Source organism: Drosophila obscura, unplaced genomic scaffold (assembly GCF_018151105.1).
Source record: "Drosophila obscura isolate BZ-5 IFL unplaced genomic scaffold, ASM1815110v1 contig_4, whole genome shotgun sequence".
Lineage (NCBI taxonomy): Eukaryota > Metazoa > Arthropoda > Insecta > Diptera > Drosophilidae > Drosophila > Drosophila obscura.
In genome coordinates this window covers 8,804,236-9,086,938 of record NW_024542828.1, presented here as the reverse complement: position 1 = coordinate 9,086,938, position 282,703 = coordinate 8,804,236, and the positions used below count along the sequence as shown (strand labels likewise).

Here is a 282,703-nt window from a genome sequence, read left to right as displayed (position 1 = left end):
TGCGCCCCTGCCTGCCGTCAGCTTCAGCTCTTTCGCAACAAAAAAAAAAAAAAAAAAACTTTGCAGCAGCATCCCAGTAATCCCCATAAGATGACTAGATGCCAAGGCATTGCTATAGCACCGATTACACCCAAAGCCAGAAACAATCGCCGACACAGTGGTCCCCGGGATGAAGGTCGGTCCGCACATTTGGGGAAATGGCTCGTAAGAGTGAATCAACAGATGGCCAATCGATGGGATAAAATTAAATATTTACGAGGCATACAATTGAGAGTGTTGATGATAGTTTAATGGGGTACACTTGTGGGCCAGAGTTAATAGATTCCAGTGCAGGAATTATTAGGGAATGGTAGGGAATTCCCCTACCTCGACTGCAATAATATAATATATATATATAATACGTTTATATAATAAATAAAAATCACTAATTAAAAGCAAATAGCTTTCACGATTACCTTACGTATTGCTGATCCCTCTATCTATACTGATTCGCTGATGACTTTCCTGATAACACCATACAGATGATATGTGTATGCATGGCGCCAGATTATTGCTGATAATTAAGCGCAAAAGCTGTATAATTTTCCATCCCCATTATCAGGGGCATTATCAATATTAAATCAGGTATTTCTTTCAGCCTAATAAGCGTTTATAAATAGTATAGCATCGTTGCATCGACAAACAATCTGCGCTGTGGGGATGTGTAGATGTGTGGAGAGAGCTAATCATGGGACGGACACACATCAACAGTCTCGTAATAGGCAGCGGCCTTATCGAATCATCATTGCACAATCAGCCTGCCTCCAATATTCCACAGGGAAATCGTTTTTCGTTTCGTTACCGTTTCAGAGCATTTCCTAGCCCATCAGTTATATATTTGATGCAAGTTTCCCATAAGCGAAAGGATATATGCAATGTAACTGTGCTTATCGGCAAGCCTTTCTATTCTGTTAAATCATGGATGGAATGGATCCACTGTGCGATGCCAGCAAAGAGCTTCCACAGAGCTCTCTCATGCAATCGTAAAAATGTAGGGAATTAAGTCAGTCAGTGACTGTGTGTAACAGTTAACTGAATTTGTCTTCCCATCTCTCCTCCACCCCACCCCAATCTCTCTCTCTCACTGTCTTTCTGTGTCTGTGGACGTTGCACAATCGCAGCGAGGGGGCGGCCAGAGGCATGGGGGAAGAAAGTCTTACTCAATCTTAGCTGCAGTCTGCAGACGTTTTTCCAGAGCCACAGGAAAAAGTAAAATTCAGCTTGAATGCAGCGAAACTAATTAGTTTTGAGGCTGCTGTTTCTGCTGCTGTTGCTGCTGCTGCTGTAATCGCAGTGGAGCGCAGACAGCGACAATTTTCCCACTGTATTTTCACTTTTTTTTTATGATTGTTTGTTACCCAGTTTTCTTTCTACTACGTGCGCGCCAAAGAAAATCAAAGAAAAACAAGGAAAACAAAAGAATTTATGAGATACAAAGAAAACTTTTGGCCTCACTTGGGGCCATAGAGAAAACGGGCATGGCATGGAATCTCCTCTATATCCACGAGTGTATGTAGTACATATATCTCTGTTATGTCTCCCATTGGAATTGTTCTTCTTTTGGGTTTATTTTTACCCAAATAAATTCCAAAAAAAGACATACGGAAAATCGTTTATTTGAAATACTTAAATTGCACACTCGAACCAGATAAAAACCAGTTGCCACGCATACAAAAACCAATACGAGTGCGTCTATGTATGTGTACTATATATGGATGTAAGAAATATTAAACTTGACTGCAAGGTCGAAATTAATTGGTTCTTGGGCATGGGCCTGTCATTCTTTTGATTTTCAATCGAGGTAATAATGCCTTAGAAAAAAAAACATTTAAAGAACATGGCTTTGAGGGCACTTCAACTGTTGCTGAACTTTGTAGTTTGTAATTTAAAAGACAATAAAAGTTTACCAAATTACTCAATGGAAAGTTATTCTACAAACTTTCCTTACCAAAGCCATAAATTTGTGGAGAGTTTTGTTGGTTATCACTTAATCCAAGACACCAAGAATAACCTGCAAACTCTTCGCTTTAGCTGTTTGAACAGACCATCTTCGTACACCCCATGTGGCCATTGACCATTCAAAAATATACTATATTATATTTATTATTATATTATGCAGATTTTAAACCACAGCCCTTATGCTGCAGCCTACCCATGAGGGTTAATGCGAGTCAATAAACTTATGTCGAAAGCCCACTAAAATATCAAGCAATCCAATAAGCAACGAGTACAACAATATATTGTCAAAGCCATCAATGGCACTCCCCTCCCTCCCACAAGGGTATCGAATAGATGCCAAGTGCCTCTTTATTTGGCTTTATTTTGGATTTCTATTGTCTGTTGGGTGTTGTGTGTGTTGACTCTGCCTCTTGTCGCTTATTGCCTGCTTAAAAAAAATCAAAATCAAAATCATGGCCATGGCTGCTCGTAGCATGCGATTTCACGTTTTCAGTTTCTGTTGGTATTTCACCCAGAGACGCAGAGATAGAGGGAGAGAAAGAGACACGCAAAATAAATAAATAAACATGGCTGAATAAATGAATATTAAATGGCCAAAAGCTTTGACCAAAAAAATAATAAATAACTGAAAATAGTGCATGCAAACAGAACAGGGTTTCGGCTTGAACGAAGTTTTCTATACACTTGCAGCTTGGGCAATGGAATCCTAATTATTAAAATATGCAAAAGATGGCACTGAAAAGCTAACGGGGCTGAGAGTCCCTCCCCAATGCTGATTAGAGTTAGGATTCAGTGGTACCTGATTTTCGTTGAAATCTTTTACTTTTTAGTTGATAACTTAGTAGCCCCTCCTGTAAGGGTATCCACCTCGTCTGTTGGTATTAAAGACAGACAACAAATGTACGGAATGGTATCCAAAAAACGATATTGGATACGCAAATAGCAGAAAATGTTTGCGTGTTTGTTTGCCTTATCAGTTTTATTTTTGCCTGACAGTCAGTGTGTTGCACGGGGTCTGCTTGCGTGTGTGTGTGCGTGTGTGTGGGGCACAGTGCCTGCCACAGCCAGAATCGGATTCAGTATCGAAGACAATCGGAGTGCGTCAAAGCGGGGGGGGGCTACGTTTGAAATTTGATTGACGACAAAACCAAACCCATACAAAGAGGGCGACGCGGACGCGTACAGACGACGTCATCTGCCAAGTATTTATTTATTTTTTTTCAAGCTTCAATTGGAACTTGAGGCTTGAGGTTTATTTTTTCTAATGCTGCCGCCCACACGTACAGTCCGCCAAGAGATACTTTTACAACACAAACACACACACACACACACACACATACAGGGGCAAAAACCGCGAGAGCGGAAGCAAACAACTTCGACAGCATAGAGAAGTGTGTGAGCGAGCGGGCGAGAACACGAGAGAGTTGGTTGGGTACGGAAGCGGGAAAGGGAGGTGGGGAAGAGGGAGTGACAAGCTTTTGCGGTTTTTAGTTACACAGAGACCCTGGCTGCCACCGTGGAATGGGTAGGCACAAAAAAGGGGATACCATTTAATTACATTTGAGTGTTTTGTGTTTGTTGTGTGTAATGTGAGCCAAAACCCCGAAAGAATAATATTTAACTCAAACAAATAATCACGTGCAATCATTTTAATTGGAAATTGTAAAAGATTTGGAACTTTTGTTGTTTTGGATCGGTTTTTGTAACTAATGATTGTACTTTGATCTCAATCCTTGCACCACTGTGCCTGTGACGGTGTCATGTATATTCTTTTTTTTTTTTTTGCCTTGTTCTATTGTCATTTACTTTGTGGCAAGCAATTACATGCGACAAGCCAAGCGGCAGTTGTTTGTTGTTGCTGCTGTTGCTGTTTCTGCTGTTGATATTTGATGTTTGTTGCCCATGGGTTTCGTTTCTGTAGGCGTGGCCCAGTTTCTTGTTGTTTGGCAGCAACAATTTATGTCAAGCCGAAAGCCGCCTGCTTTTTGCGTCTCTGCGCGAAAACATGCGTAAAAGTAGCTGCGAAAAGACGGCCACACTGTGTCCTATGCGGTGCGGTGCGGTGCGGTGCCGTGCCGCCCCATCAGACACCCTTTCGCAGCACACCCACACTCGCACCCCCCCACACGCCTGCCAGCCCCTATCCGTAATTAAAATGCCTGGCAACATACACAAACAAAGTTTTTGTTGGTTTTTTTTTTTTGTTTTTGGCGAAAGAAGAGCTACAGTAGAGAGCAAGCAGGAGATGAAGAGTCTGGGAATAGACTGAAGAGTGCTGGAGGAGGGAGGGAGGGAGGGAGGTAGGAGAGCCTTGCGACAGTGGGCTGAACAGCGCAGCTGGAGAGGGGAGACAGCAGGCCTGCATTTAATGGCAGTGTTGACAGGCGACGCATAGCGGGGCGCTGGCATCTGTCATACATGCATGTCATACGGCAAATAGCTTAACTGTCATAAAAACAACAAGTGGGAAAGGGCGTAGGAGATGGTGAGAGTCAGAAGGGGAGCGCAGAGGAGAAGATCGTAAAACGGTTTATTACAGGGAGTCTGTGCGGAGGGGGTGCGGTGGGGATTTGTACGAAAGATTGAACGTAAAAATTCCTTTTCTTTTCTGCTGCATGTTTGTTGATTTCCAAACATATATTATTTTTATGTTACATTTGATTTATTTATTAACTGCACTGCCCTTGCACTCCCTTGCTCGCCCCTCTTCCACAGTCTGTGCATGCTCTCTCCCACTCCCACTCACTCGCTCCTTCTACCTCTTCCCTCGCCCTTTTGTTGCACAGAACTTCTGCTGCTGCTGCTTATTATTTCTCTTGCTCAGCCTCAGCTTCTGGTCAAAACGCCAACGCCTCGCACACATACACAACAACATAGTTGTGTGTGTGTGTGTAGTGGGGGGAGGGAGGGGGTTTAATAATAGCACAAACTCACACACACACACACACGTTATAAAAGCTCCCACTGGAGCCGTCGGCGAAAGATGTTAGAAGAGGTGGAAAGTGGAGAGTGGAGAGTATAGAATGCAGCACTAAAAACTTCAACGACTCCCCGACTCGCCCCCGCCCCCCTGCACTTCCGCACTCTTCTGGCAAATATCAAACAGAGAGAGAATCAGAGAGAGGGAGGGAGAGAGAGAGAGAGCAGCAGCAGGGCAGCTGAATGGCAGCAAAAATCACAAAAGCAAATACAAAAAACTTTCTTACCACCACACATGCACACGCACACACACGTAAACCCCTTCCCCCACCCCACGAACCAATGCTAAAGTTTTGTGTGTGCGTGGGCGGAATGGAGATGGGTGAAGGGTGAGACGGGGGCTGGGCACTGCCACTGCCACAATAATGCTCTTGTTGTCTGCGGCAACCGGGAAAAGAGACGGCAACTGGCAACAGTTATGAGGGGTACAGAGGACAGGGAGAGGGAGAAAGCACAGGAAGTTTGTTGTTGATTTTTGTTGTCGTTTTTCTTTCAATTAACACTATGGAAAGGGTAGAACAAAACAGGCAGACAGACAGACAGACAGACAGTCAGCCAGTCAGCAAGGGAGAGGTGAAAACAGAACGAGTGAGAAACAGAGAGAATCATTTAATTTATCTAGATAGATCCATTTGCATAAACAATTCTTTTTATGCAATGCAAGGAAGGGGGGGCACAATTTTGTTTATTAAATATTATTACTGCATACGGCACACAGTCGCTCAAATTCATACACACACACACACACACTCATAATGCATGACGCGTACCTCTCTCACAGTCGGTTCCACCTTCAAGAAGACGCCGCCGCCGCGGCGAGCGCAACAACAATTAGGCGTGGATGACGTTTGTGCAGTGGGCTGGCGTTGGGGCGGGCAGAAATGCAATCAATGCACTCTTGTTGTTGTCGTTGTTGCTTTTGTTGCTGCCGCTGCCGCCGTTGTTTCCGCCTCTGCTGCGACGACACTTTTTGATGTTTTTACTTTTGTATTTGCAAACACAGGCCAACACACGTCGCGTCGCGGCGTTTATTTCAAACACACTTCGCTTTGCTTTTCGTTTTCGTTTTTTTCTACCGACACGCAAAGACACGCAAAAACACACAGAGGACCGAAACGAAAGCCAAAGCGCGCGCACAGCCGTCCGTTTTAGCAGCTGTTCGTGAGACGCGACGACGAGTGAGTGGAGTGCGTTGGATTACTTGGTCGGTACGACTAAAAAGCCCCGTTGATTCGTGGAGTCCACGAACCGCAACCGGCTGGACCGGAACCACAGCCGGAGCGCCACCGGTTCGATTTGAACTGGCGGCGCATCGAACTAGTTCGCTGGCTCGACGTGCAATCGAACTAGCTCGCAGCCGAACGGGGACCGTTACAAGCTAACAGCTGAGAATGATTCAAACGCAAAAAAATGTTTGCAAATTATGTAAGCTGACAGCACAATAAATATAAATAAATATAATAAGAATATAATTTAATAAAAAAGAAACAATTTGAGTATTTTATTTGCTCCGACAATTGATTTCTTATTTCATTAATAAAGTCATTTATTTGGATTTACGCTGATGCATCAGTAGCACTTCTTGTGGCACCAGTCCCAGATGCAGCCATCGTCCACATTGCAGCCGAATCCGCTGGGATAGATGCCGCAGTAGTCCTGCGAGTTCATGAAGGCACAGCTGCCGTTGGGACAGTAGTAGCTATAGCAGCCCGCCGAGCACTTGTCCCGCTGGTTGTGCTTGCAGCCGGAGCAGTCCAGGAATTCTGCAATTCGAATCGAATGAGTGAATGATTGAAGGAGGTTCCTGGGAGCTCCGCTCACCGCTCTCCTTGCACTCGGGCGTGCTGCAGGCCTGCAGCGGCGGATTGGGCGGCATCACGAGGCGTCGTCGGTTCTCGCTCTCGACAATCTGCGGCGGCTTGAGGTAGATCACCGGATGGGTGCACACCCGCGGATCGCACAGCTTGCGCTCCCGGCTGGAGCAGACCCAGTTGGGTGCGTAGTTGATGCAGATCCGCGGACTCTTCACCACACAGCAGCCCGGCGGTGGATTCCGGCCCGGAAACACATCCGGTGTCGCTGGCCGCAGCGTCGTTGGCGTAGTCCGCCCACTGGGATACATCCATGGACGCTTAGTGGTTGTCGGCACATCGTTGGCTTCCTCGTGCCTCGTGGTGGTGGCTTCGTAGCTCTTGTCGTACGCCTCGTCGTAGGGCCGCAGTGTGGCGTACTCCACACGATTGATGTTCTCGGTGGCCAGCGTATACTCGTGCTGGTTCCGGATCACATTGTCGATCTCCAGTATGGTGGTTATATAGCCCGGCTCCTGGCAGCTTCTGCCATGCCACACGGTGCCCGGTGGACAGGCCGGCGACAGGCATCGTCCCGCGTAATACTCACCCTCCGAGCAGACAATCCGGCGGCATTGCTCCTCGTAGAAGATGGAGCCGGGCGGACAGCGTGCAAGTTCCACTGGAGGTGGCACCTCAGGTGGTGGTGGTGGTGGTGGTGGCTCTGTTGTTGTTGTTGTCGTCGTGGTGGTACGTTCTGTGGTTGTCGTTGTTGTTGTTGTCGTGGTGGGTTGTGTTGTGACTGGAGTGGGTTGGGGGGTTGTGACCGGCGCAGTGGCTGTTGTAGATTCAAACGGACAGGGCAGCGGATCCTTCAAATAACACTTTCCATCCGTGCTCAGGTAGTAGCCTGAAATGGAGAAATCCAATATATATAAAAGTCAAAGTTTTCGCTCCATCCACAGCATCCATCCTTGCGCTCAACAATTCCAAACGCTGATGCTCGACACGCACAAGCGAACTGCTTCAAAGAGAATGACCGTGAACAGCATACATTGCGTGTGCACAATGATGCTTGACTCTAGTTGCACAGATAAGTTTCTGTATTGCGGTGTTTCCACCACATTTGCAGCTACTTCATGGCCAGAGCGACTACTCACCCGTGGGACATACCAACGCATTGTGCGCGTAACACTGTCCATCTGTGCCCAAGTAGTAGCCTGCAAAAAGAGAGACACAAAAGTGTAAATGTAGCTGGAAATTGAACCGCCCCCAAACAGAGCTCTTACCCGCAGGACAATACAATGAGCTGTAGCAATAGCCATTGACGTTCTGATATCCGGGCGGACAGTCGACCTAGGAAGGGGGAATCACAAAGTCTAAATGGCAAAGCAATCTATAATTGAAATGTGCCCCAAGCTTACCGCATCGGCTGTCTGATAATAGCCCAGCGCGTAATTGTGAGCACTTCCGTAGATTGCCAAAACAAACATCCAGCACCACATCCAGCGGTGCGATGTCGTCAGCATATTGAAAATGTTTGATTTCTGATCCGCAACTGTCGGCTGTCGGCGCGTGTGTCGATGCTCCGCTGTCTGAATCCAAGACGCGACTAATCCAACGAGAAATCGCCACACAGTGGCGGCGCACACGTAAGGCCAGGAACATAATTGTCGGCGTCGCGATAACCCCCGCGACCCGATGGCAGCGGTGCAGGTGAAGGTCCACGTCCCCGTCCAGATTGCGGCGACACTGTTGAGGTATTAGCTGGAGATCGCCGTCCCGCATCAGTTCCAGTCGGTATGTCGGCCACCCAAGTGCTTTTCTCCTGCCTGCCGCCGCTGCTGCTGCTGCTTCATCTTCCGCCGGAGGTTATCGCGAATGGTGCACCGTGCCCGCCGACAGTCAATGTCGCTGCGAGTCCCAATCCCTGTGTCCTGCAACCCGCCAATCCCTGTGGAACTGGTGAGTCGATTCAACGTTTCTCCTCCTCATTGGTGGGCCATCGCTAACCCGCCGCATATTCACAGGTCAGGTGCAATCCGGGGGCAGCACCGTGGTGAATGTTTTCACTGGCGGCAGCTACGGACAAACTGTGGCAGGATGCGGCAACGCAGCTCAGACTCCGGGGAGCTCTGTGCAGCCGAGTCCTTGCCCCAATACTCCAATTCAGCCGAGTCCTTGCCCCACTGCTCCTATCCAGCCGAGTCCTTGCCCCAATACGCCCGTTCAACCAAGTCCTTGCCCCAATACACCAGTGCAGCCGAGTCCTTACCCCACTGCTCCTATCCAGCCGAGTCCTTGCCCCAATACGCCCGTCCAACCAAGTCCTTGCCCCAATACACCAATTCAGCCGAGTCCTTGCCCCAATACACCAGTGCAGCCGAGTCCTTGCCCCAATACGCCCGTTCAACCAAGTCCTTGCCCCAATACACCAATTCAGCCGAGTCCTTACCCCACTGCTCCTATCCAGCCGAGTCCTTGCCCCAATACACCAATTCAGCCGAGTCCTTACCCCACTGCTCCTATCCAGCCGAGTCCTTGCCCCAATACACCGGTGTATCCTTACCCCAATACGCCCGTCCAGCCCAGCCCCTGCCCAAATACACCTGTTCAGCCTATGCCCAGCCCTCCGGCAGTTCCTCCCACCGACCCACCTCCAATTTACACCCAACCCACTCATGCTCCTCCCACCAATCCTCCTCCCACCTACGCGCCAACTCCCACCTACCCACCACCCACGTATCCAACACCTGTGCCCACAACCACGCCACCGCCTGCCCCCATCATGCAGTGTCCGCCGGGAACGATCCTGGTGAAGGGCGTCTGTCGCCTGGTGTACTGTGGGACAGGCCGCTATGTGAATGGCCGCTGCATGCAGACCCGCTGCACTCCGGGCTATGTGTGGACGGGCCTGCGATGCGAGAGACCCAAGATTACGGAGCTGGGACCCGTTCACCTGGAGACGACGGTGCACAGCAAGGCAACGGGCCAATTGGTCACGAACAACGTGAACAACGTGAATGTGGATGCCCCCATCTCGATACCCGGCCCTGACTACGATGAGCATGACTACGATGTGGTGGAGGAGGAGGTGCCTGCACCGCCCAGACCAGCACCCGGACCATGCTGCAATGTCATTGCTCCGCGCATCTGCAGCGCCCCAGCCATGGGTGGCATGGGTGGCTACAAATGTGCCAGCCGCAGCCAGCAGCAGTGCGGCAGCTTCTGCCAGGCCAACAAAATGGTGCTGGCACCCGCGCAGCTCACCAGCTGGACCTCGAACAACAACCAGATGCTTGCCATGCCCCCGAACTGGGGACAGGGACAGGCGGCGTGCCAGGCCACTGGATCCTGCCAACAGACTCCGAGTAAGTTCAAAAATAAAACACAGTCCCAGCTGCAGCAATGAACCGTCTCTTTGGGGTTTGCTGTAGCCGTAGCCTGATTGCCTTTGGCCACACTCGAACGAAGGTCACTGATTCGCTGTACCAATTTCCCGTAAGCGAACGGACACATTCGATTCGTATAAAAGTGCCTTGAAGTGTGCGCTGCCTTCTGCAGCTGGTTTCCAGGCTGAAATCTAATTGTTTGGTTTTTATTTGAACCTATTCGCAGATTACTACGATTGCAGCGGCTGTGGATTGGGCGATGTGAGCACCTGCTCCACGTACTGCTACAATTATCGGTGCAGCGGACATGGCTGCGCCTTCTACGATCAGGCACAATACTGTGACCAGTATCCCGGCCAGATCGGATGCCGTCAGGAGGATGGCTGGTTCCAGTGAGGCAGAATATGCCGCAGAATATTACCCATGTGCCCCATACATTATCATATTTCGCATGAGTATAATTTGTCTACAAAAATAAAGCCTCAGCTATTAAAATCATTCGAATCGCATGGAATTTCCTGGCTGATAGCACCTTAATTCGGATACAGAATAAAGCGCCTGCGACATCATGAAATTAGAGTATATTTCTTAATTTTTATCTGCTCAGCATTTTAGGCCCAGTCGAACATTATTTGCCTGCCAGTTGGAAGGCTGTGATATCGCAAACAAAAAGCTAGCAACACCAATCGATTGGATAAATATTAAAGCCAGATGATGGACGTCTAAAAGCTCGCTACCTTTTGTGACAGCAAAAGAAGCAAACAAAGCGGCTAAAGAAATATAGGAAAGGCCAACGACGAAGACGAAGAGAGCGTTGTTGAGGGGCTGGCGGCTATAGGGGGTGGAGTTTGATAAGGTTTCGGTTTGGCTGTGTAACGTTACAGTGAAAAGTGCTTGCTACTCTTATGCACAGAATTCTTCTACTTCAACTCGAGGAATCCCCTTAATATTACCAAAAAACTAATGACCCAAACGTTGTCACCAGGCAATTAATATAATAATAATCTTGGGATCAACATTCCCGTGTGATTAAAGTTTTCGCGTGTGGAATACTCGTACGAGAATGAGCGATGAAATTCTGAGTGACTGTGAATGGTTGAGTGAAAGCTTTGTGCCAATAATCAATTCATTGATAATGTTATCTAGCGCTATCTTGCACGCATGGAGTAGGAAGTAGCGCCAAGTAAAAAACGGCTGCTATTGCAGTTCAGTTTACCCATTTGGCAGCAACGCACGCAGAAAGCGAAAGAGCAGAAGAACCACTCCAAACATGTCACAGACCAAGGTGAGTAATAAACATTTTGGAGCGAAATAGAGAGCCAGCCGAGCTGCCATTTTATTGCAACTGCCAATTTGCCGAATCTATTTACGTTGCTGCCACCATTCATTTCATAATCGGATCGAATTGGCTCTCAGTGTTTTTGTGATGTGGTGAAATAACTCACGGCTTATAAATCATTGGGGGGAACCTACCGAGGGTGACGAAGGCGCGTTCGATGTGACCAGAATGTGAGAAGAGTATGACGTATGAAGGGGTAATTTCCGGGAATTTTCTAACGTGATTCCCCAGCGGAATTCTGATACTGTACTGTTTGTAAATTGGTGAATACCAACTCTGTACATCCTGGAGTGGTGCCCTTCCAAACTATGTCTCGGGTGTACCGCAGAGAGCGCGTTTCTACCCACATTTCCGTGTCTGAGTGCCAGAGTCTATACTGGAGAGGGCACTTAAGAGTCTGTAGTGTTCAGTGCCTGACTGTAAATTCCAGAGAACAATCGCAACATGGAGCATCAGGGCGAATTGGAGGATTAGCAACTACGAAACTACTTCAATTAAATAACTCTCGGGTCCCATCAGATCTATCAGATTTGTTCATTTTTTCCATACCTAGGTTTGGTAACAATTTAGCTCCAAAGTCTCCAATATTTTAATGAGCGGTCCTAACGACCCAAGCAACCTGTCCAAGATATATTTTTTCTTGCACTTTCTGCGGTTCTCCCAGACAAAATTTAGTGGAAGGTATGCACCAAATCCAGGTTTGCATTTCAATGCTTGTATATTATCCAAAAGTAAGGTAATCAGGTGCTAAATTAACATTTTTAGTCTATCTTTTCAAAATAGCAAGTTCTTTAAATTTCTGCTGTGAAAGCTCCTCTGAAAGGCAAAATACCAGTTTTAAAAATTTTATTCTTCGCTAAAAATCTTCAAACCATTTCTGCCCATAGAAAAAGTTCGTGTTTTCCTTGATCAAGGCTAGGTTATCAATTAATTGAGTGAAAACATGGATCCAGCTCGCTTTAGCTTTTTTTCTTACTCAGTTTTCCTTACGAAACATCGCGAAAAGCGTGCTTTTTGACACTGGCATTTTCCCTATAAAATCAAATAAATTAACGTGTGGCACGTATGTAGTTGCAATTTGTTTCAACACAAAAGATTCAAAAAAGCCTGGTTTCATAAAGGGAAAAAGATTGAAGGCGAATGGGGGCGGATGTCAAAAGATCTATTCCATGCCAGTGTCGGGTAGCTAAAGGGTAACTAAAGGAAATGTTAAGTTCTACAACGATTTACCATTAATACATGCAAGCACAGGACACACACACATATTTTTTATTGAATACGTACCAACTATGATCAAAATGGATGGTAAGTTCAATACAAATCGCAAAACATTAAGATTTATTTTGCTTTTCCAAAAGCCATAAAAAGTCGGTAAAATGTACTAAGGTATGAACAGAAAAGTTTTCGGCGATTCAAGCGCGTGCAGGTACTGGACTATCTATAGGAAAAATAAATAAATAATATCAGTGGGATTTTTACTTTCCAAAACGTAAAAAAAAGTAACCAGATTCGAAATTTTTTTCATTTATTGCCTGCCAAATTGGCAGAATCGACCACTGTGCGTTGCCAAGATCTGAACTGATAAGACGTATTAACCGCCTTATGATGCCAATAAATAGTTGGCAAAACTGTTTCTACAATGTCTGCAGTCTTATCGCTGCAGAAACTACCGAATTAGGATAATTAGAATAAGAGCTTCCAAAGTTTAATAACTTGGCATATTTAACGCCATTTGAAACGCCACATTTTGCACCGGGTCTTCCATGGTTTACCAACTTTCAATGACCCACTATGACACACACTTCAGTACAACATATGACTCCCCACTGATTTTTGCTGGATGTCTTTGGACTGCTGGACTCGTCATTGGGCATTAGGTCACTCAGTTCTTGTGCCCATATGGATAGAGTCCAGTACCAATACAGAGCTAAATTATGACACATCAGCTGGTCATGGCAGATAGACTGAGTTTGGGTACTAATAAATAAAATAAATAAATAATAAATAAATAAAAATAAATCATAGAAATAGAATTTTTACAAGTCTGAAAGTAGACTCCCAGTAGTAGCCATAAATGATAGCCAGATACATATAATTTGATCTGCTTGTAGCCTGCGATTCTGAAGTTTTCAAGGATCTATTATTAAATTAACAATAAAAAATATTAAATCAATTTCTGGAATGGAATATAATTATTTGCTGCACTCCCACAGATTAAATCAATCGCATGTTTGAGCCAAATTTAATCTGCATTTATTTGTGTGCAGCTAACGCGGTCAACGATTGGCTGGCTGCTCCTGCTGCTCGTCACAGTCCATGCGGAGGATGCGGTCCAGGCAACGAACAACACAATTGTGGTGCACACTCCGCTGCAGAACTATGGGCAGCCGACGCTGCGCGACTACGAGGAGTGCCAGGCGAATCGGGGCAAGTGCCTGGACGTGTGTGGCGGGGACGGTGACTGCCAGGACGAGTGTCCGCTGTGCCCGGAGCTGTACGACAAGCCGCTGATGGTGCAGGGCGTCAACGACACGGATGTGCTGGCCCCCGCCCAGACGCCCATCAACACCACCAACATCATACGCCTGACGAACGAGATCAACAACATCATCCAGCACGACATCAAGAACCGCAACGAGGTGAATGTGCAGGTGCAGCAGAATGTCTCCCAGGTGGGGGGACGCTTCGGCTTGGGCTACAACGATCAGGGCTCCTGCTGCTTTGTGGTGCGGCGGTCGCGCGACTGCGAGCGCAAGGAGTCGCGCGACTGCCAGGAGTGGAGTCGCCAGCGAGTCTGTGGCGAGCGGTGTCAGGCCCGAGTGATGCTGGCCAAGCTCGTGGTGCAGTGCGATGCGGATGAGCCCACCAAGTGCCACGAGACCATCGAGTATGTGCCGCGTCGGCGCAAGTCCGTGCATCGCAACGAGTATCCCGGTGCGGCTGGTCCCTGCCGCTACCTGGGCAACTCCTGGCCCTATGTCAGCTGCGGCGGCGGCGGCCAGGCCCAGGCTCAAGGACAGCGGGTGAAGCGTTCCAGCTGCCAGCAGTGCCTCAATCTGCCGTACGGCTATATTCTACAGAGCGGACTGCCCGTCCAGTGCTCGGGCTGCTTCCAGGGCTATGCAGCGCCCCTGCAGCCGCAGTACTACGCTCCCTACGCCATGCCATTCAATCCGTACCCACAATACGCGCCATTTGCACCCCCCAGCCCCAGCCCCTGCCCCTGCCCAACTGCGGCATCGGCGGCTGCAGCAACAGCAACAGCAACAACAACAACATCTACGACGGATCTAGAGCGGAGCCCAGCGACGATGCCCCAACCCACGATGATTGGGTGCTGTGCGAAAGCGACAACATTGACGATTGCCTCAATGGCGCCGATGGCAACGGCAAGCTCACAGATAGCAGTTCCAGTCAACCCGATCTGCCAGCACAGGAACAGGACCCCGTCACTGATTACACGGATGAGGATGGCGATGGTTACGGCGTGCCGGTCCAGCGACGACGTCGCCGGCGTCAATATAATCGCGAGTTTAAGAGATCCTCCTACAGCAAACGAAACTAAACTGCAAACTAATTTTTTAATTATACTCAAAATTGTCGCCTTCCGCTCTTAATCTCCTCTCTTTCTCCCTCTCTCTCTCTCTCTCTCTCTAAACGATCCTGAACGATCCATGCCCTGCCATATTTCTACGATTTTATCTGCCATAATGTATTCATATTTTGTCGCATAATAATTTGTTTCTTAATAAAGCTGCATTCCAAAAAAGAGTTTTAAAGGCGCATACAAGATTTTGATACTATAGTATTTAATATTTAAAAAAGGGACTTTCCCTGCCTTTATCAATAACGTTAGTCCATTGATTAGATTGGCAAATATAATTAGACCCGCTACTCATAAAGTGCAGCCAAAGAATATGGATTACAGAGCTGATGGATGTCAAAAACTACACGATATTGATATGGCATTGATTCAGTTCCTTCAATGCAGTCCTATGTTCAGTTCGTGTGCAAAACATATAGTCAAATATGTCTGAATATGAAAGATAACAACCTCTAAGTATATAGGTATAAGAGCATTGATTTGTGATTGATTTTGTGTTTATCACGTCAGGGGACTGGACTTAAAAAATCTCAGCAAATTGTTCCCATGCAAATACCCCGCTAATATACGAGCATGTACGTAATAAAATACAAATAAATTAAATACTCCATCGGGCTCTGTCGTGTATATACTTTAAATAACGATTTATTTGTTAGGCAGGGTGTAGAGCACTGGGCATAGGCCACACAGGGCGGGCGGGTGTTAGGGCCTGGTGGTTTCTGCTTATAGACTAAACAACGTTTAATAAAATGTACTTCCTCATGCTTTAATGGTTCTGGTTAACAGTTGCTAGCGATCTAAATATATTTATATATCATATGAATTTGTTTTACTTTGATTTAAAGACATTTTGCTCTTGCATGTTGCATGTGGCATGTTGCATATAAAGGTAGTTGGTTTTTCGTATAGTTAAAAAATGGGGAGCCGGCCGCTCCAACCGTAATTTTTCGCCCACTAAAAGAACAAATTGATGAAACGAAATTACTAGAACTTATGGTAATATTGCGCGTATGTGATTTTGTTGTTGTTGTTTTTGTTTTTGTTGTTGGTTTGTTCGTCACTAAATTTTGATGGTCCACAAAGCATTTACTTGATGCCCAATTCCTTGAGTTCGGTCTCCTCGTCCACGGAGTCCTCATCCTCGGAGCCATGCACAGACGGCGCCGGTGTAGTGTGGCCTATGGGACAACGAGCATAGAAATGTTACATAAATATTTAATGTTCTGCAGTTAACTGAATTGCACTTACGCGATGATGGTGGGGCTGGGCGGTTCACTCTGTGGCCGCGAGAACACCAGATTGTTGCGTGAGCCATAGGCTGACTCATCCACATAGTCCGGATAGACGGCCTGCAAGGCCTTGACCCTGGCCTGTCTGTAGTACTGCAAATTACATAGAGAGAGAGAGATAATTAATTGTTAACTGTATTGGAAGCTGTAAGAGCTGTCAGAAGTGATTGCATACAATGCCCAGGGTACGCCAGTCGAGCAAATCGCTGAGACGCTCCGTGCGATTGCGCTGTATGATACGCTGGCGGCGATTCAGACGCGAGAAGTCCATCATGAAGCTGGACAACTGCTGGATACTGTCCTCGAGGCCGATGTAGCGACGATCGACAATGTAGATGCCATACGACTTGGGATCGCTGATGTGCTCCTGCATGAAGCAGCCGAAGCCAGACAGATTCGTCGTCACACTGGGTATGCCCATGACCGTGCACTCGGCGGGCGTGTATCCCCAGGGCTCGTAGTATGAGGGAAATACGCCCAAATGGCAGCCGCGCACAAACTCCTCGTAATCGATGCCAAACAGCGGATTGGTCGGGGTTAGGAACTCTGGATGGAAGACCATCTTGACGCGATCGTTAACCGAATTGAAGAGATGACAGCGACGAATGGAGGCCAACACCGGATCGTTCCAGTCATCGGCCACATTGTGTGTGGTAACCGGCGGCATTGAGTCGCGCTGCATGGCGTACATGCAACGCTTGATCTTCACCACATCATCCTTCTCCAGCAGGTCAGCCGCATTGGGCAGCAGGCCCTTGAGGCAGGTGTCGAACATGCGCTTGCCGACCGCCTGCTGCACATTGTTGATGGTGTCACGCAGCTGCTTGATCACCGCATGGCCACGCAGCGAGTCCACATTGAAGTTGTTCGTCTTGGCGGGAAAGATAAGGAACGCCACCACAGTGGTGTCGGGTCGCTCGTACTTCAGCATGGCATTCAGACGCGCCAGAGCCTCAATGAAGATGTCGGCGCCCTTGTTGCTGAACTCGTAGCGGCCGGCAATAAAGAAATACATTGTCTTGTCCAGATCGAAGTCCATATGGCTGAAAAGGAGCACAAACTTGAGTGTAGTTCAGTAGACTAAAGGGGTGGCGGGCTGCAGCTCTACTCACCCATAGAAATGACCGCGCACAAATTCGTTGATCTTCTCCTTGGCGACGGCGTGCATGTTCTGGAACTCGTGTATGGCCGAGAACTTCTTCACATTGAGACCGTTGGGCGTGATAATGTCCGGCTTGCGCTTGAGCAGATGCTCCGACTCGAAGCCCGTGATCTCCGAGACGGTGGTGAACACATGCGCCAGATGCGTGGCGCCACGCTCCAAACAGTATCGATGGTAGATCTGCCGCTTGCCCGCCTCCTCGTCCACATCGAACTTGTCCATGTTGTTGTAGAAATCCGTATTGCCAGCGCACAAGTAGCGACCGAGCAGGGTGGCATGGGTGGTGAACACGGTGGCTATTTCCACCTGTCGTGTGCGCAGCATAATCAGCGCCACGCCGGCCTGCCACTCATGGAAATGGGCCACAATTCGGGGCGCATTTAGGTCATGATTCTGCGAGTATCTGATGGCAAAGTTGCGGAACTCCTCGAGAAACTCGGCGATCATGAAGCCCAGTATGATGGCATCGTTCGTCTCGATATCCAGATGGGGTATGCCAATGTGACACTTCTCCCACATCTCCGACTTGAACTGGTCCAGCTTCCAGGCCGCGGAGCCAATGTCGAACAGAATGAGCTGCGGATTGCCGTCCACCAGCCAGCGACCGGTGTGGATCTTGTAGCCGCGCGAGCGCATCGAGTTGACGGCATCGAGCAGGGGATTGCCGCGCGGAAATTCCATTTCCTCCATTTCGGTGCGGGCGCAGACCTCCTTGTAGGGCCCCATCATGCACAGCTGTTCGCCCATCTCCTCGGTGGACACATACGCCTTGGACCGGATGACTGTGTAAATGCCGCCCACTTTGTTGGCCACCTCCCATGCCACCTCAAAGTTCCAGCGGTTCTCGCGCGACGCAATATCGCCGCGATCGAAGTAATCCTTCAGGTCCACGCCGGACTCCACTCTCGAAAAGCGCCGATTCATCTGCAAAGAGTCATTTGAAGGTAAAATTAGTTTTGGATTGTTCGATTGGGTGTATTAAGTATCAGGCATATATGTATATAACCCTTAAGCCATATGAGGAGTCGTCTTGATCTTCAAACCGGTAGGACATTTGGCGTCGCATCTTGCTCTTGATATGCTCTTGCGCGGGATCGGCTCAGTTCGAGGCTAATCGGGGCTAATCGGAGAACTGAGAACTGAGAACTGGAATGTCCGAACCTCTCCGCTGAGGCTCTCGTTGCGAACTGATAGTGTCAACTAATTTTAGCCACCGGCTTGACCCACATTACAAGCCGCGCTTCGAACGCTGCGACGCCTTATCGCTCCCGTAGGCTGCCTCTGCTGGGTCTGGCCCCTTCCCATGTTCATGCTGCTTGCTGCTTGCTGTCCTGGCCGGCCAGTTGCATCATCACGCAGCGAGCTGCAATCGTTGCTGCATTTCACGGCCCCGTTACCGATAAGGCCTGGCTGGGCACGGCACGGCACAGCTCTGCGACATCGTCTCTGTCCCTGACACTCACCGGCTGTATGCTCAGCCATTTGTTTGCCTGTACATTGGACTGCCTGGCCTGCACATCTGAGTATGTATACAAATTTGGGCCTGTATTTTTAGATGCAGGAAATGGTCGGCATCATCGGTCCGCCATGAGTTTGCCAATTTTCCTTGCTTCTTTGCATATACTAAAGGCAAGAGACACGAGAAAACGCCACACGTTTTCATTGATGGCGACACACTGAATCGCGGAGAGGGGCAACAAAACGCCCGATGGCAATTCGATAATCATGAGCAGAGAGTTTCAAGGCCCGCAGATCTATGCGGTTTCAGTGCGGAGATTTTTCAACGCTCACAAGTGAAATTAATCCGATGCACATATCAATGATTATCCATTTAAAATATGTTTATATTTATAAGTATTATTATTATATATTTATATTTATAATTTTTTTTTCATTTTATAGGCAATTAAACATCGATAGGTGTGTAGTTGTTCCGCCTTAACATTCGAGCTTCAGTGCCTCGGGCCATTCATTTCACCTTATATCAAAGATTTTAAAATGAGTTTTCTATTCGAGACATTACTTTCGTTCTCTCCTATTGAAGAAATCTATTTTATAGGGATTCAAAGAGCTTTATTGCTCAAATGTTTTTTAACGATTGAATGCAAACATACATACATATTTGTTCACATGAATCAATATGAATAGCTGAACAATTCATTCTATAAGTCTTTAGGGAAATTCGAATTATGGAGAATATAGAAACTCTACGCATAAATTTATATTTATTTTTCATTTCCAAATTAAAAGACCATTTTTTGAATGACCTTGGCCAAGACCAAACCTGCCTTATGTGCACAAGCTACATACGCACATATGTATGTACATACAAATATACATACACATACAAATATGTACCAATGAAAACTACATCTTGAGATTTTAGCTAATCTTGAGTTTGTTTGATTAGCTTCCCAGCCGATCGGACAGGATTGGACATTTACAAAGTATGTTTCCGATAGTGATCCGATCTTTTGGTCGGCACAAGGACTTTCCACACTATTTTAATCACTTGGTTTATATCTTTTATCACTCCTTACTCTTTAAACCCTCCTCTCACTAGTTGAAATAGTAGCAAAGGCAGTCCAAACATATAATTATTATTCTATTAAAAATAGCTATGGTATTTATACTTTTTATTATCTTCTTTCTCCTCGTTTCTCGCTCTCTCGGATATTTATTTGCTTGCAGCTCAGAATTTGTTTGAAAACACGGATATGCGGGTATAAGGAAAAGCAATTAACGCAGAGATGGGAGAGGCAGAGGCAGGTACACACATGCCGAAAAGTAAAAGTGCAAATAGCAAGACAATGTGGGGGAGTGATAGCAAATAGCAGAACAATTTCTCTCACTTTTCTTGGCAATTGAACGGACCGATTTCTTACACTTTTATTTTTATTCAATTATTCAATTAGAGCACTGTCTCCCTCGTTCTTGCATCACACAAACACACGCGCGGCTCCGAATAGTCTCCCTCTGCTCTAGCCTCTGCCTGCAGCGACAAAACTCCGAAAATAACAGCCACAAAAGGAGGAAGAGCAGAACCAACCTTAAGTGTCGTGTCTGTCGCAGCAGAGGCCCGAAAGAAATTGTCCGATACCCTGGCAGAGGGTATACCAGAGTCATCACCCATTGGGCATTATGCTGATGGATATACTTTGGATCTGCCTATCTATCAGTGCAGCCTCTTTAATTGTTAGGGTGAGGGTATCACGAGATTCGACACCCGAAGTTGGCCTCCCATTCTTGTTGTTTTTTGTTTTTTTTTTTTCATTGCCAGAACGGCGGCGGCGTCGGTAGAAGCAGCTAAAAGTCAAATAAAGGTCAGTGGCAGTGCTGCGGCTGTTCTGCCGACGTCGCTATGGGCAGAACACTAAAAATTGGTTTGGTTTAGTTTCTGCGTGCTGCCGCTGCTTTTGTTGCTTTAATGATTGCTTTCCTTTAACCCGCTCAACAAGTTTGACTTGATAATGAGCTGTTGTTGCTGCTGCATTCCGGAGAGAGCGAGAGAGTGTTCATTGTTAATTGTTTTATCAGGTAGCGGCCACACCGGCCCGGCGCATTGATAGCGCTAGCAGCGGCCACGGCAGCGCTGCCTTTCCACGCTTTTTGTTTATGTTTCTCTTTCTCACATTTTTTTTTTTATTGCTTAGCAGGTAATGCAATATTTTAAAAATATTGTATGTATATGTTTCCAGATTAATGTGGCGTCCATGTGGCGCCAACTGCAATCAATGCTGCTGATAACACAATTTGTTTATGTATATGTACAGAGGTAGGTATTGACGATTGGGCACGCGCACAGCTGTAATTTGTTATATATTCATTTTATTTAAGACAAATCACCTTAAAGCTACAGCACACGAAACGAACGATGGAAGAGGAATGAATACGGTTATTTTTGGATTTTTATTTCAACTACTTTTTGTGATATTATTCGGCTTTATTTGTGTGTTGTTTCGTTCTTGGCCCGCCCGCTGAATATATTGGGGCCGTTTAACAAACATCAAACATTTATATCCCACTGTACCACCCCCACGGATTCGTAATTTTTACCAGTTATTCTTGCGCTCTCCGACTCATTTTTGCGCTTCAAGCATGAGTTCTGAGAGAGGATTTCGGTGCGAACGCATTTGGAAAACAAAGAAATGCCACACAACGCTTGCACGAATTTAATTAAATTAATTAAAATTTAAAAATTAAATGGAATCATGCTAAATAGCGTTTAGTTTCTAAATGAATATATGCTTGTAAACGGCTGTCATATAAATATTGAATTACAATTTTTTTTTTCATCATTTCTCCGCAGCATAATTAATTAATACGGAGATTCCACATGCGCAACATTGTAGCAGGCAGCTTTCCAGAGTCCTGCCTTACGCGCGGATTTCGAAATATGAAATATGTATTGTATTAAATTTTCTATATATATTTTAATGAACTGAAGCATTTCTTTTCCGTTAGAGCATCGAAAAGAATTATTGCTGAAATCCAAAACATATTTGCAATAAAAATGACTGATTATGATATTAGATTTTTAATTTCCGTCTTTTATATCCATAAATTTACAATATCTACACAGTTCAGACTCACCTTGAACCACTTTCGTTTATTATTTGGCCTGAAAACGTCACAACTTACCTTCGATTTCATTCAATTTTTGCATTAAAAGTAATGTCTCACACAAACTTGAACGTAACCTTGCTCTATAAACAATTTAATGTTCTTTGTGGCGCTCATCCGCTCGCTTAGCCTCAATTAAAACCAAAAAGATGGACACGCAATTGGATTCACTCTCTTCGACTCTCATTCCTTGCTGCTCTTTTTTTTTTATGTTTATTAATTGAGAAGTATGAACAAGAAAGGGGAGAGGGAAAGCTTAGCCGAGTTGGGTAATTGGGTCAATCGAGTGAAAACTTGACCAAAGATATTCCAATATTACGAGTATTTCCACACGGTACTGTGAAAAATTCAATTGTTGACATTGCCTCGAAGTTTAATGTTAAGAATACCCGCACCCTGTACCCTCTGGAGTGCTACTGGACATGCCATTGTCGAGCAACTGTATTTCTTCTTTCGCACTCTCTTAATTTCTGCGAAGTGCATTACTCCTGCATTGAATGTCTTTGACGCAGAGAGCTCTCTTTGTGTCCTTGATAAAAATCAATTGATAACAGGCACAATGGGGGCAACAATAATGCTGTGGGGATGCTGTCTGTGGCGTCTCCTTGCAGCAGGCGGGAGTTGGCTAGCAGTAAATCATTTTGGAATAACATTTACTGGCATTGAGCCAACGTGCTTTTAAGATAAGATCGGGCATTTCCAGAGAGCAAGCTCAGGATAGTCGCTTATTTGGTTACTGCTCGTGCAGACACACAGAGCACACACGAGAATGGGACAACCGAAAGAGAATGGGACACATACCTTTCATTCATACACTTCGCTCAATCTCTCTTGTTTCATTCATTCTCTGCCCCTGTCCTTTCTCTTTTAGTTTTAAGTTAGTTTTTGCAATTTCCTGCACAGATACGCTCAGAGCGCCATTTGTTTTTTGTTATTTTAAGTACTTGCCAAACGAGGCAGCAATCGTATCGGATTTTTTTCCCCTCTGATGCTGTGAGTAGATTATGATTACACAAATTAAAACAGGAGTCATGTTTCGAGAGGTAATACCTATGACTATCTTGCAGATCAATCGTTTTTTATGGCAGCTTTATTTTTTTGGATCATGTATAAGGAATGAAGATATATGTATATTCCTCTTATTAAAAAAATATGCATGTAAATTTATTGTTTTGATTGTATTATATCATACCCCTGCTGCAAGTTAGCTGCTGCCTCGTTTCGCCAGTACCTTAGCACCCGGCTAGCACATCCGCACCCATTCGCTTATCTAAAGCTGTGGTAACTGTTGGCAATGTGCAAAATACAAAAATATTTTTGTGGCATTGCGAGGTCAAGGATAGAAGCTGGAATTCCTTTTTATATGTCACCAAATTTCAATTGTGCACAATTTTGTGCAGAAAGTCTTTGCATGAAAATAAAATATTTGACATTTTCTTTAGTAGCATTCTGCTTATAATCTTTTGTAAAGTTCTTTGTTTTAATTATCATCAAAATAAATTATTTTCGCAATGAAAGAAATCAGAAATGTAATACTGAAGATTCCTACTGCATTTCCCAACGCTCCTTTAAAGAAACGTTTTTCTTTACATCTATTTTAAGCAATTCCTAAATGTGCACAAAGAAAAGTGTGCACCACATCTAATCATAATTCAGACGTATCCGAAAACTGTCATGGAACTAACAAAAGAAACGCAAGTCCAAAAATAAACGAGTGATATCGAGGACAAGCGTTTTTGCCACGCCATAAAGAGCTTAATTAAAAACTTTGGTTATAATTCATTAGCGACCATGGCCGGGCACGTGAACTTCACACAGCCGGGATCTGGCGGAGCGGCGGGTAGAAGAAGACACTTAACTTAACCAATTTTAGGTTAAGGGACGTCCAAGTCAAATGTGACTAATTTATGTCCCGACCCCCCTGAACTAAACCCATAATCACCCAACCAAACGCCCTGTCGAAATATTGCAGGACAATAAAGATAACAGCGAAAGAAGCTTCCACACTGCGTCGAGGTTTCGCTGATGGCATTGAGGCGACACAAGCAAAGGCATAGGCAGAAGCAGCAGCAGCAGCAGAAGCAGCCGAATAAAAAAATGTAGAAGCTGAATTGCTCCAGTTACGACTGTGAAGATACCTGCTAATCGAAAGGATCTAATTGGTACTCCATAGAAGTGAAATATTCCATAATGAGAAACTGTTAAAGTGGATGAAATGGCGAGTGACAGCAATTTAATTGTAATTAAATCTTGCACAATATGTAAATTGAATTTCCAGGTGTTCACTTAGCTTATATTTTAGCTGTAATAGTTGGTATATCCGTAGATATCAGCTCTTTATAATTATGCAAAGTCAGAGCTTCATATCTTTGAAATTATTAATTAATTTATTAATTATTAATTTATTATGAAATTATTATCCGCATGAACCGGAACCTAAACCACCCTTGTCCTGTTTGAGTGCCTCGTACAAAAAGTGTTGCCTACTTTGTGGCGCATGCGTTTGGGACTCGCCATGGGACGTACATGCAACATGGTAAATGTGGTTGCTGTTGTGGGTGGCTGCTGCTACTGCTGCTGCTGCTGCTGCCGCTGCCGCTGATGCTTTTGCCTCAAATCGTGGTGGTGGCATGCTGGAGGATGTTTGTGTACAAACAGTGGCAGAATCGCCAGCACAGGCAGCAGCAGCTGACGGCGCGAATTCGAATTTCGAAAACTGTTATCACAAATGCCGCGTATCTGTGTGTGTACCTCGCTCTGGTGGTGTGTCTGTGTGAGTATCTGCGTGTCTCTGTGTGGGTGCGTACCTACCAGTGGCAGATGAAGGCTCATCAGTCGGCGGCTGTTGCACGTTGCGTGTGGTTTCGTTTGGCTCCGACCCCGCATACTGCGTGTCCCGCTTCCCCCGGCAAATACTCGTATTCAAAGTGCGTTCAGTTGTCGCTGTTGCTGTCAGTGTTGACGTTGGGTGTTCGTTTTTTAATAACGCAACAGCAAGTGGCGAATGTAGTGGCAACTATTTGCTGACAATCCTCCCGACAAGTTGAAGACCTGCCATTTACCATTCGCAGCTCGTGGCAGTCGGTTGTCGTCGCGCTTATCTCCGGATTTGAATCTCCTGCTCAGTGATCGCATTGGGAGAGCTCATTGAAACGGTGGAAATTATTTGAGAAATTATTAACAACCAATTAAATATTAAATATAAATAAACACAAGATAAAAAATAATTTCAAAATTGTAAAGTACCTAATACAAATTTTAGGAATAACCTTTAATATGAAAAAAAATAAAAATTAAAAAACTTGAATATAGAAATTATTAAATAATTCAAAAATAAATGTTTTTATATCTTAATAAAATAATTAAATTAAATGATAACTGACAACTTCAAGAACACTTGGATATGTAGATTTTTATTAAATATAACGAAAAAATATTGCATTTCATTCCATTATTATTTTAAGTGAAACTGCGACCAAATTGAATTTCCCAACCAAGAATACTGATGGTTTATAAGATTTTACCAGCAAAAAAACCTTATAAACAATTTTTTGAAACTCTATTGAATGACTATTTTTAAAAGCAAATGCATGACATTTTAAAATGGAATTAATTTAATAAATCAAAACCATCTGATATTTACTCAACAGAATACTCGGACTAATTTAATTTATTTAATTCGTGATCACAATAACAACATTAAATTACGTTAATAATTTACCAAAGCAATTTGCGCAATCAAATTATAATTCACTTGAATTCCACTCAACGTTAAGCATACGCCTAGCAGGCCAATTTAAATTCCAAGAGATCTTTTCCCTTGTGTAGCGAGTTGCTGTGGCATCCAGCAAAAGACTCTGTCTGAGCCACAGCCTCCCAAGGGGCAACATCAAAAACCACTTTATAATGCGATTTGGGAGAAAAAAAAACCAGTTAAATAGCGTAATTAATTCAAGCGAGCAAGGACAGGAGCAGCTTCAGCTGCTACTCCTTCCGAAAACATTAGAATTATTACGAAAATAACTCAACAGCCACAATCACCCATGCTAGCACTGCTTATTATTCCCTCTCAGGGGGTATTATAATTAATTTCAAAAGTTTGAGCTGGGAAGGTAGCAAATCTTTCAGATCAGAATAAGCCTCGCTCATGTAAAAAAGTCTGTAACAAAAATTCACTAATCGATCAGAGATGGTTTGGTAATTTTTCTATGAACTGGAAATCATTTTTGAACGCTGAATTGGAGACGTAATTAAAAAAAATTCTGCCAGGTCTGTCACAGGGTATTTTAAGCTTCAAACCATCGGTTCTTGCAATTCCTTCACATTTTAAATTCGTTTAATATTGCTGAAACCTCGAAAAAGGACATGCCAATGCTATGTGTATATGTATGAGCTTGTAAGAAAGCGAAAGTGTGTGCCAAAGAGAGGGAGAGAGAGAGGGAGTTTGTCCTGGAGTTTTGCTGAGCGAATCAATTTTTCCACAATTTAATTGGAGAGAATTCAGCAATTTTTGGTTTTTCCGGAGCCCAATTGTAATTCCTTTAAACGAAACCTGAGATTCATTTATCGCGCCACCAATTTAGCCGTCACGCCCCATACATAAGCACCTCCCACCACCTATCCACACTTCCCCCAGACGTGCAAATCCCGCTAAAACGGAACGGAAATAAAAACACGCAACAAAAAATGAAATGAAATCAAATAAAATCAAATTATATGAGCAACGCGGGCCCACCAAAAAGAAGAAATATATTCCTACTTCTGGCTTACCCCTGAATTCCCTTTTTCCTTATATCCTTTCTGGGCAGGTTAAGCGTGCCACAAATTCGCATCACATCGCATAATGAAAATCAAAGTACATAAATATAAAATTAAATGTCGTAAATAAAGAGAAAATAATAACGTTACGAGTACATATATAAAATAAATGTATATGTGATTGTGCGACGACGAGACCCGCGAGACAACGAGTAAAACGCAAAATTTAAGAAACGTGCCACATTAAATATTTAAGAATCTGCAGAAGATACTTTGGAGAGCTGAGAAAAGGAGGAGAAATCTCCAACTGCTGGTGAGTTGGCATATTTAAATTTGTTTCATTTTGGAATAAAAAATCAATTTTGAAATGGGCTGAGCTTTGAGGAAGCGGATATGCCTAATGGTAGCTCTTTAACTGAGGCACTAAAGGCTAAAAAGTGTGGGAAGTGGTTTAAAAGTTGTTTAAATAAACGGGAAAAGTGAAAAGTGTTCTTTCGAATTTTCTAGTTGATTTTTTATCTTGTAATTTAATTATGTTGGGTTTAAAATAAACATTGAAAGTTGTAAAAGGCTTTGTAACAGTTGAAAATTAACTAAAATTCGTACAAAATTCGTTGTGCAAAGTCCACAAAAACATTGGATTAGAACTTCACAAGTAATTTGAACCTAATTACGAAAAACTTTTCCTTTCTTTTAATAGCTTCCTTTAAATTCCTTTGGCTCTCCCTTCGCTTGATTCAATTTGTTGTAGCCCACCACAGCTTTGCTCAAAGAATAAAGCCAAAAACATGGAGAAAAGAAAAATTATACGCGCATCGTTAGCTAATCAATGACCGGAACTCTGATTTATCAGCTGCTCTATTGATTTATTTGAAATGCCAGAAAGAGCATATCCATTACCCTCCTTATCCCTGAATTTACTTCTATTTGGGGAAGTGAGTCTCCTACTTTAACATTTACGAGTTGTGCATTTAGATGGCAGCTTGCTGGCCAGGGAAGTCCCATAAAAACAAAGTCGTGGCCATAAAAAGGCAGAGATGGCCCAAAAACAAAGTGCAACCAAAAAAGAATAAATTCGCACATATGAGACATAAAAAAAGTTGATCTTTGGCGTTTCTTAAATAGTTTTATGTGGAGCCATCAGAGATGTATAAAAGTCGCATAAAATAAGCAAAAGCAAAACAAAAATTATCTTTAAAAGGAAAATCACTCAAACATTTTGCCTGTGGGTGGGCAAAAGTGTATTTGGCATTGTATTTTGGTTTATCACAGCAAAATTCTATGCAAATGAGTTTTGGGGCCGATAAAAGTCTTTCGATTTTTTATTGTTTTCCGTTCGCATTCATTTTCCTTTGGTTTTTTTTTGTGCTGTTGAAGCGTTGGAATTTACCAAAAGCCGCAGCCAAACAAAACAAAATGAAACTGATGAGAATAAAAAGAAAAGAAAAGAAAAGGGGAAAATGAATACAAATAGAAAATGCCTTGAAAGTTTTATGCGATTTTGTCTGCCACCGAGGTAGGTCCAAGGGAGGCGTGACAAAGGACCAAAGGGTTTGCCTTGGCAGACTCTCGGAATCTCCTGATGAATGTGCTGCCACAAATGAACGGAAGGGGAACTCCCACATATGGGTTCATATATTTTCATTGGTGCTGTCTGTTCTTGGATGGGTGGGGGGAAAGTTCATGCGAGAAATTCACTCGTAGCGCTTCAGAGGAGGTTCAGTATTTTTTTGAGCTTAGGCAACTGCAAAAATTTTAATTATAATCAAACTAAGAATTATTTTTGAATCCAAAGAGGTTCCACCCTTACGCGCTGCTGTAATTATTTTCTATCTAAGTGTCTTTATGGGGTTTGGCTTTAGCTTTTTCTTCTAGCTGATGAGTTTGTATGTCAGATGAACTGATTGATGCTGGGGTATGCTACATTTAGTATACGACAGGTCACTCTTCCTGCTGCAGCAAAACGAACCTGTTTACAACTATGCTAAAACTTTAATCAACTGTCAATAATTGATCATAATCGGAGGCACTTTCGCGCCCGATAGTGCTTATCAGAAGCAACCAAAGAATGATTAGCCCAATCAGTGATGCGAGTGACAGGACAACAGACAGACAAACAAACCGACTAGTGGCAGGCAAATGCAGGTAAAACGGAGTCAAAACAAAAAAAGAGTGTAACGTAATTAATGCACCCTCATGCTCACGGGACAGAGGGTGAACTGTGAGAGAGGACGGAGAAGCCCACATGGGAGTCATGGTTATGGTATCAAGGCTTTTGTTATCAGTTAGCAGCTACAAATAAAAATATCTAAAAAAAAAAATGGGGAGTTTTACATCCTCTCTCTCTCTCTCTATGTATTTTGCGGTGAAGCTCCCCCTTTGTCTTACAATCATTTGGTTATCAAGTTAATAAACGTAAAATGAGCTTGTCCCAGCAGTAATAATAATGAAATTTTCCTCAACCAGACACGTGATTGGACAATTTCAGTCTCTCTTTTTTTGGTTTGTGTCAGCTTTTTGCTTTTGTTGGGGGTATTCCAATTTTTAATGTTTTGGTGTTCCCTTAGGGGAACATTGGCTTACAGATAAATTGTCTTTGAATTATAATGTCACAAAATATAGATTTTTTGTGTATAATTAATAATGTTCTGGGTTGGCTCATTCTGGGTAGGTTTTGGCTTTAAAAATTCTTAAAATTTAAATTTAATTTAATTTAAATTTTTTTTTAAGTTTATTATTTTGGTTGGTTTTCAAATAATTCTCTTTACATCAACGAATCCATATTTAAGAATAAAATTTATCAGCTTATTTCATAATATAGGGTATTCCAAGATACTTATTTGAATCCCCCATATACTTTTATGAATTTTCCTGCCTGAGTCTTGATTATAATGATAAGCTCTTTCAACCACAGGCATGCAAATTGCTTATACGCAAAACCCTAAAATTTAACAGCTTCTGTCACCCACACACACACACAAATATTGTGCGTGTGTGTGGGTCTCCACATATGTAAATGAATGGCATGGAAACAGACCTCAGGCAAATTCAATTTGATTCGCTTCCCTCTCCGTTTTGCCACCTCATTGGAACTTTTCTAGTTCAGCACATTTGACACTTGAGATGCTCGTGGGGGGTCGTCTGTTTTCTGCCTCTCTTTTCATCTGGCCCACCTTTCCCCTGCTCTTCTCTTACGTGCTTGTGTGTTTGTGTGTGTGTGTTCGGTGAACTGTTAAACAGCTGACATGGCCACTCAATCTAACCCCCCAAAGGCAACAGGTGAAAACGGTGAGCAGGCATTTTGCTTATTGAAATGTTTTCGACACTTTTTTGATTGACGGCAGCAAAATGAAAACGAATTGGTTTCTTTTTTTCTTTTCTTAAATTTGTCAGTGTTAAAGCGGAAAGAAGTCAAGTAAGTAACGGTAAAGTCCTTTACAGTGTGCTTCTTTTGTTGTTTGAAAGCTGACGGGTTGGAAGGATTTTTGCCACATTCATTAATGGACAAATTTATGCTGTCAGATTTTTGTTTGCGTCAACCTTTTTATTTTTAGCTATGTTAGAGTTGAATGTAGATCTTGACAAATTATGGTACTTCCAAAGAACTTAAGGGATTTATTTTTAACCAGAGACTTTTAAGATTTCTACTTTTAAAAAATTTAAAAAGTCCGGATCTCTAGACACGTAGACTTTCAAACCAAGGCATCTCCACTCTCTATTCATCTCCACTTTTCATTCTCTAAAGGAATCTGCTTATCGATTCATGCAATTACGTAATTATTAAAATGTTCTCCTCTTTGCTGCCTAAATCACAATACGCACGTGTCGATTATGTGCGCCAAAACAGTGGCCAAAAAATACAAAAGGCAGCCAGCCCTATACCCCAAAGCCCACAGCACCGAAGGCCAAGAAAAGTTGGCCCAAAACAATTGAGGAAAGTTTCACGCCGCCTCCACCCCAATCCGCCGCCAAAAACTCTGGCTAATAATCTGCTCAGGCTGTAAATGCCCTGCAGTAGGCTGGCCTGGTCCAATAATTCATTCTTGATTTCAACTTTAGTCGAGTCGAAGGTTAAGGTTTTTTTTCTCAATTTCTTTTTTGTGTTGGCTCTGGTGGTGGTCAACCAGCTGTCATCCACGTTGCCGGCCGGAATCCCCCCAGCTGGACTGCAGCATATCTGTGCTCTAATTTGCATTTTTATGTCTATGAGTGATATTTCTTTGCACTTTTCCGCTCTCTCTGTCTTTTCCCATATCTGTCGCACGTCTATCTGTCTTTTTTTCTCGGAAGCCACAGCAGGCGGCCAAGTGGAATACGGAATTTGTATGTTCAGTCACATGAGTAAGTGAATATATTTGGTATGGTATGTGGACTGTGGGCTGCGTGTGATGTTTGTGGGAGGGAAGAAATTCCGACTGTTTGGTGCGATAAATCCTGAATTATTAAATCCACATAAATCAAGAGAAAAGAGAAAATGCTATCGCTGAGATCCAGTAACTAACAGCATTAAAATTGCATAGCATACTTTGGCCATGTGTGGCCCAAAGCTAAACCCCAAATCGATATTCTCAAGCCCTGTTTGTTGTTGTTGTTGTTTTTATGGCCTCATTTGCATAATCAGCTTACAACTAATTAAAAGGCAATCAACCAGAGATGGAGAGCGATACAGCCAGGCGAAAGTCAGGTTAACCAGGGCCTTCAAGCGAAGCTGGGGCAGTCTCTGGGGCAGTTAGAGCTCTGCCTTACCGTCTACCTTTGCCTACCACAATGGTAATTTGCCACAGCAAAACTCTCAGCAATCTCGCAAAAATACACACATTGCCACCTGGTATCCCCCCCACCACATCAGCATCAACTCCCGATTCCCAGCCCATTATTGCTTTTCACCTGCACCTGTTACACGTGCAAACAGACATTAGAGCTGATGGAAGATACGGCCATAGAGATGGAGGTAGATGGAATCGAAGGTTGTGTCCTGGAACCAATCAGTGCGCCACAAAATGAAATTTTCTCCCCCCTTACTCTAATAGAAAACGGAAATGGATTCTCTGAATATGCAAGTTCTCTGAATATGAGTGGATGTGCATGCTGGTGTGTGGGTAGGCTTACGCTTAGGCTGGAACAGGTCTCGTTGGAGCAGCTTAGAAAGTTGATAAGAACCAACGTCAATCCGTTGGCTCCAACGTGACTGGATTGTATCTAGATATGGTGGATATTTATGATATGAACCACAAAGTACACAAGTTCGTTCTATATTTGGTTCAGGGTGATGGAAAAAGTTGAAATGGGTTGAAAGGTGATAGTCAGTGCAAGTAAAATAATAAAATATAGCAGTGGCAGTGACACCTTTTCATATTACGATTAAATTTAATATAATCATGGCTTAACTCTAGAGGTTTTAAGATAAAGAAATATCCTGAGTAAACGTGCCAACTTTCGTTGTCTTTCCAAAAAACTTTTTTCTGCCGTCTGCCGCTTTTCACTTCCTCACTGATTTATGTAGACTGAACAAATTAGCACTTACAACTTTTGTGTCCTCGAGCCTGTGGCTTTAATTGGCAAAGGTAAATAAGTTACCAGCAGATGAAAAGAGCCGCCCTTAATGGAGGTTGCCCAGCCAACAAAGTTTAACCTTTTGGTGAATTTCAAGTGTAGAATCTCCGTCATAATTTTGCCAAGGTGCCCGAGGGGCGAAATGGTACAGGAAATGTGCATTGTGCATACGCCGTGTAAGCCAGATATGGGAAGTACTCTATTGAATTACGAGCAACATTCACCGTTGAGTTACGTATACGCAGAGTTAGCCAGAATGAAATTTAATGTCTGTGTGTGTGCGCCAGGAATTGTTGGTGTCTGGGCGCTAATTTGATATCAGCCAAGGGTAAGCACATAGCCCCAGCATCCACCAGACCAGGCCAGGCCAGTTCAGGCCGGGTGTCTAGTGTCTAGTGTCTGTGTCTGTCAGGTTAATAGCTATCTGCCCCTGCTCACTGCCCTCCTGGCAGCTTCCAGCTGGGCCCATTAAAAGGTCTCTAAACTCATATGCATTTGTCTCACGTGTCAAGGCATGTCGTTTATTGCCAATCTGATGAGTAGCTAGGGGTGCGGTACCCCCAAGTGTGGGCTAGGGCCTCCGCCACGTTTGCCGCTCATTAATTTCCGTCGTGTAGGTTTTTAATGAAGATGCGTGCCTGGGACAGGGTCTCCTGTTTCGGAACAGTCGGAAATAATTTATGCTAAGCCAGAAAGTTAACCCGCCGCTTGTTAACCGTATTACGCCTTGAGGCATCCTTCTACTTGTGCCCTGAAAAATAACCCCAAAAATAATGAGCAAAATAAAACAACAACAAAAACAGTACAAACATCCTTTAGACGGGCATGCCCCAAAGTTTTTCGTGAAATTTTAATCACTTGACTTATTTCAATTATGAATAATTAGCGGGGGCCAGGCAGCGGTATGTAAATTTATACTCGACACTCAGTGGGAGACTTCCTTAATGTAATTTTGTGGTTACCGATTGGTTCTTCAAATAAGCGCCCGCAAAAAAAAAAAAAAAAAAAAAAAAAAAAAAAAAAAAAAAAAAAAAAAAAAGGGAGGGGGGGGGGGGGGGGGGGACTCCTTATACCCGTACTCAGCCAGTATATACATTTTTGATCTTATGATTTTTTAGAATTAAATTGTACTCTCTATGTAAAAAAATTTATTTTTCCAGCTATTCAGTTTATCTAGCAAATGCCTATACACTGATTCTCAGAGCCAGCCAAACTGCAAAGCAATTCCATTAAAACCAAAGCAAGACAGACAAAGCAGACAGACGGACAGAAAGCTAAAAAAAAACTTTATGGGGTCGGAAACCCCAATCCCCCAGTACGAAACCCAATCCCCAGTAGAACCATGTCTGTGCACAGAAAAGCAAAGCAAAAAAGAAAACTTCAAAAGAGGAGGACCTAAAATAATAGAGCAAGTGGCCCCCAAGGGCATTTAAGCGGCTTGACTTGATTTAAATTTTTCATTTACTTCACGATATCAAATAAAATGCTTAAGCCAAGCAGCAGTTCCCTCTCAAAGGGCATACACAACACAGATACACTCAGACGTAAAAGGAGATAGCCCGCACTAAGGCAAACTAATCACCGTTGACAGTAGAACGAATGGAAGACACACACTGGACGGACTGGACGGACTGGACTGGACCACACATTGGGGAGTTGGAATTAGAGAAGCCCATACAAAATCCGATTTTATAGCAGCTGTTTGTGTGAGGGGTTGGCTTTCCCTTTGTGCTTTTTTTTTTTTTTTGCTTTTTATTTAAGTTGATGCGCCAAAGTGCAAATAAAGACAAAAGATTTATAAACAGAGACGAGCTTCTGGCTTTTTGTCGTTTCCACTAAGTGAAATATTTACACAAGCATTCCGACAGCAAAACAGTCGCTGCAAAAATATAACAACACAAAAACAGTCGCAACAACAAGTATACCAACAACGGAAACAGTCACCTCAATAAGTATGACAGCAGCAGCAACAACTAAAACTTAAACCGCAGTTGCGGCACATGTGAGCTATCCAAAAGCTTTTCACACAACAACAATAACAACCAAAAAAGGAAAGCAAACAAAAGCATTTTGTTTTCTCTATTTTTGCATGAGGCTTCGCAATTTCCAAGCAGAATTTTTCTTCTCTTTTTTCGAGGCACTTTTGCCACAACAGAACGAACCACAAATGCCCCTAAAAATGTGCTGAGAGGAAATGTATTTTGGTCATAAAATTTCCGTGCCCACAATTTTGAATGGAATTTTTAGCTTTAAGTAAAATTTAAGTAAATGGCACAACGTAAATTGTGTCTCGGGCTCGGACTTGCACTCAATTTTGCTGAGATTTTCAAGGCAATTCATTTAATGAAGATACTGTGGAAAAAAAGGCAAAAAAGAAATTGAAATTTTCATGTCAGGAGGGTAAATTTGTTAGGTAAACTCTGTGCACTGTGTGTACACTTTGTGCTTTGTAGTGCAACCTTTGGTAGTTTTTGTCAGGGGGATGCTATAGATAGTGCTCAGTCCAAGCTGACAATATTTGAGTTCCCTTTACTGTGGTGGTGTTGCTTCTTTTTTTTTGGGTTTTTGTGCGCATAAAAATGTGTAAACTGCTCAGAGTTGAAGCTGGAAAAAAAGGATAATGAGTCAACATATGTTATGCACAAAAAATGAGGATAACCGAGGCACTGAATAAACAAATGAAATGCAGAGGAGACGCGTGAGTAAACGCTTGAGTAAAGTATCTCGACTATGGGGATACCCAGCAGATCAATCATATTTCATATGAAGTTTTTAATTAAGTACATCAAATTTTCATATTCGAACTGTTATTGTCTCTTAGACCCATTTTTATATTTAAATGAACATAAATTTAAATGGGTAAATGGCTTCTGGGGTCCGAAGTTTCTGCTTCTGCCTGTTACTACAGGGTATCAAGCCCACTAACGGCAGACAAAACTCATTTTCTGGCTTGGGGCAGCATATTTAAAAATGACAGAAAAAATAAACAGAGAGGGAGAGAGAGAGATAGACAGAGAAAAGGGAATGTGCCCAAAGCGTCCTGTCACTCAGAAAATGTGGGGAATGTGAAGATGGCACAACAAGAGAGAGGGAGAGCAAGTGAAAGAGAAAGCAGTAGAGGCAGTGACAGGGAGAGAGAGTGGAGTGGGAGAGAGAGCAGCTAATAATATTTATGGGCGCTCATTTTAATGCCAACTGTCAACGCAGAAATAATGCGCATCTTCGCATATGAGGATTCCATTTGATGTGGGTGTGTGTGTGAGTGAGTGTGTGTGCATGTGTGTGTGTGAGACAGCTTTTCACTCAACAAATAAGACAGAGAAATGTGTAAAGAGAGCACTGTGTGAGAGCTGCTGTTGTATTTAATTTGTAATAAAAATTAAGTGCACATTTATGGAACGAGACAGGAAGTCAGGTAACGCCAAATGAATTTGTTTCGCTTTGGAACTTTATCCTTAAGCTTATTGTTAAACGGAAAGCATTCCATGGACATTACGTGAGAAAACGAGCAAGGGCATAGGGCACAGGACATTGTTTCAGCAATGCAACTCAATGTGACAAATCCCAAAGAAGCTCTTATCCTATAGATGCTGTCCCATGCATTCATTTTTGATTTTGCTATAAAGAAAATTGTGAAATTTCGTACCCATAAAAAACTCGATTGTCGAATTGGTATATATAATAAAATATAAGTGGCACACGAGTATCTAAGCTCAACAAGACAAAAGTATAATAGGTCTACAGCAAAACGTGCAAATGACAATATAATCCAACAGAAAAAATGAGTCGGTGAAAAGGTAATCGTGTAACAGCAGCTTTATATTTCCTTCTTTGCGAAGTGCGCAAAGAAGATAAACGAACTGCGAGACAGTACATTGTAGGTACATATCTACATACATACATATATCTACATGGAATATTAAATATCAAAACTTTGACTAATGGTACAAGTACATGAGTAATTATAAACGGAATACACTTGGACAAAGTTAAAAATGAAGTTAAAAATAAATACAAAATTATATTAAGTTGTATATAAAAGTGTGGGAAGGTTCATTTAAAATTCGCAGGAAGTATCTAAATTAAAAAGAACTACATACATACGATTCTATGTTCTACGTTCCCTTTATCCTATCAATAAATACTTCCTTTGTCCCAAGAAATTATTCCAAGAACACTTCAACTTGAGTCTTGTTTACCAATTATTTTACACCTCAAACTTTTTAAGCTTCACAGCTTTAAGGCTTCCCTCTCCAACATTTGCCAACAGCAATCAACATGTTGGCCAACTTTGTGGCTGTATTGAAATACTCCCTTTAAAATATATTTAAAGCCATAACAAAACAATTTTGTATGAGTTCCAAGTGAAATTAAATTCAAGCAGCAACAAAAATAAAGACAGTATCAAAAGGTAAACCGAAATAACAGCAACGAAAATGCCCATCCATTGTATGCCAAAACAAAGACGAAAATAAATGTAATTGGGATTTAAATTAGGTAATCTTTTAGGCATTTTCCTCAGGTGTCGGAATTTTGCCAGGCCCAGGCCATGTTTGGAATCTGCTTTAAGTGCTGCCAGACATACTTTTTTGGCAAGATGGTGGCAATTTTATTAGACAAGCTTCAAGGAATTTCAAATTGAATTGCAGTCAGGCGGTCATTTAAAATTCTCTGCTCAAGTTTAATTAAAAATTATTTCACTGGCATCTGCCGAGTGTTTTCAATTTGATTAAATGAAATGTGCAATTTTTTTGCCACCCCCCCTGACACTCCCAAAGTAGATGAAACCACAGCCAGCAAGAGAGACAAAAAGACAGTGCCAACGAACGTTTCCATTTCATTGTCAAATAAACTTGACTTTGGAAAGTCAAGTCCCTTTTTTTTTTTGTGTGGTTCACCAAGGCAAGATGTCAAATGGTGATGGTTGCCAAGGTGGCCCAAGGCTTTGACAGTTTGCTTCTTTTATTGATACACACCAAGAACCGAACTGGAAACCGCATCACAAGCTCCAAAGAGTTTCCACGAAAAGGGCATTTGATAGCGTTTCAAAAAGTTATCGTTTCGCATTGCATACTTTGTGGCGCCCATCACGTGGGCCTACCCCCTCTGTGCTCGAGAGTGTCTCTCTCTATGTGTGTGTGTGTTTGGCATGTTTAATCAGGCAGAAACCATAAGCAAATAGGCAAATTGTTTGCAAATAAACCAGTCGGCAAAGTTTACGCGAACATTTGAATTGCTGACGTGCAAAGAGAGTGAAACAACTCTGTTGGCTTTTGTCTGTGATAAAAAAATTCGTCTAGGGGGTAGGGATTTTCGTTTGTTTGAGGCTGCTCTGAAAAAGTTTCCTATTTGTTGAATATGTGGGCCAAACTGTATGCCAAAACTTTCAGGTAGTTTATTTAAAGCGTTGCTTGACAGAGCTTTCATACTAGCAGACTGTAAAGTTAGTTGCTCACTTAAGCTGCCTGTAAAACCATAATGACCAGACACATGCTGTCGTCTGCTTAATTAAGTGTCATTCGCATAGTTTGTAAATGATTCATTTGCCCTACTCTTTCCCTATGGCTACACTCGTTCTGTTTATGGCAGCGACTGCAATGTGTTAGCTGACCTTGGTTTAAGGGGCTAACATTGCTTCTAACATTTATAAGCACAGAATTAAGTTTGTAGTTTAAGTTCACTTATGCACTTAAAAATATAGAAATTCTCTATCCGTAAAGCTGCTGCAAATTCTCTAGTTTCAGCGTTATGCAAATGTAAGGACCTACTGACTCTTGCCGCATTGCCACGTTCAGAACTTGATTATTAGCAGTAATGTCGCTGTTATAGTTTCCCCTTTGTGTCGTTCGAACTGTCAGCAAAGCACAAGTACATAGCTTTATCACCCATTCACTCTTTCTGCTCCGGATGGCGGCCGCAATCAACGATTATCAGCTGCGCTGCGTCTACTTAGTGCTTGTCCCGCTCTCGCACATGTTCCCGCAATCAGAAGCAGACACAGCGCTAAGCAGCGCTGCCAATGTCGCTGAGCCTCGAAAGGTGTATTTTCTACAAGGTAAGGCGTGACCGTGTGGCCTATTTCGTATCCCCACTCCAACTTTTTAGTTGACTATGATCCCCGGTCGTGTTCAGCCCCAAAGACTTAATTTAGGCAAAGTTGTTAACTATAGTAAGACCACTTTAAATGCCTCGCCTTTTAGAAATATACCTTTGGCTCTTGTAGCTTTTTTCCTCATTCCTCTGACTACGCTGCTCTCTAGTCGTTTGCTGCCTATCGTGGACAGTTAATTTAGTTTGCATTCTGGCGACAGTGGCTGAGCGCTGCTGTGGCCGACAGAGACTGGCTTGCATGCGGCTCATATGGATAGGGAAATTTTTCATTTAAATACAAATTCCTTGAAGGCAACAAAAAAGCTAAAAGCCTTACAACTTTTCATAAAGTTTTCGCCAGCTTACAGCCCAATATTTACTTTGTTATTTGGTGGATAAACAATTTGAATAACAATATACCATATAGCCAACCCATCAGATCGGATTACTTGGCCCCCAGTTGCCCTTTACGCCCCATAAATAACTCAATGTACACAATTCTGAGACTGCGGTGACTGAACCATAAAATTTGATGGTTTGCTGGGCAAAAACAGTCCAGTGCCAAGCTCCAACTGTCCGCCGTCTGGTGGCGTTGTCATGACAAACAAGATGAAAGGCTCCCATTAGCTTTCACCAGAAAATACGAGCAATTGATGCGTTAACCCCAATTTGATTTGTCTCATTGTCAAATGAACAGACTTTCATTTCAAGTGGCTTCTTTGCTCCCATTCCTTCCGTTGCCCCCCCGACTAAGCTGCCCAGATAACTGTTCATTAACATACTCCAACAATAGCAACCACATTGAGGGGTCCCCCGGCTTGTCTGTCAACGGAATCTGGGCAAAATAATACCAAAAGCAGAACCGTCTGAGTGCCATACAATGGCAGTAGCCCCTAGCAGTCGATGCATGTGCCGTCGCCTTCAAATACAAACAAACAAATAAATATGCTTCAGTTCAGCATAAATATTCTTCGTTTTTTTGGGGTGGTTTATAGAACTACAGATGTTGACCCACATATTTTGGGGGAGAGAGATTATAAGGGCGCTGAGTTGGGTGCCAAAGAACTCTTCTCTAGCTTAAAGTGCCCTAGGCAAACACGACAGAAAGCAAACAATGAGAGAAACTCTTTGGGTGGCATGACATGTGGAGAAAGGAAGTCATCTTTGAAGGGGTCTTTAAGATGGGATAAGTTAGATAACTCTGTGAAAAAAGAATTCCCAAAGGGTATATGAGCAGAGGTATATTTAAATGAATGACTTTGGAATGATGTGAGGGATATTTATAAATTGAAATACAAAAGATCTTCCATTAAAACGAAAAGGTGACACATTTTTGTAATTTATATTTCCATAAATTCGGTTTATAATTGGGAATTCACAACTATGCTTAATGAAATCGTCTTCCATTCAATAAAACTATTCTCCGACTTTTCATTTTATTTCACATTTGCGGCCCGTTACAATTTATTTCAATATTCAAATTGTAATTCCAAATGCAGCTCAATAAATCACGAACAACTAAATAAATCATATTGCCAACTTTTGTGAATTTCCGATAGATAATATGTACAGCTTACCAGCCACAAAAAAGTTTGTCAAGCAGCCAAAAAATGCTGTTGTACTCTCGTTATCTCTTTGCACAATTTTTGCATGCTGCGGTGACTATCAACGAATTGATTTTCAATTTTTATGCTTGCCTAAACGGAAAATTCACAAACAGAGGGAAAACACGGAAACGACAATCGACGGTGTTGTGTGTGTGTGTGTTTTTGGTTTGGAAATGGCAAATGGCATTGCATTTATAATAAATGAGGAAGTACAAGCAGCCATGGCCATGGGCTCGAACCCTGTCTCGAGCAGATCGAGCCCGAAATTGTTCATTCTGCTCGGTCCCGTAAGGAGAATGCAAATATTCATTGAATTTCCATATATATTCGTTTATGAATTTGTTTTTGCATTTGAAAAGCTTATGGAAATTGCCTGGCGAAGGAGTAAATAATATTTGCCTTGAATCGAAGAGAAAAGAATGCTTAAAGATTACTTTTTTGGTGAGAATTTAATTTAAATCGAAAAGAGCTTTGCTCGCTCACTATTTGCTATGCTAATTTAGGCTTATATATATATTTATCCAAATACGTATTCCCCTGTTGACAGCCTCATTACGTCCTCTGCCATTTTTGCAATCTCTGTCAGCATGCAAATCAAAAATGATACGAACACGGTCAAGCAGAAATGTTTTTTTCCTTTATTTTTTTCTATTCGAAAGGGTGGAAAATGTAATTATGTTCAGGTAAATGTTTTATGCAGATTGTAGATTTGTTTGTTTTCAGATTTACTGACTGGAATTAATGTCCAAGCTGTCAAAAAAAAGTTTACTGATACGCAAATTAAATAAATTACAAGCCAAGCATATAAATAATAAATATTGACTTGCCAGCAATTGGTTTAATATGAGCCTACGAATTAAGGGTAATATTAGTACCTATATTTCAAAACTTAAATTCACTTGAATCCAATTTTTCCCAACCCCCAAAGATATGCTTTAAAATCTGACTCCAATCCACTTGAAACTTAAATTCCAAACAAGCACGAAAACATTGAAACTCCATTTTTACATTAAAGCTTAATAACGAAGAGGGGAAAAATTGAACATTTTCCGGGGCCCTACGCACACACACACACACACACACACGCACGCAGAGAGTGGTGACATATACGCACAGCTCGTTCATAATTCAAGTGACAGAAGGAGGCACCGAAAGCAGCACCACAAAGCCCACTCAGTGCTTTCGAAAGAGACCTGAAAGTAATCACTTCCGCATCCCTGGGCATTCTTGTGGCACGCCCACGGAAATTGGGAAAGGGTTGACCTTCGTTTTTCATGCAGATTTGGCTGCGGTGACAGTGGGCACAGGCCGTACCAAACTGCCGCATAAATTATCGCTAACTGTTCAATATAATGTTTATGATAAATGACCTGAACAACGGCCAAAGCTTCACTCAATTTGTTCGCGACTAAAGTTACGCAGCTAGCGAAGAAACGAAGATGGATATCTATCTTCCAGCTAATCACTTAACGCATACTGCCCATGGATTTTGCGGGCTCCTACGACTGAACACATTAATCAGCTTATGGCTGATCAATCAAAGTTGCAGTCCAAGGCAGTCTAAGAGGAGAAAATTGGAAAAGGAGAAAAACCCCAGCTTAAGGCTGCTTCGGAGAGTTTGCTTTTTTATCCACGGTATTTGTGGGGTATGAGCTTTGGCGTAAACTTAAATATATTGGTCCTATCTTGTGAATGTAAGTTAAAGCAATTTTTAATTTTTATTTTCCTGCCGGACCTCACCCTTTACTGCTCAGCTACTCTGTGAAAAAGAACACGATACAGGGATGTCATCCACGGAAAATTGTTTTCTTTATTCTGACTGCAAAAATTATTCGACCAAAATCAGGCCGAAAGGGGCGGAAGGAGGCTTGAATAGGAGGCTTGCATGCAGTTTCAGTGACAGAGAAGGCTACATGGCCTCGGCTTTAAATGATGATGATCTTTTTGAGGTCAGAAGGTCTTCCTGTACTCTTTAAAGGCCTCGTATAGCAGAGTAGCGGGCATTCGTTATACATACACACCATTTCAACTTATTTATCTCAATTTTCTGTAAAAGTACAGAGTAGATGGTCTGGGGCCGAATAAGGGATAAGTATGCGGGACTTTGCCGCGACGACCCAAACTACTTACCAGCATTTTTCTTTTAGTTGTGACTTCCGCTTTGGTCGCTTTGCCCTGTTGGTGGCTCAGGTGTTGTGGCCTGGGATAATGACAAAGTTGTTTGCCTGGTTTCCCCCCCCACACAAAGTTTTGTTAGTCATACTCGTATATAGCTCATCCTCTGGCAGAGTTTTGTGAGTGTGGGTAGAGATTTGTTGGTGGGAACAGCTGTTGCATTAACAAAAAGCATCCAGCATGGCGTATGAACGATGTAGGAGGAGATTGTAAAAGGAAACCTGATGCAGTTTGCTGTGTGGGTTTGGTATTTTATCTTAACGATGTTTTAAATTATTGTTCTTGTTCTTTTCCATCAGCTTCTAGCTGACTTAACTCTACTTCCTAAGTGGGTAATATTCTGGGAAAGAGCTGCCTTAACTTTACTTCTTCCACCACAATATTCCACTGAACAATCATTTAACTTTAAGTTAACCTTCAGGCAAGCTTTCAAAATCTTCTTCCAAGAATTTCGCACAATATAAATCACAAATAATTAAAGTGATCTCCATGACAGACAGTTAAAGCACCTTTCAACAAGAGGGACTGGAGTTCCAGAAGGATTTCCATCAGTTAAAGGCAGGCGGACTGTTTGGTGGCTGTCCTCTGGGATAGACGGATAGAAAATTGAAACATTTTCACTTTCAGTCTGCTTTAACGGCCATTTCTTTTAAGGATGGATAAATTAAATTTGTGTGTGGTTTTTCTGTAATTAATTTCATTGACCCAAACGGCACTCAAGCAAACCAAGTTCCACGCCCGACTTCGCTTTCCCTTCAGCTTAGTGTTGCCAAACAAAATATACTACAATTAAGCCGAACCCTTTTTGAAGCTCAAAGAGAAAACAATGGAAAATGCAAGCCAAAAAGCAGGCAATGGTGTTTTTGGGGGCCATTTTCATTTGCCATGTGTGTGTGTGTGTGAGGAAGCATTTGTGACAGGCATTTAAAGTGGCCCAAAGAGAGCGAGTGCGAGTGCCCATACCAATTAGCACAGGAACTGTCAGTTATAGCCAACTCTCAGGCACGTGCATTTGATGGCCAACAACCCACCAGCAAAATAACAGAAAGAAAAAACTTTTTCCCACAAGACATAAATCTTCCGTTCGGGCACCAGGCCGTCAGCAACAGGCCCAAACCACAGATGAGCAGCAGCCAGAAGAGGGACATCCAAACGTTGTGACAGATAGCAGGAGCCACAATTTGTGTTTTTTGGGCCAGCTTTCGGTTTGCACAGTTTTTTTTGGCAATGCAATTTAAAATGTTGTTGGGTGACATTTTTTCTGATACAACAACTCGAACGGAAGTTAAAGGATGTCAAAGAAGACTTGCGGAAAAGGGAAATGATAAAAAAATATGTTGGAAAATATGTTTAAAGGGAAAGTTAACAAAGAACTTTTAATGGCGTTGCTTTCAGGTGATATTTTTCCGGGTATTTGCCAAAGCATTCAAAGAAATCGGGAAAATATTTTTTATGAAGGAACCTGAACCCTTTCGAAGTGAATGTACATTTTTTTCTTGGTATTGCAATTGAAACTGTTTACAGTTGCAATTTTTTCCGGAACTTCAACACGCGCGAAAAAAAAGGGTACTCAAAGTTATAAAAGCGGCTTAAATGATATTTCGCCATAAGGTTTTCTTGGTATTGCAGGAAATATTGTTTGTGACATTTTTCTGGAAATTGCAATTTTACATCACGTCAATGCAAGTAAATCCGTGATAAGCTTTTTCACTTTTTGCTCAAAAGATTATTTGCAAATATTATAAAATAAATGTCCATAAATAGACATTGCAAGCTTCCATCTATGCATAATACATACATATGTGGTGTATATATGCCTTGGAGATTTTTCTTTAATTTATTGTTCATCTTTCTGTTTTCATGATGGCTCTGAGAAGTCAATTAATTTTGACAGAGCAACGGATAGACCTAAGCGTGAATCACGGTCAGAAAAGCCCCTCTTCGTTATCACACCCTAAAACATTCTCACTCAGCGAAAACACAGCCAGCCCATTGAGGAAGAAAAGAACAATAGACGGGGAAAACATTCATCTCATTCGCACAAAGCATTTGCCATGACTGAGCACTACTACACAATTTTGGAATGCTTCCAGCTCGGATTTGGCTTGTTAATGGAGGGAGATTATGCTACACATTTATTTATACGAGTATGGGCATGGTATAGTCGGTGATGGAAATTAATATAATTTTTAATTAAACGAGCCGAAGGCACACGAAAAATTTCAAAGTCTGCACGTGACTGGGCAAACATTTTCCATTTCACCACAAAAACAGAACCAAATTGCTCACACACAAAGGGGGAATACTCTGGAGGGAACGTTGTTAAAAAGAAATTGAAATTGGCATCGGGGATCCCGCAGGAGTAGAGTTGAGTCTGACATTGCATTGACCTTTGGCAAATACAAAAATTCGTTAGAATCAATAATTAAATAGAATGAATGAAAAAACCATACTCGCATATACATGCGTAGCCGAAAAAAAGTCAAAAATGACCAGTGAATGGAGGAACAAAAGAAAATTAAGGCGATTGGAGAGCAAACACCGTGGAGCGTGTTCCATGCTCCAAGGACTTGGCAGGCTCCTGGTGGCCTCTCATACTTCTTTTTCGCAGCTCCCCAAAGGACACTCCGCCAGAGTGCTGGCATAGACAAATGGCAGGCGGCGGGGAATATGAGTGCGAAACAATTGCGTGCTAAACGCCAAAAACGTCAAAGTAACGCACACACAAAAAAATAGAGCAATGAGGCAGTAAATGAAAAGATAAATGGCAAAAGCTGCTACACAAAACGGACAGACATTGGGGACTGGGGCAACGGGGAACCAACAGAACTCAATGAAAGTTGACTTGGCCCCGTTTCGTTTACAATTCTGACAGGCTTCAAGAGTAAACGTTCAAATTTCTATCATTTTCAGGAGTACCTAAATAATAACGACTAAAACCCATTAGATTATTAAAAGTGGAGTACAAAATTATTTAACCAAAATTTTGCTTAGGTTTTAGAAGTTTTTTTTTATTATTAATAATTTTGTTTTTTTTTGTTTAAGTTTTATTACAAATTGAAAATGTGTCAGAACAATTATGGATTAAGTAGCCGAATGTTGGATGTAGTGTGGCAATGATCCATAGATCCCATAGAGTCATTCAAAAAACATTGAAAAATTCATCCGTTTACAGTTTTCAAAATGTTCTCGATCTCCGGCGACAGAGTCGTGTGTTTTACAAATACAAATATATGTAGTTATGTAAATATTCATATTTTTAGAGTCTAAAATATACAAAAAAGGAACAATTTATGGCGCCCCATTGATCGTTCGATGATTTTGTTTCGAAGTGGGGTAGGTCATAAGATTTTATGCTTTTATTATAATAAATGTAAATCGATTTTTTTTTCATATACTTGCACTTAAGAATTAAGACATGATCTTAAGAATTGAGAAAATAATAATAAAAAAATTATAGAAAGAGTTTGAGTTTGATTCGGTTTTCATTTCTTCTTCTTTTTTTCTATATCGTTTTAACTACGGGAAGTATGCACTTCGTATGGCAAAAAGTTTATAGAAGCCACAGAAAGATGTTAATTCCTGGTGGGTTCTTTGCAGTTTTGAAAAAATTCAAACGTTGTTGTAGGATATTGAGACTACGGAAAGGTTTTTGCACCTTTTGCTACTTTGGACTAGGGTTTCCAGCTCTTCGGAAAGTCAAAGTCTGTTGTCGTTGTTTTTTTTTTGTTTTTGCTTGGGGCCCCTTTTGATGCATTCGTTGTTGATGTTGTTGTTGTTCAAGTTGCTGATTTTTTTTAGTTCGTTGTTTCGTTCGTTTACAAAATTGAGCGGTGTGCTGTGGGGGGATGGAGACAAAACGAATGTTTTAATACAAATGTTCAATATTATTTTAGATAAACACATAATAATAGTTGCAAGAAATACGTGGCGTGCAAAGAATTTATCAAATTTTGGCTACAAATGTTAAATACAATTTTCTTTTAAATGCAAGTTGGCTCAAAAGTTCAGGAAACTGTCTTGTCTAAATTTTAAATACAATTTTCAACAGAATTTCAACATTATTCTACACAGTTTCCATAGCTAGTGAATACCTTCACACATTATACATATATAGTACGTTCTACATATATCTAAAATATGTTATCAACTCTACGTGGTGTGGACTACTACTAATACAGGGTACTACAGGATCCATTTTAATGGAGGGTTCGGGTTCGGGTGCGGGTTCTACATGTCAATGGTGTAGCTTCTTGAATGAACAAATTTTTCGGTGGGATTTTTGTTTTTGTTTTTTCACATGCTTCGATTTGTTGTGTTCTTTTTCTTACCAATTTGTTTTCTTTTTTTTTCTTACAGTTCGTTACATGTAATTTATGTAAAATTAAGTACAAAAAAATTACAGAATTGCTATATGATTGATATAGCGTCGCTTTGTTATTATAGCTAACGATTTTTGTGATATTGAATCTATTTGTTTGGTTCGAATTTAGTATATATCCTCTGCCTCAGCTGTTTATGGCAATTAAAATGTAAATAAAATAGAAATTATAAAGTTAAAAAAAAGAATTGTAAATGTATTGTTGGGGTATCAAGAAATTTATATAAAACATGAAAGAAAGTTGAATATTTTATACCAAATGGTTTTTCTTATTAAATATATTTTATAGAAAAACCAGAAGGCATTGAATAATAATTTGTATTTGATTTGAATTTAATGATTTGATTTATTTCTCTCATGCTTTCATGGGAAACTGCTAAGTGCTCTCTAAGGGGTTCGTTTACCAATTAAAAAATATGTACAATTATTTCTATATACAGCCAGGGGTCTTACCAATACTCCATAACGACCAAATATATTACTTAAATTTTGTTAATTGGTAAGACCCAAAAGTGAAACCCAATCGAAACTTGTAAGGGGGCAAACTTACGTGTCAAGGGTCTAGCGGGGTGCTTGGACCACAAGTAACGATTCTTCACCGGCGACAAGTACGAATCGCGGGCCACAGGGCTCGAGCCACGTGGCACCGAGGTGGCACGGAACGGCACCAGATCATCCACATCCCACCAGAAGGGATCGCGCACAATCGATGAGATTGGCAAGTTGGGGCTGGGGCTCAGCAGATCCCTGAAGCGGTTGCGTGGATGGAAGATTGGAAGTCCTATTGTTGTTTTTGTTGTTATTGTTGGTTCATATAGTCGTAGCATAGTCGTCATATTTGGTTGGTATTGTTGTTGTTGTGTTGTTGTGTGTGTTGCATATTTGTGGGGTATACGAGTACAATCGGATGTTGTAGATTTTCGATTTTGGTTTTTGTTTTGTTTTGGTATTGGTTTTTGATTTGGTTGATTGTTGCAATGTATACAAGAAGAGCAGAAAGAAAAATATTTTTTGTTTTTGCTATGGTTTTTTTTTTTAAACTAAAATAAAAGTAAATCAAACAAAAAAAAAAAGAACAACGCTTTAACAAAACAGTAATTTTTGATATTTTCCATGCGTATGTTGGGGTTTCGTTGTGGAAAAAATACCAAGGGACTTTGATGCCAAAGAAATACGTGGAAATAGTGGGACTCAATGATATAAATAAATGGATAAATAGATATAGATAGACAAAGATAAATAGAGAGATAGAGAGATATAGAGAGAAAGATATGGCAGGCGCTACGGAAAGCAATATCGATAAGCCAACCAGTTGGGGGTAGAATGTGGGGGTTCCTGGTTCTTCTTGGAGGAATGCAAATCGGTTCAACAAAGCTTCAATATTGTTTCTGTATGGATTACATGTACATTGGGTATACAAATTCGCATTGAACCGATTTACATTCGTAGACTCAAAGCACGGCGCTTACGCTTTGGGCACAACTGTACTACTTTTTGCTGATGCTGCTGCCGCTGCCACAGCACACGACATACACATACGTACACCCGTGCTGACGAGGCCAAAGGAGTGGAAATAATTTTGACAAATTATAGAGCCACACAGACACACGTGGAGAAGGCGAACGCATCACGAAAAATATGGCAATAATTTTTCAACACGTTCCCTTGCCCATTATCATCACCTCCATCATCTTTTGGGGCAGCGCGATTTGCGATTCGCCTTTCGAGAGGCAACAGAAGCCGACAAAAAAATAGTCAAATAAAATTCAACAACAACACGCAACTTTCGCCTCTTCTTGTACCAAGACAAATTAGTTTTTTTTTCTTTTTGGTTTTTTGAGGTTTTTCGGGGAAAGATAAAGTGAAATTTTGATTTTTACCCTCAGCATCGTAGGCGACTTCGGTGTTACGGGGTCCCCAGCGACCGGCTTTGACAGGAGTGGGACTTGGTGAGCCGGCGCGCTCAAAAATGCCTAAATGCCGTGTGGCAGCAGCCGCCTCGGCTGCCACCGCACCGGCCTCAGCAATCGCGGGCAACTTACTTTCAAAGAGTTCATCCAAGGGTTCCAGCGAGCTGGCCCTGAAGCTGGGACGCGTGAACGGGGCCAGGCTGGTGGCACGGTCGAACACCGAGGGTCCACGACGTGGCACGCTGTTCTCGCGGTTCCAGTACGTTGGCTCGGGCACATAGGGCTCGCTACCGGCGCGTGTGCTGCGCGCGGGACGGAACGGCGAGGCCGAGCGACGAGCTGCAAGCAAATGTCGATAGAGAGATCAGTAATACGCCAGGGGAAATCCTAAACGCTGCAGATAATGGATGGGAACTCTCAAATATAAAGCTTCTATTTTCTGATACCTATTTCAACTATTTTCCTCTTGGCTCCTCTTTCTGGCCTAACGACCTTCAAAGTTTGTCCACAGATTCCGCTAAAAATGTGACAAAAGCTAACCTACCAAAGACAGAGAGAGTTCCCTCCCAATATTGTACTTACCAGCAGAAAAAACATCACCAACCAACGTTGAATTCAATACGAAATAAAATATTGAAATATGTAAATGGAAAACAATCAACAATACTAAACAAAATACATATTACAAAATTACACAATACTGTCGGCACGAAACACAAATACAAAATCGATAATTAAATATTGAGGGAAATTCCAAATAGAATTCAATAATAATTGTCTGCCAAGGAGAAGGGGAACATGGAACATAGAGTGTTTTTTTTTCATTTGACAATTCGTTAAATATTTCATTTCTGTTTTGCATAGGTTTTTTTTTTAGTTTTTAGAGTATATTTTAGGATAATTTTGTTGGCAGTTTATTTACAGGCACCGCACAGTGTAATGTGAATTTCTATGCTTTGATTTTAGTAGTGAGACGAACAAGAGAGAGACAAGACGAGAGACGACAGCGATCTGGACAAGGATTCAGACATTGACAGATTAATATCGAAATGCAGATGATTTGTTAGAGAATTAAAGACCAAAAAATCGAAACTCCTGGATGATGAAATAGTTCCAAAAACACACATTTTTCTTCATTGGTATTAAATATGTTTCTTTTTTTATTATTATTATTAATTATGGTTTGGTTTTTTTTTTTTAAAGTAAGTTGAGGAACAAAAAAAGAGTGTTCTTTGTTCGGGGATACGGATACGAGCATTTGCCAGCGGGCTAGCGGCAAAAATGTAGGCTCTTTCTATGGTACAGCAGCTGTTAGAAGAAAGGCTTAGAATAATTTCGGGGGGGTGTGTGGGATGTGGATGGGTTGTTGGTTTTTAGGCGGCGATTGGGTGAATGGATGGATGGATGTATAGATGGGATTCGTTAAATATATTTAATGACTAAAATTAAAATTAGAATTTGGTATTTTTTTTTCTTTTTCTTTTTATAAATGTTTTGTTGGTGGTTTTATTACGTTTGTTTTGGTTGTTGATTTTGTATAAGTTAAAAATTAAAATAAAGCATTTCTATATAAGTATATATATATATATCATATATCATACAATGAAACATTTAACGAAATATTCAATCGATTGCGACTATTGCTGTGGGTTCGAGGGGTTCCTTTTTACAGACAGAAAGAATATATACCCGTATTGGTGGTTGGTACAATTAATTTTCGTTTCGTTTAAGTTTAACAATTTCTGCATTAATTTACAAGAGTCTTACTAAGTGCTAAGCAAACAAAAGTGGATTATCACTCTATATAATTTAGAACATTTATTTAATGTTTTTTTTCTCTAGCGCTCAGCGCTTCAAACTTTTATGGCTGCAAAAATAATGAGGTTTAAACAAAATTTCGATTAACTAAATGTCTGCAAAAAATTGTTGTTGTTTTTTTTTGTTGGTGGCTGAATTTGAAAAAATTTTCGTTGAGTTCGTATTTGATGTTTTTTTTTGTTTTTGATTTGCTATTTTTTGTTTTTGTTTCTTTGTTTCAAAAATGATTGTAGATTTTGTTGTTGTTCGTGCTTACATTTTGTAATTAATTATAATTTCTCGTTGATGTTGTTGTAGTTGTTGTTGATGTTGGTGTTGTTTACTTTTTGGCTGTTGATGTTGGTGTTGGTTTTTTTTTTTGGTTTGGATTTGTCTTTTTGAATTTAGTAAATGTCTTTTTTGTCCTTACCCTTGTTGAGCTCCGCCAGCAGCTTGTCCTCTGGCTCGTACTCCAAAGGCACCAGAGAGTTGGGCGTGAGTGGCTTGTCCCTCAAGTAGAGACCATAGCGAGATGGGTATCTGCAAAATAAAAGTAAAAATTATAAATTAATTATCTGAGCAAACAAATGGTTGATAAAAGGACCACCCACCTGCGCTCGATTTCCTGCATGCGCTTCAGATGATCATTCCAGGCCTTCTCTGCATCGTAGTTGGCTGGAACTATTTTTGCAGAACAAAATTTCATTAAAATGATGTCTCTCAAAATACAACATATAATTATGTTAAAAGTGAAACTAAAGCATTCCAAAGAAAAGAAAAAGAAAGTGGCTTACAGAAAGTATTCTCATGAAAGCTTGGGCTCACACGACGTATGCGCAATATTTGATACATACGCAATCCCAAAAGCAAGGTTATTCAAAAGCAAAAGCAGCAAATAGAATAGAAAAGGAATATCGGGTAATCAATTAAGTACTATATTAAGAAAGCTTTAAAATGATAATGCCAGATGCTGGATGAAATGCTGGTTTTAATGGAGTCTTAACTAAGAATTGGAGTTCATAGCAAACCCTGGATGGAGTCGATGCATAGATGGATGGATGGATGGATGGAAGCACCACAAAGAGAGCAGAATACATTTCAAAATACTCGTTTTATTTCACACACCAAAAAGACACATACACAGATCTAGTATATATATATATATATGTATATGCTCAATCTAAATCATTCTCCGACTATGATATTTTAATTAAATTCTACACAAAATCCTTTTCACTAAATTTAAGTTGTCTTTTGCCTAGAGAGAACAACAAGTATGTATTGTATACATATATATTGAAATATATATAGAGAGAGTGCGCATAAAATATCAAATATATATAGATATCGCTCGGATATATTTATTTTGACGACACACATTTATGTATTTTCTGAAACATTTATGAAAGAGAGAGAAAGAGAAAACAAACAATTGGTTAGTCCAAAAAAAAAAAACGGAAAACTAAACTATAATTTAGGCAAACTGTGGAGAGGGTACAGGTCGAAAAATGTTGTTGAGGGGGGGAGAGGGCGGTAAATGGAGAGCTACTGTCTGTATCTTTGACTGTGTGTGTGTCTGTGTTTGTGGAAAATCTGAAAAAAAAAATACAAGAAAACTCTGTGTATATGAGTGTGTGTGTGTGTGCCGGTCTGCTCGTTGCTGAGGGCCGCCACAGTCATTTGATCCCAGAGCACGCACCACCAAAAATTGAGTCGAAAAATTCCTCCTATATACCTGATTCCGATATACACAGATTCGTGCAGATATATAGCACATATCCATATGCTGTGTGCTCTGTGTGTGCCCATATGAGCATGTGTACAGTTTTTGTAGGTCTTTTTGCCAAAAATCAACACAAATACAAACACAACGAAAACGGAACGAAACGAAACGGAATCTTTCATTGACGTAATACAATTTTAGCTTTTTGCGCTGGCATTTTCTTGTTTTTTTTTTGTGTTTTTGTTATTTTTAAAATTATGAAATCATAGCGCCCACAAAGAGCATCGGGAATCGGAATACGAATACGAATACGAAAATATAATTAAATTATGGCAGAGGCTGAAATATTCAAGGTGTTGTCAATAGCATTTTGTGGCAGGAATGATCGGCATATGCGGCATATGATTGAGATGACTCGTGTGAATTGACCAAAACTGATTGATGGTGCATCGAAGCGTGATAGAAAGCCAAAAGAGCATATGCCATTCGGCTTAACCGAAACTTATATAACCTTGCAAGTTGCAATCAGGTGATGCTTACACCTGTCTGTCTGCGCTATATACAGATATGGAATATACACAAAGCTGCTCAAATGAATCTCCTGTTTTTGAGTGAATTTCTTGTGCGATATTTTCAAGAATATATTAATATTGTATCTCTTACTGAAGGTTATTATATCAGCTGTAGGTGCTTTATCTTTCTACTTTAGCTCTTAGTATGTTTAAGCTGTACTCTTTTAGAAGGAAGTAAACAGTTTCCTACTTGATTTAATGGGGAATTCCCTCACCTAAGTGTAGATTTCGATAAGGACTCTGATAAATCTTTTGAACTATTAATATATTTGCCCATAAAATATCGATTTAATAATAAATAATTATCCCAATTTTTTATGAACAATATCAAACAGTTCTTTAAATATATAAATAAAGGTTTTGCCCATTTTGTATTAATACCAGACAGACACAACAACTTGTTTGTATGAGGAGATAGTAACCCTCACTTTGTACTCACATGTACTCAAAACTATCATCAAGACGATTACCACTTGCAAGGCCATAGCTGGAAACTAAATGCTTCTCGGGCAAAAACAATTCTTAGCTGTGTGTAGAAGTTTGGCGGGCAATTTGCTAAGGGAAGACGACCCATTTTTGTTTTTGTTTTGGATGATTCTGGACTTACTTGTGCGGCTGTAATGATGATCGTAGATGGCGCGTGGCGAGTAGCCATAGGTGTCGCGGCTCACGGGCAGATATCTGTAGCCGGATGACTGGACGCGCTCGTTGGCCGTGGCTGGCTCATCATAGATGCTCCTGTAGGTGGGAGAGTCCAGGTAGGAGCTGTAGGGGCGGGATGCCCGTGGTGCGTCGTGGGCACGGATATCCTCAGAGCCTATAAATATACGCAGATACCCGCAGTGTGTTAGTTCATTGCTTTTCAAATATTTCAGCTATTTCCACTATTTGGCTCAATGCCAGCCAAAGCAGAAAATAAAGTTGATTTCTATTTTGTTTCTATCATATACTCGGACATGTCTACACGGATACACGGATACATGTACGTTATAATAATGCATATATATTTGTTGGGTGTGTGTTTTTGCCTTTGTTTTGAGGCCTGTTCAAATATTTCACTCTATATATTTCGGACTGGCAAAAAAGCTCTACCAAGTGAGCGTGGCTAAGTATATAGCCTGGCTGATATGACACCTGCCAAAAGAAATAGATTATGTATATGTAGAGGAGAAATATAGAAACTTTTCTTTATGGGCCAGGCTATTTTTGCTCCTCCTCTTGGCTGGCAAAAGTTTAATAAGCTATTTTTGTAGGCTAAAGATCCATGATCTAAATCATTATTTGGTGTACGAATATGAGGGTTTAGGCTTAACGTTAACTGGTTCTGGTTTACTTACCCTTCAGGGATCTAATGTAAGACTGCCAGAATTTGGCCTTCTTGCTGGGGCTCTCATTGCGCCCAATCATTTCCAAATGGTTCTTGAACATTTTGATCGATTTGTTTCTGTTCTGTTCACGAATTATTCGTTGAACTCGTTCGCTGTAAAGTTGGAGGAGAGAAATTCGTTTTTAAAAATTTATTTTTTAAATTTATTTCCGAAAGATTTCCACCCGTTTCTCTCTCTCTCTCTGTTTCTCTCCTGAAAAATGTCAGGCACGCACAAGTTGGAATCTTTTGTCGCTCGTTTTCGATTCAGTTTGGATTTGATTTTGGCTCGGAAAGTCTCTCAGTTCGAAAATAAACAGACTGTGTGCCACTTTAGAGCAGTGCAAAGTTTATAAAATATATATACATATATACATATGTATGTATATCTAATATAATACCGGACAATCTCTCACAAGATCAATCTCACTAAAAATAAGTTGAATTTTTTATTTGGTTTAGTTTTAAGTTTTTTGGCTTTTTCCGTGTGCTCAAAAAACACAAAACTTTCACATTTCGATGTATGAGAACTGGCATAAAGCTATCTGAGTTGCTGTATCTGTGTCTGTGGGTATCTGTGAGTGAGAGTATCTGTGTGTGAGCTGCAGCTAAATTTGATTTTATTTTTAAATGTCCTTGAGTTGGATTTTGTTCTTTATTTTTTGTGTCTGGCTGTCGTATGAATTTACTTGCTTCAAAAAAGTTTTGGTCAAAAAATAATTGAAATTCTTCAGCATTTTCAATTCAAAGTCTTTATTGGGTTTACACTTCACAAAACTTTGCGAATAATTTCAACACTTTCGGTATCAAATGTCATTGAGGGTCGTGGCCTCTTATGTAATCTTTGAGGTTTTTGAATTTGGAAATTCTTTTTCATTCATAATTCGCTCATAATTCCATAATTTGTGAACAGAAATGAGTTTGCTTCACTTTATATCGATGATAATTGCACTTGAATGTGTTTTAATCAATTTGAATTGATTTCATTTGATTTTAATTTGTATTTCTTGATTATTTAATTGTATTTATTAAGAATTCTTTTGCTTTTCTTTGTTGGTGGATTTTCAGTTTGCTTACAATTTATAATTACTCCTAAAAAATAGCGATCTATCCTCAACGAAGAATTTTTTCAAACTGCAAACCCCAAGAAAATTCGCCTCACCAATTTTACTCGTTTCAGACTTTTGCCATTCCGTTCCGGCCCCAAAAAAGCACTGCGCATTCCTTTACGGCGTAGGTTGTTTTTCATGTGTGCGTTTCGGTGTCTGTCGGTGTAAAAGCTTCGAGTGATCATCAGTTATGGGAAGAGCTTTCTGATATATCGTGTGGTGGCGTCCGCCACCGCCACAGCGCCCACTCATTGTTTTGCGAACATCCGAAATCGAAAATTCAATGACGCTGGCGATGATCGTAAAATGAAAGCAAGCCAAATTAGCCCACATATAATCCAATGTTTCTTAAACAATAACTGAACAATATATTGTCATTTCTTATACATTTGATATTTTTTCCATTTTGTTGCACTGCCTAAATGGCCGAAGGAAGTGCGTCAATTGTGGTATTGAATTGACCACTGAACTCTGCCCTCATGCTCTACCATTCCCATTCAGTAATTCCTGTAGTTTTCGTTGCTCATTGAAGTTCCTTGAATCTGTGACTTTGTGGAATGCAAATTCAGTTTATTTGCTGTTTACTTTTCTGGTTATTTTTCCCATTTACTTGAAGCTAGTTTCCTGGTAATGGAAAAACCATTTTCACCCACATGCCTTCAACGGATAAATAAACAAAAAAATTGTCTAAGAAATAATGCAGATCTGGAATACCCTTCCAGATTAAACCACAGGGAAATATTATTTAACGAAACCTTAGTGATTACAGCTCTGGTCGAATCGAAAGGATTATGAAATGACATGAAATAATATTGCTCTTTGCAAACTCTTGATTCAAATTCTTGTATTCCCTGTGAAAGAGTATAAAAGCCTACCCACGTGCTGCAATATTTTCCAAATATCCGAATGCTATTTCTTTTGGCCAAGGAAATTCCTCTATAATTGTTTAGACAAAGACGAGAAAAGATGCCCCAACCAGCTACGATTACAACGAGCAGGGTTGAAGGGCAGTCCCCTTCCGCCTTGGGTGGGACTACATATGTCGCTATTTATAGAGCATTTTTCCATGGAGATCGCTGTGACCTTTCCATCTGTGGATCATGTGGATCGCTTACACAGAGCTTCCTGGTGGGTGTCCATCGTTCAACCCGAACCGCAGCATTCAAGGCCGCATGCACTTGCATTCAAATGTTCTTTTGACTTTGTTTATCTGATTATAATGCGAATTGAGTATTTTATGCCCTTAAGCAAACATTCATTTAAACTTGAACTTGACTTTCAGTACAATACGAATGCACTTTGATGAACCAAGAAAAAACAAAAAAAAAACCCCTAAAAATAAATAAAAAGAGAACAATTAACACCATTGAGAAATTGGGAAATACCTGGCAAAGGTTTTTTTGCTGATTTTGCCAATCATTGAGTGCACTTTTACTTTCTGGCACAGTTTTTTGGCTTCTCATGCGGCCGAGTTGTTGTTCAACTTTTAATTGCACTATATTTAATTCAATTAAATTTGGGTTTCCTTTGATGTGCTCCTAAATGACACACGAAAATTGGCTGGGATAAATGTGCCCTAAAAGGAGATAAAATTGTGATATTATAGAGACAATTATAATAATAATTATTGACTGTCTATCAGTTGAAATTAATAAAATAATATTATAAGAAACTTCATATTTGAAGAAATAAATATTAGAAATATTGCCTAAACAATTTGTTTTAATTTGTATATTTGAAATTCTATCTACTATTTCAACTATAAAAAGGATAAGCATAATAATCACATATCAATGTACCCAATTGATTTTATTCACAGAGATTTATAGATGCATATTCATATGTATAATAAAAATAGAAACTAAGTAAACGTTGATTTAGTGTCGAGACACGTGTTCCGCTACTCACACGTTCCAATTAAAAAAGTACCCAGCATTTAATTTAATTTTAGAACCTCCTGCAATAATTTCTCATGCTCGTACTTTTTTTCAAGCCAAGCGAATAACCACACAAAAATATTCATAAATAAAATGTAATTTGGCTCTGTGGCCTCTTGAGAAATGAGGTCAAAAATGAAGCTAATTGTGGCACACATGCAAAACAATGTCGGACAATTTGCTTGCCGAGTATTCCATATACATATGTATAAGAAACAGAATTACACACAACTCAATTATAAATTACATCTGGGGGGGTGAAAGATATTTAGCTGTCACCGTCAGACACGGACTGACTGAATGAAATTCCAACAATAATTTATCTACATTTTATTACTCTCACACTTGCTCTCTAATAAATCCCCCCGAAAATCCCAATGTGAAGGCCAATTGTATATGGCTTTGTCAAATGAAATGAAACGCAACTGAATAAAGAGAAAATTGTAAGAGTTCTACAATGTCAATGCGGCAAATGAGCAATTTGTTTCGGTTTTCCACCACAGAATCCAACCAACAACAACAACAACAAATCATCTACAAATATACATTTTGAGTCATAGAAGATTAGCAAATAAACAAAAAAATATACACACATATAACTATTGGCAAAGCCCTGATTATGAGCATTTTCTTTTTATATGTCTGCACAAAAATTCATGAAAATATGTACTCTGAAAGTTTTGATGTGGGATTTGTGTGCGGATTTACTTGGTTGATGGACAGGTAATGGCATGCCCCACCTTGCAAAAGGATTTTAGATTAACGAAAAATGATTTATATAGGAAGCAGTATTTTATTTTTAATGTGACATGCTAAAATAATAATTTTTTCTGAAACTAAGTTTAAAAAAAAAAAACATTTTAATGGGAATCTTACACCTTTGAGAGTTCTTATTTAATTACCAACTGAACAGCACACGCCATGGCCTAGTCCAACTACATTTCTATATTGAAATTTCTCGTTTCTTTTTAGCTTGTTTTTCTTCATCTGTTGCCTCATAAATACAGCATAATGTTTTTTAATGTCACACATACTCGTACATACTCGTAGTTCCTGAAATGCTTTCTCACTCTATGCTGTTTAATATACAATGCTGATACACACATAAATACATCGTATACTAAGCACTAGCACATAGTTTTCAAGCGAATCTGTATATATATATATACACTATGTAGATGCTTAACCTTAACATATAGCAGACACCTTCAAATGAATTTTCTCTGAATATAAAAATAAATATTGTATGTACACGAGATATCTGTGTGGATATACATACATACATATGTATGCTCTCTACTCTCGCATGATCTGTGTGCGTTCTGCAACCCGAAATCAGTATCTACTATAAGGCTATGGCCAGCTAGGGTCTGCTCCGGCTTTGCTCCCCAGCCGACATCGGCCCACGCAAATGAACTTGAAAATTAATTGTTCCCCCTGGCAATTGCAGAGGAAGAGACTGAGGATGTGGATGTGGATACATAACCATAGAATGCTATATAGTCGTACTATACCTACGTTTTGCTCTCAATGTCTTCCATAAATTTTTTTGGCTTTCGAATACAAATTTTGTTTATAATTTAATTAAAATTGTATGCCAGACGAGAAAAGGTTTTTATTCTAGCTGGAAATTGCTAAATTATCTTATCTCAGTCTCAGGCTGAGTTCTACATCTGCCTGTATATTTGTTAACAATATTTCTGTACCAATTTGATCCCAAAATCCCCAAGGACACAAGGGTCAATGCATTTCAAAAAAATAGAAATCCTATTTATATGGAAATTGCACAGATCTAACCTTGAATCTGGTCACAAAATGTGCGCAGATGATGATGATGGATGGATGATGATGATGCCATGAAAAACTGACAAAATAGGCAAATGCTATGCACGTTTATGCCAATTTGTTTCGTTTTTACTATATAGAACATTGTTGCTGACAATTTTGAGTTAAAAGTTCTTGGTGCTAAAAATATTTCTGCGCTATACACACATTGAAAAGCCATTAACAGTTAGTAAATGAATCGGTCTGTGGCCAGCCAGCGCCTGGGGGATGTGCCTTCTGCCTTCCTCTGATCTGAGTGCAGAAGTCATGCGTTTATCAATAGCCTGCTGACGTCACAGAAGACACAACTTGTACATCCTGTTTATTATTTTTGACTTTAAAAGTATACAAATTGCTATATCCACATATACATACTCGTATATATCCAGCCCACTTTGCATTCCATTCATGAAACGGAAGAGACGTCGAGGAAGAGCCGAGGGCCTGCTTTTACCCCAAACCCCAAAACAAATATGTAATAAAAAACATATATACTATAATATAATATCTATATGATTACTCAAGTCTGTTCAGTCCACGGATGACAGCACCAGTGTGGACAATGTTTTGATATGTTTGGCACAACTGGTTCGCTATATAATATTTCGTTTTCTTTTTTTTTAGCTGGGCGTGTTTACTGCCCAATGTTCAGATCTTGGAAGGTCGAAGCTTTCAGTTTCATTTAACTTGTTGTTTTGACTCTGTATTTCTGTATTTCTATATTCTTCTACTATATTGTGTTTTTTTTTGTACAATTTTTTAGCTTGTTCGCTGTCTTGTACTTTGTGTTCTTTACTTCTTGCTCAGCTCTCTCTCTCTCTCTCTCTCTGGTTTATAGTTCACACATGATTGTGTTTTATAAATATTTTTGAGCATATTCTACTCGCTACAAATACTTGAATATAACACAACGATTTATCTATGTATTTAACTGAAAGATAGAAAATAGAAAACCCACAAGCAAAAAACAAACACAAAACATTTAAATTGGTATCAGAGCAAAAAAGATTCGTGAAAGTTGACGTCAAGACATCCCGGTTTCTTTGTTTATATGAAATCCTATATTTAATTATATTTTTTATGGGGAAAAACAAGGGAAATATATCGGGTTTTTTTAGGATGTGAGGGCACTTGTTCATAGAAAAGTTTAAGAATTAAATCTGGATTAAATGGAGCTTGCGGGAATACCTAAATCTCTACCTCTATCACAGAGATATTTCACAGAGAAATGGAGACAAGAAGTGAATGAATTCCTGGTTAGAACTTTCGTTAAAGAATAATTTGAAATTATTGCAAGCTCCATTTACCCAACAAATTAATCAAAAACTTAAATGCAAGCACCCATATAATAATAAACATATCCCATGCCATAAAAGCCTTTAAGTCAACCATTACACTACACTAGCCCGATAGCTAACCTTAAAGAAATCACAATGAATTTTCATTTGTCACAATTGAGACCTCAACTTGGGGCCACTTCTGTCCGCTTTGAATGGCCGCACCCATAGATGGCGATGGCAGCAGTAAAAAATTTAAATAAATTGCCTGATATGCATAAATTTATGATTTGCTACCCGATTTGCCAGCTTGGAATTTATGTGCGAATGGATAATGGGGTGAAGCTGCTCAAAGCGCATGAAATGACTTTTGTGACAAAACAAATGGCAATAAACCATAAACCATGAAGCGGGGGAGGGAAACCCAAGGGAGACCCTGAATAGATTGCCACCTCATTCTCAGAAATGGCATATGCCGTGTCGGTATATGCGCTGGGATGCTGTGTGCCACAGCCTGCTTGTAATTTGGCTGCAATTGTTAGTTTGTTGGTTAGTCAAAAGCCCCGAAGAGAGTGTGGATAAATTCCCAAATGAGTGCAGCCGACTGCAGCATGACTCAATTTACAGTTGGCAAATTGACTCGGTTGGCAATCGAGACGAACATATGCGAATTGCCCTCCATTCAGAGCGAAGCCTGGCAAAAGGAAACATATGCTACCAAATGCTATTCATTTGCAACGTGCCGCAAGACCTCAAGGAGTCGTCGCTCGAGGAGTCGCAGTGAAGAGAAATCTTGGCAATGCAATTTATTCTTAGAACTTAGAACCCATGGCCAAGCACGAGCCTCGGTGTCAGAGTCGGAGTCAGAGCCATAGACAGAGCCAGGTGCATCGCTTTGAATGCAATTCAATTAGCCCAGATTCAGAGAGCCCGAAGCAAATAAATAGCAATTGCCCCGGCCTTCTTAATTGTCGGCCATGTACGAGTAGAACTCAATTGGACTTGGGGCGGTAAATTAACAGCCACAGGCCAGCCACTTGGGGCTGCAAGGCAATTACATAGCTCCAAGGATAATGAACTCTCGTCGCCAGAACTTGGGCTTTCTTTTTAGCTCCATGGAAATGATATAAGTGAATGATTTAATGGGTTTTTGCTATATGCCCTCTGTTGCCTGATATTTCACTTGAACTGCAAGCTGCAACACAGCAGAGTGGGAGACGCTACATGCCACATTATGTACCATACTATATATATATATAATGTAATTATTGCCACTAATTGAAAGTACTTTATGGGCGGTTGGGGCTAATTGAGGTTACCACAGACTCGTTTCTAGAATTTATACGGGCAGGCAATGCACATGAAGACTTAGCAAAGGCTCGAAAACGTATTAATTAAATTTCATTTGTTCCTAAATAAGGTTTCAAAAATTAAATCAAATTCGGTTCACATTATAATCGTGATTTAAATGTGCTTTTCCTTTTAGTTATACAAATAAATTCACACTTGTAATTATAATTCTTGTCAAAAAGGAATTGCCTACGGAATGATTTCGTTTGCGTATACGTTGATGTGTAATTATCTTTTCTGGCACTTCAGCTGCAAAATGCCAGCCAAATTAATATCCTAAACGTGCGGCCATTCTACATCTCCCTTCTCCACTACGACTACCACTTCCCCATTGACTGACCCTGGTAATTGTTGGCCCCAAAAAACCAGCAAAGAGGCGTTGAAAGCCACGGCGAGACATTTGGCTCAGGGGACTGGGCAGATTCGCATCGTTGACGCGAAAAATCAACAGTGAAAAGGGTGGAGCGGGGGGACAAAACGACTGGCGACTGGAGACGCCGAATGTCTGCTGCAAATGAGACCACATCAACAATCAATTTTCAAATGATTTGGGCCACCAAGTGGGACACACAGAAATTCGCACAGTTGTGCGGTCAGACCGGAGCCCACAGGGCGTATGTGTAATGCAGAATCACTCGGTGGAAAATTCGGATAAACTCGTAAATAAATTCTATTCAAAAGTATGCCAAGCCATAAAGCAAAAGCCCATTAAAAAGGCATTGAAAAGGCAGCGGGGACTGCCAATTTGCGGTTTGGGAATGTGTGTCAGGGGGGTATTAAATTTATATATATATTGGGGCAAAATTAAAGTAGTTTTTCCTCTATTAATTAAGTTTCTTCCACTCACAATTACGCTGCAAGCAATCAATGTGTCCATCAATTAATGGCAATCCCCAAATCCCAAACAGGTTCCGCAATCAATGTCAGCCAAGTGAAGCCTAAGGAAGCCAATTCCAGCCCCCCAGTGCCAACATGTACGGTCTGCTCTTGGAGAATCTCTCCGAGTACATCAAGTCTGTGTATGGCGAGGACAAATGGGAGGATATCAGGCGGCAGGCGGGCATCGATTCGCCCTCATTCAGCGTGCATCAGGTGTATCCCGAGAATCTACTGCAGAAACTGGCCAAAAAGGCCCAACAGGTGCGTCCAAAACAAAACAAAAACATTTCCTCTATAATAAATGTTGTATGCCAAATAAATATTTTATAATTCAGGTTTTGGGTGTCTCTGAACGCGAATTTATGGACCAAATGGGCGTCTATTTTGTGGGCTTTGTGGGTCAATATGGCTATGATCGTGTGCTGTCCGTCTTGGGTCGTCACATGCGTGACTTCCTCAACGGCTTGGACAACCTGCACGAGTACCTGAAGTTCTCGTATCCCCGGATGCGTGCGCCCAGTTTCATCTGTGAGAACGAGACCAAGCAGGGTCTCACGCTGCATTATCGCTCGAAGAGGCGCGGCTTTGTCTACTACACCATGGGACAGATCCGAGAGGTGGCCAGATACTTCTACCACAAGGAGATGCACATTGAACTGGTGCGCGAGGAGATACTCTTCGATACGGTGCACGTTACCTTTCAGCTGACCTTTGATAATCGCGCGTTTACCTTGGCCTCCCTGGCCATGACCCGCGAGGAGAAGCACTTGCCAATTAGTGCCCATGTGCTGTTCGAGATCTTTCCATTTTGCATTGTTTTTGGGGCTGACATGGTGGTGCGCAGCATTGGCAACTCTCTGATGGTCATCCTGCCCGAACTGTTGGGCAAGAAAATAACGGCCTGGTTCGATTTGGTTCGTCCGCTGATTGCATTCAAATTTCAAACTGTAAGTGACAGGCCATAAAACGCCATAAACCCCTTCTAAACATCCCCCTCCTCCTCCTCCCCCCAACAGATACTCAATCGCACCAATAACATATTCGAATTGGTCACTGTGGATCCGGTGACGGAGCGCATGGACGTCCAAAATGATGATTTGCTCTTGCACGATGATGGCAGTGAACCGGAGAAGTCATTGAGATTGAAAGGTTAACACATAGACACACACAAACACACTCAGTGGTCTCTGCTTAACCTTTGGCCTCTTTTGTGCCGCAGGTCAAATGGTTTACATGGAGAACTGGCGCATGATCATGTTCCTGGGCACACCCGTCATGCCGGATTTGACCTCCTTGATAACCACAGGACTCTACATCAATGATCTGTCCATGCATGACTTTAGCAGAGATCTCATGCTGGCGGGCACTCAACAGTCGGTGGAGCTGAAGTTGGCCTTGGATCAGGAGCAGCAAAAGTCCAAGAAGCTGGAGGAATCCATGCGATTGGTAAGTCAACGACAGCAGCAAAAATTCAGGCAATATCTATATGTTATATATTCCCCCAGTTGGATGAGGAAATGCGACGTACCGATGAGCTGCTGTATCAGATGATACCCAAACAGGTGGCAGATCGTCTCAGGCGTGGCGAGAATCCCATTGACACCTGTGAGGTGAGTCCACAAAATATACTCCCACTGGATTCTGGTCTGCTATAAGTTATAGCGCATTCCTCTTTGCAGATGTTCGACAGCGTCTCCATACTCTTCTCGGATATTGTTACCTTCACGGAGATCTGCAGTCGCATCACGCCCATGGAGGTGGTCTCCATGCTAAATGCCATGTACTCCATTTTCGATAAGCTGACGGAACGCAATTCGGTGTACAAGGTGGAAACGATTGGCGATGCGTATATGGTGGTGGCTGGGGCACCCGACAAGGATGCCAATCATGCGGAGCGAGTCTGTGATATGGCGCTGGATATGGTGGATGCCATAACCGATCTGAAGGATCCCTCGACCGGTCAGCACTTGCGGATACGTAAGTGGAAATCTCTGCCCATAGTATCCTTAGCTAAGAACTGATCCTGGGCATTTCTTTTGCTGCTGTGACAGGTGTGGGTGTGCACTCTGGTGCCGTTGTGGCTGGCATTGTGGGTCTGAAGATGCCTCGCTATTGCCTGTTCGGCGACACTGTGAACACCGCCTCGCGCATGGAGTCCACCAGCATTGCCATGAAGGTGCACATATCCGAGTCCACGAAAATCCTCATTGGGCCCAGCTACAAGATCCTGGAGCGCGGCGAGATCGATGTGAAGGGCAAGGGCACCATGGCCACCTACTGGCTGGAGGAGCGCGAGAATCGTCTGCCTCTGCAGTTGGCCACTGGCCTGCTGATGCATACGATGACGCCCAGCGCCAAGGCCATAATGCCGGCGCCCTCCAAGCCAGTGACGCCCATGGCGCCTCCCCTGCCTGCTTCAGTTCCAGTTGCAGTTCCAGGCCCGCCAGTGGAGCATGCGGCTGCCAGCATGTCGGGTGTGGTACTGACAGCCGCGAATACTGTGGCAGCAGCGGCACACTTGACGCATCAGCATCAGTCGTCGGCAGCAGCTGGCGCAGCACATGGAGACGACCGCAGCAGTCGCATCTACTCGCCGGTGACCTTCAAGGATGTGGCACGACGCAGCATCGCCAATTCGCCGGTGCGACACAGCGGCGGTTACTCGTATACCGATCAGGAGAAGCGACGCGATTCCCGCTCCAATTCCACGGGTCATGTCTTCATGCGCTCCCCCTCGGACATTTTCGGCTCGCTGATCCTGGACACCGAGGAGTTTCTCGAGGATTTGCAGATGTCGCGCGGTTCACTGGTAAACAACAACCAGCCGCCAGGTTGCAGCTTCAGTCCCACGCCGCCGCCGTTTCGCATTGGCAGTGCACCGCCCAAGCCGCGGCCCAGCAATCCGGACAAGTTCACGCCCGAGGAGCTGGCGGCCATGGACCAGATGACGCCACCATCGACGGCACCGGCCCGCGAGACGGCCACGTGCAGCAGTGCCAGCCTCAAGGGCGCCACATCGAACGCCTCGCTGGACCGGGAGAAGAACACCAAGCTCAAGTAAGTCCTGGGACACACGGGGAACAGCATTCCAGCTCCACTTTTGTATAGGAAAATCACGTTCTCCAACAGCGCCAGCCTGGAGGCGCCCTCACCGCCAGCCATGTCGGCTGTGGTCTGTCCGATGCGCGCCAAGTCACCGCCGATGGCAGTGGCCACGGCGCCGCCAGTGGTGCCGGTCCAGGCCAGCACCAGCCATGGCAATCGACCAGGCTCCAGGGATTCGGTGTCATCCATTTCGCTGCACTCACCGCCCCCCCATCGTGCCCAGTCAGCGCCAGCCAGGTTCATTGCCCTCAGCCCCCAGAACCCTGAACAAATATCTAACCTGATGCCTGACTCTTGCAGACCCCATTCCATGTCGAAGGCAGCGCGAAAGGCCTTCCTGGCAGCCAAGCAAACCAAGGCCATGGAGAAGCTGGACAAGATGATCGAGGAAGTGCACGAGGTGGAGTCGCAGTCGGTGGTCAAGGCGGCCAACATGCGGCTGGCCATCTTTGGACATGATGGCGGTGGAGGAGGAGGGGGAGATGGCAATCTGGCCGCTGGTGGTGGTTGTCCGCTGTTCCTGCCACCGCCACCGCCACAGCCACAGCAGCGCCTAATGGCTGGCTCCATATCAGATTCGAGCATCTGTAATCATGGGTAAGTAGCGGGCAAATGAACTGATTGATTGATTGACTGATTGACTGATTAACCCAACTGCCTCCCACAGGCACAGCCATGCACCCAGCTGCAATCACATGGAGCCAAAGATGAGCAACAGTCAGAGTTTCCAGCACAGTCCCCGAGGCGGCATCAGCCATCAGTGCTGCAGTGGGTTTGGTCATGGCAATGGCAGGCACTCGCATCGCATGCACTCGAATGCCTGTCGGATTCTGTAGAGGAGCAGCAGCAGCAGTACCTGGGAGTCCCCCGGAGTCGCAACTTCACATTCATATCATGTATACTATTCTGATTCTGATTATAATTCCGTTTTCTGCTCAATGTTGCCGCGCGCGTGCTTTGGTGACGGAATAGTTGGCAATTATTAGGGTTTAGTTAGTTGTTGATACTCATAGGATATAGCACCCCCACCCCCCACCCCCACTGTAGCTAGTCAAACACAGGGCTTTAACACTTGGCAGCTCCATGTCTAAATATGCTAAAGAAAACTGTATAAATTGTTATAGTACCTATATACATATTTCTGTATCTAAATGTTGATCAAAAGATTACAAATATCTTGACCTCTCAAATATGACAATACCACAAGAAAATACACAAACAAACACACACAAACACAAACAAAATAAATACAAAATATTTTCGAGTAGCATGTCAAAAATATTGTAAGGCTTTTTCACGCATTCAACATCATGATACCACCTGAGGGCAACCTTAAGGTTCGCTCAAATATATATTATATATTCTATATATGTATTATAAAACTCTATATATATTTACTATACATACATATATATATATGTATATATATGTATATATATTTGTAGTAGTTACATGTTTAAGGAGTAGTTTTTATGTGTACACCGCCTATTAAATAAATGTCTCCGAAATCCTATAGCATTTTTTTGTTATTTTTCCAATAGGTTTTCAGAGCAGAGGTCCAACAGTTTCTATGGGTGCATGCGAATTTTTTGGTGTAGAGTTTTCATTTGGAACAAATATTTAGAAACAATTACTACAAATTCTACTGCTTGATGGGGTAAGTACATACGAGTAGTAGTAATGAGGTATAAAAGGGTATAGAAAATAAATATATAAAATAACAGAAGTTCAGAACATATTTCTCCCATATTTAATTTATCCCATCAATTAACAGAATTTTAAAATTTAAAAACAATTTAGTTTTAGCTTAATATTTGAAAACATTTCCTTAGATTATATTCTGTTGGTTTAAACTAAATTGAGATTCGCTTTTCATAAAGGATCTTATGCACATTGTACTGTAACAACATTTTCCATTTTAATGCATAAATTACTTTTAATAACATAAAATATTTTCTGAGACTTATTTGCAGATTCCGCTGTTTAATCTGTAGTTCCTAAAATGTTCCATTTAAATGCATAGACATTGAGTATGTCATATAGATAGTCTTTGAGCAAAGAGAAGATGCTCTGTTTGAAAATGCAGATCTGATAGTTGGAAATAGTTATAGATATATGTTATATATTGTATGTATGTATGTGCTAATCAGGCAAAATCAGAGATCATATTTTTATATTTTGTGCTACTTAATTAGTTTCAATTAATTGTTCTTTTTGCTTTACAGTGCCCCCTGTTTTTTTTTTTTTTGGGTGGGGGGCATATCACATCTTAACTACTTTTTGCAAGCCAAAATAATAATTGAACTGAACGAATATCTATCTGTAGGTGTGGCATATATGTCGCTCTACATACGAGTATATATGTACACTTTAAGCGTAGCAGGTTGTTGTCTTTTAACAGTGACTAGACTTGGTTGGGTTTCCAGAGGAATATATCTTTGGTTTTACTATTCGGTGGGTTTTCTCTCTCGCCCTTAGGCCCTCTCGCTCATCGGCGATTGAACGACCTCGTCGTTGGAATAGATGAGCGTGCCATCCAGCGTTTCAATCGTCTGAATGGTGGTCTTGCAATAGAAGCACACCTTCGAGTTCATCATGTGCTGCATGATGCAATCGCTGCACGACTGATGCTTGCAGGGCGTAAACACGGCAGTGATGGGCTTCGCACAGCATATGGGACACAGCGAATCCTCCGACGGTAGTGTGATGTCCGAGAGCAGCGTCTGCTTCATGCGCAGACCCTCAATGAGCCGCCGTATATTGTCAATCTCCTCCGAGTTCACGTGCGTGGGAACTGTATGCAGAAATGGTTAAAAATTTGAACAGCTCTTCGATTAGATCTACTCACAGTCGGTCAGGGCAAACTTAATGATGGGCGGATCGGCTCGAATGCGCTTCGAGTTGCTGGGAAACGGCACCCTCACATCGTTGGTAAGCGGATCAATGTGCGGCCTGGCGGACGGATCAAAGTTGCCACGCGGTATATCCTTCTGCTCCAGCAGCGGCGTACGTATCTCACCCAGGGCAAACTCCAGTGTGGCAAACTGAAAGCTCGGATCGGTGAGGAAGGCACGCGACAGGCGCGTCACCTTCTGCGGCGTTATATCAACGTCCATTTCGCTGCGCATAAGGGCCAGCAATATGCCCAAGGCGGCTGTAATAATTGGAAAGTGTGTGACCGCATTAAGATCGGCCGAGCACATGTCAACCACAAACTGGAAGCAGCCCGGCGGCACTGTGACCCGTGACAGCACCTGGCTGATCAACTGGCAGATGCGATTCAACAGCAGATCGCTATTCGGACGCGATGGATCTGTAACGATTTCCGGCGACACTGTGATGATCATCTCCAGGCAGCGCATCAATGAGACTGTCAGCTCGAAGCACATGGAGCAGATCTTCAGCTGCTTGGGCTCGAACAGTGTGTTCTCCTGTCGCTGAGCCGTGTTTTGAATCTATCGAAGAACAGAATGAAGATGAAGAGTCAAGCAAAGCCATACAAATTAAGTGCCGCCTCCTACCTCCTGCAGCAGCAGTATGAACTCCGAGAAGGCCCAGTTCAATTGACTCAGCACTGAGTTGAGAAAACTGGTGGCAAACGGTTCATCCTCAATCAGTTTGGAGCCAATCAGTCGTTGGAAATGCTTCGATGGATTGGCAGGTGCCACATTGTGCAGCAGTCCCGTGTGCGTCTCGTTCTTGGAGCGACTGCGGCACAGACCCATGTGCAGCGGCAACGAACCGCCCTGCCAGACACAGGGCTGGCGGGAGTCCTTGTACGCATAGCCCTCGCCCATCCAGAAGCGCAACAACAGCCAGTTGCTCTGGCCCCAGGCCCTGTTCTCGTACGGACGCAGTAGCGCACGCACCAGGGCCACTTGGGAGCGGCGCGAGGATCGTTCCAGCGCTCGCACTCCGGCCTTGTGGCAGGTGAGCGTGCCGAGGGCTTGTAGCAGCGAATCCTTGCAGGAGGCTAGCACAATACGCGGATCCGCCGAATGCACGCCCAAAAATTCGGCTGCCGAAGTAACAGCACACTCGGAATCCGTCGCCTCGAACTGGGCCTTCATATCGTGATGACTAAAGTCCATCACAGCGTCCAGCAGAATGGGCAAAGTATTCACATACACCTCGGGCACAAAGGAGAACAATGGGCCCGTATTCGAGGCACTCTACAAGCAAGGGAAATAAATTAAATGCTTCAATGGCAGGGAGGCTCTTTAGCTCACCGTCAGGGTGCGTATCATACGCTCCAGCATCCAGATGAGCAGCGAACGCCTCTGGTTATTCAAGGCCACGCCACGTAGCCAGATTTGTTTTCTGGACATCGATATGGAGCGGGTCTGCCGGATAAATAAAATTTTAATAAATCTGTTTCCGATCTTCTCGCTGCATGGAACTCACCGCAAAGACATTTTGACGCTGACTAAATTTGGAGCGCAGCTCGCCCATCACATGCGTATGAGCATCGTTCATGCAGATACTGGCATGCTGCTCCAGAGCCAGCAGCTTGCGTTCGACATCCTCGCGATAGTATTTCGTTTCCTTGAGCACATCGTTCAGGGCAGCAATCTCATCCCTGACCGTGGCTATTTTCACAATATACTTGTGCCCCGCCGAGTAGTAGAAAATGATGCACAGATCCAAGAGTTCGCAGAGACTGGCCTCACCATCGGCATTGCCGGGCGATGCCTCGGCGCCCTGATTGGCGCGCGGATTGATAAAGTGCGTAAAGGTGGTGTTGTTCGTGCCCTGAGTGTGTCCAATCACCGCCACATTGTTCACATTCTCCCCAAGCAGATAAAGTGTGGTATCTGCCAGAAGAGCAGAAGTTTAGGCGGTTGGGCGTTGATTAGATTGAAGGCAAAGACCTACCCATATCGTTGGCTCTCGAATTGTTGCGATCCTCATCGTAAATCTGCTGTGTGCGTACCGATCCCAGACGCGCATCGATATCCGGCCGATGGACTTTGCGCAAATGCGATAGAACGCCGCCCACACGATCAAAGTGCATGTAGTCGAAGGTGCCATCGAAAAAGTAATCGCTATTCACCTCCACATTCTTCCCCGGCATCTCCTCCCTAAACATACTGCGAGCCTGATCGATCAGAATGCAGGTAAAGGCCAGAGCCACCGGTGCGTCCAGGGGATGCTGAATGCTCGACTGCATGAAAAAGAAAGCATGGAAGGGCTGCCACCATGACAAAAAAAAAAGGAAAAAGTAAATGAAAATTAATATTATCTACATTTAAAATTGAGACTAAGCGTTGTACCCTCTGCTCCATGCTAAGATCGATGACATAGCGTCGCATCTTGGCCAGGAATAGCGTACGACTGGAGGGACTAGACGCCGTGCCATCTTTGTTGATCATCAGGGTGCTCAGTAAATCCTTTTGAGCCGCATACAGGGGCTCCGTCAGCTTGCGCACTTTCTCCACAACGCTGAGATACTTGTCCTTGGGCCCATCGATGCCATCCGTCCAGGCCAAGTGATCGGGCAGCAGCTCCTCCATAATATAGAACTCCAGCGGATGGATGTACAGGAAGAAGGCAATGCTGAGAATTGAAAGAGTTGCCATAAGCTTTATGCTGCATAGAATATAGCCCCCTCCCCTACTCACCAGTGCTTCTTGAATAGCTTGCCCTCGAGCAAGAATTTCCTCGTCTGCTCATGCAGGCAGAGACAGTGCAGAATGGCCAGCGTCTGGCGATGCTTCTCATAGTCCAGGCCCTGTACCGTGTGCGTAAAGGTGGCCAGCAGGGCATTCACCATCTTACGCAGCACAAACTTGATCTCGTCGCCCTCCATGAAGTTCCAGAAGAGCGACAGCAGACCCTGCAGCACACTGTGCGGGTTCTCCTTCTCTGCCGTGAGGCTGGTCATGCTGGATATCCTGGCCAGCAGCACATCCTCAATGATATACGAGTCAAAGATCTCGTTGGTGAATCGTTCAATCAGCATGGTGGCAAAGATACAGTAAACAGTCTTCTTGGTGGACACACGAGCCTCGCTCTGGTTCGCCGAGGCCTTATACTGAGCATTGTATTTGGCGAAAATGCCAGCCAGGTTTGTGAGGTAGTTCATCAGCAGATTGGTGCGTCGCAGCTTGAGTATGGGTCGTGCCATGAGTGGCTGAAATCCCGGCACTGGATACACAAACGGACGATTCCCGAAGTTCGCCTGAATGCCCTGGGTGTAGCCCAGCGAGATGGCCGCATAGAAGGTAATGCCTGGACCCTTCTCCAGCTTGTTGAATGCCACGCCCATCGAGCGACCATTGCGATAGTATTCAATGAGCTCCTTATCCACATCGAGGGTCACACCAATAATATCCCCAATCTGCCACTTGTCGCCGTATCTGCGAGGAAGTATTATTATATTAGTATTTGTATTCAAGGATGAGTATTTATGAGTCCTACTTCTTGGTGGATATATGCCAAATCTGCTGTTTGCTGCCATCATAGCCATAGCTCAATTTGGTATCACCGACGCCGCTATTTTCATTGAACTGACAAAGGCTGGAGGCCCAGCCCATTTGCATCACTCCCTTGGTGTGAAGTTGAACCTGGGAAGAAGGTCAAGTTCTCAGTAGGTGCGCACGTGCAACTCACACTCCGGCCACATAGCGTGTGTCATTGACCGTTGGCCACCAGGCCCCATAACCATCCCCGTCCCCGTAAATAGAGATTACCTCATACATCCAACGGCCGCCATAAACGCAACAATTTGTTCGCACCGTATTGAAACTGCCTTGGGAGCGCAGGGCCAGCCTGTCCGAGGATACGCGCACTGTGGTGGTGTAGTCCACATCGAATATGGTCAAATCCGGTCCGATGCGGGACTCTGTCTCCGCATAGAGGCGACGGATTTCCTCATTGCTGTCCGTTTGAATTTGCTGAAATTTGTCGTCCAGCCATGTCTTCACGATGGTCATTTGCCTGCTCAGAAAGGGATTCACAGTTCAGCACGGAACGGAGCAGCTTCCAGACACCACTTACTTGGAAACGGACAGTTCGTCAATCTTGAGCGGCTTCGGATCCGGCAGCGTGGAACAATTGGCTCCTTCCAAGTCATCGTCCAGGTCTGAGTAGGGATTCTCCTGGTCCAGCTGGTCAAAGATGTTTTCATTGAATACTTTTACGAATAATTTGGATATCGACATCTTGACACTGTCATATCATTGCTTGCTATATCCGAAGCACGTTCTTTTCAAAATCAATGTCCGTCAGAAAAGGGATTCAATGTCCATTAGAGATGAACAAGTTCTGTCTAACGGTGGCAAATATCGAGTCGTGTTGGGCCCGAAATGTCACATATATTTCATTAAAACATACATATGGAAATAAATATCACTTAACAAATGAATTTAAATATTTTTTGTATAATGACGCAACTTTTAATAAAATAAGCAGCTTTAAGAACAACTGAAACAGTCTAGTATTCGAGTGCAATATATATTGCAGAATCAGCTCATCTCTATGTGTGGCGCTAACAGCTGTTCCACCTGTAGCCGCTTTACCACACTGCCATTGAAAACGATTTTAAAGATTTATTTTTGGAAATGTAACCGTTTAGGATGTATTATATACTGGATGTTTTGATCAATCTCGTGAAAAATCGATTCATCAATCAGATAAATTTATATGTTCAGTGCTTAGAGTACTGTCTAGCTGGTAATATTAAACCGAAGATCAAAACCGAGAAATATGATTTTCGATTATGGACAGAGATTAACCCTTTGTCAACCAGGGGTACTTCGATCTACGTACGGATATTCTGAAACTTGAAACATTTCTTACTCATTTCAGCTGAAAGATATTGTCTTAATATTTTTGTATAAGTAAAGAGGAAAGATGGATCTACAAGAAAAATATACAAGCAGTATTTTTTTCCGCGGCATAATTGAAGGTGTTGCACTGTTTAAATAAAGGGGGCCTAGGTGGGCTCATTTTTATCAGACAGTACAATACGCAGTCACACTGTATAATCCGCGGGCACACTGATGTAAGGACGTGTTTTTTTTTTGCGACTCCAGCTAAAAATTAATCTAATTAAAGTTACAATTGACAATTGTCTTAATTTAATTAGAATCCGGGGCTCTTTAACTGTGACAAGTGATTTTCGCGATAAGCTCGCCACTAAAATATGTTACAAATTGTCTGCGTCAGCGGCAAAGTGTTTGTCTTTAGTGACTAGTGATGCCAACCCCTGAAATACAAATGGCTAGATTTTGCTGTAAAAGAGCTAAAGAAACTAATTAAAGTGCCAAGAGAAACGAATTGATAACAACAATGTTACTAACTACTGCAGTTTAATAATTGGCTAATTACACGTTGCTTCACCTTGTGACTGTACTACATTCGTAATGGAGTCAAGTCAATTATAAGCATGTTGTATTTTTGCCATATCCAAGTGGTCAGCACAGAACGGTGAAGTGGACGGTGGGTTGATCACGAAAATAGAAAATTCGCAAACAGAAAAAGAAATAGAAGGGGGAAATAGAAATCAATGCCAAGCCATTCGAAAAAGAAAGAGCATTACAACACGCGAACGTACGGCCCATAAATGAATATTAATATTTCAGTTTGAGCATTCTAAGCATTCAATTGATTTATCTGTACAGTTCTCCGACCCGTTTTTATTCTTTTTTTTTGCGGAGAGAGCAATTAACGAATGAGAGTCGGTGTCTCTGGTGTGTGTGTGTGTCGTCTGTCTGTGTTTTTTTTGTAATTTGAATTCAATTAAATAGAACTGCAAATATATTTATTAGTTAATTGCCCCTGTCCCCCGGCACGTTGTTTGCGCCTGATTCTGCTAACTGTAAAGCCGCCCGCCCACGACCACAGGCTGGCTACTGTATCGTCTGTCTTATCAGTGTCCACTTACGTTCTGTTCATTCAGAGTGTCGTTGTCCGACGTAATGCTGACGTACATATGTATGTATATCTATAGTATATAGTAGTCAAGTTCTATGTGGAAATAAGAACAGGCAAGTGTTTGCATAACGAAAGCTCTTGCTCTTCCACTCCTCCTCCTCTCTGTGGGCGGGCGGCATCCTCCAACTTTTTGCGTCTTGAAACCACTCCGCACCACTCGTTAATCTTTTATTTATTGAACAAATAAATATCCACTTTTTCCAACAAGTGCGCTGTGACGTTGGAATATGATAAAAACAAAAAAACAAGAATATCTCTACATTTCTGCTCACATTCATTATACCCTCGGAGAGGGTAGAAAAGCAGAAATGATCATTAAAACACAGAAAGATGACGAGTAAAAAGAACAGAATGGATGATTTATGCTAAACAAATGGGAATCACAAGACAGACAGTGGAAACTCACACATTCCCCTTCACACAGACTCTTTTGTAAACAATAATTGCTCATATGAGTATTAAATAAAATAAACTGCCTTCTGTGATGTGGGGTTTACTTTTAGCAAATATATATTTCAGGATATGCATAGCAATCTTCTTAGTCACGATCCAGTACAATACTGTCATATGACAACCAGATAGCATTATCAATGCCCAATTTCACATTGTAATGGGACGACTGAAACTGGTCTCTGAATGTGCAAATCCATTTCGAAAAAATACCCGAAAATCCAAAAAGAGAACTCTGCCATTAACCATTACCATAAAGAAACGTAAAAATGTTTATAGCATGAAAGAATAATCATGAATATACACGCTTTTTTTAGATAGTAATCACATTTTTTGTGGATCTGTTGTCGGTCACGTATCTATATATTTATACCCTATCCTCAGAGGGCTCTTCAGTTGTAAATACAAGAAATTAAACTAATAAATGCTTCCATAATTGAATCAAAATTTCCCCAAGATTCTTCTGAATATTTTTTGGTTAAATTTCAACGGAATTTGTCTTCAAAATATTTGTAGAAATATAAATTTAAATAAATAAATTTGCACATGCTCTGCTTCCACCTTTTCGGTTAGAATATCATCTGTGTTCAGTCCTTATGTTTGGAGGTTAATTTAGAAGATAATAAAATGCCAGCCAAGCCAAGACAAAACCAAATATTTGTGGCTCCATCATCCCAGAGATATGCCAGAGATAAATCTTAAAAGAGTTGTCATACTCCCCGCAGAGTATCTGGTATCCTGGGTGAACGAATATCGCCCCCAAAAACATTATCTAATCGATGCTTGAAGTGCCGCTGACGGTGCCTGTACCTCTGACGTATTGAATGGGCCACTCGGGCAGCAGGCTCATAGTAAGAGATCTTATGTTATTGCCAAATAGGAGTCTGCCTGCCTGCCGGTAGAGGCAACTTTTTGGATTGACCATATCAGACGACACTTGTCGCAGTGCGAGGCAGCGGCCCGGCCCGGCCTGGCCTGGCCTTATCTCTGGCCTGACATTCGCCTGCTATCGAGCCCAAGATTTTACTTGGCCAAACACAGACATGCACACAGGCAATTTTTTTTCTGCTGTTTGCCTTATACAAATAAAAATGCCGCTGCGAACACTTGTTGCCTGATTAACGAACCGAACTTCATTCCTTTGCAGTCGGTCACACGAAACGGACACGTCATATCGTCGTTACCTTACCACGGATAATCCAGAGCAGAATACCAGCAACATTTGCATGAGGCTGGCTTAAAGAGCGGGCACAGCACAGCACAGACAGCACCAAGATGTCACAAAATCAATCCTATTTCTGGCAAACAACCAGACACAATGTATACCTGAAGCGTACCGCCAAATGGCACATGGCACTGGCCTTGATGGTGGTCCTCACATTCGCAACGATATGTGCAGCGGAATTTCAACAAGAAAACGAGGACAATGTGGCCGTACAATCGGGCATACAGAGCGTAAGTCCATTTGACCATCAATTGAAGTTCATTCGCTTATTTATATTATTTAATATATTTGCAGGGTGTGGAGGATCAAGTTGTTGGGAACAGAGCAACGGATCTAAGTGCATTACCAGATAAACCCACAGATACGGACCATAGGCAGGCCAAGGGCAAGGGGAATTTTATCGATGCGTTTACAGCATCGATATCTGTTATACTTTTAACAGAGCTAGGCGATAAGACTTTCTTTATTGCTGCCATAATGGCCATGCGCCATCCCCGTTTGATTGTCTTTGGCGGTGCCATTGCCGCCTTGGCGCTTATGACGGTACTCTCATGCGTATTTGGCTTGGCAGCTAACTTTATTCCTAAGGTATGATGCGAATACCTACGAAATGGCACATCCCAAAAACACATTTAAATTCATTTCTTTTATATAGATTTATACGTATTATATATCAACTGCATTATTTTTAATATTCGGTTTGAAAATGCTGTACGATGGCTACAAAATGAAACCAACCGATGCTCAGGAGGAACTCGAAGAGGTCCAAACCGATTTGCGTAAGCGCGAAGATGAGGTAAGTTATGTATTCCCTTTTTTTTTTTAATACATAATTAATTTACTATAAGTAGTTCTATGTGTTGTAGTTCCCTTTCTAGTTTTTGCTTGTGGCAGTTTTACTATTTTTTATATTATGTATTTTTAAGTTTACTTACCGCTTCTGTTAATAGCTCTCGCTTGATACATATGTGCTTAAATTTAGTTCAACAACTATTATTAAGCCCTGGCAAAATCTGTACAGAAACAATCGAAAATGCAAAAAGGCCCAAAGCGATCACTTCATAACCCCTAGCTTTGGTATACCAAATCCAATTTGATTTTTGAAACTCATTTGTACACAAGGGACGGCTAACAACTACAAATACTAATCAAATACGGGCTCGGAAGCTTTTTTTATAATTTTAATTATAGCTTAATTGCATGCGATTATAAATGATAAATTAGCTACCGAACAGAACTCGCACTAACCCCTTAACAAATCGACCTTCAACAAACCACAAACGGGCTACTTCGCGGAATGCTGGCATTGAAACAGCACCAGGGTTGCCACCACCACCCTCTCTCTCTCTTCTCCGGCCTTAAATTGTTTATTCTTTTTCCTGATTTTGTTTTATGTTACATATAACAAGAAAAACACACCACACACACACATACGCCTAATATGTGACTAATTGCACGTCTTCCGCATATCAACCAGCCCAAAAAAAGAGTTTTTGCAAAATTTTTATATAAACAAAAAACAAATACTAAAACCAAGAAACGTTTGATATGGAAAAACTTTTTGCCAGAAGACAATTCCACCTGAATTATTAATAAAAAAAAAAAACACAAAAAAAATTTCTCAAGTCAAATCTAAGCTAATGCAAATTTTAATTATTTTTTCTTTCAACCAAAAAAAACAAAAAAAAAATACAAAACGATTTTAATTGATTTGAAAACTGATTCGAAAACCTAAACCAACCAACCAACAACAACGTACAAACAAAATAAATTAAATAAATGCTGAAATTATGCGTTAATTTCTTCAGTTGCTGCGCAAGGCAACGCGCAAGTACGAGGATACGGATACGAAACGTAAGAATAGCAACTCGGACAAGGAGGATGCCAGCGAGCAGGCTCTCATTCATGGCCGCAACTCCATTGCCATTGCCGCTAGCTCGGGCACCGGCAAAGATTCCGATATGCAGCATCGCCAGCGACGCAACAATAATAATAATAATACCACCAATTCGACTAGTAAGCAAAATAGCTGTGATAAAACTGGCAACGATGATGGCGACGACTACCACGAGTCCGAGGGTTTCCTCAAGGATGGCATTCCGCTGAAGCTGAAGACCTTCCACAGCAGCAGCCCGGCCCATTCGGCGGCATCATCGAACCAGACCGAACAAACCCAATGTGAAAGCCCACGCAACAATCTGAAACAGAATCTGAATGGCGGCTCCTCCTCCGTGGCGGGTGATCATCTGACTGATCCGGCAACTGGGGTGGCGCTGGAGCCGCGTGCTCCCCTGGCCGGACACGAGAGCATGCATAGTCTGAGTGGCAGCTTGAATGGCGGCGAGGACTTGGCTGGCACTGGGAACGGCACTCTTAAAGCACGGGTTAGGCCAACAACATAAGAACATATAACCTATGAAAGCCATAATCGACCATAAACTACTGTGGTTGTTTAATTCTCATAATCGTTTCACGTGCTTTTTGCCCTCAGAAAAAACAGTGACACATCCCCATACACACACACACACACACACACACTCACACACACACACATGAAAAACAGTCATGTCACCATCCTGAATCATCGAAAATCAAAATTAGTTCCATAGTTCATCGAATTATTTTCATAAAATTTTATTTTTGGTAATTATTTTAAGTCTCATTTTTAATTTAATTTTGTTAATTATTTTAAGTGTCATTTATCATTTGGTTTTTGGTAGTCACTGTACTGTGTACCCCCATTCCCGCACTGTTCCATTCCCATGCATTCCGCACAGTGCTCAAACCCATCTCTCATGGATTATTTGCATGTTTTCCTGAAGTGATCGTTTTCCTGCTTATTACATTTTTTGTTTTTCCCCTCCACAGAACAACTGTGTCCTTTGACAAAAAGTCTTTCGATGTCTATGATTTGCAATTCCACTTTGTTTGCGCACATTTTCATCGACATTTTCTGATTCCCCCCACACCAATATTTATCCAACTAATCCTGAATGGCTTATCTTTTATCTTGTAGCTGGACCGTGATGTGAATGCTGCTCTTGTGCATGATGCGGAGAGTGGTCGCCGTCGTCCGCTGCAGCGGCGTGGTGCCGGCTACTTCACTTGGCGCATCTTGGCCCAGGCCTTTACGATGACCTTCCTCGCCGAGTGGGGCGATCGCTCTCAGTTGACCACCATTATTCTCGCTGCCAGCAAGGTGCGTAAACGTGCCACATATTATTCCAATTATTATAATATTCCAAACTCATTTAATTAATTTGTATATTAATTTCAACCTTTTTTCCCACATTCCAGGACGTTTATGGCGTAATTGCTGGCGGTATTATTGGCCATTGCATCTGCACTGGCCTGGCTGTGATTGGAGGTCGTCTAGTGGCATCCAAAATCTCTGTGCGCACTGTCACCATTGTTGGTGGCATCGTATTCATTGGCTTTGCTGCCTATGCTCTTCTCATGCCACCCGATGACCTATAGGCAACACAAAAAAAGAGATTTGCTGCCCGTTGACGACCACCACAAAAAAAAAAACTATATATATATATATATATATATATTCAAGATTTAGTTATAGTTAAGACCATTGTTTATGCGAGGAGCAATAGGCATTGCTTAAATGTTAAAATATTGGAATATTGGATTCGCTTGCTAACCGAAAAAAAAATAACAGCAACAAAAGTGCCTTCAGTGCTTTTCGCCTCGGCCATGACATATTTAAATTTTAAAAATTTAGTTCCCACCCACAATGAATTTCGTTTTGCCCCTGCCTGCGCTTAGCCAATAGCCAGCCCCCCACTGTACCACGTCCCATTGTCTACTAGTATTGATTTGAATGTTCAGTTTTGTGTTTAGTATTAAAGTTGAAAGATGATTTGTATTGTACATACGCGTGCTTGTCTAACCAGGTGGCCAGGGCTCCTCCTCAAAGTTGAAACAAACCCAAAAAGCCCCCCCTCGCCCTTTCTATGCATACTTTATGATTACGTAGCAGTGTTTACTTAAAAAAACCTCCCCCACAATGAAACTTTGTACAATTGATTATTTATGCGATTTTTGTATGAAGAAATTTAGTAAATTGAGCAAAACAAAAATGTACCTACAAATGGTGTTTAGATTGGGGCAGTGCAATGGGCAAACTGGAAGAATTTTAAAATATATCACAGGAGTCTCCGGATAAAAAATTTTGTCGCTATAGCGATAGACAGGCACACGGACATGGCTACACTTGAAGTGGTGCCTCGGAAATGCCTGCCTCTGGCTGTTACATACAATAATCTACACAAATCTCCCCTATACTCTCTATGAGTACCGTGTATCAAATGTCTCGAGGCTCTTTAGGGGGTGACTGTACCTCCCAGGGCTGCGCTGCTGGGATTACCCACGCGATTAAAGTCTTCTCAGGGGCTTATCGGGTCACTGCCTTTTCTGTGTTATTTCCTGTTCCTCGATAAAATGACATCACTTGTTATTGGCATAATTTATTATCGTACATATATAAGTAGTAATTAAACGTTTACATCGTCAGTTACAGTCGAGACAGAATTTGGTTGGGTTAATTAGGAAATAACAAGGGAGAAGTAGGATCGCGAATTTACTGCTTTATTGTCTTGGGATCGCGATAGATGCCCGTGAACAGGATCGCCCTGGAGCTGTGATCCCAAATGAGGAACACGAACGGATGGTTGCACTCGAATTTGGTGGGTTCGATGGGTCGGGCCGAGCGGTAGCTGACCAAAACGGTGGCGGCCGCCGCCGTGCTGCCCTCCTCATCGACCTTGATCTTGGCCACGTGCTTGGCATCGCCAAACGAAACGGTCTGCTCGGTGAAGTCATGGAATGTGGCAGTCGGTTCGAATATGTTGCTGATTCCCATTTTTGCGAGTATCTAGGAGATGGAATTAAGAGATTAGAATAGAGTAACACGTGGAGCAACATGCGAGTGTGGTGGGGCTTACGGGGACCAATTCCAGGCGCTGCTCGAACTCGAACTTGGGTATCGACACCTCAATCTCACGTGGCATGGCATTGTTGAGCGACTCCTCCAGTGTCTCGGCATTCAGGCGGGAGAGAACATCCTCCAGGGATCCGCTATTGAAGGGCGGCAGCACCACCACCATGGACATGTCCGACTTGGTCTCCTCATCCTCCGCGGCCTCGTCGAGGGTTGTGCGGTAGGGCATCTGCAGGACATGGGCACGCAGCTGCTCATCCACATTGTGCAGGAAGGTGCCCTTCTGGTGCATCATGGGCACAAACGAGGCGTTCGTGCTGGACGTATAGAAGGGCTTCTGGGCGGTGTTGTTAGCCTGGAACTTGCTGACCCACTGGCCCTTGAAGTACGCAGCATTGGCCAGTGCCAGTTGGGTGCGGGCATCGATGTCGCCCGGCGCCAGCATGTCCTTGATCTGATTGTCGGTCTCGGCGGCTATCCAGTCGTTGATCGCAATGCGCGACTCCTCGGCCTTACCCTTGAAGTCCAGCTTCACAATTTCATCGCTGAAGCGGGTCTCCAAGCAGCTGGCCAGCGGTGTTTCCAGATCAAAGTAAATGCGATCCGCCGACGAGAATTTAAGTGGCGACTTCTTGGACCTGGACTCACGGTTACGCTTCTCCACGCTGTAGGCGCTGCGCACCATTTCCTTGGAGTCGGCCCATTCCAGATGCAGGACGCTGCTCAGCTGACGCTCCGTCTCGCCGGTGGACCCAAAGTAGGCCAGCAGCAGTGCGTGGTAGGTGCTGTATGGCGAGAAGAACACGTTGTCGTTGGGCGTGGAGGTGCGGATCACGTCCAGCATGGACACGGCAAAGTTCTGCTGGCCGCGGTACAGATTCAGGCGCTTCTCCAGAAACGTCTGGTTGGGCTTCACGCTGCACAGATCGGCGCTGATAAGGGCCGGCAGCAGTAGCAGCAACAGAGACAGGTTAAGTAGTTGCATTCTGTGGGCTGTGGGGTACCTGTTGATTGGCAGAGGCAGGGGGAGGCCCATTAGTAAGTGACCTTGAACTGCGGACGAGTCTAATATTCACAGCTTAGGCGTTATCTGTGGCCCCTACGTGACTGGACGGCAAGATCTGTTTTGCTTCTCAATTTATGTTCGGGCGACGTGATTGGAGAGACGAGACTGACTCTCGGAGCACTCAAGGCGGGTAAATATATGCAGGTTCCAGCCAAAGTTGACAATCGCAACCACATAATAATTCACCCCAAAGAATTGTTCAACAAAATCAACTTAGACTGGATAATGGTTTCATCTGAAAACGCCATAGATCATGGGGCGGGAGTAATAAAAGTTCAATTTGGATTTTTCCAAATAAATCAAAGCGGGTGGCAGCCCTGCCTGCTGTCATTTAAAATCGCTTAAGGGGGCGGATGATTCACTCCGAAGCAAAGCTTTCCCGCTGCTCACCGTACCGTACAGTTATAAGTAGTTATTTAATTATCTTTAAGCGGCGACAATTGCAACATCTCTCTGCAGGCCGAACAAAAGTGAAAGTTTCCCCCGCGATTCCCTGCACCTGGAAATTCGCAACTGCCATACATAATGAACCGTTGCTTTGTGCATGCACCTTAGCGAGCATAAGAGAGCAACAGGTAGGGAGAGCGAGAGCGCGAGCGCGAGAGAGAGCAAAAGCTTAAGTATTGGCTAAACGAGGCTGAAGCTGGCATCCAGAAATTTTGTATTAAGTCTGCATGCTGCATTTAGTATCGCATAATCCTACATTTCTTATTTAACTGAGATTTATATATATATAATATATATATGTAGCCACATAGCTGACGTGCGTAATGGTGGCTGGCAAAGCTGCTGCTCTCCCGTTTAAACAGTAATTTAAGCGCCAGCCTGCAGCTTTTGTACCAGCTGAGCGATGACGATGTCGCAGACATCATGTCGTTAACGATTGCGTGACTGCAGCACAGCAATGAAAATGACTTTTGTATTAAAAATAAAAAACCCAAAATTAACATTTCCCAGTAACCGGTTGCAGATTAAGAGGCAGAGCTGAGCCCTGCAGAGATTGGAGCCGCCACAACGTGATTCATACACGGGGACATATAGCGCGTTTGCCTCATTGTTGACCCTGTACGAGTATTGGCGATTTTGTAATTGGTTTTTCTGCTGTTTGTATTTTTACTGTATATTGACGTATTGTTTGCGTGTGCTGTGCGCCTGCGCCGCTGCCTCTGAAGCTCTCTTGCGATCTGCCCCGCACTTGTAGTTGAAGTGGCTGACGAGACGGGTTTTTTGGGAAAATCCCAATTATTGAACAACAATTTATTATTGTGTAGACTCGTAGGGGAAGATGAGCGAACTGCCTGTCAGCTTAAAAATCTGCACTAAGCTCGGCTCTATTGTTTCATTGGAATTTCTGAATTTCATATTTTTGTATGATAATCTTGCGAATTTCATTGAGCTCTTCGCGCAATTCCTAGAAACCTCTGACCTCCGATCTCATTTGGTCCAATTAAATTCAATGCTGATAACACAATGCCAATATTAAACGTTTGTTCAATAAAAACTCTGAGGCGGAAAGTCCCACAAATTATTATTAATACAAACGAATAGCGAATTCATTGACTCATTTAAATTGCGTGCGAAAAATATGTACATTCAATTACACCAATGCAATACGCGCATACAGGCACAAAGGGCGATATAGATATGGTCGATCAGAATTGCGAAACTAAACCACTAGCAGCTACAAGTCGCGGGGTATCCAATCTTTTGTACGATTTGAAACACGCCAATTGTGTATTATAAAAATGTACCTTATTTTATGTACCGAAATAAACTTGAAAACTTGTCCGGTTGCTTTGGTTGGGTTGTTTAAACTGAATTAAAATGAGAATGAAAAGGCAAGTGGTGCTTCCAAAGCGCGGCTTGCGTAGGGTTGTGGTATTATCGATATTAATGTATCGATATACATATAGCTGGGGCAGTTATTTTAGAGCTTTTCCATCGCGATTTATTACGGGTGTATGACACTTGATTTTGCTAGACTAGCTGAAAAGATAGAAAAGGACAATCTTTCAGATTGCCGAATATGGATAAGATCGGATCATTATAATAGCCAGAATTAACGCTAACCTACATTCTCCCTCTATCTCTCTCTCTCTCACACACTCTGGATCGTTCACTGTGCGCCATATTGCAAACGGCCCATTCCCAAGGGACAAAAAAAAAGAGCCATTGGGTCCCTACCAAATTATTGAGCTTTATGAAAGCTAGGTGGTAGCCATATACATAGTGTTTGGTTACGCAGCCAAATAGTGGCCAAATGCATAGATTATAGCTAGTGGTGCAGCAGTAGAGTAAATCCTTATTATTGTTCGTTGTTTGCACTGCCCACTGTACTAAATTGTCATTTACCTACAAACTCATGCACGCATTCATGCTCCCTCACGGCAGCAGCCTATGCAGCCGTTCTCTTTCGCCTCTTCATCCCACACCTTTCTTTCTATCGCCTTTCGCTATTACTCTCTCGATCTTTCGCTCTCTCGCTCGCATTAGGGCACGGGCAATTCGCCCGCCTGCCCTTTGAATTAGTCTTGATCTTGCAATCACTGCGCATCGTCTTGGAATCGAGCTATTCAATCCGATACCGTCTTGAACCGACCCCCGCGTCTTCAATCTGACCCCGTCTTGAATCCAGCTAACTATCCTTTCGACTCTGTATCGCTTATTTACTTCACCACAATAAACTGTGAATATATATATTGAACAATCATCGCCTTTTTAATAGTATCGCAATACAACGCTACTGAAGAAGCTCAGTAGCTCAACACATAGGTACAACTTAATTTTAGTAATAATTACTGTTTTAGTAGGATATTTAATATTTGTATTACACGGGAAATTAATTGAAATAATTTGAACAATTTTACCAATTTTTACAATTTTCTCTTATTTATTGCTATACCTTCGACTGGACGAAATTAAAATTACACTAAAAGGAATCGGCCATCAATGATACTGAAGTTACGAATATTCTGATTTTAAAAATGTTGAATTTAATCCTTACATAATTCCAACAAATGAGTTATCTAACGACAGATGTGTAAAGTAATCTTAAAAGTAATAGTTATGAGTAATCTAAATTAAATTAATTTTTCAAAGATTTCCAAGTATTTTAGGTGGTTTTTAAGTTAACCATTATCCCGTACACGCAGGTTAAAAAATATCTGAGATTATCCGGGCATATATCATTTTTATGTGTAAAATGGGCAAATTTAACAACATCTGCTACGTTTTTGGCCAGACCTTCGCCCTTGAATTGGAATTTCAGACCATTTATTTTATCCAATTTTATTGGATCTTCCGATTGGCAAAAGTGTCGGTGAACCATTGCCTTTAGGTTACATGGGGGTACGGCCCATAGACGAAACGGAGATCGCTGGCAAGGTGTGGAAGGGGGGAAGGGAAGGCAGGAGGCACGCTTTTACTTAAATATGGTACTGAAGCAGTGCAGCGCACTTTTTTTCGGCTGCTGCTTTAAACTTAATCAGAACATCTTGCATTTGCATAGGAGGCATGGGGCATATGAATGGCACAGCCAAGTGGTAGATTCAGTTGCGTTGCAGAAGACGGAGAGAAGGAGAATTAGATGGGCCACCAGAGAAGGGTATATATTGGACGAATATCCACTGAATTAATTCAGTTAGCACTAGTTTTAGCGAAAACTGTACCGCGTTTGGCACTGTGCACTGCACTGACCTACTTTTGACCACACGCACCACACACGCACCACACACGCACCACACACGCACACATACTATAGAAGACTCTCCTCTCCACAGTCTCTCTCGTGTGCGGCGCGCACGGTTTCTATTACCGCAATACTAATTGGATTGATTTCCTTAGAATATTAATTCGATCATCACCTGTATTCTTTTTGTCTCTTTTAATGATTTTCTTGTTGAAGGCCTTATTTCTTCCTCTCAAATAGCAATTGGGCAATTTGGCAAATTTTTCATTGGTTTGCAACTTCTTTTGGTAATTTGGCTTGGCACTTTTTAGATTTAATTGTCTGACACTGGCACTTGATTATCGTATTAGACGTACTTAACAAGTTGTATTTAACCGTATTTATTAAATATAATTGAATTAATCGCAGCGCAGATGACTTAGGGCCGCCTCTTTTCTTCTTCTTTGCTCGTTTTGCTCCTGTTCTCTTCCTTCTCTTCTTTCCTTCTGTGGTGAGGTGTGGTGAGTCTGCGCAGAAGATTTCCACACTGAACTGACCATGCAGCCTAAGGTGAATTTCTAAACAGACGTTGATTTTGAGAAAAAAATTGTAAAATGAGCAGCCACGAAAAGAACATCTGTCCGTAAGTAGTTAATATCCCATGCTTATATGTGCATAATAAGTGGCATTTAATTTACAGTATTGAAGTGCCGCCGGGAGGGGCACTGCGCATCCATGAACCCAGGCCAACCCAGCGTCTTGAAATGAATTACATTGACATTTCGTTGATTCCCACGAAGGTAAGGATATCAGGATATCAGAATAGTGTTTCGATACTGATCCACTACTTTTATAGACACCTTGCCATAGAGGACCCGCAGTAGAGGACTGCTCGCCAGGCATAACCACTATATTTTTGCTGCCAGATCGGAGCCCCGAAGCTACGCCCACCAAGAGGTCCAGCAGTAGCATCTATGCGCGGAGCTGGGAAGGTACCCCTCCAAAGATGCCCTACCACGAGCAGACGGAGCAAAGCGTGAGCCAACTGGGATGATTTATTAAACATCATATATTAGTAAAGACTTTTTTATAGCCATCTGAGCATTCTGATAATGGGGAAATCGTTGATGATGATAACCAGGCGACTCCACCGCAACAATTAAACGTAAGTACAGCCCAGCCGTGTAGTACTGTCTAATTTATGGCCTTTATTTAATCTTTTCAGACGGTAGACAACTTTTCCTTCAAGGAGCAGCGAGAGATGCTTACGCTGATCAATCAGCCCCGTCGTTATAACGACAGAACAGACGTACCTTCAAAAGCTAGCTCGTACGAGGAGTCAAGCTTGGCACCCATCGAATGGCCGCAACTGCCGTCGACATCATCTGCTCCCATCTGCTACTCAGCTTCTGTGTCGGCAATGTCGAATTCTACCAAATCTGTCCTGACAAGTATTCCTCTTTTTAACATCATTCGAATGAAGTCACATAAACTGGCTCTAAAGGCGGCGATTGGCGAAGATTTAACATTATGGGACAGGAAGTACTTATTCAAAATTATCGCTAACTATTATTTTGATAAAAAGACTTATGTATCGGCTGAAGTCGGGCGACAGCTAACAATGGATATTGTCAGAATGTTTCCCAAACAAAAATTAAACGAATTTTATGAAAATAATAGCGGGAGAAGCCGAATATACATAAGTTTCATGAACAAATTTTCTAAACTTAGCCAAGCCGAAAAGGCTGTCTTTAATCAACTTTAATGAGAATAAATTATTAAGCTTAACATTAATTTTAATTTCGTGATTTTTAATAATCTCTTCTTGAATATATCCTTCGTTTGCCAGATTTCAAATCTGGCGGGCTAGTACCGAGAATGGCGATGGCATAATGACGATAAATATGGCGATGGAATAATGACGATAAATATGGCGATGAATGACGATATTTAGTGTTAATTAGTGTGTGGCCAGATTGTAAAGGCGATTAATATCGCCCATCTCTAATTACGTAGGGAAATTACGTACTAAATGCGGTCATACTGCGGAACTAGCTCCACAAACTAGTTCGGCTCAAAAAGACACATTTTCCGAAACGAACCGAACTAGTTCACAGCCAGGGGTGCAAATTGACAACAAAACAAAATTGGGCGAATAAACAAAACCGAATTTGTTAGCTAACTAGACATAATGAGTACAACTAGTACCGCGGCAGCGTCCCAGGACGCCTGCTACATATCGCTGCTCGGCCTCGCCGAATACTTTCGAACCTCCCAGCCGCCAAACGTGAAGAAGTGCATCCAGTGCCTGCAGGCCCTGTTCACATTCACGCCGCCATCGAAGGTGGAGGCGCGAACGCACCTACAAATGGGCCAAATCCTGATGGCGTACACAAAAAACATTGACATGGCGCGACAGCACCTGGAGAAGGCGTGGAGCATTGCGGAGCCGCTGATGAACTTTGACGATGTGAAATTCGACACGGCCTCGGTTTTGGCGCAACTGCATCTGCAGACGGACCAGAGCTCACACCAGGCCAAGGCCATGCTGCGGCGGGCGGTGGAGCTGTCACAGCACAACGTCTACTGGCACTGCAAGCTGCTGCTGCAGCTCTCACAGATCCATGCCAGCGATCGGGAATACTCGCTGGCCTCCGAGCTGCTGGCCGTGGGCGCTGAATCCGCCGAAGAGGCGTCTGCCACGTACCTGAAAGTGCTCTTTCTGCTCTCCCGGGCCATGATCCTGATGATTGAGCGGAAAACGAACGATGTGCTGGCGCTGCTCAATACAGCGGGACAAATAATCGACAATAACATACCGAATCCGCACCAGAAAGAGTATCTGAAAGTGTTCTTCCTCGTCCTGCAGGTCTGCTACTACCTGGCCCTCGGCCAGGTCAAGACCGTCAAGCCCAGCCTCAAGCAATTGCAGATGTCAATACAAACGATAATGGCGCCCAACTGGCCGACGGACGAGTCCATCTTTGGGGCCAATCAACTGGAGATGTTTGTGTGGCTGCCCAAGGAACAGCTGTACGTGCTCGTCTACCTCGTCACCGTCTCCCACTCCATGATGGCGGGCTATATGGACAAGGCGCAAAAGTACACGGAGAAGGCTTTAACACAGATCGAGAAACTGAAGATGCAGGAGGACAAGCCCATTCTGTCTGTCTTCAAGGTGATCCTGCTCGAGCATATCGTGATGTGCCGCATGGTAATGGGCAACCGGGAGCTGGCCATACGTGAGATAGCCGCCGCACGCGACGTCTGCCTGGCTGTGCCGCATCGGAGTCTGTTGAAGCGGCACTCGGCGCAGCTGCACTGCCTCATTGGGTTGTATTCGATGTCGACGAGTTTCTTTGAGCACGCCGAACGACAGTTTCTGGTGTGTGTGAACGAGACGACGGAACGGGACCTGAAACTGTTTGCCAATCTAAATCTGGCCATCATCTATCTGCGGACCAAGCGGGATGCGGATCTCAAGCAAATACTCGATGCCGTGTCCACGGAGAACACGCACACGTACAGCAGCCAGGCGCTGATGGGCGGCTTCTACTATGTCCAGGGACTACATGCCTTCCACAAGAACAGCTTCCATGAGGCCAAGTGAGTGCCGGCCGCATCGGTCGAGCGACTATCGAGAGACATTTCCTAATCTTTTACTCCGCTTTGCAGGCGCTTTCTGAGGGAAACCCTTAAGATGGCCAATGCCGAGGATCTGAATCGTTTGACAAGCTGCTCGCTGGTGCTGCTGTCGCATGTGTTCCTCAGCATTGGCAACTCCAAGGAGAGCATGAACATGGTGACGCCGGCCATGCAGCTGGCCAGCAAGATACCCGACATACACGTCCAGCTGTGGGGCTCGGCAATACTCAAGGATCTGCATCGCATGTCCAAGGATGCACAGCACGAGAAGGATGCCTATGCGAATCATGTGAAATACTCGGAGAACCTGATAGCCGACCAGCGTAAATGTGTCCAGAGTGCGCATCACGAGCTGGTCAATTGGTTCCAGGGCGATCCGCCCGTAACAAGCGGTGCCACCGCCCTCATCCTGTCCGAAATACCCACCACCTCAGCCCTGCAGACGACGACGATGGTGGGCGGGGGTCAACCGCAGCAGCAGCAGCAATTCGGACAGTTCTACTAACGATTAACGATGCAATTTATGTTTAAGGATCTTTCTTTTTATTTTCTCCAAGCAAACCCTTAGGCGTATAAGACTAAAAAGATGCTCTTACAAATTTCTAATTTTGTCATAAATTCCCACAGGGAAAAAACAAAAAGCGAGTACGAAAACGGAGAGACGGTGGTGCACATGTGTGTGTGTGTGTGTGTGTGGGGGGGCTGCTTACAGGTGTACAGAGTAGCTAAATCTAAATGTGGATATGGTATCGGTGTCGGTGTGATGTGTTCTTACTTCTAGTTGCAGTTCCCTTATAGCATCAATGCCGAATCCGTGACCTCGGTGAGCTCATCGTCTAGGGCCGCACCCCCACTGCCATTCTCCTTGTTGCTGAGCAGCGTAAAGTGCATCAAACGCTTGTCCTCCTGCTCGTGTACGGCCAAATGTGTGCGCATCTCTGGCATCGATTTGAACTCCTCGCTGCACACCGGACAAATGTAGATCTTGTCGCCCTGATGCGTACGCTGATGCATCTGGCAATCGCCGCGCTGTGTAAATGTCTTCGAGCAGAAGGGGCACACATACGGACGCTCGCCCGTGTGCGTGCGTCGATGATTCTTGAGCACATTCAGCGCCGTAAAGCGCATGGGACACAGATCGCAGGCATAGGGCCGCTCGCCCGTGTGCTTTCGCTTGTGCTTGGCCAGCGAGCAGCTCGTCGTAAACTTGGTCATGCACACCTCACACTCGTACGGCTTGACGCCGGTGTGGGTGCGCGCGTGGGAGGTCAGCTCTGCTTTGGTCACAAACGAATGCGGGCACACGGAGCACTTGAAGCTCTTGATGTCCGAGTGGCGGAGCTTGTGCTGGCGCAGATTGGCATTCTGTGTAAAACTCTTGCCGCAAATGTTGCACAGGAATGGCTTCTCACCCGTGTGGATGCGCATGTGATCTCGCAGGGTGGAGAGCATGGTAAAGACTGCCCAAAAAGGAAGCAATTAGATATCGTTGATGGGGGGCTTTTCAAGCTGAATCTCTTACCCTTCTTACAAACGCTGCACTGATTGCGCAGATTCCGTTTGTGGCCCTGCACCATATGCTTGCCCAGCTGCTCCTTGGAGTCGCACAGCAGTCCGCACTCCTGGCAATTGTATGTGCCATGTGTGGCCTGGTGCTCCGCCAAATGCTCCGGTGAGACAAACACCCGCTCGCACTCGTTGCAGGGATAATTGCGATTGATGCAGCCCTTCTGTCGGCGATGTATGACCAGAGATTTCTCCAGGGCAAAGCCAGCATTGCAGCGATCACAATGATACTTTAGATCCATTATTTCGCCATGGTTGATGCTGACTTTGATCAGTTTTGGCACAGGAGCCACCATTTCCGCTGTTTCCGTTGGTTTCTCGGCTGGGCGGCGTCGTGAGGATCTCTTGGCCGGTGCTGGCTGTGCTTCTGCCTCTGGCTCTGGTGTCGCCGAGCCTTCTATTTCCTGCTTGGGTGACTGCTTCACCTCCTGCTGCTGCAGCAACAGTTTGGCGGCACTCTTTCGTGTCCTCATTTGCAATTTGGGTGTGGGTGCGGGTGCCGGCATCTCTGTGTCACTTTTGACAGCCTCGAATATGGCTATATTACATTCGGTTGTCTTCCGGCTGCCGGGCTCGTGTTTATAGACAGTAATAGGCTCTTCATTTTCCTCCTTTTCAGTATGCTCTACGGGCAGCTCGTAATCAAACACCTGACACTCTTCACCGTCTTCCTCCGCATCCTCCTCTTCGGGGGCAGGGGCAGAGGCAGACTTATCCAGGCTGGTATTCTGCGCAGCATCTGTGGTGAGCGTTGCAGTGGTTTGCACTTCCGCTGTGGCTGTTGTCGGGGCACAGGGTTTCGTGGTCTGTACGGCCTTCTCGGCAGTGGGCACAGCGGGCTTGGCGGCGAACTCGGGCTCCTCCGGCAGGGCATTGGGCAGCAGCTGGCGAAGCGTGCGACTGGAGTTCTCGCACTTGATCTTGAAGGTGTAGCAGTGGTTTATCTCGCTCAGACAGCCCAGGCAGACCTGTTTGGGCAGATTATCTTCGGGACGCGGCTTTCAAATGGCAGGCGTTGAGGGATTAAGTTGCGGTTTTATTGTATCGTCTTGGGACTTACCTTCGTTTTGGTGAACTGTTTGAGCATATCCGCCAGGCAGCTGCCTGATCCGCCATCATAAATGGATAAAAACGGACCTGTTAGACTCAAACAGGTCAGACAAATCTTCTGCACATCCATTTTGATGAGCAATTTCGGCGAAAACAACAAATTAAAAGAAAAAATTCCAAACACTTACAGCGCCTTGAGCGTTGCCAGACCTGAACATCGCATTTAAAAAAAGAGCCAGAACTAGCTATAAAATGAAGCTATACTAGCTATGCAACCACAAAGCATTATTCAAAGCTTATAGCTAGGAATTAAAAATAAATTGTTTTAAGTGATAGTTAATCTATTCTTTTTTAATGGTGTCATTATTAAGGTATTAGTAAACCTTTAAATGCAGATAAACTGGAGGGAAAAAAGCCAAACAATTAGCTATAATTTACAGCGCTGCCACTCTTTCAACCCATCGCCCGCCAGCTGTTCTCGTCGCCGGCAAATTAATAATCATATATTTAAGGAATATTCAACGTTGATTATGAACGATATCAAACAGTTGAAGGATCAGCAACGCGACAAACATCCCGGATTCGATGCCTACCTGGATTGTATGACCCGTTCCCTCTTCACGGGCCTGGCCTCATTCTGCTTGGGTGCGTCGCAGTAGATTTTCTTTCCTTCACAGTGCCAAAAAAAAGCGAAAAGCAATTGCATAATAACTTACAAATTACAGGCTTTTCCGGCACCTACTTTGCCCAGAAGATAATTCAGTCGAAGATCCGCTATCCGGCCAAGTACAACATTTTGGTGGCCTCAGTGGTGGCCACGGGCATCTCGTACCAGGCGACATCCTCACGCACCAGATCTTGCCAAGCCGCCTGGATGGCCTTTGAGGACAAGCATACGATACTGAAGGAGGAAACCTTTTAGCAATTGCAGTTTGTAATTCCCAATTAGCTTTAGTTATGACCAGTCTTAGGCCACTGCTGCGCCTGGCCAGGGCTGCTGTCCCAGTGCGTCCCGCTGTTGGGGCAGTGCTTCATTCACGCTTCAAGTACACTCAGCATCAGGGCGTCAAGGGAATAAGAAATCGGAAGAGCTTCTTTGAAGCACAAATGCAGGCGGGACAGCAGGGCGATGAGGATGACGAGGGAGAGGATCGAACCAATGGGAATCTGTCTGACATGCGCTTTCTGGATGATCGGTAAGTGCGCGATTTATAATCACGATAGAGAGAAAAAACAGCTCTCACTTGGACTTCTCTTCGACAGCGCTTACGATGAGGTGGCCGGGGGTGCCATGCGCATTAGCCGCGACATAGCCAGCGCCCAGCATGTGCTCATCCTCCAGCCGTTTGTAAAGTGGTCCGCCAAGAGGCAGAAAACGCCCAGCGTCGTTCGACCGGAGGATCAGTTGGCCGAAGCCAGCGCTTTGATACACTCCCTGCCCAATTGGCAGGTGGCAAAGGCTCTCAAGGTCCCGCTGGAGAGTCTCGAGCGGAAGACGCTCTTCGGCAGCGGCAAAATGGTGGAGCTGAAGGCCTTAATAGCGGATCTGCGTCAGGAGAAGCATCTCACCTGCCTATTTGTGAGCAAGGGCACGCTCTCGTTTGCCCAGAAACGTTTCCTGGAAGCAGAGTTCCGTCTGCCCGTGATGGATCGCTATTCGGTGGTCATACAAATCCTCCGGCTGCATGCCACCACCGCCGAGGCTCGTCTCCAGGTGGCCATGGCCGAGCTGCCGTACATTTGGTCGCAGGCCAAGGATGCCAGCGTGACGCAGACGCGTCGTCAGGGCTATGCCCTGACCGATCTGCAGAAGGAAATCCTGCGCACGCGGGAGCGCAAACTGTGCGCAGAGCTGGACAGGGTGCGGCGACAACGGCAGCTGCTGCGACAGAAACGCAAGCAGCAGAATTACCCCATTGTGGCAGTGGTGGGCTATACGAATGCGGGGAAGACATCCCTGATCAAAGCGCTGACGGTGGAGGATGCCTTGCAGCCGCGCAACCAACTGTTTGCCACCCTCGATGTGACGGCCCATGCGGGACAGCTGCCATGCAATCTGCAGGTGATCTACATGGACACGGTGGGCTTCATGTCCGATCTGCCCACCGGTCTGTTTGAGTGTTTTGTGGCCACTCTGGAGGATGCCATGCTGGCGGTGAGTCTTTCCACATTTAATTCTACTTTTCAGCACAGTTAAAGAACGTTTCATCCTTGCTCTAGGATGTCATTGTGCATGTCCAGGATCTGTCGCATGCCTGCCATGCAGCCCAACGCAGCCACGTGGAGTCCACCCTTCGTTCTTTGGCCTTCAATGTTTCTGGCGGTGATCCCGCAACCAGCCAATTGCCACCCATCATAAATGTGTACAACAAATGCGATTTGGTGGCGCACCCAGCGTCGGATGCTGCGGCTCATCATATCTCAGCCAGAGCCCAGACCGGACTGGAGCCACTGCTGGCTGACATAGAGGAGCAGATACTGGCCGCCACGGGGCGACGCAAGCTGCAGATGCGTGTGCCCAGCGGTGGGCCCGAAATGGCTTGGCTCTATAAGAATGCCGCCGTTATGGACACCGTGGCGGATGAGGCATACCCCGATCGTCTGATGATGCATGTGGTCATCAGTCAGCGTACCCTGGACCAATTCAAGCGGCAGTTCTTGTGATCTTTCTAAATTCTTTATTATTGCTCTGGTTTCTTGTTGAATTTGTGTAGTTTAGGATTGGTGTTGTTCACTTTTAAGTTCTATTATAAATATAAAATTTGCTACCACAAAAATAAAATAAAAAGTATCTAAAAATATCATGACATAAAACATTTACTATATATATATATATATATATTGCACTTTGCAGACTTCCCTCTTGTGCTGTGTGGATCCCCAGGAACTCTTTTTTTTCGACCCGAATGATCCAATCCAATATATTATTCTATAGCTAATCCGTAAAAGTGCCCCCGCCGCGATGACTCTTGCATTGGCACAGTGGAACTATACAAAAATATGTGATTTCCGGTTTTGGGAATGTACTAAAAATACAAAATTCAAACAACTTAAAAAATAATCAAACAAAACTAAAAACTAACTTTATATTAAATGTTCAAAAAACAAATGGCCGAAAAACTAAACGATTCAATATACAATAAACTTTTTTTTTTAATTTTAGCCCTTAAAAATTTCAAGATTATTCCATCTCAAAATGGAAATCTTGTGTGTGATGTAGCTTTATTTAAAATTGCCAAAGAATGCAAAATGATTTTTTTTAAATCAATTATGTATTTAAATTCAAATTTCTTGCGTTATTTTTACATAATTGAAATTGAATTTTAAGAATACAACTTTTTGTGCATTAAAATTCGTTCAAAGGAAATTTAAATCTGCGCTTTAAAATTCTTAAAAATTCAAATTTGAATTTTCAAACAAAGTTTATGCTTAAATTTTGTTTAAAATAAAATTCTTTCCATAATATTTCTTTTTGGCAAATGTTAAAATAAAGCAAGCCCACTTACAACAGAAAAAATATTGTATATATAAAATATGTCACTTTTTTTGATTCAATTAAAATCTTAAATATATACCCAAAAATATTAAATTAATTCTTGGTATTCAAATGATTTTTTCTAATTGATTTTGAGTCTTGTTTTGTGTCCGAATTATGTTTGGCAAGAAAACGGCTTCGTTTCTCTTTTGTGCGCTAAAATGTGTTCTAAATTATTTTGTGCCACGTGAAAATGCAGCATCCGTTAGGCAGCAAAAATTCTAACGAATTTTCCTCTTAAAAAATTATTTTTTGTGTTTAAGGATTTATCTTTTTTGGCGTTCTTTGTGTGGATCTAGTGCGCTGTTACTCCTCGGAAATAATGAATTTCTTAGACCTAAAGACAGACAACAATCAGAACCCCTAACCCCCAGGACGACCCTCTTAAGCCTACGTCGGGGAATGCGTGGAGGATGTGGCGATGAGCCAACGGAGCAGCTGCCAGAGTGGCGCCACAATCACAAAAACAAACAGTATGCAGATGATGCGACAATTCTTGAGCAGGCCGACAATGAAGCGTATGAATTGGATGAACAAAGCAATGAAAATTGTACTACAATGTGTGGAGGATGATGGCTGGTTGCCGCCGCTGCCGCTGCCGCCGCCGCCGTTTGCCATTGCCAGTTATAACTTTGCTATGTGGCACTGCGCCTGCTGGTTGGCCGCCATCGAGTACTGTGCGAATGGCATCAATTGGCAGTACTCCAGCAACTGCTGCTCCAACTCCCGCAGGCACTTGCCGGGCACATCAGCGACGCGCAGCTGTCCCGAGTCGCGGCACTTGAGAATGTAGCCACGCTGGATGAGTGCCTGGATGGCAATATTGAGATTGTCCAGGGCCAGGCAATACGGATGAACATGCGGTGCCGCGCCGCCAGGCTGCTGCAGCAGCTGCTCCACATGCTTCTGCACGCGCACCAGCAGATCCTTGTTGCTAAACTCAATGTCAAAGGGCACCTGCAGGGATAAGAGTTATATTTAGCATGGCTTTGTGTTTATTTCATCCACTCACCTGTCGCAACGTCACAGCCAGCTGGTAGTAGAGACACAGAAAGGGCGCCAGGGCGGCCAGTATGACATGAGCGCACTCATTGTCCTGCACCTTGATTCTGCCACTCTCCTCCAGGTCCAGCACTTTCTCATCGAGCAGCAGCTGCAGATGAGTCTCGAATTCGACCGCCTCACGATTCGATTCAATGATGAACTCATGCTGGAACAGGCTATCCATGATGCTCACATGCGAATGCAGCGCAGACAGAGTGCTGTCGTAGGTGCAGCTGCTGATGCTGCTGCTGCTCGGCTGTTGCTCTTCTTGTTTGCGCTGCTCCTTGAGCGCAGCCAGCAGCAGATAGGCGGGTCTGGCCAGCCAGAAAAGGCACGGATTCACATACAGCTGCAGGGCCAGCATGGGCACAGCCACGGCCATGGTTGAGGGACAGAGGGCATGCGCCTTCATGCGCGTCACATCGATCTGTGTGGCCAACTGTTTGGCCGCCAGCGGCGTAAACTGTAGCCTTGCCTTCGAAAACTGCACAATATTCGAGTGTATCTCCACGGCGTCAATGATGTCCGCCTTGATGCTGCTGGCCTTGATGCTCACATGTGCACCCAGCTGATTGAAGATGCGCTTCAGGTGCAGCATGCCACGCGACAGCTCATCGATGTTTGCCGAACGTTGGGCATACAGCTGGCTGGCATAGTAGAGGCTGAGCAGGTTAAAGGTGTTGATGACAATGCGTCGCTGCTGCTGGTAGATGATCTCATTGGCCAGCTGCTTGACCAGTTCGATCTCCTGCCGATTCAGCTTCTGGAGATGTCCGCCCACGCCGGCTCGCTGCATGCGTTGCCCACTGTCATGGCCAAAGAACTCTCGCACCGAAATGGGATCGCCAAAGTCCAGGAACATCTTGCCAAAGCGTTCGTCAATTATTTTGAGCGCCTTGAAGAAGCCCTTTGTGGACTCCTTGGGCTTGGGCACGCCCAGCAGCTCGTACACGAACAGCTGCTCCTCCAGCACTCGCTCATAGGCCACGCTCACGGGCACAATCATCACATCGGGCACCTCGCCCGTGAAGTAGGGCAGCAGGGCCATCGACAGCAGTCCCACCTTGGGCACCAGTGCCTTGAAATTCCTCGAGCGTGTGCCCTCAATGAAGAACTCCACGCCAATGTGATAGTTGGCCACCAGGGCATACATGTACTCCCGAAAGATGTCCCAGTAGAGCTCGTCGTTGGAGAAGCTGCGTCGCATGAAGAAGGCTCCCGTTTTCCTGAGCATTGTGCCCATGCCGAACATTGAATGGAAATCTGTTAATGATCAAAAATTAATCAATAAAAATGGTTTGGGACTTGTATGGTAAAACCAACCCATTCCTGCTGCTATGCCAGGTATCTCAATGTCGTAATAGTAGCATATGTAGGACATCAGTATGAAGTCCATGTAGCTGCGATGGCTTGGCAAATACAGAACCGGACACTTGCCCATGTCCTTGCGCACATTCGCCATGCTGGCCGAATTCACATAGAAACCATCACAGATCCGCTGGCCAATGGCCGTTATGGCAATGCCGCACCAACGTATTATGGCCATATTTCTGTCCAGGCCAATCTCATCGATAATGGCCTTGGCCTGCTGCTGCATCTTCTTCAGCGGCTGTTTGGTCTCCCGTGCATAGTGCTCCAGTATGGAGCGCAGCTTTTCGCTGCCCAGCACATGCTGTTTGAGCTTCTGCGGATTGAGATAGCGCTCGAATTCGTAGGCCACCTGCGGATTGAATTCCCTGGTCATGGAGGCCTCCTTTCCCGGCTCTATGATGTTCTCAAAGTTGCGCATGTAGTCGGCGGCAATGGAGGCGGGTGTGGATGCTGATGAAGATGTGGGTGTGGATGTGGCTGTGGCTGCGTCATCCTCGATTCGTTCTCGTCTTGCTGTGCCGCCGCCTGTGGCTGTGGCTGTGGCTGTCGCTGCGGCTGGATTCATTTCCATTTTGTTGGACTTTACCTGGTGGGCGGGAGAGACGCAGAGAGGCAAGCGATTAAAGAAATATTTCAATAGGGTTCCGTTCCCGTCCGACTGGTGGGGTGTCTGTTTGCCGAATCAACTGTCAAGCAGCAAGCAAGCAGTCTGTGTCTCACTTAACAGACAGAAATGACACACAAACCCCACAAACAGCTACACTCACAATCACAATCGCAAGGGGCACGCTGTTTGCTTAGATATCTCGTCCCATAAAGTGTATTATTATCTGCCAGTTTTTAAGGCTCGCTGCCGATCCAATCAGTGGCAATCGTCGCGGTGGCAGTGCGTGTTAAAGATGAGTGGAGGGGCTCCACTCCGCCACACTCAAGCCGAGTTCAAAAGGTGCTTACAGTTAGTTTTATGCGGGTCACGACACCGCTAACTGAATTCCCCTACGACCAGGCCATTAGCGAAACTTTGGCAACTCTCACTCAAGCCCGTAAATTTGAGACCAGACCACTTTTTGCATAAGCTTAAAAAACACTCGTGTCACGACACGTGCGCATAACTAGTGGGGTGGCCGAGATCCACCCTATTCACGTCACTCGTCAGGTGAGGTGGTGAGGCGGGCGGCAACAGCAACTGGCCCACAAAGTGCCTTTAACGACTTTAAAAGCTGTAAATGGACACACGGAGGCGCGGTGGCCAAGATAAGGGCCAAGAAAACACCTGATAGCACGTAACACACGCACACCCGCACATCTGCACCCTGGCAGCCAATGGGAGCCAATGCAATATTGTAAAATAACAGTTGCTGCGTTTCGCACAGGCCAGGCCAAAAAGCCCCACACAGAGCAATTGCATTAATAAGCAGGGGCAAATACATATTATATATGAACGCCCCCGGATATTTGTATTTCTCGTGTAGGGCAGCAGCAAATGCATTTTAATAGATAAACATTTGCTTGGTCAAGATCCGAAACGACGCCACACGTAATGCAGTTTTGTCGGCCCAACAATGTGCTATTTGTTTAACAAATGCATTTAAACAGATTTCAAGGCGCTTTCTATTTAAATGGCCCCCTGAGGCCTGAGTGGAGTGGAGGCGGGGTCCGATGACTAACTCGTGGATTATGTGACACACACTCTTCGGGGAGGAGGCCTGCCTTTTGGCCAGGTGTTCTCTGTTTATGGCCAACTAATAAACGAATCGAATATGATTCACAACCTGATAACAACCTGATAATTGCCAACCCATTAATGTTTACGCTGCAATCAGCGTAGCGTAGGGCATTTAATAGTCGTTGCCCGTTCAACCGGTATGGTATGCCTTTACGTACCATAAAATATATTCAATATGAGCTGACTTTCGGGGCCAACGCAAATTATTTGTTCACGGTGCACTGCGATTTCACTTTTAATACATTTAAATCACCTAAATCCCAAGTTTGTAGACCCGACTCGAAATTTAAATTTTTAGCTAAGCTATGGTGGCGGCGGCGGGTGTTGGTGGACAGCAGCAATGTTCATAAAATGCATTTGAACATTGCCATTGCATTGCTTTTAATAAACATTTGCTTGGTCACTTACGAAACGAACTTTATTTGATTTCAGTTTATTTCTAGTTTAAATATGGATTTTTGGCTGTGGTTTCAGTGTGACCGCGTATTTATCAATAAAATATACCGTCATACCCTCAGAAATATATTAAAACATACTTATCATATTGATAAATATACCGAATAATATGGGACAGGACAGGACAAAAAACGGTCCGATCCGATCTTGAACTGAAGTGTATCAATTTGAATTGGATTGACGAATCACCTCTCGGATAGTATCCAATAATTTATCAGATTAGAGTTCTGTTCTTAGCGTTAGTTAACCTTAGACGGATAGTCGCAGGGGGATGGAATGCGATGCCACAAGATTAACAAAATCAATCGAACAGGAATATCATTGGCTTCATAGGGGTCGGTCGGTGCTCCCGCTGCGGCTCCTTATCGTTGTTCTTTCGAGTCCATCGTTTCGATCGGTGCAAGGCTTGTTAGAGTTAGTCGCTAAGCGGTTCGGAAGCTTTACGGAAATAGATATATGCTCCTCGTTCAGCGCACAGGCCAGAATTTGAGAGCGAGGACGGGTATGGTGACGCCGGTGATAATGCTGGAGATGAGATTGACACTGTGATTGTCTAGAATGCGCAGGCCAATCACATGATGTACACCCTCCGGTTAGAGATATTCGTCCATAGGTGCAGCGCGGCACGCGTCGTCAGCTGATGATGGAGATGGGATCGCGCTGGGAGAGCACGCTGCCCAGCTCACTGGACCAGGTGTCGCCGTTGCAGCAGACGAAGGCCAGCTGGAGCGTTACTCCTTGGAAAAATCAATGACCCGCTCGCCGCTGCCGCAGTCAATGAGGTAAAGCTGGGCCTGTTTGGCGGCCATTTTATCGTTGCACAGGACCTGGACCCAGTTCCTCTGGCCCTCGCCCTCCGTTTCATGCGCGCACGGAACTTGGTGGCCCGCGACGAGCTGAAGAAGAACACCGGCCAAGCCACAGAACAAGACCGGCATCCAGTTGCGCATCGTTTTCGATTTTTACATACAGTTTAATTCGTTCAAATCGGCGACACTTCCCCCAGTTTCTTGCTTTTTTGATTATTCCCAGCTACCAGTCCCGCAGATATCCACAAGACAGTATCGGATTTATCGGATTTCTATGGAATAAGAGAGTGAGCGAGTATATGGGAAACAAAGATAAAAGAATACTTACGGGTACAAACTATCTTATCCGTTCCGATCCGATCCGAGAACCGTCCGCACCCAACTATAGCAACCATGTTGGCAGTTATTTTGATATTTTGCAAACGTCCCATTCCCAAGGGACAAAAAAAGAGCCATTGGGTCCCTCCCAAATTATTGAGCTTTATGAAATAAAATTGTACAACTTAATTTTAGTAATAATTACTGTTTTAGTGGGATATTTAATATTAGTATTATTTTTTAATAGCTACGTAAATCGATTTCTTTTACACGGGAAATTAATTGAAATAATTTGAACAATTTTACCAATTTTTACAATTTTCTCTTATTACTGGACGAAATTAAAATTACACTAAAAAGAATCGGCTATCAATGATACTGAAGTTACGAATATTCTGATTTTAAAAATGTTGAATTTAATCCTTACATAATTCCAACAAATGAGTTATCTAACGACAGATGTGTAAACTAACCTTACAAGTAATAATTATGAGTAATCTAAATTAAATTAATTTTTTAGGGATTTCTAAGTATTTTTTAGTTGGTTTTTAATGTAACCATTATCCCGTACACGCAGGTTAAAAAATATCTGAGATTATCCGGGCATATATCATTTTTATGTGTATAATGGGCAAATTTAACAGCATCTGATACGTTTTTGGCCAGACCTTCGCCCTTGAATTCAAATTTTAGACAATTTATTTTATCCAATTTTAATGGATCTTCCGATTGGCAAAAGTGTCGGTGAACCATTGCCTTTAGGTTACAAGCCTGTATGTGATAGCGTGTTATTAAATGTTCTGGCATTAAGTGAGCTGGCATTGATCTCATCCTGCTCGGTATTTCTGCGAATTTACATTGCCAATTACTGGCTGTAAATTGATAGTTGTAGAGCTCTTCTAATAACTCGTCTGAGTGATTGTGATGTCTATTCATTCGCCTTCTCATGTGGAAAATGTCCCATAAGACTGGGTATTGGGTGGCGGCATTTGATATGCCATACCAATTTGCCGGACAATGATCCGAAATGACCGCCAGCAGGGGTTTGGAAAGTCCACAATTTGTAATAGTTCCTAACACTAACTTTAGTGTATCATCGATAACTACTTTACCTAGTTTAGAAAGATGACTAATTACAGGAACCACCCGAAAATATAAGTAATGGAAATTATTTCCATCTAAATTGAAGGCCGCTATGGCCAAAACCTTCCAGTAATTGTTAGAAATATGTCGCATATGTTTCAAGTGATATTCATCCACATATATGACATATTCTTCTTTAAAATGTCTTAAGTTCGACAGCATATTTAGTATGCCATTCTTTAAGTCCGTATTTTTGGACGGTTGATCTATTCGAAGAATGGCTCTCTTTATTTTTTCCCTTGGGAATGGGACTTCAACAAACCCCCGAAATAATGAGAACATAGCTATATAATTTGGGGTATGGTTACTCATGATGGGCACGGCACATATAGAGCAGGACAGGACGAAGCAGGAAACACTGTGGAATAAATTATGCGGTTAATTACAATCAATCTGATTCTGGAGAAGTATTTTGTTGAATCTAAATCTAATTATATTCGGGTTTTTAAGGGTTTTTGTGTGTGGTGTGGCATGCATCTTATCTGAAAACCGTTTGACTTTTTAAGTTTAAACATTCAAATGAAATTAATTGTGTGGCATGGCATAAATAGGAGCTTGGGGGTACGGCCCATAGACGAAACGGAGATCGCTGGGAAGGTGTGGCAGGTGGGAGGCACCTTTTTGCTCAAATATGGTACTGAAGCAGTGCAGCGCACTTTTTTTCGGCTGCTGCTTTAAACTTAATCAGAACATCTTGCATTTGCATAGGAGGCATGGGGCATATGAATGGTAGATTCAGTTGCGTTGCAGAAGACGGAGAGAAGGAGAATTAGATGGGCCACCAGAGAAGGGTATATATTGGACGAATATCCACTGAATTAATTCAGTAAGCACTAGTTTTAGCTAAAACTGTACCGCGTTTGGCACTGTGCACTGCACTGACCTACTTTTGACCACACGCACCACACACGCACCACACACGCACACATACTATAGAAGACTCTCCTCTCCACAGTCTCTCTCGTGTGCGGCGCGCACGGTTTCTATTACCGCAATACTAATTGGATTGATTTCCTTAGAATATTAATTCGATCATCACCTGTATTCTTTTTGTCTCTTTTAATGATTTTCTTGTTGAAGGCCTTATTTCTTCCTCTCAAATAGCAATTGGGCATTTTGGCAAATTGGTCATTGGTTTGCAACTTCTTTTGGTAATTTGGCTTGGCACTTTTTAGATTTAATTGTCTGTATTTAAGCGTAATTATTAAATATAATTGAATTAATCGCAGCGCAGATGACTTAGGGCCGCCTCTTCTCTTCTTCTTTGCTCGTTTTGCTCCTGTTCTCTTCCTTCTCTTCTTTCCTTCTGTGGTGAGGTGTGGTGAGTCTGCGCAGAAGATTTCCACACTGAACTGACCATGCAGCCTAAGGTGAATTTCTAAACAGACGTTGATTTTGAGAAAAAAATTGTAAAATGAGCAGCCACGAAAAGAACATCTGTCCGTAAGTAGTTAATATCCCATGCTAATATGTGCATAATAAGTGGCATTTAATTTACAGTATTGAAGTGTCGCCGAGAGGGGCACTGCGCATCCATGAACCCAGGCCAACCCAGCGTCTTGAAATGAATTACATTGACATTTCGTTGATTCCCACGAAGGTAAGGATATCGGGATACTGATACTGATTATACTGATCCACTACTTTTATAGACATCCTGCCATAAAAGACCCGTGGTAGAGGACTGCCCGCGTCTTGAAATGAATTACATTGACATTTCATTGATTCCCATTAAGGTAAGGATATCAAGATATTAGCATAGTGTTCCGATACTGATCCACTACTTTTATAGACATCTTGCCATAGAGCACCCGTAGTAGAGGACTGCTCGCCAGGCATAACCACTATATTTTTGCTGCCAGATCGGAGCCCCGAAGCTGCGCCCGCCAAGAGGTCCAGCAGTAGCATCTATGCGCGGAGCTGGGAAGGTACCCCTCCAAAGATGCCCTACCACGAGCAGATGGAGCAGACGGAGCAAAGCGTGAGTCAACTGGGATGATTTCTTTAACATCATATATTAGTAAAGACTTTTGTATAGCCATCTGAGCATTCTGATAATGGGGAAATCGTTGATGATGATAACCAGACGACTCCACCGCAACAATTAAACGTAAGTACAGCCCAGCCGTGTAGTACTGTCCAATTTATGGCCTTTATTTAATCTTTTCAGACGGTAGACAACATTTCCTTCAAGAAGCAGCGACAGGTGCTTACGCTGCTTAATCAGCCACGTCGTTCTTACGAAAAAAACGACCTAACTTCAATAGCTTGCTCGTACCAGGAGTCAAGCTTGGCACCCGTCGAATGGCCGCAACTGCCGTCGACATCATCTGCCGAGCTCCTAGCAATAGGAGCTCCCAACGCCTACTCAGCTTCTGTGTCGGCAATGTCGAATTCTACCAAATCTGTCCTGACAAGTATTCCTCTTTTTAACATCATTCGAATGAAGTCACATAAACTGGCTCTAAAGGCGGCGATTGGCGAAGATTTAACATTATGGGACAGGAAGTACTTAATCAAAATTATCGCTAACTATTATTTTGATAAAAAAATTTATATGTCGGCTGAAGTCGGGCGACAGCTAACAATGGATATTGGCAAAATGTTTCCCAAACAAAAATTAAACGAATTTTATGAAAGTAATAGCGGGAGAAGCCGAATATACATAAGTTTCATGAACAAATTTTCTAAACTTAGCCAAGCCAAAAAGGCTGCCTTTAATAAACTTTAATAAAAACGAATTTTTAAGCATTTATTTTAATTTCGTGATTTTGAATTATCTCTTCTTGAATATATTGTAACGAACCATGGCTCTGGCCACGTTTCTCCTCACAAATAGCAGTGCTTCAGCACTCCGGAAAATAAAATAGTCTTAAGCAACGCACGAAATTCTAGGTCACCCACTTTTTGGCGATCTTTCGCAACCATTCGGCCTCAGGTCATCGACTTACCACTCAGCTATCACCTTCCGCGATGCAGAGTTGGCAAAACCTCATTTCGAAACCCAATTCCCAACTGCAGCCAGCACCTTCCGGGATGCAGTCTCATTAAAACCACACTGACCCACAATTATTGTCACCCAATAATCATAGGTTAGCAATAATTAATTATTTCTGGGTCTCAAGTGCGATCGCCAGCTGCGCTGCATAAAAGGGCCAAGATCGGCCGAAAGAGCAGGCAGTCCATCAGCCCGAACACAAGATACTGACTAAGCAGTCCACCGGCTCAGAGGCCAAGTAACAAGATTTGCGAGTAATCCATTGAAAACAAGCCCCCGAAGAATTAGAAAGAATAAAGAATCAACCAAGAACCACAAAAGCAAAAACCACCGCATCATCAAGGGAAGACCCTTGCCTGCATTTCAAGCCAGCCCGACACCTGAAGTCACCTGCGATCTACAAATTTTCTTGTAGAGGACCCTGGACAGACTGAAGCATACCTCAGCCAGAGATAATTCAAATCAGATTTCAAATCTGGCGGGCCGGGCAAGTACCGAAAATGGCGATGGAATAATGACGATAAGTATGGCGATGGAAGTCTGGAAGTATTCGTTGCATGACGATATATATGCGATGAATGACGATATGGAGAAATTATGGAGAAAGCTAGAGGTGGCCCGATTTTTAAGGCGATATTAATCGCCCATCTCAAATTACGTAGGCGAAATTGCGTGGTTTACGGAACTAGTTCCACCCAACTAGTTCAGTTCAAGATCAAAAAACGGAACTAAACGAGAACTAGTTCACAGCTCGTGCATGACGATAATACCCATATTATATCGATAAATCAATTTATTTAATTTAAATTTAAATTCGACTCGAAATTTAAATTTTTATTGTGGAAAACAGCTGCGGGTCGATATTAGTAGGCTATACACGATGCGCTGGCTGTATTTCACGCATACTATATGACGCGAAGAAATAGTTGAATAAAATGGCGAAGCTGAAATTAATAATGCAGAATACAATCGAGTATATATTTCAGTTATATTTATTGATTAAAAAAATTTATATTAAACTAAAAGGTCTGGCGTATTAAAAAAAATTCAGTTTGGTGCCTATACCGCCTAAAACATCGATGATAACATCGATGATAACATCGATGTCATCGATGTTTGAGTCTTAGCTGCAGACATCGATGATTTTTCTCAAACATCGATGTTTTTAGTTAAAACGAATAATTTAATAATTTCATAATTTAATGATTAAAAAGGTGATTTACTAAATCAACTAAATAATATACATATATGGAACTTTTTATATACATACAATCAAAAATTCACATATTAAATTTAAGGGCCCACTGGGGGCTGCTTCTAGACGTCTTGATGAAATTTTTATACGCCAGCGTGGCGTAAACATAAGAATAAATTAATATTTAAGCACCATAGTTATTTCCTTAGATATATAATAACTATGTTTTCGACCAAGTTCTGTTATAATATTCTTATAAAAGTTTTTTAAAACCCCTTCGGCACATAATGGGTTAAGCTACACAACAATTTTATAAACATCGATGTTTTATCGATGTTTTGCTCTCAAAAGATCGAAAACATCGATGTCGGCAAACATCGATATTTCTCCAGCTCTAGTTACAAGACCGCGTTCCGCCTATCGCACAAAAATACCGATAGTCATCGATAATGGCCGTACTACACTTATCTAGTGCATCGCAGGCTGCAGATATTTTAAAATTTAAGTTATTATACTTGGCAGATATAAGCGGCGGTGCGTGAATTCATGATAGGTGTGGTGGCATACGATCATAACTATATATAGTCTAAATTGTATATATTCCACAAATATATCATCAACATTAAGAATTATATCGATAAGTCAATTTATTTAACATTCCCATACCTAAAACTCCAGGTGCTCAGGGTGCACAGGTGCAAATTTGGAATTTCCACAAAGGTTGCGCAAAGTGCAAAAAAGTTGAAAAATCAATAGACATGTCGGTGTGGAATCGCATTTTGGATGCATTAATAGTGCTGGCTCACATACTGAGCGACCGACTGCTGGAGCTTGTCCTGGGCTGGTTTCTGGGGCCGCACAAGCGTGTGTCAACGCCTCCGAGCGTTGAGCAACAGGTTATACTGACCAAAAGCGCCGTCGAGCTGGCACAGCAGATACGCGAACGTAAGCTCAAAAGTTACGACATAGTGAAAGCCTACATCGATCGCATTGAGGTGGTTAACCGGGACATCAATGCGGTAGTGGACGGGCCCTTTCAGCAGGAGGCCCTGGAGCTGGCCAAGAGCATTGACACGAAGCTGCTCAACAATGAGTACACCGCGGAGGATTTGCGGAAGCAGCCCTTCCTGGGCGTGCCCTTCACCACAAAGGACAGCACATCGGTGGCGGGCAAGCTGCACACCCTGGGCCTGGTGGCCAGGAGGACGGAGCGTTCCGCCGAGGATGCCGAGTGCGTGAGACTCATGAAGGAGAGCGGCGCCATCATCATAGCCACGAGCAACGTACCCGAGGTGAACAAGTGGATCGAGTCGAGGAACATGCTGATTGGCAACACCAACAATCCGTACGATCTGCGTCGCTCGGTGGGCGGCTCCTCCGGCGGTGAGGCCGCCCTGATCGCCTCCTGCTGCACTGGCTTCGGCCTGGGCACGGATATTGGCGGCTCCATACGCATACCGGCCTTCAATTGCGGCGTCTTCGGCCACAAGCCCAGCTCGGGAGCGGTCAACATGGCTGGCTGCACCTTCCGCACGGGCAAGGAGAAGGACACGATGGTCTGTGCCGGGCCCATGTCACGTTCTGCCCAGGATCTGCTGCCCATTATGCAGGTGCTGCTGGAACCAGAGCTAAAGTCTGTGCTGAAATTGGACCAAAAGGTGGATCTGAAGCGTCTGCGTTACTTCTACATCGCCTCCAATGGCATGCCGCAGTGCAATCCCATCAATAGCGAAACGGAACGCGTGATGTACAAAGTCCGCAAGCATTTCGAGAATCTCAACGACGGGAAAGATGTGCGTCATGCTAATCTACCAAATACCAAACTGACCGGCAAGATGTGGCGTTATTGGATGACCCAGGAGCCGGCCAACTTTAATTTATTGCTGGGCAACGGCGTCGAGCTAAATCCCTTTGTGGAACTCTTCAAGAAGCTGCTGGGACAGAGTGATTACAGCATGGCTGCCATTTACGGGCTAATCGATGGCGTTCTGCCCAAGGAGTCGGAGAAGCTGATCCGCGATGCCACCAAGAAGTGCAAGCAGGCCCTGCAGGAGCTCCTCGGCGACGATGGCGTGCTCTTCTTCCACAGCTCGCCCCGAACAGCGCCGTTCCATTACTATCCTCTGGTCAAATTTAATGATTTCGCTTATTTCAGCTTGTTCAATGTGCTGCGCCTGCCAGCCACTCAAGTGCCCATGGGTCTGGATGCGAATGGTATGCCGCTCGGCATCCAGGTGGTGGCAAACATCAATAATGACCGCCTTTGCCTGGCCGTGGCTGAGGAACTGGAGCGGGCCTTTGGTGGCTGGGTGCCGCCGTTCCCTCTCAAGAATTGAATTTATTTTTGTTTTGTGATTATATTGATATTGTATACTCCTTTAGGTGATTGGGTAATGCTTGAGACTGTCGCGTGTGCATTTTTTTGGAAGGAATTTAATTGAATTGAATAAAATGTATTATTATTATCTCAATCTCAAATCTCTTGGAATTAATTTAAACCAAATGGAAACAATAATAGAATGTTGGCTGTCCGGATGCGGCTAGGCGCCCGATAATTTCAAATTTCATCGGTAAATTCGATAAATCTGATTAATTTAATCGACGGCAGAAATGTTTTCGATCATTATTTTGACAGTATGGCAGCACTAGTGCTCACACATGAATCTAGCAGTCTGGCAGCCCGGACTAACTGCTTTAAGCGCCCAACTTCTAAACTTAAATATATTGCTTGTGTAAGGCATCTCTGAGCCAACATATATGTAAAGGTAAAGGCTTAATTCATTAAAATAATCCATTAAATTCGGATTAATGCTGCTGTCTATACTGATCCCATTTCGCAAGTTAAATTGGAAAGCCAAGAAATTTAGAGACACAAGATAAAGTTCTTCAAACATTTGGACCACATGCCCCATCAACCATAAAAACAGATGAAACTCATCTCTCTTCCCTATGATTTGGTTTTGTAATAAGATGTCCGCTACTTAAGGTATTGATCAGCAGGGCAAGCGCATCCCTTTCGTAGCCAGATAAGACCATGTAAGACCTCTTTGAACTTTTGTTGTCCCCACAGCGGTGATAAATGGCGCCTGATGTCAGGAAACACTTAACCTGAAACTTGTCCAGGGCCTTCCCGTGAACGTGTGGGTGGCTGGCTGGGTGGCTGGCTGGGTGGCTGGGGGCCTGAAGATGTTGTCGCGCTGTCAACAATTAATTTGCTCACACACGCACAGGCACAGGCACAGGCAAACACTCTTAACACATTGACAACTTTCTGGTCTAGTCCTCCCCGGCAGAACCTGGCACTGCAAGAGGAAAATGTGCATTGCCACCCCCACCCCATTCGATGGCCATAAATTTTGTGCAACACGAAGAAGCAGCCTTCGTCCCCCTGTCTGCACCATGTGATTTCTCGTTTTGTCTAATTTGCCGGAGCTGGAGCGGGGGCAGTGGCAGGGGGCCCCGCCTCAACGTTTTTCTGCTGCTGGATTCTGCTGACCAAGCGGCAAATATGCCTTAATATTTTGAATGGACCAACAAAAGTCAAGTGTGTGCGCGCGTGTGCAATTGTCTGAGTATTACGGTTCTTGTTATTACCGTTGTTGTCCTCTGAGCTTTTTGTTATGTCTCTCTCTCTCTCTCTCCCTCCCTCTCTATCTGTCTTGTTTTCCTTTTGGTTGTGCTTCTGTTTTTGAAATATTAACGACGCCCTTTTGCTGTTTTTTTTGCCATCCTCCTGTCGTCGTCGTCGTCGTCTGCTCTCCTCTCCATACGCCCTGTTGTCATTCGGTTCATAACTTTGCTTTCAAGTGTTTTTGCCTGCATTTTATGTACAATTTTCACAATATTTGCAGGGGATTATCTTCCCACTATGCAAGTGAATGGGAATGGGGCGGGGGCGGGCTGGCGGCCACCATATGTAAATGTCGACAAATGTGATTGCATGTGGGGCTGTTTTTCAATTGTCAGAGAATTTGTATTATGTGCTTTGCATACCGTTAAAACAATGGTAAATAAATATCACATATGGCAGTCAAATCGTCGCTTAAACTATAAATAAGTAAGAACCAAAATAAATATGAAAATAGGATGAAATTTACCACTGCTAAGCGCTCTTTAAAAACATATTCTAAGCTATTGGGTTATTCTAAAAGTTCATCCTTCTGCTGATCTCGACTTGAGAATTTATTTGAAACTTCTTATAAACAAACCTGTAAGTATTTTTTCCGCCTCGCCATTACAATTTTAATTCAGTATTTTATATATTTCAATGGAAAAACTATTTACCCATGTACATCTGTTCCTTTATACCTTAAAAAACCTATCAAAAAGTAAACTTGAAATTAAATTTTAAATTGAAAAGTTTCCTCTTCTAAACACACTCTATTTTTTATTTTTTTTTATGCTCATCCATACATGGACATTTCCGTTCCACGAACCACGCGCGCACTGGGCAACAAACAAAAAGCTCCATTTTATGTTTTGGCTCTTTTGTGTCTCAAATGTGAAATTATGAAAATAAGGAAAAATTCATGGGGCATATTGCTAGTATTCGTGCATCGTTGTCGCGCCTTTGACAAATCCCCAAATCCAGCCACTAAACAGCCATTTTTTATGGACTCCCTACAAGCCTCCCCAACCGATCAGCCATAGGAAATTTGCCTATGCAAACGGCAGGAAAAAAAAAAATAGTTGAACTTTTCTTAGTGTTTTTTTTGTGATTATTTGCTGTTGCAAAAACGTCTACATTGTTCAAATTCCTTTTGCGAAAATTGCCACGTGACACAAAGGCGTCTGGAGCACACACAGCCAGCGCCTTTTATTGGCCTGGCTCGTGGATTGGACTGGGGGGTACATTGTATGGTGTTTGGGGAGGGGCAGGGCAGCCAACACAATAGGCCCGAAAATGACGTTGCAACAATTAATGTGAACAGTTTTGCAGTCGTCCTCGACGTGGCCGTTGTCGTCGCAGTCGTCTGTGATTTATAACGTGCATAAAATTTGCGGTCCCCTGGCCGGCACCCCAACACCACCACCCCAAACACAATGCCTGAGAGCACCACCCAAAAAATGTTCTAGGGTGCATTTCGATTAGAGAAGATCTAGTTCGGTTCATGATTAATGTACAGAAATGGATTAAATGGATAGTATATCTATTAGAGCTAAGCTCCTGCCTGTCAATTGTGGGTTAGATGGCTAGGAATACTAATCTGCTCTATCACTAAATGAAATGATTAATTTTCTTGCTAAATATATATATTTTTTTGTATAGCAAATTAAGTGCTTGAAGCAACAGAAACTATTTCCCTAGACGAAAAAATTCTAAAGATAATATGTATAATATTTATTGATACGCTATGCCTATTAAAAATATCTATTTTAAGACTAAATTTATTTGATAGAATATGCTCTCAAAATAAGTTCACCGATCACAATTTTTGAACAATTTTTTTGTATATAACATAAAAAGTTGAAAAAATTTCCATTGAGTGCAAATCAATAGCTCTATTGATATATATTGTGATAAACAGATTTCCTTATACTTATATGTACCTAGTTCTTTTTGAAAGTTTTTAATTTTAGCTATCAACTGGAATATTACAGGAAGTTCTGGTTCAGCCTGTGCAGTTCATGATTCAGTTTCAGCAACTCTCATGTTTGTGCTCCACGATAATTTAGGGGTCCTCGGTGCAGTTTGTGCCACGCCTCTTCTTGTAATTTATTGATAGTTATGGGCCGTTTCATGCGCTTCTAATAAGCTGACCCCCATATTCGTTTCATCCCGCCCTGCCCTACCCCGCTGCCGCATTCCATTCTGTCTGGGCGCATATTTGGAAACTATTTTCATTTTGCGTGATAATTTATGTGGCAAATACAAATTACATAATCGTTTGTGCCATTTATGCAAATTAATTGAAAGCTTCACCCTTCAATCCCTTCAGAGTCCATCGTCTCTATCCCTGCTCTATCCGTGCTCTATCCCTGCTCTATCCCTGCTCTGATCTGACTTGGGTTCTTTTCCCCATTGCTATTTATTTTTCTTTTCAATTTGCCTTTCCCCTGCGAATCTTTCTTTTCTCAGACATTTGCTTTGCCGTTTTTTGTGTGTCCTCTTTGCCTTGGCATTTGCAGTTGTAGGTGCAATTTTTTCTTTCTTTTCAATTTGCAATAAAATTCAATAAGGTGTTGGGGATGGACTTAATGGTGATTGACTGACAGTAACTGCCAAATGTTTTCCGGAATCCGTTGAAGGCTAACAACGTGTGTGTGTAGGTGTGTGTGTGTGTCTACAGTGTTTTCGGGTCTGTAATGCAATTTTATGTGTGTATTGTACGAGTACGAATACGAGATACATGTGTTTTGGCTTGGCTTCTGTCTAAGTCTCGTTCTAAGCTGGTTCGTTGTGTTGCTAACAAAATTGCCATGAACCCACGGCACGGGTTGACAAGTACCCAAGGTTGAGACTGCGCAAAAAAATTGTGAATGAACCTTGAGAGAATTCAATATTGAAAATTGTCGTGCGCTGGGGATCTTTGCTGTGAAGTGCAATCAGTATAGAGAATAAATGAAACATGGATACTCGTATATAAGAGAAACTTTGGAGCTTAGCAGAAGATATTAACTGAATTGTAGAATGGGAAAAGTTTACGTACTTTCCTTCATTTTATCCTAAAAAAAATACTCGACATGGCTAAGTTAAGGATTGATTGATATCTGCCTTGTTGTTTGATCCTCGAACAGGAACTTTATTTGCTATTTTCAGATATTGTCATATTCATATTACATAGTCCAATATTTTCTATTATCGTATTTTATAGTTTTAATATATTAAATAAATTATAAATATTTTAGAATGTTTTGAATCGCTGGCATTTTTTAATGATATTTTGTTTTCGATAGTCTCCTTTTTAGATGAGTTCAATAAATGTCTAATGAATTTCTCTAACTTAGAGATATTGTATCTTGAAGATATATTTTGTATCAGGTTTTCATGAGACATTTTTTTATGTAGAAGAAAAAGAACGTCATGAATAAACAGCAAGAATTTTTCCTCGTTTAATTTGTTAAAATATTTTATTCTTGAGTATTAATTTCCGGAAAATGTTTTTTAATAGTTTTTCTAAATTATTTGCATCATTATGGAAACAGCCTTACCATGACATGCAAAGTAGATCCGCATCCATGGCCAAGCGCAGGCCGCGTATCCACTCATGTATATGCAGATACTCTCATTAAGAGAGGAGATACTCTCAGCCTCAGCCTCAGCTGCAACTGCCACTGCAACATCAGAGGGCGGCATTTTTCAACACGCTCACGCACTGTTGCACATGTATGAAATATTATATCTGCATCTCCTGTATGCTGCCTCCAGCCACCCTGCGCCCACTGGCACCACCCTTTTTGCTCTTGTAAAAATGGAAAATTTTTAATTTTCAAAACTAACAAATACAACAAATTGCAAGTGAGCAGTCAGGGAACGGGGAACAGGGAACAGGGAACAGGGACACACAGAGTAACGGCGCTCACTCTCAATCTCCGTGCGAAGAGAGAGAGGTTACAGTGACTTCAAGTTGGTGTTCGTGCCGGTACTGGTTTTGCTCCTTCCACTGGGTACTCTGCCGTATTTTCCGAGCGCTGCACAATCAGCAAAAGTCAGCCAGCTATGAACAAAAGTTAAACAGACAAAACAAAGTGTAAAGTGAAAAGTGGGAGTGGAGAGTGGAGAGGAGGTTGCTGGCCATGCAGTTGACATTTATAAATTTCACACGCAGGGCGCGTGAAATGGCTACGCCATTTTAAAGTTGAATCATTTGCGTAATTAGCAGAGACAGCCTTTGGTGTGAAGGTGGAATACGGACGACACACAAAAGAGACCCAACCAGAAAACAAGTCAAGGGAAAAACTTTAAGTGTTTGCGCAAATTATGTAGAACAAAAAACTTAATTAAATTGTAACCATTTCTCGATGTTTTCAGTGTCTTTGCTCTGGTTGCTTTGCTTGCTGCTGCTGCTGGCTTTTGGCCAAATGCATGTTTGTGTCTGCAACTGCAACTGAAGCAACTCTGACAATTAACTAATGTCTGTGGGTGGATGTACTCTGCGGGGGGTTTTCCCTGATTTACTTATGACATTGGACTCTGTTTCGGTTACGAGATAAAAGCGGCAAAAATTATTGCAACTTGCAGTTGGTAGATCGTTGCAATCAATGGACAAAAAGCGGAACTGCTCAGAATAATTCATTTCGTAATCGTAGCTATAAATGTAAGTGTTGAGTTAAAGGAGTTTTAAAGGCAGTGAATCATCTCTTGATATATTTAAAAATCCGACATTAAATATTATAATTCACGTGCAATTGGTCTTTACCAAATTAATGTGGACTTTACGCAGTATCATAGATAAATACATGAAAGTCAAGGCCGCGGTTACGCCTCGATTGGAATTTGAGGGTGACAAAAGGGTAGGTCGTTCCACCCTCTACAATTGAAGCCTCGCCACCAATTGTTTTGTTGTTGTCTTCGATCACAATGGCGCCAATAGTCCTGATATTTTCCTGCAATTAAATGGCTTAGATTTTATGTTGAATACCTTCTTTGGGCACTACATGCTTACATGCTGCTTGAACGTTAAAACTCTTTCGGTAATGCGAAAGAACTTGGAAGGTTCGTTTATATGCGTGGCGTAAAGTAGCCGTGCAGTCGGCGATTGCTTGCCAAAGACCACGCTGTCACTTAGGACGACCAAAGGGCTGACGACGAGCACAACTGCCACGACAGCTAAAGACAGCTGCACCATTTTCCTGCGGTACATCGTATCGTAGTTCTTGCAGCGTTTTGTCTTGAATGAAAGCTATAACTTGCTTCAGATGTTCTTAAAACGTGAAAATGTGCGCTAAGCATAGCAGCAAAAATTTATTTAATTCGCTTTAATTGATGATGCATTTGCATATGGATTTTGAACTGAAAGGCATGACCTGTTATATCACCTTATCTGCCCGATTTGTCGCATGTACTTTCAAGGTTACAAATGGTTTGTACAAACAATCCTAAAAGCGGCAAAAATTATTGCAATTTGCATTGGGTAGATCGAAAAATAAATGTACCAGTTGTCTATAAAATTGTTAAATAAAATAATTCCATCCTGAAATCCGCTCTTTTCAGTTCAGTAAACATGAACTCCCACTGCCGCTGGCTGGAACTCCTTCCATCATTCATCATTAATTCACTCGCAACGACATCGTTTAATATTGCCCTGACATACTCGTATCTGGCTGTGATATTGTGCGTAAAGTTGAGCGATAAGCGAAAATCATTTTAACTGCCTGCCCACCGCCCACCTGTTCCCACCCACAAATTCGGTACTGAATCGTCCGACATTTTCGGCTAGCATCGCAGCATTATCAATCTCGAATCGGCATCATCATCATCCGAATCATCGACATAATGGTCGGGTCGCGCCGCGTCGCGTCGCGCTATCTTGTGGCACGTTTGTCGTTTTCCTGCCGTCCTGTCTGCTTATGAGCATTATATCTGCATTGTCACCTTGCTGGCCATTTAACATGAACGCCCGAAAGGACACTGTGTGTGTCCTTTCCATCCATATACACTCCGTCCCCAAGTCCGACTGTCATCCCTCTTATCATTCGTGGGACCCCACTGCCGTATTCTCTGTGCCCTGCCATGGATTTAAGGACATCGCTGTCATCGTTACTGTTACGGCCACACCTCCTCTGCCATCCCATAACGTGTTTTTGGAGACAGAGTGAAAAAGTTGGCGAAAAAACACGCTGTCCTTTGTTTCATTTTTTTTTTCAAAGATTCACTTTCCTTTTGGTCCCCGGTCCGAGAGATTTGCTCCCTGTGTGGGATTTCAATTAGCGGATTGGGAACGTGCACAGTGGGTTCAATCATGCCGGAAAAGAAAGCGGAAAACTAGAGTTCAGATTTATTAGAAAATATTGGGATATGTAACAATTTTTTGGGGAAACTCAACAATGGGGGAATAAGGGACTTTTATGCAGTGTTCAAGGCAGCAGCTCCAACAGAGCAACAGCGCTGTTAACAGCCTATTATTGCTATCCGTTAACAGACTGTGATCCGTTAACAGACTGTTCTCCGTTAACAGACTGTGACCGTTCTCAGCTAAAGCTCACTGTTAGCGCTCAGAGAGCTTGCTCGCTCTCTTTCACAATCTACAGTGTAGATTCGACACGGTTCTCAATCTTTCGAAGACAACGGAAAGACAATTTACTGTGAAATATTATACTCCTACAGGCATATAGTTTGAAATATGTTTTAAAAACTATTAAGATATTGTGGCTTTATAATTTCCCTGTATCTAATGCAGTGTTCTTGAATATCAAACAACACATGTGCCCTCTCTCAAATACGCCATGAAAATTTGCACACAAAAAAAGCGAACCCAAAAAACAAGCTGCACATTTATTCCAACGTGCTCATTTGAGTGGAATCACTTAATGGTTTTATACGCTTATCATTATCATCCCAGTAACAGGAACGGGCGGAGCAAAGAGAGTGTGGAGTCGAGTCCGTCCCTCTGTGCTTTTCGTGGCTGTTGATTCAATCAAATTTGTGTGCGTGCGCGTGTGCCTGTGCCTGGGTATGGCAAGCAGGCTGACTAGCGGACGTTTTTATCTAACGGATGTTTGGCTCGCTGTCAGCCAGCGCTAAAAATGTTTGCGCCCAGTCATTGTTTTAATGCGTACATGGAACGATACACACACACACACACACACGTATACAAAACAACGCGATTTCTGCGCTTAATGTTTCACTTTTCAGAGCGTGACAAAAGAGCGAGAGGAGGAGAGGCACGAGGCACAAGGCGAAAGGTCCCGGGCACAGCCCACAAATAAGGAAGTAATATGTCGTCGCCATCGCCAGCTCTCTGTGGCACGGCCATCAAATCCAGACGCAGACGACACTTCATTGGGTTTTTACCATGCCCAGGCTGGGTTGTTGCGTTCCGTTCGGTGTTGGGTATTCGGTTAAGCCCCCCCTAGCCCTCCCCCGACACAGGCACTGGCACTGGTACTGGTAGCTCCCGTGGCGCTTTAGTTGCTCCTTTTGTGCTTCGACCCTGTGCCGCACGGAATTCTTTACCCTTCCAGCCATTGTCAATTGTTCTGCTATGCCCTGTAGTTGATACATAGTGGCGAATGGCGTTGATGGACTACTTGAATAAGGACTACTTCCAAGGTGTTTTTTTTGTGAATGAATTATGGCCAACATTTCTATGATTTGCTGTTCATTTTATGGGCTAGCAGCAAATTTTCCTACGATCATCGATTTAGCTTAGCAGCTAAGAAAAATCCCTCTGCTTAAGACCCTCTTATTCTATCCGTTATTCTTCCACTACAGGATATTCCATTATTCGATCTGTGGTTCCTCCCATGACATTTATCTTTATCTGGTTTTCCCCTTCTTTTTTTCATCAGTTTTTCTGCTGCGCTTCTCTCCGTTTTGTTCCACTTCGCTTCACCTTCGACCCCCAGATGCTGCTGCTGCTGCTGTCAAAGGCATTGAACCGCATTTGTTTAAAAGATTGATGACCAACAATTGACTGTGCCCACCCACACCCACCCCCACCCGTCATACCCAATGCCATCCCATTGAGACCCTTCTGTTCCTGATGATGTGCGCCCCATATATTTATGAGCCACAAATCTTGACAGACTTTTGCAACCTCTGCGGAGATCGAAGCTGTGGCAGGAAGATCTAACATCCATGACCTGTAAAAGTTGCCGTATAATTTCATTAATTTAATGTACAACAATGTGACTTGTCACTTGTCAACTTTCGGGTGGGTGTTCTGTCCGGAACTTGCTCGAGGGCAAATCAGTTCATATTAGTTTTAGTGCGGGACATAAAGGGGCAGAGCGGCAGAAACTCACTTAGTGCATCCAAAAAACTTTGCCGCCGACAACATGTCATTGATTTTATGCCCAGGACAAGACAGGACATGGCACTTTTAAGAGGCTTGTCCCTGGCATTGTGTCGCATGCAGGCAGGCAGTCAGCGATGCATCGTCAGGGCTGTCAGAAACATTTACTCGACATTTAGCTTATGCCACGTCCAGATGTGAGAAAGAAACGAAGGAAAGTAGGTTGAGGATCTCAAGGCAACATCTTAGGGACACAATTGTAAAAAGGAAGAGGCACGATAAGCTGATACAATAAAGCATCTTTCTGTACACCAGCCGCAAAAGTTGGATCACTTTACGACCAGGAAAAATGAATCAAAATTATTATTATGATATCCCATGCCAAATTAAATAAAGAAAGGAAGGAATCAATGGACGATTTTGGTGTCAAAAAAGAGGAACTATTTAGCATAATTTCTTTCGTAATCGTATCTATAAATAACCTAAGCCTAGTAGAGTTAAAGGAGTTCTAAAGGCAGAGCTTGATCTTAAATATTATAATTAGCTTGCCATTGGCCTTTACCAAATCGCAGTGAACTTCACGCAGAATCAAAGATAATGACATGACAGTCAAGGCCGATGTCAGGCTTCGAAAAGAGTGTGATATTGGCAAATGTTTTTCTCACTCCACCCACTACTTGGGTGCCACCAATTGTTTTGTTGTTGTCTCTGATCACAATGGCGCCAATAGTTTCCTGCAATTAAATGGCTTAGATTTGTATGTTGAATACCTTCTTTGGGCATTCATCGCTTACAGGCTGTCTGAAAGTTAAAACTCTTTGGGTAATGCGAGAGACGGAAGCTGCGAGTACATGCGTAGCGTAAAGTAGCCGGGCACTTAGCACGACCAAAGGGCTGACGACGAGCACAATAGCCACGACAGCTAAAGACAGCTGCAAAATATTTCTGGAGTACATCGTAGTTCTTGCCGTGTTTTGTCTTGATTGGCAGCTAATACTTGCTTTGGAAGTTCTCAAAACATGAAAATGTGCGCTAAGCGTAGCAGCAAAAATTGATTTAATTCGCTTCAATTGATGATCCATTTGGATATGGATTTTGAACTTAATCTATCAGCTTATCTGCCCGACATTTCCGCTTTTCCAGTTTCCGCTTCTCTTTTCTCTATGATAAACCAAATTAAAGATCTAAAGCCATGCGGGGAAAATCAACCCAAAGCGACCCACAGAGACAGGGACTACTTTATTACGGACAGACACTTACATCCCCTCCTGAACAAGACCAGAAGACCTCAACTAAGTCCCCCTCCATCCGCCCCGCCGACCAATTGATAGGACAGCCATTTGTGGCACTTTTCATTAGCAGCCACACTTCCTCCGTGCCACAGATACTCGCACTCGCACTCGCACTTTGGTTTGTATCTATAAAATGTCTTGGCCTTGCTCTCTTTTTTTTCTTCTCTTATTTCTCGCTGACTTTGTGGGAGTTATTAACCCTTAACCACACGTTACCATTTATTAGCCACATTGTCAGCCACACGGAGTCAGCCGTTAAGCTGACAATGGCAGCAATTTTTTGTTGTTGTTGGTTGCACTCCCTTTTGTTGGTTATTGTGTTCGTGCCCCCCTCTGTCAGCGATTTGATTGTGTGCACTTCGTATTTGGCTGGGACGCGGGTCACTTCTTTTTTTGGTCTGCGGTTTATTGCTTTTAATTTGCCCTAAGCCTCGACTCAGCTGGATGGAGCTGTGGTGTGATAATTGCCACAGCAAACCGCAGGGGAGGTTTGTGTTTTGTTTGGAAAGTTAAATTTACTGGTAGCTAGAACTCCTAGTATTTTTGGCTTAGTATCTCTGGATTATTCCTTTACTTCCCAGTTAAATCTACACACAATTTTGCGCCTACAAAAATGTCTCACATCGACAATAATCTCATCAAGGTGCGTGAACTTCTGCGGGAGCGCAACATCAAGCTGTGGGAGGAGCCCTACTACACTGAGGGCTTGGGCAGCATCGCGACCGCATTGGAGCGCCTCTCACGTGAGTTGAGCACCGAGCTGGACATCAGTGTGTCCGATTGCCAGTGCGCCCTGGCCGAGATGCAGGATGGGGCGCTGCGCAAGCTGGCCGCCATCCGAGAGTTCAACGAGACGGGCATGGCCACCTTCAATGTGCGTTGCGTGGAGAGCCGTGGCGGCACGTCCCAGCTGATGGAGATCAAGTGCCCGATGAACGGCACGGGTGCGGAGCTGCAGGACAAGGTGGCCCAGCGGCTGATGGTGAGCGGTGGCAGCCACATCAAGATCATATCGGCTGGTCGCATTATCGCCGGCCAGCAGTCGCTCGCCTCGCAGGGCCTGAAGAACAATCAACAGCTGATGGTGGTGCTGGGACAGCGGGGCGATGAGGTGGCCGGCGAGGCGCTGCACGAGCGCATCCAAAAGATACGCGACGATGTGTTGTTGATTGTGGAGTCGGATCGCCGCTTCATGGAGATTGAGGACCAGCACGGAAATCCCATCTTTCTGCCGCCAGCAGAGACCCGTTCGCTGCTCAAGGCCCTGAGTTTCAGTGAGAAGGCCAGGGCCGCCATGTTCCGGCAGGAGTACGACGAGGCGCTGTTGCTCCTGCTGGAGGGTGACGAATACTTCGCTGGGTGCAGTGCCATCCTACTGGAGCGGGTGGACAATTATGCGCTGATCAATCTCGACATTGTGTGGTGCTATTTGTGCCTGAAGAACATCACCGAACTGCCGGATGCGCAGCGCCGTTTGGAAATTTGCGAGAAGAACTTTCGTCGCACCTACGGCGATAATCTCGATAGCTTCGAGGAGGACAACTGTCCGGAACGGGCACTGATCATGCGCCTGCACCTGCTGCAGGGCGTTGTCTGCTTCCATATGAATCGCCGCGACGAGGCCTACGAGCGCCTGGAGTCGGCGGGCGCTGTGCTGGCCGAGCTGAAGGTCAGCCCCGACCTGCTGCAGCAGATGCTCAACATGGGATACAACGAATCGGATGCCAGGGTGTCGCTGCGTGCCACCGCCGGCCACCTAGATCGTGCCGTCGATTTCATTAGCGAACGCAACGAGAAGCTGCAAGAGGCACGCAACAAGTCGCTTCAGCTGCGCAAGGTCAGTCAGGAAATTGCGAATCGCGAGGGCTGGGTCTGCCCCAAGACCGTCTTGCGTCTGATGGACATGGGCTATGAGCAACAGCTCGTCGTGGAGGCACTGAAGCGCACCAAAAACAATCTCGATCGCAGCATCGATCTGCTGCAGCATGAGGCAGACGAGCTGCGTGCCAATCTGCCGGCGACCACTCCAGCGGACGAGACACACCTCAGGACGCTCCAACAGCTCGGCTTTCCATCGGTCACCGCACGGGCTGCTCTGGAGACAACCGGCAACAACATGGAGGCGGCCATACAGTTCCTAGTGAGCAGCTTGAACACCGAAAAGGAATTACTCAGCACCATCGAAGCGATGACGCGCCTGTTGGACTACGAGGGTCCGTCGGGCTCACACGCTGCATCGCCAGCACTCATCCACACGATCATCAAGCAGGCCAAGAGCGAGATGGAGTCGCACCGAGCCTTTGAACGCTTCAACGAGGATGTGACTGACAACTCCATTGTGTATTTGGACTTGCCATTGGATCAGGAGGAGCAAATACTGCTGGAGTACAAGAGCCTGTTGGAGCGTTAAAATATATATATATATATTTTTTTTTATTGTTTAAGTGTTTATAAATTTTAATTACCTAATGCTTGGAGTATCCAAGAGGCAGCTGCAACAGCAGAAACTGATGGCACCGAACCACTTTAATAGTTTTGCATTTGCAGTTGCAGCAACTAGAGAGAATCCCACCAATGCGCGGCTCTTTATTTACACATCCAAGAAGCGGAATATACAAACTCTTTTCAATTGTTTTGTTTGCTAAACATTTAAATATGCATTTCGGTGCCGCGTGTGTGGTTTGATTCTCTAGCTGCAAGTTTAGGAATTAATTGGATTTTGTGGCTTTGTGTGGCACCACAGCCTGATGAGCCTATGTGGTGTCATGTCGTCGCCGCTTTGGCGTCATCCAACGCTGTGGATCGCTTCGGTCCAGCTGGTTGGGCTGCATTCGACACTCAATGGCCCCGGATTCGGCGATGCGCTGCTCGATCAACTCCGTGCAGAAGCCGTCACTGTTTTGTAGCTCCGCGTAGCCGAATATAACATCCTCCGCCCAACCGCCGTGCAGCACCACAATCTGGGGCACATCATTTCGCTCGTATTCGCTGAGGCGCGCCAGAATATTTGGTGCCTTGTCGGCGTTCAGTGCACAGAACTTGGCCTCCGGATGCTTGGCGGCCAGTATCTTTAGATGCTTCTCCAATTGGCGGCACTGCTGGTTGTTGGGTCGAACAATGTGGCACACGAATCGTGCTGTGAAATGTTGGTTTTTCGTCCACTCAATAAGCTGCCGCTCGTCGCTCAGCCTGATGATGGTGTCGCTGGCGTTCCTGTCCGCCATATTGCTATTCAATTTTGTGATTTAAGATTTATTTAAGCCCAGTGTGACTGCAATAACTCAACTGTGTGTGCGTGGCGTGCGCGCTGATCTCCTGTCGCCGCTCCTGCTTGATTGATCTTTCGTACAGCTCACGGGAGTTGTGTTGCACGGAATTTAAGTATTTTTAAGCGTTTGACTAAGATTTAAGACGTTCGTTTGACTAAACAAACCACGCTTGCTTTTCAGCGCCGTGAGAATTTTTTACAGGGTTGTCAAATTAATGCAATCGATAATTCTTGTTGGGATTTTATAGGAGCAATTTGCTTTTGCAGATTTTCTCCTTTTATTCAAAGCATAATATTGATTTGTTGTAATTTTTGTACAGCCTTTTTACACTACAATTGCATAATTCCGTTTTGCCGAAAGCGCAGTTTTTTTTTTTTTATTGGCATAAGATTAGGAATATTCGATTAATTTTGCGCTTTTCTGCTTCGCCTCCTTCTGCCATGTCAACAAAAAACAGCTGATTTACAAATATAATTTTGTTGCGTAGACAAAAGCTATATAAAAAAGAAAACTGCGTTTCCACCAAGACGCAAAGAAGCATGACGCAGCCTCAGTGTAAACGGGCTGTAAAATTCATCGACCCTATTGGTATCTGCCAAAGGTGCAAGTGCGCTGTCATGTTGCACCAAAATCGACAGTCATTACGTGTCACTGGAACAACAACTGACAAAGGAAAAAAAAATACATTTATTTGTGCTCATTCCAAGTCCGGCAGTTAAAGTGAAAATATTGTAAGCACAACAATTTAATTCCTAAAATAGTTGACAACTTTTAAACTAGAAGCAATATTTTGTGTTCTAAAATAAATTTTCTAGCTTTGTGGCAAGATGGCGGAAAAGTCAAATAAAAAATTGCCTGCGGTGCAGCAGCAGCAGCAGCAGATTATTGAAGAATTACCAAAGGGACAGCAGCAGCAGCAGCAGGACACAAAAAGGACTCCAAAAAAGAGAATGGTCAAATATACTGATATCCTGAGCCAAAGCGAGCTGGACGAACTCCTAAGGCCAGTGGATGATTTCGACGATGAGTGGGATGAAGAGATCTCCGTGGCGCAGCACGAAATCAACTGCCAAGAATGGGATCATCTGGTGAAATATATCAAGATTCCACACTATTATATCGAACTGATTATGGAATCGAATGGTGTACAGTTACCAGAAAATTTCAGGAGATTGGATTTTCCAATCCGTTCGTTTGCGCCCGAAACGGTTGCCATCATGAAGGAAGCGCTGCTCCTGGAGGCCGCTTTCCGGCAAGGACTTAAACACTCGACCGAATGGACCCTTGACACCGATGTGGCTGAACTGGAAGCAGCGCTACGCAAAGCTCGCATCACACCTCTGACGGACACACTGTCCTTGATGACTAAGAGCGGCTGCTATCCTCGCCTTGAGGACATAAGTCCACCGAAAATATTTGCCTCACCGTCGAAAAGGTACCAGAAGGACGTGCCATGCGATCCGCCGGAATCATCCCAGAATAAGCGTCAACGTCTCATAGAAAAGGCTTGCCAAAAGCAAGCATTGCTCCAGAGGCAAGAACAGAAATCGTTGAAAGAACAACGCAAGTCGAAGGATTTTAAAGACACCAAGTCTTCCTTCGACTCGCAGTATAGCTCCTATAATTCTTGGTCTTGTTCTGGTTCGAAGTCTAGGGTTGCTCTCTCACCAAGCGCCGCCGAACGTGTTCAACATGAGATGCGACTGCGCGTGAAGCAAATTGATGAAGCACTGAAGAGAAGCCCCAAATCGAAGGCGCAGGCTGGTCATCGCAGCAGGGGCAGTTCCCCTGGGTCCCGCTCTGGTTCAGACTCTGACTCCAGCTCTGGATCAAGCTATAGATCAAGCTCTGCGTCAAGCTCTCGATCAAGTTCCTCTGGGTCAAGTTCTGGATCAAGTTATTATTCAAGCTCCGAATCTGACAATGAAAATGAAACCTTGCCAAAATCTGCCATGCAAAAACTATAACTATAATTTCAGTGGAATCAAAAAAAACATCTCCATTTATCACCAAAAATATCTAAAATGTAAAAAATAAGCTCAGGTGAGTAAATTATATATTAATAATATAATTAAAATTAATATATATATTTGCAGTGATCCCCAATGCAGGTCCAGCCGTGGATCCAGCTGCGGGTATAGATCCAGCACAGGTCTCGGCCATGAAAACGCTGTAACTTCATTCGAAGCAATAAAACATATAAATATATCATCGAACACATCCGAAAAATAAGCTTTGGTGAGTAAATCCATGTTGATAATATAATTAATATATTAAAATTAATATATATATTTGCAGTAATCCGCTTCAGAACATTTATGCCTTGATTTCGTCAGATTGTGTCAGCAGAAATGTAAAAATGTTTAACAAATTTATTGGATTAAATACATATTTTTGCATCCCAGCCGGGGAGACATTAGTCAAGTTTGTTGCTTTATTTATTGATCTATAAACGCTAAAAACCGCTGAAATAATCGCGTATGTTTTGTGTATTTCTTCAATTTTTTTTAAATTATATCCCTCCACAAAATAAGTGTTTCTCCCGTCACTATTCCTGTGCCAATATACTCGCACATATGTCAGCAAATTAATATGTGTAGCACACAGACTGGCATATATGTATGTACATATACAATTGAAAAAAAAATCCAATCTGGGAAATGGTTTTCCCATGCGTGGTATTTTCTCCATTCTTGTGCAAGCTGCATGCACGATTTACTCCGGAAAAATTCGCAGGCAAGTTTAAATGTCAGCCACTCAAAATGTATAATAAATCTACCTAAACAGAGAACTCAAAATGAAAGAAGGGCGAGGCAAGAGCCAGGAAAAGTTTGTTTAATATCTAACGATTTGGAAATAACACACAAAAACAGGAGGGGCTGTCCGGGCATTAGGAGGACAAATTATTTGGCCATCAACTGCAGAAGTTTTGCTTGGCATTGGCAGATTTCGGTGTGGTGGTCGGAGGGCCTGAGAACTTATTAATTTTCACAAAAGTCAGCCACACGCAAGAAACACCCATCCAAAACACACACACACACACACACACACATACCACTCTCGAAAAGAAAATCGTGAAAAACTGTGACGTTATGCACATGAGTAAGCAAACAACAACATCACATCCCCGGCAGCATCAGCATCCAAATTGTAGAGCATACTTGGCCGGGCATTTGTTGGTTCACTTGGGATGGGGGCCATGGGATGCATAGCATGGGATGGAATGGATATAATGGGTTGGAAGTACACACATCCAACAAATTATGAGTAATTGTTGTGATGGCAGAGCGGTTTAAGTGGCAAAATATATGCATATAAAACTAGAGAGTTTCTAGCAGACGGTGGTGGAGGGTAATACATACTCGTGTGTGGATGAAAAGGTAGACTAATGGCAAACGAATAAATTAAATGGAGAGCACTAATTGAAATAGGATACCCAGTGAAAGTAAGTACATATACTCAGATATTGCAAGATAGTAATAAAACTTTGAAAACAGTTTTTCAGTGAAAAATAATTCAAAAGATGGCTGATATTAATCAATTAGGCCTGGCTGCTAGGGTACACTTGCCCTAGTTGGCTGCCATTATGCACTGCCAAAGTTGATTTCTGTGAAACGTGAATCATGAAACACTTAAACGAAAATCGTATTAAATATGCCAAAGGGTCAAGGATTATTGCCTAATCGATTTATTGCTTTTCGATCATCAAGGATATTAACTTTGGCGTACTCTGGCAGTAAGCAGTCTTACTGGTTTTTCAACAATTCAAGGGTTGCCATATTTCCATGTTGCTCCTTTGCTGCCTCTTAACACGCCTTCAAAATGGTATCAGAGTGGGTTGAAAAACAGTTTGCTTTATGCATTTTTTCCCATCTTTCTCTCTCTCTTTCCTCTATCGTTACGGCACAAAAAATGCAAAATTTGTGTGGAAAAAACTAGAAGGAAACGAGAAGGAACGTGTGAGTCGTTTCTGGGGACACGACTCTACTTATACCCGTACTCAGTCAGTATATACTGCTTAAATAACAGTGTTGCAAAATGTAAAAATTTCAGGCCGAAATAAATATGTTCAAAAAAGTTATTAAGAAAACAGTTTATGGTAGTGGCAGTGGCTTAAGTCTATGAGCACCACTGTACATACACTTTTGAGCTTATGATTTTTTAGAATTTTAGAAAAAAAAAAAAAAATTTTACATTTTACATTTTTTTGCTACATATGCTATCTACATCTACATATAAAATGTCTATTATACATCTAACATGTAGATTGTACATGTTCCATTCATATTCTACATCTACTCCGCTAGGGGTTGCTCGCGCACTGAACGCGGCAGAGTGTGCGAGCGAGAAGGAAAATGAGTTGTGTTGTCGTGGGCGGAAGGGGGAGGGGAAGCAACTGAAAATTAATTTCGACTATATTTTTTATCTAACATGTAGATTATAGATGTACTATTCATATTCTACATCTTTTCCGCTAGGGGTTGCTCGCGCACTGAACGCGGTAGAGTGTGCGAGCGAGAAGGAAAATGAGTTTCGTTGTCGTTTGTTGGAGGGAGGGCAGGGGAAGCAACTGAAAATTAATTTCGTCATTCTGGCTATAATTATGATCCGATCTGATTCAGATTCGGCAGTCTGGTAGATATGGGCATTCTCTACGATACTGCGTTTTTAGTTTTATCGTATCTTTAAAATTGTGCCTGCCACAGATTTTCGTCCTTTGTGGGGGCGGAAGGGGGCGGGGCGAAATTCTGAAATACACTTGTAGCAGTGGGATATCACATGAGTCTGGAAACCAAATTTGGTTGCCCTAGCTCTTATAGTTTCTGAGATCTAGGCGCTCATCGAGACAGACAGACAGACAGACAGACAGACAGACAGACAGACAGACAGACGGACAGACAGACATGGCTATATCGACTCGGCTATTGATGCTGATCAAGAATATATATACTTTATGGGGTCGGAAACGTTTCCTTCTCTGCGTTACACACATCCACTTTTACCACAAATCTAATATACCCCTTAACTCTTTTTTGAGTACGGGTATAAAAAAATACTGCACCAGAAGAAGAAATGTCAAAATGTTGTTCGAGGACGAGTCGAGCCTGTCTTATTTAGTAGCGAAAATGAGCAGCGGCAGGCAGAGAAAAATGGGGGGAGAAGGAAAGGCAGCGAACACACAGCGTTTAGATTTTCCTTTTGCTTTTTTTTTTTTGTTGGACGCGAACTTATAGGGGGGGGGGGCGGTGCAGGGAACAGGCTGGTCTGCAGCGTGCATTCTTTGGCTGATTTCCGTGGGTTGTTATACCCTAGAAGGGGGTTTTCACTAAGGCTTGCAATGGCATAATATTTTACCTTATAAAGTATATACTAAGATATACGGGATAACTGAGTTAAATAGAAATCTTATATCCAAGATTCCATCCATGTATCTGGTGCAAAAAGCCACACAAAATATCTGTTATAGAAGGTAAAAATGATCCTGCAAGTGTACCTAAAGCGTCGCCTCGTAAGCTACTCTTCTCTGCTTGTTGTTGCTGTTGCAAGTTGTTGTTGTCATCAACAGCCAGCAACATTATCATTGTGGCTGCAAGTGGCAGTTGTTGCTGCTGCTGTTGCTGCTGTTTGTCCTCATTATCGTTTGTTGCATGGCCTCCCATCACCCAGCACCCAGCTCCTCTCTCATGTCTTTTGGCATTTTGCATTTGCATTGCCTTGCCCTGCACTGCTCTGCCCCGCTCTTCACGTGCCTGCATTTGTTGTTCCCAGTAGCAACTTTAATGGGTTTGTAATGTAACTAAAGTGAACCCAGTTTTGGGCTTCCCTTCTGTTGGAATATATGTCTGAGATTTACATCTTTGGAGAGCCTTACAAACTGCACTAAAATTTAAGTAGCGCCCTCAAATTTATATTTCGAAAGCCTCACACAGGCTGCAGTAAAAATTTAAATCCAGCATTTTTCCCTTATTTAAATTTCAATTCATAAGTTTTTAAGTTTTGCGCTTTAATAACTTTTTCCATTTAATACAAAAAAAAACGATTCAAAATTGTTTGGCATTTTTCCGAGTTAATTAAATGAAGATTTCTCGTCAAGTTTTTGTTCGCAACTTAACCGCAAGAAGTGTCGCATAAATTACAAATTAGTTAAATCAGCCTGCGACCAGCCGCCATGCCACGCCCCGCCCCGCCGTTCAGCCCAACATCTGAGGGAACTTTTGTAACCTTCAACCAACCACCAGAGCAGCTTCATCACCAGCATCAACGTGGGCATTGCTATGCTATCATCTCTGTGCTTAGGAAAGTGAAAATAATGCAAATGATAAAATTATTTAATGATGCGGAAGTGCGCTGATAAGCAAATGACAAATAATCTCGAACAGAAATACTAGAATAAGAACGCGTTTCTTTTTTGTTATTTCTTTAAGCAGGGTATGTGGTTGTATGTCACAGGCAGAAAAAGGGATAGAGACAGAGAATTGTAGAGAGTGAAATAAAATAGAATTCACTTTGAATTATATAAACATGTACTCAAAAGTCTTTTTTATGTTTAATGTAAATATATAACACTGTCAAATAAATATAATTAATTAAATTTGCAGAAAATATATATAAATTGAATAAAAAATGAAAGTAATGGTAATCCCATAGTCGTAATACTTAACTTGCGCCTTTGTTTTGTGTATTTTTATTTCCTTTCTTTGTGGATTTGGTAAGTCAGAGCCAGACCTAAACACATCCATCCCATCCCATGCTCAGCTGTGCCTGTGCGCATGCAATTTAAGTTGGAATCTATTTAGATTCAACTGTTTGCTGGCCAAAGTTCTCTCTAATGAGATGAGGTGGAAGGTTGGGGAACGACACGACGCGTCGCGTCGTCGCATGTGGCAACAGGCGAACTTTATGCGCCCATAAAGTCAACTCACAGGCCTAGGGAGCAGTTGTATAGGGGCTCCAAAATGAGTCCATAACTCTGCTGTAATTTACATTTTCATTATGTCAACCGTTTAGCGTTTGAGAAATCTACAGCCAAAAAACAAAACAAAAACAAAAATGCACAAAATTAAACACATGCCAGGACAACTCAGTCGGATGGATGGATTAATACCCATATACATATGTGTGTGCACATTTTTTCCCAGCTTCTGTCGCACTCAATTGCTCTCGAATAAATTTAATGCACAGACAAACGAAATTAAATTTGTTCCCACAGAGAAAAAGAAATACGCGTAGAGTTGTTGATATGCTCATTAAGGGATTGTCTTTTGTCGGTTCTGCCAAATAAAAAGCGTCACATGTATAGCGTATGTCAAGGGGTTGGGTTTATGAGGGTGTTTTTTGGTTTTTATTTCATTTTGGAATTTATCTAATGAAATTGGCACTGTGTAAAGTGTTTATAGGTGGGTGAAAAGTTGAGTTTATCTTTGATACAATTTTCAGCAGTTCATATTAAGTTTAATTAAAATATCTTAGGAAAAAAAAACACATAAAAAATAACACCAAAGGCTTGGAGTCGGACACTGTAATATGTACCTTAAACATTGTTTCTATATATCGACAATGGACACTGCGTTTGCATCCTAAAATTATGCACTATAAAATTCGTTGCCCTAGCATTAATAGCATTCCAGAGAACTGTGTGCGATAGGTGCCATGCAAATTCTTTAGGCTTTTTATGGCTATAGTAATAATCCAATCTAAAAGGGTTCCTCAAGTGTAATTGATATAATTGAAAAACTGTGCATAAATGACACAGAATAGAAAATACACTCCATCAGAGTAACTTGTTTCAGTCTCTGAGTAATTTTCCAATAAATCTGTTCGCATCGGACCTTCTAACCTTCAATTCAGTCGCTCAAACCCTTTTTCCTGATTATCACTATGCAGCCAAAAACCAGCACCACTCCACCACGCACATAGAGACAGTCTGCGGCATTTTGTGGTCTTGTTCATTCAGACTCTCCAGTCCAGTCCGCAATCATTCGTTCGTTCAACATGCAGCCGGCAACAGCCTGGGGTTATGTTGTGTTCTGTGTTGCAATGTTGCACCTACATAAAATGGCTAAATGATGCGTTAAAAATGCGAGAGAGAGAGAGGGAGTCCCTCGCTCAGGGACTTGCCACGGGGCACGAGGCACGAGGCAAGGGCCGAGTGGACAAACTGTCGCAGTCACAAATTTTAGTCTGCTCGGCCAAGGTCTGTCTGTCTACGTACAACATAATTTCTTTTTTTTTGGGGGCTGAGTGGGGGCCGTAAAGTACCCGAAAAGGCAACATTTGCTAATGACAAACAATTGCAGCATTTTTCCCAAGGAGAATGGGGGGGGCCGTGTGCCCTGTCGCCCCCTGCCGGTCTATGGCCACCAAGTGGACAACTTTTATTATTATGCAATGTGCGTTTCACACCGCAAAAATGGCCGGGCAGAAAAAACTGCAAGGAATAACCCTTAGTTATTGCCGTGGCATGTGCTGCACATAAATTTCTCTTGGTATTTTTTTTGTTTCACTTGATACTATAATTTTTTTTTTTTTGGTATTTTTTTCTATCCTGTTGGTATTTTAATTGCACTGAAAGTGTGCAACCCAAAAAAAAAAAAAAAACGAAAAAGATATTAACTCATCCCTTTTTATGCATTCATAATAACTGGCGACTGTCACACAAGACCACAAAGGGCGGGGAGGGGTGGTGAGTGGTGGGTAGGTGCCTGAAGCGGCACTATGGCATGCCGTTGGACCCATAGAGCTTCATGATTTGTGGCATATTTATGTAAATTTGTGGTTTTTTCTGTTGTCGCTTAAGCATCTCTCCAGAGCCGGGCAAAAAAGGCAACCGACAGCAGGCAGAGCCAACAGCCAACAGCCAGCACCCAGCACCCGGCAGCAGGTGTTGTGGCCAAGCAATTAGTGTGAGTCCGCAGCACGGCCTGCAGGCTTTTCTATGATGGCCAACTTAAAGACTGGAAGCCAGCCAGCAAGTCAGCAAGCCAGCCAGCCAGCACGGGCGGTTCGGTGGCTTACGGTTGCACTCCAAAATGTTTTAATTATGATTTATAAAAATAATAATAAAAAAAAAATTGCAAACAATTTTGAGCTGCAGCAGGTAGGTTTTATTCTACATTTAAGCATTTGATGGCTCTTTTTATCCCATGTTTTATTCAACTTCAGTTAAATATCCAAACATTTCTTAGGCGAACGAAGCTGCCAAGTCGCCTTGCAGCTAGATTAAAGACAAGCCGAGCCGAGACTGTCCTGTCTCATCTTTGACTCCATGGCACTCAAAATGAAACATTTGCCATTCAGCAGGCCACAACTCTTGTGGCTGGCGGAGAGAGCGAGCAAATGGCTGCACGTGGCTAATCAATTTGCAGAGCCAGACCTACGAGAACGACTGCCATGGGCCACGTTCATTTCTCTTGCCACTCTTCGTTGTTGTTTTTTTTTTTTTTTTGCTATTGCTCTTCTGTTGTTGTGGCAAGGACAACGCAGAGCATACGTACGAAAGGCTTGACCACTCACACAGATACACACCAGCACAGTTCAGTACGTTGGAGCTGTCCATCCTGTGTCCTGTCCGAGCCGAACAGAACAGAACAGAACTGTCGTTGCCATCGACGACAGGTGTGCATGATTTATGAGATTTACATATCAGTTCGCGCTGATGAAGCGCGTTGATGCGCTGACAACGACAGGCGTCAACCGCCACCCCACGCCCACCACCTCGACAGAAGACACCCAAAGGCGGAGGGAGGGCATGTGGTATTAGCAGCAGAATGGCAGGACGAAACCTCCATAGAAATAGGCAAAAATGGGATGCAAATTTGTGCACTGATTGATGATATTACGCTTGTTTAGGTTAGTCCTCGACGCCACCCTAGCGACCAGAAACACTACACTCAAGTCCACACCCACATGGGTCCGCCTGCACAGTGACGAGTCTCTCCTGAGTGGCAAATGAATATCAAAGGCTACAACATGTGGCATGTGTGGCAAAAAGTATTGCATACTTAAAGGAGTCCGTTGGAGGAAAGTTTTGTACATATTACTTGGCTTTCCTTGGCTTGCGGTTCTTTTGATTATTTACTTGGCCTCTGCATTTGATGTTGTGGTTAATGAAATAAAGTAAGACTAGGTTTCGGGGACACCCTTAGAATTATTTTATTCCATGAATGTTCTCAAGCCGTATGATTAATTTTTATCCGACTTATGATAGTTTCGTAGTGCTTTCGATGCATGTCGGCAAAGAAAGCATCAGTAAATGAGCTGCAACATTAAAACTTCAAATAAATTCTGCTTTTAAAATTTTAGCAATAAACTTTTGTATGTGTATCATTAGTGGAGAACGTTGTTGGAGAACAACGTAGTAGCTGCCGCTGGCAAACCAATAATTCGAGAACGACTCTTTCTCCCTCTTTGCTATATATTTTCCCCTGCTTTTCTCTGCCATCCCTTTCCGTCTCTCTCTCTCTCACTGAAAATGTGCTCATTAACCAGACGTGGCAGGCCTGGTAGACGACAGCCTCCACCTCCTGCCATGGCACACAAAATCAGCGGCAGGCGGCAGGCAGGCAACATGTGTTGCTGATATTTTTATGACATCGGATACATGCAGTCTCTGTTTCAGGCCCAGTGGCAGTGCCCGTGCCAGTGCCAGTGCCAGTACCACACCCAGTAGCAAAAGCAGCCTAAGCTGCCTAATTGTTATGCGCACAATTCACAAACTCCGAACATCAACGTTGACGCCAACAGCCAACAACTAGAACGTGGAACAACGGACAACTAACGCACAGATTTGTAGTCCTACTAGTGTATAGTAGTCTACTATTTTGGATGGAGCACCATGTAAGAGCCATAAAAATGTAATCTACGAGTATTTTTAATGATCCCAAAGGCGCCACCCAAAAGCAAAAAATATTCGCACGCAGAAACTGGGGAATATATAAGCACACTATTAAATAATTTGCTTACTTAAGATGTCCTGGAATTTCTGGAATTGGCTGATTACTGTAAGAGGTTATGCAAAAGTATTTTTATAAATTGTTAAAAATAAATATTCACCTTTATAAGAACAAAAAAATCGTATATTTTAAGCTGAGTTACAATATAAACAACTAAATTGGATAAAGCAGAAAAATATAGATATATATTCCTATATACCAGAAGCTCCTGTCTTAAGCCTCAAAGACCCCCTTAGTGTTTTCATCCCCTAAGATTCTTTCCATCAATATTTCAATCCAGATAACCAATTGGTACTCTCTAAATATTTACAGCCCTGGACTTTCTCTAATAAATCGAGATTTAATTTTATGGCTGTTTTCATTAATAGGCCAATAACCGCTTGTGCCATTACTGGTGCGCCCCTTAGCCAAGCCGCCCATCTCTCAATTACTTGGGTCCTCGGGGCATTCCACCTCCAGGCCGTAGGTTTCACTCCTTTTCGCTGATCAATAAAATGCGAGCGAACTAAATCAATTAGCCGCTGGCGCTGGCGTAGGGAGCACAGGAGGTGGCAGGGGCAGGGGCTGGCCAACTTCTTGGCACTTTCATGAACTTCTGGCGGGTAATTAAAATCCACCCACAATGCCAATCCATACGAACCGGAGAGCACAGATTTCACTAATTACTTTTATGACCCAAATTTTGCTGACTGTGCACTTTGCCATAAATTCTTACCTTGAACAATAATAAACCCCGGCGGACATCAGATGCAGACTATTTCCACTATATAGTACACTCAGTGACACTTGAATATGGCAAGCAATATATCTTACTATAATATTACACTAGGAAGAAATATTTATCAATATTGTGGGTTTGTTTTTTATTAGAATTATATAAATAAATATGAGAAATATAACCGCAGCTCCGTAAATATGTTTATTGCTATGGGGTCCCTATTCATGTGCCGCGCAGTGTACACTCATTCAAGGCGGCCAATGCTCTTCGTTCTTTCGCTTTAAGCTTTCTCCGTTAATCTCTTACCACTCACCATGCTCCTTCTAATTCGCCTGTCTTCTCATGGCTCGTTCTCGTTCTCGCTTCCTCCATCGCCAACATTTCCAAAACTAATCGAAGACGCTCGCTAGCCCGATAAATTTATTGCTGCTGCGTGGGTGGCTGGGGGTGGCATTGGTTGCGGCAGCGGGGCAACACAACTGCTCCTTTGACCTGTCTGCTTCAGAGTCGCGCCGCTACTTCTCTCCTCCCTGTCACTCCTTGTTGCTGTTCTTCTTGCAATTGTTATATATTCGCTTCTTCTTTATATTCGCTTCGGGCTCCGCAAACAAGTTTCTTGTGTTCCGACGAAAAAGGAACAGAAACAGAAACCAAATGAAAAAGAAAAAAAACAAACTTTTTTTTTGCCGTCAGCTGCTCGGCTGCAGAAAACTCGTTGCGCGCTGGCTGCGCTTGTTGCGCCTTTTGTTGTAAATTATAAAGAAATAAAGCAAAATAAGTAATAGGAAAGATATACATAAGAAGTCGATAACGCGGCTCAAGGATACCCTAAGCCTTGGGTGGAATTAAAAAAGAAGCATTTTAATGACTATTTAGGCAAGGAGAATGTAATATTCTGGCTGTTTTATTTATCCATATATTTCATTTTTGGTACAAAATTGCTCTTGATTTTATGGTAATAAAGATCTTTGTTCTTTGAGATTTTCAGATGACTAAAACTCAAAACTTTCCACTACTTTACAAACAGCAGACACAAGCTTTATTAAGTTTCAAAAATCCATGAAAATGTCACGTTATTTGTAGCAAATTTAAATAATAAATTAGTTTATATAACATACCATTTCTCACCACGCTTACAGGGTATAAATATGTGACAACGCGCCGCGTCGACGGCTCTGCTGAGGAGAGTCTGCGTCTGGCTGCCTTTGAAGTTTTTAGGCCTTCTAATAAGCCGTTGTTGTCGTCGCTGTTGTTTTTGTTTTTTTTAAGACACCCAAGCCCCCGTGCCAGCCTCCTTTTCAGTCTGCGATTTTGCACAAAATTAATTTGTGTAAATTTTGATTTGCGAGGGTGTGTAAATGGTTATTGATGTGGGTGCAACAGGCGGCGTCAAAGCTCAGCGTAGAATTTTCAACGGAAATTGTATGGGATTTTACATAATTTTGAATACCCAAATTAATATTTAACCTTAACAGAGATTTTGCATACATACATATGTGTGTACCTGTATAATTATTTTAATAGATTACATTTTCAGAAGCGTCAATGCAGCTGGATTGGTTTTGGGATAGGATATTGAATGGGTTATGCGCAAAATAAAACCCAATATTGTCCGATTACTGAAATTCCATTCCAGCAGTCACTTTACTTGTCTGGAGACTACAAAAGGTTTGCCTTTTACAAATTTTTTGCATAAAATAATTCATTTTTAATAAGTCGGTGGAATTAAAAAGAAAGAATTTTTTTTTAAATATTTAATAATTAATTAATATTAATTATTTAATAATAATTAAAAATTGTTAACGAACTGTATATTAATATCCAAATCAGATAAGTTTATCCGACGAATTTCTAGCACCCTTTATCGGCCGTTATAAATTCTCTCCAAGCGATGCTCATTTTTATCCACACCACAAGCGAAGCAGCAGCAAGAACAACCAACTCCACCGGAAGTAAGGCGAACACATGAGTGCGAGTGGGATGACAACAGTAACACTTCAATGTGGCGCTCTATCTCAACGAAAACGGCATTTTTTGAGCGATTTCGCCGCTTCTCTGCGCTCTTCTGACTCTCCTCTCTCTGTTTTGCTTTTGTTTTTATATTCGCCGCTAACGATTGCGAGCATAAGAAACAAAAGTAAACGGGAGAGAAATGAATGTAGAGAGACGAGACGAGCAAAGCGTCGCGTTTCGTTGGGGCTTTTGAAAGTGTCAGACCGCCGTTGACCGTTAAAACAGAAGCAAGTCCATTCACGTTCGTGCGGAACATTTCGTGCTCTCGTCGTCGTCGTCTGCGTCGTTTTCCCGTACCGTACCGAGTGTTGTTGTGTTAAAAGCCGGAGTTTTGTGGGTCTTGACTGGGACTCCACACCAGATTCAAATCCGAAAAAAACGTATCCCCGGCCCGCCCACGTTTGGCGGCAAATTGAAAACAAACAAAATTCAAAATCAAATTTTTGTTTGTCGTGCATTCAACAAAATAAAAAAGTACGACAAATTTTACTGTAATATGTATTTTCCTATAGAATGAGAATAGTGTGTATTTTATTTGTTGATGACCGAAAGAACCAAATGAATTAAATTACGTGTTAAATTGTTTAACAAAATTAGCAAACCGCATCCACAAAACAGCTCGTTATTGCAGCGCTTTGTGAGGCATGCAAATTAATTAAAAATACTCGTACCGTGCCCGTACAGAAATGGTTCTACTCGTGTATGGGGGAACACACACACATATGCATGCTATATATCCCAGATCTGTAGGAACTGCACTACAGCTGTGTTTCAATGAACTGGAAACTACCATGGCGAAATTAATATTTCATGGCTATTAAGATTATACACGAACAAAATGTATTATCAAATTTAATATCAACTTTCATGGTTTATTAGCTAATGATATGTTTAACTAATGAATCTCAAATCTCATAATTCGAATTTGATTTGAGATGACTAACAAAATTGAAAATAAACTAAAAGTTATATAAATGAACAAAGAAAATATAAGAGAAAATATTAATAAAAGTTGATTTATATATTATTTGAATGGAAAAACACCCACCCCACATAATCGATAAATGATAAATGTAGGAATAAAATATACCCATATGAAATATCATACATTCAAATGAAATGAAATAAATTATGATGAAACAATGTCAAATGTGACAAAAGGAAACCCTATAACTCAGACCGCATTAGTAACCAAACCAACAGAACAACTTTCAATATTCCAAAGGCGAAACAAAAAACAAAAAACTTTTGCGGTTGGCTGATGATTATTTGTACTTGGAGACTCGGTCTGGTTCGGTTTTATCAATTACAATGTTTGTTGTTTTCTGCTCCTCCACCCCAATGTGCGATAAGCAAACGAAACACTTGAAGGAAACAAAAAAAAATTGTTCTGAGAAAATGATGTTTTTGGTAATTGGATATTTACTATTCCGGGCATCGCATAGAAGGGGGAAGCAATAGTAAAGGAATGCTGGAGTATAATTTTATTTCAGCGAAAATTAAAGCCACAATTCATGGAAACTAGAACGACTTGAATTGCTCGTGCCCCAAAATCAAAAGTTGAAAAACCTTTGGAAATGCAAGCGAATATAAACGATTATTCATATGTGACAATTAAATTAAAAATTCTTAATCAGATAAACCCAGAGATGAAGATTGTTTTGCACTTGGCAACTAAATGATTTGTAAATTTCTCATAAATCAGAGAAGTGCAGACAATCCTTCCACTTGAGTGAGTTAAACAATACACTGCACTGAGGAAAAACTCACAAGAGTTTGAAATATATAATTAATCGGAAAAAATTAATGTATTTCTTTGCCTTGAACTATATGTTCTGTTCTGGTAATGAAACACCCTACAATATCGAATCAAGATAGTATTCTAAGAAATACTGATAAAAAGTTGTTCTCGCTTCAGAGGTACTCTGACGATTGGTTCCTCGTCTTAAAACAATACTCTGTAGTTTCTCAGTGTATTCGTTGTTGCTTTAAAAGCAATCAAAATCAACAAACAGCGACAGCTTTGAGCTGTGCTTTAAAAGAAATACGAGCAGAGTAGAGCTGAGTAAAGCAGACCAGAGAAAATAAGATAAACAAAGAAAGCTAAGTAAATGGGGAGAACAAAGCGCGCTATAAAGACGGTCGGTTGGTCGGTCGGTCGGTTGGTCTGGGGCTCTGGGCATGGGCATGGGCAATAGGCCTATTGTTTTGGGGGAAACTGCATGAAACTGCACATCGGAAATGATTACAGGCGAAGACAACGGGGGGAAAGTGGGCGGTAGGGTGTCTGTGCCTTCGTCATTAACTGACTCACGATGCACATGGCCGCATGTTGCATACAAGGAAGGCACTCAACAGACCCCCACTACTACCCTGCAAACTGCAAAGCTGTCCTGTCAGAAAGAGAGAGAGAGAGCGCCAGAAACAACTCTGCGCAAGGCAAGGTCTATTTATGCAGGGTAAGGCACTTCCGTTTGCCGTTGTGTCCCACGACAAACACAGAGAGGCGGCAGCAGTGAGTGGGATGTTTCTCTAGTCTCACCCTGTATGCGCACAGACCTTGCGGCGAAGTGGTCGCTCTTTGCCTGACATCCGCCGCTCAGCCGCTCCTTTCCTTTCATTCCAAAAAACTTCCTTGTACCGTGCACATTCCTTTCTCGTCATCGTTTCGTCGTGGTGCAGACTAACGTAATCGCGTCGTTTCTTTTGAGCTTGTAAGCATAAATGTAAGTGTGAGTGAGAGTGGGTGACTCAACACGACACACAGCAACTGGGTGGAGAAGCTGTACACACACACACCTACAGCATATCCATACAACTGCGGCGAATTCAATGACGTCGCAAACTCTGTTGTTGTGCGTCTTATGTGTATGCGTGTGTGTATGTGTGTGTGTGTTTAATGCGTGTGCTTTTTTCGGCAACGAGCAAATCGATTTAATTTATAAAAAATTAATACAAAAACCGGGCAGACCGATACTAGTATTCCCCCATAAAAACTATCAGAACTCAAGTGTTTTTTTTTGTTGTTTGTTTTCTTTGGCTGCGGCATACGAGTTTAATTAAAAGCTGTATGTGAATTTTGATGAAACCGCAATGCGAGCAGCGTCAGAATGGCAAAAGCAACAACATTTTATCACCATTTTAAGAGCAGAAGAGCAAAAGAGAAGCAGCATCAGACGCGGTCTGTGTGTGTGTGTGATTACATGTGTGTGTGTGTGAGCCTGTGCGTGTGTGTATGTGTTGAAAAAGCCGGCAATCAATGCCAAAACCATTCAACATTGAGAGCGGGACAAAACAACAAGAACCAAAAAAACAAAAGCAAAGGCAAAAGCAAAGCAAAGAAGAATGAAAGTAAAAGCATAAAAGCAGAAACAAAATGAAAACCAAACAGAAATAACAACAAAAACACAAAGACTAAGAATAAGGGTAGCAACAAACAGCAAACAAAAGAATACCAAAATAATAATAAGAAAATTTAATTGAAAAGAAAGAAATGTTAATGATTTTTATGGGAACAGTTCTGGGTATTCGGAGATTTTTCCCAAAATAATTCCGCTAAATAATATGCAAATCGAAAAAACTACATGAGATATCTTGAACATACCTTAAAATTAGTTTAATGGTATTAATTATTATTTTTAATGTGTTATAATAAAAAAACAGAGACGGGAAAATTAAAACGAGAATCAATAAGCAAATTAAAATGAAAAACAATACCATTGAACATTAAGTTATATTAAAAATACATCAACAAATAAATCAAATACATCTTTAAATATGTTAATAATAATTTATATTAATACATATTTTTAAATTTTTATCTTATAGAAATAACCAAACGTTGACAGCAATTCTTCAAAAGAGAAACACAGATTGCTTAAATTGTTGGTGTTTTAAAAATGAGCATAACTTAAACACAAGCAGAAACCAGTGCGCATAAATAAAACAAAAAGTTGTAAAAATTCTTGAAAAAATAGTTGAGACAACCAAAAAAAAAGTGAGAGAAAGAAGAGAGAGAGATAAGAACGAAAATCAACCCAAAAAGTGATTACGATTCAAGTGAATTTTCTTTCGGCGTGCGTTGGGATAAATAAAAGGCAGCAAAATTTACTACAACGTCGCTTTTGGCAGCGCCAACTCCAGCATCAACCCCCCCAGCGGCACATCCACCACCACTGGGAGTACCATTCAGTACCAGCATCAGCAGCAGCAGCAGCACCACCACCTCCCAAGCAGCAGTAGCAGCATCAGCAGCAGCGCCGGCAGAAGAATGCTCTTTGAGAATCCAGCGGTTGCGGCCAAGTTGCCATTTCCATACAATGTGCCGCCGCCACTTCAGGCGGCAGCAGCAGCAGCGGCAGCTGTGCCAAATTTAAGGTAAGTTGGCAGTCCTTTTCCACTCTTTATCTCCACACGCTCCACACTCTCTCTCTCTCTCTGGCTCTGGTTCTCCTTTTTAAAGCATAAAGAGTGTGGAGCGGTGGGCGGCTGAGGATAGCATAAAAATAAGAACAGAACTCTCTCTCCATGTTGTTGATGTCCGTCTCAAGGCCATTAAAGGCGTTAATGCGCTTTGAGGTTTCATATACCCATGGTATAAACACGGGGAGTACAAGGGTATGTTTAATTCAAGAGTCCGTATGTAACAGGGAAATAAAAGTATGGATTTTTCTAATAAGAAAAGAGTGAAGGATATATGTATGTATATAATTTATAATTTGGTAGGTACGAAAATTTATTTGTTATCAGTTATCAGAAAAATTGAGGAAATTAAAATGATTTCTAACCCTTCTTCTTCGTATTATATTTTTTTTTTTTTAAACCACTCATGCAATCCTTTAGAGAGTATCACTTATCCCACACTTCAAAGTTCCGACTAAGCTGAGGTGTTGCCATTTGTTTTTCATGGGCCTTTGGCCGTCTCGTCCGGCGCCTTCTTCTCGCCCAGCTTTTCCTCAGTGGCATATTTATGAAAATTGTTTTGCTCTTTGGCTGCGTTTTAAATTTTTCATCAGCCACTCAGCGGAGTTCTCAGTTTCAGTTTTAGTCAGTGTCTGGGCGGAGGGGGTGGTAATGTGCGCTAACCTATAATTTTTATAAGTTGCTGTTCGTAAATTGCATTCATTTATTAGATGAGATTGAGGGCGAGGTTTACTTTATAAGTTGTCGCATTAATACTCAGTTCTGGGCGGGGAAAAACCCGACTGGTCCGGTGTGGGAATGAGGTTGATTATGGATTTCAAAGAGCATATTTTACAAGGAATATGACGACTGAGCGAAGCTTGATGAAAGCAAACATAAATAAGCGAGATATCAAAAGAATCTATAAACACTGCACAATAATTTATTCTTATCCGGAATATACACTCAAAAATTAATATAAATTGACATTCTACAACATGAAATTTGCATAATATTTCCCCCATTACAAGCCCCAAGTGCTGTAAAATTATAGGCCTTTATAAGAAATGATTGCAGGCTTGCCGTAAGATTATTAATGCCCTGCATTTGCTTCAAGTGACGGTCCCATTAAACATTTTTTTGTAGGCCTGAAAAGTGAGAGTAAAAACCATATTTGGGACTATTCGAAATCTACATTGGAACTTGCTTTACTTTTGATATTAAATAACGACCGTCTGGCGCCAGGCAATTAAGAGTTTAAGTTTTTTTTTTTTTTTGTTTATTTAGTTCGCTTCTTTGGCGTTTGCCTTACTAATTAGCATTTCATTTATTGTTTCATAATTTTTTCTTTTGGCATGTGCCATACTTTGGTTAGGCTTTAAATTAAACTATAAAAAAAATGTGATGGATACACCAAAAGCACTATCTGAGGCAGCAAGCCGCCTTTTGTTTTCGCTTAGGAATCGATTGATATTTGTTTTGTGAATTTTTTCTCTTCTTGGTGTGGAGACTTCGGAAGATATTGATGGATTGAATGAATTGAATTGTTTCTATTCCCATAATTATGCATCTATCATCTATAAAATCCACTGACTTGACATTCAAATTGAAACCCAAAAGACCTCTAAAGACCTCGCCTTCACATCCAAACAATTGTTCATTCAAAAATTACATAAGGCTTTGTCTGCCGCGTCAAATATCGTATTACTGGGAATAGCAACCATTTATTTTTAAACCACAAAATGGCCAAAAAAAGATTCGTAAACACACAAAAAAATAAAATTATTATTATGACACTTGACGCAGAACCAAAAAAAAAAGCAACTCGTTGCGGAAACGAAAAAATACACAAGAAGAAGCCAAAAGGAAAATCTCTTATCGATGCTCTCTCTCGAACATTGACTAAGCGTTGATTGGATTTAAAGTGACAGTAATAAATGACAACAAAGGCATGCTTCATCTATAAATACCAAAAAATAAGATGGAAAATAATGCATGAAATAATGTATATCGGGAGACGAATTTTGTATGCGCTAAAAAAAGATAATTTCGCTTTTTATAATGTTGGGAAAACTAAGCTTTATTAAGAAAACTAAAACACTAAAATAAAACGATTAATTAGTATAAAAAAATATAGATAGGGCTGTACTGCCCTAAGATATTAACCCCTGATAAATCAATTTCAAAACCCTATAAAAATGCTCCTGAAATTGCACTACCCTTCGAAAAAAGAGTATGCGCAGCCAGATACTAAGAAAACAGTGCTCCTGGGCATGAGCTGACTGAACTTGCACTAGAGATGATGATAATGCTCCGATGCTCCGATGCCGTTGCTGGCAGATGAGATGGAGGGATGTGGCATTCGTGGGAGACGCTAGACCCAAAGACGTGCTAAATAAACAGACATCGTCGCCACATTTCCGAATTTGACACAGTGACAGGCCAAACAAATAGCAGACCAGAAGCTATAGCACTAGGAGGAGGAAACAGTGCGACCAGAGTCTCTATAGAAACAGAAACAGAAACAAAACCAAAATCTCATTTCATTTAAGTTCATTTTTTCTGTTTTGTTTTTTTGTTTTTTTTTTTTCTTAGCAAGCAAATATTTTCCTTGCCTTCTCATTTGGCAGCGTCTTTGGTTCGTGTTGTTTCTCTGCTGTAGCCAGTCCGCACTGTAATATGAGGCATTGAAAAATATTTGAATTCTTGGCTCTTGTGCCTCTTATGTCTCTCGGTTCTCGGTTCATGCTTCTTGCCTCTTGCCTCTGGGTTTCTTCTGGGTTAATTGTGCGTTGGCTCAAATGCATTTAGTGCAGTCGTAATTAGCCAAATTGTTAACTTAATTATTTTTGGGCCATATCCTATGCATAGTTTGGGGATTTTTGGATCTCTGTGCAGTTTACGATGGAATAAGATGTTCTGAAATATGTGATGAAGGAGGAGAATACTCAAAAAGAAATCAAATAAAATTCACAGAGCTGTAATTAGTCAACGTTGAACAGCTGACTGCTGCTACTTCCCACTATTGTAGCTCTCTCTCTCTTATACTGCCGTACCGCACTGTTGTGGAGCTGTCATTGAATGAAAACGTACGGCTCAGAGGTTCCGCCTTAATTAGTCAAGCCCCAAGTCGATCATTCGAGTCACTTGTTTATGCAGCAGACAGACGGATAAATAAGCATCAGACAGCAATTATATATATTTTATTTGCTGCACTGCTTGCATATTAATCGAGGCGAACACAACCGGGTCTCCTGTCTCCTATTCCCCCCCTGCCTGTTCTGGCCATGTAATTTGTATCTTTATCTCGAAATAAGCTGACATACGTGGTCGCTCGGTCGGTCAGTCGCCAGGCAGGTAACTTGAGCGACCTTCCCATCCTCCTACTTGAGATGCTTGGAATATTCACCATTTTATGCTAAATGTTCGAGAAATGGAAATGAAAAACTCAATCTTTCAACCCTTCTTTCTGTGTCTCTGGGTTATTAAGATGGCTACCTACAACATTTTACTTTTCATTCTCTTTCTAGTGTTTTTTTTTGGCGTATTTCAAATATGTTTTTCTTGTCGGGTTTTGCTTTTTGTTCTTTTTGGCAAGTTTTTACATTAAATTTCTACCTCTAATGCTGGCTGCTGACTGCTGCCTGCTGCCTGCTGCTGCTTCTGTGTGATTATTCATAAGAATTCTCTCGCTCAGACCAGACTGCTGTGCGGTGTGCCGGGGCGTTTTGAGTGACAGCTACAACGGCTGTGTTTTTTCTCTTTTCTTATTAAGGTAGCACCGATAGTGGAGCACCGACCCACCCACCCACACAAGATATTTGTTTAACTGCGAATCCGAGAGCTCTCACTTTGACTACTTACTTAAGTTGATTAAATCTTGCTGCTTTTCGTGGGGGCTCTGGGGTAGAAATTTTCTAATTTTGGTTCGTTCTGTCTTATTGTTTTCGTGGTGTATAATTTATCATTGCAAATTGCTTGGCGCAACTTTTTTTGAAGGTTTCTTTTTGTGCTTTCTTCTGGTTATTCATTACTTTAAAGAACAATTGTATACCCAAGATAGTTTTAGGCAGTACTTTTCGAGTGTATGTGGTGGTATTTGAGTGGCAATTTTCCAGACAGTTAATTTTCTTGTGTTAATTGTACTTAACATTGATTTTGCTTGGATTTAATCGCAGAATACATTCCAAATCGTTCGTGGGGAATGATCACTGTTTGTAGAATTTGAAAGGATTTTGTCCGTTCATTTATGGGAAAGTATTAGGGCGTATGAACGTCATTCAAAGACCGTGCCTTTTGTTGGAGCGTTATAAAACAGCAACTAAAAGTTTATTAATCTGCAATTTGTATCTAGAGGATACTTTACAGCTTATTCAACCACCTTTACTCTCCATTAAGAGCAAACTCTGGAATATAACACAAATAAAATACATATAGAGTACCGACATTTAAGTGAGTTTTCGCACACAAAAACTTTGTGCTAATTCCATGAGTGGATTCCCTTGAAGTGCCCTTGTGTATTCGACATGCTCATTATCCGACGACCGACCATCTCTCATTTGTCTACCCACACACAGCGAAGGTGCGTGTTATAACTGTTAGCCGACGACTCAATTGTTCTCACATGTTCTCGGTTTGCCTCTTGAATGGCCGCCAGCAGTAGAATTGACCAGCCAACCCACAAATTGGACAAACGGACAAATCATCTCTCATTTAGATTGCGAATGACATGCCGAAAAGTAATAGAAAAAAATGTGCTGGTAAAAGTTTTGCTCGACAAAAAAAAGCAGCTTAAAAGTTCTTTGACTTTTACAGAACATATGTACAATGTACATACATACATACATATATACATAGATAGATACATCAAAATTGTTTTGGCTCAATTTCGAGACTGATTGTTACGTGTTTTTGGAGTGTTCAGTGTCAGCCTGGGCCTGCTGCGGTTGAGCTCTGGAGTTAACTCATTATTTCGATAATGTTGAAACATTCAAATATTCATCTGTGGAAAGTGTAGTTGAAGTTTGTTTCCATTGAGTTGCATATTCAACATGAAATGTGTGGCAACATCTGCTCTACACTTGACTCCATTGCAGCCGCAGAGCTCCACAGCATAGATTCCATATAAAATTGAGCATGAATAGTTTTGCTCTTAATGTGAGTGAGTGAGTACAAGGCACACATACTCTACGCAGTGCATCTACCCAGTGTACCCTATAAGTTTAGGGTATTATGATTATTAGCAGATTTTTGCAAAGCAAAGAAGAAATTGCAGCTTAAAGGGTATTTCTTGCTAGTAGTTGCTTAGAGCGGGGGAGTATCACATCTCCCATGCAAAGCTAATTATTGTTGTGGCTGACAGTGCAATAGCGATAAGGGAAATAAGCAATTGAAAGAGAGAGGCAGCAATACAACGTAGTAATTGGAAGTGTAAGCAAAATGCATGCGAGAAGCAGCGATGCTCGTGAAATTAAATCCCGTTTGTCGTCACGATCGGGTATATAGAAAACCAAAACAAAAGGCAACTCCCCTGCGCACGCACGCATTGATTGCTGCTGTTGCTGCTGCTGCTGCTGCTGTGAGAGGATTGGAATGAAGCAATTGGGAGAGTGTGAGCAGCAAAGCTCGCAGCTTAAATGAAGATCAAGAGATAAGACAGTATTGAGTGCCTTCTCGCAGCACTCGAGAGGGCCAGGCTGTCCATTGTTGACATCTATGCATGTCCATATGTACATATGCATATACATATATTGTATGCAATATATTTTTGATAAATATACATAACCACATCCGTCTGATAAAATCGATAGAAAATGGGCATACGTTTTATATCATTGTGATCCTAAAATCGGGTTAATATCTGATAAATTGGTAGACACTTTTTACTTCTTTAAAATCTGCTAAAATCTGTTAAATTGTATATAAATTCTATACACAAAGGAAAACTAAAGAGGTTTCCATTCTGAAAGGTATATTTGGAATGTAGCTGTAGCTTCCATTGAAACGTTCGATCTTCAAGGGTATTTGTGGCTACAGCTTCATTCGCATAGCTTGCCAGCCTTTACTTCATGTGTGTGTGTGTGTTTTTTTTTTGTTCAGTTTTATTTTCCTGCCGATAAAATTGTAAAAGTTGCCGAGTCTGCTTTACTGTCAAGCGGCGGTTAGCAGTGTGGCAGCATTTTCCTATATGCGGTCGGCAACTTTTGAGCAATTTTTCCTGCCTGCTGCCTCTTGCATGATGTGGGATGTGAGGGAGGAATGTGGGCGTGTTTCAATTATTTGCACGAATTGCAATCCAGCGAGATGGTTAAGGGGGAGGAGGCTGTGTAGTCGAACTGCGTGTGTGTTTTTCCCAGTTTAATTGAAATGCCAGTGCAACCCGGGGATCGGCTCCCTTAACTTGAAAGCTTTCGCGTAAGTACCTTAACCAATATTAGAGCTACAGATACACAGAAAGTGCATTAGATTCTAAATGTGTGTGAGTGTGTTAGATATTATGAAAGCTTTTCCAATAAATATATAATTTGTTTACGTTTGTTATCAACATTTAAATGCCTAATGAGTTGCATGTGATTTGATGGGTTACGCATTTCCAAACAGTGAAGCTCCACATAAAGCCCATAAATCGTGCCTGACTTTGATTTGATTTCAGCTACAACCTTCTTATCGAATGTACATACATATGTACATATGTATGTATTCATTTTTCTACTACTCCACTGCATCTGCCTGCATCCGCATGGATATGTACTTCAAAAGTCTACACTCAATTACAGCCATACAGGCGCTGCCGCAAAAAAAATCCATATGCAAATTCTTGTAAATATATATGTATGTACATACATATGTATGTATGTATTACATGGCCTAGGGCAATGCTGCTGAAAACTCTTCTTTTGCCTGTTATTTGCCATATGAATGGAGCGAAATTGCATTTTCTCAAGTGCAGGGCCGCATTAAATTATGCACATGCGAAGGGAAACGGGCGGGGGCGGACGCCTTTCTCTTTGATATGAAAAATTGCATACAAAAAATATGTAAGTGCATGACATTCTCAAGATTTCTAGCGCCAGAGCGAAACAGTGCGAGACCGAAACGAAAATGAAATTGTGGGAATAAACAGAAAATGAAATTTATGGAAATAAAAAAAAAAGAAAAAAACAAAGAATAATGAAAGAAAATATTAAAAAATAAATTATGCAAAAATAAAGAGAAAAATAATTATTAATACATGCTCAAATATATAAAGAGATTGAAGTGCACTTTGTTGATAATGTAGAACCTAATGATTTACCTAATGTATGGTATGTAATATATATTATATGCAATTATTTTCAGATATCTTACCTTGACGGTCGACCAACCATAACATCTGTCATTCATTCCCACGTACATTAGGAATATTCCTTTAACTGAATCTAGAACACATGCATTAGATATTTGTTCCACATTTTCTTGATCAATTACAATCAATTTCCCATTTTCCAATCGCCCTCTTATTTCTGTTTTTCTTATCTGGGTCAATCTTACACTTTGTTGTATTTGTCGGCCCACCGCATGTTGCTGTCAATTTTGTTGAGTAATTTTGTTTGTGAAAACAAATTTAGCGACACGGAATATTCTTAATATTTTTGTGATGTGCCAAAACAAATTGAACGCATAAATTGTTAATGTATGAAATATTTTGCATAAGTTGTGTAAAATATTTCAGCAACAGAATAAAGAAATAAAACATTTCAAATCGAAATAAAGACATCATTGGAATGAATACCACCCTACTCCTATGTACAACATCTATATCTGATGGCAATCATTGCACCCCGCATAACTCTCTCAAAAAAAAAAAAAAAAAACAAGTAATGAGCGTCCCGTTAAGAGCAGCTTTCTGTGGTAGCTCGGTAGATGAATAAGTTTGGCCCATTGCGCATTTAGTTCATTAACCTCTCCCAGCTACAACTTCAATTGTTGTAAATTTTTGCGCTGCTGCCTGCCTGCCTGGGAGTTCATTGTTGTGTTGGCCAAGAAAGCCGGCCACGAGTTGGCCTAGCAAAATGCTTATAAAAGAGAAGAAAAAAGAAAAAAAAAAACTACGAGTAACAAAATGGTTTGCTACTACCCATGGCCTGATATGCCAATTAAAGTGCGACGGAACCGCACAGACCCCACAGAGTCGTGGGGGCGCAGCGTCTCTTGTTGGGGGCGTGTGCTTTCGCCTGAACAAGCTGCTGGTTAGCCCCGTACGGGAACCTCTTTGTTAGCCTGGTTTACGGGCTAATGCCAAACAATTATTTAAAATTAGCTGCCATAAAAAAAAAAAGAAATCTTCCTTATGAAAAGTCAAGTCTTGGCTGGTAGACTCTTTGGATAAAGTTTTCACGGTGGTGCTAGCATAAAACTGCTCGAAGAAAATGTTATTTATTGAGTAACTGGAGAGCCAAGTTGTTGTTGAAGTTTATGGGAAAACTCTGGAAGATGGAATAACAGCTGAGAAGTTCTTAAGGTTAGAGAAGATTTAAGTTTATAATAATTTAGTATATGGATAAGAAAATAATAGATTAATCAGCATAGGAGTGTAGTTTAAGTACAAGGTTGAATATAAATAATTCAGAAAATTCTTCTCTAACCCGTTCTTTATTTTATACTGTAAATAATAGCAGAGTTGCATTATCCATTTGTATAACTCTTTAGATTTTGAATAGTAGTTATGCAGTCCGTAGATCTAAACTAGTTTCTGCATTTCCTGATAGTCCCCCCCTCCCATCCAATGGCAACTGTGACAGAACAATTTCAAATAATTCATGCCAAGAGCACATCAAAACGTACACTCAGAAAATGGCATAGTAATAAGAAATACACACATAATTAATTTTTAAAATTTACATATTAATAGTAAAATTTCAAATTTATCATTTCCACTCTCGGTGCAAATATATTTGTATACATTTTTTGATATAAATGTTAACATTCGCTTCTTAAGTATTTTTTCTCTGTGTGTACTGTATCTGAGGAGTGTGATGTATGTGCTTTGACAGTATCTGCTTATTGGCATGCGTATCCATCGGTTACATTAGTGTGCACTGGAAATATATATATTTCCAGTTTCTATATATATGTACGTACCTACAATATATATATATATTTATCATAAGTCAAAGCGAGTTCGTCTGCTGCTGCTGCGGCGGATGGATGGTGGAATTTATATTAGCGATGGGTTATAAATTGAAGACAATGAAATCAATTGATTGGCATTTCTCAGACATCGATGGGGCGGCATCACAGTGTAGGGGGCAATCGGGCATATGGGTGTGCTGTGACCCCGTTTGTGTGTAGACATTAGATACGAACTGCATTGGATTCTAGATGCCACAGAGAAAACTTATAATTACGCTTCAAAATATCTCAATTTTCAAGACCGGTTTGTTGAGGTTTCTCTCTCTCTATCTCTCTCACTGCGGTCAGATCTACTACTCACAGTATAAATCTATTTTACTTTGTTTCTCCACACAAAGTCGATCGTTCGTTGGACATTATTTATAAATACAAATTAAAATTGTTAATTTTTTGGCAAACATTTGTCCATTTTCCATTTGTCACCTACACTTTCAAAAATATATTTTTGTTTTTATTTTGTGCATGAACTTTCGAATGGTGCTAAAAGTGGTGCAAAATGTTATGTGTTTCTGCAATGGCCACAGCATTTTTATGGCATTTTACGTAAATAGTTTTTTTTGCCTTTCTTTTATATAGATTTATTTGCTACCCGAAATGGCTTTTGGGGTCTTTGATGCCTAGCCGCCAGCGCTGGCCGTGTGTCTGCACGATAGATGCATCGCTGCAATTATTTTGATGATGATAAATTTCATTTCATTTCGTTTTTCGTTTCAAGAACTTCCATCGATTGGTGCGAATTTTGATTGGAGGCAAAGGCAAGGAATCAAGATCAAAATGCTTTGATTTGTGTGTTTAAATCTGCCAGAAAATGGCAATTAGTTTGAATTTGTATTCAAATAATAAAAATATAATGTAATAATATAACAGATCAAAAAAGGTCATAAGAGACAGATTATTTAAGCAGCTTCTAAGAGCCTTCCAAACATAATTTATCTTCCTAAAATAGTTCGATTTGCTGTATTTTCCCTGACAGCATATCAGTCAAACGAAACACAACGATTAGGCCACAAGCAAACACAGGGCCAATAGATGATAGGAAACCCGCCAGAGAAATCAGGCAAAAGATACCATAAATTGACATTTCTGGTTCAATTTGTGGGCCACAGCAAAAAACGAATTTACGTTGTTGGCATGTCAAATGTGCCACCCCCTCTCAGGAATCCCAGCGGAATTCTTTCCATTTTATAGATAATTTGTAATCAAATATCACGGAACCAAGAGGACCCATCCCATGCCAATTGAACTATCAAAGGAGTGAACTCAATTTCGTTTTTGGGCAAACAACAATAGCAAGGAGTACTTGTGGCAGAACCAGAACCAGAGCCAGCCAGCAGCATGGCTGGAAGTGAAGCTTCTCGCTTTTGCACAATTTGAGTATCTAAATAGCCGTAAAATTGTGAAACATGCAATGCCAAAAGCCACACAAATGCCCAGATCTTTGTGGGGGCCCACAATCGGATGTGCCATGTAGCTGTGAGATAGATAAACTTTTAGCTGCCCTGCCTGCAGACTGCCGCCTGCCGCCTGCTGCATGTCGTGCCGTTTCGTGTCGCTTTTCCATGACAGTTGCAAAATGTTCCGTTCTATCGTACATTTGCGGTTCTTGTCTTCAAATATCTAAACTGCATTCAGTGTGGGAACTCTGTTGGTATAATTATGGTTGGGGGAAAACTCTTAAGAAAGAAAAACGCTTGCATCTAAGATGGGCACTTCAATTGGTTTTTGCCATTTACATAAATCAAACGAAACGCAAAGTTCAGAGAATGTTACCTCAAATCTCACAAAATAATTGGACAAATATTTCATCATACATACAAGTATGCAAAAATCACAGAAATTGACATTCCTTTTGGGCTCTTCCTGGCAAATAGTATGCAAATATTTTGACAATTTTCACTTAAACTTTGACATTTCAGGGGAAAACTTTCGGGACGAAGCACTTATGCTGCGACGAAAATCTCAGCTCAGACACACAGACATTATCTTGTATCTTGTATCGTGTTATATTATTTTTCTTAGCTGGCAACCGGATGCATAAATAAGTGACAAACCCCGAGACGTTGCTTGTGATTTTTCTGCTGCTGCTGCTGCTGGTTTATGTTTTTGTTTTTGTTTTTGTCGTATTTCCGGCATCAGTTTAAGAAAAAGAAATACGTGCAGAGCTGTTTTTCTTAAGTTTATATTATGATGTGTTTATACTATATACATATATCGCTATTGGGCAATCCCGGTCGCTTTTAAGCTTCATTCAACGAAGGTTTTTATGTAAATTCGAATACATTTTGACCATGAAACACCGAAATGTGGGAGTAATTTTCATGAAAAATTCAATAATAATAGCTAGAAAAAAAAATAATAATAAAACTAATATTAACAATACAAATAATTTAATTTAAATTCAAAATAAATCTGTGGGAATGTTTGACAACAAAAATGCACATACAACTTTATTATTATATCATAATCATATTAGTCACTAATTATAATCATATACAAATTATCAAATTAATCTTTAAATCCCCGACTTTCATTAATAAAGATTCTGCAACCGATTGCGAAACGAATCAAAAGTGGCATTCTCATTCTCTTCTTCTGCGATAACAAACGATGCCAAATCGTTTGAAAGACAGCTCCAAACATCCATCAAATCTAGCCAAATCTGTGGGAAATCAATCGAGGAGTTCACTAAGCCATGGCCTAATCATAATAGAGAATCTTCTTGCCAACCGCCAATCTTATGCAATCGTCGCCACTCAACTGTGAGCAGCGAAACCTGAGCGAAAAAAATATACCGAAAAAATGCAGAAAGAATAGAGAGCGTTGGTGGAGCGGTGGTGTGTGGGGGGTACCAAACCAGTTTTCAGTTTCCCTTCGAAATCCACAAAAAAAAAACAAAAAATAAAAAAGAACTTGGGCCCAAAAGACTCTCGAAATGAGAGCGTTTTTCGATTGTTTTTGTTTGTGTGGATTTTTGTCTTATTTGTTTCGCTTGAGCGGAATCGGATTTATGAGGCACCGAATGTGAAACAGAATTTTATTTTATTGAATGCTTCTTGCACCATTGGCAAGCCCACTGAATAAATATTGCCCAAGAATCAAACGATTTGGCCAACTTGTAAAATAGCGCCAAGGACTGGCCAAAAAGATGTCGAATGCAAAATGGCAAATGCAATTAGTTCGGCTCCAATTCAAAAATTGGCAGGCCATTTGATAATTCTGCAGCAGGTGCTGGATGCAAAAATATAAATCGCAAAATTGATGACAATCATCTGTTGCCTCTGGCTGTCTGCCGTGCTGCTAATTTGATTGAAACTCGAAACATTTAAGCTGCGAAAGGAAAATGGAAAAACGGAACAACGAATGAGTTTCACTTTCACATAATTGCCACATCATTTTAGGCATCTCGCTAACCCGTTTCGTTGCAGGATTGCTTTTTCGTTTTTTTTTGTTTTCACGTGAAAGTGGAAAGATTTTCGTGCTCTAATCCAGTTCGTGCATGGAGTAGGCTCGTGTCTTATTACCCCACAAAAGTGGTGTGTAATTAACGGAATTGAAAAAGAGTTGTGGCCTGGGCATTGGGGGGCCTTTGGAAGAACAATAGGTGGGAATTTATGGAGAGAAAATACATAAAAAGAGAAAATGCTACCATTGATATATAGAAATATTAATTTCTTTTGTCGAATGAAGCCTAAAAAGGGGCTTGGGAAATATTTTGGAGCATGAACTGGAATTGGAAATTGCCTCTGGGAGGAGGGAAATGAATCAAGATTAAAGATTAAATGAAATCTGTGACTTAGTGGAAGAGCTTTTGGAAGATTCTCGTTAATCTTCGAGGCACCTACTGCTGATGTAACATTCCTAATATTTCTCAGATATAAACAAATGATTTTCATCTTGATTTTCTGTGGTTTCAGTTTACGAAGCACTTATCGGGCTGCCCCAATAAACAATGATATGCCATGGATGGAGATCCAATTTCAGTGCGCCCAAACAAATTGTAGATTAAACAGCCAACGTTTAATTGTTTGTTTAATTTCCATTTAGCCCCAAGTCTCTGGTTCCAACTTTGAGACCCAAGAGATTTATTGTAATCAAAATTTGATGCCTTCTTGAGTGTGGAGTGTAGTTCAGTCCCAGCCTCAGCCCCAGCCCCAAGCCCACTGCCCACTGCTCTGCATCTGTAAGAGGTTCGGCCGGCCAGTCAACGACCTTCAATTTGGTCGCTAGAGGAGAAGGCAAATGACAATCGACAATTCACAATTCACAATCGCCTGGTGGCTTGACTTTAATTATCTTGGGAGCTTGGGAAGAGAGTCTGTGGTAGGCAGAGCACAGAACCCATTACCATTTCATTAACATAGACATAAAGCGAATGCTCCATCTTCCCCAGAGCCTCTCTGGAGGGGGCATGTGGCCCTCTCACGACTGAAATGAAAACACGTGTTGCGGCCATAAACAAAGAAATTGGTAAAAACCAAAAGAAAAATTGCCAAAAATAAAAACAAAAACAGAAACTCAGCCTAGCGTGAAAAGCAAGCAGCACACAGGGACACATAAAAAAAAGTGGGCAACGGCTGTTTGTCTCTATATCTATATCTTTTTGCCATTTTCCTATACCGAGTTTGTGTTGATTTTTCATACGTTTTCGGGGTTAGTTGCGGATCGATGAAACATTTTTGGTTTAAAACTCATAATTTAATGGCCTGCTCATGCACTGATCTTGAATGGAAATTAAATGCAGGAATTTATTGTAGAAAAATTCAGCAAAAAAGGGAAATGTGGTAAATGGTAGATAAATGTGGAAAAGTTTCTCAGCTGGTGATAGACCAAAGGTAGTACATATGTATGTATGTATGTACATGTATTGAATGCAAAAGCATTTTAATCACTTCAATCGCTTTAACAATTCAGTTCCTGATAGTTTTAATTAACACGCGATACCCAACAGATTAACGACAGACATTTAATTATAATCGTATGCTCCTAAAGGTTTGTATTACATTATGTGAAAGGTTCCATTAATGGGTATGTACTGTACTTATCTGTTTATTAAAATTCATTGATTTAAAACTGAAAATAAAATTTCCATTGGGAAGTTGAGTCGAGTTCGCAATGAACTTGGATAACCTACAACTGCACATCTCTAGAAATCATTATATTGTTCGTCTAAGAAGTAAAGTAATGTCTACAGGTCAACTGAGGTAAATCTCTTGAAGCCTAAATCCCTGGAGATTTCCATGACCCCCAACTGAATGTCAGAGTATACAAATTTTAATAGGTCAAAGGATGATCTTTCTGTTGCCTTTTGGAACCTTTAACATTTTTCTGCCTTTATCCAGTCACCTCTCACTTCCACTCTCTATCTAAATCTCACTCTCTCTCTTTCGCCCCCCGCCCAATCTATTCCCATCTATTCCTTTCTCTTTCTAAAGCTGTGTGAATTTCCCGTAAAAACATTTTCATGCGAAATTACGTGCCGCCATTGCTGTCGCGCTGTCGCGCTGTCTCGCTATCCTTTTGCTTTGACAATTTCCGACATATCGACAGTTGCATCCCATCCCAAACTTCCTCTCAATCCACACCCACTCACCTCTATGGCTGGGGGGGCCGGTCGATGGCGGGAGTGTGAATAAAATGTAATCCGGCAACTGCGTGCGGTAATCTAACAAAAAACTGCGAGAAAAAATACAGAAAAAAATGCTACTACTCCGTAGATGAGGGAAAAACCCGTCTGCAACTTTTAACCGAATGGTGGCCCCAAGCCCCAAGCCACATCTGACCCTAGACCGCCCTCCCTTCAGCCTCCAGCCCCCCGCCTCCGTTCGGCCCACTCCTTTTCCCTGTCCTTTCGCTTCGTCTGTGAAGTGGAGAGCCGAGCTCCACAGCTGTGTTGATTTTCATTTTCAGCGGTGCCCATTCGTCGAATGGGGGCGTGCCGACGCCCCCCGTTTTCGCATTGATTGCGTTACAATTTCAGGTTTCTGGTTTTCTGCTATTTGCCGCCAGTCTACTTCTACTTTTCGTATACCCATTACCCGAGAGGGCTGTGTTGTTTGTTGCACGAAGCAGGAAAAACTCCCAGCTCGTATTATTCGTATGGGCAATAACCAAAATGAAATTAAAGTAATCCTTAGATGTGCCTTGATTCCCATAAAACTGCCACACTCTTTAAGGGGTATCAACAGCTTCGATACCTTTTATGTGTTTTGCTATTGCTGTTGCTGCTGCTGCTGTCTTTGGCTTTGGTTTTTTGCTTTGCATTGGCTTTGCTTTTGTTTCACCGGCTGTGCCACAAAACGTGTCCGTTGGGTTGGTTGCCGCTGCCATTGTGGCTGTTGCTGCTGTTGCTGTAGCTGTCTGTGCCACAGCGTTGGAGTTGATCTTTATCTGTATCTCCGGTCGCTGGCTGGCTGGCGCTGGCTTGCTGGGTTTGAGGTCCCGGTCCCCCTCCCCCTCCCCCCGTCTGATGACTATAGTAAAATGGTAACTCGAATTGTTGGCTCAGCTCTTGGCTTGACTTGACTCTGGCTATGGCTATGGCTATGGCTATGGCTTTGGGTCTGGCTTTGGCTTTGGGTTAACCGGTTTACAGTCTGGGTCTCTCTCTGGCGTCCGCTCCTAGCTCTCCATTTCGTTTCGTTTTCATTTCGATTTACGAGCGCAAAAATTAAAACCAAATGAGTAGTAGAGCAGCAACAAAAATACTGCCCTCGTTGTTATTGCCATTGTTTCTTCGGTCGATGCTTTTGGCATTAAGCCCCCCACCGCCTCTTGCTCCTCCTCCTCCTCCTCCACCTCCTCCTTAACCCAGAGACAGAGGCAGAGATCTTGAAAAGCCCCTCTCAACTCTGACGTGCGTCTCTGAGGTTCGTTCGATTTGGGTTTACAGATCAAATGGTTTCAGATCAACTACTATGTAGTCCGGTACGGTATAGGCATATTCCCTGGCATTCGTTATCTTTTTCGTTTGCTGTGGGAGGGAGGAGGGCTGTACATACATATGTATACCCGTATAAATGGGAATCTGGTCTCCGTAAATGGTCGACGGTTTATTATGATTATTGTTATTACTGTCGTTCGCATTGTCTTTATTTGGTGGAAAAAATAATGTCGCATTAAATAAATTATTGCACATCGTTCGAGCTTTGCGGGCTGTCTCTACATTATATTTTTGTCGTATGTGAATAAACTGACTTTCATTTCCTGCAAAAAAAAATATAAATACCGTTTGCAGTTGTTGGTTTTTGGTTTTCTGTTTCAGTTTCAGTGTTTTCTGTGTGTTGTGTTGTGTGTGGGTGTTGTAAGAATTTGTTTATGGTTTCATAAACTTAAATGTGTTTCGATTTTTGTTGCGGTTATTTTTTTTTTTTTTTTTGCAGTGATTCATGTGAAAGTTTTTTTTTCGGTAGCTGTTGCGTAATATAGCCAAGGAGAATCTGTTATATAGGGATACATGGATATTATACACCCAAAGAAAAATTGCTTAATAAAAAGAAATACACCAATAATAAAAATATAAATTTATATTTGTCCTTCTGCATATCTTTACCGACTTTCAAACCAAAACAACACTCATTCAACTCAACCTTTTTGATGTTTAACCCAAATAATAAACAAAGATTTATGCATTTCAAACATATGACCAAAGTTTAAGGACACTTTTCTGGTAGAAGTGCGTATCTCTGATAGCCTTCATCTGCGTTTCTTAAGCCACTGTCGAAAAGCATTTATAAACCCATTAGACACACCCGCACTTAACAGCAAACAAACACACAAAAAAACTCTGTCAACCTTCAGTGCGAAAATCAATTTGCAGATAAAAATACTAAAAACTAAAAATCAACAAGCTTGTATCTCGATTTTCGGTCTGTAATTTATCATATACGAAACCCAAAAATCTGTTAAATCTGCTGATAATGCCCGATGTTATTGCATTTGCTTGTGCGATGTTTCTTTTCTAGTTTTAAACCACAAAAATATATGGTAAATGTTGATGTTTTTTTTTTGGCATGCTGTTTTTGTTTTTGTGAAAAGATCAACAATGTTGAATATATGTTGCTGTGTTTTTGTTTCTTTTGGGTGTGTGTTTTCGGTGTTTGAAATATATGCCAAAATATAATTATTTTTTAATGGTTTAATTAACACAGTTTATGGTTAAACTAATGCAATTTGTATGAATCATGTACAAGAGCTCTGATTGAGCTATCTCTTTATGTAAAATAATTTACAATCGAATGGGATTCAAGTTAAAAACTCACAAAAACTTGCCAATAAAAAGGGGAACTAAAATAGCAACTTTGCTGCTATTTTTGCACACAATTTCTGCGCACTCACTCTCTATCTCTATCTCGCTTTCGCACATGAATACAAAAGGAAAACCTGCTTTTGACAGGAGACATGAAAATTGATTTCCACGTGCGTCGCGCGTCTGCTGCTGCCGTTCTTCCTTCTCCTCTCGAAGGAGTTAGCGTGGGCTCCAGTGGCGTATGAGTAATATCCAAGAATGAAAGTAAATTTTTTTACTGCCGCAAAATCAATATCATTCGGGCTCAAGCCCACAGGGTTTCCACCTGAACGAATACACACACATACAAACCATACATTTCCATTCATATGTAAATCAACGTTGACGTAATATACACAAAATTTTGGGTCTTACTGCCAGCCAGCCAAACTGCCGCCTTCCTTTTTTCCCTGTGTACGAACAGCGAAACGAGGCCAATCTCACCTGAGATTGCCATGAAATTCTGTTTCTGTTTTAGTCAAATTAAAAAAAAAAAACAGAAGAGCCAAAAAGAAACAAGAAGAGCGGCGTACAAATCTGTGCCAGAAAGCTGAGAAAATTATGATGGCACATTGGGACTAGGGTTTGGTGGACTGAGGGACTAAAATTAAAAACAGACGCATTTGGCCCACAAATTTGTGCATAACACAAAATCAATTACAATTTTAATTAAATATGCAAAGCTCTTTACCCAAAAGAGAGAGAGAGGGATTGAGCCCCAGCCACTGAATGGTAGAACGGAACTCAATCAGGCTAAATGTTCCCCAGGCAGGTGACGTCTTTTCATAATGTTCCACCCACCCAAAAAGGCAACCCAGCCCAGGTATAGGTATCCCTTTGAGCGCTCTCCACTGAGGGGGTGGTAGGTCAGGTAGCAGCAGGCGACAGCAGCAGCTGCAGCAGCAGCAGGTCTATAAATGTTTGAGGCAATTTGGGGGGGAAACTCTAGAAAATGGATTGTTCTTTGGAAGCTGTTGGGACTTGCACTTAACTATGGATGAATAAAATATTTAATATATTCGAAATTAGGATGAAAGTCAGTAAATGTATTCTAATTTATTTTTTATAAGAACTTTAGGGATTCTAGTTGCTCATTCGAGGAACGAATGTTGACAGCTATGACAGCTATGTCCAGACTTTTTTTTCTGGATATTTTTTAAGGCTGCTCCCCCAATCTTGTGCCTATACTTGCAGGACTAAAAGTCCAAATCTTCCATCTTTCTCTATCACACCACAAATACATATATTTTAGCATCTCAAGCAGCACTTGGGCTGCTCATGGAAAACCATAAAAAATAAATGAGTCTTTGTGGAGGCAGACAAGAGACACAAAATTTGTAATTAAATTGTCCCAGAGTGAGGCAGGAAGAGGAAGAGGCTGTGGGGGCTGAAGCAGCTAGGTATGACAGATATCCAAACTGGAAATCAATTACAATTTGCTGGCACAGACACTTGGCTGGCCTAATCCTGTCCAGGTTCAGGTTCACATCCAGGTCCAGGTCCCATGTCCGATGTCCATCTGCATGTATCTGTATCTGCAGCTCTTGCATCTTTGATGCAGAAACCAAGCTAAATGGAAATGCGGTAAACTGAGCCCAGACGGAGCAGCTGGGTCTGCTGGTGTGCTGGCAGCTGGCATTTTGGTCAATTGGTCAATTTCCATTTGCATATCATTTGGATTGGTGGCCAAGAATGTTGCAAAATTCTCCTAAATGTACAGCGTTTTGGCAGTTGTGGCAGCTTTGACGTAATGGGCACACAAAAACAGAAAGAGTCAAAGAGATTGGATTGGGTTATACGACTACCGATAGCCAGGCAGACTGTAGATGACTAAGGATACTCGTACTACACTGCCTGCAAAATGTACGTCGCCAGTTAGCTAATTAGCAAAGTGCGTGGCGGGGCACTCTCTGCTGTTCGATTGAAAACATTTCATTAATTTCTGTCACTTTTTTTTCTCTCTCGTTTCAGGTATGACACAAAAATAAATCAAACGCAAATGTGAAATATCGATTAAGGTCAAATTACACGAACATATGCACACTATGCGTGGCTTGGTTCGGATTTGAATATTATTTGTTATATGACAAAAAATACTTTATGGTTTGTAACTAAAAAAATAAACTAAAGACTCTTTATCCGATGTAAAAGTATAATTAAAGAGGACATAGAAGACATATAAAAGAGGAAAAATGCAAAAATTAACGAAGATTAAATGCGCAAATTGAGGGAAACAGAGTACCTCTTTGGCCTCTATCGTAGTGAGACTTGCACTGCATAATTCCCCAACCGTATTAATAATACTTAAAGACTGTGCATAGTTATTTATCTGCTTCCGCTTTCACTTTAATACACTTTTGTTAGCTATTTACCCACCCTCCTACCTATAGTGCAGCTCCAACTGAATGAGGAGCATCTTTGGGCCCAACATTTAACTTTGTCAAGCGCAAACATAAATATCATAAAAGTGTGTTAGCATTTTAATGATATATTGTTGGGGGTCTATTGGTTTGTTTTTTTTTTTTTATCAGCCATTAATGATCGCCAGAGTAGCGTGAAGCTTCGTCGTCGTCTGTGGGTCTGGTTTACACCTCCAAACTGTTTGTCAGCTGTCTGATATTATTTTTCAGTGACTTTTTATTTCTTTTTTATACATAAACATTTTTTTGTTTTTTTTTTTTGAGAAGAGACATTGAGGCGATGACGACCATCAACTGTCAACAGCCTTTGCTGCTGTTGCTGTCTGCCCTGTCTGCGTAAATATTTGCCAGCTGCGTAATTGCAGTCGAAACCGAAAAAAACTACAGAAAAGAAAAGAAGAAAAAACCAAGATGGATTTAGCCTGTCGCTTTGAGATGGATAGTCAAATGGGCGTCGAGGCCCTAATGAGTCGCATTGTGAGGCGGTTGAGGCGCTGATGGAAATATATCCAAAAGAAAAGCCCAGACCCTGAACCCTTTACAAAATTTGTCACAATCAATAATAATATTTTGCTAACAAACTTTTAGTAAATTCTTTATGCGTGTTATTCCATCATAAATTGGTTCCATGGAACTTTTCTTATTAGCCAGCAAGTTGATTATTTTTTTTTTATACAGAACCATCTGTCTGACCAGGCGACAAACTTTTCTGCTAAACTTTTGTACTTTTGCACATTGCTTGTACTTGTAATAGGAAATGCTGTAAAAACTACAAAACAAAATCTTTGACTAAGTTTGAAACAAGATAAAACTGTAGCCAAAGCGAAAAGGAAACCGAATACTGGTACTTACTTGAGCAAGAAATGTGGGATGATTATTTTTGTAAAGAGAATGGCTTTATAATTGTACTTCTTAAATGGGTTAAAAGTTGGCAAAAGATTGTTTAACATTTTTGCGTTATTCTATTTTGTTTTTTATTCGATGTCAACATAGGGAACTCCAGAAATGAGAAACATAATTTTAAATTATGAAATATTCCTGCAGAACACACAAAAAGTCCCAGAGAAAGAGAACTGATAATAATTTTAAAGGATCTTCGCTCTCCAGAACTTTATTGTGGATTTCTTAGAATTCCAGCTACTGGTTGGATGATTAAAACCTTTCTTAAAACATTAACAAAAATGTATCAAAGAATTCTAATGATGAAAACTTCTTTAATCTCATGTGAATCCCATGTACATAAAATAAATATAAAAAATCTCATTACAAAACTTAACCATTTGGCTACTAGTCTGCCGCTCAATTTAGTTGCTACCTCTAACATTTTCATAGTGTTTTTTTTTTTTTTTGGTTTGTTTTGTAGTTTTTAGTGCCGCTTAGTGGCCAGCCCACATAGAACGAGAGGCAGAGAATGGTTTCCCACGGATCAGCCTCATCATATCTTGGCAGCATCTTTCTTTTTTTTTTTGGTGGGCACTCCAGTGCGTTTCCTAAGCCGCAGGCGGCTGCAACACTTGAGTGCCCCAAAGTCAGGCGGGCTCGAGTGGCTTTTGCCGCATTTAACATGCTCCAAGCAGCCGAAGCAGCACTCTAAAACGCCTACAAGGGCTGAGATTGAGACTGAGGAGAGGGAGAGAGAGAGTGTGATTTTCCAGCAATTTTCGTTGTTGCTGAAGAGAGCTGAAAATGGATTTTTTTTGTGTGTTGTTTTTAGTTTCCAGCAAGACCTTGTCTAAGTTCTTTTTAATGAGTTTCAGTACTCTATCTGCGTTGCAGTTGCAAGTCAAAAACTTTCGCTCGGGTCGCGTGTTTTACTGTATTTTTTGACGCCTCATTTCTTGGGCAAGGACTAATAGCCGTTGCCTAGAAACGAATAAAATATAAAAAATAGCACGTGTGAGCCTATGCCTATGCCATGGGGTAAAAGAAAAAACCAATAAACAAATTCCAATGCCATAAAAAATGTGTATATAAAGGAACCAGCAAACGCATAAAACGCACAAATAACTACTGGGGGATACTTACTGGGATGTTGATTTAGCATAGTAAAATGCGTATAAACACAAAAGTCAGGGCTAAAAGCGGCCTCTCCATGTCCTATCCTATCCCATCCCATCCTGTCATACTCGTATCCTGTCCAAGGCCGTGTCCCTCATGCCAAGACCTGGCTAAACAATAAACAAGCCATAAAATGTTTTGCCGTGTGCACTCGACTCGGATATAGCGGCTGTGGCAGCATACAGCTTTTTATATGTCAAATAAATAACGAAACGAATAGAAACCTTATTTATGCACAATTCGATGGGGCCTATACGGCCTGAGAAATTCTCTAAGCATATAGATTTTTAAATTATTATAATTTAATTAATAGAAAAAGTATTTCTGAAGATTTATTTACAATTCCGAACACGTTGTTTCAGGACAGACTACCTTAAATAAGCCAGGCAATGGGTCCATCTTTAACATTTCTTTTTCCAAGTACTCCTCCATGATTTCCTTGGCTTACATGGCCTTTACATTTGTATATCCAATATTAGTATAAACCCTGCCGAATTCTAGTTCACCCAAGTGTATTCGCCCTACTTTCATACCCTTTTCGCACGCATACACAACGCTCCAAACTGATTATCCCTCGAGGGGGGCAAACTGCAATCTAAATATGGACTCAAACTCAAACTACAATTTATGGCAGATAAATCCGAGGCACGTACCAATTTTGTGTAGCATGTAGTTACCGAATAATATTCAATAATAACGAAAGATGAAATGCTTTCCTGCCAGCCTGCCTGCCTGCCTTTCTGGCGGTGTTGTCCCCACAGATGCTACCTGTGTGTTGCCCCATAAAAAGAGAGTGAAAGAAAAAGGTTCAACTGTATCTTAGGGACAGGGAACCTTGCCCCAGGGCACTGCTAACCATTTGCTGGTTGAGAGGCCTAAGCCCTCCAAGTGCATTGATTGATTTACAGAAAAAAAAGAGCAAAATGACACCAGATTACTATCGGGAGGGTCTGGTGTTTGCACGTCCTGTGATTTGATGCCAGTGTGTCTGGGGAGTGCCATAACCAAAGCAAACCAATTAACGTTTAACATTCCTCATTCGCATGCTATGTATCTATCATCTATCGGCCACTCAAACCTCAAGTAGGCGCCACATAAAAGTCCATCCAAAGTCAAAGAGTCGGCCTGGCGAATCCCGAAACTAAAATCAACGTCAAATGCAGACCAAAAAGAGAAGCCCGAGCAAGAGGCAGTAAGGAGAAGGCCATTAATTTTTATTGCGCACACGAAATATTCATACATACGTACATATTCCCCCCAAAAATGGCAGAGAATGGCAGAACCAGAGAAATGTATACATACATATGTAAATGTATGTATGTATGTATTTGAATAAAAATTAGCTAGCATACATTTAGGCAGTAGCGCCAGCCGTAAATCTCATAAAATACCCAAAATACCAAGCCGGCAACTGTTACGGCGGGACCCGACCCAGAGCGACGGCATCGAACACCAAGGTAATCAGGCGGCACATCAGGCAGAATGGCGGCTTCTCAAAGAGTGGATGTGGCAGCACCCTGGGATGGGATGGGATATGGGATTGCGTGTGGCGTCGTTGTCTGAGTGTCCACTGGGAGGGTTGGTTTTCCGTGGATTTTTGCTTGTATATTTTTGGAGCTGCAAAACTTTCCTTTTACTTGTGCCGAGGCTGAGGTTACACTACATTTGTCAAGCAATTTGATATGAGAAAAATGTGTCTTTTGTTTTTGCTGGGAAATCAATCTAGAGAAAAGGTTTTAAGATTTAAAATTTAGTTTGAAATTAGTCGAAAATATTCAACAGAAAATTTTCAAAGTAAAAAGATATTTCACTGACTAGAATTGAAGGAAAATGGCTTAGCCGTAAAGGAGTAAGAGTATTTCCCATTCGTTGTTCCCAACGAACGCTTTTGTTTTGCGTCTCAAAAATGTTTTTGGCATTGCCTACTTCAAGGAGCCCCGGCTGATGACAACCTAAGGAACAGCAGCAGCAACTACAACGCAAAAGGCAAATAAATTTCAGTCTCTTTGGATGAGACACATCCCCATCCACACTGGGGAACTGTCCAGACTTATTGGCGACGCAGTTTTGTAACTTTTGGTGTTTGTCGGGCCATATTTAGGCATCATAACAAGTCGTAAAATGGAATTTTAGTTGTTTATCCACACACACAGGCCCAGTTGCCACAGGATTTGTGTATCTGTATCTGTTTCTGGTTCTTGTCGTTGATCTGTCTATTGGCTTCAGCTAGTTTCAGCAGATTTCTTGATTTCCAGGGATGTGTTTTTATGGTTTTGGTTAGAAACAAACTTCAGACAAAAGTGGAATGCAGAGAGAGGCATATAAAAGTTTTTTTTTTGTTCTCTGTTCTAAGCCGCCGCCGCTGAGGCCGTGAAGGCTTTTGTCTGGCCTTGTCTGACGTCAGCTGTTACTTCTTGAGCCTGCTGAATCTTTGGGGAAATCTCCACCTAAAATAAGCTTAATACATATACGACCACATGCATACAAATCCATACATATATATGTGTGTATGTATGTATGTCGGGTATTATGTGGTACTTAGGCTGTGCTTAGTGGGATTTGCCAAGTGCCTACCTGAGCAAGGATTTAGGGCTGGACTGCTTTTGTCTTTGCTTTTGCCTTTGTTTTTTGGATTTTCTCTTCGTTTCTTTTGTTTTTTCATCAGCATTTCTTGGTCTTATAATTAAAACTTATGCGGATTTATCAGGAGTAGAAAGTCCCATCCCAAAAGGAAGCTTAGGCTGTGGTACCGCAGATCATTGCAAGCATTATCAGGGGGAGGGGGATGGTAAGCCCCACCAACGCTCATCATCAGCGGCGGCATCAAATGGTAGTCCCATTTAGGGCCCATTCCGCTTGATTGATTCCGTTATAAAATTAAAAATAAATATAAATGTGTGGCATACATTTTAGGATAATGTGTAAGCCATTTGCATTTGAGCTGAAACATTTTTATGCTTTTATAAATGGGCATTGGGTATCGGGAAGTGGATACCTGTGGGCGGGGACAGGACGAGGCCGTTTCCGTGCGTGTGCCCGTTACTCAGTCATTTTCAATGGGGGTTTCCCCGCCACCCAACCTTTTTTAGACAGCTACTCGTATGCGTTGTGCATTTAAATTTCAATGCCTTGCGGCACTTGAAAACCCCTCCCTACCCCACCCCCCTCACACACATGTATATTCTGAACATATATAAATATTTATTGCCTTGTCGGCACGTAATAGGCGGGCGGGACTAGTCAGGCGGGAGGTGTTTGTGTGTGTCGGAGTAGAGGTCCTCATCCTGACACCACCCCACATATCTTCTATAGGATTTTGTTGTTTCTTGTCTTTCTTCTTTTTTTTTTGACAGCACATTGTTCAGTTTGGCGGCTTTATCTGTGTGCCATTGCCAGTCTCGCAGTCCTCAGGCACTCCCATACACTCGCATGTACATACATTTATGTCTGCTTGTGTTGTGCTCCCCATCATGTTGGTTTGTTTTATATGATTTAATTTGGCATTTTTTTATTATTATTTTTTTTTTATTTGCCAAGCGGCTTGTCTGCTCTGGCATTTGTTTATGCAAATTGTGTTTGCTTTTACTTCTATTTTCTTCTTTTTCTAAGGTTCGTGTGCTGTTAACACATTTTGTTTTGCTCTAAATAGAATGGATATTTTTGGTTAGCCAAAGCAAAATAGTTTATATTTTCTTTTTACATATGGAATATGTATATGGAATGGATAGTTAGAAGGAAGGTGCACTGAATGCAGGCTTCAGTTTTGTGGGATTATGGCCACACACTAAAGTGAGAAATATTCTGGAATCATTTGGAGTTTATATTGGATTAACTATCATCATAATTATCATATTTATGGTTTTGGTAAATCTCAGTGTAATATCTACAGCTGGCTGCTGAGTAAACTCTGATTTTACTGTTCATTCTATTGTTGTGCTCGATTATGTTGTTGAGAGAGCGCGACTATGAGAGAGCGCATGAGAGAGCGTGCTTATTAAGCGACGCGCCCAGAGTGGATACCGTAAGATCAAGGCGATAAGAACTGTCGTCGAACTTCGCAAGCTCGGGTGTGGTTGAGTGCGAGGAGGAGCGGAGCGAAATGTCTGAGCATGATCATGTCCGATCATGTCTGTTTGCATTGTCTAAACAGAAGGAGAGGCCTTAAGATTAGTGAAGCTTTGATGTTACTATGTACATGCATACATACTTATGTATGTAACTGCATTAATTAGTGAAGAACTGGAACGTGCTAAGAAACCTATGGGTACGGGTTTTGCTGCTTTATACGTTTCATTTACCATTTAAATTTCGTTTTCCGCTAGTTTGCAGACCCTTAACCCTGACCCACTTTAGTGAGTTCCAGTGGGACCATTCCATATCCCTGTAATACAAACTGGGAGCATGCCCAAAAAACTGAAAACCCCCAAACTTGTGTACAGATCTGTACAGTTTGTTGTGCACCTTTTGCAAAAATAAAGTTTAGTTTTTATTTATTTCTCTTTGATTTGACTCCACATTTCAATTGCTACTGTTTGGCTCTTGTGCCCCACTTCTTTGTGGATGGAGTGTGTGTGTGCGAGTGTTAACCCTTGACCCCATAAAGCCAACTAATTGATTCGCTTGTTGTTTGTTTCTTTCGCTGCCGAATGCTGGGCCCAGCCCCTAGCCCGAACCGTAGCTCAACAATCAATTAGTGCAATACACAATTGTTTTTGTTGCCCACTTTTATTTATGTGTAAAACATTTTTGTCGGCATTTCTTTAACAATTTATCAGTGGTACGACGATGGTACGCATAGTGCTGTTTTTACTTGTTGTTTTGTTTTTTTTTTTTGGTGGAAATCGAAAACATAAACTTGTTTTAAAGTTTATCTTGCGTTACCTTGTGTTAATGTTAATTGTATTTTTTTTAATACCCTTTCGGAAGGTATTATGATTCCCAAAGAAACCACCATAAATCCCGACTATATCCATATAGAAACGACAGATCTGCAAGGGTATTCCCAGCCTACCTTCAGTTAATACCATTCCTATCTTTATCGTTTTTTAAGTTTATTTTGTGCTTGATTGATAGCATTGTTAAGTCTGCCATTTTGTTCTACTTTGGTTTGCTTTTGTGCATATTTTAATTTTCAACTTAATTTGCCCCAAGAAGTGTGCGTTTGCGACTTTGAAACTAATTAATCAATCTACTACAATCGTTAGCTTTGTTATGCTAATTTTCAAAGCCTCGTGTAATTTGAGAAGAGGCGGGGTGTGCTACCCGTTAGAGGTAGCGTAAATGATTTACCGAGTATTCCATTTGAGCATAGAAAAATATTTTCATAAGCAATTATTGTCTTACGGGTGACTGGCTTTTTGGGCAGTATACCGAATAGTATTTATTTATTTATTTATTTATTCATTCATTTCCCATGGCACTCGACACGTTTTTCGGCGTTGACAGTTTGAAGTTTTCGCTTATTTTCTGTAGTTTTTCTGTCGTTGCAAGCAGATTGGCAGCCGCCAAAGCTAAATTCGAAACCCAAAGCCTGTGAATGCCGCAATCAAAGACTGTGACCAGGCCCCACGATGGCACGATGGCACTTTGGCATTTGCATTTGTTTTTTTTTTTGTTTTTTTTCCTGCAATTGAGTGAAAAATCTGTGCATGCATTCAATTTATTTTGCACATTTATCAAAACCGAAAGCCAAGACAGACAGCTTATAGTAGGCAGGCCAGCATTGAAACCTGTAATTTGGATATATTCTCAAAGAATTTGATGAATGGGATATGGACATATATCCCATGTGTATTTTCCCACTTGATGCTGATACATTTCGCATTTCAAGTAATTCAAGTGGAAAGTGGCTTGGCTCGGCTCGGCTCGGTTCGGCCTGGGGGCGTGTAAACTGTGGCAGCGTATTAAATTTCACTTTTGCTTCTGTTTTTTCCCGTCCCTGGCTGTGCCACTGCGGATTTATATGGAAATAGTTTGAGTTGACTATTTTATGATATGTGACAGGCACGCCATTGTCTTTGGGTATTTGCTAGACTTACGTTTTTTTTCTAACTCTCTCTCTCTCTCTATCTCGCTCGCTGAGCTATGAGTTTCGCATTTCATTTGACAGCGGACTTTGCCACGTGAGAGCTTTTTTTTTTTGTTTTTGCGCCAAGAGAACTGAATGCGGGGATAATGTATCTGTCTGTCAGTTACAAATGAAATGGAAGTGGGTTGCATGGAATGGTAAACAATTCAAAGAGTGCATATAAGGTAGCGATCCACTCAGAGCTAGATCTCTGAGAGCGAAAAAAAAACATTTCGAAAATTGGTACACAAAAAAAGTTACTCTCAAATGCTAAGCGACACTGGGAGAGAGAACTAGAACGGGAAAGAGTGCATGAGGCAGGGAAGTGTTTTCTTCACTCTTATAAAATCTACATATTTTCTTTTTCTTTATTCCTTTTAACATCTGCCTGCTGTCTCTCAAATTAAACCCAAAAAAAAAAGGAACTTCTATGAAGCGCACATTTTATTTTCAAAAAATAACAATTACAAATGCCTCACACGAAATGCTAATCAAAGAGCGAACATGTCCCAACCGCTAATACCTGATATGAACCATTGTCATTCCTAACAATAATTGTACCACAACTGACACTGAGCACCCTCCAGGGCCCCAAACTATAAATAATACAAAGTGATTTGAGCGGCACGATAAAAAACTGACACGCGCCCACGTAATTAGAACATTACCAAAACCATTTAACCAAAAATACGACCAAGCACACAGTACGTGAATGAGTGAAAAAAGTTAACTATAAATTTGAAAATTATAAGGTATCCCAACACCTACAATTTTGACAGCCAGCGTTGTGGGGGATGGGGAGCAAAAGTGTTTTTTGTTTGTTTGTTGCGTGCCAGCAGGTCCGTGATCGCACTTTGCCTATTTCGGTTTCGGTTTCGGCGTCGATTCAATTCAATTATTTAAAGTCAATGAGCAGAGTGCGCCGCCTTATACTGATTATGGTTTTTTGTTTGCGCCTTAAATATTTAAGGTCCATCACACACAGACCGGACAACTACCTACCCACCTCGAGTGTGGATTGTTTTCGTTCATTAATTGTTGGTGGGGACCGCGTCGTCTCTGGTCTGTCTTTGTTTGACACTCAACTGTCATTCGTCTGTGTGTGTGATTGGAGCTTGCTTATCTTTTGTGGTGACGGGTAGCAAATAAATACTTGACTGAGATTTTTTTGGGTAAGTAGCCGATAAAGCTATTACTATTGATAGTGGGGTGAGTAATAATGCGAGAGATAGAGCTTCCCAGAGACCCTGAAAGGAAAGTAAAGGCAAAGAATAAAAAGGGATAGTTTAAATTTGTGTGCACTCCCTACAATAAAAGTCGCACAACTAAGCAAGAAACAGTAGCAAATTATTTTCCAACTAAAATTAACTAATTCAATTGATCAATGCAACACAAACAACAACAACAAAATGCAAAAACAATTGTGGAGCTATGCGGCAGCAGATAATCCCAAATCAAATCCCAAAGTCAAGCAGCCAGTTTGCCTTCTTTTTAGATAAAGCTTCAACCCAATGCTCTGGCATAATTAATCCATACGAAAACTACAATACGAAATGCAAAATTAATCTGCTTTGATTCGGCTGATTGAGTTGGAGAGCTTAATTGGAAATGTGGTCCGTTTGGGGGGGGAAATCAATTTTAGCGCATTATTCTGCCAGAGACAAGTGGTGGCGGTGGCGGCGGGCGCTTAAACCAATAAAAATGCAATTATCAAACGTTTTATGTTTCAAGTTTTATTCAATGCAGATGCAACAAAAATAACAATAACAATTTAAGTATTAATAATTCGATAGAAATGTTTCTGCTGCTTTCCTCTGAAAATTGTTGATCTGTTTTATCCCCCAGTTTAAGTGTCATTTATATATTGTTTTTATTTCAATTAAAATAACATTGAAATCTGAGCCACTAAAAAAATGACTTAATTTATTCCACTGCCTGTTTTTTGGTACGTTTTTTGTTTGTTGAGCGTCACACAACAAAAAATGAGCAGCAAATTAGCAAATAAGTCTAGTCTCGTTTATGCATTATTTATATACCCATGAATATACCTGATCAGTAAAGTTTTTTTTTATGGCCCATGCGTAAAAGTTTATCAACTTGCTGTGGGTTAACACTAACACTACAGATACACATAATACAGGTATAAATATGCAGATCTGGCTGGCTATCAAAATACATACAGAGATTCCTTAAATCAAGCTTAAGATCTAACGCTGATATAATTAAATACAACGAAGGAAAGGAGCAGTTTCTGAGCGGTTTACTCTCAATGCAAATGAGTTTTTATTTTTTTGGCAGCTTTTGTGGTTGATAAAGAATAAAGAAGAATTTTGTGTGTTTGTTGGAAATATATTTACTCGACAGATAGCCACTTGTACTTAAGGGGAGCTATCAAATTATATGAGCAAGTCCGTGTCTTGGTTGAGGAGCGACAGATGTCGTGGGTCAATCCCATGAAAGGACTTCCGAAGGTCAGAAACATAACAAATGAGCGACTTCCTCGGTTCGTCAGCATCTGTTGTTTTCATTAAATGGACACAGCCTGACTGGCAGAATGTATCCTGTTGAGTTCTGCTGGTACTAGTACCAGTCTTTAGCAAGAGCAGAACCAGCTTTAGTCTTCCTAGATTTCTCTTATGAATAGTAATTCTTGCAATTATTCCAAAAGCGGTTCGCCAACTTCGTAACCCAGTTCTCTAGCCATAAATATTTATTTTTAATGTATATTTAATTGATTGTGAGTGGTCCAACAATGTTCTTCTATGAGCCTTCTACAGCCACGCCCACATCTAGCACTAGCTACAGCCAGAGCTACTGCCCGAGTATCTTGTGTCTGTATCTGAGCAGCGACTTTGCTGTCTGTGTGTGGGAGAACCGCATGTTTCGTTCGGACCGCCCACAAAATATTGACACTGAGTTATGTGAGCAAATTTGCGCCGTCGTTTATTACACTTTCCCATACACATAAACCATTTATGTGTTGCCTTTTTATAACCGTACATACCGTACACATATACACATACATACATATATGCTATGTTTATGTGCGTGTGTGTTAGTGTTAGTGCTACATATGGCCAAAATTAGCGTTAAATGTGTAATTAATGAGGTACTCTAGTAGTTGACATTTTAATTGAAAATACCACAGAGTAGAATTAATGTGCAATTTATTGATGTGCAATTAGAGCCGTGTGCAATGGTTTGGTTTGGGTCTAATGTGAGTGGCTTTTTTTTTTGGGCCACTAACCTTTTTCTATACTCTGGCAAACGGCTTATTAAAATTGTGGACACCTAGAGAAAATTTTATTGAAAACATTTTAAAATTTCGGACTAGAGGTATTTTATTGGCTGTGAAAGAATTAAACTGTGCACCCTCAAGGGTATATAAACTTCGACTTGCCGAAATTACGTTTACCCATTGGTTGTTTTCATCTGAACTAGTTTGTCTTTTGATTTATCGTGTGGTCTAATCAGATGTCGATAATGATGCGTTGACGATGCGTTGAGCAATCCATACATATAGTATTGATATTCAAATGATATGAAAACAAAGCAACATTGATTTCTAATCTAAATGAAGAGATCACCCATTTGATGGGTTTGTTGTCTACTCAAAGACATTAAATGTGAAGCCAAGCAATGCAACTCCATAAGGTCAGATTTTATAGATTAAAGATGGGATTTATTGAGGTTAAATCGGTAGCTGGAAAATCTCAATAAATTCAACTGAAATCAGACATGTTTAAAGATGTCAAGAAACAAGTTTTTTTTTGCCACATTTCTGGCAGATTTTTATTTTTAACACACCAATATTAGCCTAATAGATCCAGAACAGGTCCAAGGCTACTTTAAAAGCATTTCTTTAAACCAAGCTTTGGGCACTTTTTGAGAACAAAAATTGTGGTGTACCACAGTGGAAAATTTAATATACATTTTTTTTTAATGTTTTAGAATGAATTTTCTTAAGTTTTGTTGGAAATTTTTGAATTAGATGAGGATATTCAGAAATCTATGAAATTTTGAAAACCTTCTTTTAATTTTAGATGTTATACGTTGTGTCTTGATTAATTTGATATACTCGTTTGTGCATATAATTCATTCAGCACCTGCCACCTACCCATTTCAAATGTCTAGAAAACACTTTGCTTATTAGATCAATTCTCTTTTTATCGTTTCAGGTAAGCGATGCATAACATTCATCAAACTTTATATCAAGTCTAACCGGAATCAAAATAACTTTGAAATGGTTTACTGTGGAATTTATGGAAAGAAAACTGGAGAGTTGGGGAAGACCCCAGCGATGCTATCTGAGGAACCCAGATCTTGGTATTTGGATACTCTATAGGGATTGTGTGTGTTTTTTTTTTTAATGAATTTAGGCACTGATAGAGAACTCTTCAAAACTAAAGAACAGAGTCGGAGGAATTCAGTCACGCAAGGCTCTCAGTTCTGGGCAAGTACAAGCTGTAAACTAGACATATGAGGGCTCTAATACCATGTAATCATCGTCTTAGGTGGGATAAGAAAAGAACACGAAAATAACTCGGAATATAAACTATTATAAATAAAACATAGATTTTCAGCTGGGAAAGTTTTCGCCTTTAATCTGTTGCTCAGCACCAATGTAGAATTGAACCTTGACTCAAATAAATTTTCATTCATGGGAACTTAATCATAAAATTCCAAGCACTCCCCTACCCCTGCCCTGCTCTTCTGCTAACCCACTTTTAGATTTTGGTTGATGAATGAGAAAAGTAAAAGTGTGGATTAATGCGATACAATTAAAACTGAATTTAAACAAAAGAAAAAAAAAACTGAAACTGAAACCGAAACTGAATCGCATTTCGATTCCCGGTTAACCCGCCCAAGACGAGCCACAAGGTAATCCAGTTTCTGGGGTGAGTTTTTATGGGCCAAATATGGTCGACAGCTATCTTCCAATGGGCTCTCATGCATATTTATAAGCAACTACTATTTGTGTGTTTGCTATACCGATTTTCGAATCTATTCGGTTTCCTCTCTGGCATGAGTTTTATGACTTCTTTGGCAAGCAATTAAATATTTTTGTCGGCTCTTTTTTTCCCTGCCGATTGCTGTTGCTGCTACTGCTACTGCCGCTGCTGGCTGATGTTTTTTTTTCTTCTTCCAATTGATTTGACAGACTTTCAATCAAATGAACCGAAATGAAATCAAATAACACACAGTCCGACGGACAATCACACTGATTGAGATAGAGAGAGAGAGAGACTGAGGGAGTCTGTTGACGAGTGTGGGACTAAGCGGATTCCGATCCATTCCATTTAGGAATGTGTGTTTTCCGAAGGTTGTGTGCAGCATTGTCAGGGTGTTAATAATGGCGGTGCTACTGGAAGTCTTTACCCAATTTGGTGCCAATTCGCCTCTCGGAGTCAATTTGTTAAACGAATTTAAATTAATTTGCCTACCCGTCGGGGCGAAGAATATATGTGCCTGTGCACATCGTTTATCAAAACTCCATTAAAGACCAGGACAGAAAACAACGGGATTGGGGGGGGACCCTCGGAAATGCTGTCTGTTTTTCCCACCCTCGCGGCAACTCTTTTCGAGCTGTCACTTCAGCTGCACCACTTGAGAGTGCATCAAGAAGCAAGACACAAAGAAAAGTGATAGGAAAATGGGTTGGGTTGTGGCCCACAAAACACATGATTTATTATTCATTTTTTCACATCAATTGGTTCGCATTGGCAGGCTGGCAGTCCCAGCCACACTTCGCGGAAGCAACATTTCTGTTGTTTGATTCGTTGTGAGATCATTAATACAATATATGCAGTCCAGTCCAGACACATTTATCCATGCAGCTGCTTATGGCCCCCTATCCGCTCCTCTCCTCTCCTACATCTTTTTCTTTTGCCCATTTTGTTGCCGCCTCACTTTCGCTTTCGTTTCCATGCTGCCTGCCTGCCCCACAATGGTTCGTGTCTGTCTTGTGTGTCTCGCTCTGTGTCTGTGTGTTTGTTTCGATTGCATTCAATTGGTTTGCCTCCCAAGATGCGATGCTGCTCGTGTCCGAACGCCTTTAATTATCCACATTTTTTTTCTCTTGAACGAAGTCACGTAATGGGAGCGTTATGCGGAAACCATTTGATGATGCATTCCATTCATATGGCCAATCTTGCCAGCCATCAATGATGAGTGATGGCAAATCTCTCGAGATTGTAGAGTACTTCAATGTGTTTATAAAGTTTCCATAAGCTGTTAATTCACCTCAAAATGTTTGAAATGTTTTTGCGGTTTTAATTGTTTCTGGTTTTCCAGTGGTTCATAAATGCTATACATACATATATGTTTATATATGTGTGTGTGTGGGAGCACAGGAATATGCATTACATTTTGTAATCTTCTTAATTGCTTAAATGAAGAAATGGGATTACTCACTCAATTCGGGTGAATGTTGCGCCTGTCTCTAGCTCCTGCTCTCTTAGTCTTACTGTCTCTATCTCTGTGAGTGTGTGCTGTGCGAGTGTATCTGTGTTAATCACATTAGAAAATTGTTAAATTTGTGAAGCTACCAGATGTAGGTAGACAGTAGACACACACACCAAGGCGACACTTTGTGACACTCGGCTACGAAGAAGGTCAACAGCAGCTGCCCCAAAAAATACTGAGAAATCTCCTCAAGATGATGCTTTAGAAATGTGAAATTTATTTATCTACCGGGGCGGTAAAACAGATTAAAACCAACAGATGAAATTAGGATGGGATCTAATTGCAGCGAAATAGATACTAAGCGCCAGCCACACCTCACAACATTTAAAATTAAATGGCAGGAATTTTACTGAAATACGAGTCTCACTCGGGGTCTTTTAATACCGCTCATCAGCATATTTTCAATGTTTTCCATGGAAAGTTTAAACATTTTTTAAGATTTCTGTCTCTCTAAAAATTGTACTCTCAATGGGTATGAAAATTTGTGTGTTGTTTCTGTCTTTAGTTTTTGTAATCCAAAAAAAATTCTTTGGCTATAAATAAGTATCTTGTGTCTTTGCCTAAGTGTGCTGCGTGCGCGCCTCCGTTGACAGTTGACAGCCTTTGGACAACAATGAACTAATTTAAGCACCCAAGTGTCATACATCAATGCGCTGTTGTTGCTGTAACTGAAAGAAAAGAATAAAAGAAATATATATGTATAGTATATACCGAGTATTCTCTGTATTCTCTGGCTCTTTTTGATATATTAAGCTGCATGTACGCAAACCGATATTGAAAGAGAAAGAAAAATTAATACACATAATGCTTCCGGCAAGACATGAAAATGGAAAAAACTTAAGTAAAAAAAAAATAAGAGGAGGAGGAGCATCCAACAGCTGCTGGTCGCAATCAATTTTCATGGTTAACCGAGCGAGCCGCGGGGGCAAAGGGAAATGTATTCATTCCGCCTCCTCCTCTACCCACAAAGCTAATGACAAGTGAAATAAATCTTTAAAATGTAGCGTGGAAAATGAATTTGTTCCTAAAATATGAGAAACACGCATGAATTTTAATTTGTGTTCGGCATTTTGTTGATACAAATTGAATGAAAAAACAGGGCCAACAAGTCGCACGGGCCAAGACATAAATCTTTTTTGTGAAGAAATCTTGTAGTATCTATCATTTGACCCTCAGCCAAATCGCCAAATCACACTTTTCACTCGTCTTCGAAATGCCATTAAATGCAAAGTTTTCTTATACCGAATTTAGTTGCAAATAAACACACAGAAATATGGCAAATTTCTGACCTAAAAAAAATATATATGGAAGAACAGGTGAAACCTGAAACCATGTCAGGACCTGAGTCGCCATTGCCAACACCGCAGCCGTAACCGCATTTACCCGTGCCGGAGCACTAGGGGGGGATGCATTTGTCAGGGCTCCAGAGCTCCGTGGACCATGGACCATGGACCATGGACCAAGGACTGAGAGGGCGCTTAGGCCACGCATAACTTCCATCAGAATTGTGCTACAAAAAACTATAAAATATTTTAGTGCCAAGAGCTTGGATTTTTTTTTGTTGCCTCCCACACAGGGAAAAAATGTTGTCACGCGGCCATGCAGCGGGCAAAGTGTAGTGGAAGCAATAAAGTGAATGCCAAACATACTCCAGGGGATCCAACATCCCAACATCATCATCAACACAGAAACTGCAGAGCAACTGCAGAGCCATCATCCAGAGCAGCAGCAGCAGCTGGAAGTTATGGCTAACACATACATGTGTACATATTTCGCCCTACGAAGGGAAAGGCCTGGGAAAGGTGCCGTTAGATTAAGACACCTGTCGGGCAGGGACAGTTGATAAAAAACTTTAATGGGTTTAATGTTGTGGGTCCTAACCAGACATTGTCAGGGTAAACACTGGGAAATGAGAAGCATACAAAGGAGACACACAGAAGATTCCCTTCGAACATTAATAAAGATGTTCTGTCCACTTTTCGGGATAAATCGAACAATAATTTTTCCTTGTCAATTACTCTCGTCTCTCCCCCCCAAAAAGACCTTCGAAGAACCAACTTTGACAGCTGAAACATAAGCTTCCACTTTGTTCCTGGCAAAGGGTACTAATTTGCGCCCAACTTTCGCGCAGAAACTTCCGATTTAATAGCATCTAAAAAGCAAAATAATTAAAGTGATGTTAGGGTAAGGGGGTCATGACATTCATTTGCGTAATCTTTCAATCAAATCGAGATTTGCGGTTCAGCGAGACAAGTGGAGAGCCACAACAAGAGGCGCATAGTGTAAGATGTCAGACACCAAATAAAAACATTTGTCAAACACCCCTCCAGACCGAATCCGAATCATCAAAATCGTGGCAACAAAACCACGCACGCTTCGAGGCACCGGCACCGGCACCTGTCATAAACAAAATCATGGCATAATTTATGATAATATTATGCAAATGATTGAATCGGATTTGATTTGGATTTGGTTTGACTTGAGGAAAAACTTAAAAATAATTTACACCAAACGATGGAGGGAGGGGGGAGCTCCCCTCCCGATATTATATATTCATGTTATGCATATATCAAGTTAATTGGGTTAATTGATGCCGCAGCAACCAGCAACACCATGTGGCCCAGGCAGATCTCTGCAGATTCAACTGCAGGCCACAGACCCGCCGTCAAAATCTATTTTTCATTATGTTAAATTTGAATGAAAAATACTGTGAAAATCTGCATAAATATGGATATGGTTTTTATAGTTCATTGCTAGCCTTGAATATGGTAACTAAAGTTCAATCTTAAAGCAGGTGCTATGCCATCTCTCTTTTGATATTTCTTTACGTTTTACATCATTCATTGACTTGCCCAATGATGATTGTATTTATACGTAACATATTTCCTCAATTACTTTGATTTTTTTTCTCTGCTGTCAACTGCTCTTTGTCTTTAACTTTCTTTCTTGGCATGGGTTTTACTTTTGTTGGATTACTTTTTGCTCGAGTTCTTTTGTCATTTGTTGGAGTTTCGCTTTGTTCGTTTCGAATCGATGCTCTGGTCTTCTCTGTCTTCCTTCATTAAGCAAATGCGATAACATTAAACAAATGCTTGGCTCACAAATCTTAATACGTTAATTTGCATAATTTTCAAATTTATTTTCCGCTCACTCTTTGCCATGCCATGCCACAGAAATGGCTGGAGTGTGGAGTGTTGTGTGTGGGGCGCACAAAGTAGCCTATCCAATGATATTTCTTTCGTTCTCTTTATCTTCATTTATTCGACAAGAGATGAAAAATGTGTGGAAAACCGAAATTCAATGTATTTATGTCATATTTCTCTCATTTGCCTAACAATGGCGCTAAGCACGCTTATTAGTTATAATTCGTTTTTGTATTTAGTCAACAAGTTGGTGTTCAGTGTCGGGCTTCATTTGATAAATGCCCATGGGCATAGCCGTCACCCCATTCCCATTCCCATTCTACACCCCTTCAAAGCCACTCTTAGCTGCTGTTCACACAATTTATCATTCAGCCATCTCTGGGACAGTTTATATAAAACGAAGAAGAAGAAGGAGGAGGAGGAGGAGTCTTTGATATTAACTTGTGAGATGTGTGAGAGATGTGTTATGTGTGATTTATTGCTTGGGTGTTTTCACAAATGCCAATGGCAACTCAGCACTTTCTTTTCCTTTGCTTTGTCTCGAATTCGATTTGTTTTCCGCATGAGTCCCGTTGTAGTTGTTGCATAAATTACGAGTATGCCAGGGAAATGCTGGACACATTTTTACTGTTGCAAAAATCGTTTCGTAAACTCTTTTTCATTGCTGCTGCACTTTGCTCGAGGGGTGTGAGAAAATGTGTCAAATGCTATTTTTATGCACTTTTCTTTGGGGCGATTCTTTGGATTTTATAGCTGAAATCTTTGGGTACATAGTATTTAAAATGAAAATTGCCTGAACAAAACTCGCATTGAAGTTTTCTTGACCTTTCATGCCATTTCTCCCTCATTTATTTAACATTTGTATTACTGATTTTTAAAATTGTTTTCATTGATTTCTTAATTAGTTAAATTGCATTTAAATGTTTAGCTTAATTTGCTTTAATTTATTTTTTATATAAAAAATTTCGAGTTCATATTCAAATGCCTGCTCCTATATTAAATACTCGTATTTATTATTTTCTTGACTGCAAGACATTTTTAATTAAAATTCAAAATGTTTAATTTCCTCTTGGCAGCAAATATTTAAATATTATTTGGCTCGCTGCAGCATGACGGGTGGGCACAGGCACAGGCGCCGCAACGCTTGATGACTCCGATGATGATGATGCTGACGTTGTGTCAAAAGCCATTCAAAATCATCTTTGTCAGCCATTGTCAAAAAATAAGTTTAAACACAAAAAAAGACATGACTCCGCTGCGATTCCAATTCCGATCCATTCAGTTTCAGGTTTACTCGAATATGGGTAAATGTATGTATGTATATGCGGCTGGTGTGGCTGGCCAAAATTGTATTAATGAGAGAGGTTACCCCCCTCTCGCAATAAATTACAAAAAAAAATAATATGAACAAAAAAATATGATATTGAAGCCTCCAGTTTGTTCACAGATATTACGAATATTTGTCTGTATGAATCATATTACGGATTTTGCGCTTTTGTTTTGACTTTGGCATTCGTCTGGTGGCCTGGCTGGCATAGAGGTTAATGTACCAAACCAACAAAAAAAACTCAGGCAATACACCCGAAAAAAAAACAGAATCAGGCAATACGTAACCTGAGTTATTTCCGTTTAATGTAGGTTAATTATTGCTTGGAATATTTGTATGTATTTCTTGCACTGGACATTCCCGAATGTTGGCACCGATATTTGAACAGACAGACACGCCATTAGATAAATTGACAGGCTGTTGGTTCTAAGAGGTTTTTAGCAATATTAAAAAACATTTGCATAATTAATGGCTGAAAATACTAGCCCGTACACAGCTCTACTTTAGCTTTGAGCGCAGTCCCCATCCTGTTTCCCTTTCCCCCACTGCAATTATGTTTTGTGCCTCCCCCCCCACAAACAATGACAGTTGCTGCAGCAGTCGGAAATATTTAACAGAAAAACAAGGAACAGACACAAGGCAAAATAATAATACTCGTACAGACCAGGCTGGTCTGTGAGTGACTTTGGCTTTTAAGCTAAATTAGATAACAAATAGCTGGGCTGGGCCGAGCTGGGGTGGGGTCTGGGGTAGGCAGGAAGTAAGCCGGGAGCCGAGAGAAATGTAAACTATGGACATAATGAAAATAGATGTATCTCTTTCTCTCTCTCTCTCTCTCTCTGACGTACGTCTCTTTCATGTCTCCATAATGATCTCCGAGCAATGCGGTGCTCCTTTAGGAGTGCCCCCCTGCCACATGCCTGACTTGGTTTTTTGGTCTCGTTTTCCACTCTTCCACCCGTTTTGGCCATATAATTGTTATGCCAATTTCATTGTTATGTCGTGAGCCAAAATAAATTACTTCCGTTCACCTCTCTCTCACTCTCTCGGCAGGGCCCTTTCGTCGCAGGGCACCACAGGTCGACGTCCGGTTGGGGGTCCTCCTGTGCAAAGTCGTGCGTAAATCGCTTTTTGGTCAGTTATTTTGAAGCAAAATAAAATATTTCATTGTAGCGGATATGAAGGTGGGCTGGTGTCTACCGGTCTTGGGCAGATGTTGACAGATTATTGCTGATGGAAATGTAACTAAAACTTGTAATATTCCACGCTATATCCATCGTCACTGCACCACCCACCCTCCATTGCATTCTTCTCAGCTTTGCTGAGAACACTTGGCAGACACACATTAATATCTTCAGCTAAATGCATTCCATGCCACATTTCTGTTTCTTCTCTTTTTTTGTTCTGTTTTGATGTCAAGAGTATACTGAAAAATATATGTATATGCTATACTGAAAGAACAATATGAAAGTTGAAAAATAAAAATGTTTACCAGTCGAAAAAGGAAAAGTGGAAAAATGCATTAGGAATACATTTTTCTCGTTGCCATTTGCGCCTTTTGTGTGTTGTGTGTGTGTGTGGGATGCTGCTTCATTTCGATGTATATAAATTTCCATTTGCACTACAGATGTAGAATATTCACTCGGCCAGCAACCATAAACCCCACCCCAATCCCCAACCCCAACCCAACACAACACACACCCCTCCAACCATTGTCGTGCCATACATCCATTGTTCATTGGGTTGGCTGTGGGTGGGTCTTGGCTTTTGAGCGCCATAATTGAAACATGCATATTCCATTGTAAGCAAGACAACTAGAGGGTATGGGCGGCGGGACATGGGGCATGATGATTGCAAAACAAACAATGCCAAGGCAGAAATCAGCATTCAGTAACAACAAAAGCGTAATAGTAGCGCCCCAAAGCTTAACAAAAAAAAAACAAAAAAACCCCATACCATTGCACATTGGCAAACATTTTTATTATCCATGAAAAAGCAACGAGAAAAAATAAAAACAAGACAACAGCCAGCAGCAGCATGCACAAAATCAAAGACTACTTACTGTCCATGGCTAATATTCCACTAAAGTTTATTAGCCACAACACTGCACTAGCAATGGCAATTGCAACTGCAACAAAAGCGGGCGCACATTTTGCACTGGGAACATTTTTCCGTTTTGTGCAATGCAATTTCCTTAAAAGCTGAAAAACGATTTGCCAGTCAGTGTACACTGTACACAGAGAAAACTCTGCTCTGTCACAAGGCGGAACCCATCCACAGAGATTCGTCCATATGCTCGTGCTGTGCCACACATGTAATATGATGTGATGTGATGTCTGTATAAGCCGTGGATAGGACCGAGGAGTAGCCAGCCATCCATATATGGCCAATCATCATGATGTTTTTTCGGCATTATGCAATTCAATATTTACGGGGGTTTTTTTCTTCTCTTTTTCTGTTGCTTCAGATCTTTGTCGGATACCCTGTTTATATTTTGATGGGTATGCAGGGTAAACAATCCTTAAATATGAGCTCTTATGGGAATTTAATATCTTAGAAAAACACACACAAAACGGACTCCTTTCCAATGATAAGATCTAATAAATCTTTCCAAATGTATCAATATGGAATATTTCCCTTTCGTATTGACTTTCAATAGATCTGCAAGAGTATTTAAAGTTTCATTTAATCAAAGTTGTGGTTGCATTTCTTGTTTATTTTTCATTTTCTTGTTGGCATTTTTCAATGCTTCAATTTATCAAAACTCGTTGGCGTTTTTGTCTTAGTATTTTGTCCATAAATAATGCAGTTTTTTTTGTTGTTGTTTTTGGTTTCTGTTTTGTCGGTACATATCTGATGATGGGAACTGCAGAAAATCCAGAAAAATGCAGTTCGATTGCATTGCATTCGCTGCTGGTGCTTATGTTTGCTCAACTCTAAAATCAAACTTGAGTTTCGCTCGGCGAGAACCTTGATTCAGTTTGACTCAAGGCTGTCAGCAAATAAAAATAAAAACAAAAACAAGAAAAAACCTTCAGACACAGATCCATTTATCATCTGTTGAAATTCCTGTTGAAGCGATTGCGACTGCGACTCGATTCGGTTATTCAACTTTTGAGGTTCAGGCTTTCCGAATTATGAACCCGTAAATATTATTCATGCGAGTGTACTCCAATTCCGTGTATAAATATGCAAAAAAAAAAAAAAGTTGAACAAATAAACTCATTTGCATGTGCAAGCCGCAAACCCCTCTCTCTGTCACTCTGAACCAGGTCAACAAACCTTCCACTAAAGCAGGCGGGGGGAAAAATGAGCAAAAAATAAAATTAAATGCGAGAGCAACATCTGCTGTTAAACATTCGCCATATCAACGGAATAGATCAACGAGGGACACACACATCCAACGACATTCGACCGATGGGATGACATTTTTCTTTTTCTTACGTTTTTTTTTCGTTTTGTTTTGTTTCTGTATTTTTTTATGTCCGCCAGCAGAAAGTATCTTGAAAGATACATACATATGCTTGGCACGTTTTCAATTTGGCTGAAACCCTTTTGGGCAATCGTTTTATGGCACAATTAAAGTGCAATTAAGTGCAGCAACAGCACTCGATGAAGCCATAAAAAACGCATTTAAAAAAGCAAATGTAAACTGTCATCGATGGTGTTGGGGCATGGCACTTTCCCCTTGGGTTGTAGCCCTGTTGACATGTTGTCACCTTACAGAACGTGTTTTAATAAATATTATTTTTCATTTATTTATACATATGTACATACATATGTATGTATATGATTTTTTCGCACTTAATTTTTTTCTGTTGCAAGTCAATGGCTGGAATAATTGTTAATTAAATTAATTGCTGGTACCTTCTGTTTCGAGGTGCAAAATATCATCGAATATGTGTGTCATAAATATACAAAAAGTTTTCTGAAAAGGAAAGACAGAAACCCAAGGCCATTAACTGGGTCGCCCATAGAGGGTCTCCCTGCCGCTTCTACCACTCTCTCTTTCTCTCTCTCTCTGTGTAGATCTAACCTTGACAAGTGAAATCAAAAGGCGCTCACACACACACACAGACGCACACGTGTGTGCCTCTTGGGCTCACCCATACGTGCACACAATTTCCGCAAAAGTGGCTTTTGCCAACTTTAAATGAAAACCTGTTAAAGGCAGCAAAAAAAGGCAAAATATACCGAGCAGAAAGGAAGCCTGGGACGGGATTGTAATGAGAGAGAGAGGAGTATGCAACCGAAAGTGCCACGCACAAAAACTTTGACTGCAAAATGTTTAACTAACATTAAAAAATATTAAAAAAAAATGCATGAAAACTAAAAGCGACTGACAAAGACTAGTATATGCCCTTTAGACTACTGTATAAATTAATTAATTAATTAACTATCTAAAGGGAATAATCACCGGTAAATATGCTAATCACTAGATAAAGTTTTTAAGCTGAAGTTTAGGAAACGATTTATTGGTAGGCTGGTATGCTTTATGCTTTGCATTACAAACCTCTTAACAAAATTATGGTACCCTCTTGAAGGGCTATAAAAAAGAAGAAAAAAACGAAGAAGGAAACGAAGCTGAACAGGCCCAGAACTGGCTGCTGCTGCCAGTCGTCGTCGTCCGTCACTCAGGGAAGCGCAGCGCATGAAGCACTCGGTTACCTGTTCCTGTTCCACCATCATCATCATTACACACACACACAAAACTCACTCAGTTTCATGCCATGCCATGCCCCGCTCACCCAGTTATAACGCTCGAACGCCCCAACGAGTGGGAAACGTCGTCTCTGGGCTGAGAGTTAAGGCAGAGAAAGAACCATCCGGTGAGCGGGAGAGCCAGCGGTGAAGCCAGTCCAAGAGTGAGAGGAGTCGCTCCGAAAAGTTCACTTTTTGAGTTCAAGGTGAATCGGCCACAGACGGTTCCTTCTCATTCTCCTGTTCCAACGCCACCTCCACCTCCACCTCCTTCGTCTTTGTGTTTGCCTTCTCCTTCTTTCGTATGTCATTCCCTGTCTCCAGCTACGACTCCCAATGTTTGCTTGAGCAGAGAATCGTCAACCGTCCGTCGTCTCTTTTTGGCTTCCTTTTCTCCTTGCTTTTTCTTGGGACTTGTGTGTGTGTGTCTGTTTTTTTTTTTGTCGTCGCCTGGCCCCATTTGCTTCGTTGCTGTCTTTAGTGGCACATAATTACATGGTGCTACCCCTGCACCCAAAGCCTGCCTACGTCGTGAGCTCTTCAAACAAAAAAAAAAACCGAGTGAAAAATTACTTGGTGCCAAATTTGTGCGACTCCCTTGGAGGCACGCAAGTCCAAAAAAATATGAAATAATTTATGTTTTATTCCAGTGACAGAGAAAGAGAGAGAGAGAGACTCAGATGTTTTGAGGTAATTTAATGTTTGTTTCTGTGGCTTAAAGCATAGATAAGATATTAAAGAAAACAAACAGAAGGAACAAGAAATTGGATATAATGTGGAATTTTATAAAATTATATAGTCTACTTTGACGATACAAAAAATTGTTGCATTAAATTCCTTTGGTCGAAACAAAAGACTTAAATTGTAATTCCAAACTGAACACTTTCTTAATCCGCTTAAATTTTATTCCATTGCATTCATCTTACTTATTTTAGTTATTATTATGTTTTCAGTAACCAACATATAAATCCCTTTACTAACTGAACAAAAAATGTTAAACCAATTTGATTTTAATTGGTTTGGAAATGCCACAGTTTTCACTTACACCCACACCCAAAATGCATTTGTGAATTGCATTTACAAACCTGAGCCCAATGTAGTAATTTGGTTGCCTTGCAGTCTCGTCATTAATTAAACACATTCCAGCTGCACTTTATGAACGATTGAGTAGCTCTGAAGTGAAACATTTTATAGTTGCTGCATATATCCCGACACTCATCAAATTGCATCGAAATGTGGGTGATTCCATTCCCAGAATCTAGCCTCGATTAAATAATTCCCATGTAGCCCAATTGTGGGTTGCGCGGAGTTCTCTTGAATGCAAATAAAAATGTAGGTAAAATTCGTTGAAGAAAAAACGCAATTCGAATGAACTTCATCATAGATGATAGACACACATCCAGGCAGACAGACAGAGAGACAGACAGACACATATGAGATCATTCATGGTGGCCTAGCTGGCCCCCAAAGGTACATATATGTATGGTGGAGGTTCATAACGCTTCATAAATCACAGGTCTAAATGCTGCAAAAGCCTTTGTCTGCCACCTCATCTCTCACTCCACAATACCAACCAACCAACCAGCTCATCCCAATCCCATCCCATCCGCAGTGGTGCAGACGGCCACAGTTGGAAGTTTGAAGCTGAGTTCAGTGAAGCGATCCGTATCCATGCTCTCTGCGCACCTAAGCGTATTAACATAAAATATTTTTTTGCACAGCAAACAAAAAAAAAAAGGTCACAAGCGTACTTTAAAGCCCGAGACTCTATATAGCTTGGGGTCATAGCTTAATACAGTTGAAAATGCCAGAGCTCTATGCTTTAAGTGCATGGGAAAGTAACCGAATCAAATGGAAATCGAGCAATCATTCATATAAATCAATCAATCGTGCGCAAAGCCAAATAATGCCACACAATTTTCGAGTGGCAACATCCCAGAACCGCATCGGAGTCCGAACCAAAGAAAGCAAAAATCAACAATTTGTTGTGTACGCTCAATTGGCTTGAGTTTGAAATGGAACCCGGATGACTGGAAGCAGGAGGCAGAAGGAATATATCTGGGAGTATATCTGCTAACAGACTCTACTCGCACAACATTTCCTTCACACATGCTACGTATAACTAAATTGAATTAAATTTCAATTAAACTTTTCAACGCCCAACGAGGGACGCAAGTGTGTAGCTGTGTGCGGTTGTCTGTAACAATATTAATTATAAAAGTGTTTAATTAGAGTGAGAGTATGAGTGAGAGGAGATGCCCATAAGCAGGCTGCAAGTCAATTAAATGGCAAAAGTGTTTGCTCATAGCTAACTGAAGGCAACGTGCGCTCTCGTCTTGCCCCATAGCCAGGCGGAGCATAACGCCCAGCAAAGTATGGGGCCGAAGTCTATGGGAAATGAATGGGGAAAACTATAATACTCCACATTGCATGGGAAGCTGTGCAGCTGTCGATGCCAAAATGGGGAAACGAAAGTCGTCTGACGATAGCCAAGAAAATTCACTCAGACAGTTTTTGTGAAAACTGTCTTTAAGTTGCTGAAGGCAGCTACAAAACATTAAGGAGTTTTCCGATTGATATTTACATACAATTGAAGTGATGTAAGCTTTCATCTGGAATTGCTTTTGAATTTTTTGTATCTATTGGAATTTTTATAGAGCTTCATAAATTTTTCGGCTAGCCATTTTTGTGAAAAAAAAATACGAAAGATATCTGGCATTTAGTGCGATTTTTCTTGATTTATTTTCAACGATTTTATGAATTGGTTTGCGGTTATTTGACCTGTCATTAGATTGGATTTACCTAGATTTATTTAAACGTTTACTTGGACAATTATTTCGTTTGCCAATGATACGAATATTCCTTTTAAAATGTTTGTGGTTGATATTTCCCTTTAAATTAGCAATTAATATGTTATTATTTACAATATTCTTGCAGTTTAGATTTTAAATAAAGTAAACACATCAACTGACATTCCATTTCACATTTTTCCGATTTATGGAAATATTATTTTGACTTGGTTTTTTCGGAGCGAAAATATTTACCCCGAAACACAAAAATTATTTCCCCACACATTTTGTTTACCGAACTAAACGAATTTGAAACAATATCGCACCGCAGCCAAGGACAATTGAAAAATTGTAAATATTCCAGATATGTGCGAATATATTTTCTGGTTCAATTATGTGCAATTTTCGTATGCCAGCATTTTAATTGCTTATATGTATAGATATTGAAGTATTATAAATGGAAAAAATGTCTTCTTGTTTTTTTTTGACAATCGAAAAAAAAGGATTTCTTTGCTATTTAATTGGAAATGCAATACAATTTAGTGGTTGAAAACGGCGCTTTTATGATGCTTGTTAGCAGTTCTATGAAAATACCCAGTTTATTATGTAATTTTTATTTGGTAGAATTTTAATTGGTTGTGTGTATAAATATTGCAATTTGATTGTCAATAAAATATAGTTTATTGATATAGTACATAATTGTTTGGCTTTACTTTGAATATGTTTGAATATTTCAAACTTCTGAAAGATATTTTATTTAAAAAGTTTTGAAGACTCTCACAAGCAATATTTAAATGAGTTTTATCAAAATTTGAAAGACTCAGAATTCCCAAAGTTGCAACTTTTTTCATATATTTATGTAAATAAAAGTTTTATAAACTAAGTTCTTTTGGCCTTTTGTGTCATATCGAAACTTTTCGTACATTTTAGTTTGAAGGAAAAATCTAACCCAACACGAGATTCCCCCCATTCATACATATGTATGTACATATGTATGCATGTACATATAGTATGTTATATAACGCGTTACAAATGATGAAAACACAATTTTCATTGCGGGTTTAGATGGGTAAATGTAATAGTTACGAAATGTAGATGCAGCAGAAATATAACCATTAACATAGACACAGAACCAGAACCCCTTTGGAACCAAAGCCACGCCACGCCACTTCACCCCCTTCGACACATGCTCAGTCATGTGTTGTGAGGAGGGGGGTGATTTTCTTTTGTGTGCGAGCCAGGAGCCAGCCCCATCATGAAAAGCAATTTCATGTTATGAATCCGTTTTCGTCCAAGGCAAAGTACCGCGCCATTTCTACTTAGTACTTTTTTTTTTTTTTGGGGATTTCATTCTATTTTGTTTCCGTTTTCGTTGTTGTTGCTGTTGCTGTTGTATTTATTGTACAATAAAATATTATATTTACAGTGTACGAAAATGTGGGCCCCCGTTTTACTGTATATGTGCAACCCTTTTTCTGGCTGTTCTTGGGTGTAGGGGCAGGTTCGCTTATGGCACACTCTAATGGTTATAAATGTTGGGACTATATGATACCGCATAGGGCTAGGCCTTTAGAAGGGAGAATCAGGTATACATATAATTGAGTAGAGTTGTTGCGAAGCTTAACAATAAATTTGGAGACACTATTAAAATGGCAACTGCCTTGGGGAGCTCTAACCAAGTGGTCAGGGTTCAAGTGGTTCAAAAGAAACAACTCTCCGCTTCCAATCTGTTCCTTTAAAATATCATAAATCCTTTAGCTGACTCCCAAGGTACCTAGCAGTCGTTTCCTCCATATTTGCCTTAGCCAACATTTACTTATATCTCGTTCTACTCTTTCACTTCCCTCTGCGGTCGCCGGAGCTGCCAACTTTTGTACTTGGGACTGCCATTTCGTTTATTCTCCTGCCGCAAATATAACGGCAGTGGCAACACCAACACCCACACCAACAACAAAGGCAGGCAGTAGCAGCAGCAGCCAGCACAGCGGCAATTCGTTCCGCCTCGCATATCGGCGCACACACACACACACACCGGACAGAAACAGGGACAGGGAAAGACACCCTCCATTTCCGTTGTATTTTTTGTTCAACCACCACAACCCCCTTAAGTATCTGACCCGCATTTCCCCCCCTCTTCAACCACCCATCTCTCCCCCTGATGTCTAGTGCATGTGGAAAAAAAAACTGAAACTATTTTCGTATTTGTAAGATTTTGGCATTGGATAAAAAGTTGCTGGAGCTTCGACAGCGTGAAAGCTTTGCCCAAAAGTAGACTACACTTATTTGTGCCCCAGTGCACTATGGGGAAAATTCCAATTTTTCGGGTATTAATTAATAACTTTTAAACTAAGCAAGATTTTTCGATGCGGTTTTTTGATTTATGCTATGTACACCCCTAGAAACATTTTTGGAAAAAGTAGGCGTGTTACCGCCCACAAATTAAAAAAAAAAAATTATTTTTTTTAATAATATTAAAAATTGGAATATCTTTATTAATATTTATTGACTATAATACTCCTTTATACATAAAAATAAAGTTTTACTTTTGGAAAAACTTCATTTTGATGAAATTCAGGAGCTAAAGAAACAATAATTTAATATTAATAGAAATTCTCTTTGTTTTTTCTTAATTCATCTTCGAAATCCTCAAAAGTTTGATATGGGCCTTCAATTTCACATAATAAGAGGATTTAAAAATCGATGGGAAGGGCAAGGCCTTTATGCTTGCTGCTTGAATCAACAAAGAGACATTGCTCTTGAGTTTTTAATAGAGCTGCTGCTTGTTTTTTTAGCTCCTACCCCTTTAACAAGTAAGCCAACTTTGGATGACCAATTTGTCGATTATTGTTCCTATTTGAGTCGCTTTTGTATAATTTTGTTGTGCTCATTAACCAATTTTAATGATTTTTTCAAAATATTTTTTGTTCCGCATGCATTTTTTCCATTTGGCATTCAAGTTTCGGCACACAATTTGACTTTTACTCTTTAAATATAGCACATGTTTTAAAACATGAATGTTTTTATTAAATCTCTTCTCAAAAAAATCCAGAATCGCATTTTCTTGTTTGCATTTGCCTTTTTCCTTGCGCCATACATCAAACAGCTGCTCGTTTGAAAACTTGAAGTCCGCTGCAAAAAATTAATTTGCGGAGATAGTGCGCAAAAGTGTGCATTTAGACAAAATGCTTTTAAATCAAAATTATTAGCTCTACGACATACAATTGGACGTACACTTGTCAACCCTAATACTTTTTTTATATGTCTCCACGAACTTGAAATATATTTCCAAGAAATGTGCTTTGAGAACGTTTCCTACTTTTACAAAATATTAATAGAACACGCACAACTACAAAGTATTAGTACAACCATTACATAGTTAAAACCCGTGTGATTGCTATCCTTTTTAAATTTCACAAAAAGAATGTTTCGCGTTTGAATAGTGGCATTTTGAAAATAGGCTGCAAAAATATTGCAATCTTAAAGCAAGTGCTTTTTTACAGCAACAGCTGACTTTAACAGCTGTTAGACTTAACAGTGATATGTTATATAACATTTTTGGTATTGGACTTTATAGTTTGAAGTTTTCTTAATATGTTACCAAAAAAAAACAATCAATTTTAATACTTTGATAAAATGACTAAATACCCGAAAAATGGGAATTTTCCCCATAGTGCAGTGTGGTACGTGTATGTGTGAGTGTGTGTGTGTGTGTGTGTAAGTCCAATTTCTGTTTGGATTTCGATTATTTGCTGCTATTGTTGAGGGAATGGGATATGTTTGTTGTCGCTAGCACTTTTGGCACTTTTCTTCTGGCAAAACGCTTTAACGTTTTCAACATCTTGATGCGACAGAAATAGATAAATTGCAATGGTAAAAATATACGATAAATTCTTCGATTTATTATGAAAACATATAAATTAATTGGTTTTACTTTGTACCTCTAAAAATATTTTTTTTAAATAAGCATAGCTCATAATTTCTTTCAGATGAAGTTAAATAGCTAGAAAGGGGCGCCCAAATATGTTCCACCAAATTGGAATCAAGTTACATATGGTTATTCCCACAGTCATACCCAACGAAAACCCATTCAATTTCATTTAGAATCTTCTCATAAATTTTGCATAATTTTAACAACCCTAAAAGGTTCTCTCTCTCTATACGAAAAACTTTTATTTGTCAATAGTCATTTTTATACGAGTTTTATTTTATGTTTATTGTTTCGGAATGTTGTGTGTTTCTGTCACACATTAGAAGTGAACAATTTGGTTGCCTGTCAAAACATTCGAACACCCAAATTGTCCAAAGCAATTTGAAATGATTTGGGTGTCACTTTTGGGATACTGATACTGCTTGCTTGCTTGCTTGCTTGCTTGTCTGTTTGAAATATTGATGTGAGTCCCGACACGACAAACCATTTAACGCATATGCCCCTAAACCCCAAAACGAAGCGGCCCATAAATGGCATAATTAACGCATATTAAATGTCACCATTAAAATGGACAGCCCCAACAGTTCCAGTCCTCTGGTCGCTGCGTCCGTCTGTCCTCGTTAATATCGAGCTGGAGAATTACGTATGCATATTGTGGGCTCAGAGCTCGGAAATCGGAGCTTTGGTCTCTCCGACCCTGCCCAGAAGTGAGTGAATCATTTAAACATGGAAGTCAGCCCCGAGCAGCAAAAAGCTCTTTAAACGGCTTTGGTTTTTATGTGCAATTATAAATGTTTTTTTCCATTTCGAGAAAAAACACAAAGAAAAAAAACATACTATATAATTTATAAGCGATATGTATGTATGTGCACATGACTGATGCCAGAGGAATATTTTATGTATATTTCTTCTTTTTTTTTTGTCGTTCACCTTGAGGGTTGGCTCTCCTCTCACGAAAAAAAAAAAAACATAACAAAAAAGAATAAATGCAATTAAAATGCAGTTTATGGCGACACACCACCAATGATGGAGGGAGGGAGGTAGGTAGGAAAGGGAGCGCCAGAGACCGGAGACCAGAGACTGGAGACTCGTGCCAGTTACAATTCGTCATATCGATGAATATTTGAGTTCCATTCCATATAGTAGACCACAGCCAAAACGCGATTCGATGCGACTCGACACGATTCGCCGCGACCAACTCGACTCGCGCGCTCTTTGTGTGTGTGTGTGTCAGATTTATGTGTTAAGCTCTTTGGGCAATGCCAGAAAAATTGTAATAGACAGTCGGACAGACATACAGTTGTTACGGCTTTTATATGGTCTGACAGAGTTGTCAAATGGCTCTACAAAATCCAAAGCGAAAGTGCGCGAGAGAGAGAGAGTACGAGTATGCCTGCTGTGTGCAGAAATCCACTTAATCCGCTTTATGGATATATTTTGGAATCAAAATTGTATTGCTATTTGCATTCCAACAGGTTCTGAGAGTTTTAAAGATTGTGCACCATTCGCTGCGTGTGGGAGCGTTTGGGATATGCCCACAGCTGCTCTATGGCATTAGAAAAGGGTATCTAAACTGAGTACATTGTCGATCTTCAGATGTTCAAACCTTTATATAATGTGAGCGTAGGTTGCTTATGAACTTATAAAGCCAATAATACTTCAACAAAAATTTCAATTGTTTGTACTGCAACTATTCCTTTTGAGCGACAACTAAACCTCTAACGCTACCAAGTCTGATACTCGCAAACCCTTGCCGAATGAATCCACTACATAAATAATCGTATTTACCAAATTAACAACGATTATACCTAAGTAGTCCTTTTTTTATAGCCATTTATTAGCTATTTTCGAAACCATTTTCTACCGCAACTAAACTTTGTTTGTAGTTTACTGAGTTTTAAGCTTCGACCACGACAAACCAGAGACCGAGACCGATACCGAGAACCCTTTCAGTGCCGCGTGCATTTACATACTTTCATACTCCATACATGCATACATATGTATGTATATGCATATTTGATGCACAAAGCGACCAAAACGTTTAACTAACGTTTTATAATACACATGAAGCCCCCCAAAGCCTCGCCCCCCTTGAAACGTAAGCTAGTTTACGCCTCTGAATCGATTAAAAGGATTGCGTGCACATTTTTAATGCCAATTTGTTGTTGGGAGGGCAAGCAGCCAGAAGGATGTGCTGCTCGAAACGCTTAGGGATATGCAAATGCTCAAGAGGTGTAAGGATATGCAGAAGAGGCAGTACAGTACACTGCCCTAAGGCTGAACCAATTGGAATGGAAAGTAAAAAGGAGATTTCCTTTGTATTTAATTGGCCATCTAACCTCTAAGGCGAGCAACTAGAAAGCTGGATGGTTGAGCGTTGTTTTTGTATTTATGATTTATGTGAATAAAATATCCCTGAAAGTTAGGCAATTCCTTAATCCCATTTGTGAAAGTCTGCGATGTGGCAGATAAATCTTATAAACATTTAAAAATATTTTACATTCATTTAGAATCAAATTTGAATATTTAAACTAATTATTATATTCGTTTTCTTTAATTTCAGGTAAGCGACAAAGCCTCCAATGAACAACTAAATCAGGGATAGCAGTAGTAAGCATTGGTATTCTGTGTGTCCTGTGTAAGCCCTAACCCCATGTAGACCAACTAATTTAAATACCCATCTACATATATGTACCTATAGTCGTGTATATGTATATATCTATGTGTCTGTAATTCTAACAAAAATATACTTTTCTCTTTACACTACAAAACATTACATATTGTGCTAGTATTTTTGTAGTTTTAACAACATCAGAAAACCATTCTACCATCCCATACCATTCCCATACCAAAAACAAAATCGACATTAACATATCTGACAAATACAAATTGAAAAGCAACATTTTATCTAGGTAAAAATCTATTACATTTGCATACAATTTATGGCAGGAAATTAAAAATGTTTTTCCTTCTGGTTTCCTGTTTTTTTTTTTTGTTTTTTTTTGACAATTTGCCAAGATTTTTCACTCCCGATTGTGGATTGTATTTGGTATATCCGCATTTTAGGAAAAGAGCATTGTGTGTGGATACTTTTGGCTGGCAGTGTTTTTGGCGGCGGCTTATCACATAATCATTTTAACTGTGTTCGCGAATCTTTTTATTTAATTAGGAAAATGTGTGTGGGTAGGAAAGCGGGGAAAGTCGCTTAATTAGCAGCAGTTTTCCAAAAATTCACATAACGCTCTATGAATAAATAAAATATATGTATGTATTATTTCCCTTCTTTATACTGATGAAATATTTCCTTATAAATATATGCATGTATTTTTGTGTGTGTGTGTGTGGGAATAAGACTTAGTTTTGCTCTTAATTACAAATGAGTACGTCCCTTGGGCCTTTCCGCCTGATGCGCTCTCTCATTAGCCTTTTCAGGCGAGTCTGCTCCACCGCCTCCCCAACCGCTCCTTGTTGACATTTTGGTGTCACATCTAGGAAGGGAAAATCCTACATTTTGGCCTACATTTCAGTGGAGAGCACCCACCACACGTGACAGGTGGCAGAGGAAACGAGCACGCGGGGGTAACGAGAAGATGAGAGCAAAGATACACAAAATATCTTTGGGTTAGGTAAATTTGTCCTGAGGGTTTAGTTTCAAGTAGAGAGACAAATTAGTAGGGGAAAGCATTTCCTTTCATTGCTTATTGAAGACTAGAAAATACTTTAAGATGTATTATCTCTCATCTCTCTTTCCAAAGCAGTTGAAATACCAGATATTAGCTCTTTAGAGTACGCCACCTAAACATAAAATAGTCGAAATATTTCCCCATGCATATTACTTCTCCCTGTTATCCCATCCTGCTGGCATTCTATCCCCCCACCCATTTTACCTGACATTCTGTTGAAATTACAACCATTATTAAGTATACGCCAGAGGGGCCATCCTACACACAGCAAGTTGAACATTTATGCCAATTAAATTTGAAATATAAACACACACACACACACTCGCACCCACAAAATAAACACATCCAAAAACGGTGCATACCAAATAAATAGTAAACATTTGTACTCCGTTTACATATTAAATTCGTATTTTTCGCATACTCGTATTGTATTTATTTTTTTGTACTCTCTTCCTGTTTTGCGGTAGTCGTAGGATATTTATGTTGTGTGTCTAGCAAAATAGTTGTGTTGCATAATTTAACATAGTTTTTCCTGTACTGTCCTAGAATTTATTGTATTTTTAACCAAACAGGAGAGCCGAACATGAATGATTTATAATGATATTTATACATGTATAAAATTCGAAGCTGACTTGGTCACCCTCCCCCCTTTCGATTCCCGTTGTCGTTGTTGCTGCTGCTGCTGCTGTTGGTTTGGCTTACATTTGATTAATTTCATATATATGTATGTATATACAGTGTATATGTTTTCATTAGCGCATTTTAACATGGTCTTCTCCCCCTCATAAATAACTTGACTGTTTACAATTGGTTTTGGTATTGGTATTTTAATATAAATAAGTAAACAACATTTTTAATTGGTGCAGCCACAAACAAAAAGAAATATAGGAAATATTGTGCATTGCATAAATAATTTTGCATCAATCATGAAATATATTGTAAAATACTTGAACCTTAACCCCCCCGTAGTCGTTGCTGATAGATCTGTGTATCCGAGTGGAGGCACACTGATTTATTCATTATCCACTTGATGCTCCACTTGACAGACGCTTCAATCCACTTATAGAATAATCGTATATTGAAAATTCATGTAAATAGATTTCTGCGTGTTTTGTGTCTGTCCCTCCCTCTCCCCCAACCCTTCTCCATTCATGAAAAACTAAAATCAAAATTCATGGCAAATATTTAAAAATATTATGTGCATTTTGTAAATATTATATACACACCCCCCCTTCCGTATGTGAGACCCACAACACCCATTGAATAATAAATTAATCAATAACGAGCCCTCGCCATGCATTTTAATTGACATCAAACGCATTCGAAACGTGTTTGGCCATCATCAAAAAAACAGAAACGAAAATAAATACCCAGAACGTTGTCAATGTACGACATATGCATATCCATACCCCCCACCCCCCTCCAAAACCATTTATAAATATCCATACAAATGATGTAGTCAAAACCCCATAACATGAGCTCACAAAATAACCAACAAACAAAAATCAGCAAAAAGTTTTATAAGTGAGATCGAAATGAAAAAAAAAAATTGTTTTACCAGTGGCGACTTTTCTTCTTTTCTTTTCCGGTTTCTTTTATATTTCAGGTTTCAGACACCCATTAAAGCGTTTGCCTGCCTGACAGCAGCCACAAGGTAAGCTCTAACCAGCTGATCAAAGCCCCCACATAAACCGAAATAAACCAACCACCCAAATTCTACTCGTAACCAGTATTAAATCCTTAAGCTTAATTCAATTACAATTGTTATACGATTTTCCATGTGTTCTGTGTGTGTGTGCTCTGTTCTCTGGTAGATACAAAAACAAAAATTTGATTGGCTCGTAATTAAAACCAAACGCTAAAATTATACAAATTATAATTAGAAAATAAATATAGCAAATGTTTGTGGTTTTATCATTTAATTTTTTCCATTAGCATTGTGGATAAAATGTAATAATATTTTATTGTTCTTAATACAATTTGTATAATATTTTTTATATATTTTTGGAATAGATTTTTCTTAGAAAACTTTTAAGTATTTATGGTTATACGAATTGATTTGTACACAATCCAATTTGTAGATGTAGTCTAGAGTTTAGTTTGAGGTTTTACTTAGAAACAAATTGGTCACAATTTATTTAATATGTTTTTAAAAATTCTTTAAATGCATTTTTTTGTGGAAAAACTAAGCCAAAGGCTTAGGTTAGTTTTTCTTTTAATCCAAGTATGGTAATTTAAAGTTTGAGTTAAGTTTTCCATTCAAATAAATGAATATCAAAAATGTGTAAGATGTACGTATGTAAAATGAGCATCCCAGGGAAGCATTTCATCATTCCAGATTTAAAGAAAATAATTTAAAATTAAAAATTCTACTATAAAGGTGCCAATCGTAAAAGAAACTCTGGGTTGAGCAGTAAATTAAACCACTAAATATCCACAAAGAAAACAAAGAAAAGGATGCCGTTTGTACTGAACTTTAAATTGAATTGAAAGCCTTCACAGCTTTCTATTAGGCAGCACAACTGTTAAACCGCAACAATCGAACCCAGCTTAATCTTTAGCCCTGGCCAAAACCCAATTTGAATTTCAAATAATATGCCTATCGAACATACACAGGGACCATGGGCCGCCCTGAAGGCCATTGGAATCCAACAATAAGAAACATATTTATGCATAAAACAATAAACAGTCGAGGGGGTCGTGGGGGAGGGGGGGGGGGGGGGAATCCAAGGCAAAAGGAGTGAATGGCAGGAAGGTTTAATCCCATTTGCGGCTGCTTGTTGCATTTGGCAGACAGACATCCTTGGCCGACAGATCCTGGCACGCTCCTCCTTTGCCTGCTGTGTGTGCTGTGTGCTGTCTCTGGCCTGCAGTTATTAAGTCTTCTTCGCCTGCTGTTAGCTTGTTATAATTTTATTGTTCATACATATAGATATGCTTGCCTTTGTTGTACAATTTGTTGTCGGGCAGCGGGGGAGAGCAGGGTTAGACTGAACTCTAAATGTATCTAATGTCTCGGCAATGGAGCGTACGTGTTTATGGTCCCTGACTTGGATGCTTCTTCGGCCTCTCTGTATGTCTGCCTGTCTGTTGCAAATATTGCCAATTGTATTTTGTTGCTGCTTCCAATCTACAATATTCGCACACAGGTGTTGCCTCTTATGTTCTGCTCCTCTTGTTCACAACTTATCAGATTTGCATTAAAATTGTACTCTTGAGGCTTTAAATTAAAGATGGGCTAAGCAGTCCGTAGAGACAGATAAAGTCTCTCAGCTGCAACAATCGCCCCTCCCCTAGATTTTAAACGATAATTACATAATCACAATCGTAACCGGTGATAATGACAACACTTTAGCGCCATCAAACACATCATAAAAAATGGAGAGAGAGAGAAAGAGAGTGGGACGGACAGGCAGGGAGGCAACCCGCTAGAAACATCAATTACCAGAGCCAGACGACGACGCTGAGGCCAACAAATTGGACACCAACCAGAACACACACACACACACGACAGCATTGCAAATGGCTGCCAACAACAGCAGCAGCAGCAGTGGCAGTGGCAACAACTACACACATACAAACACTTGCCACATGCAATATTTTATCTGCTAATGTGTAATTATAAACAATTTTGTTGTTTGTTATTTATAATGGTGCAACAAGGGAGCCAGCCGCCGCACAACCAAATAAAAACTATAGAAACTAAAGCATTTTTTTTTGGTACCCATTTTACATCGAATGCAAAGGGCATATAGTCAGTACAAAGGCAGAAGAATGAGTTGGATCCTGGGACTTTGTGGGAGCAGTGGGCATCTGCTTCTCTTGTTGATCTGCTTAGGTTTAAATAGTCAGGTGATTGGTACAGGGATACAATTAGTGGTAATGGTTTTCCGTAACCACCTACTCCACAAACAATATCCAGGAATATGCTGTGGGAAATCATGAGCAGCAGTCATCATTTGCTGCAGGGGTATCCCTATAGTCGACTATTGTTGTGCCCCACTTAATGTTGTTGCTGTTTTGTAATTGTGCAGCCATTATTTCAGCTATTGTTGCTGCCGCGTTTGTTGCATTGTGCGGGTGCAATTTTAACAAACGACTGACGATAACAATCGCTGGCAACTTGTCCCGAGAGCGGGCAGAGAGAGAGGGCTGCCAGCATATGAAAGGGGTGAGGAATGCGTGAGTCCAACACATTTGCCACATACCAAAACTGACAAACGATATGCCATACACCCCGATGTGCGATATGCGAAATAAGCAGGGGGGGTGGGGGAAATGCGGTAAAAGGTGCTAAAATTCCATGACAGAAAATGTTGTTTCCAGCCAAAAAAAAAAACAAAAAAAACTGAAAAGACCATTGAAAATAAAATGGCGTGAAACACGCAACAGCAGCAGCAGCAGCAGAAGTTACAACAACAAATGGCTCCAAATTAATTGCATTAAAATTTATGTTTAGAAATTAAAACTTGGCACTGTGGCACTTCGTGTTCTTTCTGCGGTTTCATTTAGTGGCTGCAGCTGCAACTGCAACGTGCAGTGCTGCTGCTCTCTGGAAAGTAGACTACATAAAAATTGGATACTTATTGCAAATTGGGAAATTTTAGCGATACTCTGGATGGGTGATCTTTAAACACAGTTGTTGAGGGGGTTGAAACTAGAGCATGTGTCATGGATCTGGAGACCAGTGAAGGGAGAGAGGTTAAATACACCAAAGAGATTTCTTCTAATGGATTCTCCTTTATGCAAAGAACTCTGAGAGAGTCGTGTAGCGACCGATCTGCCAGCGCTTTCAGAGAGTCGCCGATAACAGTGTGGTAACAGTAGCAGTAACAGTGCGGCAACAGGGTGTTAAACGGAGCGCTGTAACATGCGCTGTTGCTCTCTTACTGCTGCTGCTCTGAACATAAGAAACACAAAAGGCCCTCCAGGGGCTATTAATGCTTCCTAGCTAAGGGTAAAGCTACAGTTTATTCTCATTTTATATCCTACAAATGTAAGCATTAACAGGTACAGTCGCAATGGTACTGCAAAGCCTTATTCATTGTCCCGTGACAACCAATTGTCCCCTCGTGTTCCACTGTCACTTTTTCTGTCCTCCACTGTCTGCTCACTTTTGTGTCAAATCCATCTGCAGACAGACAGGGTTGACTCGTTGATGCGTTTACCGTTAATTTACCGTTTTCCCCGTCCTATAAGGTCCCCTTCTTAAGTCATGGGCAAAAACGAGAGCATACTTTTCAGCTGCAAACAAAACAAGACTCGGACCACAATCAATTAAAGTTGCACTGTGGCTGGGACAGGGACATCTAACGTTAGTTGGTTTCTGTGGCACGCAGCTGCTGCAAAACGCAGAGACAGTGCGGTGCGGTGTGGTGCGGTGCGACGGCCACACAAGCCCCATTACAAAGGCTACACGGGAAATGGTTGAGTCTGGGGATGGGTTTGCTCTACTGTTCCAATTATTGTCGCCCTTTCACCTGATTCTGTATGTGTTTTTTTTTTTTTTTTATTGTGTATGCTGTTCGGTTTTGGGTTTGTTGGGTTCGCAGTTGCTGTGGCACTTTTAATTTCCCAGTCGAACTACCCAGTGGCACTTGCCAATGCCTTTTTGCTCTCTAACCGGAAGCGTATTGTTACGGAAGAGCAACGCATCCCTCTGGCATGCTCTGTGCCTTTTTTTGGCTTTGCTTGTTTAACAACATCCGCCTGGTGGCAGGACTTTAATTACGTCGGGCGTTACGTTTTTTTGTCCGCCTTTTTTATTTTGATTTTTTTTTTCCCCTGTTGCACTTGACTCAATTTTGGGTCAAGTTGTTTCGTTTTTGGGGCGGGCCAATTCCTGGAATTGACAATGACAGTTTGCCCAGAAGGGAATTTAATGCTCTGATGGCTACAGCAGCAACAATAAAAATTTCCATGGAAATGGTCATCAGGCCATCAGGAAGGCGAAAGCCTTGGCACTGACTAATCAATCCAGATTACTTGACTCCTTCTGTGGCAATCTGTTTTTGGCAAAGTGAACCTTTTGCCATTCTCCTGCTCGGGCCAATCTTCTTTGGTTAGTCTCCGCTCTGGCAACTCTGGCACAACCACTTAATTTCCTACATTGCGTATACGAAATATCGATGCAATTTCCTTGCAAACGGAATTTATTGCACAACTGGATGAGGCATTAGAAGCTGCCAGACAGCAACCAGCCAGCCCAGCCAGCCCAGCCAGCTGTCTTTATTGCAATTACATTGCCATTTTGCCCATTTTTGATTCGCTCGCTAATAGAATTCCAGCAGCAATCCGCACTGTTGTACAGGTCCCACTCCTGCAAGTGGGGGAGTGTGTGTGTGTGTGCAGAGCTGATGATTTATGCATTGGCCAACACCTTTTGGGGTGGTTAAAAACGGGTTACGGGGCGGCTGGGTTGCGCTGGCTGTGTGTGCCAGCTTATGTAAATTCATGCGAATCGCGTTTTCAATTTTTGGCTTTTGTTGTTTTTTGGCTCTGCTGGAAATATGCAAATGAAGCTCATAATTTGCTTACAGCTAAAGGCGGGAAATTACCAAAAATGAACTACGATGCTGAACAATGGGCAGAGAGGCAATGGCAGTGGAATAAAAGTGGTGGGTGGATGGGGAGGGGTATGGCAAGGCAGTACGTGAGGGAATTGGTGCCAAAAACTTTTAGCCACAGGGCAGCAGCAGTGCACAAACTTTCATTGCGAAACTCTCTTGTGGCTGGCACGGACCCTGGCCAAGTAGCAAAAGATAGGATAAGGTTTCCCCCTCCCCCCAGGCCACGAAATGTACACCAGGTCCTGCTGTTGCTACTCCACCAAAAAACGAGAGAGAATCTTCCAAAAGAAAAAAAAGGGGAAACTTTAACACTGCACACATGACCCATTAATAAGCGCACGGCATTTGCTGGTCGGTCATTTCATTGGGGTACATGGGCCATGCAGCAAGCAGTATGGGAAGTGGGCAACATAAATTTCGTAGGCAGCCATGAACTGCTGCTGCCACAGCTGGGGGCAAAGTTTACACTTCCGAGCAATTTAAAAGCGTTTATCTATTCGAAAAATGCCACAAACATTCACTCAAAAAAGGCTCTGAGGAAGTGCACTTTAATAGTTTAATTTCGATATCTGAGAAAATCAGCGTACGAATATCTTAATGTTGCAATATATCAAGCCACATCTGTGACAGGGGGCTGAAGGTCAAGGCTGCAGGCATAATTAAAAATTCCACTGTAGCGTGTGTGGGGGGCGTGGCACTCACCCACATACGCGTATCTTATGGATACATGTAGCCAGAGACTTGCAGCTACAGAGTTGCAGTCGGAATGGCCTGCCAATGGCAAGTCAATGATAATGAGTCAAAAAGCGGAAGCTATGAATAAATTGTGCCGTGCACGAGAACGCAGATACACACACACATAGACGCAGATACACACACATAGACGCAGATACAACTACATAGATACAGATGCATGAACAAGCAGTCAAGTGCTTAATATGCAGGCAACGTTCGCGCTATACAGGAAACGGTGGGGCGGTGGTGCGGTGGTGCGGTGGGGGAAAACAGAATGGATATCGTGCAAAGACCAGATAGATAGATAGATACCCTGACCCAGAGGCGGACTTGCTCGCACGCTGCGAGCTTCATCAACTCAATATAACCTATAACCGCTATGGATACGTATACGTAATACCCAAATCATAATTGGTAGGAGGGGGAGGGACTTTGGCTGGCACAGGCCCAATATGCGTTCAATTAACTTAACGTTTTGCGTTAAGTACGTGCTGGTGTGGCGTCCCACTTAAACGGCTTATCCTAATTATAATTTATGCATACCAAAAGCGAAGGCCTGTGAGGAATCCAGGATGTCCGGCTGACACAGCAAACGCTTTATTACTGGATGCATTTATTGGTTGAACTTTCGATGGATTTCGCATGTAAATGCAACTTTAAATCTTAACTTTGAGACAGAAAATCGAATGATAAATCTCAATGCAAGCAAGACTTAATCCAGAATTGTATGGAAACTCAATTTGGATATTGATTATACGCATATGCAATGGCGATTCATCACGTAATTATAATCTATAGCTTCCATAGAAATCATTTCATTGTTAGCCACTCTTCGGGCATGTCATTTGCCCAACTAAACCACACAGAGCTGGCAGGTTTCATAAGGACATCCGTGCATCCTGTGGGAGAGCAGCAACCAGATACACAGAGCGGACAAAGTTAGAGACAGGAACAGGGACAGGCACAAGCATAGGCACAGGCATAGGGACAGGCACAGGCACAGGCACAGGCACGGGGACAGGATGAATGGAATGGGATGGGATGGGGTGGACGGACGTTCATTTGACGTCAGCTGCGGGCCAGGTGAAGCAAATTCAATTAAACTTTTGTTTTTTTGCACTCCCCTTCCCCCGCCCGCATTCCTATATTCCACGGGCACAGCCATAGCTGTGCTGGCCAAATTTATACAAATGGCAAGTCACGTAAGTCCTTTGGCAGGCCATGCGGTGTGCGGGGTGCGGGGTGGCCACGTTTCACATTAGAGGCCATTTGGCTTTAAATAAATATTTAAGCCACCATAATTGGAAATCCCAAAAAGTGCAATTAAACAATGGTCCCAATGACACAACTTTTCCAAAGCTTAAAGTTCGCTCACTTTTAATGGAAACGGAAATGGATATTTTCTTGACCAAATCGATTGTGTGGTGACTGGACACGAACCGCACAGCTGTCGAAGTTAATTAGGTTATGAACATTCTCTGCAGCAACTGAAGCACAACTTTCCCTCTGTGTGTCTGCTCCTCTGCTGTGGTTTTAAAGCCTGTGGCCTTAAGCTCCTTGAGCATATCTCTGTGTTTCTTTTTTTTTTTTTTTAATTTGCTGCTTCAATGTTTTTTTTGTATTGGTCAGTTTTGCTGTTACCTTGCCTGGATGGGTGGGCAGGGAGGGGTGGCACTTAAATTTTTGATTGCAGCTAATTAAAAAAAACGCATCAAAACAGAATGTAGAGCAAACTCAAAGTGTGCAAAATTGCAACAGGGGAAAATGCTCAAAAAAAGGTAATAGTGAATGGGCAATGAACGAATTATGACTGCTCTCTCTCTCTCTCCTGAATTGTGGTTAAAAAAAGGGATCCTTTTAGATGCGCAAAATATATTAAATAAATGGAATAGATACTAATTTAGATAGCAACTAACTTTAATGGTAATTGACATTTATTTTTGGAATTTAATTTTGCTATGTTTGAACGGAACTTCATTCGTCGTAAAAAGTTTTTTCAAAGAATATTTCAAATACAATTTTTACCTTGATATAGAATTCTGCTTGACTTGACTGAAATTGCTAGAAAACTCAACATACCCAACATGACCTGCACAGGGGTCTCGTGTTAGGGTAGATACATATACATGCATGCATACATATACATATATGTATAAAAAAAGGGCAGATAAATATTTAACAAGCTGCAAAGAAGAGACAAACAAACGCAGCACGCACGCACACACACACACAGAGAGATACTCGCATGGATAGGCACACACACACACACACACACACACACACACACACACACACCTTGTTGGTGCACACACTTCAAAAAAGAAACTTTGAGAGACAGCCAGCCAGAGCGAGCGAGCGAGAGAGAGAGAGAGAGAGATAGCCACAGAACGAGAGATAGAAACAAGTGAAACAAGGGAGAGCGCAGTGAATGGAGTGGAGCAGGACGAGCAGTCGACACTTGAACATTAAGCAACAAACTCACGACGTGATAAATTTTCCGTACTTTGAGGGAAATGAAAATAAATTTTTCACCCCAAAAAACCCGGAAACTTTGGCCGGTCTAGGATGCTGAAATTACAGGGAAAGATAAAAAAAAATTAAAATAAAATAGAAATAAAAGATTATATACAAATTAAAGGACTACTTTTAAAGTTGAAAATTATATAAAAAATATTTTTAAAAATCCAAAGATTACGAGCATAAGCAAAAGTGTAGATACTGCTTGGTCTTTAGAGGTTGCACTGTACTTGACTATGGGAGAGAAACCCACAACCAACTATTTTCACAGGGTAGTGAAGTGTGAGCCATTTCTGGTCACAAACTAAATAATTTTTAGAAGTTCTACTGTACTTACATTTGCAGCCAGGAGTTACTTTCAAGGATTTCCTTTTTCTATGGAACAAATTAAAATTAAACATCGTTTGATGTTGGCCATGTGGCCGTTTTTGCAGCAATTACTGTGCCAAAGTTCTAATGTAAATAAAGAGACAAATAAAACATTTTACCAGCATTTACGGGCATGCTAAACCAAGCTCATTTCGAAGGCTTTTATGTACGTAGTATATGCAGTAATTCAAATACGTGTATTACCATAATGAAACATTGTACAATTCGCACATACGTATGTATGTTTCAAGGGTAATTTGCTAACAGGAACATGGAACAGGAACAACAAACACAAAGATCTTGCTACTAAATTAGCTACAACTGAAACTGTGTGCTGCTCGTATTAAATAAATTATTAATACTCAACGGTTCATGGTACTCAACATTTCTGGTATCTATGGGCAATATTCGAAATTCTGCTCCCCTCCTAAACAATATTCAGTTATCAATCTATGAAAAGTTTGGATGTTCACAGCAGTGAAATTAATCAAGGATTCGTTTGAAATGAAGTCGAAATCGAGAGAGAATCCAGCTTATGCTGCACTTAAATATGAAGATGCAACTACTTTAATATCTGCGAGCAAATGCAAAATGTCTGAGGCTCTCCTACAATTCGTATACCAGAAATTGCAACAAGATGGAACATCAGCCAGACAGACAGACAGACAGACAGACAGACAAAGAGACGTTGGTCACTTTTTTTGGACAGAACAAAGCCTACTGCCTGTCAGTTTAGGCTCTCTGTCTCTGTGTTGTGTTCCCGGTCCCCCCCTTATACCAGCCCTTGTCTGCCTTTTAGCTTTTTATGCTTATCAGACGGTTTGTTCTGTTTTTGCAGTCGCTGCATACTTTTAGGCGCATATCACGCCATGTACAAAAGTTGTTCGTGGTACTGGGTTCGTTGCACTGCTCCGCCTACTAACTGCAATGAAAATTGCTACGCGCCAGAGTTTTATTGCCCGGAAATGCCTTTTCGGGGCTAGACGAGGGCCCAAAGTTTTACTTGGAAAAACACGTATCCGCCCAGCCCCAAAAACCAGCCCCAGAGTATTCCATTCCAAAGAATCTACAACGGAGTAAAGCTCGAATTGCAGTTGCAATTTTTCGGCTGCGATTGTCGCATGTTTGAACGCAGTAAACGAGCATATGGAGGAGAGCCCGAACTTCGATTATGGCAGCTAATAAAAGATGGTTCTTCCTGCTCCCACCACTGCCAGCCCAGCAGCGCCATAGGCGCATTTTGAAATTCACGATTTATGGGAATTTTATGGCACTTGGGGTTATTGTTCTTCTTGTTGTTGTTGTGGATCCTAATTCTTTTTTTTGTTGTTGTTGAAGTTGTTCCTCGCCTTGTCGCCTGTTTGGCAGCAGGTCATAAAAATTCAATTATGTGAATGGGGGGCGGTGCAGACCGAAACAAAAAGTCAGAACGAAAGAAAGCCCATAAAAATGAATGAATGCTGATTTTCTCAGTGAGACAAAGAGAGAGAGAGAGAGAGAAGTGCGGGTCTGCGAAAAGTATGCCACACACATTTTTTTTGTATTATTTTACACGGCTTTGACACACATGCATATATGATATATATATAAATGGAACACATACTGCGGCACAGAGAGGTGCGGAATGTGTGGTAGATGCTGGAATGGCATGGGTTGGTTTGGGATACAAGAATTGCCAAAATGAAGGAAACCCCCTGGGATGCCAGCACCACCACAAGAGCACCTAAGAGTGTGCGCCTTCAAAAATGTAGCTTGTATGCAAAACGGATGCGATGCGATGAGAGTAGGAAAAAGCAGGTGGAAGCTACATGCTTGAGAAATAGAATAGGGGCAAAAGTTGCCCCTGCTTGAGAAATGCAAACTAAATGGAAACCAGGACCTGTTCTGGTTTTGAATTCAACAGCAAGCAATTATTTAAGTAACTTTTCTAGGGTATATACAAAGTTGTACTCTACAAGGAATTAAAGTTGAATATTTATTGTGATAGATAGTTCACGAATAGAGGGGTTCTTTTCTCTCCCTTTGTTCGAATCAACAGCCGCTTCTTATCTCTTTTACTTGCAGTTGCAGTTTGGTTTCGGTTAGCTCTGTTAACTCACTGTTAGTTCTGTACGCTGTGTGACTCTACAGACTCTGTTACTGGCTGTGGCCTCCCTCCGAATCCCACTTGCTTTAAATAATTTTCCTTCCACAAATAGATAAAATGGATGTGCATTGTAGCATTTGGAAACATGATCCATCTCTATCTATCTCTCTCTCATCGTCTAAACACTTTTACATTTAAATATTGACCCGCCATCAATTGAGGGTGTAAGGCAATCGTCTGATGGATGGCTCAACATCCGAGAGGTTAAATGCCTGCTTATATCCTTTTCAGAAAAGCCTTCTGCTGCTGCTGCTGTGTGTGTGTATTCTTTTCACAAAACTTTGCATTATTCCCCTGTAAGTGGTGGGTGGGATGGTAAAGTGCTTCGCCTCAAATCTCTCTCTTGTCTTCGCTTTGCTTTGCTTTTTTCCGTATTTTTCCGTAGTGTGTTTGCGGCTGTAGTTATTAACCTCTTTCCGTGTCTTCTTTGTTGCACTTGATAAACTATAGCCGTATAAGCCAAGCCATAGGAGCCGCTTATGTATGTAAATATGCTTGGCATATCCGTACTTTGAGGCTTTGGGCCCTACTCTGTCTTAAGAGCAGAGCCGCCCTGTACGAGTATATATTTGTTTGCACTTGGCCAAAGATAATTGGCACTCGACATGGCGCCAGGAACAAAAATGTGTGTGTGTGGCTAAGAAATGTGACTAATCATCATTATGATTGACAAGTCACAACATGGATACTCTCAAGGAGTCCACAAGTCATTCGATTCCTGCCTGCGTCCTGCCTCCTGCCTAGCCCCTACATATATCCGCATTTTCCACATACATTTTCGAATGACATGTTTTGATAAATTGTTTGATTAATGGACGCATGTGCGTAAATATGGTTTAAGTGCTTTTGCAGTCAGCGAAGGGCTTACGTATCAATAGGGGGAGGTGGGGGGCTACGGGGCCTGTGAGGACACTTCATGACTGTGACCATTAAAAATAATTTCCTTTTGCGCTTCGCCTAAAAGCGCACCACAAACCGCAGAGGGAGCGGCGAGACAGCGTTTCAAAAAGAGAGGGGTCGGTACAGGGGCTGGCATGGGATGGATAAAGAGGGAGACAGCTGAAAATGACAAAATCTGTCGGATGCCAGGGCGATGTTCATAAATCAAAATGACACCCATGCCTGCCACACACACCCACACACACACAGAGAGAGAGAGAGAGAGAGAGAGAGAGAAAAGCAGAGACATTTTCCACATTTCCGTTGCGCTCATTAAAAAATTGAGCGCCATTTGCCAAAAGCGGAACATTGCGGGACATTGCGTGGGTTGGCCGGGGGGTGGGGGTGGGATGGTCTGCAAGAGAAATTGCATGTCCTCTGCCGCTTGAGCATGCATATGCATACATATGTCGGGCGTAAAAAAAACTCCACTCGAAAAAACTAACACATCATAAATCTTGCACAAGTATCCTTAAGCGTTGTCCCCCCCACACCACCCCACCCCACCCCACCCACAGCCACAGCCACACCCAACCATTGCGCAAAAAAAAAACCCATCCACATAAAAGGCAAAGCGAACAGAAGGGGCGTGGTAAAGTGGGGGCTGTGTTAAGATTTTTGCTTTTTTAATTACAAAAGCCTTCAAACGGTTCGTTGGTTGGTCCATTCCATTCCATGCCGTTCCGTTCTGTGGGCTGTGTCGGGCGCCCATAAATATGCAGCACTATTTTTGTTCACGGGTTTTTCTTTTCATTCCCTGTTTCTCTCTCTCTCTCCGTCTTTTACCTACTGTTCATATATGCAATAAGAAAATTTGCCAAAGGCCAAGCCAAACGCTCACGTGGCGTTTACCCATGACATGTCCAAGCTGTCGTCGTCATCGTCTCATCTTTTGCAGCCTTCATCACACTGCCCAGCCACCATTCCACGCCCATACTTATACATAGGAAAGAGTCCTTGCCCGGAGCGAATTTTTTGTTGTTCAGTGGCCGCAACAACGGCTAAACTTGAGACTTTTGGCACGTGCAATCTCCTCATCGCACTCTGCACTCTCTCTCCCCTTCTGGTGTGTGGCTGAAGGAGCAAAACTTCTGCCTGCCCACCCACATAGTTCAATATGTTCTCTAATGAAACTTGTGCCAAAGTGTGATATTGATTGTAGCACCGATAGAGCTAGGGCAGAGCGGGAGAAAGATTTATATTGAGATTGAAAGAGCAAAAGAGAGAGAGAGAGAGAGGGAGAGAGATGGGCCCTCAGGCCCACAGCAGAATTTCACTTCAGTTCTGTAAGTTTTTCGTGTAACTTTTCTGAGATGAAAAGTACTTGTATTTGCATGAGAGTTTCTCAGCTCAGCTCAGCTCTTGGCTGAAATAAATCATCACTGGCTTTGCTTTAAGGTAGGGAAAATCAAGGAACTTGAGCTGAAAGATTGAACATTTTGTGTAGGTGGAAGAATTGTGGCAATCAGCCTCAATAAGTTTCTGGCTTGGCAGAATTGAGAGACTAAATACTTTAAAACAAATGATTAATCTGTGACTAAGTAAGCGGGAAAAGATTATATTGTATATTATTCTATGGGTGCAGTCTCTTAGCTAATTATAGCATACATTTTATCAAAATTAACACACAATATTTGCTAACAGATTTAAATACTTGTCAGACAATGTTCTGGACAATAATGCGGCCCCATTTCGCAGACAGAGAGAGAGATTGATTTAATTTCCTTATTTATTGTATGCTTTTTGGTTTTCTTTCTATTGAAAACCTTTTACCTTTGCCACCTCAGGGACACATTGTTGTATTTTTATTTAATTTCATGAGTCTTTGCATGTATAAATATCAGTAGCAGTCTGTTGTAAGTATTCCTACTTGGACACATATAGATATCATTTCGTATTATTGCACACTTCATTTCCCACTTCAATGACAACGATGATCTGGCAACTCTCCATGAAGGGACTCCTGCACCCGCATCGCATTTGATACGATTTTATTCATCCGTGTCGCACGCCCCAAACAGGGCAACAACATCCCCCAAAGTTTTGGGCCCCCCCCCCCCCATCGCCATGCCCAACTTCAAGTTCTTCCTGGCCAAGTACTGAAAAACAACAAAAACAAAGGAAAAAATAACACTTCCACTTCCGTTTTGCATTTGATACTAGGGTTCTTCATGCTCCTCATCCAACTCCACCTCCTTCCCGGCTCCTTCGCTTTCAACGCCGTTGTCGTCTACTGTTTTTGTTGCGCTTTTTTTTCCCCCCATAAACTTTTGCAGATTTTCTATCTTCCTCTCTGTCACTTTTGCTGCTCCTGCTGCTGCTGCTGCTATCTCTCTCTCTTGTTGCTGTAGCCCTGGGGGTATCGTCTAACCCTCGCAGGGAAATGCAATTTACAGCATTACAGCAAGAACAACAAAAAATTGACTTTATTTTCACCGTAAGCGAATCCTCTTAAAAGAAAATAAAAATAAATAAACAGAAAATTAAATTTCCTAGATAATATTGTTGTAGATATGTTATTCTAGACGTTGTTGCTACTCCATCATTATATCCTCAACCTTATCCCCGTAATCAACTGTTGTGCCTCCTTTCAATGATCTGAAAAAGAAAAAGAAAAGACAAAACGAAGCAGAAAAAGATAAAGAAAAAAAAAAACCATCATAATTGACCTCATTATAATTGCATTTCCTTTTTTCGTTCTCCTCTGTGTCTTTTGCAGGTCAGTATCTGAGATGAATGTCACATCACTATACGAGTACGCTGGGTAAGCCATTCGATTTAAGCTTAATTACGGATGCTGACAAAATTATTGATTGAATGTTGAGCGACCGATGAAAAGGTTTTCATCGGAAGACACAAGTGGGCGAGGCGAAAGCCCATCATTGAATTATGTCCCCTTTCTCTCCCTCATGTCATAATATTTCCCGCAACCTGTTTCGGATTATGCATATTTTTATTTTCATTTTCAATTCCAGTTTTTGTTGTCACACTGCCAAAAAACCATTAAACCCACAAGCCAAAAACAAAAGCTTTTAAAGCGAAAATTCAAATAAAAATTGCATCAAACTTTTGCCGAATGGAATGGCATTTGGAGTGGGGATAAGCACAGAGGATTTTGGACTACGAGTGGCAGTGGCAGGACAACTTGAACTTGGTTTTTCGCTTTTGGCAGCAGCAGCTCATGCAGCTTTATAATTGGCATACAAAAAGTATCCAATGAAAAGCGAAACAAAGTTGAGCCCCAGCCCAGCCCCATAGGGAAAGTAAAAATATACCCAGCCCTACAGTTCACTTTTGCTTAAAGTTTAAGTGGTTACAGTACTTCGCTGCTTCTTTTTTTTTTTGTATGTTATAACGATTTTGTGTGGGTTTTGTTGTTGGATTTCAATGAGCTCAGAGCTGGAGAATTTTAAGTGAAATTATCAACTTGAAGGAAATTAAATTATAGCCTCGTTACACACAGCAGCTCGTCAACGAAATGGCTTCAACTTCTATCGTACAACGTTTAAGCGTGACTGGGCAATTTTCCAATCAGCCAAGGGTCAACTTTTCCAGTCTTAAGACAGTACAACTTTTCCACCATCAAATACGTAAATAATACAGACTCTTTTCTGCGGAAAATCTGAAAAAATTACGCTGAACATCCAGCTGTAATTACTGTTTAATTTGTTTGAATCATTTCCTTGAAATGATTTTAATATTTTATGGAAAATGTGTACAGCAAATCTTACTGCGAATAATTGCTGCAAATGTAAATCACTTTATCCCGCCAATCTTTTTTTCAAACCGCTTATTTAAAAGTTGGAAATAACTATTAAAATGGTTATGCTGTTATCCTGTCTATACGTCAGCAGCACATTTCGCGAGCATTTCCAGTTGGAAAACAATTTCGACAATTTGTGTAAATTGAAAGCGTTTATTTGATTATTTTTGTGCAGCGTTAAAAAAATTAAATATTCGTTATAAATTGCTTAATTTTTTTCCCTCTACCCCCCCAAACGTTTGGTTCGTGTTAACGTATGCGTATGACAAAAGTGAAATACAAACTCATGTTTTACAATTTAAGTAAATACAAAAAAAAATAAGGGAAAAAAAGAGAGGAAGTAAAGGGCAGAAAGAGAGCGCAAAAGCAGTGCCAACAAACGACAAAAATTGCGGTGAAGCAAAAGTTGGTCCGAAAAGCTGTACAGAACACCAGAACCCCAGAATCACGAGTCCATGTCCATGTCTGTGTCCGTCCGTACATACGGGATGCCTCTGCTGCTGTAGCGACCTCTGACCCACCCAGGGGGGGAGGGGGCTGACTGGCATATGCAATTTTTTGCAATATTTACCCAGCAGGGAAAGGGAGTGGTGTGGAGTGAAGTGGAGTGCAGGATGGATTTTTTCATACGGGTTTTGCTGAATGTCATTGTTAAAAGTTGTGCTGCACTCGTTCGGGGGAACAGTTAAGAAATGCCAAAAATCGTATTGCTCTCGCTCAATGAATTATAATGTAGGACCCCCATCCCCCGTTCAATTTGTATTGTGTCACACAGTGCTATGGCATAGTGGGGTGGTACACTCCTGCCCAGTGGGAGCATCTTTGCATAATACAACTCGCATGAAAAAAATAAAAAGTAAAATCTGACATTTCGTGTGGGTAGCACATTTTGGGGTATCCAGGGATGGCTGTCAAGCTTAATGGTAAGTAAAGTAACTTTTGGATTTTTGTGGCATGCTGTTACCCACTCCACCCGACCCCTTTTTTTTTTGTGAGTTGATGGATGCTCTTTTATGGGTGACAGTTCCAGTGCTCGTGAGGGAAAGGGAGCTGAGCGGATTCTTCTTTAACTTGCAAACTACATTCTTAGTTAAGTGAGGATATGTTGTGGCTACACTAATGAACTACTTACTTGTAGGTTTTGTGTTATATTATTAGAATTCTTTTCTGGGTTAGAGTGTCATTGGAAAAGGCAATAATTGAAGGGCAAAGGCAGAGCAAACAACTAGGAAAAATAAGTTATGAAGGGTATGAAATCCTGGTATACATATTCTATGCAGATTCAGTGAAACTAAGGGAAGTTCTCTGACTTAGAAGAAGCATCGTTTGGGCTCTTGAGACTCAGAGTTTTTAGCAGTTTATGGACTCTTTTTTACTGCCCTCATTCAGTTCTTAAAAACCTTTAAAAAAAATCCACTGATTGGCTCTTCATCTTTTGCGTGTACTTGAAATTTTCCCCATCCTTTGACCATCAAAAACCACACGGCAACAGGCCACACAAACACAAGCACACACGCACACACACATGGCGTATGCTTAATTTATTTTCTTAACCTTATTCGGGCGAAAAACAATTTGGGTGGTGAGCGAACAAAGCTGACGGAAAGAGCAAACAAAAGTCTTAATTAAATTACTGGAAAATAGCCTGCCCGCCCTCAAGTTTTGAGGCGTTTCGCCTTAAGGTTACTTTTCTGTTTCGGTGTTCGATGGGTGATGCCTTTTGAAGTAGACCGGAGGAAGAAAACTTTTTTAGGGCCTGCTTAAAGGCGTCAGAGCAATGGGACGTGGTGGCAGGGCTAAGATTTTTGCTGACTCCACACTTACGATGGGGGTTTTTCAATCAAAATTCAGTCACACGGAGCCACCTTCATGGGCTAATTTATTTAGCAGGCAATTGGCACGTAAAGGGTTAATTGTTAGCCAGTCAGCATTTTGCTGTGTGTTTGTGTGTGTGTGTGTGTGCTCTCGACTCTGACTCTGTTCATCGATTCTGCATAAATTGCAGATGTTGTTGCCCTTAACGCCTTTATGGGTACTACTTTTGTATGGTTCACACTTTACTTCAACGCCTTTTCTGTTGATTTTGTTGCCTACAAAACAGCTGCGGGCTGCCTTGGGACCCTCTGGTACCTCTAACCCAAATTGTGGCCATCACAAGGTTATTTCCTTGTGTGGATGGATTATTGAAATGTAAATCTAAAAATCACTCATACGCACCATTTGACAGGAGCTACGAATAGCTGCGGGCTAGCCGAAATTACAAATAAAATAAATATCAAACTTATAAAATGAAATTATTGAGCGCAAATATCAAACAACTGTCCACCATGTATAAAATTCTATAGGAAAACAAGCAATTTCCCTACCTTTACACATCGCTGCCACTTGTCTCAATGCCCTTTCAGCAGCATAGAAAAAAAATACCAGAACATGCGGCTTTGCCCGCTACCAAACGATTTTTCCATTTGCCAGCAATTAAGCCAGTTTTTTGTAACAATAAATTGCAGTTGCTGCCAGCTGTATATTGACTTTCAATTTGAGTGTCGGTTAGTTGAGTGTCGGCAGCTGTTGGACTGTTGGCTACCCAAAAAAAAAAGATTTCACACGAACATAGGGTAGGCATGAATGAGGGGACATTTCCAAGTGATTCTTTCAATTGAATGGAAATATAGTAGATAGAATTATTTTTTTAAAATACTTTTAAGTGCTGCTGTCAATTGTTAAAATTCAGATTAATAAGAGTTAAAATATTCTCCAAATTCCATAGAAATTCCTTAAGTTCCCTTAATTTTTGTCTGCTATTTGAAAGCATATCTAAGTATAATCTTCATTTACAATACCCCCCATTCAATGCATTCATTGGCCACATTCAATACCTTTGAAAGAAAGTAAAGAGAGCGAAACCCTATTCGATTTTTGCCACCAACAGATACTTTTTTCTCCAGATACTATCTATTATAGATTACATTCGCATTGGTCTCCATAGATTTGCAAACATTTGCCAATTGGCAAACAAATGCCAAATAAATCAAAATCAAATACTGAACGGATCGGAACTCTGCCTGCGCAAACCCTCTGAAAAATGGAAAATGCTGGTGGAAATGGAAATGGAACCAAGCCCCTGTGGTGCCCTTAAAAACATGTTCCCTTGGCCGCTTTACAAGCCAACCTCTGTTTACCCCTCACCACCTGTTCGCCCCTCTCCATCCCCTTTCCACCCACCTCTTGGCTTGTACAAACACGTAATCGAATAATCCAATTTGTTTGCGCAAAAAAAAAAAAAGAACTGAAACTTTTTCATAGTAAGGCTTCCTTCAGTTGACGATGACGACGACGACAACGGCAGGGGTCGGGCTCGGTCTCGGTCTCGTTCTCTGACTCTGACTCATACTCTCAACCAACCAAATTGTGGCCCCTCATTCTCATCCACCTTTTCAGCTAATTGTTTGAGTGAGTTTTGGGTATAAGTGCAGCGCCCACAGCACAAGGCACATCCACCACCAACCATCATCCCATGGTAGCAGCGCCCCGAAAAGACCTTGTTCAATTTGGAATTGTCTGTAAAATGATGTAATTGTTACCTGCTAGTTGGATTTTGATAGTTACCTCAACTTTCGTGTCAGATGGGGAGGAAAAGCCCCATTCCATCCTGAATTTATGACTGTGCTGTGTGTGGGACAAAGTTTTTGCACCGTGTTGGTGTGTCTGCTAAAAGTTCTGTGAATTGATTGAGAATTATAAATGGAATAAAGTTTTAATAATTAGCTTATATTTGGAGCTTAATCCTGGAGATATGAATGATATCCCTATCTCTTCCGAATCTCAATTTATCCAAGGTGGAGGTCCTTCATGTCTGAAGAGTCTTCATCAAATCCATTCAGTTCTTCATTCAATGCTCTGTTAATGTTGTTGCGTGCCCAACAATTTTTCGTCTCTAGTTAAAAGAAAATCATTTAATTAATCCTGCCATTGAATCCTTTTCATAAAAGGTTATTGATTGAATTTCCACTCGGGAATGCATTGAAATTTCTTCCGCATAATTGGAACCAAATGGAAGTCTTTATACCTTAGCTTACCCTTTGACTTCCTTCGGAGAATCCTCTTACTTTCATTATTGAACCCTCTGCTCATGTTAACTAATATTATTTCTTCTTGGAATCCATCCTGTTCATCTTCGATGGGAGCTCTTGCCAATATCTGCAGCGTAGGTGCAACCAATGCATATTGACTTGAATACTCTTCATATATTTGCATGTAAATATGCCCTGTGCCCTACTTTATTGAATCATTTCCAATGAATCCTTCAAAGAAGCTCTACTCCTCCTCAATTTCCTGTGGTGGTTGCTTCCTCGTCGTCTGCCTTCCTTCTGCAGCATTCATCTATTTGCTCGCTAAAACTATTGCTTCTTCCAATGAATTTCTTCGATGGAAGTATTCTCCGCAATCCTTGTGAATATTTCCTTTAATCAGCAGTTTGTGTGTCTGTTTAAATTTAACAGTTCCCGAGAATTTCGCTGAACATTCAGCACCATTCAATTAACTGATTCGTTCAAGCTATCCTTTCAATCAAGTAAACATTCTGTTGGTCACCAAACCGATGTAATCCCACAGCACCACTGCACCACAGAAGCCGAACCGAACCGAACCGAGCCCCTGGTGCCAGCCAGGACCCTCGGACCACCTGCTGGGCATGTTGTCAGCCCTGTGCTATTCACACCCACATGGAAGCCATCGCATGCGGGTTTTTGTTCTGCTACAAACTCATCCAACACTGTCCAACAACGCATGGAAGTTTTGCCTACAGCTTTCCTCTGGCATTGACAGTTGCTCCTTGGGTGGGTTTTTGGTTGCTTCCTCAAGGCTAAAGCCGCTCTCAGCGATGAGCAGAAGAACAGCTTGGCTAATCCTTCTACTTATTTCTGCAACAAGAGCAGCCTAAGCCAAAGTAAAATGCTCCTGCTCGCTGCCCCTGCTCCTGCCAAAGTCAAACAAAAGGCAAACTTATCTGCTGGAGGGCTCTGTGCCTGTTCCTGGGTGGTGTCCTATCCGGAAGCCATTGCGGGTTTGAACACGAAGCTTTGTGCGAAGGGGACACACAGACACAGGTAACCTAAACGGAAGCAGGAGGCGCGATACTTTATGACAGGTTGGATGGGACTTGGGTTACTGCCACATGGCAGCCGCCCCCCCACAAAAAAAGAGAGACTGGTCTGGTAGGTAGAACCGCCCTCATATACCCCTCATTCTGCCAGGAATTAGGAATGCATTGTCTGACGGCTCAGCGCCAACCGCCAACACCCAACCCTCCCAACCCTAACCCCAACCCGAGCCAGGCCGTGTTCTGTTCTCTTTTCAGCCATCAGCCTTTGGTTCGGCTCTTGGTTCGGTTTTGCAGTTCAGTTTTGTGCATTTTGTGCGTCAAACTCTTTGGCTCAAGTGCGGGCCACATTTCATAGGCTTCCCTGAGACCCAAGCACCCACTCCCTCCAGTACCCAGTACCCAGTCCGCAGTCTCAATCCCAGTCCCTTGGCGTACCCTACTACCATCTCTTTCAACCATTCACTGGAAGACGCGACACAAATTAGCCATTTCTTTTTATGTAGCTGTCTTTCCATTTAGCTGAGAACAATTTCAGTTTGCTTTGCAGTGCACAACCGGCAACAGTCGACGGGGGGCCGTTACTTACTCGATTCATTTTACTCGTTTCATTGTGTCTACACCGGGCCAAAAAGGAAATTATCCGACAAGTTTTAACCAAGCAAAAAAAAAGAAATAATTCCTTTTAAATGTGCGAGTTTCTTGCTCGGATTTTTGTGCTAATTCAATTTAATTCACTATAATTGAATTATTGCCGCTGCAAGTGAGGGAAAAACTCAAGGAAATCTTCTTAATTTACTTAGACAATTTTTGTGCTGCAACTGTGTGTGTGCGAGTCCCCACCCCCAGCCCTAATTTGCTGATTCAACCGAAAGGAAGTGGAATCATCATAATAAGATCTTACTTCGTTTACTTAATCAATTTGTGCATACTAAAAAGAGCGAAAAAAAATATCTGCTTGTGAAATGAATTACCTAGAGACCATGTTGTGGTAAGGAAATGTCAGTGAAAATATATAGAAAACTATTTTATGGAGAAATTCATTCAAAATACGACAAAGAACCGACGTAGAAAATTATTGTGTGCAAAACTGGATATCATTTTGTTTTTAATGTACATACTTGCACTTTTTAAAGTTGCCGCTTTGTGATCTATAATTTATATACAATTTTGTTTCATCAACTCTTTAAATATTTATTTTCAACAATTTTTGAAATAAACTTAAATATCCTAGATATATTTTTTTGGCTATTGCTTGAGCAAATCAAGTGTAATGGGGGAATATTTTTGTGTTTCCTTTGCCAATATTTGCTCACGTAATTTTCTACGGCAAACGCGAAGGCCAAGTTTTTTGCCGGTTTTTCGGGCTTGTGTTGATATTGCCTTTGGGCCAATTTTTGTTGTTGTTGTTGTTCACTCAAATGATGCGTAAAAATCACATTAGCGGCAGCCGTGCGACATTTTGGCATGGTCTCTGTGCTCTTTGGCCTCCACATCTCGCTGTCTGGACCCATCCAATGGCCCGAAAGTATGCCATGGTTTGTTTTAGGTTTTTTTTACGAGGGTGGATTCGGCCCTCAAGCGCGTGCTGGCCAATTAAAGCCCAAGCTTCAAGCTTGGCCAAGTTTTTTAATTTATGTGCTGCGCAAAGAACAATGCAACAACAAAGTTTAATGTCTCCCAGCAGATGAGATTACACGGAATACTCGTATGACATTAATTCCAAAATTAACGGAATTTTGGGGGTTTAATCTTTGAAATCTAAAGTATAACCAATATTCCCAGCCAATAATTGAGGGATTTATTTCAGCATTTCCTAGTTTAATTCAATGTTTTATTGTAATAGTTACAAAAAAAAAACAAAAAATTTCAAATGAATTTTTGTTCTGATTGTTTACCAATTTCTACTCTCAAATCGATTGGTACACATTTTTTGTTGTTTATGGCTGTAGATATTTAAAACTAAATGCAAAGGTTGCTTCATACAATTTCCATTAGTTTCACATTAAAAGTGATTAATTTTAAGCATACATTTTCGGGCATCAAACATCGCTGCTATCCTTCCTCCCCCTCTTTATTTTCTATTCCCCCCGCAGTTTTTGTGTGTTCATTTCGTTTCCTAGTTTTTGCTGCATATTTTTTTGTGTGTATCCTGTTTTGCCTGTTGCCTGTGACTGGCACATGAAAAGCATTTTACACATGGCAGCATTTTTTAATTTTGCCAGCCAGCCAGGCTTTTAGAAATGGAACAGCACAGCTCCTCATACACACATACTCGTGTACTTATGGCACAAACACACAGGCACACATGTGTGTGTGTGCACTTACTAATTAGAAATAAAAACGCGAACTGCACTGGCATTTTGCTCATTACATTTCCCCCCGCTACTATTCTACTCGACTGTTCTTCTATTTATTTGTGCCTTCTGCCGCTTCTGGCGGCTGACATTCCTTCCATAGGGTGGCCTGTCATTTGTCTCGAAATAATAGACACCCTGTCGTCGGGCCAGCAGCAGCTCCATTGAGGCATTGGCCAAATCGCCGCCCATGCTGTGGCATTTGTCGGTCGTCTGCCTGGGGCAGCGATGGAAGCGGGTCAACTGCTGCCATTCGCTGACCGCACAGCCGCGTGCGGGAAATGCCTCGCCGGGCCGCAGACTCTCGGCAAAGAGGATGAATGCCCGCCAGTGGCTGCACTCGCGCCAGAAGCAGCCCGGCTGCTGACTGCCCCAATTGGCGTAGAAATCGGCATGGCCCAGCGGGCGATCGAAGCCGTAGCTGCCGACACTGGTGTGCAGCACCTCCACATAATCGGCATCCGCTTTCGCCAGACGCTCCTTGTCCTGGGCATAGCGAAAGAAGGGCAGGGCCGGATCCAAGGCACGGATCATCCGCAGGCGACCCGTCTGCAGGTGCTTGCCGGCCAGTCCGGCCACATGGGCGCCCATGCTGAAGCCCACCAGCTGCAGATCCTCAAACCTCAGACCGGCCTCCCGATGCAGAAAGTCCACGAATTTGGCCAGCACCTGACCCACGGGCTTCACCCGATAGCTGGCCGTAATATAGTCCGCTATGGCGCCGCGGCCCCAGTCCACGGTGAAGATGTTGTAGCGGCCCTGGCCCAGCGACAGGTATGCCGGCAGCAGGGCGCTGTAGATATTGGCATTTGCATTCCCCAGCCAGCCATGGATGAGGATGCTAAAGCAGAGCAGAGAAAGAAAAAGAGATTACACTGGGGGCAAATCCATCTGAAGTGCCACACCCACACACCGTGTCGGATTGAAGGGATTGAAGCGCGACTGGCGCAGGGAGGCGGCATCATAGAGATGCACCGTCTCCGTGGTCACGGCCCGTCCATGTCCATCCACTGGCAACACATTCAGGCCGAAGGCGGCACTCAAAGTGCTGCCCACTGCCTGCTGAAAGAGCCTTCGATTGGGCATTGCCGTTGCATCCATTTGATTGCCGGTTATGGTATGCAGCTGGAAGTACGTGTGTCGTTCGGCATTGTACAGCAGCTTGTAGTCCGATTGCAATCGAAGTAATTGTTCATCTGTGCCCGGACTGATGGCCGAGTTATGACCATCCAATATTGGCAGCAAGCTCGTGCTGCTGTCAGAGCTAAAACTGAAACTAGAACTGGGACGGGGTCTCATTAGGTTAGACAATGACAGCAGCAATGGCAGTCCGTTTGCCATTTGTGTGTCAAAGTAGTTTGTCTGATGCTGCTGCTCCGGCTGCTGCTGCACCGGCTGCCTGCCCATCAGCCCCAATGTAGTCATCATCATCATCATTCTCATGGCACTTTCCACTTCATTTGTCACTTTTACTTGCACTGCGGGTCTTGACAGCTGCCCCTGCATCAGCTCTTGCTCCTGCTGCTGCTCCTGCTCCAGCTGCAGCAGATCCATCTGCTGCAATTGATTGTTGTCTGCATTGTCCTTCTCCAGTCCATGGGCTTTGTAATCAGACTCTTTTACGAGTAGTTTTGCTGCAGCCAGCCACAAACAAACTGCAAACGAAAGTGCATTAGACACAAGAATCTACGACTACAGAGATCATCCACAAATGAGGCTGAATTCACTATGGATGATGATGATGATGATGCTGATGATGGTATGTTGCTGTAGATGTAGTCACCTGCCTGACAAATCAGCAGCATCCTCATCGTTACGGCTGTGGCGGGTGGTGGGTTGTGCTTAGGTTAAATCCGGAATCCAACACAGAAACCAACCTCAACGGGCAGCAACTGACTGATAACTGGCTGGCATCTGGTTGGCCCCCTCATTACTCGTCGTATTTGGGACACATTTTCACATTTATATTTTTGTGTACTGCATTTCTCTCTCTATCTCTCTGTTTCTCTTTCTCTACAACTGATTAATATGCAGAGCTTCACACTCTCTGCTCCAGCAGTCTGCGCTCTGGGGGCCTCTTCATTGATTTCTTCTTAACAAGCGGTAATTGTTGGCGGATGAATGACTGTAACTGACTGCTCTCTCTCTCTCTCCCACACCCATTAGCTGCTAATCGGTTGAGTCCATAAATGTTCTGCCAGAAAACAGTTTGAGACTGAGAGGGGAAACAGAGGGGAACAGCGAGAGAGAGAGATGAGTTTTGAGGTTTTTTTTGGGGTATCTGTGCCAGTGACCAACTTTTTGTGTGTAAGCTCGCCATTTAGCACTTCCCAAGTTCCTTCTTTTTGGGATAGGTCCATCTATATAGTAAGACTTTTAATAGAAATAATAGGGATAACTGTAGGTACAGGTTGAGTAGACATTGTTAACATTAACTAAAGTTCTTGCAAGGGAAACGTCAGGGAAAAGCTAATCATTTTCTGTAGACACTTCTTTTCCTTATATGAAAAACTTCTTTAAAACTTTCAAAACATTTTCTACAAACACTAAAAAATCTACAAAGCAAATTCTACTGTGGATAGGATGGATACTCACGTTATTCATATTTCTAACACTATGTAGAACCCACAGACAATCTTTAACACTGCAAGTGGCTGCTTGCCATTACATTACAAATGTATTTCCTGTGCCACGCACATCTTCCCTGCTGCTGCGAGGCTAAACCTGAAGAGGGGCAAGCCACAGCTCGTGCCGCATAAATGTGACCAAACATCTGAGGTTTGCCCTACGCAGCACAGGTTACGTATCAAAGATGGAAGTACCATTATGGGGTGAGCGGAGGCTGAATTTAATTGCACCTTGCAACGCTCCTAATTGATGCAGAATTTGCAGTCATCCCAAATCAAGAGCAATATTGCGCACCCAAAGCGGAATTCAAATATAATGTGTTACGATCAAACCTACTACATTTCACAGTATCTGCAGGAGTCTAGCTATAGTAGATGAAATTTCTTAGGGCTCAGGTGATAGCTCAGGCACATTCTGAACATACGCCAGAGCATTTGAAAGCATTACCCTACTGTTGCCTGAATTCTCCTGATAACTGCTAAGTAGGCTATTAAATCGGTGGTTTGTTAATTTTAAATCAATCTTGCATATATTTTTATTATTATAACAAACAAAAACGTATTACACATTGGCAATTTACACTTAAGGAATTTTTGATAAGCCCCATGCCTATTGGTTACCACATACTAATCGTGATTTTGCACATTTCCCTTTTTTGTTTACTTTGCAGGTAAGTTCACATATTTCGCGACTACGCATACGAATCCTGACAGCCGACACCCGACAACCGGAAGCGGCGGCAGTCGCCATTTTAACGACATCCGGCGCGTGCATTTCTTGAGCTAAAATAAGTGAAGGACGCAGCTATCGCTGATCGCAGAACGTGACGAAAACAACGGCGAATGAAAAGTGTGTAGAATGAAAAATAACCCCACGAAGCCCCCCCATTCGAAACCAGAAGGTAACCCTTGGCAGACTTCTCCCTGCTTATCTGGATGTTTTTTTTTATATTGAATATGATGTGGCGAGGACATTTCAATTTATGCTGTAAAATCCACAGCCCCTTACTGCTGCTTGGGGGGGATGGGGGTATGCGGTACAGCACAGAGATGATGATGATACAGCACAAGTTCAATGTACAATCTCAGATTTCTGCATTTGCATTTTGTGTTGCTGGCTGCTGGCTGCCGGCTGCCCCATTGTTTTGTTGCAAATGCAACCCAACACTCAGACAGGATTTGCCCTGGCACTGAAGAGGAGTTGTAAGGGCGCAAAAAAAAACAAAAACAGAAACAATAACGCGGCAATAATCGATTAAAAAACAGCGACTGTAAAATGAACTCCAGAGCAGGAGCGGAGGCCCCACTCCTTGCTTATGGCCTAAGCTTTGTTTGCCTTTTGCCTCCATGGCCGCAGGCTCAGTACAAATGTCACTCGAGTGACTTTTATTACGAGGATATACACGTACAATATTCAGCATGTACAGAGGGGGGAGTACTCTGGACTCGGGACTATTTGCCCGCAAAATACTTGAGCCAGTCTTTGGTGTCAGCATTTAGCAGACAAGTGTGTCTCCAGCCTCGTACGCGGGTAGTCTCGTACCCCCTTCAAGATCCCGAAAGAAGCATTTTCTCAAGTGCCACTTCAAGGCATTGCATCCTGCGAACATAAGCAGGATGCGTTGCACGAAGATGAGTATGAGAATGATGCTGCTGCTTGCTGCTTGCTGCTGACTCAGCCACATACTTGGGGGAGGACCCTTTTGTGGCGGCTGCTTGCTCCTTGTCGCTGTTGTTATATGTAAACAATGACGCAGCCTAAACGAATTTGTTACATCAGTTAAGAGCTCAACCAACCGACCCAAAAAATTGTTGACATCTTAATTGAAGATTTATTTCAATAGCAAAGTCTGCTGCTTGACGTGCCGAAATGTTGCTTGAAAGTCGTTCAAAAATGTTGTCTAAAATGTAAAAACTTTTCTGAGCCAAACTTTTCTTTTTGTGGCAATATTTTTTTATTTATTTCCCAAAATAATTTCTGTGCCAAAATGTTTATTTCTCCTTCAAACTTAACAGCATCGAAGTGTACAGAAAAGCTTTAACTGCTTTGTGTGAGATTCTGTTAAGGATTCTATCCTATCCTGTATCATTTATCCTGGATGAAGTCTAAGCGAGAGCTTTTAGCTCTCGTGTTTTCTATAATTTTTGTTGTTTTATGGCTGGTCATGGTTGTTTCCTACCAAAAGCTTCGCGGAAGCTTTCCAAAACAGTTATGTTCTGGACCAAAGGAGATGTTTCAAACTTTATGAAGCTTCCAGTGAGCGCCAAAGCTCTGCTTCCTAGCTTTTGTGTGCTTTCACAAGTAGCTTTTAATGGCATCTCCACAGCATCCGTTGCAACGAAATGTTTGAAATATTTTTTCGGGGGGAATAAAAAGAATTTCAAGCTATTAGAATTCCAGCAGATATTTCAATTTTTATTCCTCATTAATTGTTTAAACAAAAATCATAAAGCCAGAAGTTTTTAAGCAACTTTTATGTCAGGCTGCCTCTCAATTTGGGCAGCATCCTGCTTTTTAATCTCCCTGAGACAGAAAGCGAGAGAGAGCAAGCATTTCCGGCCGGGCAGAGGAGTCCTTCAGTCTCCTGAAGTACGGCGGCGGCCACTTGTCTGCGATGGTTGTCTGGTTGGTCTGACAACCTCTCAAGTGGCATCTTCATTTTCTGTACCTCCCCTGCACCCCTGCACAATCCCCTGACTGACTGACAATTTTGTATGCAAATGCGCAATGCTTGGGGTCTGTGTGACTCCTGTGCTAAATGTCCTTGCCAAATACTTGTTGAAGGATGCTAGGATGTCTAGGATGTGTTGGTTTGCATTTCAGTAATTCGAGTCTGATTTACAGTGCGTTGCCGTTGCCGTTGACGTTGCCCTGCCCAGCTTTTGTCACACCTTTTAATTAACAAAATTACACCAAAAAGCGGGCACAACTTTTTGCCCAGCACCCAACATCATGTCCATTCGCAGCTGTAGCACCTGCAGGCGAAGCATGTGTACATGGTCCTGACATGTTGCTCATTTCAATGCTGTCATTTGTAGGGGTGTAGAAGGGAAGGCAGCAGCACTCGCCTGAGTTCTCATTTCCGAGTGGGTTGACTTGAAAGCATTTACCTGACTGCTGCAGGTCCTTGCCTCTCCCTAGCCCATCCTGCTTCATCGTTACTTGCCTCTCCCTGTTATGTTCTGTTCTGTTCTGTTGCTGTTGCTGTCCTGTCCTGTGGTGTGCCATATGTTTTTTTTTTAATGCACTTTCAAGCACTTAATAAGCTTACAAAAGCACCGACAATTTGCATATGGCTGGGTGGATTGCTTGAGGGATTGCAGGGGGCGGCTTGGAGCTGGAATGGGGGGTAACTGGAGCAGGGGGACAACCACTTACCTTAACCCTTGAGTTTTTCCATGCATTTACATGCACCAGCCCCACCCCCTCCCTTAACCTGTTCAGGAAGCGTATCCTTCTCTCATTCATTCCCATCCTCCTCCTCTTCCTTTTGCATCATGTCTCTGCATTTTGTTGTCGTGTCGTGACTGTGTGTGAATGAGTGTGAATGTCTCTGAGTGTTTGTGTGTGAGTATTCATGTGAATGCGAATGCGAATGTGACTATGTTCCGCGTTTACCTTTTCATCATATTTGAAGTGCATAAGTGCAAGTGCGTTTAGTTCTCTCCCCTCACCCTCTCTCCCTCTCCACCCCTCGCCCCAGAGCGCTCTTTCGCTCTCTTTCCGTGCCGGCAAACTTGCTCGACAATTTAATTTTTAGGTCAACGTAATTTCCGCACTTTTTATCATCATCTTTCGCTGGTTATATTTTTTTTTTGTATGCAGGTACTTTTTGCAGGCAGTTAATCATTAAAAAAGTTTAATTCAAGGCCCATCAAAATAAAGGTCATTGTCTATAAACAGACACATATGTATGTATGTATGTTTGATATGGGTACTTAAAAGCATTCAGTTTGTTGACATTTTGTTGTTGCTTAAAATGGTTAAATATCAATTGGTTTTATTGCGAGAATATAGCATGAAGACATGAAGATTTATTCAGATTTAAACAGAGTTCCGAAGTTCCAGTTTCTAGCCAAAAGAGACTCAGTTTAGGGATATAATTATGTGGCATTGAATCAGTTAATATTTACAATAGGCGGTGTTTCCATTAAATAACAATGCGAACGAATTTTCATTCATTTTCTACAGTTTTCAGTACCTTATGGTACTTTGATATTATTTGATTTAACTTTCTTATAGCATACAATACTCGTGTAGTACATTATGCTTAATCTTGTGTGCTTAAAACATATTTTTTCTTAATTAAAACTCCTTGTTTGCCTATGTTACATTAGTTCTATTTTAATAGATTCTCACAGATTCATCGTTGAGTAAATGGTAAAAATATATAATAGGATATATAATATGATATATGTACATATGTTAGGATTTATTGCATAGAATTTCTCTAAGATGAACAATTTGGGAATATTTATATTTATCATAATTTTCGGTATAATTAATTGATTATTCCATTTTACGCCGATGGCCCTCAGATAACATCCATTCATTTGATCCTTCCACAAAGGGAAATCCCTCGTCCCGCTTGATGAGTACTTGCAGCTCTTTGGTTACTTTCATCTGCAACATTTTGGGGTTCCACGGCAACGAGTACTTCACTGGCTCCTCTGTGCTTTTCCTCTGCCTGCCTCTGGTGCATATTAAATTGCATCATCCCTTAGTACATCATCAAAGCCATCCAACTATATACACACACACACACACACACACACACGCATACGCATACGCACATGTTCCGTAAATGGTGCTCTCCTCTACTCGCTCTTCAGGTGTATGTGGAATGTTGAATCATTTGGGGGCTACCTCAAGCACAGCAAAGCGTTGTCAATTTGATAAGCACAACAAACGCTTAGCCAATTTCGAAGTATTTAACAACGCACACAGATACAGGTACAGAGACAGATACAGATGTACAGACACATACATAGATGGCAGAGACAAGCCCAGCCGCCGCACACCAACGCCCAAAATGCTGACAGACAGGCGGCAACAGCATGTGCAGGCTGGGCTAGGCTGGGCTGGGCAAGGGCAGGCAACATTAGAGGCCGGTATAACCAATCTCCATATTCCTCACTCTCCCTTCCCTCCCTCCTCCCTCTCTACTCTAGCACACACCCTCTCTGACATCTCTGCTTGGACCCCCCACCGCGTACACGTCTCCCTTTGTAGGCTAAGCCATTATCCTCATCAAAATGCATATAAACTGTTGGCGAAGAGCAGCAACCCTTACTTAGCCACGAAGGGGGATTCCCTGCTCCCTGCTGCCTGCTTCCTGCTCCCTGTTGCCTGAAACTGAATGGCTGGCTGGCTGGCTGGCTGGCTGGCTGCAACTAAATCATATTTTTCAGCTGCTCTCAATCTACACCAATTCATCTTTCTGTCTTTTTTTGTTGCTTTTGTTGTTGCCCTTAATCTTTGTCATCTTTTCCAATCTTTTTTTTTTTGTTGTATTCCCATTTTGGTGCTCTCCTCTCTGTCCTCACGCCCTTTTAATGCGCCAGAATTATATTTAGGGGTTGATGATGATGTTGAGATGATGTTTCCGACTGGGGCTGCATCTACCAGGATTTATCCGGCATTTCAGGCTGGCAACAATATTTTTTTTTGGCAAGCATATAATGCGCCACCCTTCGCTCAGCTTCCCCCCACCCCCTACCCCTACTCTACACTGCCCTTACTCTTACCCTTGTAGATACTCTCTCTCTCGTCGTGCTCTGGTACACCCACGAAGGCAGGCTAAAATCAGGGAGTGGTCGGTCGAGCGGCATGCCCTTTTTGTTTTCCCAACACAAAATGCAGCCTTCCCTTCCCTACCCACAATGGATTGGATACTTTTTGCTACAAGTCTGGCTTTAGCTTAATCGCTGGTTCAATATTTCCTTCATATTTTTCGGAGATTTTCATGTATGAATCAACGGTTTTCCCTTTGAATTTTCCCGTCGAAAGTTTCATGTTTCATTTCGAAATGTTTCATCCAGCTTTTGTCTCTCTCTATGTCTCTATCTCTCTCTTTGCTCTCTTTGTGAGCACATTCTGCCTCTCTTTGCTCTCTCCCTCTCTTTCACTCACTAGCTTGCCATCTCTCTCACTCTCTCTGTCTCTTATCAGACTGCTCTTTCGCTCGCACTGCAGATGATACAGCATCCTCTCTGTCTCTCTCTCTCTCTTTCTCTCTCTGTTTGAGCTTTGAATTAAAAATGGAAAATTGATTTTTCCGGTTGCTCATATACACACACACACAGATACATACAACTCTGTCTGTGTGTTCGTGTGTGGATTGAAGGATTTCATCAAGCCGGAATGGAAAGAAAGTCGCTTTCATGTGTGTTTTTTTTGTTTTTGTGGGGTTTTTCGTAGCACTTTTCCGTAGCTTTTCCTTCCGCTGCCAATCGTTGCCAATGGCGCTCAACAATGTTAATGCCCCGACTCAGCAGTAAGCTATAATTAAGTTACAATACTGCTGTGACAGGACAATATCAATGGCAAGCGCCCTCTCTGCTCCGCCGATCTATGCCGCCGGATATATGTATGTATATAACGTATATATGTATATATGTATATCTGCTGTATGCATTTTACGCATAATTTTCATAGATATTTGACACTTTTTTTCACTTGCTAAAGGACACTTTTTGTTTGTTTGTTGGTTTTTTTTGGTTTGTGTGTGAGCGGGCTTTGGGTTCCTTTGGGGGTATATTCGTATTCGCATTCGCATTCGTATATATATTGAAGAGGGCTATCCAAAATGTTAGATTTCTTGAGTTGATTTTCGTTCCGTGATCCGTCATGGTGCCGGGAGAAATTGCACGTACGAAAACCCAAAGTTGACTGAAAGGCAACCCCGGGAAGCGGTCACCAACGTCTCGGTCTAACGGTCGGTCGTTCGGTCGGTAGGTCCCTCGGTCGCTCGTCGTCGCTCGTCGTCGCTTTCGTCATCATCTTTCAAGGGTTGCGCGCGCATTCCCAATTGCAGAAATATATTATCTCCCCCAATTCTTAGGGGATGGTTTTTCTCACTCGCCCCATCTCACTCTCGCCGGCGGCTATACCATTAGCCATCGCTCTCTGTTGCACTCGCTGCGTGTCCCGCTTGTGGAAATTTTGTAGAGCAGATTTTTTGCGCTGTGTATCGGAGTCGAGTCGCAGCTTCGTCGAGGGTAGTTTCCAGTCAGCAGTCGTTGCGTTTCGTATTTCGTATTTCCAGTGCTCAAAAAGCCACCCCCTCGGCAGGCACCCCTTCTGCCACCTTCGTATTATATAGAAATATATATGATATATAGACTTTTCCAAGCGACGCGGACAGTCGCTCTGCTCTGCTCTCTCTCGCTTTCTCTCTCTGGGAGCTGAATTTATGCGGCGTTTCTGTGTCCTATGTCGCCGTCACCGTCGTCGTGCAGTGTGCCGTGTGCTTGTGCCTGTGCACTTTGCCCTGCCACCCCAGCCAGTGCAGCACCCACCCCAGCACCCACCCCTTGGACCCATAAAAAATCAAATGTAAAAACAATAAAGTTACCTCCATATGCTTTTAGCCAGGCTCAGGCTGCCGCTCCCGCTACGGCTCCGGCTGCGAGTTCGAAGCTCTCGAGCTCTCAGTCCTGGCCATGCAAGGGTTGCGCCAGCTCATTTTCATTTTTGTGTAGCATTTTCCTCAATGAAAATGTCAGAGAAAACAAGATGAACTTTTTCCGCTGCAAGCTCTCTGTTCTCTGTGTACTGTGCACTGCTCGCTGCTCGCTGCTCTCCCACTCCTGGCCATTCTCTCGCTCGTTGAATTGCAGTTTTGTATCTACATAAATTTGATGCAGCTGAACGCAGTGCAAGAGGGCAAAGGGCAAGCGACAGGTGAGGAGGAGACACCGCACAGAGAGGCACGTTGCATGCCACCAAGGGACAGAGAGAGAGAGAGAGAGGCATTTTTGAAGCGCAAATCCATGCAATTTGTTGCTGGCATTTTTCGAGTGTTTTCCGTTGTTTGTGGGTGGAAGGGACTGAGGATGGCAGGCGGATCCGGCTTAGTGGACACTGCAAATTGTATTGCAATTTGTTCTGTGGCCTGGGGGATTGGATGGGTAACCAGATTGCAGATTGTCATTGAGGCGGATGTGCGGATTAGAAAGTATTTTGCCGGCAGACAAGCTGTGTAAAAGAGAGTCGTAAAGCAGCAGGGCACAGGTAGAGACGAAGGAAAGCGCATCCAGGGAATGCGATTGGTGATGTCGAATGCTGAATAAATTATGATGATTGCTTGGGCGGGCAGCCGAAGGAGCTTTAGCTTCAGCTCTCCTGCCTTCGATTTTATTTGTGCAACATTTTACAAGGAGCACTTTGAGTGTAGGATAGGTGTCAGCCATTTCCATTGATAGCTTGGGGAATTGCTTTGATCTTTTAATCTACCTTTTATGGATCCAGCCCATACAATTTAGGGCTCCTAAACAGGATCTCCAGGTGTCCTAATAGCCTCTTGAGGGTGTTCCAGCTTAGCTCAGGGAATATTCAGCCTGAAACTATTTGATTTAGCTGCCTGATTCGCATCTTCCCTGCTTTGAATTATTTTCAGAATTTTCTTTCATTTTCCTTAGTATACCATTTGGGATTCCCTTTAACTCGTTAAGGATCCTTTTCCCCGCCAGTTGGATGCCTTTTCTCGTCTTCAGTCTACCTTTTCTTTCCCATATTCTCAACCTAAGGTTAAGTCTATCCTTTCGACAAGATCTACTACTTCTGGTCAGCCTTCATTTACTATTCTTTTACAACTTTCTCTGCTCTTGTTCAGCGATTCTATTCTATCATCCCAAACAGCTTTCCCAATTCCATTTATCATTTCATTAACTAACTGAACTGATGCCCAGTGACTCAGTCAATTCCAAATATCTGCTCTAATAATCGTTTCTATTAATAATACATGCTCGTATCTCTGGTTAGATTTGTGGAATAAATTCAATAACTAGAAGCCCACAGGCTCTGTCCTTCTGTTGCTTTTCCATTCGAAATAGTTTCCTTATGGGCTCTGTTCTGTTCTCTTCCCGAAATATCCTGTTCAGTGTAGTATTTTTGCGTTACCTTGTTTGTGGACTAAGTGCGCCATTAGCTGGGGTGGGGGGGAGGGTGGCCATAAAAAGATGGATGATGACTCGTGCTGTGAGAGGGGGAGGTGGGGATGGGGGTGGGGGTGGTGAAGGCCTGCTGTTTATTTGACGCAATTAAAATACAAGCCACTAGCGGTGGGGAAGCGTGGTATGAAGGAGCGTATAATAGGAATGGGAGAGGGAGGGTTTTAGTGGGGCGGGGGGCACTGTAAGTGCTGCTAATCGAATTACATATAGCGGTGTCGACTGCTGATGTCATCCAGGAACATCATTATTTCCGTTTCGAGCCAACAGGCAAATCCAACGTATTACAGGCCGTCTCCCCCGAACCCAGGAACAGCAACCCCCCTCACACGTTTGGAAAGGCTTCTTTAATATTCCATTTTTCTGGGTCAGTAGCCATAAAATTGACAGACGTCTTCGACAAAAAAAAAAAGAACACAGGAAATATACGTTCTGTTCTCGGCAGACGACGGGGAACTCCTCCATCCCCTAACACAGCCACTGCCAGGAGTTCAACAACCGAAACACACACACACACACACACACATGGCAACATGGGCCCCCTCCCCTCCCCCTCTGGCGACGAGTGTTTGCTGCTTGCCTTTCAACATCTTCATTGAATTATTTTGCAATCTATTTTAATAAATTTCATATCCTTTGGCATTATTTCCCCTCTGCCAAAAATCAATAACGCACGGCGTCTGCGTCGGCTGCGACGTTGACGGCGCTGCCCACGATTTGTTCACACACACATGCAAACATTCAGGGTATATTGGTGTGAGGTGGGGCATTTATTTTCACTCTTCGAGTTGAATATTTTCTCTGTACTTCCTGTGCCAATGGCTCACCTTAAATAAAAGCACCTTGCACTCACACACGCTTAAACTGCTACCGCCACCTGCTGGCCAAGCGGCAAAGTTTCAAGTGCTACTATTCGTCGTGCTAAGGCGCCACTATCGCTCAAATGGTAGGCATGTAGTTAACAAGATATCTACATTTTACAAATTAACATGTAAAACTGCAGGTTCCAACTATGACATCATGGAGCGCCACTGCACTTAAAAATATTTCTCACAAATTTCAAACGGCGGGGCGCCCTAGCGGACAGTGGAGTCCTGGATTTTCTAGTTCTGCTTTTCAGCGCTAGTTTCTTATTCGATCGATGACATAACGCTGCAAACGTATTAAACGAGGGGTTTCTTCTGGTGGTCCTCCTCCCTTGTTCCTTCCTGTTTGCTGGGCTGGTTTACTTTTGAGGCTTCCTTCCCTTCCTGGCGTACTTGAGTTACAAGGTCAATAAATATGCATGTCCTGTCGGTCTAGGGGGTTTTATTTAAAAATTAACTGCGCTTTACAGTGGCTTAGTACGGCCCCAGCTCAATTTTAACTAAATGTTTCGGTCAATAGGATTATAAATAAGACCTCCATGCGGATCTGAACGCCTCCGAATACGAAGCCACCGCTCTCAGCTACTTCTTCGTTTTTTTTTTCTCATCTGTGGTGTGGGGTTGATATGATGGATTAGTGCGAGAATGATCGGCGCTGCCTTGCAACCACCATTCTACCCGTTCTATAAGTTAGTCTTAAATGACTCCCGCGTATACGGCGCCGGCTGCGGCAACGCCGAGGGCAGCACCGGTAAGAACGATATGGGTTCCTAACTTCTTGCCACTAATGCCCCCGCCCTTGCCCTCCTTGTCGTCGTCTGGAAAGGCAAAAGAACATTTTCATGCATTAATTGTCGGACATCCACGGATAACATGAACATTTTCAACACCTCGTCTGAACGACGTGGTGTGAAGCATTGGAATGGCAGAAAGTTGCAAGGAAGCGCTGAAAATTCATTCAGAGCTTACCCGAAGGACCATCCGTATTTCCCTGCAGGGCCTCAATCAGTCCAGGTGGAGTCTCGTACTTCTGATTGTATGTCAAGAACTGTTGGCAGAGATCATTGGCATTACAATCTGCACTCTAGAGTCTAGACGGATTACGATTTTGGGGGGCTATTCCACACTCACCTTGCGATTGGGCGCGGGATAACCCTTGCGGGTCTCCACAAAGGTGCCATTGGCCGAGTGTTTGGTCCACCACACATCATCCCGGGTGACGGCTATGCGAATCCATGACAGTACTTCCAGGGTAAATCCAACCAATGTGATCACTACAATGGGCACTGCCTGTGGAATAAAATATGATAGTGATTATTATGAGTTTTCATAGCTTTATTATATGGGGCCCTCAACCCATACAAAGGCCCATTTTCCTATCGTAAGTCATCTAAAATTAGACATTACTTCACACATTTCAAGTGGAATGACAAATATCTTTCAACAGCGTTTCGCACTCACTCACAAGTTGCCACTTGACCCCACGCAGGCACTTATACCCTATATAGTAGGCCTATATACTCTAAATATGTACAAGCAAAAATTTAAAATCATTTTAAAATTTAAATCAAATAACTGCGTTTGTCGATATTGTCTCCTCCTCTCCTGAAACTCATATTTAAACGCAAATGTGAGTCTCGTCCTCTCCCTCTCTCGATCGAGAGAAAAAGGATAAAAATCCTCTCTTAGCAACATTCAAACATTTAGCAACATTTGAATACCCTACAAAAATTGATATTATTATAATGGAGTTACGTTTGTAACGCTTAAAGTTTCGTCTCCATAACTTAGCTTCTTCTGAGAAACAGGTTCGAAAACCATATGTTAACTGTAATTAGAGCAGAGAGGGTATAGAAACATCGCTGCGAAACAATAACATTCCGATTACCCAGGCAACATGAGTACAGACAACCCAGCAACACATGCAACTAGAGTTTGTCAACATTTATGACGTCGCCAGCGTGACGTATATAGAACGACAATTCTTGATAATCCTGCAATTTTGAAACGGCCGCGGAAAAGGAAACAACAGAAATAGTGTCGAATTTTACCCGAAAATTATTAGCAACAAAATAATAGTATCTATCGATATAATATAAAACATTGAACAACCCTACGGCGCAATCGCAACCGCAGGACAACAGTGGAAAAGGAATAGAAGAAAGAAAAGAGAAGCAAAAGCAAATAAATTTTGAAGTGTCGTGTTGAGAGAACATTTCGTTACCGTTGTTTTAGTTCCATTTATTAACATTCTATTCGCATTAATTCGCGTTCTTGTTGAAGTCAAATAGCAGGCATCGCCCTTGGCAACAGACAGAGGCAGCAAAACGCACGCAGAAAAACGTAGTCAAGTTATCGCTAGAAACCCCACAAACAACTCGAGGGGTAAAGTCCTCTCTATCGCGAAAAAAAAGGTTTATCCAACGACCTTCAAGATTCAGCTGAAGCAGGAAATGCACGCGCTACAGGAAGGCGCCACCATGCTCCACCATGCGGCTCCGCCGCCTCCGGCTGCGGTCCAGCCTCGCGAGGATCTACTGACCGCCGATACCTTCTTTTTTGCCCGCAGCAATCCCATGGATAACGCTGCCGCTGCAGCAGCAGCCGCCGCCGCCGGCCTTATCGATCCACACCATCACCATCCTGATCTGCACAACGCCCTGGTCGCCTCCATAGCCAACAACAGTGTGGCTGCCATTAACGGCACCCTGACCACAGCAGCCGTGCTCAAGAGCGCCGCCGCCGCTGCCCAGCAACAGCAGCAATCCCAGGTGCAACAGCAGCAGCAGGCACAAGGTGCCATAGTGGCGCCTGGCCAGGATCAGTCCCAGGTCGCAGCACAGAACGCCGCCAACGGTGGCGGCAATCCCCAGCAGCAACAGCAGGTCGCTGCCCAGCAGGCTGCACTGGCGCTGCTCAAGGAGAATGTGAATGCATCGGCGGCCGGACAGAATGGCAATGGCGGAGGGGGGGCCAATCTGAGCAACAAGAGCGGCTCCTCGGGTCGCTCCACTCCCAGTTTGACTGGCGGCAGTGGCTCCGATCCGGCTCCGGGCAAACTGTTCGTGGGCGGCCTCAGCTGGCAGACCTCCTCCGACAAGCTAAAGGAGTACTTCAATATGTTTGGCACCGTCACCGATGTCCTCATCATGAAGGATCCCGTCACCCAGGTAAGCAGAATGTAGTCTATGCTTCTGGTATTTTCTATTCTATTCTATTACTATTCTGTATGTATGTATCCTATCCTATCCTGTTCTCCTTTTGTCCTCACATTCTACGTATATTTTCTACCTTTTTCATAATCTCCTTTGGTCGCATTGTTCGCTGTTTATTTGCGTTTTACGTCGTTTGCACAGATTTTCTGATTTACAGCTACAATTTTTGTTCGTCCGTTTTGCTTGTGTCTCTCTTCCTCTCTCTCGGTACCTTTTGCACAGCTGCAAAACTGCCAACTTTTGTCTGTCTGCTCTGCTCTTCAAATCGCTATCTGTCCCTCTCTCACGCACGCACACAATCGCTGTGTCTGCTCAGCTGCTGCGCTGCTGCTGCCACAGAAGCAGAGGTTTAGAATTACAGTTTTTTTTTTCGGTTACGTGCCAAAAACAAAAGACAACGATAAGAAAGGAAGAGGAAGGGCGGCGTAAATCAGGTTTTATATGCAGATCGTGTAAGATGAGTAGATTATAGGGGATGCTGTTACCGAGCACTATATTGAATATTGAAGGAGTGTTTGATAAACTGAATAAATGTTCTGTCTGCAAGTGTCTGCCATCAGCTGTTACCATCCAGGGTTGCCAAAGTCTGGCTCAGCATGGAAATTAAAATATAATGAACTCCAAGTTCTGGCTAAAATTTGGAGCTATTACATGGCTGTTTGTTTTCTTACCTGCTGAACATTCCTTAAATAATTTCCTGTACATTTGAAACCTTCAAAGTGTCTACTGATATATTTCCCCTTCGAATGCAGAGCTCCTGCAACGGAAATTGGGTTTTCAGAATGCATTAATGCATTAAGCAATTTGTCCGCTTGATAAGCGGACAATATCCACACATCCTATGTGGTATGTACATCCATCTGTACACACATTCATTGTGGCTCCCCATCGATGAACGCGCGCCGCTTTTCGGGCAATAAAATAGCAGCTGCCGCATTATACGAGTCCTGTCCGCCTCGCTTGCGCGCAGCTGTTCCTACGATCCTGGGATCGGTGGCGCGATTCAATTCAGGTTATGGCACAGGACAATACCATACAAAAAGGTGGGGTCCGTCGTAGGCTTAGGGTAGTTTCGCTGTTCTCGCCTGCTGCTGCCGCCGCCACTGGGCCGAGAGCCAATTGCGCAATTACGGAACCAGAGGAACTACAACTACAACTGCTTCACGGGGAAGTTTTTATTCGCAAGGCAGCAGGAACAACTCTGAATGATGATCATTGTGCCGCTTGACTAACGGGGTTGGCTGTCCGTCCGTCCTCTCTGTCTCTCATACGTAAACGCAAGTAAACAAGGAATGACACAAACACACACACACACGCACACAGGAGCACACAAAAAAACACCTTTTGTTTTTTTCCCCCCCTTTTAAAATAAGAAGAGACAACACCAAACAAAAGAACGAAGTGGAAGAAAAAAAGAAAAGTTGAAAACTGGTTTACCAACTGTCTTTGGAGTTGGTGGGATATCTAAGGGATCTATGTTTCGGGTCGCCGTTGATAAGGGAAGGGGAATGGCCTTAGATTGCCGCCCTAGGCTATAAGTATTTAAGATCTATCTATTATATAGCTAGCCCTATGTAGTAAATCCCCCGAATGCGCTCGTATGAACTACTAAACATAACATAATTATAATCTACACACACAAAAAAAAACCAAAAACAAAACCAACAAAAATACCAACAATTACCAAAAATGAACACCCAAAAGTGAGGAAGGACAACGTTGGAACCCATCCGGAGAGGAGAAGGAGTCGCAATCAACCAACCAGGATGATGATAATAATCCGATCGGATGCCGAGAGCTGGCACTTAGGTACATTTCATTCAAAACCAAAAACCCTAAACAAAATGAATCGCCAAATATCCTAACTACTGTATAAATGAGAACGTTTAGCGTACTTGAATTACTGAAAACTGCTGGCGCATCGTAACTCTCGTATTTCGTATAATTCTGAGCAAATAATAATAACTGCATAACTGTACTCGTATCTCTAATTGAATGTACTCGTTCTCTCGTACTCGTACTCCTCTAATCTGTACTCTGTATTATGAACTTGGTTTACTTTAGTGTTTCTCTCTCACCCAGAAAAAAAAAACACCACGCATTGATCTTAAGCAAAAAAAACCTTAAAAGAAAATAAAAAAAAAATTAAACTAACGAGTAAATTTTCCATTCACCATACCACAGTTATGAAAATCTAGAAATCAATTCAAACTTTAGCTGAAAGAGGATTAACCCAATATTACTATACCCACACCCCTCCATATTCCATCCTCGGTCCATTTATAGCAGCAATATGAGAACCGAGAAGCGAACCAATATGAATCGAAGATTGTCCTGGCAACTATTGAACTATTGATTGTGTAACATAAATAAGAATATAGCCTTAGATTAATACCATAATAAATACTATGTATATTGCAATACCCCCCGTAATCGGTAGACCTTATTATATATATTATATGTATAACTCTTTAACTTAATGCGAACTTGTTTCTGTGTTTAGTTTTTGCTTTATAATTTTTGGTTTGGCATATAAAATCATATAATATTACCATACCCATAAGCATACCATGTACATTTTTATTTAGTTGTGTAGCTCTGAAAATTTGTATGGTTTTTTTATGTTGTTGGCTTTTAAGTTTCTGCGATCCGTTTCCGCCTTATACCCCCATTAATTGGCCGAAAGGAAGTTGAAAATTATGCTTAGAATATTACCCTATTACCCATAGTGCAAAAATGAAGTACAGATTGTTGAGTTCGAATCGAAAATTCTAGGATATAATCTTTAGGTCTTAACATATCTGTAGATAGTTGTTTACAACCTACCCACCCACCCGTCTGACCCATCCCGATAATCCAAGAATTAAAGATCTCTACATATATTGAAAATATTAAAGTTATTTGAAGGTTTAAATTACACATAGATCATACACACCATATATTGTATACTACTTATATATTCGTTAGGTAGGTAGTCCCATAGTTTTCATCTCTCTCTTTCTCTATATCTCTCTCTCTGGATTAATGTACTATATAAATTGTATCTGAACTGCCCTAGCCTTAAGCGATAACTGTATACCCCCATTATATTGTAATATATGTAATGACTGAGAATTATTAATTAGTTTAAGCAGCAAAGATCATACATTCAAGAATCTCATTCTCTGTAAAAAAAAAAAATACTAAGTAAAATTTAAGTAAAACTAACAGATGCAAAAAAAAAAAAACCAGAAATTGTATGGCAAAAAACCAAAAAAGTGATACGAAAACCGAAAAGCTATAGACCATTATATTAGAACACATACTCGTATAGAGCATTTCCACTCGTTTCTACTTAACGTATTTCTTAAACATAGTGCGCTTTAAACCTATTAAGCAAAAAGCGAGTGTGTTCTTTTGCCTATGGGAACATTTGTAGAGCGTATCAACCTCTTTTCCATCAGTCGATGAATTTTGTATAGGCGTTTTATAGTTTTAAAGCGCACTGCCCCGTACATATCAATTTACTAAAGCCTTACTTATTATCCCCATACACCATATGTAATTGCCACATACAATATATATACCTACCATATATACTATTATGTACCTTAATTAACACTTGAGTTGAGTTTCGTATACAGTGAAGAAAGCGTGAACGAATCTTTTTGGTATAGAGTTTCGTGTACATAGAATATTATCTACTACTGCCACTCCCACATCTACAATTCCTGGGTTTCTAGAGGGGCCAAGACCAAAACCATATCGTAATACTATTTCTATGATATATGTATGTTCCAGTTTAGCAAACGATCGATCTACTTGCGTATCAATCAATCAATATACATATATATATATTCTGTTAACAGAGCAAAAGTATCTTTAGAGCGAATTATTATAGTTTTTAGTTGTGTTGTTTTTTTGGATTTGAATTTATTTGACACTTGTTTTACGTTGTTTAACTCGAGCAAAAAAACTAAATGCAAATTTTGATGCAAAAGGAAAGCGTATTAAAAAGGCCACGCCCGACTCAGTCGATTAAGCCCATATACATGCATACTACTATATACTGTATCTGTGTGTGTTACATATACATATATCTACCTACTATATATACATACGTTTTTATATACGTTGTGGAAGATCGAGACCTTGATCGATCGATTGATTCTTACTTTGTTGGACTTTTGCTAACGTTTCGTAGGAACTTTTACGACTATTAATCCTAGCTATACTATAATAATACAATTTGCAACTTAGTCTTTAGCCGCCTCTAACCCACCACAGCTCTCAACAGCTCTCTTATCTATCCCCCCCAAAACTATTCCACGTGTGTGCTAACCTCTTTTCGTGTTCTCTTGTCTTTCTCCCTCACAAACGACTACTTACAACTTACAGCGCAGTCGCGGCTTTGGCTTCATCACATTCCAAGATCCCTGCACCGTGGAGAAGGTGCTCAAGGTGCCCATCCACACGCTCGATGGCAAGAAGATCGATCCTAAGCATGCCACGCCCAAGAATCGACCCCGTCAGGCCAACAAGACCAAGAAGATCTTTGTTGGCGGCGTCTCACAGGACACCTCGGCCGAGGAGGTCAAGGCCTACTTTGCACAGTTCGGACCCGTCGAGGAGACGGTCATGCTGATGGATCAGCAGACGAAGCGCCATCGCGGCTTCGGCTTTGTGACCTTCGAGAACGAGGATGTGGTGGATCGTGTCTGCGAGATCCACTTCCACACCATCAAGAACAAGAAGGTCGAGTGCAAGAAGGCCCAGCCGAAGGAGTCTGTCACACCGGCCGCCCAGCTGCTCCAGAAGCGCATCATGCTGGGCAACCTTGGCGTTCAACTACCCACAGCACCCGGCCAGCTGATCGGAGCCCGTGGAGGAGGACTGGCCATGAATCCCCTGGCCATGCTGCAAAATCAGCAACAACTGCTGCAATCTCCAGCCTCCGCTGCCCAGCAGGCCGCACTCATATCCCAGAATCCGTTTCAAGTACAAAACGCAGCTGCCGCCGCCGCCTCGATGGCCGCCAATCCCGCAAACTTTGGCAAGCTGCTAGCCACATATCCACAGACTGCGCTGCAACATGTCAGGTGAGTGCTCCGTAAAGCGCAGACTCTGAATGGGAATGAAACTAATCTGATCTGTTTGTCGCTCCCCGAATAGGTATGCACCCTACTCGATCCCCGCCAGCGCCGCTACTGCCAATGCCGCCTTGATGCAGGCCCATCAGGCGCAGAGCGCCGCCGTCGCTGCCCACCATCAGCAGCAGCAGCAACAGCACCAGAACCAGCAGCACCAGAACGCCCACGCCATGGCCGCAGCGGCCCAGCATCAACACCAGCAGCACCAACAGAATCACCACACTGCCGTTGCCGCCTCAAATTCTGCCTCGCAGGCTCACTCCGCCGCCGCGGCCGCTGCCCTGGCGGCCAATGCCGCGAACGGAGCCGGCGCTGCTGGTGCACACAGCCTGGCAGCTGCCCAGCAGGCGGCACTTGTGGCCGCCGGTGGAAATCAACTGAATGCATCTGCAGCTGCCTTGGCAGCGGCCGCCAATCCGGCTGCCTACTCCAACTACGCCCTGGCCAATGTGGATATGTCCAGCTTCCAGGGCGTCGACTGGAGTGCCATGTATGGCATGGGCATGTATGTCTAAGCTTAGGAAGAGGGTTATGTTTTTTGGTAATTTGAATGAAACAGAAACACACACACGACCCCCTAGTAGTAGCCCCCATTAAAACGTACATACATACATACATCCACCCATACCACACACTCACACTCACACTCATCGAGAGATACTCATCTGAAGTTGGTTTTCCTTTGAGTTCGGCTTAGATCGTAGAGAGATCAGATCCCCCACCCCCCACGCAGCAGAGGGGGCATATTAAGTATTATATTTAAGGCGCTCGCGAAGGCGCTCAATAAATATTATAACTAATATATATATATATACACATAAACAAATCATAAGCAATATAAGCAACAGCAAAACAAAAAACAAAACTAAACAAACAAAAAAAATTAGAGAGAAAAGCAAAGCGAAATCAAGGAAAAACAAAATTCAAACCAAAAAGCAAAAATTACGAAGAAAGAAAAAGAAGAACAAACAAAAAAAAAACACATTAAAAAACCACCGATTGTGATTGCGTTTAAATGTAGCCGTTAATATATATAATTTTTTAGTGCATAAAATACAAAACAAAAAAACATTAAACATTAAAAACTAAATAAGAATTAATAACATTAAACATTAAAAAACAAAACTCAAAACATAAAAGTAAATATAAAAAATACATATTTATAAAAGAAGCGAAAAGCAAGGCATGATGAATCTAATAACCAAGCAACAAAACTAAACTATAACGAAAAAGGCGCTCGTTAATTGAATGTGTTAATATTTTTTTTGGAGGCCTAAAACTCAACGAAAGAATGAAAGAAGAAACTCCTGCAAATGCAGTATTAATTACATTTTGCTCAAGACAAAGAGTTATAAATTAATTAATATACATAAAACATAACTAACTAAAACAAACAAACACACACACACACACACCTAAACATAAACTATTATTTTTAGTGGTTTAGTTTAGTTATTGAACTCGAATTTAATTCATCCCCAAGAGAACACACACACCAAACATCACCCATACACACCACAGAAAAATACACTGCATCTACTATCCCCCTCTCCTATCCTATCTCATCTCTCTTTACTCTGTTCTGTGTACTTAATCATATTAATAATAATAATACTACAACAAACAACGAACAAATCTCTTACGATTTGCGTACTGTGTGTGTGAATCTCTGTCTCACTTCATTGGATTTGATTTGATTTAGTTTATAGATATAGTTTAGTCTCGAATCAACCATGAAGTCCTCGAGCATTTGTAGCAATTGTATTATCGTAATCATTTTTGGCATTTGCATACTATGATTTTTGGATGAATTTGATGTAGTCTGACGACGAAAGTGCTCTCGAAACAGCAACAGCAAATCCCTAGGGCACCCACTACTAATATATCTCTTTGTATTTTCCATAATTTCTACTTATTATCTATCCATCTAACGCCATCCCACTCATAGACCAGGTAAAATCCCTAATTTTGTTGTAGTTTATTGTCCTATCAATGGCACAATATTAGTTTTAAAAAAATTATTTTGTAATTATCTTTACCTGTAGCATTTGCATTTGAGTTTTGCATTCGACAAATACTTCATCCATAAACATAAAAAAAAAACCCAACAAAGCAAAAAAAATAAGCAACAAAGAAAAGAAATGGAAAAGGAATCCGGAGATATTGAAGCTCCTGGCTAGCTATGTATTTGTCACATATATTTGATTCGCTTGCATGAAGTTTAATTTTAGTTTTTAGTTATCATTTTGGAAAGTAATATTTGCGTATGTAAATACCTAGTTTATATACTACATTACACCTACACAAAAACACACACACACATTATATTGAGAAACATTTGAAGTAATTATGTGTTTAATAAAAAAAACAAACAAACAGAACAAAAAACCGAAAGCGAAACTTTGCCAATGATTTCGAGCAAACCATTATTTGTGTTTTCTTATGATTTGATTTTGGTTCGATTGTATATATATTTTTTTACCCAGATATGTATGTATCTTTAGCTATTATAGACATTATTATTTGACAAACTTTTATCTGTTGTATTTTGCTGTGCTCTTCTCTCTGTCTCTTCCTGTCTGTCTCTGCTCCACTATCTCAGCCATGTGTAGATGTTGAAACATCCCGTACATAAAAAAAAAACAAAACAAAAAAAAACGGATCTTGTATTTGTAAACCCCATTCTTGTAGTTTAATGCCTGGAGGAGGGGTGAGTATTGTTGTATGTATTATCATTTCGTATACCAAAGATATTGAATATTAACCGAAACTCTAAACTCATTTCACCCACTGCTGGACGGATTCGAGACTCGTATCCATCCCACCCATATCGTATTGACCCATATCCACCGGCAGCTACTAATTTATGTATTTATTTATTTATTGTTTAACGCTTAAGACTCTAACGCATTCCACACGTGCTATGGTGCCATTATTTACTTAACAATAATAATTATCATTATCATGTTTGTTTTGTATACACCGCCTCCTGTCAGATCTCGATCTCAGAACTACCATTGCTTTTAGCCTAAGATTGAGATTGTGTCCTGCCAATCCAACGAAATTATGCAAACCAATTGCTCCTTTTTTTTTTTAAAAACACACAAACACACACACACATTGATTACATATGTATGTTCTATTGACATACATATATACTTTATATTAAAACAAAACTAAAAACCAAATAAAATTATATTTATTATTGATTAATGCATTTTCGATTTATTTATATTAGCTGATAAACGCAAGAAGTCAAAAAATGCTCTCATAGTTGTAATACAAATTTGAAGAATACAATACTTAGTATCATTTGTACCTTTCGTATGCTTCAACATTCATTCAGCATTTAGCAGTGGAGACGGACACCAGAGTGTCTGTCGCCCAATTCTTAGTTCTTTGTAATCGTAAACAGTTGCCACAGTCTGAATTCGATATAAGCAACAAAATATACAACATCCAATACTACCCACTATAATCCAATGAAATGTTTTTTTTTTTCTGTTCTATACTCGTACCGAAAATATATACCCAAAGTAGTAGCTTGCTCATTTTGATAATGTATAGTAACAGATCGAACATACATACATATGTACTTATTCTAGCCGCTCTCTCTCTCTCTCTATATATTTCTATGAATATATACATATACATATTCTATATATATTTTTTGATAACCCCAAACAAAACTCAAATAGAATCGGTAACTTTTTTTTGCTATGTTTTCGTGTCTCGTGTAGCGTCGCCAAGAGTTTCCTATATTCAGTGCAAACGAAAACAAAATAAAACCAACAAGCAATATATAATTGATTTTTCATTCATTATTCATCGGTCCAAGAACAACAAGAACTTAATGTAATAAAAAGACCAACATTACACACCTCGAATTGGAGTTTATTTTGTTTCGTTTCTTTTACTTGTACACACACACACACACACACATACAACATAGTTAGTTATACATACCTATAACTATATATACATATACATATATATGGAACAAACGCATGATGAAACATGTTTTTAGTAGTCAATTGAGTAACATCTTTTACGTACTATATACTCGTGTATACAACTACAATAGCAATCTCCAAGAGTATGCAGAGACATGGACACCCCATACATACATACATACATAGTAAATACTATTATCTGTCACAGTTGTGTAGCATTCCCCGAAAGACCGAAAACAAGTTCCCCCCCAAAAGTCCGGCATTTAGCAAGGCATTATCATTTACATACTCGTGTGTACATACTTACATACTCGTACTCACACATACATCATATGACAATAAGATCAACTGTGTTTCAGCATTCAAGTGTCAGTATTCGTAAACCAAATTACCTAACAAACTGAGCAAAGTACTTATACTTATACTACATACATATACATACATACATACATACTTGCATACATACATACGTATATGTACTATGTATAATCGATAAGGAATGGATTCCATGGATTCCCTGGATGGAAAAGGAAAACAGTTTTTAGCAATTTGTATAGTCGGGTTAGATAGTGTGGAAAAGTGTTCTCTCGATCAACTGAAGTGGCGAAAACAAAAACTTTATAGATATTTACATGCATATAGTATATATACAGATTAAAGATACAGATACATATACATATACAGATATATACACATACAGGCGATGATATTTAGAAAGACCGTGATATATTCAATTAGTAAAACCAAACAAAATTTATATATATTATATATAATATGTACATATATATATCTCAATTGTAGAATTGAGGCATCGTCTCTCAAAATGTGTCAAATTGCATACTAAGAGTAGATTTTTTTGGTATACGTATACTCCGTACACAAAAAAAGAAAACATTTCATCAAACAGAAATTGTTGTGAAGGCTACTAAAAACAACCACGCATATCACTTGGATTGAATGGTGTCGTCGAACGATAGAGTTTTCCAATAATAATACCCATAAAACCGAAAATAGAAAACCGAAACCCAAAACTTTGTTAACCCGTGTAAGGGAACTCGAATCTCTAGGGAAGGAACCATCACAGGAAACGAGTTTTCTTTTTCGTGGATATGGTTTTTAGATTAATACACAACGAAAGTCGTGTTGATTTGAGTGACCAATGAGGACCAAATTTTTAGCGGAATTCCAAAAATCAGGTTATTAGATCCTAAAAAAAACAAACAAAAAACGAAACTGATATCGAAATCGAAATAGTTTAACTAATTAGTATCTTTTCAGTTGACAACTTGGCATTTTTTGGCTTCTTGTTTATTGTTTTTGGCATTGTTATAGTTTCCTTATAAACCAAGCGCTATAAAATAACACCCAACACTCAACCACTCACCAACACCCACAAACAAAAACAAAAAACACAATACACTCTCAACAATCTAGTCAATTGATGTGCATAGACACAGAACTAACACTCCAAAAGCTGTAACCACAGTGAATGGTAAGTATAAAGTGAAAAATCAACAATAAACATTTAAGAAAAACGTATAAAACCAAAACGAACGTACACAATAAATACTAAAAGCAATTATTTCCCCTGGCGTATGCCGGGTAAATATAAAAACAAAAAACACATACATATAACACATTCAAAATGCTCTGAAATAAAGTTTAATTTATTGAGAATTAGTTTTTAAGCTGGAACCTATGCCTAAATGAACGTGTTAAATAATTTCGAAGCAATGCAGACGAGTGTGTTCAAGGGCTTTGAACCACAAGCTATATATGTTTATCAATTGCTAAAATTATATATAAATACATGATATATTCTAATGATTAAGACGCGAAAGTGAATGGCGGCTGTTTATGCTCATTTCAGAGGCTTAACGAAATGCTAAAATCAAAGACAAAACAAGAGTCGGCAGTGTCGTCATTCAGAGGCCGATATACTCGTAATTTAAGTGTTAAGTGAAAACAAATTCAAACAAAATATATACCAAAAAAACTAAAAGCAAAATATATATTATACTATATATTTAAACGAGAAACATGTTTTCTTATACATATAGCAAGGAAGGAGATGATTACTTTTACCAGCTCGTAACATATCAATTATACTGAGCTATATTTTGAAAAGAAAAGCAAATCGTAACGAAACGAACGAATTCAACACCAAGTTCAATTTTTATGCATTCATACAACAGAAGGACTTCCATGATAAGTCGACAACAAAATGAAAATAAAAACCACTAAATATACAAAAAAATGTATAAAAAGAATATAAACCAGAGGTGAGTAAAACCAACAAACGAAATTCTTTTTAGCAGAAAGAACTTTCCTAAAGAGCAAAATAAAAAATAAAATAAAAAACAACTTAGACTCGTCTTCCAGCAACTAATCGAAATGACAAAAGTTCTTAAACCAAGAGTACTAAACATGGAGAAAAACCTTGAGCAAAATTTCGGGTATACCATTTGAGTTAAATTGAGATTTGGTTTGTCTAGCACCCAGGTATTATTTCATTGGGGAAAAAAAAGAGCTCAGCTTTTGGCGAAACTTCTTAGACGTAAATCGAGCAGTACAATTTTTGCAACGAGGAATTTTAAACGAAAGAAAAAAACACCACTAAAAGGAGATGTATAGGTTTTGATTTTGATTTTCAGCTTCAATTTTTCCCCCCCCCCCCCATATATGGTTTAGACCGGATATAACTCCAAGACAGAAAAAAAAAACACTTTTCTTAACTAAAACTGTTGTACATTTTGTTTCTCCCCAGAAGTGAGGGAAAAAGTTGAGGTACGAGAAAAAACCAAACTATGTAAACGATAAGCAAGTGCATTATATTGAACGATTTGGTATAAAACATTTGAACGTTTTAGCCATAAGTTTTCACATATACATACATATATGAGATATATCTTTTAGGCCATAAGCAAAACCCAGTATGGAATCCCCCGTTGAATTGAGTTTAGTTTGTGGGCCAATATCTGGCAGTAGAGATTGGCAGACAGATTTGCAGCCAACATACATATATACTATTGTATGGATATATATGTATATGGGATGGTTGTCCTTTGTTTAGCCTGTAATGAGAAACGGATATATTATATATATATATATATACTATATACAACACCCTGTAACTGTAACTGTAACTCGTAACTCTTGTAACTTGTAACTGTAACTGCTGTCGCTCTATTTCTCGCTCTATACTTGTAGCGATGTTTAGACACTCATATTAACAGACACATATTAATTCTTTCTATATATACAAAGGACATGTAAACGGTATTTACTCTCTTTTTAGTCTAAATCCTTTTTGAGCCCAAGAAACCCATGAAAAATCAAAACGAAACCAATTGCTGATACAAAAAACAAACAAAATATATACATATGTATAATGTGAACCTGTATAATTTTTCAATTGACAAAACCGCTTGTCTTGGCTTACGAAACCCCATTTTTGAATTGAATTGAAATGAATAAATGAAATGTGAAAGAAATCTTTACAAATAAAATCTTGGCATTTTATTTTCAAATTGAAAGCATTAACCAAATGAATGAACAGCAACACATTTCCATGTAATTTTTGATCGTACCGAGTAGTAGTTTGCACGCAATTATTTTTGCTGTACAATGCACCTTAACAACAAAACAAAAATCAAACTAAAAGTGTCTGTTTAACGTAATGTAATGTTAATGTTTAGCATTAAGATTAGCTCTAATTATATATTATACAATAACATATACATATATATATCTATGTATGTATATGGTAATCAATTAGTCGATAGTTGAATTAGAAACCACCGTCATATTAGACTTTGTAAAATGTACTTTGTATAACGTATGTATGTACTCTCCGTTTCGTACTTCGTACCACGTAACCGTAACCGTAACCGTAATCGTTCAAGTAAAAGTAAAAGTAACCGTAAAAGTAACATTAAATGATTGCCACCATCAGTAATATCTCAATATCGATTTACAAAGATATATTACATAAGTACACCATTTGCATTAGCCGAAGATATTATTATTTGACCCCCGTTTAAATATCCGGTACTCAATATATTTCTTGGGATTTTTTTAAAATTTGTTTGGCTCCGTTTTTCTAGAACTTGTTCTATGGACACTTCATAAGTATATTATTATTACCTTCCCATTTCCAGTCCTAAAGGCCCAGTTCTGGGCTGTTTCATCTACTATGAGTATCGGGTAATTTATAGTCGGCAGTACACTCGACTATACCCCTCCCGCATAAAATATTTTCCGTTTCAATATGTAATTTACACGCAAAGAGTACTTGCTTTTGGTAGCATCTGATCGATCTTTAGTTTGTTATTCATTTTTTGGTTTTCAATTTCCACCTTTCTATTGTATGATATAATTATGCTTTTAGCGCAGTACTTTCGGTATTTTCATTTAGATCCAACATGATTTGTACATACTATACAATTTGTTCTTCCACTCTCTATATTAAATTATAATGCTCTAAATTGTTGCGTTATCTAGGGCATTCAAGGCAAATGCATGATCCGATGGCAAACAAAAAAAAAACAAAACGAAAGAACTCTATATAAGAAAATATACATATGCGGACAATACCCCTTTTTAGTGTGAACTCAAAGTTTATTAGAGCAAAAGGTAAATCATGTGGAATCAGCAACAATTAACAGTCAGATAAACATACATACATACACATACATATAGTGCTCGTTTGAAGTACTTACTTACTTACATAGACGATGTAGGGGACAAAAAACGTATAAGCAATATATATACACATACATATAACATATAACTTTGATACCGATGTGTTGTTGTTGAGGCAAAACTCAAGTAATACATATATATATACATATATATTTGTATTTTAAAGAAACGTATGAAAACGTATGCATGATCTTGAAAACAAGTATATAACGATGCAAGCAGCTAACATTAGACCCTAAGAGCAGTGTTGAAAGATGAACCAATTTAATGCTAAAACGTATACATACTATACATAACTATATAGAGTATGTATGTATTATGTATTGTATACTATAGTTGGGTGTCTGAATGTAAAAGAAAAAAAAAAACATACATATTACATATACGAATTCTTAGCATTGAATTGTAGTTTTATGTTGCCCAGTGTTTGTGCAGTTGTGTACTAATGAAAATACAATACCAAAATTTATATTATACGAGTATATACCGCAAAACGAATATATGTTATATAGGGAGATTTCTCGGAGAGAGCTCTTCGAAATGATTTGAAATGCTGTTTCCTTAGCTTCTTATGCAGTATAATTACTATATTATTATTATTATCAAGTACGGACTTATAAAATTATATATAAAGTATTCATAGATATATCTAGTATATTAGATCGTAGCACATATACACACACACACACACACACACACACACACAAAACACTCATTCACACAGACAGACAGCATACAGACATCCGTTGGTAATGTGTAAACTTAAATTTGCGTATAAATTTGCTGTTTGACCCACAGAATCCACACGAAACTTAAAAACCAAAACTCATCTTAATTGTCGCAGCGTAATAATATAATTAATTATATTATATACATATATATATATATATATATATATGTATACATATATACCACAATAAATGTTTCACATAAAATATTTTGGTACTGTAGTTTCAAAACAATTTTCTTTCGTGCATTTTCCACTCCACACACTCTCTCTCTCTCTCTCACACACACATCCAGTTTTCAGTTTGTAATTAAAAATCTTACGCGTAGTTAGTCTGGTACATTAGATATTTAGTTGGAATACCTACTACACACACACACACACACACACACACTCACATAAAAGTAAGTAGGACCATTTACTTTAAGCACTCATTTATCAATGGAATCTTTTATTAGAACTATAACATCTATACTCGTATCTAAAACAGCTCTAAGCGTCTGTTAGAGGCACGTTATTTAGGCGTAGACACGTATACACGTACTATAGAAACCACCTACATACATATATCATACACTTTTGTACATCGATTATAGATTTGTTGTGACTGTACTTGATCTTGATCTGTACTTACCCCCCAATGATGCGCGAGGGCCTCCTTTGAGAATACAACGCTTGGCTTTGTGAAAAACGGCTGCAGATTCTCTGCAAGGATACAACCAATAGATCAGCCATACGATCAGTCAGTCGCTGGCTGCCAATCAACAAAAACAACTTACTTCTCTCCATTAGAGTGCGCTTTACTGGGAAGCGAAATATCTAAAGATCACAGGAAAAAAATGAGCATATCCGGTCGAATTGCTGTCGACATCGGTTTGGATCTCACCCTTGTTGTGGGCACTGCTAGCAGAGCATTTCGCTTAATCCCCACAGTCCAAATACGAAGCGCCATTTGTTCAAATTTTACTAAATTTCAGGTAGCAATCACGGTTAATTTCGAAGAATAGTTTGTTCGGAATAATCGTGTGAGAATTTTGGTGAGCAAAAAAATAAAAAATGTTCTGTGTTTCAGCCAAAATATATTTAGGTAATAAAATGTTGAACACGAGAAATTTAGTTTAATTTCCCCACTTTTGACGTTCTATGTTCGGACTATGCCAAAAGGTTCCTATATGAAAATAAACTGTGTGATTGTATTCTGTTAGGTTTTTAAGAGATCTAAAAGCACCGATTACTGTAGTCACCTCAAAAATACAAAAATTAAACTTGCTTGTTTTTATTTGCTTTATTTAAAATCTGGTTGCGAATTGGACAATCATTGAATTACGTGGATTAGTACCTTAACACTGTAGAGCTTATAGATAAACAGTAATGATGGAGTAGTGTAAGGGATCAACTGGAATAACATACAGACAGTAAAAAATTAGAAGAACGGAACTGAAAAAATTAATCTATACAGTTTTCGGCTCATCGGCATAATGGTTTTGAAGGATCTACTAAAGCTTCTATTGTCTATTGAAAACATTACTTCAACCTACAAAGCAATAGTACGAAAGGTAGTACGAAAATCAACAACTACGGAGACTAAACCGATTAAAAATAAAAGTAAAACTCAGGAGAATTGATCATTAAACCGATTTTAAACCTAAGCAAAATCGGTCGAAACAAGAAAATTAGATTCTTGTTAGAAATATATACAAAATTTTTTGGCAAATTTGGAATGGTAGGACCCGCTTCTAAGGTTTAACAAAATCATTATTTAAAGACCGGACTGGACGTAGGATTTTGTTTAGTTTCAGATCTAAAAAATGTTTAACTATCTAATAAAATGTAATATATAATTTTCATATCTCTGCTGATCTCTGCTTTGGAAACTGAAGATGACCCGCTTTCGAAGCACTGGAGCACCGAATAAAATCATTAAATGAATTACAAAAAATAACAAAAGTTGTGTTTTACTTTTCACGGAAAATAAAGTAAACACTTGGCGTCTGCGCAATAATTGAAATTTATTCAAAAATAAATTTAATATTTCCATCCATCGTAATTTTTTTATTTATTTTTTAAAATTACACGACGTTTACATATATATAGAGAATGCGCGACATATCGACGAGCTGTTGTGTATCTTGTGTGTGATTGAATCTTTAGTTCGTTTTACTCAATAATTTAGAAGAATTCATCCAGGATGCGGTTGGAAAGGTCGGGGGAGGGGTTGGATCCTTATCTTGGTAGCGAGCAGATTTCGCAGGATTGCAGGTCGCCGCGATTGATGAATGTGCAGTGGTTGCACGTCCAGGTGTTCTCATCAAGATCCATAGCATCTGCGTTAGCCGCACCGCCGGCACTGGCCGCTCCGCCACCGCTGGGATAGCTGGTGGTGCCACTACAAGAGGAAGCAAAACCACAAATAAGTTGGGGAATTGTTTGCAGGGGGGAGAGAGTAAAATACTCACCCACTTCCGCCGGAACTGGCCTGAATGAGCGACTCGAGCTGCTTCCACACTTCCTCGCCCTTGAAGTCGGCCGCCCGATTGGGGTTCTTGGTGCGCACCGCCTCCAGCAGCGCTGACATGTGCTGGCGCAGCGGGAGCATGTCCATTTTGTACAGATAGACGAGTAAATGAAAGTCGGACATGGCCTCGAGGAACTCCTCCTCGCCCCAGGCGGACAGATAGCCGCTCAGGGCACTAAAGTCCTGCAAATGTCCGTCAATGTAGCGATTCTCGATGGGGAATGCCTGCCGCTTGTCGTAGTTTGTGAATGTGTACTGCGGTTTCACCGGCGTCGAGGCGGGTACATCCACCAGCAGATATTCCACGGGCAGAGGACGTGCCAGACGCTGAACCTCGTTGCCATATTGATCTTTTTCCTACATGAGTACATGCAAATAAAGGTAAACAAATGGGAGAGTGTAAGTAAAATAACATAGTTGTAGCGTAGAGTTATATACAATTGAATTCGTAAGTATTTAATGCATCTTAAATGCCCCTCAATGGAAGAGTTGCACCATGAAAGTATGCCCAGATTTAAATCCAAAGGTAAGGGCCATCTGAAAAATGAATCAATGAAAATTCAACAGTCTTATTGTTCTGAAACGCACTGCCCCATCAGGTGCGGACGAACAGCGTACGTGCCCGTTGCAACTCGTTGCCTTTAGAGACGGGCATGGAGCTGCTGCATGTGTTATTTCTGCGTGCTATATCGTAAAAATACGTATAAATAAATAAAAAAGCTACTTTTAAAACTACAATTATGCTGCCCATCCGTAAAATACATATACATATATACATCCTTTTTTGAAAGTTAAATAAATGTTAGCAAAAATATTAAAACCATCCATTTTGTAGTCACTGAATTGGAAAATACTTTGGGTAACTTTTGGTTAATTTTTTTTTTTAATTTTTATATCTTTTTTGCGCTAGTCACTTAAGATGCACAGTTCGATTTGAAAGAGTATTTACTTAAAACTAATACTTGTACTTTTCCACCGGTCAAAAATATCCTTTGTGCGTGGTTTTTTATTGGAAAGTTCTCGGCTAGCTCCCTCCCACCTTTGTTAGCGATGGGAAATTCCTTTGTTGCTGGCAAAACAAATATTGAAAACGGAGCACACAAAAGAACAACAGATGCAAGTACGCATACAAATATTTTAGCATTGGGGATGCCCCACTGACCTGACCTACATCTAAACGGAAAAAAAAACAGCACCCAGTAACTGCTGACGTCTGCTTTGCTCTCTCCCGCCTACTCACACTCTTTATCTCTGTCTCTCTCTCTCTCTGCTGATTCTCTCTTAAAGCTCTTGCAACCTGTTAGCTTGAGAGTGTCCTTGCAGGGGCTGGCCTGGACTCGCATTCAGCTTCAAGGTCGTCAGACTGTTTGCTCTGGGTCGGTCTTGGGTAGCAGGCTATAAGCGGATGCAAGACATTCAGGGTTAGGGGGTCAAAGACAGTCAAACAACAGTCCTGTGCGCGTCACAAGTGCGGAGCTCCTGTCTGCAGACTGTCCTCCGCTGCAGGCAAATCCATCCGTAAATGCCAGCCAAGTGCACTTTGAATTTTTTCTATAGTGATATGCATAGTGATATGCATAGCGATATGCAAGGCCGACATGCTAAACTCTATTAGCCCTATTCCGGGGTAGGCCAACAAACTGATTGAATCACTTAGGACCTGTACCTGATGGATACGCGGCCTTCCAGTTGGAAGTTACTGGTGGAAAAAAGGCTGAATGTTGAAGATGCATGTCCAGTCCCCGGCCGTTAGTAACTTTAATATTGCATTTTTTCGGAAAAACGCAATTAATGTTGCATATTTCAGTTTGACAGAGAGTGGGCGTGACGCTGGATAGCTGGATAGCCAGAGGGACAGCGACAGGGCAGGAAGAAGAGTCAATAAGTCGTGGCTCTGCTCCGATGTCTGATGTCCGGCTCTCTCTCTGTGTGTGTGCACACGCTGTGGGCAGGCCCCACCAGGATGCAAGGTGCATCCAATTGGAATTAAATGCCATCCAATAGTTGCACTTGGATAAGCAGACAATCGGCCAGCGGTGAAACAGAACAAAATCAATTTAAGATGCAGCGATAATTCTGAGAATGTTTGGAAGCTGCTATAACTCAATTAAAAATTCCAGGAGTCAAACTTAACTTTTGTTTTATAGAAATGTCCTGTTACCTGTTTTCTTTTATTAAATTAGTCAAGTTTAAATGCTTAAATTGAGTTTCAAGTTGAGCTTTCCTGCCACGCTTCGTGTTTGCTAGTGTTGCTGCTGCTGCAGCCCTATTAGCCCTGTTGCTGTCGAAGCATGAAAATTGCATTTGGTCACAGATCGAAAATGATGCAAGGAATACCAACCACCCACTGGCTACACATGCATTGTTTGGGGGGCTTAGCTTTTGTCAATTAACAAGTTTGCTGAGCCATACGCATAACAATGCACCCACCACTGCCCGACCTAAGGGTGCTGCTGCATAGCACTACGAGTCTGTCTGTGGATAGGGTTTAGCAAAAATTTGATAGACTCTTCGCATAATTCAATTAAAAGGGGAGAAAACAAAAGAGCTACTACTTTGTGTAAAGTGAGGCTATGCCATTTATAAGTGTATTATTATCTGTATCTCAACACTCCTCAATGCTTGATTAAACATAATTGCCAAAACGCCATATCAATAGGGGGCTGTTGTGCCAACAACTAAACAATATTTGCTCATGGATTTTTCCGCTAGAGTTCAGATGTGAGATAGAAAAAGGGAAAGCAATCAAGCAACATACATTTTGTCTTTTTTTTTATGGCAAAAACAAAATGCTCGTAAATTGCATCAGTTTAATGTGAATAAAACTGCAATTAAGTCTCCAATGCGGAAAAGAGTTAAAAATACTACAGCAGGTAATTATAACTAAGTTTGGTTTTCTGGAGAACACACCATAATTGTTCAGTATATAATCTAAATGAAGTTCGGCAGAACAACAGATCATTTAAAGTAGTTTCCGTGGAAATAAAATAAGCTTTGCATTGAAAATATAGGCTCAAAATGTTTTATTTTTGTTTCGTTTGGCGAGATGATAAAATTAATACCAACTCAAAGCAAATACCAAAGGTGGACTGCCCGCCACCACATTGATGTGGGAGTGGAACATACTAAAGTATTAAAATAAACATAAAAGTTCTCAGAAGTGAGGCTTCTGATGATGGAAAATTCAGTTATTTAATATTTTTATAGCCACACCGTTATGTTTTCCACAGAAGTCAATGAATAAGAAATCAGTTGATCGAATGCTAACCCAAGGTGCATTCAGCCCATACGCAAATCTATGCAACACCAAAATTAGGTCCCAAAGCTTTGCTTCAAAATTTGCATATCTAGCGATAGAGAGAGCGAGACCCGCTTGACATTGACATTGGAACCAGCTGGAGCCTGCACTGAAAGATGAGAGCGAGAGCACGAGAGCACGAGAGAGAGCCATCGTCCTACACACAAGCAAAGCTTAACAAGCTTTCGCTCTCGTCCACACTCTCTGGCCTGGTGCTACTATAAAAGCCATCGCCCACTGCGCTGTGGCTGAATTTTCCAACAAAATGTGAACGGAACGGACCAGGACCCGCGATAAAAATAATAATTTGTGCATTTGAACTCAAGCTGAATTTTTGAAACATCCGACCGCGACGTGATATAACTACAAGTTGTTTTTTTTTTTGCTAGAAATATATGCTGCTATATCTTTTTTGTTTTGTTTTCGATTTAAATGAAAATGCTTAGTCAGATAGAGTTTATAGTGTTCTTGATTTTTGAAACTCTATTTGAGGAGCCGCATCATGTTCTGGACGGCAGTGGCCTCGTCCACGATTTCATCATCAAGCATAGAGCCATCGGCAGCACTGGCCAGTGCAGCGCCCAACTATCAGCAGCTGCATACGAAGCCGCCGCTCCGCTCTCTGACCAATAGCTGGCAGATAAGCAATGCAGCATTCAAGACGCGTCTGCACCATCAGCAGCAGGAACAGAAGGAACAGAAAGAACAGAAGCAACAAAAGCAACAGGAGCAGAAGCAGCAACAGCAACAGGAGGAACAGAAGCTAAAGGAACAAAAGCAAAAACTGCAGCAGCAGCAACAACAGCAGCAACAGCAACAGGAAGAACAAATAATTTCACAGCAGGAAAAGCGACAGCAAAAGCCAAGAGAGGAAGATGATCAGCAGTCTCCAGCGACAGTAGCAAAGAAGAAAATAGTTCCAAAAAGTGAAACTACACGAAAAATATTCAAAGCTTTAGCCTCCACCTGCAAGTGCACAAAAAAGTAAAAAAAAAAAAAAAAACAAGATAGTGTGAGATGGAAGGTGGTAGAAGTGCATCCCAAACCGGAGTCATTTGAACTAATTAGTGTCCAGCGGAATACATGATTTTCAGCTAATAAGTGTTCAAGTGCATGCAATACTGAGAGACAGGAAAAGACTGCAAATGAGGGGAGATGAGAGAGGAGCCAATGCCCAAAACAATAATCGCAATAGCGCCCACAACTAAGGAACATTTTTTGATGCATTTTTCCTCTAGACGATAGGAACAAAACAACAACAACAACAAAAAACGGAGAGACCAACCAACCAACATACATTTATGTGAAAAACAAAAATAATACATACATTCGCAAATTAAATCAGGTTGCTGTGAATATAACAAAGAATAAAATTGGAATTAAATCGTTTTTATTCTCTGGAAATATTGAAGGCGAATTGAAAGCTGGATAACTTGCATACCCATAAGGTAAGCCAGATAAGAAAGCAGTGAAATCAGTGGTTAATATAAAGTTGATAAGCAGATATGGGAGATATAACTAAATGAAAGCAGTGTTTAAATCTAAAGTTTTCTGAGTACAAGCAATGTGAATTTTATTCTAGAAATCGGAGGGGGATATTTAAGAAAGAAATAGGTTTATTTTTGCTTTATATAATAAAGCATCCTGTGGCAAAGTTTCTGCATTATAATTATCCATGGATTCACTTTGATATTTGCAAGCAAACGTTTTTTTTTTTTTTTTTGTTTGAAACGATTTTTCTTAGATGTATTTACATTCATATGTCATAAATTGCAAAAATTCCACATATCACATCCATCAAAGTTTTGCTTTGATTTCAGCTGAAGGCTAATTTGCATGATTGAAGCCTGGCAGCAGCAGCACACACAAAGACACAGGCCCCATCAATCAAAAAGGTCGATTGCCCGCAAAAGTATGCTAATTATTTGTCAACTCTTCTCGCAACCCAACAAAACCACAGACACAGCAGAATAAAGCAGAATACCCCCCACAAATGGGTGAAAACTGTGCGAATTTGATTCCTTTTGATACCCCATACCCCACCCCACCCATTTCTGTTTATTAATTTGAGCAAATGATTTTCTTTCGCCTGTATTTCACTTCCACTTTCGCTCTGTCTGGCTCTTCCGGGAAAAATTACAAATGCGTGCCTGGCATTTCCAAGGACACAAATTACTGAGTGTCAGATGAGGGGTTATTCATTGTATTCTTTGCCTGCCACTCTGCTATTTCTATAATTTGTTGGAAAGCCCTCGACCTGATCATAATAAAGGATATATTTGCCATAAATAGGTCCCTTAATATCTCAACACAATCTTACTAAACTTGTTTGCCTATTCCGTGCACATTTGGCATAGGGATGGATATATTGCAAAGATCTCAAAATTATCCCCTGGACTTAGTGTTCGAGAATGACTGCTTGGACCTGCATCAATCTTTTTGAACTATAAACTGTTGTTGGCTTTTGCTATTGATTGAGTATTCCCTGCACGTTCTCAGAGTCATTCAAATCGAAAGGAAAGGCTATTGCCATGCCTCTGGCTCCTGGCTTATGACAATTAAAGCAAAGGGGAAGTTGCGGTTGTGTCTGTAGACTCCGGACGAGGCACTATGGTCCCAACAACCACTTTTGTTGGCCAAAATTAATAACTCGAAAACGAAACAAGATTTTTCAAATTAGTTTCTTGTATTGTATATATATAATCAATAGGAAGAAGATTTAAAAAAAAAATGGGTGTGGCACCGCCTTTTTTTGATAATGCATATTAAAAAATAGTTAATGATAGGGAATAGGAAGTAATTATAACAGTTTTATTAAGAAATTAGTTTAACTAATTTTTATTAAAATTATAAAGGCGTGGCACGCATAAAAACAACACAAATTTTGATTTGAAAACAAAAAATTTTTGTAATTGTTGCCACCTAGAGAAAAACCCTTGTGTCAGGGTGGAAAACGCGTTTTCCAGGGTGCTCGTTGGGTCAGAAAGTTTGCGGTTTTCTTACTGGGTTCTGTACAGTCTTGCGAATCAATTAAGCCTTCTCTGGGCATTCAACTTATTGTTTTAGCACAAAAAAGAACGCCAAACAACTCTGTATTGTTGATTTTGAGGTTATATTCTACTAATGAAAATTTTAAGATTTGTGGTCAAATGTGGTATTTCTTACTGTATACATTTCAACAAGAATTTATTAATCTGCATCACACAATAGATTTCAAGGTGGGACTAGGTGGGACTCACTAAATATACGTCTTCAAAAATCAGTTTTCAATCAAAATTGGCTAAAAAAAAAGGACTCATTTTAACCTAAAAGTACTAAGACATCACAACTACGAGATACAGTTAACAATACAAAACACGTAGTAAAAACCCAACAAATTAAGATTCAATCAAAAAATTTGATCAGCTAATCGTATTTTTCAATTTATGAGAGATTTAAAACTGTAATTAAATTTACACTTTTTCACTGCGCGTGCTTGTCAGCAACAACAGCTGGGTTGCACAGCTGATTTTGCGAATGTGGCGCCATCTATGGGAATTTCTGGTACGCAACTTATAAGCTCACTCTTTTTCTAATACAGAGTGACCAAAACCACGGTTATTTTTTTACTTTTGAAAAATGGGTTTTGGCCAACAAAAGTGGTCATTGGGACCATAGTGCGAGGGGACGCTGAAACATGCAACACATTATTATAGCCTGCCACAAGGCGCAGATATTAAAACAAAGTTTCAGTGCAATGGAATAACTAACAAGAGTGCGAAAATTGCTTATCGATTTGCAGATATTCTTTCGCTTCTGTTTATGACTTTAAAGCAAATCCTTGTCCTACAATTTTATTGTCGCAATTCTGGGGAAAAGCTTTCAATGCAGAAATGCATTTAAATATGACTCAAGGATTTCTGAATAATTTAGTGTGCCTAATTGTGCGAAATGTGAATTAAAATGCACCGGTGGCAGCTTATCCCTTGCACTGGTTTGTTTTCCCAAAGCATGTTCTATAGGTTTAATTTAATCATTTCAAATAATAAAAACCAACAATAATTCTAATTAAACTCGTGTCAGAAACAACTAAAAATTGTATGCCATTTTTATTGGGGCTTCCCTGATACATGAACTTGCACAAAAACATGCAGCCCAATGGTGAAAAGTTTTCCGCTTTTCCAGAGTGGAAAACTTTTAATTTCATTTTGCAATCGAATGCGTTAATATTAGCAGTTAAAAGGCCTCGACAGCTGCCATAGGTCATAAGACATATGCACAAACGTCAATGACAACGAAATGTGCAACAAGGCGTACTCAAAATGCATGTGGGCCACGATAGGGTGCCATAAATTCGTTATGCCAGTGCAGATAATTGCACTGCAATGTATAACTTTCCATAATCTAGCAATTTTGTATATATAAAATCTTGTTTATCTGGTCTTTGAGTAACCCACATAAAGTTGGTTTAATTAACATTTGACTCCCAAGCCGTAATTCCCCGAAAGGACACCTGATAGACAGGTTTTGTCAGAATTTGTTTATCTACTATGTACATATAAATTTTTAGTTTTTAATTAGAAAATCTGCTTGTTAAGCAAAGATCCTTGAACGCACCACAACAAGTTTCGGATGCAGTGGGCGAATACATGGAATAAACAGTCTTTCGCAACAAGAAGGTGGAATTTTAGAGTAGGAACCTTCATAGTGCTGGAAATTTAATTTCTTTAAGAATATTCCCATACAAGAACGAAATAATTATATCACTGGTTGCAGCATTAGTCTGATTATATGTTTATACCCCATGAAAATTGTATTGAAACTTACAACAAAGAGACGTTAAATGACAATCTGACCAGGCATTCAAAAGCTCTCCCTTGCCATTCCCTGATTGTCTCTTCGTAATCTTTGTTAGAATAACAACAAGAGCAATAGTTACATGAAAAGCCAATGATTACTTGTTGTTGAAGTATTCGGAATTTATTTAAAAACGTTACACACACGCATGAAATTAGCAGAAATATTTTACAGGATAATGTCAAAGCAAAATAGCCATAAATAAGAATTTGTGTCAAGGCTCTAATGAAGACAAAAGTAAGATATAACATCTGACAAGGCATATTTTTAATTCATTCCAATATTTGCAAGGGGAGCACAGAAATGGTTGAAGAAAAATGTGTTCGGAGAGCATGCTAAGGAAGTCATAACTATAAGCGAGAATAGAATGTTATTTGTGCTTGTGTTAAAAGGAGACAGCAAACAGCAAACACAGAATGAACAATTTTAGAGCGGGATAGGGGTAGAGAGGCAGACACGCGAAGGGATAATATAACACTGTACAACAGGTATGGCATTTTGTTCGGTCAGAACGATTTTTTATAGGAAGCTCTTATGACACACACATTTTATTATGGGGCGGAAAAATAAGAATATAATTTCCAGGTTGCCAGAACTCATTTGTAATATTTATAATTATAGTTACTTATTTTAGGAAAATGTTTAAAATTTAAAAAGATTATGTTGCAGGTGCATTCCATTGCTTCTTACTGAAACTAAACTTGTTGCACAGATAATTGCTGAACATTCCAGTCTGTTGCTCCAGAAAACGTTAGGCATTTATTTGCATAATTTCAAAAGAAGAGGGGGGCGGAACGTGTAAAGGAAATAGAAATAGACGAAATATAAAAAGAGTGCAAACAGAAAACAAAATAACCGTAAGAAATGCCGAAAACGTGCTCTACGCGGGCTAGCAAAAAGAGAGAAGTTCCGAGTTGGTAACAAGGCAAAACATTAAAACCCCCTCCCCCATGGAAGATTCACCCACAATGGTCAGGCCATATTTGTCACTGACGTCTCTGTGGGTGTCATGTTTGCTTTTAAAGACAAAACCAGGCATAAACTGACCAGAAAATGTGCCAAAATATTTTTCATCCTTAATGAGGATTTTTGTTTGTAGAAATTATTCCGAGAAAAGCTTTTGTTTTTCATATTAAAGTCTATAAATAATTTCGCATGTGGTTAATTTGCTTTTACTTAGAACACTATCTAAATATACTCGTGACTTTCTCTAAATTATTCAAACATTCATTTCTCTAAACACGATTCAGAAATCAGATAAGCCAGTCTTAGTGATTGAAACAATATTAAGAGTAGTTTTCCAACTAAATATTTCCAAATATTTCTAGCCTATTTACAGGCGAACGCAGCAGAGAACTGTGGACTGGCTCTGGTCCAAAGTAGTTATTAGCTTCCAACGACCGATTTAATTTTTCTTTTGAAAACCCATAGATAGACGAATAACATGGACATTCCAAAGGAGCTTGTGCCGCTGCTCAGCTGCAATATGTGCGGTCACCTCTATGCCGTGGAGGGCAGACGTGTGCCCAAGATGCTCGACTGCCGGCACTGCTACTGCAAGGATTGCCTGGACAAGGAGCTGCTGTGGGCGCTTGGGCCCTCCTCTGGGCCAGAGTGGGTCTGTGGCATTTGCGGTGTGCGCACCAAGCTAGAGCCGGAGAAGTTGCCCGAACCGGAGTCGATCATGTATTTGATACGCAACTTGCGGGCTCTAGAGTTGGGCCAAGCTATGATGGCGATGCAAGCGGACCACAGACACACTACAACCCAAACAGTCGATGGTGGGACTGCCGCTGGGACTGCAGCCACATCCTGGCTGGATGATATCTGCGTGACCCGTTTTCTGGCCAACAGCAGCGAGCATTGCCTGACCCATGGCCGGCCCAACACGACCTGGTGCCACACCTGTCGACTTCTGATGTGTATCGCCTGCTCCGAGGTAGCGTCACATTTCATGCATAAGCTGTCCCACCATCTGGACCTCCGCGAACTGGTCAAGCAGCTGCTCGGCAATGAGATGGATAAGATCAAGAGGGCCTTCAAAGAGGCAAATGCTCTGGCCGGCCACGATTTGGCCATGCTTCGGGATATCTTTGAAGCCTGTCACCAGCTGCAGAAACATGTCGGGAGAGAGATGCTGACGCACAAGCCCAGCCTGGCCGCCTTCCACATGAACGACTGGTGGGTGCGCTCCGAGACGCTGCTCAATCGCCTGTCGAGCGAGGGTGTACTCGGTGATTACGAGCTGCACCAACTCCTGGGCCGTGCCTCCGTGCAGGTGAAGCTATTCCACAAGCAGCTTTCGCAAATGCACTTCCAGTCGCAGCTGCGGGCCATCATACACGAGAACGGCATGCAGGTGCTGAGCTTTGAGCTGCTTAACAAGCGCCTGTTGCATCTACAGCGGAGCCCAACTCCGCCACAGGCCACAGTTGAAGCTGGGGGTGGAGTGGCACCAGCTTTGATGCTGACCAACTACTGCATCTACACGTACTGGCAACAAATGCAGCAAGAGGTGCTGCTTGCGCCCCGCCAGGAGCAGTCTCTGTTGCTTCCGATGATTAGCCCGAGTCTGATGGCGCCTCTGGTGCCAGCTCCCTCGGCCAGCTGCAGCAGCAGCAACAGCAGCAACTTCTTGAACTGCAACTTTCCCCATCCGGCAGCCCAGCTCTTCAACAATGACTACAATCGCCTGAATCTGTGGCTGCAGCTTGGACAGAACAACGCACAGGCACAGCCACAGCCACAGCATCCCACCACACCCTCCGTGGTCTATCAGCATGGGCATAGCCATGCAACAGTCAGATTGGTAAGCATTGGGCGGTTGCCCTCAGTACACTGTTATCCCATATATTATATGGACATGGAAATAGCAGGGCGGCTGGTCGGGCGAGTACTAATCGAAGTGAACAAGGACGCTGCGCCCCGGATGGCCGAAAACTTTGGCTCACTGATACGGCAGGATCGCGGCTTTGGCTACCGGGGATGCGTCGTATTTCAGGCCTGGGGCAATGAGAGCATCATCACGGGGGACTTTGAGTCGCAGAACGGTCGCGGAGGACATGCCGCCTTTGAGGAGCGTTTCTTTAAGGCGGACAACACTGGACTAGCGTCCCGTCGGGGAGCGGTGGGCATGCGGCGGAGTCAGAAACGCTACGACCATTACGGACTCGTCGGCAGCCAATTCCGGGTGCTGCTCAACGAACATCAGACATTTACGGCCATATTTGGCTACATAATCGATGGCATCGAAATTATTGACCAAATCGCTGCCACTGGCAGCCCCATCGGAACTCCTGGCATGCGATCAATCATCAAAGATTGTGGCGCGTATCGTCCTGAATGAACTAACAACCGATCGGACCAACCTTTCGCCCCATGAGCTGCTCTATTACTCGGATCTACTATATACAATTTTTGATGCATCGTTAAGTAAATATATATCGTAAGGTATTCTAAGACACTCCCGTTTTTGACAAAGAAATCTCTTTGATGTCCACGTTTTTTGATTGCAATATTGTACAATATTGTAATATTATAGATAGTGTTATTCTTTGGAATAATCAAAAAATAAAAATAAAAAAAAACAGCCAAATTAAAAAAAAATATATAATAATAATAAGACTTGTGAACCTTTTAGAAATATTTTACAAAACGAAATACATAATAATACCAAAACAGATAGAGGAGAGAGAGAGAGAGGATATGAGATAAATAAAAGCAACATTTGGAGTCTGTTTTAAATAATAATAGCAAAATGTAACAATTAATTATTATTTTGTTCTTCTATGAATACAAAGTCGATTGGAAATATTCAACGAAATTTGTGAAAAAATTCTTGTTTGTTAAAGACAAAATGGAAATTATTTGGTATACAAATTTACTAGTTTTAAGGTCTAGATGAACACACACTACAGGTGTTTCGAGCGCTACGACGTTACCTGCCCATAAATTAATTACAATAAGCAAAAAGACACGCTTAGTTATAAGATATATCAGAAATTATGGATGGTCCATAATACACATGACACATACATAAATACACGATAAATAAACATATGAATCTACAATAGGAATCTCTAAGAATAACAAGAAAACTGTGAAAGCTATGGAAAATATCAAACGATATATTTAGAGCAAAAAGCCCTGGCCCTGAAAATTCCTTATACAAAATAACACTTCATTTTCCCTCTGTAAAACATCGTCATGTACATATGTATGTACATTGGCGGTATGTATACTTTATGCAGAGGTTTCCAATACAACACGATCTACAATAGATATAAGGTGTTCCCCCACAAGAAACTCTGTATGTACGTCTCTGTCGATTTTAAGAGCTATTAAACTTAACTAATAAGAACCTCTATGAAAAAAACAGGAATAGGTGAAATCTTTCGTAGATGTTAACTATATTTACTGGAGATTTATCCAATTCTTACAACAAGAACAAACAATAGCAAGCTCAATCGATTTACCATAAGTACATGTTTGATGTCTATTTAAGCATTATATTTTTTTTGTGACTATTATAAAGGAATTGTGTGTGATTAACGGATATACTCGTACTCGTAATATATTCTAGAATAGTCCTATATCATTAACAAGGAACAAGTGATTTTATTTAAAGGAATATCAAAACGAAGGATCAATTGAAGTTTAAAAGTTTCAGGCTTCGAGTAATTTTGATAAAAGTATATATGTAAAAAGAATACGAAATTGTTGCATTAGGTTAGACTGATTTAGGGTTTGAACTATTATTTAACAAATTAATTATTTGAAATAACTTTAGTTAAAAAAATATCAAAATTTAAACTCGACTTTTAAAAGAATCTAAAATCAAAAAATGAAACAAAAAAAAACCCAGGACTAGAGATATAATAAATGTGATGGCTGATGGATAATATTTAATATTAAAAATAAGATATAAAACATAATTTAGATAAATAAGTAAGGCAGATACATATGTAATTATTTGATTTAATGCAATTATCATCTTTTTAAAATCAAATGGAACGAATGGAAGCACTACAACCAATTAATATATATTTTAAATGAATTATATTAATATTCTATTAATTTTAATACGAATTCTACATATTTTATACAAAAATATTGTTTGAAAGAAATGCCCAAATGCAGACACTAAGACAAAACCATCGACACGGTAGGAAAAGAACGTTTCACAAACGAAGAAATGTCTCCGAAAATTTGCTCAAAGGGCAAAGAGCAAACGAAACCCATGTACTCGAGTAAAGATATATCCATAAATGTACGTGTATCTGGTTCCTAATTCTTAAGATCTGTTTGTTGCAAATCATAATTGGTATGGACATTTGGCATAGAAATTTGGCCCCAGAGAGCAATGATGCGAAGTACAAACCAAAAACGGAGAAGGGAGAAAACGTATAATGATCATTGAAAATCCAGAGCAGATTTAAAAAGAAACCCTACACAAAATATAGATGGTAAATAAGTGTTAAGTGTCCATAAATAATCAAAACTTTACATAGCATTAAATTGCAATAATTGAAATTTAATCCCTGTTCGATTGGTGTCTATCTATGCAAATGTGTTTTAAATGTGAAAAGTTTGCAATAAATGCTGCTGAACCCCAAAACCCGGAACATATCTCTTTTATATCACTTACCTTATAGAAGACATCTGGAACATACTGCTTATCTGTGGACTCACGCACATATCCCAATTCGGGAGCCTCCTTGGTGGGTATCAGACAATCATCACGGACCAGAGCCATGCACTGGGCAGACACCGCATATCCCTCCATATGCACTTGTTTGGTTTGATCTCCTATAATAGAATTTCAGATTAATACTCCAATCGAATCGAATGATAAGGGAAAACACTTACCCGTCACACAAATGGTCACAAACTTTGAGCCAAAGACACCATTTGAAGCATATTTACATGGATTGGGATGACGATTCTGCAGCTCTCCGGCTGTTATGCACTCCTGGGCGGTGAGGAAGTGTGTCTCGATGCCACGAATCTGTTTGACAGTACCCGCAGTTGCATCATCCGTGATGAGATCAGTGAATATCCAACCAATCTATTAAAAAAAACAAACAAACAAAAATTATAGTACACGTGTGGTGTAAAGTTAGAAGGTTTTTTCCGCGCACCTTCTTCAGTCCTAACGCATTGGCCACAGCATCGACTTCGTCGGCACCCTCATCTGGGAACATATTGATCGAATTCCGTGTCGATTCCTGCGGTGGCTCATAGATCGCTGCCACTGTGGCGCGTATGCCGAGCGGTACATCCGTATGCTGCTCGTATGTGCCATACAAATAGCCCATACGCTGGTGGCCAGTGGTGCGCCAATAATTAAGGAAACGCTCTACAATTTTGGTATTCTCGAACATGACATTGTCCACATGGCGATAGGTCTGACGATTCAGGGTTATGGCCGATGGCTGACACTTGGAGCAGATGCCCTTGGGCCATGGCGGATGTTCCCTACAGCCGGTCTTGATGCGGCAATTGATATCATCGAATACAAAGTATTTGCCATGATCCATGCCCGATGTCTGCTTGCGTATATACGAATGAAATGACAGGTGCTTGATGTTATTCTCCTTCAAATATGCCTCATTATAGGGTTCCAACGGCGAGCAATGAACACAGCGGCCATTGGCATTGTGATGGCACCTGTAATAAATGGATTATTCAATTTAAACTTTATCGAAGGAGACAGAGCCCAACGCTTACAGCTTGCTATCGCGTTCGCGCTTAATCGTGCCATCGGCTTTGGTCAGGGTCTGATCCACCTCATCCTCGATCACATTAATGGAGGGCCGAGCGCTGTTCGTATTGCTGTTGATCAGCTTTTCGCTAGCTGCAGTCGCCTGGAACACCTGACTATCAATGGCAATGGTGCTGGTTCGCTGCAAACACAAAATTGAGTATGAAAAATCTGTGTTCATTGCATTAGAAACCTTACAACGTACCCGCGATGAAGTGCCAGCCATTTGTTTTAAGTATATCATGTCGCCATGCTTCAGTGCGGTTCCCACCAGCTGGGAGCCACTGGCCTGCAGTTCTGTGAGAAAATTTCGCTCCTTGAACAGGCCGAATCCATCGACTTGCAGGGCATTCTGGACACTGTCATAGAGTTGCTTCAAATTTGACTTGGGTGAGATCTCAATGCGTTTAATGCCCTCGGCAGACTGCACTCTTAATAACTGTAATAGAAAAATAGCAAAGTAAATTATCAATTAATTAATTTGAATTAGTTTTTAGGGGGAAATCAAACCGATTGTTTGCATAACAGAAACAGACGATGGCGGGCAAAAGCATAAACCAAATTGCGTTTTTTGTATAGCAGATTCTCAAGCATCAGAGGAGCACTGGCCATGTCGTAGGTCTGGGCTGGGTACTGGTTGCTGGGTCCTGGGTTGGGTGAGTGGCTGGGCTGGGTGGTGGTTGGTGTGGGTGGTAAGCCTTAAAAGGCCTTTATTTATTTAGTGTTTGGGGACTGTACGTCATGAAGGCGCAAAGTTGACTGTGAAAATTTGTTGGCAGCGCAATAAAAACAAATGCATTTGGGTGCCAAAATGTGCCACAAGAGCACCCACCCCATTTCTCAATTTCCCATTTCCGCATTTGCATTAAATAACGTAATTTGTGCTCTTAAAATCTCTCTTAATGTGCCATCAATCTCTTTTCTTTCAAATATGTATTTAGATTTCTTTCGACACCAAAACCTTGCCTTCTCCCTCTGCACCACCACCACCCCAGCCAATGTGGGTGCACTTTTACATTCAAAATCTACAAGTCATTGTACAATTTATTTTGCAGTCTGCTTTGCCGGGGGGACTACCAAAAGAAACCCACAGCTCATACACATGGCATACCGCATCCCTGGCCTTGGGCCTAAGAGCCGCACACATTTTCACATGCACTTTCCATCATTACACAGTTTTCCCAAAAATTATATTTTCTGCCGAGCAACGGTGAGCAAAAACAACAACAACGCGGCGACCCGACTTTGTTTGCCGGCTGTTGGGGCTACGAGTCCCCCTCACGGCTTGGGACACACACTGCAGAGACTTCACAAACGTATTGGTGGATCCCAGGGCACGGAATTGGCACATTTCATACTGTTATTAACAAAAATGTACTTACAATTTTATCGGACATGTCGGCTATTTTGTGGCGTCCAGTGTGACCGCGTCCAGTATGATCAAATATACCGGCTCAGAAATATACCGAAATATACCTTTTCACTATCAAAATATACCGTAAATATACTGACTGACTCGACAACACACTACAAGATTCCTCGATTTCGATATTCCGTTTAATATTACTAGCTAGTTAGCCCTCTCAGCCCTACACAAATAATTTTATCCAAATCCTCAATAAATTTTGTTCAGGATTGGCTATTTTTTAGATCTCTTTTTTATTGGATTGTTAACATAATAAGATTCAAACAAAAACGGCCAAAGCATAAAACGTAAGTGTGAACTCTGGTCACATTCCGTCATTGTTGCCGGTCAACTAGTTTCTGCAAGCGTATGGACGTTTGGATACCTTATATCTTTTAATTTATGATAAATGTTTTGTTCCAAGCTGCTATGAAACATGAATAATGAATTTGTCTTAGAATTACATGTTTTATACCTATATATGCACTTGATTTGTTATCTGTAAATAAATTTATCCAGGTTCTGATACCTATTATTGGTACCCGTGAGCTTCAAAATTTCGTTATTATCTTTAAAACAAAGTTTCTGCACTAATTGGAGCCTAAAATTACGGACCATATCTCAAGTCCATAAGATCCATTTTCCCAAGGTATTCCGATTTGTTGCTCATTCCGTGCCAAAGTTGCACAACAATGCTGCCAATTCATTTCCCCATGTTGCTGAAATTTTTCACATACAAATCAAATGCATCTTACGGGATCGCGTATGGAATGACGCAACAATGAATCTTCATTCCATACGCGTTCCCGTTAAGACCATGTTTCTCACACCACGAAAAAGAGGGGAAAGTCACCACGAAAACGCTCTCTTCACCTCTGAAAAGAGAGCAAATTTTGATAGCCCACCACGAATTGAGAGCGAAAAATGTCAGTATTTTTTGTACGCTAAATGGAGTTTGGCGGTCATTTTGAAAATGACTTTAATATACCTTAAATAATAGATTGTGATTATTGATATTTTGTGCACATTTATTTCTATAGCGGCGTGTTTTACAAGTATACAACAAACAACAAATTGCATTTTATCTAATGGAAGACTGCAAATGAAAGCATCGGCTGGGGGCTCCTCGGACTTCAATCGTACTTCAGATTACCCATGCATATGTACTTGATATCCACATAATCGTCGATGCCGTGCTTGGAGCCCTCGCGTCCCACGCCCGACTCCTTGACGCCGCCGAATGGCGCCTCAGCGGTCGAGATCATGCCCTCATTGACGCCCACCATGCCCACCTCCAGGCGCTTGGCCACCCGGAACACCTGCTGCAGATTCTCGCTGTAGAAGTAGCCGGCCAGGCCACGCCTGGTGTCGTTTGCCTTTTGGATGGCCTCCGATTCGTCCTTGAAGCGGATGATGGAGACGACGGGTCCGAATACCTCCTCCGTGTAGAGCTGGGCCGTGGGCGGAACATCCGTGATGATTGTGGGTGCATAGAAGAGCTGCCCGATCGATGGCAGAGGCTTGCCTCCTGTTATCACAGTGGCCTTCTTGCCGCGAGCGTCCTCCACAAAGCCGCTGACCTTCTTGAACTGCATCTGGTTGATGAGGGGTCCGATTTGGACATCGGACACCTGACCATCGCCGATTTTGAGCGCCTCCACTCGCTGCTTCAGCTGCGTCACAAACTTCTCATAGACGCCGTCCTGGACAAAGAATCGATTGGCCGAGACGCAGGTCTGGCCGCAATTACGGAACTTGGACGCCATGGCTCCCTCGACGGCCTTCTCGACGTTGGCCGAGTCGAAGACAATGAATGGCGCGTTGCCGCCCAGCTCCAGGCAGACCCTCTTGATGCCATCCGCCGAGTTGCGGAACAGCAGCTTGCCGACCTCCGTGGAACCGGTGAAGGAGATGCCGCGCACGTCGGGACTCTTGCAGAAGAGGTCGCCAATGGGGGCTGCCTTGTTGGTCGTGACCACATTGATCACGCCCTTGGGAATGCCTGCTTCCTCGGCCAACTTGGCCACGGCCAGAGCTGTCAGCGGTGTGTCCTCCGATGGCTTCACCACCACCGTGCAGCCAGCAGCCAGTGCGGCTCCAGCCTTGCGGGTGATCATGGCCAGCGGGAAGTTCCAGGGTGTGATTAGGGCTGCCACACCAATGGGCTGCTTCATCACAATGATCTCACGATTGGCCACAGGACTGGGTATGATCTCGCCGTAGATGCGACGAGCCTCCTCCGCGAACCATTCCACAAAGGCATTGCCGTAGGCCACCTCCCCTTTGGACTCGTTGATGGGCTTGCCCGATTCGGCGGTCATTATCTCGGCTATCTCCTGTGCATGCTGCTCTATGAGTTTGTGCCACTTCTGAAAGGTGCGCGATAAGCTTATCAGAATTATCTGCTCATGGGCTGCGGACTCCACTCGAACCGGAACTCACCTTCAAAAGGTTGGAGCGATCTTTGGCTGTCAGCGAGCGCCACTCCTTGGACTCGTAGGCCTGCTTGGCCGCATTGATGGCGTCCTGGGCATCCGACACGGTCATGTTGGGCACATTGCCAATCACCTCGCCGCTGGAGGGATTCCTCACCTCGAAGGTGGCACTGTTGCTGGAGTCTATCCAATTGCCATTGACCAGAGCCTTGCTCTGGACCAAGGCGGAGAAATTGCGCATTCTGCTGAAGCTGCTGACTCTGCTTGTGATGGTGGGGAGGTGTCGCCACATACTGCCGGCCTAATCAATCAATAAACAAGCAAATTAGCATTGGTTAAAAATCGATTGGATTCTTGCTGCCAGTGCCAGCCGGTATCCCTCACACCTTTCTGTCGTTCAGGTATCAGGTATTTGCTTAAACTATTATCTAATTTGCTGCGATTCTCTGGGTGCCAGCTGCTTGTTGCTATTGCTTTTTTTATGCGCGCCTTTTGATTGATTTTAATTGATTTTAATTTGCTCTGGTCGGTAGTGAAGTTTTTGCAGCCCTAGCTATGCTATCGATACGAACACAATACTATCGATTGTTGTACGTCTATGTCCAGTTTAGGTCCTTACAAATCCTTAGCAGGAGCTATAGTTATAGAAGGACTTTTATAACTGTAGCCATAACTATCTCATCTCATGAGATCCATCTGAATTGCAATTTATATAAATCTAATTTCTAAATTTATATCGATACTAATACTATTCAAAACATATCGAAATATACCAGCAAATTTATTAAATATACCATTATATACCGATATACCACTGATGAGTGACTTACCCACTTAAACTGGTTGACAATGGGTTAATTGTACTGATCGAGAATAAAATTCCTTTAGTTTGATATTCGGCTTTATGTTGCTGGATAGATAGTATCCTCATGACTGAACACATAATTTTAAGCGATTGATGAATCTATTATGTGTTAGATTGATTAATGTTAAGGACTCACTTTTATCAATTTCGAGGTCAAAATATGACGAACAAAATATACTATTGGTTTTCGTTCTTATATTAAATACATCTGTGTGGTAGCAACCAGCTTCTGTCAGCTGACAGAGCGGCAGCCGTTGGGTTTTAAAAATACGAAACAGCAAACAAGGAAAAAAGAAAGTTTGCGCTCGCTTCCTGATTCCCATTTTTAGCGGTTACTTTTTAGTGTTTTTTTTTTGTTTAAGGCAGCTTGTCCAGCGCCACTTGTCCTAGCAATCTCTGGACAATCGCTGGCGCTGCCTTTCGCTCCATCTGCGCGGACCTGCCTGCCTCTTTGCATGCGCCGCCGCCACCGTTGCCACCGTTGCCACCGTCGCCGCCAAAGTGTAGGACCATGGGGACCGTGGAGTGTGCTCCATTTATTATGCACCCAGACCACATCAACATCATAGATTTCCCCCATATGCCGGCAGCGGCAAGGCAGGCCATGGCTTTCGACAGTGGCAGGTTGCTGCCCACTGTCTACCTTCTGGTCGTGCAGCTTCCTCCCCGGCCAACTCATGTGGTTGGGGCCTTCCCTTGGCCCGAGTGCGGCCAATCTGTGTTGCAAATTTTGTCAATAAATTTTGGCTAAGAATGCCAAAACAAGCGGCCGGCCTGCCACATGCTGGACATCATAACTGTTAAGATAAGATTGCCTAGATGGCAATCCCGATCGGGACGGAACGGTACGGGACGATACTCATAAATGCATTCAATTAGTTCTGATTTAAAACTAATTGAAAATGCGTCAAGTCAAGCTGGGAGGGGAGCAGCAGGCTATGACCACGCTGCTGACTGCACCTCCTGGCTCTCTGCTGTCGAAAGGTGTTTAAGTTATTTGTCTTAAGTGCTGCCGGGAGGTGTGTTTGGACATGCATGTGCGTGCTCCATGCCCGTGCCCGTTCCCGTTCCCGTGCCCGTTCGCGATTGATCGCGATCGTAGCAGGAGCAGCCAAACTAGATCTTGCAGTAGTGGACCCTCATCTAATGAAGTAGTCAGCACTCAAAAGGAATCTAATGTCTACTTAACTGCACAATTTTGACAAGTTTAATGCGCGCCGAAGATGGTGGCCAGGGGATTTATGGGGTGTCTCCTCTCCTCTCCTCTCCAGCATAGAGCGCAAGACAATTGACAATTTCCAAAATAGGCAGCAGCGGCGGCAGCGGCAGCGTGCCTTTTGTGCTGGCTAATTGTAATACGAAATCATAACACGCCATAAAAACGACACACAAAAGCAGCAGAGGAGCCGATGGGATCGTATCGCATTGGACCGGTTTTTTTGGTTTTTTTTTGGGCCCTGTCTTAGAGCCCTCCCCTGTCTTTCTCTTTACCTGATATTATAGGAGAAGATGGCACTCTCTAACGTGGAGTAGTAGCAGCCGATTCCGAGCCATAAATCATGTTTCGAAACACGTTCCTTAACATCTGTTCGGTTCGGTTCGGTTCGGTTTGGTTTTGGATCTGCTTGCCCGCTGCCTGGCAGCTTTTTCTTGAAAGGACAAAAGGACTTAAGCTTGGGGCGCAAACTGGTTGCCAATTGTCCTGGCAAGACAACAGGCAACAGCCACAGATAAATGTCGTGATCGACACGCAACAACAGCAGCTGCTGCTGCTGCTGCTCCTGCCACATCCTCGGCCAAGTTTTGCGTTAACCCATTGATGATATTGCGAAAGCTTAACAAGCTTGGAGGGAGAAGAAATTACTGAATGAATGCTTCAGTAATATGGAATGAAATAATGTTAAAGATTTATTTTCCCTTACAATCTGGTCTAAACTTATACTGAGAGAAGATGCTGTCAGGAAACCAGAATAATCCAAAGATTAATCCTGCCTCTTGTGCCAGCCATTATATTGATGGATCAACTTTCTTTCTAAATGAATGCTGTATGGAATATTTCATTAAGGTCTACACACAACACCACTAAAAACTATTCCTTGGAGGGTTCACTAAGCGTAAAGATGACACTCCAGTTTTGTCCTTCTTTTCACCTTTTTGTGGGGCAGTAACCATTAATGGGTTAAGTGCAAAAAAATGGCTGCGGCTGCAGGATAATAGCTTCTGTTGCTGCTCCTGTTGATGATCCTGCTGCTGCTTCTGCTGACTCACCTTGGCACGTGGACTTAACGATCGCCTGTGCTGTGCTGTGCTGCTGCTGCAGCTGCCTGTCTCAAGTCAAGTCGAAAACGAGCTCTCGTCGAAGAAGCAAACGAAGGATGAAAGGCAGCTGCCAGCAATTTTGAATGTCCCAAATAGGACCGTCTTCGTGCCCGTCCCCGTTCCCCGTCAGCAGATTAGCTCTCCTCTCCTCTCTGCTTCTGGTAGGATAATGGAAGCAACACGTGTGTGATTGTGATCCATGATATGCCCCTATACCCTATCCCTATCCCTGTGACCCTCTTGGCAGCAAGGCAACCCCAAAAATTTCCCGATTCCCGTAGCCTAGTTTAATTATTGTTTACCTTGCCTCAAGGTTATGGCATTATGATTATGCCCTAGTTGATTATTATTTCATAATTTTGCCTCCCCTTTGTGTACGGTGGTCGCTCTACTTTCGCTGATGCTACAGCGAGCAGGAGCAGGAGCAGCAGAGCAAAGCATGTCCTGGCATGCAGCCCAGTTGTAGAGCAGGGCTCAATGCCGTTGTCCTTGAGGCAAAGCAAAGCAAACGACGATCCCTTATCCTTTTGTCATCGATCCCTCAGCCTGGCCAACAACCACGGCCAACCCCCAAAAAAAATTCAAAAGGAAACCCAGATATGAAGTTTAGATGTGGCATTGAATACCGACGAATACCCTTGAGAATGGAGTGAAAAAAACTGTTTTTATATGCGACTGTTCCTTTGGATATTTGCCTTTGATGAGGTAAACCGATTTCAAAGAAATTATCACAGCAACTCAGTGCCAATATTTGATTAGGAGCAGCAAGAAGCAGTAGCAAGTAGGAAGGTAGCCCTGATTCGTAGTTTGTTTTATGCTGCGATCTACCAGTTTGTAGGGCATAAAATAATTACGCACTCGCAATAAGCCAGCTCCTGCGAGTGCTGCGCATAATCCTTTGGCAGAGTCCGCTGTCCGCTGAAGTTTAAACTGCGCACTCTTTTCCCTTACTCCTCCAGTCACGTCATGGATAAAGTCAAAATTTGGTACAATTATTGCGACTTATATTGGGTGTAACCTAGCTCTGGGATGCTGCTTAGGTTGGGGGTTGATGTCGGTCCAACAGTGCCTGTACACTGTGCACAATTGGGCGTACTCTGAATGTGGGAAAGAAAGCTTTTCCGCTTTTTCCTATGCAGCTTTATTTGCAGCCCTTTTTGCAGCTCATAATTATCTGTCAGGAAACTCTTAAAAATAATTCCAAGCGCAGCCCGGAAATTAATCAAAATTGATGTGCAGTGCATATAAATCTGTACATAGACGAGAGACACTCCACCAACTGTTGAGATTAGGAAAAACTGTACCGAAAATCGCTCAAAAGCGCGTAAAACTTTTATTCAACAATGGAGAGGGGGAAACTACGCATTTGATTTGATCCGGGATGGGATCCGGTGGATGTGTGTGTGTGTGAGAGTAGCTGTACCACAGTTCATATAAGTATATTGTTGTATATATAATTTATGCAACCCCCCAACCAAACGCACAATGCCCAGCCCATGCCAGCCCATTCCAGCAAAAGGCGGAAATGGGGTGGCGGCCTTTGTGGCCCTCCCTTTTGCTGGGGTAGTTCAAGTTGGAACATGAGGCAGGAAGGAAGAAAGCAAGGAAGTGGCTGGAGGTTAGGACAGTGGATACCAGAAATCTGTTGCGTAGTCCCTGGCTCCGGCTGCTGCTGCTGCTGCTGCTCCCTTGTGGTGGTATTGCGTCGCTCTCTAGCGATTCTCACGCTGGATTTTTCTTGTCCTTGTCCTTGCCCTTGTCCTTGTTCATATTATTGTCGTTGTCGTTGGCCTTGTTGGGACTTATTTTTGATTTGGGTTGCGCCCTTTGTGGGCATAATTATGCATCGGCTCTCTGGTCTCTGGCCCCTCCACACACACAGAAACCGAATGCATTCTTATTCAAATCCATTTGCAGCAGCAGCAGTGCAACATTCCAGCATTTCTCATATCGCATTTCCGCTTAATTGTCTTCGATGATTGTAGCAGAATGGGAATAAGATCCAAATGCAGGGAGGATCATCCATCCCAAAACCAAAGCTCCCTCTCACTCTCTCTCTGGGGGCAGCTGTTGTGTCTCCTCTTCTGTATTTTTATTTTTTTTTTTTTTTGCCCAAGTATATGCGAATCGCTCGAAAACGCATAAACATATCAAATTACGACGATCGACGATCTTATTTTGTAAAAACCGGAAGTTTTTAAATCTCAGCCCCCCATAATGGAGACAGACCCCAAACAAAAGCCAAGACAAGATCATCGGCGGCATTTTCTCTTTTCTTTTCTTTACTTTACTTTACTTTAATTCCCCAAAACCAAATCTTCATAAATTTCAACATTTTTTTTTTCTTAATGATGATGCACTGCAGCCTCCCGCCGTAGCATCAACCTCTCGGCTCTGCAATGCCCTTGAGTGGAGCAAAACAACAGCAACAAAAAAGGATCTCTTCGTGGCGATCTTGAACTTTTCTCAGCTCCATCTCTGCATACGAGTAGGGGTACGGGTACGGGTACGGGTACGAGTACGAGTATATTCCCATTTCGATCGCTTGATTTGCTTTCGAAGTTAGTGCAAATACAATTTCTGTTACATTTTTCTGTCGAGTTGAGGTTTTTGTTTTTATTGAACAAACAAGAGGCAGGCGATCGAGGCGATCGCACAGCAAACAGCAAGATCAGCATCAGCAGAGTCTGTACGCGTAGGATGGGGGATGGTGGAAAAACTGCCAGGCATGGTCAAGTTCATTGACGCCCCTCGTTGCCCGATGGCAGTAATGTAATGGAGGACGATCGATCAGTGCTCATTGAGCAGAGCAGAGCTGGCAAATCCATTGAGATTAGATTTTCGAAGCCACCAAAACCACCCAAATCATGTTACTATGCCTAACTGATCTTGCCAAAATCTTAGCTGATCTTTGCAGGCTCAAGCTCATATTTTAGGTGATCTTTCTTAAGTCTTCAGTCGCTAACTAATCACGAATCCATCACCTCACTGATCTTGCTCATTTTCAGCCTAAAACGATCAGCGATCTCCTCTCCCCAAGTCTCCTTTTCACGCTGATCTTGTCAGCTTATGCTTATCCGCCTGCTTACAATGCAAATCCATCATGCTTGGCTGCCTTATTCACGAACTACTGTAAGATTTTGCGCTTCGATCTGCTCATAAGTGATCATGCCAAATTTGCACACCATCCATCCAGCCCCAGGGCGGACTTGGATCTAACAACTCCATTTCGCCGGCCTGCCTATCTGCCTGGAACAACACACAAAATTGCAAATTGCAGCAGATCGATCAGAATTACTTTCACCCTGCTGATGGGCCTTTTGGGTGGGGGTTGTGTTGGGATAAATAAATTGTGAAGTTCACTCTTGCGCAAGAAGATTGTCAAGAAGAGAACGGACCGAGATTTGGCAAATCTCTAGGAAAGGAGGATGTTTTGTGCGTTGTCCTTCTGGTGCGTTTTATGGTTGCTCCTTTTGTCATTTTGGCTGAGCCGCAAAACAAATTTGTTTTCCGCTCGAGATCGATCATTTTTTGGGTCCATTGCACTCATAATAAATCACAAGAATTGCGTGCTGGCAGGATGTGCAGGACCAGTGTCCTTTTGTCTGCCTCTGACTGAGCGGCTTTTGTTTCTTCATTCTTTCTTCTTCTTTTATTTTTTGTGTGTGTTTGTTTTGCGAAATGCAAAATATGAAGAGAATGGCGAAGGCGAAAACAGAAGGCAAGTAGAAATGCTGTACGTACGATACGATCCGATCGTTTGGCGATATGCAAAGCAAACATCTGCCTTGGCCCGGTTTACTCGTCTCTGACCGATCCCAAAACAAAAAGGTAGCACAACTGTACCCCCAGGAAGAGAGAGATCACAGCTCTCGGCCAAAGGTTCATTCTTCATCGATTTGCTACGTGCCCCGGTCAGGGCCAGGGCCCAGGGCCAGCTACCAGGAATCCCCTGTAAGCCAACGCCGCCCGTTGCAGGATCATAGAGGAACCAATCATTCCACACCTGTTATTTAGGAGCACTACGTGTGTGCGTCCGCGATGGGTTTTCGCTCTTTCATGTCGATTCGATTCGATCCTGTTGATGTTGATGGGAACACAAAAAAAAGGTTGCAGCGAAACCTGTTGGTCCGCCTAATGCGGCACATTAATTCAATAGGCCACACCAGTCCCGGGGCTCAGACGGATTTCATTTCGAGTTTCGGGATCGGGATCGGGATCGGGATCGTTCATGCATGTAGATCACCGCAACAGATCAAAATAAATATGAAAACGTTCAGTCTGAGAGACTCGCCAGACTCCGATCCTCAGACTCAGACTCATCCTCAGGTGCAGGTAGAAGTCCTTGTGTCTGTTGCTTGTCTGCCGGATTAGAGTTAGAAAAAGGATCGATCTCAACAAACAGCCTACAAGAAGGATTTCCATCTCGGTTGCTGTCTCTATATCTCTGCATGGAAACCCCTTACAGTGTCCATTCAAGCGGAAGTAACAGCTGCGCCTTGGATCCATGTAAGGAGAATTAAATGCATGCTTGGCAATTATCGAGACGCAGCTGTAAAAGTCCCCAAAAAGCCATATCGAAAATACACAAAAATCTCCCATCGAAAGCTTCGTTCGCTCCCACACAACAAGCTCGCTCTCCGCTGCTGTACTGCCTCTGTCCTCTCTTCGGCTCCTGCCAGGCATTGCTCTCTCTTGTGCTCTGCAATGCAGAGCTCTGCTTCCCAGGCTCTATTCTGCTCTGCTTTTGTACACTCAAAGAAATCTGAATCACTGTTCAAACTGAATTTATGTATTTATTTTTATAATAATACATGGCTCATACCTTATTCTTTTCTCTGAGTGTTCGCTCTCCTGTTTTCCAGATGCAATGCATCTCTCTCTTCTCTGCTGCTTCCCACTACTTATTCATCTGCTGCTTCTTGCTCTCGTTTCGGCTGCTGTCGTTGTCGCACCTGTCGCACAATTTATTTTGCGCCCAAGACGTAAAAAAGCCCAAAAAAGCAAAGCAAAAACCACCAAAAAAATACAAGAAAAGCCACAATATAAAAAAAAGAAAAAAACAGTTGCTTGATGTGCAACGCATATCCGTTTGTCTTTAGCTTCCTTTTCGTATAAAAAAGAAGCAGCTGCTGGCCATTCGAAAACATCAAGATATTTTAACGTACAGGCAGGCAGATTCTGCAGCAGCCGCCGATGCTCTTTCTTCCCAGCAAAAGTTCAACTCTCTCACATGCTGTTCTTGTCTGATTTTATTTTCTCTGATACGCGCTCTCTTGCGGTCATAAAGTTTATCTGCTCCATCCGCTCTGCCCCCGCCCCCGCCACCGCTCTGGCTTTGAATGTGGGGAAGAGAACAGAAATTGCCCAAAAAATGTACAGCAAAAGTGTCCCCCTCCTCTTTGATGGGAAACAAAAAAGGGTTCACAGGCGGCGCAGTCTCGGGGATCTTGGGTTGTAGATCAATGTCACATTTATGTTTTGATTTCAGATTTATAACTTTATTAAAAATATTTATATGAATGGCAATGCCATGCAACAATACGTAGAGCCCATGATATTGACACATTTGAGTTACAGCTAACGAGGGGATGCTGCAGCTAAAATGGTAAGGGATATTTACAAGGCAAATAAAAGGGTATGAATTTCAGCTGAAGAAAAAGAAAACTTTAATCCACAAACGATCGTTTCGGCTTAAGAATCCAAGCCCTAATACTATAGAGAGGTAGCCATGGAAGTCGAATAGATGCAATCTTTGTGATCGATTGCTACACATCTCCACACATAATACTATAGTGTTCCTATTTTGATCCAATATATCTGAAATCTCCATTTGGCTGTATCGGTAAAAGTTAAGTAATTTCTGCAAAGTTTTACTTTTGATGGGGATTAGTTCTACTTTAACTTGATAATTGTTTGCTGAGCTAACACACCCTCCCTACACTTTTGAACGCCTTCTCACTCCATCAACAAATATTGAGTGATGATACAGATCGTTCCTCCTTTTTTTTGGTGTCCCGTACTTAACCCTAAACCCCCTGGTGCATTCAGGGTGCATGGATAATAAATTGCTTAGAAAACATAAACAAATTACAACAAATTAATAAAGCCGTTCCACGGTTATGTAATGGCCCTGAAGGGTAAATGTAATGGCAAACACTATGCTAGGGCAGGCAGGGAAGGACGGGGAGGGGAGGTATGCATGGTTTGGACGGTGGCATGTAAACGATAATGTAATAGGGCAACCCGAACGAATTCCGGGCGAATTCCAATATTCTTACGACTTGTCGCCCTTTTGGCAGGCACTCGTCAGGGCAGGGTCTAAGGGCCCATGTCCAGGCTGCTTCGGAAATATGGGTGTGAAGACATTCGCGCGAGATTAGACAATTTGGTATGGTTCGTTAGGAGGTTTGCGCTTGCTTGGCTTTGGCTGTGGCTGTGGCTCTGGCCAAAACGGAAAAAAAATCAAAACATAATTTCGAACGCTTGCAAGGAGCATTCAGATGGGAGGAGGGTAGAACAGGGCAGGCGCAACAACAGAAGCAGCAGAGTCTTTGTACCGTTACCGGTTCTGGGTTCTGTTCTCAAAGACGGAACGGAATGGTGGTAAACTAGTTTCGCCGCTGGATGCTTAACCTTCGATGCCGCGCAGCCGCTACTACCTCAGGCCCCTGCTCAAAGACCAGACAATAACATTCATTAGAAAGGAGAGAAACAGAGAGAGAGAGAGAGAGAGAAAGACAGAGAGAAACACGCAGGAGGAGAAGGAGAATGAGAATATGCGTTACGCGTCGGAAGGATCACAAAAGATCTAAGTAGGTACAGCTGCGTCTTAAACTTTAAGCTTGATCTGGTCTGGGAAGGGGAAGGGGAAGGAAGGGTGTGTGCTGTCAGAAGGAGTATAGTATTCAATTGGCAGCTGTTATCCTGCGGCGCATCCTTTGTAATTAACAAAAGAGTGAGAACAGAGACAGAGGCAGAAAGCAGTGACTGAAGAAAGAGAGAGAGAGAGAGAAAGAAAGAAAGAGAAGCCTCAGGGCACGGGCTAAACCCATTAAAAGTCTTCACGAACTTCGGCCTGCTGTTTGTACAGTTGCCCTCAGGAACGGCCAGTCACAAGTCGGGGGACGCCTGTCGTCTCAACCTGTCTCTGTTTGGGCATCACCTGCCATCGCCATCGTCATCGCCAACTGTCTGTAGGTCTGTTAATGTGTTTAATGATGCCTCTGCTATGCTAAATTGAGGACCAGCCCCCCCGACTCCGACTCCGATTCCGTCTTGGTGTCTGTCCGCACACACATGTCTCGTGCTGCATCGATTGTCCTGATGCGATATGCGGGTCGCGTCTTACACCTCCGATCTCTCTAGCCACGCGCCCCAACTTTCCTTGCGACTCTCCTCTATCCATCCATCCATCCAGAGGCCAGGGCCCAGCGCACCTGCTCAGTCGACTGATACGAAATGTGGGCCGCCCTAATGGAGTTGTCCCCGGGCCCAAGGTTCGCAACTTTTACCAACCACAGCCGCCAGCTCTGGGCGATCATTAGTTGAGCCTGAACTCAACCTACTGGACAACATTTTTTTTGAACTTAATATTTTATTTTAATTTTGGCTGCCTTTTTTTTGGAACTTTTGTGGATATTTTAGTCATTTGAGAAGGATACAAAAGATAAAGTCATTGGGGAATCTGGCTGTAGAGACTGTAGAGTGGAATTGGAACTTAATTGAAAGCAGATCTTATATCCAACAAATATTTAAGGGAATTTCTACATCCGATCAACTACAAATTTCAGTTTGTCTGCAAAGTTTGTTTACTATAATTATTGCGTTCATGAAAACGCATTTTGTTTAATTCTCTCCAGAGTGAGATTCATTTTGTTTATATATTTAAGTTAAGATAAGATTTTAATGGAATATACAAGCTCTGATTTTAATTTTATTGATGTACAACTCAACTTCCATTCCCCTTATATTCACAGACTTTTTACTTGATCTCTCTTGCTCAATAAATATGTCAAAATAATCCAATTTCTATTTCCATATATTATCTGACCTGTGTT

The 282,703-nt window shown here is 41.6% G+C and overlaps 27 protein-coding genes and 2 long non-coding RNA genes across 55 annotated transcripts in view; 13 read left to right on the top strand and 16 right to left on the bottom strand.

The window, feature by feature from the left end:
* The window catches only part of LOC111065071, a 32,675-nt gene extending 26,435 nt beyond the window's left edge, over window positions 1–6,240 (bottom strand). Inside the window, exon 1 of the mRNA XM_041594920.1 lies at window positions 5,748–6,240. The gene's annotated coding sequence lies outside the window, so the exon portion shown is untranslated. The remainder of the gene's footprint in view (window positions 1–5,747) is intronic.
* Window positions 6,241–6,449: 209 nt separating this feature from the next.
* On the bottom strand, window positions 6,450–8,393 carry LOC111065360 (mucin-2). The gene is made up of 5 exons (XM_022353490.2): window positions 8,192–8,393; window positions 8,057–8,123; window positions 7,928–7,987; window positions 6,799–7,677; window positions 6,450–6,740 (listed from the first exon to the last, which is right to left on the bottom strand). Exons 1-5 carry the CDS (start codon window positions 8,294–8,296, stop codon window positions 6,547–6,549), a joined length of 1,305 nt encoding a protein of 434 aa, XP_022209182.2. The 5' UTR covers window positions 8,297–8,393; the 3' UTR covers window positions 6,450–6,546.
* Window positions 8,394–8,554: 161 nt separating this feature from the next.
* On the top strand, window positions 8,555–10,715 carry LOC111066616 (skin secretory protein xP2). Its single transcript, XM_022355358.2, has 3 exons — window positions 8,555–8,732; window positions 8,798–10,138; window positions 10,386–10,715. Exons 1-3 carry the CDS (start codon window positions 8,570–8,572, stop codon window positions 10,553–10,555), a joined length of 1,674 nt encoding a protein of 557 aa, XP_022211050.2. The 5' UTR covers window positions 8,555–8,569; the 3' UTR covers window positions 10,556–10,715.
* Window positions 10,716–11,367: 652 nt separating this feature from the next.
* LOC111066761 lies at window positions 11,368–15,280 on the top strand. Its single transcript, XM_022355604.2, has 2 exons — window positions 11,368–11,444; window positions 13,766–15,280. The coding sequence occupies exons 1-2, from the start codon at window positions 11,430–11,432 to the stop codon at window positions 15,113–15,115; spliced, it is 1,365 nt and encodes a 454-aa protein (XP_022211296.2). The 5' UTR covers window positions 11,368–11,429; the 3' UTR covers window positions 15,116–15,280.
* An 851-nt stretch (window positions 15,281–16,131) lies between these two features.
* LOC111065876 (glycogen [starch] synthase) lies at window positions 16,132–21,559 on the bottom strand. 2 transcript variants are annotated; one of them, XM_022354325.2, is made up of 5 exons: window positions 21,400–21,559; window positions 17,504–18,477; window positions 16,567–17,434; window positions 16,351–16,484; window positions 16,132–16,280 (listed from the first exon to the last, which is right to left on the bottom strand). In XM_022354325.2, exons 2-5 carry the CDS (start codon window positions 18,475–18,477, stop codon window positions 16,238–16,240), a joined length of 2,019 nt encoding a protein of 672 aa, XP_022210017.2. In that variant the 5' UTR covers window positions 21,400–21,559; the 3' UTR covers window positions 16,132–16,237. The 2 variants fall into 2 exon arrangements, with proteins under 2 accessions (XP_022210017.2, XP_022210010.2); XM_022354318.2 differs by lacking the exon at window positions 21,400–21,559 and adding an exon at window positions 18,560–18,750.
* A 3,463-nt stretch (window positions 21,560–25,022) lies between these two features.
* Window positions 25,023–66,732, top strand: LOC111065283 (soluble guanylate cyclase 88E). 2 transcript variants are annotated; one of them, XM_022353397.2, is made up of 12 exons: window positions 25,023–25,103; window positions 26,985–27,247; window positions 62,514–62,745; window positions 62,820–63,431; window positions 63,501–63,633; window positions 63,704–63,930; window positions 63,990–64,094; window positions 64,164–64,461; window positions 64,536–65,541; window positions 65,614–65,826; window positions 65,890–66,186; window positions 66,257–66,732. In XM_022353397.2, the coding sequence occupies exons 3-12, from the start codon at window positions 62,578–62,580 to the stop codon at window positions 66,423–66,425; spliced, it is 3,228 nt and encodes a 1,075-aa protein (XP_022209089.2). In that variant the 5' UTR covers window positions 25,023–25,103; window positions 26,985–27,247; window positions 62,514–62,577; the 3' UTR covers window positions 66,426–66,732. The 2 variants fall into 2 exon arrangements, with proteins under 2 accessions (XP_022209089.2, XP_022209081.2); XM_022353389.2 differs by having other exon boundaries at window positions 65,593–65,826.
* Window positions 46,008–55,269, bottom strand: LOC111065299. 9 transcript variants are annotated; one of them, XM_022353408.2, is made up of 9 exons: window positions 55,186–55,269; window positions 54,080–54,222; window positions 53,350–53,559; window positions 51,059–51,128; window positions 50,878–50,987; window positions 48,621–48,989; window positions 47,291–47,521; window positions 46,691–46,871; window positions 46,008–46,197 (listed from the first exon to the last, which is right to left on the bottom strand). In XM_022353408.2, exons 2-8 carry the CDS (start codon window positions 54,168–54,170, stop codon window positions 46,849–46,851), a joined length of 1,104 nt encoding a protein of 367 aa, XP_022209100.2. In that variant the 5' UTR covers window positions 54,171–54,222; window positions 55,186–55,269; the 3' UTR covers window positions 46,008–46,197; window positions 46,691–46,848. The 9 variants fall into 9 exon arrangements, with proteins under 9 accessions (XP_022209100.2, XP_022209114.2, XP_022209127.2 ...); XM_022353422.2 differs by lacking the exon at window positions 55,186–55,269 and having other exon boundaries at window positions 48,783–48,989; XM_022353435.2 differs by lacking the exon at window positions 55,186–55,269 and having other exon boundaries at window positions 48,783–48,989; window positions 51,059–51,107.
* LOC111065348 lies at window positions 59,209–59,557 on the bottom strand. The gene is made up of 3 exons (XR_002606985.2): window positions 59,499–59,557; window positions 59,354–59,422; window positions 59,209–59,296 (listed from the first exon to the last, which is right to left on the bottom strand). It is a non-coding gene; the product is annotated as an uncharacterized LOC111065348 (long non-coding RNA).
* A 962-nt stretch (window positions 66,733–67,694) lies between the features above and the next one.
* Window positions 67,695–72,863, bottom strand: LOC111065017 (E3 ubiquitin-protein ligase RNF123). Its single transcript, XM_022352953.2, has 11 exons — window positions 72,589–72,863; window positions 72,282–72,528; window positions 72,010–72,155; window positions 71,211–71,948; window positions 70,863–71,145; window positions 70,465–70,780; window positions 69,994–70,403; window positions 69,819–69,932; window positions 69,111–69,761; window positions 68,438–69,044; window positions 67,695–68,383 (listed from the first exon to the last, which is right to left on the bottom strand). Exons 1-11 carry the CDS (start codon window positions 72,750–72,752, stop codon window positions 68,064–68,066), a joined length of 3,996 nt encoding a protein of 1,331 aa, XP_022208645.1. The 5' UTR covers window positions 72,753–72,863; the 3' UTR covers window positions 67,695–68,063.
* A 696-nt stretch (window positions 72,864–73,559) lies between these two features.
* Window positions 73,560–80,296, top strand: LOC111065021 (transmembrane protein 165). 4 transcript variants are annotated; one of them, XM_022352968.2, is made up of 7 exons: window positions 73,560–73,594; window positions 76,124–76,431; window positions 76,496–76,789; window positions 76,857–76,997; window positions 78,010–78,585; window positions 79,218–79,400; window positions 79,499–80,296. In XM_022352968.2, the coding sequence occupies exons 2-7, from the start codon at window positions 76,252–76,254 to the stop codon at window positions 79,676–79,678; spliced, it is 1,554 nt and encodes a 517-aa protein (XP_022208660.2). In that variant the 5' UTR covers window positions 73,560–73,594; window positions 76,124–76,251; the 3' UTR covers window positions 79,679–80,296. The 4 variants fall into 4 exon arrangements, with proteins under 4 accessions (XP_022208660.2, XP_022208686.1, XP_022208677.2 ...); XM_022352985.2 differs by lacking the exon at window positions 73,560–73,594 and adding an exon at window positions 73,739–74,031; XM_022352977.2 differs by lacking the exon at window positions 73,560–73,594 and adding an exon at window positions 74,100–74,282.
* A 369-nt stretch (window positions 80,297–80,665) lies between these two features.
* Window positions 80,666–84,071, bottom strand: LOC111065044 (serine protease inhibitor 88Ea-like). Of its 4 annotated transcripts, none has more exons than XM_022353013.2 (3): window positions 83,970–84,071; window positions 81,157–82,156; window positions 80,666–81,086 (listed from the first exon to the last, which is right to left on the bottom strand). In XM_022353013.2, the coding sequence occupies exons 2-3, from the start codon at window positions 82,135–82,137 to the stop codon at window positions 80,793–80,795; spliced, it is 1,275 nt and encodes a 424-aa protein (XP_022208705.1). In that variant the 5' UTR covers window positions 82,138–82,156; window positions 83,970–84,071; the 3' UTR covers window positions 80,666–80,792. The 4 variants fall into 4 exon arrangements, with proteins under 4 accessions (XP_022208705.1, XP_022208721.1, XP_022208714.1 ...); XM_022353029.2 differs by having other exon boundaries at window positions 83,984–84,055; XM_022353022.2 differs by lacking the exon at window positions 83,970–84,071 and adding an exon at window positions 82,256–82,358.
* Window positions 84,072–87,988: 3,917 nt separating this feature from the next.
* Window positions 87,989–90,167, top strand: LOC111066438 (MAU2 chromatid cohesion factor homolog). Its single transcript, XM_022355060.2, has 2 exons — window positions 87,989–89,491; window positions 89,561–90,167. The coding sequence occupies exons 1-2, from the start codon at window positions 88,077–88,079 to the stop codon at window positions 90,033–90,035; spliced, it is 1,890 nt and encodes a 629-aa protein (XP_022210752.2). The 5' UTR covers window positions 87,989–88,076; the 3' UTR covers window positions 90,036–90,167.
* LOC111066443 (zinc finger protein 629) lies at window positions 90,044–92,344 on the bottom strand. The gene is made up of 3 exons (XM_022355073.2): window positions 92,157–92,344; window positions 91,053–92,094; window positions 90,044–90,990 (listed from the first exon to the last, which is right to left on the bottom strand). The coding sequence occupies exons 1-3, from the start codon at window positions 92,274–92,276 to the stop codon at window positions 90,323–90,325; spliced, it is 1,830 nt and encodes a 609-aa protein (XP_022210765.2). The 5' UTR covers window positions 92,277–92,344; the 3' UTR covers window positions 90,044–90,322.
* A 253-nt stretch (window positions 92,345–92,597) lies between these two features.
* On the top strand, window positions 92,598–93,068 carry LOC111065396 (transmembrane protein 141). Its single transcript, XM_022353544.2, has 2 exons — window positions 92,598–92,791; window positions 92,872–93,068. Exons 1-2 carry the CDS (start codon window positions 92,677–92,679, stop codon window positions 93,066–93,068), a joined length of 312 nt encoding a protein of 103 aa, XP_022209236.1. The 5' UTR covers window positions 92,598–92,676.
* A 35-nt stretch (window positions 93,069–93,103) lies between these two features.
* On the top strand, window positions 93,104–94,941 carry LOC111065389 (putative GTP-binding protein 6). Its single transcript, XM_022353532.2, has 3 exons — window positions 93,104–93,342; window positions 93,410–94,301; window positions 94,367–94,941. The coding sequence occupies exons 1-3, from the start codon at window positions 93,104–93,106 to the stop codon at window positions 94,808–94,810; spliced, it is 1,575 nt and encodes a 524-aa protein (XP_022209224.2). The 3' UTR covers window positions 94,811–94,941.
* On the bottom strand, window positions 94,805–100,301 carry LOC111065380 (dihydroxyacetone phosphate acyltransferase). The gene is made up of 4 exons (XM_022353519.2): window positions 99,981–100,301; window positions 98,049–98,682; window positions 96,694–97,988; window positions 94,805–96,638 (listed from the first exon to the last, which is right to left on the bottom strand). The coding sequence occupies exons 1-4, from the start codon at window positions 99,981–99,983 to the stop codon at window positions 96,306–96,308; spliced, it is 2,265 nt and encodes a 754-aa protein (XP_022209211.1). The 5' UTR covers window positions 99,984–100,301; the 3' UTR covers window positions 94,805–96,305.
* A 7,107-nt stretch (window positions 100,302–107,408) lies between these two features.
* On the top strand, window positions 107,409–109,212 carry LOC111065482 (fatty-acid amide hydrolase 2). The gene has a single exon (XM_022353691.2). The coding sequence runs from the start codon at window positions 107,500–107,502 to the stop codon at window positions 109,075–109,077; it is 1,578 nt and encodes a 525-aa protein (XP_022209383.2). The 5' UTR covers window positions 107,409–107,499; the 3' UTR covers window positions 109,078–109,212.
* Window positions 109,213–115,027: 5,815 nt separating this feature from the next.
* LOC111066189 lies at window positions 115,028–115,584 on the bottom strand. Its single transcript, XM_022354641.2, has 2 exons — window positions 115,348–115,584; window positions 115,028–115,288 (listed from the first exon to the last, which is right to left on the bottom strand). Exons 1-2 carry the CDS (start codon window positions 115,543–115,545, stop codon window positions 115,118–115,120), a joined length of 369 nt encoding a protein of 122 aa, XP_022210333.1. The 5' UTR covers window positions 115,546–115,584; the 3' UTR covers window positions 115,028–115,117.
* A 3,472-nt stretch (window positions 115,585–119,056) lies between these two features.
* LOC111066491 lies at window positions 119,057–119,561 on the bottom strand. The gene is made up of 2 exons (XR_005968202.1): window positions 119,433–119,561; window positions 119,057–119,372 (listed from the first exon to the last, which is right to left on the bottom strand). It is a non-coding gene; the product is annotated as an uncharacterized LOC111066491 (long non-coding RNA).
* Window positions 119,562–120,489: 928 nt separating this feature from the next.
* LOC111065783 (NEDD8 ultimate buster 1) lies at window positions 120,490–122,355 on the top strand. Its single transcript, XM_022354179.2, has one exon. The coding sequence runs from the start codon at window positions 120,544–120,546 to the stop codon at window positions 122,338–122,340; it is 1,797 nt and encodes a 598-aa protein (XP_022209871.2). The 5' UTR covers window positions 120,490–120,543; the 3' UTR covers window positions 122,341–122,355.
* Window positions 122,356–122,683: 328 nt separating this feature from the next.
* On the bottom strand, window positions 122,684–123,154 carry LOC111065791 (thioredoxin domain-containing protein 9-like). Its single transcript, XM_022354190.2, has one exon. It carries the CDS (start codon window positions 123,152–123,154, stop codon window positions 122,684–122,686), a length of 471 nt encoding a protein of 156 aa, XP_022209882.2.
* A 785-nt stretch (window positions 123,155–123,939) lies between these two features.
* LOC111066148 lies at window positions 123,940–125,545 on the top strand. Its single transcript, XM_041595046.1, has 3 exons — window positions 123,940–125,242; window positions 125,296–125,437; window positions 125,498–125,545. Exon 1 carries the CDS (start codon window positions 124,027–124,029, stop codon window positions 125,164–125,166), a length of 1,140 nt encoding a protein of 379 aa, XP_041450980.1. The 5' UTR covers window positions 123,940–124,026; the 3' UTR covers window positions 125,167–125,242; window positions 125,296–125,437; window positions 125,498–125,545.
* A 15,305-nt stretch (window positions 125,546–140,850) lies between these two features.
* LOC111065176 (poly(U)-binding-splicing factor PUF60-B) lies at window positions 140,851–241,649 on the top strand. Of its 5 annotated transcripts, XM_041594958.1 has the most exons (6): window positions 140,851–141,259; window positions 196,926–196,973; window positions 211,314–211,358; window positions 235,049–235,649; window positions 240,072–240,772; window positions 240,846–241,649. In XM_041594958.1, the coding sequence occupies exons 1-6, from the start codon at window positions 141,153–141,155 to the stop codon at window positions 241,336–241,338; spliced, it is 1,995 nt and encodes a 664-aa protein (XP_041450892.1). In that variant the 5' UTR covers window positions 140,851–141,152; the 3' UTR covers window positions 241,339–241,649. The 5 variants fall into 5 exon arrangements, with proteins under 5 accessions (XP_041450892.1, XP_041450894.1, XP_041450893.1 ...); XM_041594960.1 differs by lacking the exon at window positions 196,926–196,973; XM_041594959.1 differs by lacking the exon at window positions 211,314–211,358.
* On the bottom strand, window positions 219,849–224,124 carry LOC111065654. The gene is made up of 3 exons (XM_022353953.2): window positions 223,983–224,124; window positions 220,726–221,467; window positions 219,849–220,653 (listed from the first exon to the last, which is right to left on the bottom strand). Exons 1-3 carry the CDS (start codon window positions 224,122–224,124, stop codon window positions 219,849–219,851), a joined length of 1,689 nt encoding a protein of 562 aa, XP_022209645.2.
* On the bottom strand, window positions 232,907–251,374 carry LOC111065237. Of its 2 annotated transcripts, none has more exons than XM_022353298.2 (6): window positions 251,094–251,374; window positions 250,987–251,026; window positions 250,842–250,912; window positions 233,611–233,769; window positions 233,449–233,527; window positions 232,907–233,297 (listed from the first exon to the last, which is right to left on the bottom strand). In XM_022353298.2, exons 1-6 carry the CDS (start codon window positions 251,157–251,159, stop codon window positions 233,176–233,178), a joined length of 537 nt encoding a protein of 178 aa, XP_022208990.1. In that variant the 5' UTR covers window positions 251,160–251,374; the 3' UTR covers window positions 232,907–233,175. The 2 variants fall into 2 exon arrangements, with proteins under 2 accessions (XP_022208990.1, XP_022208998.1); XM_022353306.2 differs by having other exon boundaries at window positions 232,907–233,087.
* A 103-nt stretch (window positions 251,375–251,477) lies between these two features.
* On the bottom strand, window positions 251,478–269,098 carry LOC111065201 (nuclear protein localization protein 4 homolog). Of its 3 annotated transcripts, none has more exons than XM_022353259.2 (8): window positions 269,002–269,098; window positions 267,825–268,058; window positions 267,586–267,761; window positions 266,997–267,525; window positions 266,725–266,923; window positions 266,504–266,664; window positions 252,664–253,079; window positions 251,478–252,593 (listed from the first exon to the last, which is right to left on the bottom strand). In XM_022353259.2, the coding sequence occupies exons 1-8, from the start codon at window positions 269,014–269,016 to the stop codon at window positions 252,431–252,433; spliced, it is 1,893 nt and encodes a 630-aa protein (XP_022208951.1). In that variant the 5' UTR covers window positions 269,017–269,098; the 3' UTR covers window positions 251,478–252,430. The 3 variants fall into 3 exon arrangements, with proteins under 3 accessions (XP_022208951.1, XP_022208942.1, XP_022208937.1); XM_022353250.2 differs by lacking the exon at window positions 269,002–269,098 and adding an exon at window positions 268,731–268,781; XM_022353245.2 differs by lacking the exon at window positions 269,002–269,098 and adding an exon at window positions 268,130–268,382.
* Window positions 256,288–257,298, top strand: LOC121404749 (putative uncharacterized protein DDB_G0274435). Its single transcript, XM_041594966.1, has one exon. The coding sequence runs from the start codon at window positions 256,523–256,525 to the stop codon at window positions 257,006–257,008; it is 486 nt and encodes a 161-aa protein (XP_041450900.1). The 5' UTR covers window positions 256,288–256,522; the 3' UTR covers window positions 257,009–257,298.
* Window positions 262,137–264,351, top strand: LOC111065216. Of its 3 annotated transcripts, none has more exons than XM_041594965.1 (2): window positions 262,137–263,665; window positions 263,733–263,841. In XM_041594965.1, exons 1-2 carry the CDS (start codon window positions 262,301–262,303, stop codon window positions 263,754–263,756), a joined length of 1,389 nt encoding a protein of 462 aa, XP_041450899.1. In that variant the 5' UTR covers window positions 262,137–262,300; the 3' UTR covers window positions 263,757–263,841. The 3 variants fall into 3 exon arrangements, with proteins under 3 accessions (XP_041450899.1, XP_041450897.1, XP_041450896.1); XM_041594963.1 differs by having other exon boundaries at window positions 262,138–263,665; window positions 263,730–263,841; XM_041594962.1 differs by having other exon boundaries at window positions 262,139–264,351.
* A 936-nt stretch (window positions 269,099–270,034) lies between the features above and the next one.
* On the bottom strand, window positions 270,035–271,994 carry LOC111065368 (succinate-semialdehyde dehydrogenase [NADP(+)] GabD). Of its 2 annotated transcripts, none has more exons than XM_022353500.2 (3): window positions 271,846–271,994; window positions 271,467–271,760; window positions 270,035–271,393 (listed from the first exon to the last, which is right to left on the bottom strand). In XM_022353500.2, the coding sequence occupies exons 2-3, from the start codon at window positions 271,749–271,751 to the stop codon at window positions 270,158–270,160; spliced, it is 1,521 nt and encodes a 506-aa protein (XP_022209192.1). In that variant the 5' UTR covers window positions 271,752–271,760; window positions 271,846–271,994; the 3' UTR covers window positions 270,035–270,157. The 2 variants fall into 2 exon arrangements, with proteins under 2 accessions (XP_022209192.1, XP_041450918.1); XM_041594984.1 differs by having other exon boundaries at window positions 271,467–271,762; window positions 271,919–271,981.
* Between the last annotated feature and the right edge of the window lie 10,709 nt (window positions 271,995–282,703).

Excerpts from the sequence above, each read along its gene's own strand:
- LOC111065360 (XM_022353490.2), bottom strand. The coding sequence starts at position 8,296 with ATGCTGACGACATCGCACCGCTGGATGTGGTGCTGGATGTTTGTTTTG. Across the intron at positions 8,124-8,191 it reads ATTATCAGACAGCCGATGCG|GTCGACTGTCCGCCCGGATA; the intron begins GTAAGCTTGGGG and ends CCCCCTTCCTAG. Across the intron at positions 7,678-7,927 it reads TGCGTTGGTATGTCCCACGG|GCTACTACCTGAGCACGGAT; the intron begins GTGAGTAGTCGC and ends TCTCCATTTCAG.
- LOC111066616 (XM_022355358.2), top strand. The coding sequence starts at position 8,570 with ATGTCGGCCACCCAAGTGCTTTTCTCCTGCCTGCCGCCGCTGCTGCTG. Across the intron at positions 8,733-8,797 it reads CGCCAATCCCTGTGGAACTG|GTCAGGTGCAATCCGGGGGC; the intron begins GTGAGTCGATTC and ends GCATATTCACAG. Across the intron at positions 10,139-10,385 it reads ATCCTGCCAACAGACTCCGA|ATTACTACGATTGCAGCGGC; the intron begins GTAAGTTCAAAA and ends ACCTATTCGCAG.
- LOC111065876 (XM_022354318.2), bottom strand. The coding sequence starts at position 18,619 with ATGCGACGCCAAATGTCCTACCGGTTTGAAGATCAAGACGACTCCTCA. Across the intron at positions 17,435-17,503 it reads GTGCGCGGTCATTTCTATGG|CCATATGGACTTCGATCTGG; the intron begins GTGAGTAGAGCT and ends GCTCCTTTTCAG. Across the intron at positions 16,485-16,566 it reads ACTGGCGTACCCTGGGCATT|TACTACAGACAGGCCAGGGT; the intron begins GTATGCAATCAC and ends TGTAATTTGCAG.
- LOC111065299 (XM_022353408.2), bottom strand. The coding sequence starts at position 54,170 with ATGTTCAAGAACCATTTGGAAATGATTGGGCGCAATGAGAGCCCCAGC. Across the intron at positions 47,522-48,620 it reads AGTCGCCTACGATGCTGAGG|GACTTCCAATCTTCCATCCA; the intron begins GTAAAAATCAAA and ends AAACAACAATAG. Across the intron at positions 46,872-47,290 it reads CCCCGCTAGACCCTTGACAC|CTGAGGCAGAGGATATATAC; the intron begins GTAAGTTTGCCC and ends TGCCATAAACAG.
- LOC111065283 (XM_022353389.2), top strand. The coding sequence starts at position 62,578 with ATGTACGGTCTGCTCTTGGAGAATCTCTCCGAGTACATCAAGTCTGTG. Across the intron at positions 65,542-65,592 it reads GAGAAGAACACCAAGCTCAA|GAAAATCACGTTCTCCAACA; the intron begins GTAAGTCCTGGG and ends ACTTTTGTATAG. Across the intron at positions 65,827-65,889 it reads GCCCAGTCAGCGCCAGCCAG|ACCCCATTCCATGTCGAAGG; the intron begins GTTCATTGCCCT and ends TGACTCTTGCAG.
- LOC111065017 (XM_022352953.2), bottom strand. The coding sequence starts at position 72,752 with ATGTCGATATCCAAATTATTCGTAAAAGTATTCAATGAAAACATCTTT. Across the intron at positions 72,529-72,588 it reads GACGAACTGTCCGTTTCCAA|GCAAATGACCATCGTGAAGA; the intron begins GTAAGTGGTGTC and ends CTTTCTGAGCAG. Across the intron at positions 69,762-69,818 it reads GTATGATACGCACCCTGACG|AGTGCCTCGAATACGGGCCC; the intron begins GTGAGCTAAAGA and ends CCTTGCTTGTAG.
- LOC111065021 (XM_022352968.2), top strand. The coding sequence starts at position 76,252 with ATGTCACAAAATCAATCCTATTTCTGGCAAACAACCAGACACAATGTA. Across the intron at positions 76,432-76,495 it reads TACAATCGGGCATACAGAGC|GGTGTGGAGGATCAAGTTGT; the intron begins GTAAGTCCATTT and ends ATATATTTGCAG. Across the intron at positions 76,790-76,856 it reads CAGCTAACTTTATTCCTAAG|ATTTATACGTATTATATATC; the intron begins GTATGATGCGAA and ends TCTTTTATATAG.
- LOC111065044 (XM_022353005.2), bottom strand. The coding sequence starts at position 82,188 with ATGGGCCTCCCCCTGCCTCTGCCAATCAACAGGTACCCCACAGCCCAC. Across the intron at positions 81,087-81,156 it reads AGCGCCTGGAATTGGTCCCC|ATACTCGCAAAAATGGGAAT; the intron begins GTAAGCCCCACC and ends TCCATCTCCTAG.
- LOC111066438 (XM_022355060.2), top strand. The coding sequence starts at position 88,077 with ATGAGTACAACTAGTACCGCGGCAGCGTCCCAGGACGCCTGCTACATA. Across the intron at positions 89,492-89,560 it reads AACAGCTTCCATGAGGCCAA|GCGCTTTCTGAGGGAAACCC; the intron begins GTGAGTGCCGGC and ends TCCGCTTTGCAG.
- LOC111066443 (XM_022355073.2), bottom strand. The coding sequence starts at position 92,276 with ATGGATGTGCAGAAGATTTGTCTGACCTGTTTGAGTCTAACAGGTCCG. Across the intron at positions 92,095-92,156 it reads AACAGTTCACCAAAACGAAG|CCGCGTCCCGAAGATAATCT; the intron begins GTAAGTCCCAAG and ends GCCATTTGAAAG. Across the intron at positions 90,991-91,052 it reads GTGCAGCGTTTGTAAGAAGG|TCTTTACCATGCTCTCCACC; the intron begins GTAAGAGATTCA and ends CTTTTTGGGCAG.
- LOC111065396 (XM_022353544.2), top strand. The coding sequence starts at position 92,677 with ATGAACGATATCAAACAGTTGAAGGATCAGCAACGCGACAAACATCCC. Across the intron at positions 92,792-92,871 it reads CCTGGCCTCATTCTGCTTGG|GCTTTTCCGGCACCTACTTT; the intron begins GTGCGTCGCAGT and ends TACAAATTACAG.
- LOC111065389 (XM_022353532.2), top strand. The coding sequence starts at position 93,104 with ATGACCAGTCTTAGGCCACTGCTGCGCCTGGCCAGGGCTGCTGTCCCA. Across the intron at positions 93,343-93,409 it reads ATGCGCTTTCTGGATGATCG|CGCTTACGATGAGGTGGCCG; the intron begins GTAAGTGCGCGA and ends TCTCTTCGACAG. Across the intron at positions 94,302-94,366 it reads TGGAGGATGCCATGCTGGCG|GATGTCATTGTGCATGTCCA; the intron begins GTGAGTCTTTCC and ends TCCTTGCTCTAG.
- LOC111065380 (XM_022353519.2), bottom strand. Across the intron at positions 97,989-98,048 it reads TGGCATAGCAGCAGGAATGG|ATTTCCATTCAATGTTCGGC; the intron begins GTTGGTTTTACC and ends GATCATTAACAG. Across the intron at positions 96,639-96,693 it reads TGGCTGTGACGTTGCGACAG|GTGCCCTTTGACATTGAGTT; the intron begins GTGAGTGGATGA and ends TTATCCCTGCAG.
- LOC111065482 (XM_022353691.2), top strand. The coding sequence starts at position 107,500 with ATGTCGGTGTGGAATCGCATTTTGGATGCATTAATAGTGCTGGCTCAC.
- LOC111066189 (XM_022354641.2), bottom strand. The coding sequence starts at position 115,545 with ATGTACCGCAGGAAAATGGTGCAGCTGTCTTTAGCTGTCGTGGCAGTT. Across the intron at positions 115,289-115,347 it reads TTTTAACGTTCAAGCAGCAT|GAAAATATCAGGACTATTGG; the intron begins GTAAGCATGTAG and ends ATTTAATTGCAG.
- LOC111065783 (XM_022354179.2), top strand. The coding sequence starts at position 120,544 with ATGTCTCACATCGACAATAATCTCATCAAGGTGCGTGAACTTCTGCGG.
- LOC111065791 (XM_022354190.2), bottom strand. The coding sequence starts at position 123,154 with ATGGCGGACAGGAACGCCAGCGACACCATCATCAGGCTGAGCGACGAG.
- LOC111066148 (XM_041595046.1), top strand. The coding sequence starts at position 124,027 with ATGGCGGAAAAGTCAAATAAAAAATTGCCTGCGGTGCAGCAGCAGCAG.
- LOC111065176 (XM_041594958.1), top strand. The coding sequence starts at position 141,153 with ATGCTCTTTGAGAATCCAGCGGTTGCGGCCAAGTTGCCATTTCCATAC. Across the intron at positions 141,260-196,925 it reads GCAGCTGTGCCAAATTTAAG|GTTTCAGACACCCATTAAAG; the intron begins GTAAGTTGGCAG and ends TTTATATTTCAG. Across the intron at positions 240,773-240,845 it reads ACTGCGCTGCAACATGTCAG|GTATGCACCCTACTCGATCC; the intron begins GTGAGTGCTCCG and ends CTCCCCGAATAG.
- LOC111065654 (XM_022353953.2), bottom strand. The coding sequence starts at position 224,124 with ATGTGGCTGAGTCAGCAGCAAGCAGCAAGCAGCAGCATCATTCTCATA. Across the intron at positions 221,468-223,982 it reads CTTTCGGGATCTTGAAGGGG|TTTGTTTGTGGCTGGCTGCA; the intron begins GTACGAGACTAC and ends TTTCGTTTGCAG. Across the intron at positions 220,654-220,725 it reads AATCCCTTCAATCCGACACG|CATCCTCATCCATGGCTGGC; the intron begins GTGTGTGGGTGT and ends GCTCTGCTTTAG.
- LOC111065237 (XM_022353298.2), bottom strand. The coding sequence starts at position 251,159 with ATGGCGCTTCGTATTTGGACTGTGGGGATTAAGCGAAATGCTCTGCTA. Across the intron at positions 251,027-251,093 it reads TAGCAGTGCCCACAACAAGG|ATATTTCGCTTCCCAGTAAA; the intron begins GTGAGATCCAAA and ends TGTGATCTTTAG. Across the intron at positions 250,913-250,986 it reads GCGCACTCTAATGGAGAGAA|AGAATCTGCAGCCGTTTTTC; the intron begins GTAAGTTGTTTT and ends GTATCCTTGCAG.
- LOC121404749 (XM_041594966.1), top strand. The coding sequence starts at position 256,523 with ATGTTCTGGACGGCAGTGGCCTCGTCCACGATTTCATCATCAAGCATA.
- LOC111065216 (XM_041594962.1), top strand. The coding sequence starts at position 262,301 with ATGGACATTCCAAAGGAGCTTGTGCCGCTGCTCAGCTGCAATATGTGC.
- LOC111065201 (XM_022353245.2), bottom strand. The coding sequence starts at position 268,231 with ATGGCCAGTGCTCCTCTGATGCTTGAGAATCTGCTATACAAAAAACGC. Across the intron at positions 267,762-267,824 it reads TGGCTGGCACTTCATCGCGG|CGAACCAGCACCATTGCCAT; the intron begins GTACGTTGTAAG and ends TTGTGTTTGCAG. Across the intron at positions 266,665-266,724 it reads TGTGACCATTTGTGTGACGG|GAGATCAAACCAAACAAGTG; the intron begins GTAAGTGTTTTC and ends ATTCTATTATAG.
- LOC111065368 (XM_022353500.2), bottom strand. The coding sequence starts at position 271,751 with ATGTGGCGACACCTCCCCACCATCACAAGCAGAGTCAGCAGCTTCAGC. Across the intron at positions 271,394-271,466 it reads ATCGCTCCAACCTTTTGAAG|AAGTGGCACAAACTCATAGA; the intron begins GTGAGTTCCGGT and ends CGCACCTTTCAG.